The sequence below is a fragment of the Cuculus canorus genome, chromosome 4 (genome assembly GCF_017976375.1).
Source record: "Cuculus canorus isolate bCucCan1 chromosome 4, bCucCan1.pri, whole genome shotgun sequence".
Classification (NCBI taxonomy): domain Eukaryota; kingdom Metazoa; phylum Chordata; class Aves; order Cuculiformes; family Cuculidae; genus Cuculus; species Cuculus canorus.
In genome coordinates this window covers 58,283,969-58,524,446 of record NC_071404.1, presented here as the reverse complement: position 1 = coordinate 58,524,446, position 240,478 = coordinate 58,283,969, and the positions used below count along the sequence as shown (strand labels likewise).

The 240,478-nt window shown below is 41.5% G+C and overlaps 1 protein-coding gene across 11 annotated transcripts; it reads right to left on the bottom strand.

Annotated features, from left to right (window-relative positions):
- Positions 1-6,238: 6,238 nt before the first annotated feature.
- Positions 6,239-200,804, bottom strand: EPHA5 (EPH receptor A5). Of its 11 annotated transcripts, none has more exons than XM_054064901.1 (18): positions 200,559-200,804; positions 185,452-185,516; positions 159,432-160,095; positions 93,414-93,569; positions 87,449-87,784; positions 58,785-58,909; positions 56,083-56,242; positions 51,972-52,077; positions 42,459-42,524; positions 35,510-35,577; positions 33,979-34,104; positions 32,833-33,018; positions 29,052-29,113; positions 28,026-28,235; positions 26,059-26,208; positions 21,432-21,625; positions 18,361-18,516; positions 6,239-10,173 (listed from the first exon to the last, which is right to left on the bottom strand). In XM_054064901.1, the coding sequence occupies exons 1-18, from the start codon at positions 200,695-200,697 to the stop codon at positions 10,068-10,070; spliced, it is 3,075 nt and encodes a 1,024-aa protein (XP_053920876.1). In that variant the 5' UTR covers positions 200,698-200,804; the 3' UTR covers positions 6,239-10,067. The 11 variants fall into 11 exon arrangements, with proteins under 11 accessions (XP_053920876.1, XP_053920877.1, XP_053920887.1 ...); XM_054064902.1 differs by having other exon boundaries at positions 51,972-52,074; XM_054064908.1 differs by lacking the exon at positions 200,559-200,804 and adding an exon at positions 195,392-195,410 and having other exon boundaries at positions 6,240-10,173.
- Between the last annotated feature and the right edge of the window lie 39,674 nt (positions 200,805-240,478).

Here is a 240,478-nt window from a genome sequence, read left to right as displayed (position 1 = left end):
CATGCCATATTGCATGACTGCTCGCTGCAGCACCATGGCTGCAAGGAAGGGTCCACAACCAGGTTTTCCCTTTCCAAAACTCAGCTGTATTCAGGCTTTCTAAATGTACGGGGATAGAAGGATCATTAGGGTGACTAGCTGAGGTTTCTTCAGTCTTATTTTTACACCTAAATGCAATTCAAGCCATCAGGCTGTAGCTCCTTTTTTTCTCCCCTTTTCATTAGTTTGGTGTGTACACATACACAGCCAGCAGCTTGCAAGACCCAGACCTTTAAATCCCCCCATTGCAAACCCCAGTGGCCACATCCACAAAAGCACCCACAATAAGCTGTGTTTTTTAAGGGAAATGTCTAGCTTTAAACAACTAGCATGTGGTACCAAGAGGACTTGCAGCATCCCTGGGTGGTACCCAGGAGTCTCAGCCACTCGTTACAGGGATGTTACCATTGCTGGAGAAGCTGGGCTGCTTATCAGCTGTGGCCATGAGGATAACTGGAGCGTGGGTGATAAACTAGCAGGAGGCAGGGTTCTTTTCTGCCCCCATACTTACCGCAGCTGAAGTTCAGATCTGAACACGCTCTCTTGCCATAATTTTTCTCCATTACGTATCTGACCTGGGCCCTGGCTTTACAGCTATCGCTGTTAGACTTTTGCCCCCCTGATTGTGCCAACAGCAGCACCTGAATGCTAATTGCCTTCCCTAACAAAAAAATAACCTGATTTCAGAGCATTACATAGAGATGGATAGTATATGAGGGCTTTGCCCCCCACTGGAGCCCCCTCCCCACCAGGATGCAAAGCACAGAGGCCAAGGGTTCAGTGTCTCTCCAACCACTGCATAAAATGGGAGGGGAGTACAATGATCCACAGCTCATAGTTAGATCTGGGAGAGGGATGAAGTTAGCACAGGGCTGATTTCAGTACCCTGAGACAACTATTCACATTGATTTGGGGTGCTGCATCCCTGGCACTGCACTCCCAAGAGGCATCCCAATTTTGCCTCTGTCACAGCCTTTCTCCACACAGATTTACAATTACTTTATTTATTTTATTTTATATTGCTTTCTTTTACTGTTTTCTGCTAGAACAGGTGTAGTTGCTGCTATAAAAAAGAACTGTGATTTTGGCTGTTCAGTCCTGTTCTCCAAACTCTGCATTTCAAAGGATGGAAGGCATCATTCACGCTTCCATCTCCCCTTGCTGGGCCAAGGGCAGGACACACTTGGGCATGTTCAGGGACTAAACTCACCCCAAAACGGGTCTTAGCAAATGCTGCTAAGCACTCAGCTGCTCACAAACTCTGGCTGTGAAAGCCCTTTTTTCCACCACAAAACACTCAAAACTCCAAAAAAGGGCCATTGCTTCCAAGCCAAAGAAACATATTCCTTCCTGACTCAGGCACCAGAGATTGACCTTTAGGTGTGTGAGCAACTTTCGTGCCCAAAAGCTGTGGTCAAGCCAGGATGAAAGCTGTGCCCATGGCTCCTCTCCACCTCCTTTCGCCTAATGTCTTGCCAAACACATGTTCCCATACACTTTACGCCCATTCAGTCCCCTCTTCCTCACTTTGGCAGATGGTGGCTATCTGGTGGGATGCATCTTGGTGGGATTTTAGCACTAGTGAAACCACCCATCCCTTCTATGGCTGCCCTAGCATCGCTTCCCTCCCCTCTCTCCTGGTCACCTACCAAAGGTCATTAATTCATCCTGGGCTAGTATCATGAATTTAGGCCAAATCCTTTCCAGAGCCAAACCTTTACAATTCCCATTTATCCTCCCTACCTGTCTCAAAACTGCGGCTTTTCAGCCGGATCCAGTCTCACTCCCAGGCTATTTGCTGCCATTCACCATTTATCAGTTGTGCCCTAATCCTTGTCTTTATTGTGATTATCTCCCCATGCTTCTGCATGTGAGTGGATACATATCCATCCATCCATCCATCCATCCATCCATCCACATTCATCCATCTATATTCATCCATCTACATACGACTCCTTTCCCCTCCTCCTACAACATCTGGGTCCAACCATGGATTTTATCCCTTTTGAAACCTATTAGCATGCGCAACAGCCTTGAGCTTCTACATGTCTCATGGAAAGGGACTGCAGGATTTGACTTCACTTGCATTTTTCCCTATCATCTTTTTTAAATAAGCATACCATTTCCCTATCTTCTTTTTTTTTTTCAAGTGAAATATATTTTACCTTGCATGCCCTTTTGCTCAGCAGCTCCACTCACTGTATTTCCTAAGGAGTAAATGATTAAACTTTGGAGCCTGGAGTTTCGTGTTTAAATGTCAAGCTTGAAACACAGCACCTCAGGAGAGAAATCGATAGGATTTCAATTTTCTTGTAATAAATATGGCCTTTATTGGGAGAAAACCAAGAAAACGGCTGGCAGCCTATCTCACAGTTTTGCTGTTTTTTTTTTTTTTCAGCTTAGGAGATCTTTTCTTTTGGTTTCATAGTTAAAATAATAAGCTTTGAGAGAAATAAGTCATCTTCACAAGTACAAATGCATCCCTTGGCTGCTTATGGGGGAGCTCAAGGAGTTTTGCCATCAAAATATCCCCGTCAGAGCTGCTAAGAGGTTATCAATGCAGCATACCAGTGTAAGAAAGCATCTTCTCTCTTTTATTATACTTCATCTGCTGAATATTACTAATAGCTGGTGCTATGAACAGCTGAGCTGACCTCAGCTGGAGGTGAGGAGATGATGGGGTAAGAAAATCACCTACATGGATACCTTGTTTTGCTCCATGGCTGGCTCAAGTGCGTTTCCATGTGGAAAATAATGAGCCATGCATTAAGAGGTTATCAAAGGTCACTGCAATGCAGGGGATCTGCAGCCACCAAAGTCCATTTGGTCCCTAAGGACTTGCCTCGAACGCTCCAACTGGAAGTCTTGTTGTCTTGTTATAAAGGCAATGGGTATCTTCAGTGAGCATCACCTGCACCCAGTTTCTCCAAGGCTTTTTCCTCAGAGGCCCTACAGCACACAATAACTGCAACCACACTCTGGTTTGATCTTGGGGGTGCAAAATGAGCGAAGCCTTTTGCTGGTTATGCTGATCCAGCTCCCGTTTTCTACCCAATCTTAGCCTGGAATTGCTTCCTCAATACCCACCTTCCTTTAAATGAGGTTTGAGGTCTAGCAGCAGATGCATTATTAAAAATGCACATTTGGAAGCACATATGCAGCTGCTGAGGGGACTGCCACAGGGAATGCCACCCTTGGAGCATTTCCCCCTGCATTGAGTTTTCCAGTGTAGCCCTTCTTTTCCTGTCATACCCCATTTTGAGCTGTTTCTGCAATGCCTCAACGTGAGTTCACTTTCCACACTGACCTGGCTGCCATTGAAATAGTTTGTCCTAGCATCACCCTAAGTCCCACACTACATCTGAGGCATTGCAGATGAGGTTGTCTCCCCCCTCCCACCCATCCATTTTACCAAGCAGGTATGACGTGCCATTCTCCAGTCCCTGGGGATCTTGTGTTGGCAAAGATCATCAGGATTGGGCCATGCTGTTTTGACTGCTTCTTAGTGCACTCAAAGATTACTTTCAACAGGCCCCGTTGATTTGAATAAATCTATCTAATTCTTTAATCTTTCTCTGCTTGCCAGTCCCTTTTTTGTGGAAGTATCCGGTCACAGTTTATGCATTGCATGCTATTTATGCACTTCAGCCCATGAAAAATACATGAAGAGTCCTTTGCTCTTTCTCCCTATGGCTTCATAAATCTTGCATCACGTTCTGCATGGCAGCTCGACTTCACAGGGTGATGAGGAGCAGCCTCCCCGCTGCTCCTGCCCTCAGGCCACAGCATGTTGGTACTACAGGCTCAAACTGTTCCAGGTGGGCTGGGGGAAGTTCAGAGTCCCCTGAGCCTCATTTTAAGATTATTAGATAGGAAAAATAAGAGAAAGGTACAGTTTCACAGCTCTGCAATGTCCCCAGCACTGGACTCATCTTGCTTTGCAGTTTGTTTCTGGTTTACTGAAAACAAGAGTGATGCAGAAAATAGTATTACCCTGTCCATGGTTTGTTAAGCATCCTCAAGAGTTGGCATTCATGACTGGAGATGCAGCTGCACATTTATTGCAGGGGCCGGCCAGAGGGTGTGCAGATAAAACACCCAAAAGATAAGTCAGGCACATGCTTAAGGACCCACTTTGCAGGTAAAGCGCCTTACCTTTCTGAGCAAGTAAATTTATTAGCCAGTGGTCACAAAGTGCAAATGCCTCTTCCCACACTGAGCCCAGTGATGGAAAATTCCCAACAAATCCCAATTCAAGATTTGTCTATGGGCTGGTCCCAAACCAAGGTGGGCAAAAAAGCTCAAGGAAATTGTTTAATTCCTTAGTTCTCACTTAAATGGGAGCATTATGGAAGGAGTTTGCAGCCAGCTCTCATCCACTAGTAGCCCTGAAGAGGACTTGGTGGTGCTGGTGGATGAGAATCTCAGTGTGAGCTGGCAATGTGGACTTACAGCACAGAAAGCCAATCGCATCCTGGGCTGCATCAAAAGATGTGTGACCAGTAGGGCGAGGGAGGATTCTGCCCTCTACTCTATTCCTGTGAGACCTCACTTCATTTCTAGAGTCCTCAGCACAAGAAGGACATGGATCTGTTAGAATGAGTCCAGATGAGGGCCACAAAGATGATCAGAAGGCTGGAGCACCTCCCATACGAGGACAGGCTAAGAGAGTTGGGCTTGTTTAGCCTAGAGCAAAGAAAGCTCCAGGGAGACCTTATAGCAGTCTCCCGGTACTTCAAGGGGCTTACAAGAAAGCTGGGGAGGGGCTCTTTATCAGGGAGTGCAGTTGTAGGATGAGGGGTAAGGGTTTTGAGGAAATAAAGGGTAGATTTAGATTCGATATAAGGAATTTGTTGGTTTTTTTTACTGTGAGGATGGTGAGGCACTGTAACAGGTTGCCCAGGGAAGTTGTGGATGCCCCATCCCTGGTGGTGTTCAGGGCCAGGCTGGATGAGGCTTTGAGCACCCTGATCCAGTGGAAGGTGTCCCTGCCCATGTCAGGGGGACTGGAGCTAGGTGATCTTTAAGGTCCCTTCCAACCCCAACCATTCTATGATTCTTTGATTTTTACTGGTAGCATTAGGAAGTTTTGTCCATTTGCATCCTAATCTCCTTCTCCCTCCCACTCACGTTGGCTGAAGAACAAGGACAGTATTCCCCATTTTCGCAATTTTGCCTTAGTGGGCTCTCTGCCTCCATGAAGCTATAAAGGATGCTGCTTACGTGGGGCAAGGTAATACTGATTTTCCCCCTGTCCTTAGCACCCCTCTGGTCTGTCCCAGTGTCTGTTGCCATTGTGGTTGAGCAGCAGACAACCCTAGGCTGAATAAGAAAACACTGCATGAGCACTGGCACATCAATCCTGAGAGATTTTATCCAAGTTGCTGACAACCTCAGTTTGCTAACTCAATTGACCTTGTGCTCCCTTTAATATATAAACCACCGTTCCTCCACTGACCCAGCCTACCATGGCCAGTGTATGAGTGTACCACGCATCATTTGCTGCGGCTTCTTGTGATGTCGGGAGAACTAGCACCTTCATTCACAGCTCTCCACTTTGTCCTCCAGCAGTGGTCATTTTGCAGAAGCCAGAAGATGCTGTCTGCCCGCCATGCCTTCATTAGACCTTTCCCAGGCTGACCTTTTCCCCTCACCCCTCAGCCTTTCCCACCCATGGCTTTTCTCACCTCCTTTTCTGGAAGCATAAAGGTGCCCCCAAGTCCATGGGGCAGGAGAGGAATGGGACTGGGGATGTGGGGACGGACACTCTTGATGGTCATGGGCCTGCTGGTTTCCCCCCATTAAAAAAAAAAAACAACAACAAAAAACTGAGGAAAAAAAGAATCAGTTCTTGACGAGAGAAAAAAAAAATAATGAAAAATTGTTATTTTTGGCAGATGGGGAATGTCATGGCCAGGGGCTGCTCTGGGACTTGGTCAGTTTGACAGGTGCTTGCGCCACAAACCAGACTGAAAAGCAGATTTTCCCCAAAACAGAAACAGAGGAAAGAGGGAACGGCCTGTAACAAGGTAGGGTCCCTTGTTGTGGGGTCTACACATCTCCCTTGTCCCTTGTACCCTCTCTCCCACAGGGACCACAAGACTAACACCAAACCTGTGTTTAGGAGAGAAAAAATAAAGATAATTTATTTCCTTTCCAAGGGGGAAAATCCTGAATCTTTGTGGAAAGCCGAGGGGGCACGCATGCGTGTGATCCACAACTGGATGTTGCTGTTAGTCAAAGGCTTTTATTTTTATGAAAAAATAGAAAATTTCATATCTTACACTACAAAAAAACCCCATGTACACAAACAAAATGCACAGAGAGCATCCAAAGAGGTGGAGGAGGGGAAGATAAATACAGCAATGCTACAGTCTCCTATGAGTTAAAATGCCGATGCGAGGAGCTGAGACGGATGCTGAAGCTCTGGCAGCGCTGGATGCACCAGCTCCCACTCTACCTGCCCTAAGGAATTACAATAAAGGATTGGAAACTATGTGATATTCTCAAGACTGCTACTGATGCATCTTACATACGCCTGAATGACTAATTTCAAGACCACAGCAGTCCAAGAAGTCACAATTTCTGGACCACTGGGACTTTCTACATTATATTTGACACTGAATAGACAAAAAAAAAAAAACCTTTATTTTTTGTTCCTCTTACCACTAACGTATAGAAGGAATAAATAAAATTTTAAGCGCCTTTTTTTTTTTTTTTTAAAATCAGTCCTCTTTTATGCTCAGGTAATTTTTCAAAATGGTAGCTACACAATAAAAAGGGGTCAGTCTACACAAGCTTGTGGACACTTTCTTCTCCCCAAATGAAAATCTGTATCAGAAAGTGCCTTTTCATCTCCCAGATCCCTTGAAATACCTTCCTTGCAATTAGCAGCAAAATATACTGGAAAAAAAGAAATTGTTGGACCAGTCACAGCAGTAGCAAGCTGGAAAAGCAAAGTGCTCAGACTTACCGTAGGCAGGAAATCCACCTACAGCCCTTACAAAGAGCATAACCAGTAAAATAATATTACTGTCATCTCGCTCTGCTGCACCCCAATATATATGATCTTGCCCAAAATACAGAGTACAGAGTAATTGCAGGTCTTGTCTGGGAACCAAAAACCTCTGTTGTCTCTAGAATTTGCTTGTGGACGCAGAAGCTGTAACTTTCAGACCCTACTTGTTAAAACATTTTATTTTATTCTTAGCTCTGAGATAAAGCCTATTATACAGAGATCTATATCAAGAACAGCTCTTGAAATAAATAGAAAAGGTTATTTATTTATTTATTGGACGAACCGAGAAGAGGTGCCCTATTTACAAATGTAGTCTGGTTTAAGAACAGTTTGTTTTCCACTAGTTCATCATTCTGAACATTACTCCAGCACCTGGTATGCATCCCAGCCATACCGCATACACTTTATAACCCCACAAATGGTGACAAGGGGATTTTGCTGTTTAAAGTGCATAAAAAAACAACAAACGCAACTCCTCCCAGAGAGTCAACAGGTAAGGAATGAGCAGAAAGTTTTACAGGCAGAAAGTGCTGCATATTAGTTAATAGACTCTCTCTCGGTCCCAATGGATGTGGGCAGCAACCAAATGATTCCTCCCAATGAAATGTGTTGTTTCTGTCTTCCTACGGGTTATTTCCCCAAGCACTGTAAGCAGGGAGGCACAAATAATCCCAAGACTCTTCTGCTGATAGCTCTAATAACCTTATTTGTTATATGACAAATCTCTTTTCCGTGCCAAAATTGTAATGTCTTGATACCCCCCTCCTCTTTTGTGGTCCAGTGTCTGTCAAAATGAAACAATAGGATGAGAAATCACTGCACTGAGATTTGAGATTGGTCAGACCTTGCCACGGCTCCTCACCCTCCTGTTTCTCCTAGCTCACCAGGAGCTCAGCAGCAGCTCGCAGAGGAGGAAGAAGCCATTTCAGAACAGGCAAATATTGCCTGAAGAAGCCCTGATGAAAGCAAGTAAAGTCCTGCTGCTAAGAAAAACAACACTCAACCTTCTCCTTCCAGACCTCTTCCCTTTTCTTTAGAAATTGTTCTTCGTATCAAATCTCATCCAGAGGCTTGGGGGAAAAGGAAGAAAAATGTTTGAAACAGCTGTAGGTAGCATTCCCCATCTACTTCTGCAAGACGTGAAGGACACTGGCCTCTTTTCATCACTGGATGAGTTCCTTGAGTTCAGCTCTGCAGTGCTGGGAATTAAGGGAGCTGCTGCAAGTCAACATGTCGATGTTATCACCAAGGAAGAATGCTACAAGATGCTACCCATCCTCTAAGGAAGCATATATCTACACAAACAGCAAGCACTTGCCATCCACTGAGCCATTTTTAAACCCTTATCTCTACCAAAGCCTTCATAAAAAAAAAGACGAACCTATGAATACCAAATGAACTGCATTGATTAATCCTATCTACAAATAAATGGAAGAGGACAGCCTCAAACTGTTTCTTGGTAGGATTCCCAGAGGATTAGATTGCCCTCAGGTCCCTCTGAAAACAGCATCCATAAGCTTTAATGGACACATTGAACCCCCACTACAAACAAGTGCTGACTGGAGCCATGCCAGCCTCACATGAATGGCACATTCACGCCTACAGGATGCAAATGCTGTGACCATGTTGGGCTGCTCTGTTCTTCCCTCTCTCCGTACTCTGCCCTAAAGAGGCCAGTTCCATGCTGAAAATGTCCAGAGAGACAACGGGGGACAGCACAGTTCCCAAAATTATCCCACCACTTTGGACGAAATACTGCAAAATCTCCATGCTGGATGACCATGGGCTTGCCTCCACACTGAACCTCAAGACTTAAACACTGTAGTGAGAAGAGGAACAGGAAAATCTATTCCTTCCAGATAAAAACACCATGGTTTCTCTCCTGGGCTCCAAAAACAGGGGCAACAGCTGCACTGGGTGACAGCCAGTGGAGAGGCAATCTCATGCTATCTTTGGGCAGGAATCATATACACAAAACCCAATGCCGTCGCTGACGGCCACCAAGAACCAAATGTTTTACTTTTCTTCTTCTGGACATCTCCTAGCTCATGGTGGAAAGGAAGAGCGGGTGACATTCTTTTATATAAGTAGATGCCTTCTATCTCATGTATGTAATCAAAACTCCTGAAGGCCTTATATATTGCTCAAACCAAACAGCAAAAATACAAAGCATAGCAGTAACAGAAAAGGGAGACAAATAAAGCAAAAGAGGAACGGGGGGAAGAACAAAGCAAGGAAAGAGCCCCGATCTTGTACCTGATGCATAGCAAACTGTACAGTATATACATCTTCGTCATGTATTATCCTCCCAGAAAAGCAAACAAAAAGAACTTGGTAACACAGAGGGAGGAAAAAAAATACACCCTGTATTGTATTTGCCATGGAGCAAGCAACATGTTTATACACTAGTTTCTATAACTTAATGCTGTGTAACAGCATTTTTTTTTCTTTTCTTTAAATTTACAAAACAAAATATCTATCGAGAAATAATCTAATCATATTGCTCTTCAATACACTTCTGCAGACAAGTAAGACTCGAAGTTAAACTTCAATAAAACGCAGCTTTGGGGAGCCCACAAACAGCTACAAAACTCCTCTGCTCAAGTCAGTCCTTGGAAGTATTACCATCTGCTGCTGCACTTCAGTATATAAAGGTGAGATATATATATATATATATATATCATGTACAGACAACATGTGGTGGAAAGGCTTGTTGTCATCGTCGCTGAAGCTTAAGAGACAGGTTAACCTCACATACAGCAGATTCATTTCCACGTTCCATGCATCTTACGTATACTTCATGAAAATGAGGACACAAACAGGAAGAAAAGGAAAACTTCAGTCAAACACTGCTTCAGAAACGCTGTGGTGTAGGTCAACATCCTTCAGTTATAGAAACCACTGAATTTCCCTTTTTATCTTTTCTTTTTTTTTAATGTCAAAATAAATCTCAGGGCTAGTGTACAAAGTGCAGGACCGACCCACTTGAGGAAGTGACTTTAAAACTGAGTTACAACGGCACCATCCCATTCACCAACTGGACCTTCATCTCTTGAAGGCTGTTCATTATCTTCTTCTGGTGACCAACAAGTGTCACTCCCAGACGCCTCAAATCCCTGTGGGAGAAAGCAGATGTTGGTTCTAGGGACCTCTCAGGCACACACTGCCACACACGCCACATGCTGCACACACCAGTGCTGCTGCCAAGTGCCTACCTCTTACGATTGGCAGTTCCCAAAGTCAAGTTTAGTTGACAAGTTTAATTCCCCCCCCCCTTATTTTTTTCATTTTGTAACAGCTGACAGCTTCTCAGAAAGGTGATGTGATTAGACTGAAATCACCTTGCTGCCCCTGGAGAAAATCCAGACAGCAAAGTGTCAGCATCACCTTTGGCCAAGGAGTCTGCTAGGCTTGAAAAGTCCTATTTTCAAGAGAAAAAATGTGCAAAAAAGTCTGTGTTGCAGTTTCCTCTTCTCCTGTGAAAGGCGGTTATTTTATCTCAGATACAAGCAAGTGAGGAGAAGGGTCAATTCACAATTCCTTCCTATTTAGACAAGGCAAAACCAAAGATACACAAACCACGATCCTAGAGCCAGATGCTACAGTGAGCTGAATGGCAAAACCCTTGAGCATGGCCACCACCTCGATGACACCCTAAAGTGAACAGGAGTTGGAAATGCAGCTTCTCTCTGAGCCTTTGCAAATCTTCCCATAAACCCACATTTGGGTTTTTTTTCAGGGGCATGAATTCTCTTAGCCAAAGGCATTTGTGTTGAATCTGTCTCCTGTGCTGCTACTACAGGAAAGATGTAAAATAAGACAGTTTATGAAATGCAAGATTAGGAGGAAAGATTGCTTTCTCAGAAGCTCAACGACAAATCTAAAGCCAGGTGAGGCCATTGGTTACAGCAGAGTATAATTGGAGGAATTTATTTCTAGTGGAAAAAGTATTAACAGAGAAACTATAGGATTAAAAGTTCAGAGGAAACATCAAGACAGCTGTATTCCTGTTTCCAACCCAAGGCACAGAGACAGAGAAGCAGTTCGACTTAGAGGAGGCACAGTGTTTCGTCTGAAGACTTCCACTAGAGAAATAGCCCCTCACTTTCTACCTCCAGACTGGACTGAATAATGGATTTTTCCAAAATAAGGCTCTATGGTCTTGCTAATAGATGTGTGAATTCCAGAGCTGCTGACACCCTAAGTGCAAATCATTTTGGAGAGAGGTCTCTACCAAAAGCCAGTGGGACATGACCTCTATGAATATGTAGATTCTTTTTGGAAACCGCACTGATCTAGCTTGGTCATGCAAGGGCTGGGGATTGCCAGCAACACCTGGGAGCCCAACCATCACCTGAGACCTATTACAAACTCGGTCTACAGCTCACAGCATGACTACATGCTGGACTGCAGGTGAGCATGTGCGATGACCACCAAAACACTTTCACATAAGGTTGTGTGAGCTACCCAGAGACATGTACCTCTCTCAGCAGCTTCATGTTCTGGACAGAAACTGCTGTGTGAATACAACCAACCATCCATGCCCCAAAATTACACAAATGAACATTGCTTTGAATAAAAAGCAAACCTGAGTGAAGGTTGATATGTCAACATATAATCTAGTTGAAGCCAAAAGCTAGATTTGTTGTTCTCCAAGGATTGTCACGCTTTCAGCCTTTTGATTTGTAAAACACCAGATTTTCTGCTACAGGCTAAATGCTTAATTTCATTATTGTACCATTCTTTGGTGATGCATCTCACTGATGCATAAGGGAAATCACAACAGAAGGGGCATGGAACAAGGGAGGTCAATGAGACACATCAGCAATGCTCCTTACCTGGCAGAGAAAAGGCTGCAGCACCTGCAAAAGGTGTCTGCGTTCTCAGAGGGACATGTTTTCATTTCTGCCTCCACTGAATTGTGAAACTATTTCAGCAAGTCATCTTAATAATGAAAGAAAATGTGGTAATGCTGTTGTGACATGCAATTTATTTTCTGTATACAGCACACTTGGAAGTTCACACCAAAGATCAACACCACCACCCCACCCCCAAAGTCCCCTAGTATAGGACCTGATTTTTAGAAGAGCCAACATCCATCTTGCCCCCTGCTGAGTGCTACTCTGCTGGCACTTTATAAAAATTCATTTTTTTTTTTCAAGGTATCTAAAGTGCAGGCTGAGCTCTTTTGAAAATCCAGCACCATGTATTTCACAGATGTATTGTTTCTTATACTCTTGCATGTTATGCAGAAAAAAAATAGCCTAAAATTATGAGAAAGGCAAGAATGTCTTGGCATTTCACACACAGCTCTATCAGTCTAATAAAAAAACCTTACTACACAGCTTCCCCCCCTGCCCTCTTATAGTATCCCCTTAACTCAATATCCTTGAAGAGCACCTCATTGATTTACATGAGACAAAGAAGAAAAAGGAGTTCTTCTGGTTTCAATCCATTAGCTGCTCACCAGGGAATCCAGTCTATTTTTTTTTTTTTTAAATACCAAATCCTCTTGAATGCAGAGCTCGCAGCCAAAAGCGTGGGGACTCCTCACAGAGGGCAAAAAACCACAATTGTGGGCTCTTTCACCTCTGCAGAAGAGGACTAGGAGGCAACAGTCAGATGCTCACCTAGTATTTAGATGCTCAAAAGCAGCAGCTTTATTCAAAAGCCACCTCGTGTATTGCGAAGCCAGCAACAACACTTTCCAAAAACCACCTAGAGAATGTAAGAGTTTTAATTTCCATTTTTCAAGCATGACTTAACAGCATGTTGCACACTACTATGCATCCAGTGCTGAAGGATTTGAAGTGGTGTCAGGCAGAAGCCAATTTTAAACAAAATCAGAGGCACAAACCAGCTGGTTTGGGGACAAAAAAAAAAAAAAAATCAACTTCTATGCCAAAGGGCTGCAAAACAACTGTTTTCAAGCTCTAGTCCACAGCTGCTTGGCTCACATTATTGCAGCCAACTGGCAAGTTCAGCTGCACGGAGGCGATGTATGTGGGCATCTGCTGGGGCTCTGCAATAGAAACGTGTGATTCCCTGTGAGAAGAGTCACAACTAAGACCCAGAGGCAAATGACACTTGTGATTGGGATCCAGGCTTCATCTTGCTGTGCAAGTGACTAAACTCCCAGTGTTGGGTTTTGTGCGCACCGTTGCAGCAGTAGCATGGGCACTCCTCAAGGCCATTGAGGTATGTGCACCTGTGTGCTATGGGGTCTCCCTGCTTCAAAATACTTGACCCCCGCAACGAGACAATTTTTATTCTTGTTTCAGGGAGAAGTCTCTCCTTTCACTTCTCGTTCAGTCACATAGGGCTGAAAATGGAAATAGGCAAGAACTTGAATCACTTGCCAACACAGCACTAAGAGATCAACCTAAGTTGTCCAAAAAGCCAAGGAAATAAAGGGTAAAATTGGTGTTGGCTCATCCCAAACAACCTGTGTGCATGTTGCTTTCTTATCATGACCTTACACAAAAGCCCAGCTGCAACGTACCAGGGAAAACACAGTACCCCCTCCCCTGAAATATCCTCCATTTGCAAGGGTTTAATTCATGGTCTCCACGTTGTAAGAAATATATTTAAAACATTTTATTTACAAACAGAACTATTTATACACCATGGACCAATTTGTCAAACACAGTGTAGACTATGACTGGAATGCCACATAAAATACAAACCCCTCACCAGTCTGTTAGTCATGCAAGCAAAAGGGCCATGTTCCTGAAAGATCTCCATGGCCAGCAGCTGTCAGCCTACAACAGATATTTTGTATTTCATCTCCCATCCAGGCCAGATTTTATCACTCTTCTTCACGTGGTACAATGGCCCGTGCAGACTAGGACCACTCATGGAGTTAGTTTTACTTAGCTGTCAGTTTGAATGAGGGCAAAGAAGAACCTCAAAGACCTGCAGAAGACGCTAAAGAGAGAGGAATCCACTTGCTAGGGACTTTTGCATGAAATGAGGACTTAAAATTTTTTTGTTAAGAGTTCATCTGCTCTTATTCATTATTCCTTTCCTACTTGATTATGAGAGGAGAATCAATTTCTTCAGAAGCAGATGCAGTATCGCAATCTCAGGACTGAGATTTCAGGTTAAGGATAAGCATCTAGAACAGGTGAACTCTTAAATGCTCTTCATCCAGTATAACTTTTAATAAATAATTTATTTTATTTTAGAAGGAAAAAAAATACAATGCAAAGCAACACAGCACATACTATTACAAATATTCAGAGAACTGCATCTAATAACAAACAACAGAGTGTCCTGAGATTTAGTGCGTACAGATCTTTCAAAAGGTGGAAGTATGTAGTCCACATGGTTAGTAATTTCTCCAGTCAAGGGTCAGACTGAAACTCATGTCATGGATCTATCTATTCTTGAGTAATGTCCTGGTAAAGTTATTCTTGCAGTGGATTGAATGAGCTCCAGACACACTCAAGTCACTAGGTGGTCCTCAAGTTTAAAGAGCAGGTCTGGTCCACTGGAAAGGTTGCCTTCAAGTCTGATATCCAGTTGGAAAGAGGGGGTGGAGGGTGAGGCTCCACTTTTCAGAAGGTGATTCGTCCCTTTGCAAGAATTAGAACTAAATGTAGAAATCACTCTTTGTTTGAACACATAAATTTTCAGGTCTTTGCTTAAGTAAGCAGAGCTCAGGACTTGGGGTGATGTTCACCAGTTTTAGCTTTTTAATCTTTTGCTTTCAGAAACTTGTCATTAATATTACCCTTTTCTGGAATAAATGCATCAAGCCATCTGTTTGAAAGAAGCAGGGTGGTAGTTGGGATTGTGCTTTGCATGTCTGGGGGGGAATGGTTTTATAAGAAATGCTGAACATCTACAATCTTAACCACGTCCTGTATTTACAGGCCACAAGCTGGGTGCTCAGTCACCAGTTCCATCAGCATTACGACCAACCTCTCCTACAGCACTAGTAATTTTTTTTCAGTAGATTTTAGGAATTCTTCACATTAATTTTTTTTTTTTTAAAAAAATCCTTTTCTGACAGTGATTATCCAGTTATTCTTTCTCCATCTGATTTGCACATTTGTCTCTTATGCAGTTTGTATTTGGGGTAGATAATTTTGCATGGTATTTGAAGGCAACCTCTTAAATTGTAAAGAATGTTTTACTAATGTCATTTGGGGAAAGCAAGATACTTTCAGATGTTCAGATCATCTTTTCAACTGATCCCCCCAAGTCCCAGCTCTGGAATACGCTGAACAGTTGCCTCTATTAAAAATGACAAGGAACATTTAACCTGAAATCTTCTTTGCAGAGTACAAAATGTTTTGCTGTTCCACTTTATAAGGAGGAAAAAAAATATTAAAACCTCCAGAAAACCAAACCCCTCAGTATATTAACCTTTAAAGAACTTTGCTTGTTCCAGTGTTTATTTTCTGAAGAACCCATGACAGTCTCAGCTGAGCCTACCCAGGAGCCATTTCTCTCCCTTACTTTGTCAATTTTAAGGGCAATCTGTCAGTTTACATCAACCTGAGCATGTGGCTCAGGTCTCAAACAGGACACACCTCTCCGGTTAAGCCACTATGTTGGTTTCTCCTTTTTAAACATCAGAGAATCTTGTCTTCTGTCTTTTTTTACTATATCTGAGAGGGGCGAGAGAAGTCTTAATTTGGATGTCTGGTTGGCTTTTTAATGAACCTTCCACGGTTTTCCCAAAAATAGACCTGAATGGGGTCGAGCCTTCTTGCTAAACCACCACTGCAAGGCAGAGGTGCACAGGCTGAGCTGTTCAAGAACGAAGCCTGACTCATGCAAGCATCGCTGTCCAAGGCAGCTAAGGGGGTGAATTTATTTGGTTGCATGGATAACTAACTAGTTGGAGTTAGATTCAACCTTTTTTTCAGTTTCAACTGAACTGCAAGATGGATTCAGGAAACATCTCCTTGCAGCTCAAAAAACCCACAAATCCCAGAAGCTCCCTAGGCTACCAGTCATCAGCTCCTCTGCACTGGTCTGAGGCTATAAAAGCCTTAAAGAAAGCTGAAGCTGAGCAGCTCAGACATCTTATCTCCACTGGGACCAGTAAAGGACCAGAACAGAATGATATTTATGGTACAGAGAACACACTGGGACCTGGTTGAGGAGGCCTTAGAGGCAGTTCACAGCTGGTGAGGGTCAGAGGATCTTATTTAAAGACTTTTAGACCAACTTGCCTTTGCAGCTCAAACCACAGAGATGACTGATTTCTTCATTCACTGCCAATCAGAAAAAAAAAATTTGGAAATACTTTCTGGATAGCCTAAAAAGACTTTTGGGGATACTTTTGAAATTTCTGGAATAGCAAAGAGTAAATATAAGGAAGTACTTAAATTTTAAAGTCAGATTAAGGAGTTAATTTCATAGTCTGAAATATTGCACTCAGGAAAATAGGAGGTTAGGAATAGTTTTGTTAGTGGGATACTAAGACTGTATCAGTAGAGGGGAAGTGCAAAGCTACATGAGTAAGAGAACTTCTAATTTACTGTTAAAACGAATTAATAATTTGGGCTCAAATTCAACATTTTCTCTGACCCAAACAAAAGTATTTTGCTTCTAAGCATTTATTTTAGAGCTCTTGAAATTGCATACAATTATAAAGAGAAACAAATGGAAAGCTTTTGTGAAACCTGATTTCCTTTTTTGGTATGATTAAATCATCCGAACAGCAAAAAGTCTGTGATACATTTTAGGTAATTCACATTTTCTGCCGGAACTTGCTCTGGTTATAAGATTGAGGTGGCAGAGTAAAGGGGAATGCTCCAATGTTTTCCTTTTCTCTTAAATCACTGCCTCATCCTATCCCTCCTCTTCTCACTCACCCTCTGCTAGGTCTTTCAACCGTGTGGACCCTGACCACCCTGGGAGTGGATTTCTTCCTGCGTCAGCGTTTGCAGATCACCAGTCTAATGAAAGCCCCAGAGCCTGGTGTTTCTGGGCATTACCATATCAGATGAGTAAGTCAGTCCTCAAAGTCCTCAAAAGCCAAAGAAATGTGGCATTTAATTGCAAGACTAGGCTGGCAAGCCACATGTAAGAGTCTCAGGCATACAAAAAAAAGGAATTACTAAAATCCACTCAACCTGACTATACAGTTACTAGAGAGGATTTATCCCCTGGCTTAGGGTTTTCATGTGAATGCCTGAAGACAGACTGGAAGAGTCCAGTTGTAAGTGACAAATATTGGTGATGTGACTGGAGCAAATAAAATCTGAATCAGGGCAGATACGCTCCTGCACTCCCTCCATTTATGCAACTCAAAGCTGAACTCCACAGAGATGTTACTAACCTGCATCACATGCAAAGGACCTCCTACCCTGTACGGTGAACTCCACAGTAAGTCCTGCAGCAGACAAGAGAAATGCTCTGGTTCTGTGGGGTGTGGGTATTTTTCTTGTTTTATTCCTAATTCAATTCTGTATGTGCACTGGCAAGCTGCATGTGATCAGAGGAGCCACAACCATCTCCAGCAGCATGAAGCATAATCTTTCCTATTCTGCCTTAAAGCCTGTAGTAAACTAAGCTCAAATTAACCCAGCTAGAAAGGCTGGCTTTGGGGCAAGTTTGAATAAGAAGCAGGAGAGAAGTACAGACATAATTATTCAAGCAAGGCAGGCAATTAAAGGTGGAGCATAACAAGTCAGCAGTCCTGAGACATTTACCAAGTCATCTGAGTGCTGTTAACTCAACTGCAATTGAGTTAAAGAAATGTGCAAAGAAAACAAGGGTACATTCAGAAGGAAGAGTCTAGGTCAGGGAGCCTGTTCTCTAGAGCAAGGGGTTTACTGATGCTCTTCAGTTGGCATCAGTTGTATCTATGCTTATTTCTGTCACTGTTGAATACTATTGCCACACCTTTCTTGGCTTGACTGTTCACTTGGTTATGACCAGATCAACTCTGAAAACAGCTAATCCAGTAAAAAGCCAGTATTCCTCAGCAGGGACTCTAGCTCCAACACATTTATTAGGATAGTGGGTTTTTTTTATTTGTCAGCAGATAGTCAACTGCCATTATGCTGAAAGTATGGCCTAATAATAATTCCAAATCAAGCATTTAATTCTGTGAGTAAAGGAGCCAAAGTACCAGTTGCCAACATAATGACCGTAAGTTTTAGTCTTGCCTGCACCTGTTGTCATGAATACAGATGCTAAAAGAACAAACTACTGACTGCAAACAAAAGGTAATGATTTCCCTGTCTGCAGCCTCAGCCCTATATATTTCTGAGTGGTTTGTCTTCCCCCACCTCTGCAAGTCCAACAAATGAGGTGACATTTATCTGTGCACTACTCACTCTAGGGTCACCTGAGCCACAGCATCCATCGAACTGTATCCATTCTCCATGAAGATCTCTGTGTATCGGCCCATTTTGATGGCTTCCAGCCACTCACCCACCGACCTGTAGGCACCACTCCCGACAGGACTGTGCTCTACCAACAGATTTGGTACTCTAAACACAAGCAAAAACAGAGAAGCAAACAGAATCAGTATTGAGCCATACCCAATGCGACTCAGTGGCTCACATTTTTTATATTGTAAAGATGATCCTTTGGTTACATTTTCAGTGATTGATGCAGTCAATCTTCCCAGCAGGCTTGAAATGCAATGTGTCAAACATACCACTTCACCTGTAACGTCACCTATTTTTCAGTTATTTCCTCCATTTCGGGTCTTCACTGCAAGCAGAAAGAGGACTAGCATCCATCCCCACTACCGCTTGCTCACAAGCAGGCTTCTCTTCTACCAGGCTCCCTCAGTCACTCTTACTTCAAAGTCTTTGGTTTCACTCCTCCCACTCTGATTTCCTCCTCCTCCTTTAAAGCTCATTGTTAACTTAAGACAGCCCAGAGCCTGGAATGCAAACCCCAAATTACATTTCCCAGCAGTGGCCATCAGTGGCAGGCTGCTGTTAACACTTCAGCAGCTGCTCCCACAGCGTCGGGTGGGGATTTCAGAAGCGGGCAGCATCCAGCGAGCCCTGCAGAGAGCAGCAATGCTCCAACCATCCTCCAGCCCTGAAATCAGAGAGAGACTCCTGCTCTTGCACCCTTGCTCAAGACCACACCGGCAATTGCTACCTGATTAGAGATGCCACACACGGAAGAAGCAATTCAGAAAAATAATAACCTTTCACCACCGCAGTGACATCGATACGGTACCCAGCATAAGTGACCCACACCAGGTACAGGTCCACCACCCTACTAATGATGTGCAGGGAGCACATGGGGCTTGTCCAAGGTCAGTCAGGAAACAAACTAGATTTGTCTCCTGCTTTGTAAACCAAGACAAACAGCAACATAAAGATTATTACCCACAGGTAAAAAAAAACAACAGTGTTTTCTGGATCAGTCTCTGATGGCAAGAATTACACTTAAAAGACTTTTACCTGGAAGGAAAGCTGGTATATTATATTATAGCACGTCAGGAATCTTCACCTATTTTATGAGTGCATTAGTATTATTTGTTTATTTAATAGCAATGCTGAAGGGTCCAATAAAATGTGAATACTTGCAGTACCAAGAACATAATGGCTTCCCATAACATTTTATACACATGAGGAATTTGAAACTCCTAAGTAATCATAACGAGAAGTGGATTTTCATCACTAATGTCAGGAGGTACCTACTGATATGCACACACTGTAATGTAGAAAGTGACTTCCTCCTTTATTTGCATTAATGAGAATTTCTGTAAAGAATACATTACATACATTAAAAAAATCCTTTACAGCTGCTGTATGTTGAAATTACGATTAATTGGTATTGCTACGGTCTGGGCACAGCAATCTATGATTATAGAAACACAGTCCAAAAGCCTGTTCAGGTGCTCCTTCCACATTGAAAATACCCGCAGCAGCTCTGAAAAGGAGAGGTTTGGAATTGCATGGACCTGTTCATGGAATAAAACATCAGTAAAGTGCTTAGCAGCTCAAATAATTGGTTTGCTGCCTATTTTCCTCTATTCTGGCGTAACAGTTTGGTATAAAAAAGAGTGCATGAACTACCACATATCAGTCTTGGAAAATGACTGTTCTGAACTGAAAATAGAAAAGAAACATCACATATGTTGTGCTATCATAAACCCTTTCCTGCAGGTTTGCCAGGACTGACATTACATCTAATTGCTAATAAGAGTAATTTATTCTTCGGATGGTAAATCATGCATGTAAAATAGCCCAAGGAATCAGATCTACCCTGTATTTAAAATTTAACAGGGTTTTCAGATTTCTTCTCTTCCAGTGCATGAGATCCCATGCACAGAGGCATGGCAGCACAGAGGTGCGACGTCCAGCTGCAAAGGTGAGATGGGCCACATGCAGCTGTGCAAGACTTACTTAAAAGGTGTGGAAACAGATGGGTCTAAGCTCAGAACAGTACATCAGCTTCAGTCCTCACACCAGTCTAACTGATCTGACATCCCTGTCATTCCTGTCCAAGGAAAAGGATGTGTCTTTTTTTCCTCATCTGGGAACAGGTTTTTCTGAAGGGCCTCTTCCAGTGTTAATCAGGGGAACTCCACTGCAATTAGTGACGCAGTGATGATTTATATTCATCACTTCTTCATGACCTTGCAAGGGACTGAGCGATTAGCAACATAGGTGGCTCAGAAGTAATACTCATGTGCTTACAGCAAGAAAAGAATAATCCTCTCCAAGATTCCAGTGCAGTGGACACTCCAATAATAAAACTCACTACAAAATATTACAAGTGTAGTTTTATTTCTTGACTGTACTTACTTTACTTGTAGCTGTGTAGCTATTCAGATTCATATTTAATTGCATACTGGCTGCTCTATTCACTTAATGTGGTTTTAGCAAATGGTTTGTTTACAGCTCTTTGGGAACTAAAGAGATCCTCTCATGATTACCATGACTGTCAGAACTGGCAGTGGCTGCTAGTACTCCTGGGAATAGTTGTGGGAGGACGCACTTGGACATCCGTGAGCTTTGCACATCCTAAGAGTGTTCCCAGGAGATGCTCTTAATTTGTATTACCAAGACAAAGTCAACAGGCAGATAATTTGAACAGCATTTACTATCTACTTCATGCACTCAAGTCCTGCCCTCTATAACCTTGGGGTAGAGCACAAGTAGCTTTATCATAGACCTATAAATACCGCTGAAACTCCTGTTCCTGAAAGACAGACCACAGTAATTTCCTTTGTGGCAGGAGTGTTGCATTTATAGATTAACTGAATTGCTTACCTGCCTGCCAATTTCAACAGAAAAAAGTTGATTTGGGGAAACTCCCTGGACATAATGAAGTTGGAGGAACATCCACCCACAGACATGTGCAGGCTAAATAGTAAATGGTAATTCAAGGAAAGGATCTCACTCTGAGAAATGGCTCTGGCCTGAGTTTGTACCTGCTCGATGCATTAACCAATGTCTTCAAGCTGCTTGGGTTACGAATAAGCTTGTCCAACATGCTGACAATTTCATCAAACTTGGGCCTGCTGTTGCGGTCTTTCTGCCAGCAGTCGAGCATTAGCTGGTAGAGAGCAGCAGGGCAGTCCATGGGACTTGGCAGGCGATAGCCTTCCTCCACGGCTTTAATCACCTATGGGAGACAAAACACGGGGCTGATGACTTGTTCTTTTCCTCTCACCTTTTTCCCAAATTCAAACTGACTTAAACAGAGACCTTTGGGACCAGCAATATGCTCCCATAAAATCCCACCACTAACTCTGCACACAAGTCTTTCATATTTTCTACGGGATGGGTTGAATAACTTAATTTTTGGTGACTACAAGATGAATCTAGAAAGATAAGGCACTTCTGCAGCCAGGGTCCAGGCCATCAGGTTGCACTTGTTCAAAGCTCAGCCGAGTTCTGTAGGTTATATACCAGAAAACTCCCTATCCTAAGTGCACAAAAACAAGCCTATGGGGCTTTCTGGCATCTTGTTGGAGCGCAGCGATTTTGTTTACTCAGATGTTGGCTTCGTTGTAAATGAAAAGGCATGTGCTAGACCACAAATTTCTATTACAGTAATAAAAGTCTGACTGTATTTCAAAAGAGACTTTGGATGCTAATTGATGTATGGATCTAAGGCAGAGGCAGAACAACCATCTCATATACCATTCAGTACTGTCTGGATGTAGTAGTTTCTTAGTGTGGCCACATTTCTCCCAGGAATGTAAAATGTCAACCCAAAAATATGTAAATTAAAACAAGGGAAGGGTTGTTGCACTGATTTCAAATACAAATTATCTATGTTTCTATATCCAAAACAAGTGGTATGGCGCATGCGCTGCCTACCCTCCTGAAAGGCAGACGTGAATAAATGAGGGCAGAATTGAAGAAAGCAACTTGTTTTCCTCATTTTGGGGCAGATTTACAGCAGGGCTCAAAGCCCAGGAGTTCCCATTTTGAAGTACCACAATTTTGAGAAGAATGTAAGCTCATGCTTCAAGTCACAAGGGACTGTAACCAGGCCAAGAGCACCGTGGCAGTCCATCTTTACACTCTCAACTCTCAAGACTCCTTGACAAAAAGGAGCTGAAAGCAGCCATTTGCTGTGTGGAAAACCACAACACTTCACTGTTGGACTCCAAGGACTGCCTCAGATGCCATACATCCTAGGCACTGTCTCAGAATTTGAAAACACACTGTGTTTAAAAAGAAGGCACTGTGGTTAGCATGGAGGTTCTTTTCTTGATCTTTAGTCCCTATACCAGCAGTACAGAAGAGCCACATCAGGCCATCATTGCATTTCAGAAGGCACCAAAATACAGGACCACATGGATTGCTTTCAAATTGTCCTCCACCATGGGACTTGTTGCCAAGTGGAAGAGTCCAAGGAATGAGCTAGGCTGGCTGAGCAGCAATAGCAGGAACCTCAAACTCCCTAAAAGTGTACGTAGTAAAGAAGTTAGGCGAGGCTTCATAATCTTTAGGGGTAGTGACCATGTCTGAATATCTGGCCCACAAAACCTGCAGTCCCTTTGTGCCCATCTAAGATTTCATCTATCGGTGATTTCATCTAGCAGTTGTACCGCTATCCACTCAACCTGGGCTTGCAAAGCAGTCCCCTCTGTGACCCGGCTTTGCTTGCAGCATCAAAAGCCAGCTGCACTACACTATGCAATGTGCACCAAATTTGCAGCTGCCCTATATAAAGTCCTCAGTGTGGCATGGCCATAAGAATGTTATTTGCTGTGTCCGTCTCTGTATTTATAACAATCACAGATCATCCTCCAGCTGTAGCAGAAAGAAAATAATAGAAAGATAGGGAGCAGACCATCTGGCACCAGCTCAGAGTATCTGAACTACATCTGCAATGGGGTTATACATGTTTGATATTCCTGGCAGATTACAATCAATAGTGTTAACTCAATTTACAGGATGTGTTTGTTCTGGTGATACAACATAAATGGTATCAAAATACTGGGAGGAGCTAGGATGATGAAATATACTCTTGCATCTGAAGGTGCCTTGGGGGTCTGGCAATAAGAGGAATAAAAGAATGAAATACAAAGTCTGAGTCACTTGTAGTCACCACAGTAGTCAGAAAATAAGAAAAAGGTACATTCACTTTTTTATTCATCATTCAAAGTGCGTACTGCTTTGTAAGACTTGTAGAGATAAAATTCGCACCTTTTGTCCTTGTTCTTCTGGACAAGCACTATTCACTTACAGATGGGGGTGACTTATCTGGAGGTCTGAGAGCATGTGATTTGGGATAGTCTATTCCAGTAAATGAAAGCGACACTTCTAGCTCTGTTTTCATAAAGTCTTGTAGTCTGAAGACTAAAAAAGCAACCCTGTGATCATTTAGCTTAGCAACCTATGTAATACAGGCCACAAAATACCCCTCAACAATTCCTACATCAAAGCTCATCATCAGTTTTGTTTGCAGTTGATATGCTTTAATTACAAGCTATGCAATAAGAAACTATTGTGCAACAGAATTGGAAATTCATGTGAACAAAGACCCCTGATCCTCCACACAAAAGTCAATGCTGTATTTAACACCACCGATTCTTCTGCCAACACAAGCAATGAAGGAAAGACGAGTAGGCCTTCAGAAGATGGAGGAGGAAGGCATAAATCACACGAGAAACGTGCCACAATACTGAATTACGTTTCCTCGGCTACTACCATCAAGGCACTTGTCACCTGCACACAGGCAGAGAGGTAATCCAAGCAAAGCCAGAGCAGGAACTTATGCTTATAAACATTTTGCCAGTCTTCTGCTTTCTGCTGCTGAAGAAACCAGTCCCCCATCCACTTCTTTTCAGGCAAGCATGAAATTCACCCTGTGCCCGAGAGTGCATGGAGACATTTGGGCTTTTCAGAACAGTTCTGCAAAGTGTGGATGTTTATAGCATTGCAATCGAAACAAGGGATTCTCCTTGCCAAGGAGAATTATTTCACTGGAACCAACTTGTATCTTTGCCTGGCATTTACTGAACAATATCTGCGCTATGCTGGTGCATAAGCATTTAAGATAGTTACAGTGCTCAGTGTGGCTGAGAAAGCTTGGCTCTCAATCGCTGCATTCTCTGCACAGGCTATGGAAGATAGTCTGTATTTGGTTGAGATAAATAACCACGAAGTTACATGCTACTTTACCAAACTCCCTGAAAAAGTGACAGCTTCACCAATGTAAAAGTGGTGGGGCAGTCATGCCAAACAACGCGCTCATCTCCCCGGCAAGAGTCATGACGTGGTTGTCTCAAAGGCACTGCTTGTTTCCGCACCTGGACTCAAAGCGAGATGAGACAGCAGCTGGGCATGACAGGTAGTAACATTCACTGATGGCAAAAGCCCGCAGACAAAGCACAGGAGAAACAGAAAGCTCAGCCAGAGCTTTTGCTGTCAGTGAAACGGCAGAAAGTCACAGGGTCAGGGATGCTGCTCAAAAAAAGAAAAAAAGGATGAAACATCAGGTATTCAGACCAGAGGAAACCCATGGCAGAGCAAGGACCTGCTTGCTTTGCCCAGCTGGTAGCTGTATCTCTGCAGGCAGTGGGACTGCAGTGAGAAGTGGGACAGATCAAGTATGACTCCATTTGCCACATGCAGAGTGGTGCATTTTCCCCCTCATCGCAGAGCTGTTTTAGGGGCCCCACATTATGACCCTGACCTCATGCACTAGCTGGCATCCTCAGAGACATCCACCCATCATCATACTCAGAGATGTAAGGAGGAAGGAAGGGCCTAGAAAATCTGGCAACCCCAGACTTCAATTTTTTAGCCTTAGACAAGGATAGATGTTTATGGTGAGCTCAGGGTAGAAGGCAGCCCTCCAGTAGGATCAAGAGATCCTTATGCAGGCTGGGATCAGAGCTGCAGTCAGGAGGGGAACAGTGTCCCCAGCCATCTCCCTGTTTGGAGATGCTTCAGAGGGTAGTCTTGAGGTCAGAGGCTCAGGACCGCATTGGGGCCCAGAAGCAAGGGGACACAATTCAAAGGGTGCTGCACAAACAAACCATGAGAGCTTGTGTTAATACAGACTTACAAGATGTTCACAACAGGAGCAAAACTATGCTCTTGAGATAAGCAATGCAAAGGCAAATGAGACGCAGCTCTCTGGACTGCTCTCACTAGATCAAATCGCACAGCTTTTCTGCAGGGAATCAAACCCTTACCATGACTCTCTTGAGTTTCTTCTTTACGTGACAGCAGGGGTTTGAACACACAACTGAAATGCTGCCAGCTATCAGCATCTATTCCCTGGCAGACCTTTGTCATTAGGGAGAGGAGGGACAGGCTCCAGCTCTAACAGCATTAGTGAAGCTACCGTGGTCTGCTGGGAGAAGCAGGCTTGGCTCTGTGCAGATACATTTACCTCTGTGCACAGCCTGTTCTGGGCTGCTGCTGCTGCAGAAAAAGAGCATCAAATGGGAGGATCATATCTGTATGTCATGGGGAAGGCAAAGTCATTTTTACAGCAGCTCTTCTCCTCTTGTGCCCATCCTGCCTCTCTGCAGAATCAGTGCCAAGCCTCTAAAGTCCCATCACGTGGCAGCTCTCACACATGCTTACATCTTGGTTTGTCATTTCCCAGTAAGGCCTCTCGCCGTAGGACATCACCTCCCACATCACTATGCCGTAGCTCCAGACGTCGCTTGCTGATGTGAATTTGCGGAAGGCAATTGCTTCAGGTGCTGTCCATCGTATGGGGATCTTCCCTCCCTAGAAGGAAAAGAAAAGGAAAAAAATCCAAAAACTAGATTGCAGAAAAGGGCAAAGAACATGCAAAAAGGGACGAAACAGTACTTCATAGAACACTAAGGGATGTTATTTTCTCTCTGGAAAGAGACATCGAATTTTAAAGTAAATCTGTTTGACAGCGTGGGGCCCCTTTCCACATTATCTCAGCTCATAAGCATTTGTGGGCTGCCTACTAATTGGCTGTCCTGAAGGTTTGTTGTTTGAATGCTGTTTGAATGCTGGGACATGTATAGGATCAACATCTCAATTATGTTGTACTGGTTGGTAAGGGAATACCGTTCCTCAAGTTCTGAGAGAGAGCTGGGGAGGAACAGACAGCTCTGAAGCCGAGGAAGACTTTCATCTAACAAGGGCTTCATGCAAATCACTGCGGAAGTAATGCTGGTTTTTTTCTACCTTTTTTTTTTTTTTCTTTTAATGGTGTCCTGATCCTGTGGAGAGATCTGCATAGTGGGAAATCTCTGCATGCAAAGAACAGCCTGCTTGGCCTCTGCTATGAGACTGAAAATGATACTACAGCTGTCAAATATGCTTTGCTGTTTCCTTTTCCCCTTTCTACCATTTCAGAAATCAAACTTCAGAACAGCTCTGAGAAGGAAGAGGGGAGGGAAAGGGAAGTTTGGATTAAGAAATACTTTTCTCATTGGGTTTATAGAGATGTCTCTCTTGATTTATATCAAAATACATTTTACTGTGAAGTTCCTTCTGCTCAGTGTCGAGCTAAATATTGGAAGGTTTCTCTGAATGCCCCCTAACAGTGTTTGCTATTGGAAAAAGGTAGAATTTGGAACACATTTTAAAAGCAAATTTTTAAGAAGTCCCTTCTTCCAATAATTGTTTATTCACAGGCTTATCAGTGCATGCCTTAAGTGAGGGGCCAGATTCTCAGCAGTGCCAATTAGCACATGGCAGCCTGTTGTAACCGCAGCAGGGCTGGCTGAGAGCCCTCCAATCTGCAGGGAGGCTCTGGTCCAGCCGTGCACTGAGTCCTGTCACAGGGCTGTGACTGCCAAGAGCTGAAAGGCCTTTCCCAGATCTCCACAGGAACTGGGAATGTGACCCAGAGAGCTCCCACCACCCGTAAAACAATACCCTTGGGAAAAAACACACTAACAGGGCATGTCCAGGCATGCCAATCACCGCCATGAATATTGGACGCTTTCTCTAAGCCTGTGCTGCTAAGGATGGGTCCTGTCTACTCCCTCACCACGGTGCTGGATAGGTGGGCTGATACCCTGAATGGATGGATCAAGTATGGAAAGAGGCAGAGCACTGAGGCTGGAGCAGCTCTTTCTCAGCCTAGGCAAAATTGCCCTCAACAGGGCAACATGGACGGCAAAGTGCAACATTTATAATTGACACTACATGCTTACCAATGTTTTAAAAGGGTCAAATTGTCCAGAAGACCACAGCTTACAACTCTGCGTGGGTGCCTAAGCAAAGCATCTGACTTTGCTCTTTCCTCCCTTTGGTATTCACCAAAGAAAACAGAATAGAGTTGACATCCCAGCACCTTTGAAAAGCTTGCTATTTGACTCAGATGCCCAGCATGAACTTAACAGTTAAGTTCTGCCTTATTTGACCATTCCCACTACAAATGTATAGGTATTTGCAAAATTAACCTGATAATGATTACCTGGTAACACCTGGTCAAACCCTCATGCACAGTTTAGAGGATCTAGATTTGCAGAAACCTCTTTGCTAGAGAGCCTGAACCAAAACATGGCAAGGAACACATTTTTCTTGAGCTCAATCAGTTCAGTATCTTCATAACTCACTCTGGTTGTGTAGGCTGCTTCAGGGTCATCTTCTAGGACTCTGGAGAGGCCGAAGTCTGACACCTTGCAGACTAAATTGCTGTTGATTAGGATATTCCTGGCAGCCAGATCTCTGTGTACATAACCCATGTCAGACAGATACTTCATTCCTGATGCGATGCCTCGTAGCATCCCAACCAGCTGAATGACCGTGAACTGCCCATCGTTCTTCTGCAAAAAAGGAGACGTTTGATCAGTTGAGAGTCTCCGCACCCTCAGCATTGCATGTGCATGAATAAAAATGCAAACGCAAGTCTCCAGGGAAGAAAACCAGAAAAATTAATAATTCATTACTCTCATACTCTGACCACAAAGCTTTTAAAAGTTTCACTGTTTGGATTAAGATCTCTAGAGACAAAGCTAAGGAAATGTAGTTCTTTTAACTGGAGATCAAGGAGCGAGCCATTTCCACTGGTGACTGATAAAAAGACTGTGACTGGGAGTGAACACATGTAGTTATGTGTACAAAGGCACCAGAGAGGGCTGCCTCTGAGTCAGCCATATGAATGGCACAAAGTTGCACAGACATCCTACCTGCAGAGGTCCACGTTTGAATATTTGAGGGTAGGGACTGTTCTCCACGCTGCCACACTGCATTTCTAACCACTCTCCCCATTCTTCCTTCCCTACCTTTTACTTCTCATGGAAAAACTCTGACAAGCCTAGATTGCAATGATGTAGTATGGATGTGCTCTTGAAACAAATTGAATTTTGCAGGATAAGTTAATAATTTCCATGCAGCAGACTGCCTTCTAAAATAAACATAACATCCTCCAATTTATTCTTATCTGTTTGTATCCATGCACCAACCAAGCCCTTCATGATGCTGTATAAATATAGATCAAATAGACAACTGAGCTACTGCTGCCTTCAGACACCATTAACCACTGGACCAGCACCGCAGCAAACATTTTCTCTGATATTAACCATCTGCAAAGAACCCAAACTTTAACCAAGGTTCCCCTAGAAAAAGGATCTATGTATTACCTTTAAAAATGTATCCAGAGAACCATTCTCCATATATTCAGTAACTATCATTACTGGTTTGCCTGGAAAACGGAGTGCATGAATTTGTTAGCAATTTACTTTAAAAACATGAACAATAATAATACCTTTTCATAAGGCATCTGAATGTGATTATCCACCCATGCAACAGTAAACCTACACAAAGACATTGCCGTCCCAGCAGTATGACAATAGTTTTTGCCAGAATATATGTAGAAATAGGGGAATCTAGGAGGAGGCGATGAGAAAGTAATCTCATATTATGAACCAAGCCCTCGAGTGTTTAGATGCCATTTAAGGAAGAGGTTGGAAGCTGAACCCAGGAAACCTGTGCACAAACTTTTCCTTATCTCCGTAAACAAGCTGATAGATTGCAGAGGCCAAACCACACATGATGACTTCTGTGGACATTTCCCTATAGCTTCAATACCTTGAAGTAACAACAGGAGCCCAACACAAGCAACAATAATGACCTGAAGAATCTGAGCTTGGTAGTCACCCAAACCATTGGATGGGATTACATCCTTTGTAATTCAGTAATTCATTTAGTCCCATGTTACTACTTTTGTAAACATATCTGGAAGTAAGAAAAGGACTACTTATGCTGCAGAACAAATTTAAGTATGGAATGAGCGTGAGTGGACATAAAAATAGAAGTTTTTAATGAAAGACCTGGTCTTCTGTTGTTGACAGGAAAATGTTTTCCCAAATCCATTTGATTAATCTTCATGCCTGAGTCATTTTAATGGTAATTATACATAGTTTCTCTACAGTTTTTATATCTAATTTCTCACTAGCTTGCCACAATGACATAGCAATAATTAATGTGGTGTGCTCCAGCCCTTGTAAATTCAATGAAATCTTACAAGAACATGTAAATTATTTTTTATTTAAATCAATTTCCATTAGCTAGCATGAAGCACAAACAAAAGAGGAGCTGTCAATTATTTGTAAAGTGCATTATAAATGTCTTTGATAGAAATGATCAACAAGAGCTACCATGTGTCAAAACATGTGTATGGAGGTAAATGCTCCTAAAAATCAGCACATGTTCTACCAGTTAGATGGGTCGTAATCTCCCCATTTCCCCATTACTTTAACTATTTGCCTAATTCACTATTTAATTATCTTCATAATAAAGATAATTGTGAACTTGTCAATCAAAACACTCATTGTTGTGCAGATACTACCTTTACAGCGCGAAGTAAATTAAAAGAAAACATCATCCCTTCTAAAGTGCTGGGTAAATTCTCCGTGTCAGCAGGGTCTCTCCTACTGGCATTACAGGCCCATAAAATGTGTGTAGATGTCATTCATGTCAGTATAGTAATGCAATGTGTACATTGTCAGTGCAACCAAACAGAATGCGAATAAAACCAGGACTTTTGTTACCTTCATAAAGCAGAAATATCTAAGGGCCTCTCTGCCTCGAGACAATGAAAGTGATAAATCCAAATTAACTAAGGTGTGCATTTGAACTAGATTAGTTAAGTGGTATTAAGCCCCTGCGTGGATAATCTCATTCAGAATTAAAAATGCCTTAATTCAATTTAACTTAATTTACTCCCAAAGTAAATCATGATGCAGCAAAGACATTTTACCCTAAAGGTCTGAATCTGCAATAGGCCAGTGACTAAAACACCAAAGAGAAAAAGAAGTTAAACAACACTTTGAGATAACAGCATAGTTTGGGATTCATAAAAGTTGTATCGGTCTATTTAAAAGAAAAATAAAAGGCTGGGAAGATGCTCAGATCCCCAGTGGAAAAGATTTTGAGTGCAGCCAACAAGCATTTACTGAACTAATAAGGAGCTCAGGGTGCACATAGCCCCCTGCATCCAAACTCCAGTTGCTCAAAGTCAAATTTAGAAACAAAGCTCCCAGTATTTCCAAGGTCTTCGGAGTAGACAGCTACTTTATATAAACGGGATCTCACTAGGCAGGCACATCCTCTCTAAAAGTGGGATTTCCACCCATCCCCTGATGCCTTGGCAGCCAAAAAGACTCAAGCCCTTTGTCAGCGGCAGCTTTTATGGATGTGTAATCATCACTCGCTTCCTGCCCAATATCCCACATCCCTGCAGGGCTAGAAATGGGAGCTTTTATGTATTAAGGGCTACACAAGGTGACCCTGAGAGACTTTCATATTTATTTTTTTTTTTTTGAAAAACTTATCTTGGCTATTTGTCTTTTCTTAAAAGTTTTAGTAAATGCAGTTTCAAGGAAAATTCAAGAAAAAGCTGTTGATTGCAAAACAGCACTGATTTTGCATAGGTTATAAGGATATGTACAGGACAAACAGCTAGCATCTCTCTACCTTCTCTATTGCAGCTCTGAAAAAGAACTAATTTTGAACATGCTGCCTCTAATGAATTACAAATGGTACTAACAGCAGCCACATTGCCCCAGACGTTGGCATTTGAATGATAGCAGCTAAGCTCTGACATTATCAATCGTGAAGACAAGAGGGAGACAGTCATTCACACTTGTGAGGCTGCTGCTTCTTCAGGTAGCAAAAACTAACTGCAATACTCAAACTATATCTTAAAATAAAGGTTCTTATTTTCAACAAATAAAAACCCCAAATCCTTGATACAAATAATGCAGATCCTCCAAGGCTTTCAAATGGAAAAGCAATAACATCTCTCCACCCTTCCCGGAGCCTCAGTACAACATCAACAGCCAGAGAGTCTTGGGCTGGGCACATCTGGATGTGCTGTCCCTTCCTCTGCCCTTATCTTTAGTGCATGCAGCATTTTGGAGAAGCACTGGCCTGGGAAAGTTACGGAAGGTTATTTTGCTGACTGAGCAGTCAGACCTCAGTAACTCTCAAGCTAGGACGTTTTACCAGCGATTTCAGCTATTCCCCAAGCCCTCAACCCCTCTTCATAATCTATATGCCAGCACCAGGGTCAAGTATTACCACAGACACCACTAGCAGATCCCAGAGGGAGTTTGCCTTAACCATGGTTTTACACAGTCTTGTCATCTTCAGCTACATTCCCATTCTTCTTCTCTGTTTCTGGAAAGCAAAAATTCAGCTAACTTCTCTCCTTGCTCACATCCTGTGTGAGTAAACACAGGGCTCAGCACTGCCCTCCTGCTTCAGTGGTTTCTCAAAATCTGATTGCTGGAAACCATCAGTGGTTGTGGGGTTTTTCCACCCTGAGGCTCACGTGGTTTCAAAAGTAAACAAAGGCAGGCATAAGAAGCAAGTTTGCTCAAAACCTTAGCGGATGGCTCAGCTTTGCTGTGTCCAAAATGCTCTTGCATTCAGGTGCTGCTGAACTACTTGGAAGGCAGAGGTCAGGCAACACACTCCACCAGCATTCAGACATCCCTGGCACACTGCCGTGTCCATCATCCACTGTGCCTGAAGCTGGCCAGGTGCTTCATCTCTTAATTCTGTCTCATTGAATTTTCGGCCTTTGAAGAGGGATGTTCTCTTAGCCCATGTATATTATGCCTGGGTAAGGCAAGGTTTGCAGAAGGAGTTAACACCTTTTTTCTTTTTTAAATTTAATCTTTAGCCACTATCTATGCATTCTAGCTGGAAGAATGCCTAAATCCTTCAGGCAAAAAATGCATTTCCCCTTTAGGGAACATGTTCCTGGCTAGATCTCCAAAGTGTGCCATTTCACTGTTTTTTTGAGGAATTATGAAAGGCACAGTCAAAACACAATTTACCTAAGTCTTCCTCCCCTAACCAACTCTCCCATCAGCCAGAGTTCAAGGACAGTCGTCCACAACAACTTGTACTTACTTTTTGTGACAACGCCTTCCAAGTGGATGATGTTGGGGTGGTCAAACTGCCCCATGATGCTTGCTTCTCCTAAGAAATCTCGCCTCTGTTTCTCTGTGTAGCCCACCTTCAGAGTTTTGATAGCCACTGGAAACTCACGTTTTCCCTGCAGCTTCAGCCGCCCACTGCAGACCTCCCCAAATTCACCTTCAGAAAAAAATCAGAAAGAATGAAATCACAGCACGTCAAAGGAATGCACAGCACACATCCATCTACAGCATGCAGTCCAGCACCTATAGATAGCTAATGAAAACCACACAGGGCTGTCCCACATTCATGGATGTACAAAGCTGAACATCACAGTGATCACCGTCTAAAATATCCAGTGTACCAAAAGCTAAGTAATTCATCAGCATATGAAAACTGGCAAGAAAAAAGTAATTTTCCTATATTTAAAGAGATATGCTTTATATACCATTGAGGTTTTCCACGTTTCATGTTTTTGTCTACTAGATGAGAGTCCTGTCACATCCTACATCATCTCCCTGTGTAGACAGCTGTAAAACACAAGCCACTTGCTTCTTAACCTTCCCTTGATAAGTTAAAGAGATGGAATACTGTTAGCCTTTCACAGCAACATATATTTTTATAGACCATAAACCTGCCTGATTTTATGACCACCTTTTTTAAAAAGTAACCCAAAGAGATTTATTTTTCTTTTTTTTTCTGGTGAACAGTAAATTACCTCCAAAAACCAACTTCAGAGGATAGAAAATATTCCTAAGGCTGGATGCAAGTCCAAACAAACAGCTTAAGTGGAAAGAAAATGGGAGTTTCTTCTTTTAACCAAGGAAGTTAAAAGCTCTAGAGTTGAAAGCTTATGCTTTTTTTTCTCAGATGACTTCTTAACTTTTGCTTCAAGATTAACCATTATAGGGGAGGAGAAAAAGGTTAAAATGGTGAAAAGAACCTGAAAATTAAGTGACTCAGTCCCTGATTTGAAAACCACAGACAACGACAAGTTTGTCCCACACTTCATCTGGAACACGCTCTCCATCACTTGCAGGGTACCTAACAGCACAAATGTTTCATAGCACTTTCCAGACCTCTTGTGTTAAGAATGCCAACCTTCCACACTGCTAAGGATTAAGAAATGCATTTCCATACCAGCTCCAATAACTCTTTCAATGGTTATGCATGAAGCTTCAATTTCCTTAGCAAACTCATGGACGGCTTGATTAGGGTCCTCATAAGTATGTGGGTCAATGTAGGTCCTTACTCCAGGCAGCTTAACTGCAAAAACAAATTAGAAGTGTTAGGGGCACATGCCATGACAGACGATGGGCGATGCCCGCTCATGTCCCTTGTACTCTGCTTTGCTGGAAAACATTGCAGCAAGGAAACTTACTTATACAGGAAAAATGAATAGCATTCTTGTTAAATGGCATTTAGTTTTATATGTGACTTATGTGCAACTTCATTGTATTTAGAAAAGCATACAATAGTGCTCAGTTGGAACGATGTAAAGCTAAAAATCCCTCTCAGAGCTGCATAACAAGCTGGTCCAGTGTCTAGTGAAAAAAGATCCCTTTCTGGATCTGGAAAGAGTACACACCAGAAGGGAAACCAAATAGGATGGATGGAGTTGATGTAAAGCAGCAATAAATTATACCCTACCAGTCATGTATTAGCTAATCAATTGGCTACATTCCTTCAGAGAGCGCTACTGAGATTTAAATTAACAGAATATTTGCAGTACAAAGCCTGCCAATTGTACCAGTGTAAATAAAATCAATAGAAGGCTTTTTCTCCAGTACTTGAGAGGGGAAAAAATATTTTCATTATCCACATTATAAGTTTGTTTTGACAATCATTAAGGCTACTCACATGAAGAACTGGCTCATCAGTCTAGTAAGACAGCTACGTTACATTGTGGCTCTTAACTGGTTTGCTTCCTGCTGCCTTCATTACATAGCACTAATGGAAATTTGACTTTCATTCAAGATGCGTTTGCCTTTTACAACCGAAAAAAAAATCTTGTTTTTACCTATCCCCAGATCTTGCAGCACTTGATGAAGGAAAGCTTTTCAACTGGCTTTGGATGTATGGAAGGACTGACAGTAACCATAAGATGTAATTTCTAGCATCACTGGAGAGGTTTTTTGTATATAAAAGCTTTAACACAGCATTTCTGAAAGCTTTCTAGAAGGAAGAAGTAGGTGTTAACCCTCATGCCTTTGCAGAGGCATCCAAGGCAAAAAGTAGCTGTGAGATTGGTTCTCACAGTTGGCTTGGGGAGAGCAAGGGTTTCAAACAGATATTCTGGATTGATGTATCCACACTGCAAAAATATAGTTATTATGTACCAGTGAGACAAAATAAATAGCACGTTGGGTCACACAGCAAAGGCAGAGGAACAGAACACAGCAGCTTGCTAGAGAGATCTACTGCAAATGTACAAGTGTGACTAGCTGGGCACATATGAAGACTGTTCAAATGTTTTGTTCTCCATGGGGCTTGCAGCAGGGCAGGGGGGAGTTACCGAGTAACAGAACAAACTGAATTCTTCTGTACATTACGAACAAAACCAGAAACAAAACCAGAATTAATGTTTTTGTTGAAAAAACCCTTCTCACTTGTATTTCTCATTACCATAGAGAGCCAAAACCACGGATATACACGTTTCATCTTTACTCACTGTGGCCGTTATGAAAATGCATCTTTTCTTCTTCTGGATCTTGTTTAGCTTTGCTATAGCCACATCGCCTGAAAAAACAAAGAACCCAAAAAACAGAAGACTGTTATTATCTCTGGTACAGCAGAATCATGCTCCTTACTTCAAATTACAGAAAACACAAAACCCCAGAGCAGCGATGAATCCAACCTTTCTGGCAGCTGTATTGCTGCTGTCCCAGTTTTAGTTCATCAAGCTACTTGCAATTTCCCTAACAGGATTCAAGGCTGAGGGGCCACTGATTTCCAATTGGACTTCTCAGATCCCACAGATGTCCAAATGCCACAGGTATTTCTGAAAAACTCCACTCTACCACACGGGTAACTCAGCTATTATTAAGAAGAAACAAAAACAAACCCCAAGAACAGGAAGGACAATGGTGGGGAAATGGGATGAAACATTAGAATTGCAGAAGCAAGATCTCCTGGACCACAGAACTTTTGCAAGCACCATGTTGTATGTATTGCATGCTCCCCTTCATCCACTGGGCATTTGCACAGAACTTTAAATTTTATAGCTGGAAAACAGCCTTGCATAAACATTAACACCTTAAACTCATGCCAATTAATGGGGTAAAAAACTCTTGCCTCACTGCCTTACAGGTTCTCCTATGTATTCCTGACTCTGTTGAGGTTTCCTGCACATCTCCTGTCTTTACCCAGAGGAGCACTGGACTCATGCAATTCCCACTGCCCAGCAGCAATAAAGATGGAAAAAAAAAAAAGCACATAGTCACTTCGTCCCCCATCTTGCTCCCATGTTAGTACCAGACAGTGCAAGGATGCTGCTAAATTCCACCATGGAGTTGCAAGCCATATGGAAGTCACATTTTCCTCAGGGTATCCTCCTACTACTCTTTGACTGCTCTTCCCTGACCACCCTTGGTGGTTCTTTAGTATTGCAGTAGCACTACTGGCTGCTTCATGGCATTTCTGAGACCAGCTAAGTGGTTGCTTACTTAGACATCCACTTAAGAAGCCACAGGGTAACTAATTGCATAGGCAAGGAGAACTACTATATACACACATATATATAAGTTAAAAAAATAGGATGAGGTATGTATAATGCACATATATTTGCCAGTCTTTGTAAGGACCCGATATGATAACTGGATACAGGAACTGGATCACTGTTAAAGCAAACTGCATGGATGTGAGACAGAGCAACACTGCTTGGTAGAGTGAAAAACCTGCAATGGACAGCTGCAAGCCAGCCAATGTACTGTGGGATCACTAGGTGGCCCACCTCAAAGAAAGCCTCAGGTTACCAAGGAGCCACTTAAAGCTGAGAAACTTGAGTCTTCTCTTCCATTGATGATGATTTTTGAGATATGGAGACGTGAGCACTTCAGCATCACCCGCAGCAAGGAGGAGCACATGATTAGCAGAAACAAAACTGCAATTAGGAGGAGGCAGTAACAGGCATCTGCACAAAACATGCGCTCAGCATGAAGCCCTGTTACACTGTCTGGTTGCAAGAGGCCAAGCAGCCTTTTGGCTATAGGATTTTGGCATCAGATCTGTGAAACGATCCTGATTACAAACAAAAGCCCCAATGTGACAGGACGCACACATCGTCACCAAGCTGGCCCCAGCAGAGCTGGACACTGGAGGGTCGAGGAAGGGAAAAGCAACATAAGCTCCCAAAGGAGAGCAGGCACGCAAGCTTACCTCGGGGGGAGGGGAGACCTGTGCCAAGGGAGAGCAGTTAGTAATAGACTGTAAAGTTGTGCGCGCACAAGCGAATGGATTGAGAAAAGGTGCAGAAGACAGGGGGAGAGGCTGACAGGTGATCCAGGAGTACAGGCAAGGAGATGACACATCAATAAACAGGTCATACTTGATAAACAGCCAGGCTATCCATGCAGGGCATGATTTCAGAAGCAGCAACCAAGGTGAGACCATTACGCTTCAAATGCAAAACCCACAGGAGCAGCAATGAGGTCATCCCAAAGACATGGCTCAGTTATCTACATGTTGGTGCTCATCACCTTGCTCTAGCAGCAGCAGTACCATTTCCCTAGGTTGGGTCCTGCCTAATTAACTCAAAACCCAAACACTATGTGTATGTGGTCATTTTAAAGCACATTTTGCTGTTCACAATCCGTGAGGGAAAATGAATTATCCTCATTCTTCATGATACTGCCTCCCTCTTTAAACATATAAACTAGAGATATGAATATCACTACTATATTTCCCCCTTCTAGTGACCCCAGTTTTTTCTGCTGCAAGTTGCCAAAAGTTACACCAGTTTTCTGCAGAAGTAATTTTCTGGACTGTGGTGTATTATTAATTTTTCCTCTTAAAAACACACAACTGTTTCAATTCATCCTTCTACCAAATGGACATATACAAGATTTCTTCTGTTCACCTATTAGAGCAAATGCCCTTGTCTCTTTTCCTCAGGTCTGGAGTACTATAAATATGCTTTTCCTAACATTACCCTTTTTGCCACCTGCATCTCCTGATTCTTCGACCATAAAGAGGGAGGAGAGGGAAATGGGAAACATGGCATCGCTTGCATCCAGTGATCAAGCACACCATGATGCGCAACAGTCCATGTTTTACTGCCTAGGGACACTCGAAGGCCAATGCAAACCAGTTGGCTCTGGCTCTCCCCCTCTCTCTCATGCTGGGTAACACATACAGCAGCATGTCTCATTAGCATATAAAATCAAGCTCCAGGCCCCTCAAAGCATCATTAAAACAAGTCTCAACAAGACACGCTAAAGTGAAATAGCAGCTAGTGGACTGCGACTCTCAGCAACAGTTGGGTGTCATTAACAAAGCCTGCTGCAAACCTGCCCATTGCAATCATTTGTGCCCTTCACATGCTCTCTCTCTTAAACTGCCCAGAGAAACAAGCCAAGTACACACTGAGGCTAAACCACACTTCTTCCCTTCTTGACCTTCAGATGCTTTAAGTAACATACACAAGTGTTTTTTTCTCCTTTCTTCGCCAGAAAAATCCCATAAAAATCTGCTATTTCAGGTTAACAGTCGTGACTCCCTATGTGAATCTTACCTGCAGATAAAAGTACCTAAATATTGAGGCTTTGCAATATATTTTGGGGGAATAAAAAGCTCTCACCTGTTCGTGAAATAAACCATTTCTGCATGTGCATTTGCTCTTAATATTTATTGGAAAAGCTGTGAGTCAAGAGCCTCCTGATGGAAAACTCATTCTCTAGTTTATCGTTATTATGGTACAAGCTATAGATTTCCAATATCTTATTTATATCAGGTACAGCAAAATGTAAAGATTCTGATGCTCACTTGCATCTCCCACTGAGCTAGAGACATTGAGCCAAAGAGCTAAGATCATTTAGCAGCACATCTGAATCTCTACTCATTTAAACCTGTTGTGTATTTTCCCGGTTTCTGTATCTAGAAAGCAGATGTCTTTCTTGCACTGCTCTGTGTTTTTCAAAAAAAAATATCAGAGGGAAAAAAAGTGAGACTTTAAATATTCTTAAGGCATCATGTCTTATTTAAAAACTACTTGCAGATTGGCAGGCAGCTCATAAAATATTTATGGGACAGATTATAAAAGTGAAGTTGTAAAATGATCCCTATATAGGTTTATAAAATATAGAAGGGACAGGTAGAAAGATGACAAATACAGCTGTGAAACCAATGCCCACTGCCTTGCATGGCAGAAACCAATGGAGAAAAATCCTTCAAGAAATGAGGCAGGAAGATGCTTGCCCTCCCTGGACTGATAGGAGATACTTTGTGTCTAACCTCCTGCCTTGGGGTGTCCTTGCTGGGTGGTATGTGGCCCCTTGGCCACCCAAGGCATCCCACAAAATCACAGAATGCCCAAGGGGAGGAGTTTTAGTTTCCCTAGCTGAGGTCAACACTCTGGCTGCAACCCAGGTAGGACACAGTCGGGAGACTGCGGATCTGGACCTTGGACATCCAAGTAGTGATGTGGGAGAGATTTTATATACTTTTTTTTATAGGCATAGGCCAGAGCGTTACAGCCAAGGCTGTGTGCTGGAAATGCACAGAGGGACGGCATTTAGATATCCCAATGAGGAAAGGGACTTCACCTTGCTAGGTGCAGTCAGTACCATCAAACAGCTTGTGCTCTGAAGCAGGATGCAATCTCCCATCCCAGTCCTGCAAAGATTTATACATGCATTTAATCTCTTAAATATGAGATAAAGTAACTCAGTGCACTTTTCCGAAACAGAGACAAAATGTCACTTGCTTTTCAGGGGCAAGACATTCATTCACAAGCACATTGTTTACAATAAATCAGCTTTGAGTAATGCATCCATCCCATCTTGAGTTGTTTGTTTATAAGAGGTTTGCGAGGACCACAAGGTTTTTGTTGACAAGGAGGTTAGGCCTCATTTCAGACTATTTATTCCAAGACGTTAAAGCAATAAGGCTACATATGTGTTGCAGGGCAGGACTGTGTTTTACCCAGAGGAACAAAAAACTAAACATGGATCTGTCCATGTGGCCAAAAACCTGTAATTTCAGCTCATGTGTGCAGACAATAACTTATTTGGCCATCAGTTTTATCCTGGATAAACAACACAGATACCGCGAGCCGGAGGCAAAAGTTTACCTCTAGCGGTACTGATCCATGCTCAGATTTCACCTTTGCTGCTTTCAATTCCAGAATATATTCAATATCACAAAACCAGAGAATACTCAGGGGACTGGTATAAGCCAAACAGCTTTTTTACTGGAAACTGTCTCCCATTTTTCTGTTCACTTTCTTCCTGCTTTTACGATGTCTAGAATGAGTTACCCAATTGCACTGGACCAAGCTTTCAGCTGGAGTTAGCTTGAAGCAACCCATAAAGGCTGGGAACCTGACTCATTTAACTCCTCCATCTACTCTCAAAGGCCTGTAATTTGGAGAATGGGAACAAAAGAGCAGTAAAAGGTCTTGAGATGACAAGCTAAAACTTTCAGCTCAGTTCAAAGGTACACTAAATGACTGGCCTGAGAGGAACCGCAGCAGGTTCTCTTCCTCAGAGCTGCAGGCTCACTATCTTCTCAGCTGCTTTCCCAGCCCCTGCTCTACCCCTCTACAAGTTGCGACCCTGCCTTTGACCTCTGACCTTGTATGCCTTACAAAGGAAGTTTCACAATTATGCAGTGGTAATTTTAGCTTTCAGTCTTTCCCTGCCTTCGCGCTGAATGACTTCCTGCTTTCCTAAGCCACCACCAAAACAATTGAAAAGAATTTAAACAAGATACCATTTTCCCCTCTTACAGGAAATTCCCTCTGAAGTGATCTCCATAAATCTCTCTAAAGAGTTTGTTGTGCCTTCCGATAGCACAGCCAATAGTATCTGCCTTGAAGTTACTTCTCTGATTTCTCCCTCCCAGCTTGCTGCCACATCAGTCTCTCAGCTTAGAAGGAAAATTGCAGAGGGTATTTTCCAGGTCAGCCAAGTTTTCCCTATGTGTATCTCCTTCACAGCCATCCAATCCCTTCCCTGTCTCCTCTGAGAAGTATTTTCCACTGCTGCCACTCTCTGGCTGGGGGCCTTGCTGAGGACATTTGAAGCATGACTCCCAGTGAGGGACTGCTTGAGTACTGGTGGCACAGATATGACAGAAAATAGAAGTACCAGGAGGTTTTCTTTTAGTGCAGTCATTGCCTAACTAATGGCTCACAGGAACGACCACACATACCAGAAGAATATTTTGCAGCCAAATACTTTGAGCTCAGTAGCCTTCCTGGCTAACTTTGCTCTTAAGCACTCAAAAGTCACAAAAACAAACAAACAAATTAAAACAAAACAAACAAACAAAACCAAAAAAACAAACCCCAAAATTTAAAAATGCTTTAACAGAAAAAAACAAAGGCCTTCTGCTTTAGGATCTTTGGTATTTGCATTTGCAAAACTCTCCCTGGTTCAGGACTCTGTCAGAGCCAAAATACAGAACTAGAGGACCCAAAAATGGTCCACCTTGGTGACTGCTGTGCCCCACAGCCAGGGACTGCACCATGACACAGCTACCACCACACAAAACCTCAATATCCCCCAGAAGAGTTTCACACCTCTTGCCTAGCTATGCTGCAAAATCTTCCCGGTTTTAAAATGTACCTGGGATGTCTCAGAGCTCCTATGGTCTCAAGCAGCTATCTGATGGGGATGGTGATTTCATGAATCTCCTGGGAAGCTTAGGAAGGTCTCTGCCTGCACAGACTACAGCCAATTCAGAGACCTAAAACACATTCCCTTTGAGGAGCAAGTCAACTGACATCCAGTTAAAACAACAAAAACTAAAATCACTCTTCCTTTGATTAGCTAGAATAGAGAAGAATAGTACAAGAGAGCAGAAACCGGTGAGGCAGCCCAAATGGTGGCAGAACGGGGCAGCATGCAGCATGGACACACAGCTCTTGATGCCTGCACAGATATGTCCAATGCTGCTGGAGCATATCATTGGCAAACAGCATCATGCCATTGCTGCGTATGTCATACATTGACTTGTATGTCGATGACATACAGTTTGTTTCAATGACATGCACGTTACATGCCACTAAATACCCTTCCACTCCCACCTGCCTCCCCCGCCTCCTTTCTGCAGGCAGATTACCTCCCCCAGCCCCTTTGGGTGACAAGAAGCAGGATTTGATGGAAGTGTCCAGCATATGTGATGTTTTATTATGACACGTGACATTGCCAGTGCGGTGTCTGGATTGATCACAGTGTAACATATAGGGATTTTTCACCCCTGGGAACCCCTGCTCTTGCTGGAGACACACTGCTTCAGGTCATGCTATTTCCAGTTGTTGAGATACACAAGCTGGGTGCAGAGATCAGATGAGAAAGTGATTTCCAGGCCAATACAAGAAAGGGAGGGAGAGGTAGACTGTGCACAGAAACATGGAGGGAGGACACGAAATAGGAGCCAGCACGGGTGGGAACACTGACCATGTTAGGCTCGGATAGGCAACAGCACGCAGAGAAGAAGCCCACCCACAGCCATGATCGCAGCAACTGAAAAGCAAACAAAAAGGCCCAGGATAAGGAATAATCCCAGTGCCCTGGCAAGGTGCAAATACATTTGCAACATTTTCATATGCACTTCTTCCTTGTTATTGCAATTATTATTTGGATCTTAACGCCCTAGGCTGCAAGAATTCCATGGCACGTGCTACTGTCGGGGAAAAATTTTTTGGGGAGAGCGTATAGATCCTAGTCTTTGCAAAGCAATTAACCATGTGCTTCCCATACTTGAGCACCACTGTTGTGATTAATGGGGCCACCCATGTGCTTAAACTTAAGCACCTGCCTCAGAGCAGGAAAAGTGACTTTTTCCATAGCATGTGTGTGGTACAGTTACAATATCCTTAAAAACAAAAGCATGCCCTGCTTTTGCAGATCCTTATGCGTGTACTAAACTCATGCAGCCCTTTTTGGGTCTCCATTTATCAGTGAAGCTTTGCACACGCATTACATATTGACAGACACAGGACCTTAAGAGTCATGTGAGAGCAATCAGCTTAAATAAACCCAAAATACAATGAGTTGAAAGGCACTGCTTGTGTCCACAGTTTGCCTTTTGAAGGCTTCTTAGCCATTTCTCCAGTATAATCAGAATATGGGTTCACCCGGCACCAGTCCATAACCCAAGGCTGGCTGTACTTCAGTTATTAACCTTTATCCTTGTCAGAGAGTCTGCATAGACAATTTTTTTCTGTTACTAGATCTATTAAGGTAATTTATCCTGAAAAAGAACATCGTGAAGAAGAAACAACAAGAGGAACTTCAATACCATATAGAAGCAGGAGCCCAACAGTGCAGATATACTCCAGTTCAAGTCAGCTGAAAATCTCACTCATCATTTCTCCTCAAGTCATCATAACATGTCATTCTTGAAAAAAAATTGTGCCCATCAGACTTTTATAAAGTGTAACTTTTAATGCCTAGTCACATTAAAATAGACTATTTAGACAAAATTAACATTCTGCAACCACACTGACTCAAATTATGATGTAAAATAACTTCAGGCTCGCAATGTTTTACAGAACTGCATACTGGATTATGTGCTTATTTAAATTAGAACTGGTGAATAATGTCTCTCTAAGCTCTTTTTGCATCAGCAAAACAACTAGCTAGCATTTTCTAAACACTGATGCCAATATTTTTTTTTGACTATAATTGACAATATTTTTTATTTTCATAATACCCCAGCTTCTGCAGTCATACTAATATGGAAGCAGCTCAGGCTTCACTAAACCTCTCCACAGATCAAAGTAAACACCAGAGGTTCAAACCCCCAAAAGCACACAAAGGGAACTTAAGCATTATATATTTGAGTCAATTTTGCCATTTTCTGCCTTTAACCTTGCAGAATTTGCGTGCAGGGAACCAGTACATCTCCAGAAGATCACTGTGGCTGTAATAACTCAGCTTACATTTTAGCTAGGAGGCTCTTTCCAGACCCTTGGATTTTTCTTAAAGCTGCTGCCAATAGACCCTTCCCATGCTGCTCAACATGCAAAGTCAAGCTTTTTGAAACAGCAGTTCAATTTACCTGAAAAGCAACCATTTCCTTAAAATAAAAAGTGTTGCCTGTTTTCTTAAAGAAAACCCTTTGAGCACCTCATCAGCGACTGGGCTACTCTGAGAAAAAATCAGTTCCCTGCACAGAATGCAGAGATGTTCAAACCCACTTACTCTTTTATAGAGAGGAAAAATGTGCTCAATACAGCTATACTCCTGCATGCACATCACATAATGCTGTGCACTTAGGATCAAAATACTCCAAGGTGCAATATTAAGGGAAATCTAAAGCTCTCAGAAACAAACTAAATTGGATCAGCAGACAACAAAATTCACTTGGCAGTCCCAGAAGCACTCGGATAGGTAAGTGAAAGGACTGTTTGGCCTCAACCTTTAGGAAAAAGGGGGATTTATAACTGTTCATATTAAGAGGATAGCAGATAATCTTCAGAATATAAAAATCCTGAGGCAAATAAAACTGAATGTTAAACTCCAGCAACCCCACCATGCACTCAAGGCCGCTGCATTTGGGTGCTGATGGCTTCTAGGACGGGCAGTTTCCCCATCTCCTTGATCCACTCAGGGCTTTCTTGGTCTCGAAACCGAGGAACTGAAAGCAAACACTTTTCAGACGAGATCAAATGCTGTGGCAGAATAAGACGTAACTTCTCAATAAAAATGCCCAGACCTCTCTGGGGTTTTAAGATCTATAGCCAACAAGCTGACCTGTATTGGGGAGCAGTCAAGAGTTGAACTGAGTGCTGTATCTGCAAAGTCTGGTCTAGCTTCACAATCAACCAGCAGACTACAGGAGAGCTTATAGAGGCTGTCTCTGGCTCCAGCAGGTCATCAGGAGGCCCTCCAATCTGCTGCACATTAACAGATGGCATGTCCACATAGCAGTGAAGGTTATTGAGAAAACACCTGCAGCGTTAAATCCCCTTTGCTGGGAGAGAACGAGGCGTTGAGGTGGCAGCATCTCCAAAAGCCAAGCTGGCTTGAAACAAGTTGTGACTTCTGCTTTGAGCCCTGGCTTCAAGGAAAGGGCTGCAGATGGGCAGAGACAACATAGAGGAGCCTGGAGGTACAGTGGCACCTCCTGGACCTCTGTGGCCTGCTGGCACTGCTTGCTTCTTGGCTAGACCTGCTCTACTGCTTTCAGTTATCTCAGACACACAAAGCTGATGCTTCTCTGGTTCTAGCAAAGGTGACCCCCACAATGCCTATGTGGTTTGCAAACTAACTCTTCCAGAGAACAAACTTTAATAAAACTGTGCTATGAGGACTTATCAACACCCTTGGCATCATTTCAAACACTGGGCTACATGCTTTGTTAATGAAATGTATATATACGATGGGCCCCAACAACAGTGCCTGCAATCAATGTAATTAATTTACCACAAATCTGCAGATGACCCAGAGAACATTTGGAATTAAACTACATTTCTAGTGGCTAGATAGATCTTAGAAAGGTTCTGTCATATATAGCTGTGGCTTTTAAGAGTTATAAGTTGAAGACTCAGAGTCATGATAAATGAAAGCCGCGTTTGTTGCTTTTAATACACTGCTATAATGGGATGTTCTTCGGAGGCTTGCAATTAGAGACTGAAATACTTGTGGGTGAAAGATTTTTCTAATTCTTCATATAGCCTTGAGCAATGGCAATGGTTGCTTCCTGCATCTCCAGGTCAGGAGGACAGCACTACACCTAGCAACTTGTGAGTCAACATGCTTGCTTCAAACATCAGAACAGAATTACAAGCTGTGAGCTGCTAGGAACATATTTCTACTTTGCCCAGAACTATTTGAATGTTTAAGGAGTCATCTCCTCTTTCTGCAGAGACATATCTAGTTCACATATTAAAGCATGTCTTTGTGCTCTTCAAGAATAACTGAGAATGCAGAAACCCAAGAGACGATACCTATCCAGTCACTATGGGGAAGGACTGCAGTGCTTACAGGAAAATGAACTGCACTCAGAAAGACCTCTGGCGTTATACTCTGCTATGTCTAAATCATAAGAAAGTATGGATAACCTTTTTTCTAGGTAAGAGGCCAAGTGCTGTAATGTGGCGTGCCTCCAAGAGAGGTCATGCTTCCTATTTCTAGCATGCAAAGCAAGGTGAAACGTCCACATGTTCAGAAGTGCTGAGGGTTGACAACCTGATTTTCTTCAACCTCTACCCACTACACAGCCAAGAGAAGATAGTAAAATCCTACTTTAAAACACTATGCATGCATGACTGCCAGTGCTCAGCAGGAGACTGAAGCTGAAGCTGCAGCCACTTAAGTCAGTCTTCATTTTCAGCCTGAAGGGCAACCCAGTTCCCTTCTCAAAACAGAAATGAGACTTGCACAGTACCATCAAACACATCATCTGAATGAAGGAGAGGAGCCTTCGTCACTGACTGCCACCCTCCCCCACGTTTCCAGACATAGCTTATGCCAGCCGCTTATCCATTCATGACTGCCCTCCTGCCCCATTTCCTTGGTTGCTGCCAGAATAACTCAGAAATGCCACATCCAAGGGCAATGCCTCATGGGCTTGAAGCTTAATTACAGATTTGGTCAACTCTCACCTCCTGTCTGGGCCAAAGTCATCTAAAGGCAGATTAGCCCAGGTTTCTAAGCCTCCTCAAAACTGTAGCAGCTCAGACTGGCTCACAGAGCCTGGTGTGTTTGCACAGAAGTACTAAGCCAAAAGGTGTATAGAATCAAAAGGAAAAAATGCGTTGAGGCAGCCAAATCCGCCAAGCTAATCTAGGCAGGATGCTAGGGATAGGGACTACATGCAGCAGATTTCCACACCAGCCCTGGGAATGCATCACCCTATGCAGAAGGGTACACTGGAGTGCTTTTTTTCTCAGAGAGGGATCCTACATACCAGTGCTAGTCATCTCTGGGAAAACATACCACCAAAAAACCAAGCGACTGTTAACATGATGGAAGTAGTAAAAATATTGACCAAAACAAAAGTAAGACCAGACCCTGCTTGTTCTCAGTGGATGGAAATTTTGACTTGACAGAGCAATACCTTCTCCAACAAAATCCCTCCTCTTGTCAGGTGAATTGCAGGGAATATTTGGCAGTAGGTGGCATCATAAAGTGGCTATAAATCATGGGAGACAATGTCCTGTAGGAAGACGGAAGAATGTAGAGATAAAAGCCCTTTAAAAAGTCACAACTAACAAAAATTGTGACTCATACTGGAAAAATTCTCTCTATGAAAAACGTTATCTGCAAACTGTCTCCCCTTTCCTACGGAAATATCAAAAAAGCAAACTATTTTAAGCCATGACACATCTTGGAAAATAGGATGGGGGGGAGTTCATGGAAAAATTCATCCATTTTGACCTTCCACATCACACAAGGTTGCAAACACAGGCTCAGGACCTAGAATATATACCGCAATCTTTTCATCCTCTCTGCTTCCTGAAAGTCACTTTTTACCAAGATGCACATATTTATGTCCAAAAAGTAGCCCTCTGCCACCACAGGGGTTGATATTTAAAAGTCTAGATCAGCTGAGGTCAAGGATGGATACTCTGGTGTAGAAGCCTCTAATTGCCAGTACCCAGGTGGTAAAATTTGTCTTTGCTTTGTCTTTCAAAGGCTAGTTCCTTGGCAGAAAGATATTTTCTATATCTATATGACAGAGAGTGTGGGGCAATTTTTTGTTGCTTCAAATCTGTTTATTTTCTCAAGTTCTATAAAAAGCTCCCTCCAGTTCTATGGAAGATTACTTGAGATGGAAAGGTCATCCATAATGGGTAGCTGGCTATAAATGCAGATGCATAGTACACTTCTTAGTTATTTTGAGCTGCTTTTGCAAAGATGTGCAGCATTGACCTAATAGCATCCCCATTTTACTCTGTAATAGTCCATGATTTTGTTTAGTGCTAGAAAGCTCAAATGCTTGGGGGATCTGAGGGACCAGCAGTTACTTAACATCCACTCGAAGACCCCATCAGTTTTGCAAACAGGGCTCAGTTTGTAGGACAAAAAAAGGGAACCACTCTGGAGCAATGGGTCTCCTTTCCAGGCTGATGCAAGTCTGGCTTCCTTCCTCAGTTTCTAGAAGAAAGGGGCTGATACCACAACTGTGGCACCTTATTGCTCCTTGAAAGACAGAGCACAAAGATCTTTGTGACTGAGTGCTCAACACTCTGCAAAACAAAAGTCTATAATGATTTTAGATTAATATATACTTCAATTAGGAAGAACAATGAGAAGCAGCATCTAATTCAAGCATTGCTAAGAAAGCAAAATTTATAGTCTTGTTCTGCATATAAAATGCACTGTGCTTTTGAGAAGAACATGTAGACCTAACAAAAAAAGATAACAATATCCACATTCTTTAATTCAATGCTCGTAGCTGGTTTGATAATAGATTTTTAATCCATTTCTATTTTTTTTTTTTTGGCTGAGACGACAATGGTCTGATTTAGTGAATCTCTTTGATTTGTAATCCTGATTGTTATATTATTAATATGCCCTTGATGTAAAGAGTGGGATAAATTTAAAAAATGATCAAATATTTTGCTTGGTGGCATATATGACCTTGCTCAGAGGACGCATTATTTACAGGAAGAGTTTTCCTGAGCATCTGCAAGTAAGTCAGCTCTGAAAGGCGGCTTAATTGTTTAGGGCAAAGTGCATTTAGTTTCAAATTCCCAGGAACCTCTAGCTTCAGACAAAGTGCACTTCCACAGATGGATGCTGGCATGTGGAAATGCCACCATGACTATGCTCAGCCAATCTTTGGTTTAGGGCCAGCTGCCAATGGGAAATGCCATTCTTTCAAAAGAAGTGAGAAAAACTGCAGAGATACTTGAAAGCAAGAGGGGAAGAGGTGTGGAAACATCTGCCTCCAGGGATCTACTGAAAAACAAAAAGCCTGCAGAGCCCATCTAACTTCTGAGTCCTACAGCTGGGAAATTATCTTCTGAGCTGCTGAGAGCAGAAGACATCCCCTTCTCACTGCAGAACTGCTCTCAAGCTCCTGCTCATTTCAGTCCAGCATTTGGGAGGACCAGCACAGATGTGCCATACAGCATTCAAGGGAAAAATATGATAATTCTGAGGTGCCCAGGGCCACCCAGGAAGCCTGGGAGCAGCACAGTGTTATCAAAGAGGAACCCACTTGCAGGAGCTGGTCAGGCTATGCCCTCACTGCTGCAGAGCAAGAGGTTTTTCTCCTTAGCTTTGCTGCTGGGCCATACCGGCTCTCCTACATCAGCAGAAAAGGCAGAGCCTGGACTTTACACAGCTTGCTTGGTATGGAAAGCAGTCATGATTCCAGCTGGAGCAACTCCTGGAGTTCAAAATGTCTGTTTTTCTAAAAGTAAGTAAGGGAAAGAATTCTTCCAGATACAGGTCAACAGCTTCAGAGAGGGATTATCCCATGACCTGGAATGTATTTATTGTCCCCAAAGTGTCACAGCAGGAAAGTCACTCCATGAATTGTCTCAAAGTAATACCCAGGACAAAGCAGCATGACTGACACATTTCAGTGGCATTTTTGCTTCTTCCCAATAGAAGGAACTTTTCTGTTTGGCTTTGTGCAATTTCAAATTGGCTGTCAGCTCTCTGGGGTTCTGGGGATCATTTTTCTGTTCTCACAGGTTATTCAATGCATTAGATAGGCTTTAAAATCCATGGAAACTCAAAGCAGTCAAGAAACTGTAGTTTTGAAGCCAGTTCTCTAAAGATGGACAAAGCCTTGGCACTGGAGGCTTCTCTACTACCTTCAGTTGAGGGATTGTTTCTTCCCACATTAGAGGAAGGGCTGAAAAGATAAAAATGGAGCAAGAGCTCAAGTCCCTGTGCCTGCCCCTTCCTTCTCATACATCCAGCATGGCACCATGGAGAAACTCCTGGGAAACTGAAGCTCTCCTGGGGTCCACAGAGAGATGTATTGACTACACAATAGGATTAAGGGAGTGGCAGAGGTGGTAATAAAAGTCTAACCAAAGGAGACAAGGGCTTTTATAAACATACAAAGAGATAAAGTCCCAAGAGGAAGCACATCCTGGAAAGACCATTAGGGCAAAGGACAGAAAGACATAACTAATGAGAATCACTGACAAATGGGCTTATGCTTTGCAACAGCTTGCTCAGACCATAGAGGGTAGCAGCAAAAAGGAGATCTGCGAAGGCACATCCTCCCCAAAGGGGTCCCGAGTACTTCCCAGCAACTGTGGCAAGAGCAAGAGCTGCTAGTTGCCACACAGTTGACATTCCTTATGGCCATAGAGGGATATACATCCCTCTACCTGTGATCCACCCCCCTAAGACTCCTCATTGCAGAGGTCCCAGGCTACATCTGTATCTTTTCTGTGGCTAATCACGCATTCTCCTGTTTGTGTCGATACAAGCACACAGTCAAGCTGTGGGAGGTCGAGGTCCACAACCTCCCATTCTGTATGACGGGTGTTTTTACTCAAGCCCTGCAGCCTTGAACTCCTGCCTATAGAGATCAGAGCCAAGTCTTTTTGGCTACAGCTTCCTGGTAGTTCCGGGCATGACTGTCCTGTAGCCATTCACCCATACACACACTGCTGCGTGCTGCTCGTGCAAACATGCGCATTTACCTCCCCATTTTTAAGCCCAACAAGTCACTCAAAACAGATGACAGGAGCTCGAACAGCTGAGCTGGAAGAGACTGTCAGTATCTGACCTTGAGCGGAGATGAGTCTGGCAGCACACTTACCTTTTAAGTCAGGAAATTACCGTGTCTTTCCATGGATGCCTTATGCCTGGGGACAGAGCTGCTCAGCCTGGCTGGATTTCACCACATCGTGTTCGCAGACTGATACCCTATCTCCTTTGGGAAACAAGACCCTCAGCCAATATGTTCAGGAACAGTGCAGTTCCTCTGCAAGTGTCTTGTAACTACTCTTAACACTCATAATATCCTGTAATTTGCAGCCATCTTGCTAGACCTGGGCTTAAGACAGATCCATATCATGAAAGCAGCTGTGGGCTGACAGGTACTTCAGCATAGATGATTTACTTTGCACTGAAAATAAATTTAGCCTTATCAATAAATGTGCCTCACATTGCTTTGCATGTAGAATGTTGCATCATTTTATTACTGCCATTAAAAACCTGTAATAATATATGTATTAGTATATGAAAAATACATATACTATATGTACTAGTATATGAAAAAAAAAACCACCTCGTGTCCTGGCTGCTACACAAATCTAGTGCCACAGTACAAACTTATCCTGATATGAGCCAGATTTTTCCCTAGTACCACAATCTCTTGTTCACCAGCAAGTTCCATTAACTTCCATTAGAGTGGTAAAAGGCAGTACAGTCCAGGCTTTCATCACTTGCCTATGTTTAAGCACATGAGAAGTCAATGGGATCATTTGATGGTTTGAAGCCAAGTGACTTCCTCCATGGGGAGAGCTCTCCATATAATTTACTAGCATGTGAGGAGCAAGTAAGCATCCTACAAATGAAAAACAAAGTCTAGACCTAACCAAAAACTGGGGTGTTTGAGCATTTGCTGGGTTTCTTCTTTTTATTTTCAAGTGTTTTTCTGAAGTCAAGTTTTTCTCTGTAAGCAAAGCCCATTGCAAGCTCTGAGTGCAAACATATGGGCTTTGGGATATCTTACTTGTAATAACATGTTCTGCTTATTTTTAAAGGCATGTGAAAGAACTCCTCTGAGAATCAAGTTGAATAATGAGGGCCAGTCTACACAGAGATGAAAATAATTGGGAAATGAACTACATCTGTGAGTGAGCTTTCGCCGTTCCTGCCTGTCCAAACAGATCAATCAGCCCACCCTCGTGCTGTTTTACAGTGCAACCACTCAACAGTTTCATTCACATGCTGCTTTTGCCTAAATCACGCTAATCAGCTGGTCAGATAAAAGTTGTTACAAAAGCTGGAGAAGTATAAATACACAGCTTCTTCTCTTACCTTCCACTGAGAAGGAAACCCATAACAACAGCCAGCAGAATGACTCCCACTGTTACAGACACAACAATTATAGGAATCTGGCTCTGGTCGCTGGATGCAGCTACTGCTGAGATGAGAAACAGAAAATGGAGATTAAGGTTAAAATAATGGTCAGCACTCACAACAGTCTGTCTAGCGAGGCTGCCAGTGAATTTTAAAGTTGTTTTTTTTTCTTTTACAGTTTGTTCCCCCCGCCCTTTGCTGTCTGTTTCTAGTTTGGAAAGGAAATAGGTGGAAAGAAACCAAAACCACATGCAAAACCAAGCTAAAAACCCAACAGAATCTCATCTTATTGCTGAACTCAGAAACCAAAGTGTTGAAGAACACAGCCTTTGAGTTTGCAAGCTCAGGTTTGTCCTCCTGGGTTAGCTGCATTAGAAATCACAGAGATAAAAGATGAAAACCCAAGAGGTTCCCATTTCCAGAGAGAACATTTATGGAATATCGTTGTCTGTGGTAAAGAGCATTACCTGCCCTTTAAGAAGCTACAAACAATCAAAAACTAACTCCTTGTGGAGTTCACATGGTCAGAAGGTGTCCTCTGTTAAACAGGAAGATATATACCATGTTTGGACTTTTTATCAGCTAAGGTAAACAGAACTCTCGTAGCTTATGCCTTGCAAAGTGCTCTCCTGATAAAAGGCAGGAGAGGAGTCCTGTGGTAAAGATGCCAGCAGAAAAGCCAGGCAAGCCGTTCAACAACTGGATTTTGCCACAGATTAAATAAGAGCAGGTCAGTAAGATCCTGCAGCATGTAAAATAGAAGTGCTAACACCACTTGTAACTTGTTTATCTGCTTTGTATTGCAAGGGAAGGAGCATCTTTGTGCAGGGGTTTGCATGTGTGGTTGCTCAAGCAGAAACCAAAGCCTCCTCACCCAGCCCTCTCCACTGCTAGCTTATTTATATGCATGTATTTAACCATCTTGGGGGACAAATCTGGCTTCCTTCCCACAAAACCAGGATCCCGGCCTAGGTTCTGCTGCTGTGTGGGGAAAAAACCCTCATTATAGCTCCTACTCTTGTGCAGCCCTGGATGAAGCTTCATCCACCCAGTGAGCAGCGGGAATCGATTGCAGACTGAAGAAGCCTTTAACTAAATGATTGAAGTAGAAAAGGGTCCTTAGCACAGGATTAACTTTATGAAGCCTATAAAATAACTGAATATAGTCCCATATTAATTGTTAAAAGAAAAGAAAGAAGAAAAGGTATGGCATTAATCATTCATCTGCAATGGGTTTCAAGTAGCTCTTCACATGGGACCTCTCCAGTGCTCAACAGTGAGCGGTGTGGACCTGCTACAGCAATGTAAATGATTTCAGAAGGACTGGCTGAGATACATTAAATATTTAATGTTAACTGCTCCAAAACCTTGCCATCATCCAGAGATTTTATTAGCCTCACAAATTTATGGAAGCTTCTTAAGATGATGTTTTATTGCTTTCTTGACAAAATAATTAAAAAGAAAAACATTTAAAGGAGAACATTAAGCTGTGACTAGTGGGTTTTTTGCACAGCTCGAGGCATGGGGAAATGAGATAAATCCCGCTGTGATCTATGGTGGCTAAAAAGCCTGACTTTATAAGCTGAGCTGGGATATTGCTGCCATTTAAAGCTGGGAAGACCTTAGATTATCCCTCCTTGACTTGATGACATGATCCCACTCCTGCCCGGCTGACCAGCTGGGTTAGCTCACCAATACAGCCATAATCCAGCTTTTGGCAAGGTTAGTTTTAACAAGGCTAGATGAGATCGGTAGCATTTGGAAAGGAGGACAGCGGCAAGTGAACATGCTCAGCAACAGCTTCCACCCAAATAAAGAACTTCTGCTGAAAAATGCGGCCCTGGCTTCATTACGTCACTTTGCAGAATTCCACAAGCAGGCAGGAGTATGTAAAAAACCCTACAAAATTTGGAAGAAAGAGAAAAGCCCAAAACAAATTATGGTTCCTCCCCACTGCATTTCTCAGGCTGCTCACTCATACTTCCTCCAAGTGTATTAAAAAGAACTTTACAGAAACATTGTGAATTGAAAACAAAAACTGTTGCATGGCCCGAACGGTTCTGGAGGCTGCTTTTGATTCTCACAGCAGTCACTGAAAGGTTTTCATTTGTGCTTTAATCAAAATAATCTGCCTTGGCTATAACAAGAGGTTCAGATCTGAACTCCAATGTAGCAGTGAGATTTTGATCTGTGCTTGCTTTCAGATTATCCAGGATATGCATGAAAGCAGTGGGTGTCTGGTAACACTCCTGGCTTTAGTACTGACTTTATACAGAGCCTTCGAAAAAAAAAAAAAACTTTGCTCTTTAGAAGTTTTTAAATGCCAAATGGAGCTGGGTTTTGCAAGATACTGAGGCTCACGTTGCGTTTCAATTCCACTAAGCATTTAAACATCTGGTTACGTCCTGATTCAGCCAGAGCTCAAGACCAACAGGTTCTCAGCTCCCAAACTGGGAGACTATGCAGTAGGTATTCCTCCAACTATCGTGGCGCCTCCTTAGCATCACAGAAGTACTTACTTCTCTGCCTTTAAAATGCTAAAAAGACTGGGGTGCAAGTGTGATTAAATGACTCAAAGGGTTGAAACTGTTTAAGGATATTACCATGTGACATCCCTAAGAAACTGATTAACATAAATACTTAGATGATGGGCTTTATGGAAGTGCCATTATTTTTAGGTACCGAATGGTTCAAATGTGCATATATTTCATGTATTATTTATTAATAATCTGGAACATTATTTCTCAAATGACTCCACACTAGAAACTTTCCAACTGCACAAAAAATTTCCTTAGTATAAATATAGAATAATTTTTGGCATAATATGATTTTGTTGCTACTTATAGGGCACGATTAATGGTTAATATAATAAAAAATATATTAAATAGACCATTCTTATTGCATTAATGTTTGCATCATGATGCAATTTGCACTGTATTAGTTCAATTATTGGCTCCACAGATACATCTGCAAATGTATAATGATTCTTTTAAAATCTATTATGGCTTCAAAGGTGGCATGCATTGAAAAGACGACAAGGCATCTTCTCAAAGATGATTAATTTTAAATGAACTGGAATAACAGTAATCAAATTGATGAATTTAAATTTCCAAGGAAAACATATAAATAAATAAGCTCTTTCCCACAGAAATGAAAACAGTATTTTCACCACAAAATTTCTCTTCCATGCAAACAGTACAAAAAATTAATAAGTGACCGTTGTATAAACTGAAATAGATAGGACATACTTTCTGAGGGAGGAAAATTATATTTTACATTTCTGCAAAAATTTGGCCATTGGGACAAAACAAATTTCTCTACAGTTGTGCCTGAACACAGGGGAAAGCGAAGCTAAGCCTCTGTATGCCTCGGGATTTCACCCTGCCACATAATCTACTCCAGAATCCAGACCTGGACAAAGAGATTAATTAGAATAAATAAATAAATAGTAGTTTCAAACCCCAGAAATTTGTAACAGGCCCAGCAAAAGTCCTGCACCTGCAGTGCACATTTTTCCTATTTCTGAATATAAGTCAAATTCCTTTCACTGAGGCTGTGGCATTGGCAGTCAACAGAAACAATCCTTCAAGTTGACAGGAACTTCCACCAAAAAACGCTAAAGCTGGTTCAAATCTTCCCCTTGCAGAGAGGCACCATTTCAGGGTTTCTCCCTGGATACAGATATTTAAGAGAACTCAGCATCCTCTGCAGATGGCCATTAAGAGGTGCAGAGGAGCGGGTCTCATCCCGTCTTTCCCTCCTGAGGGGAGAACGCTTGTCCCCTCTTTTGTCAGCTCTCATAAATACAGGATTTTTCTAAGCATGAACAACTATGAATTTCTGGAGTCTGAAGACCTCCTGACTTCATCCCCCACCTCACCACTTGAGTCAAGGAAGCAAGGACAGCTGAATTAGCCTGCCTAGTGCACAGTCTTGATGTGCCTGATATTTCCAAAGTCAAGGGATGAGGCCAGAACAAGGAAGAGCTCTCTGCAAAGGTATTGATTCCCTGACTCATTTCTGGTAACTGTTCCAGAGACATTGGCTGACAGTAATTAAAAGGACTTACACACTGGGCTGGTTTCAAACTCAAATCTTCGGCTGAAGCCACCATAGCCGGCAGCTGTCCGGGCTCGGATCTGGAAGACGTACGCTGAGCCTGGTTTCAAGCCATCTGCCATAATCGTCGTCTCTTTGGACTTGATGATGGTGTAACTCGTCTCCTGGTCCTTTTCCCAGCCCCCCACAAAGAACACAAAGGTCAAACACACAGATAGTGGCTCTCAAAGAAGACAGATTCTTAATACCCTCACCCACCCCCAGCAATGTTAACAAAAGGTGACTAAAATAAGCATTTTGAGGATCTGTTCCTAATAAGCCCACCTCCGTTCCCTGCAGGCCCTTTCTGCAGTACAACATATTATATTTGATCTTCTCTTTTATAATCAATGACTTTAGAGATGTGAAATAGGGTGGAGGGACTTCCCAGTCATAAATGACAATATGGGAACCAAACTGGCATCTGCAGTATGAGCGGCTTTCCATTGCTCAGGATGCACATGGCCCAAGGCAACGGAAAGGTTCATCCTACAAAGATGAATCCCAACATACAAGGAAGAGGAAGAAATTCTCAGTGCCCTAGGAAGGGATTTTAATTCATACAAAACTGACTTCCCAGTGAAGCAATTAGGCCTAAGAGAGAATAATATATTATACATGCTATAACTTTATGTTGGCATTTCTAGAACTACGTAGTATACCTTGCAAAGGGAATAATAAACCAAAACTGCAGGAAAATAACTAATTTTGTGTTGTTCTTCTGCAGCAACAAACTTAGAAGATGAAAATTTACCAAAACAAATCATTTACAACAGTTTCGAATGCAAAAAAGTTTTAGTTATTTGATTAAAATTTTGCTCAAATGCTTGGTAATTACTTTTAGAATTATTTATTTTAATACATAATTGAGACAAGAGCTCATAAAGAAAGGTCTAAAAACTTGGAAACCTGTTTTTCATTCATCATACCCTTTCAAATCCAAATTATTATGAAGTAAACAGGTGTTCTTCATAGTTCCCTTCAAAGACTCCTGCATAGCTCTGAGGATCTGAACTGATTTTTCTTTTTTATTTATTGGGCAACTTTCCATAGACAGTAATATGCCTGGATAAGGCCCTGTGAATCTCCAGCTGCAGGATTATAAATTTTCTCAAGCTACACAAGACTGTTTTGGAGAAATATGTGTGTGCATATATATGCACGCATTTTTTTTTTTTCCTTCAGTTGTTAAGGAGCAGTTTCTCTTAAGGAATGTGATCTGACAAAACTAAAGTTTTCCAAAACATTTAATATAGATAATTCTTATACCTCAGAAATCAACACTGCAAATTTACCCTTATAAGGGGCTGAAAACCAAGTGAACATAAACAACAGTAGCAACAAACAAGAACGATTAAGGATGACAGCCAAATCTAGCTCAGTGACTGGTTAAGAAGAAATAAACTAATATTAGTTAGGTTTTTTGTTTGCATGTCAGCCCAGTTAGGTTTTCAACACACTGTTGACTTCTGCAACTATTTAAACACTTGAGCTTTCCTATGGAAAACACCAAGCTTTGCTATCAGCCTGAAAGAAAGAAAGAATGAGCATGAGCTTGGCTGTAGCTACCTCCCTATGAAGGACCTGCACTTGAAGAACTATTTACTGAAGCTATTTGAAAGTAATGCTGAACAACAAATGCAATGTTTTAAGATTTCCCCTCCCCATTAGGTTTTTTTTTTTTTTTGAAAACTAAGTAAAATGAACAAATACACGGATTTTTTCTTTCTCTTTCATTATCTGCTTATTATCAAAGTTTCTAGAAGCTAATCTTCCCAGGCCCCTCCATGGTAAGGATTCAATACACTGCAGCAGTTGTTCAAACAAGTTAGTAAAAAACCAGTAATGGACTGTTTGCAGCAATAGCATACACTAATTCTTGCTTCATGTACATTATTTTTCTCTTGTTTTTATGTAGAAAGCCTGGCTGTTTCAGAAGATAAAAGCACACCCTACAATCCCAGTTAAGGCGAGAAACTGCAATTTGGTCCAGTCTTGCAAACTTGATTTTTGGAAATCTAAGATTTCCAGAGAAATAAGGCTGCATGTGACTCAAAAGATGCTATTTAGATGAAGTGCACTTAATACCATTTTCACTTAAACTGAAATTATTTTGCAGGAAAAGAACAAGTTACCATTTGAAACGAAGACTAGGAGAGGCAAGTTTTGTAGGAAGAGAGAGTATTTTCCATTAGACAGAGAGCAAGAGCTGGAAAACCAAGGCAAGATTGTAAGCTAGGATGCCTTTCTTCACATCAGAGCAGATACAATCTCTCCACAAAACCTTTCTCCTCTCCTTACACCATGGACACAAAATCAAGTGAGAAATTGAAATACCAAAGGCAAGGGATAGCCTGATGTTTCCAGGAGGAGACAGATGCTCAGTCCTCAACCCCTCCTATTTTTAACAAGCGAGCAGGCTCTATCTTAATGTGATAAGGCCAGAGAGGAATCTGACATGCAGATTTAATGTATTTGTTCAAGAGAAGCGGCGCACTAATGGAAAACAACACCCTCATTTCAAGTCTTCCTAATGATGTACTGCAAAATCAATCTGACATTGATTTATGCATAAAATGACTCCATTCCCTTCCATGACTCAAATAATTATAACTAAAAGAAGAGGATAGAAAGAGAAGATACTTGGGATGCTCAGCAATCAGTCCGTCACACCTTTTCAAAATATTTGATTTCATATTCCAGGATGATGCCGTTGGGTCGATCTGGCTCCTGCCAGGAAAGGGAGATGCTATTTTTAGTTATCTTCCCTTTTTTCACACTACTGACTGGAGAAGGTGCTGCAAGACAGGAGAAAAACAGAACAGACAAAACCCATAATTAGTAAGACAGTCTGCCCCTGCCAAAGTCAAACTCGTCAGTGCATCCTCAAATGCAAGGTGATCCTTAGCTACTGCAGCAGGGTGTTTTCACCTTGGTGGTATCTGCCCATTTTTAACAAATGGACTTGCACAGATTTTCAGCAGCTGAGGATCTGACCAGCATCACAACCCAAGCAAAGTAACAACATGAACCTCCCATTAGCAGCTTACACATCAACCTTGTATTTTCAAGCACTTTGCAGACACATCAGCCCCACACTTTGCCTTTTCAAATGTGTCAGGGAGTACATTATCAGAATTATGTATTGCTTACATATTGCTTTCTTTCAGTTGCTTTGAAGGTATGTATTTTTTAGAAGACCTCAGGTTATGTGGGATCCTTAACTATTTATTCTTTGGCTTGTGGATTAGTTAAAGCCTAGGCATCTTTCATTCCCCTTCTTCTAGAAACAAGGAACAAGGCCATTACAACCTTTGCAATTTATCTGCTTTCCATAAATATCACTGGGTGTTACAGCTCATATAGTGATGTTAATTCCTTGCAAATGGCAACTGTAAAAATTTTTAGTGGCAATCACAGTTCAAAGTTCCCAGCATGTTTGAGGAAGCCGCAGCCTGAAAGCAGCTATACCAGCTTTGCTTATATTAAAAAGCAGCCCTAAAAGGTTATCTGCCCTTTGCAGCACACATGTGCACCAGAAACAGGCTTGTTTGTTTTCAGTCCAATACCTGTAAAGACTTTTCAAGTTGTGGTTTTTACCATCCCTGCCAGCTCCCTAAATGAAGTTGCTGTGGGCAATGCAACTTAACACCCCAGGTATTTCATGCCAGAGATTAGGAAACAAGGCAGAGTGAAAATAAAAGGGGACCAGAGAAATTCATAGTCTCTAATTTACAAGGCCAAGAGCAGCTTCTTCAGAGGAAAAATGAGCCCAGGTGTGGCCAAAGGCTTTCAATTCGCCTTCTGGACAGGCTAGCTCTTTGCAGTGATTATAGGGGGCTGAGGAGATGCACAGCAAAGAGCTTTGTGCCTATATGTGGAATTGAGTGCAGAGAGCAGCACCAAATAACCACACCTTCCAAAATGTATTTGGAACTGTGAAAAAAAAAAAGGCTTCTCATATATGCATGGACAGCTAATTATCATAATACTAAAAAAAACCAACCCATTAAGTAAAATAAAGACAAGAAACAAATTAATTTTGTCAGGTCTGATCTTCGGCCAAAAGAGTGAGGAAAGATCTCCAGATAATTATCCCTGAACTGAAGGCTAGCAGCAAGCCTTCTCCTTTAAAGCAGGCTCCTGCATCTCAGTCACTTTTCAGCCCCAGTTTTTCTCACTATTGTTTACTAATCTCTTCCCTACTTAGCTCTCAGAGGATCCTGAAAGGTGTTTGCCATTTCCATATTGTTTTCCGCTGGAGAGTTGGCATCAAGCCGCACAGAAAACGCTTGCTCTTTTTAGCTGTGCATCCACCACCATGCTCACAACTGCTCCATTGAGCAAGTAACAACCACCTTGATTTGAATGATGATCATGTTACTTATGTAGGCACTGCACAGTGATCAGTAACAATTTTTCATCAGCAAAAATCACCTTACCCTTGGCTGATGTTCTCCACAATTTTCTGGGCCATGCAAAGGCAATAACAACCTCAGTTCAAAATGCTAATCTGATATATGATTTTCCATTAATTAATTCAGGTGCCTAAATGTGTTGTGCATGCTTGGGCACAGCAAGTTGGGTTGTGCATATGAGATACATGGTCCATGCACATGTGTATGGTCGGATTTGTCAGAGAAGACATAGTGAGTAGGGAATTCAGTTAAAATAGGATGAACTTCCCTTGCAATACAAAGACAGCCACGTGGTTTTCAGAGGCATTGGAAAACAAGTCTCACTGTAGGGTGGCGGTGATTCTACAGCCCTAGTAAAATAAATGATACTGATCAATTCTTATCACAAACCACTTGGAAGCTATATATAGGGAATGGAGACACTCAGAAAAAGGTACCCATGCTCCCTGGGACTGTTCTCCAATGCCCTCAAATCCCTGCAATGCCTATCCCAGGCTTGCACATCTGGCAGCGTAGGTGTGGCAGTATGGAGAAAGTCAGAGCTGAGTATTACAACTTTTAAAATTCCAATTGGCAAAAGCAAACTTGAGAAATGCAGCAAGGGGAGACCTCAGCCCTCCTCAGCATCAAACACCTCTCAAGAGGGTAAAACCAATGCATTTTTCAGTGTCAAGATGGCCTGACCAAATAATGGACTCTTCATCTGCTTTACTGAGGTTTCCTGAAGTGTTTATAGGACTGAAGCTCACAATTGCTTTAAAAGCAAAAGAATGATGCAAGTGCTCCTAAACTCTACTGCAAAAATCTCTTCTTGGGAAGTTCAGGGCAGTTTAGCTCTCCTTCATGTGGATCAGCATGGTAGAACACAAAATACATCAGCAACCATCCAAAAGTGCCCATTGAACTCCCTACTCCCTTAAAATAGAGCATCCTTTCTAAAAAGCAGTGTGTAAAAACCTTGGCTAGTTAACAGCTACATGGACTTAAAGCTTTCACCATGCAAGTCTCCAACGTGTTCAATTGAGGCTCTGCAAAACGATCTGCTCTACCGGGAAAGGGAGGGAAGATAAGAAAATTAGTAACCCTACTCTCAAAAAGTAAATTAGAAAAGGAGTAACTGTATCCTTTTTGAATCTCCTTCAAAAGAAGCGTTAAAGTGTAACCGTGAGATAAAGGCCAATTAAGTAAATTCAATAAATCCCAGCGGTTCTGTGATGATACTGCAACCACTCTGCATTCTCAATGCACAGAGATTACAATGCTCTGAACTGGAGGAAGGAAGGTATAAGTATTTTAGAGTTTTCTTTGTCAAACAAAATGTAATCCAATCCAGGCAAGCAAACAGACTCTGCAATCATTCCATCTTAAAAGCCTGCAACTGGACACTGTGCAATATGATCTCAGGAAAATAAAAGGATTACTCAAGACTTGCTTTTCAGAGGTCACTGCTTCTGCAAGGGCAGCATCCTCTTAACAGAAAGAAGCCAAGACACAGAGCACTTCCGTTTGGAGTACAACATGTAAAAAAAATAAATTCACGTAAAAGTGTGATGTCCCATATTTCCTATGTAAGTAGGCTGAAGCCTCGTTCAAATCTCTGCCTTGTCACTACAAAGGGAGGACGTACATCATGAATTGTTCACATGTCTTTCCAAGTAATCTACACAGGTGTATTAATTTCTCAGCAAGACACTCAAAATCAAAAGGGAATATTACATCCTTTATGTTTGTTTGCCATTCATGGAAACAGCCATGCGTGTGATGAAAGCAAACAGAAGATGTAACAATGTGTGAAATTGCTAATGTACATTTCTGCTTTCCTGAGATGAAAATTAATCAGAAAGAAAATAAAAGCACAGAAAAACTACTCTACTTTTTCCTGTTCTGTTTCTTAAGAAGAAGAAGGGGACATACAAAATAAATAAATTAAAGTTTCTGCAGAAGATGCATCATTAGTCACATCTGAATAACTATAGGAGATGATTTCATGAGGACTTCTAGGACATTCTTCCTCTGCAATCTTTCATAATGACATTAGCAGTGAATTGGCCATCTAGGCAACAAACCTAGAATTTAGAACATACTCTGCTGTGTCCCACTAATGTTTAACATACAACGATGCTTAGTGGAATAAAATGTCAATTATATTTTAAGAGAAACTAATGTTATCTTGTGAATGACCGCTGCACCAACATAAAACAAATAATCCAGTTTCTACATCTCATGGTCTATCTAATGCTCTCTCCCACTCAATTACTTTTGTCTTGACATTTTTCACTCTGGCAGAAACAATAGCTAATGGCTCCCATCTCAGCCTCACAGCCAGTGAAGTTCTCCAATTGTGATTAAAAAAAAAAAAAATACTAGTTACCATCACCCTTAGTACAAAAACTAAGCCACCAGTGCAGAACCTTCAATGAAGTTCTACGTCTGCCATGGCAGATCCCCACTTAATGCAACCCAGAGTAGCCCAGGAACAGATGCTGATTTACACAGGCAAAGGGGTTGACACTTCTCCTCCTTTTAGCTCTCCAGGTATCTGGGATTCAGATCATTTTCTCAAGATAACTAAAGCATCAAAGAGGAAGACCCTGCTGCTACCATCTCTGTCCTAGAGTAAACATCTATGACACAGATGTTTATAGAAACAGTATCAACTTTTATAGGAATCTATGCTATGGATTTTCATGTGTTTTTCACATTCGCAATTTCCTTTACTGTGAAGAAAATGAAACTTGTACCAGAAGAGTAACAAACCAAGTAATTCTGGTTCCACTTTGAAAGCACTGTATAGCACAATTTTCTACTCAGTTTCTAATTAATGACATTACTGGATTCTTCTTCTCAGGCCTTTGGTGACTTCAGAGACTGGAGGATGATCTGCATCACTAACTGAGTCACACTAAAGGCCTGTGAAATTGCAGGTGGCTTCAAGAAGTAGATTGATTTTTAACAAGATAGATACATTAGTTAAAACAGGAAGATTGTTTTGATGCGGAAAATAAAAAGACTTCACAGTATTACCTCTTTGCATGTCTGTATAAAAAAATATACTTTTCTAAAAGCTCAACACTCAACGGCTCCCCTAAGAGTACTTCTACTGCAGATATACCTGTGCCATAACTTACCGTTTAATTCATAACTTGACTTTTGTGCCGCAGCTATTAAAATCCCAAAGTGTCCCCCAGTTTGTCTGATAAAGAGTTGCAAAGCTCTTTCTCTCTTGAAGACAAGTGGTTGCAAACCACACCTGGCTAGTTAGGCAAAGAGGTCGGACCCCAATTTGCCTGCGCCTTTAAGAAGTTCTGAAAACTGAGTCCAGGGAATAAAAGGTCCTTTCAATTCTACCTCAGATCTTACACGGGTTTTCAGTGGTGCATAGGCCCTAAACAGAGCAAGGGGGTAAATTTCAGCTGCAGGATTAAATCCAAACACCTTAACAAATCCTAAAACATATCATATATGGTTCATATATGGGAATCATCTTTCAAATGATTTTTCAAGGTATCTCTTGAGTGAACACAATCTTCAGATTTCCTTAGTAATGAATATATAGTGTTTCTTCACATCTTCTACCTCCCAAGATGAACATTTCAGGTAAAAGCCAGGTCTTAGACCTATTTACAGTCTCTGTTACCCACCTCCATTTTGAATGCCTTCAAAATCTGAGATATTTTGATGTGTGCCTTGAAATGAAGAGGTCACACAGGAGAGAAGAATCCAATTCAAGCACTCCGTGGCCCTGACAAAAGGCAGGGCCCCATTTTTGTAACATGAGTTCATGGCTAACCCAGGCAACAAGATTTATCTCACATAAAAAGGGCTGATCTTAGGTGGTTCCCACCTTAGTCTCTAAAAGATTAAATGCAGCACCCTGAACTCAACAGCACAAAATGACTTGACATCCAAGCTGGTCAGAGAGACAAGGTGTTCCCAGATCATGCTGCCTCCCAGCTGGACACAGGATTGCATTTGTGCAATGTGAAACTCAAATTGCTGCCTAATTCTCTTGGAAAGCCTGTTCTTTCTTTGATAAAGCTTTCCTCAGAGTTTCTCTCTAGACTTACAATTCTTGGACCTAAGACAGCAGAAAAGTACCTTTGCTAAAGGCAAAGAGAGGAGGAGGGATGCTGTAGGTTTGTGGGCACTATTAACCTGTAGTGCTAACTAACCACTGCTTTTATTATAACTACTAGCAGACCCACTGCAGAGAAGTGCTTATGGTTGGAAGATATAAAACAGAAAAAAAAAATCTGCAATTCATACTCAATTGGAGAGATAACAAAAGTAATATGCATGCAATTTGCTTTAGCACAGAGATAATTAATCTCTTACTTCTGATCTATGCAACTGCTCAGGAGATATAGCTGGGTTGAGAATGGGACTGCAAAGCACCAATGTGGTCTAAGAGTACAAGATTTACTGTGCCCTAACACCCTGTTTTTGCTGTAATTCCACTGCCCTAGCACAGCTTGAGGGAAGGAGGGGGGTGCATGCATGCTAAACCCACCTAATTCAAGGCCATCTTTTCTCTGAGCATCTCCTGGAGGAGGTTCCATGCAGAGAAACAGCAAAGAGAAAAATCAGAGGAAACCAAGCATCTTCTGTTTAACAGTGACTAGCTAACATCAGCTGATCCACCCACAAGGACCGATTGCTTCTTGTTGCAAATCTTTTGATGAACACCCCATGATATTTAGCCATTCCTATAAAATGGTATTCAAAGAACAAATAGCATGAGAGCAGTATTACGGCATGTTCAAAACCGCTGCTCAAATCCTCATTGTATTAACTTGCGCTATAAAAACGTATCTTTAAAATATAATTTTTTTTATTAAAACTGATTACTTATTACTGATGCATAAGTTACAAAAATAATAAATGCATAACTTTAAAGTGTTTCTATGCAGTCTTTTCCTCTTAATCAAAATATGGTGTTAATTGTAAGAAAGTGGGGCTCAACACATACTCCTTGAAGGACAGTAGATGCAGCCAACACAAGCTTTGCCATTCACAAAATATTTTGTCTTAGCAAAATATTGCTAAGGCTCACTGAAGCCTCTACCTTTGAGAAGGCAACCTGGGCAGGTATAGCAACGTCTCACCTCCGGTACACCTTTCTACTTGCCCTCTTGCTGACTGCACAAACGTTTCCATAAATCACTGCTTTCTTCTAAAATAACTAAATAACTTCTAAAAAACTTAGTGTAATGAAACTACACCATAAAATAGCTATTATATGTTGCAATCATGACAGGATTACTAGCAGAGCCTAAAGATATCACAGGATCTGGGCACTAAACTATAGAGCCTTTAGGGCAAGACTACTTTGTCATTCCTCATGTCCACAAACCTCCTGATATATACAACAGTGCCAGAATAAATGGAATTTATCATCTATATCACTGCCATCTTCAAACACTGCATAATGCTGGGCAAGACATTTAAAAGCATATGATTTTAAAAAATAAATTGGATTCTTGCCATTTGCTTTCTATTTACAGATTTACACATACATCCTTTCAGCTCCTGGCTATCATGGAGGCTAGACATGTACTCTTAAACACATAACTTGCAGGCACAGTCCTTTAGGAAAACATGACCAGATATCACAAGAGAAAATTGCAGGTGACAGGAACACACCCCAGCAATCTTAAAAGCTGTAAATAAGGATAATGGCATTAGCAGTAGTTTATCTCGAGGTAGCATGAGCTAACTACCACAGTAACCGTTGGAAACGCCCACTGTTGAGATGTAGAGAAATGAGAAATATCCTAGCACTTCAGTTGATGAGAAATGCTCTTTAGTCTAGTATTTTCAATTCCTTCGTGATTTTCAAGATGGCTTATCACAGACAACTGTAAAATACTGAACACACTCATCTTGAGGAAGGGGAAGTGTTACCTCCAGCTTGTTCACTCAACAAACAGGTTCAGTGCCTTAACAGTAACATCGGTGCATAAGAATTTTAAGGACTGTCTATAACAAAAGCTATTAAGGGCAACATGCTTCCTAACATCAATCAAGGTAATTTTTTGCCCTTGAAACCAGAATGCTTGCAAATACTCACTTGTATCTTGCAGGCACTCCACAGCCATAGTTACGGGCATGATGGTACAAAATTCCCTTCATAAATTTATAAAAATGAAAACTTAAAAAATTGGCCTGGCAAAACAGGCCATGGCTATAATTCAGTTTGGGAAAATCATTTTCAATTGCCAGGGCTAGCGTACATTCATTTGTACTTAACACAGCATTAGCCCCGAATTCTTCACAGGCAGTTCCTGTTGGGCTATAGTTTGTCCTGATCCTGGGAAGGGAGAGTGAGACATTGGGGCACCACAGTTTGCCTGGGCTGAGGGAGAAGGGCTCTCTGCTGTACCTAGGAGGCAGTTGCCCTAGGGCTGAGGTGTACCTGAGGCAAAGGGCTGTCAGATGATGGAAGGGAAGCACAAAGGAACGTTCCTATAGGGCACAGATCCACAGGGCATTGTTAATGCCTGTTTTTGTATTTTCCAGGGCCTCTGGAAATAAAGATACTAAGGCTGGGGAACAGTTTGTGGTTAAAACCAGAGGCAGATTCCTTTACATCTTGGAAACACTGTAATTTCCCTACATTCCATTAGTGGTTTAGTTGTGAAGCCTAAGAATAAATGCTATTGACTCATAAGACTCTTATTATAAATTCACTCCTAGCAAGGTGATAAGGACTCCAGCTCTGATCCATCAAAGTGCTTTGGGAAAATGCTTAACTTTAAGCATGCGAGTACTACCACTGCTGTCAGCACTTTGCTGGATCATAGCCACAGGGCTCAGCATTTTCCAGAAGAATCCTCATTATTGAGTGTATTTATCAGGTTAGCTTCCAGCTACTTAACCAGCACCTCTCCCATCATTAGTAACCTAATATCTTATTTGCATTTAAGCAAAAGCTTCCTTTTAAAATCCACACACCATTAAAAACAAAATCATAGCTACTGCATAAAATGCATAAAATGTGCATGTTCCTGCTCCCTACCGTAACTCACCTAGACTGGCTCCTTTCTTCATACAAGACTTGCTGTATCCTTCTTCCTGCTGCTATCAAACTCTAAACCCGGTAAACTCAGGGACTGTTTTTAAACTGTGTGGGAAATTTCACTCTCTGCCAAAGCTGTCACTCTGTATGATACACCAATCTGTCTTGCTGATGAATTCTAATATTAAAGCCAGATTACTAAAGACTCCAGTGAAATCAGAGGCAGCCAAATGAATTCCTTATGTTTCCACTTGAAGAACAGCTACTGAAGAGCTGCAGCAGGTCAGATAGAAGAATGGACAAAATCCTTAATTTCTGTGGTAGTTAGTTTGGGGTTTCCTATGGTACTTGGTCTTTCCTACTACCCCTGTTCTTCTCTCATGTCTTGTTCAGAATTGGAAGAAAAGCACAAGCCTAGCACCTCTGAAAGGACCGTGAGCTGGCTACAGCTTTGCAGAACCATGCTTCAAGTCTTTTCCATAAGCAAGTTCCCCAGTAAAGACCAGAAGGAATGAAATTTAACACTTCTTTAAAAAAATTAAATCAATCAAACTGGTTATATTAGAACAAAAACCTAGAGTAGGAAAGCCTCAAAGTGACTAGATCTGAAACAGAAATGTTTATGTACTTACATATACTTGTTACATATACTTGTGATCCATACACCTGGATCAGCTTCCCAGGAGGCAGAGTAGTGATAGATCAGGTCCTTAGGGAGAAGAGGAGAGGGCTCATATGAGCTGGTAGCTCTGTACTTTGCTCTATTTCAAATGTTGGGGGGAAAAAACAGTACATTTTGACGGAGTAGGGAATTGGAGAACAAGGAAAAGTTGAGAAAACTAAGAACAAAGACTGAAAGAAGCAAACTGTTCAGTCCCAGGGAAAAAGAGACTGAAAGAGACTGAAAGAGAACTCCAAATAAGTAAAAGACTGCTGCCTCTGGAGCAAGACAAGCACAGAATTAAATTTAAGAACAGCTTTCTAAGGACAAAAATAATGAAGCACTGGGAAAAATCACCCAGTGAACCTGTGGCATCCGTGTCTTTGGAGGTTTTAAAGCAGGTTAGATGAGCACATCCTGAGATCCTTCCAGACACACACTCTACAAAGGCACTTGGGTATCGTAAGGTGAATGATAAAAATAAAAGAGTTCTTGAAAGGCAGAGATCTTGGAGACATACATTTCATGCCATTTACCAGCCTGCACGTTTGTGCCAGGAGACGTTAAAGAAAAATCTAAATTGTAGAAAACAGCTAGTTGCATGAAAGGGTGCCACTGGGATAAAAGCAGCAGACCAGAGGAAATAACACCGTCTCTGCCAGAGACTCATAGCATAACCATGGGCAAGTCACTTCATCTTTCCTTGCTCCTATCTGTGCAATGAAGATAATGATAATTCCTTTATCTATTCTGACTTGAGGGGCAGGAACTAGCTATTCAGATGCTGCCAGCACAATCCTTGCTTTGGCCTGCAGGCACTGCTGTAAGGCAAATAAAGAAAAGAAGGAATACCTGCAAGCATTACTCCTGGCAGCCAGCTTCTTCTATTTAAATCACAAGCAACTTGGCGACACCATGCTGAGCTCAAACATGGAACAAAGACCCTATATGAGTGACAAAACTGAAAATGATGGGCAAATTTGTGGGAAAGGCTTATTTTCATAATTTAATAATTCTCTTCAACTTCTGTTTTCAAGCAAAAGCACTAGTTGTGTACTTAAAGATAAGAACTACATAAAATTGCTTTGCTGAGGTGAAACTGCAGAGATCACAACAGAGAAACACAAAGCCCAGGATGAACATGAACGTTTTGAATAGGATAAATGCAACTGCATATGAAAGCATGGCTCTTGACTCTCCCACCCTGCAGAGGCATTACCTCCCTGCAGTAAGCAAATACAGACACTCTTCTGACGAAAAATATGGCAGGCTTTTCCAGTCCAGTTGGTTTCTGAAGGCATTGAAAAGGATTTAGAGACAAACTCAAGAACACTCCAGAACACTTCTGATAGTAAAAGGCAATTTACAAACTGTACAAGGACTCCAGTCCAATTTTTCCCACTGCTGCTGACAGGGTGTGTTCTAAGCACTTGCCCATGACTGGGTCACCACAGGCTTTGGAGGTCAGGGCAATGCTATGGGAACAGGAAAACAGCCCAAGCATCTGAGGGTGGGATTGCCACCCAGAAGCAAAATGGCCCCAACAGAGATTTTCAGGTGTTTTAAATTGTAGCTGCAACATGTGATGCATAAATGGACGTCTGATGCTTCTCCTCAGCATCAGAACTGCGACCAAACAGGGTTTTGTCTGCAACACACTGCTTAGCATAATCTACACTGGTTGGTGGCTGGTACTCCCGCAATAGCATTTTTTACTGCTTTGTGGGTATGACTCATAAAACAAAAAATCAAGCAAGAGATACACACATAGGATAGTGGAGCAGAAATTTTCTGCATTTTTTGCTTGCATTTCCAATAGTGCTGCTCTCTAAAGCATTAGGGTAAAAAATATGCCACAAATTCACATTTTAGGGCTACCTATCCAGTACAAGTGAGAGTTCATCAAGATTTTCCTTCAGATGATGACTTGAGTCATCCACAGGGCTGTCACTTCAAGATCAGACAAGTACAACATTTTGTCTGCATGGGGCCAGGGCTCAAACTACTTAGACTGAAGTGGCAGAAATTGAATCCTACAGGTTTCTCTACTATCCTATTCTCCAGGACTCTGCCTATCAGGATAACTTTTCTCTCCTTAAATGTGCCCTGCATAACTGTGAGATGATAACAGTAAGTGGCATTAAAAACGTGCATGATAAATGCTATGCATCAGGTAGGATAACTAAATAACTACGCATAGATTCTGGGGTATATTAGCCTTCTGACATCATAACTGATTGTCCCTAATCTACGACAGAAACAAAACAGCGATTACTTCTTCTCAGACAATTCAGCTTCTGTTTGTCTTTGCTTATTCTGCTCACCTTCTATACAAGGGGAAAACCCATTAACTAGCTTTAACCGCTTTTAAATCAGTGGTATTGAAAACAGGATCCTATCAATGCATGTAATTGATCCCATTTTTACAGGATTGCCTTCCAACGAGTAGCAAAGGTGATGCATTCGCGTTACCAAGGTCATTGCAGTGAATGCAAGAACAACAAAGATTTGGGTTCGTATCAGGATTCAGTTACAGTGAAGTATTTAAATGTTGCTAGTCTACCCCACAAAAAAATGAGAAGTTCTCCAAGAGAGCTATGCACAGTTAAGTAGGCTTAACAAAAAGAGCAATATTTAAAACTCTGTACAAATACTCTGGACTCAGTTAGAATGTGTTTTATGCTCATTTAACTTAAATTCATAAGCCTATAGGCAGCCAGTAAACCAAGATGACCAATTTTTATATCAACACCCCTATATTCAGGATAACATGATTTTTAAAGAAGAGATAGTTTAGCCCTCTCACAAAACACCACTGACTTTTTATCTTCCTTTAAGCCTATAATGATCCATCAGATCATTATTGATTACCAAACTTCACTACACAGTGACTTGTACTGAAGACAAAAAGTATACAAAAAAATGCACACTTCTATGAGTCATCCAGGAAAAAAAAAAAACAAACCCCCCAAAATCAAGAAAAGACTTAGGTAAGGTAGGCTTCACGTGTGCTTTTTAAAGCTGAATGTCCCTTGAAGACTGTCAGTGAATTTCCAAGCAATTTGGTAACATCTATCAGTCTATAAAAATTATAAATCCTGATTTTAAAAAGCCTGCACATACTGAACTACCACATCTAATCAGCGTCCACAAGCATTTTTATACTATTTAGCACTCCAGTGTCCAGAATTCAGCTCCGTGGACTACCCTCTCATAGGCCTTTTCCTATCAGTGATGAATGCATCTGAGAAAAGTGGAAATACATTTTTCTCAGTGTTACCATGCATTCAAAGTGTTAGATAGCTAAGGAAAAAGAAAAATCAAAATCCCATCCAGTTGTACAGCTGTCAAGCAACTGCTTGCAGAGACATATATTATGTCATGCAGTACACAAACACTTTATTTATTGTACTCCAACCAAAATCACTCAAGCCACTAATGTCTCTCTAACTTCTTGTGCATTGCTTTTATAAGATACTCATATTACTTCCTTCTTTCTTTTGCTAAATGAAAGACGCTCTGACCGCGTAGGCACATTTTACCTTGTATCTTGAGAAAGATACTGCTATCATATTTGCATGGCTTCCAGTAGCCACTTAGTCTTATAACTGCTGCATAAATATGGACCACAAGTTCCCACTGGCATCACTGGGGTGCTGCTCATTTTAAAGGTGCTGGAGCTAGTTGTGTTCTTTTGTTTATTCTGAGACTATGGCCTTTAAAGTCTGGATGTGACATTTAAAAGGGCCATTAAATGCCATATCCTCTCTCAACCATGAATCTTGTCTAACACAGCAGTATATTATAATCTCAGTGATTTAATTCTTGAGATCATCTCTTCACTGACAAGAACCAGGATGGTCACTATGATAAAGCTCTCGGAACTCAAAAAATATCTCAGTCACTGACCCAATAATAAATCTGATGCTCTCTGCTTCATCTTTTCCTCAGTTAGGCATGTCAAATCACGTATTACAACTATATACTAAACAACCTGGGCAAAGGGATTTTCAGAAAATTGTAGGGGGGGGAAAGTAGTTTTGCAAGACACTGCATTGTTAAAAGAAAGAAAATCAAAATGTATATACTTTCATGCACCAGAGAATATTGCATTCTTAATACCCTGGGGAAAAAATTCTGTTTCAAGCCAGAATTTCTAGAGCCCAAGCAGAAACACAAGCAGCACCTGTGACGATATCTGGAGGGAAAAAGTGGGAAGATCAAATCTACCTGAGATGTCAGGCCATACCTTGCACTTGTCTGCATGAAAGACTATTCACTGACTTTATCAGAAGTAGCTTCCATACAACTAGGACAAATATTTAAGGAAAGGGGAAACATAATGTATCCCTCGAGGTACTGAAATAGCCAAAGCAATGAATGAAACAGAAGACCACTTGGACCTACAGTCAGCAGCAGATTAACACTGGAAAAACTTACTGTTCCATTTTGGAAGAGATCCTATCTATGGTCTTGTACTGTTCAGCAGTCCTCATCAGGAAGGATTCAGATGTATGCTAAGATTCAATGCGTAAACCTGCATTCCTGTGCAGAGCACTAAAAAGTAGTCAAGAAACATGGGGGAGAAGGGGAGGACACAAATAAACTAAGTTAACTTCATGGCTCAACCTTGACTTCAGTGAAGCACAGTGTCACCAGATCCTGGTGACTTTTGATCTCTTCTCAGCCCCACTGCTGAACTCTTGGGTGACCTCAGGAAAGATCACTTCACTCTCCCTTGCAGTCTATAGAACGTGTGGGAGGGATGTTCACATCCTGAGCAAAGCACTGCGAGTTTCACAGTTAACATCTTCTGCTGAAGCAAGTACATCATCCTTGGCCGTAGATTTAGGCCTGCAGCTGAAACAACCTTTCCCTACAGATTCTCCTTGTCCATACCTTCCCAAACACATTTAATTAAAAAGCCCTGAGTGCTGAGCTACTAATGATGATCTTTTACTGAAAATCCTCTTCCTCCGTCTAGTCGTTCCTGTCTTATTCCTAGCCACCACTTCTAGTCCCACTTATTTCTGCAATAAGCTACTTCTGCCTATACTTTCTTCAATGGGCTGACAAGAGAACAAGTTTAATCCCCAACACGAATTTTTTTTCATTTAAGGCTGCAGAACCCTGAGCCTGTGACACGTGGCTGAGGTTATTTCATAGACAAACCTCTTCCCAGCAGCTCACGGGACTCCAGGTTTCTCTTCTCCAATGCTGGCACACAGAAATACCCTGTGCAACAGAGCTCAAATGGAGATGAACACTACTCTCTCTTGGCCAATTTTTTTCTCTTTTATGTGCGTACATAAAACAGGCAGTGGTGAATAATGCAGCCAGCAACAGGGAAACCTCTGGAAACGTAAGAATATCAGGGATCCACAACATTATTGTAGCAGGACTATGGGAAACATCTGGTTCCTTTCCAAGCGCCCTCCTACCACTTGACAGTACAACCAGGTTGGATGATGGGAATGTCTATCTGATGGGCTCTTAAGTCTCCTAAATTAGATTGATCTATGCGCAGCACACAGCAGAGCTGCAGATACTTCCTAATGGTATGAAGTGACAGCTCTCATGATAAATATACACATCCTACGTACAATTATGACTGTTTCTTAATAGCATTAAGATGGCTGCAAGATACTAATTACCCAATAAGAATTTTGCAATTATACCCCATCATACTTTACTCCTAACATAGCTACGTTTAAATAAACAAGGATTTTGCTTTCAACATCACCAAAGAAAAAGTTTTCTCCTTTGATCCATTTTGACTTTCTAAATGTGATCATGGAATTACAGAAGAGCAAAATATCCCATTTGCTGATGAACTGCCAGGGCTTCACTGCAGTCATTTTACCACTATTGAGAAATGTTGTTATCCCTTTTATTAATCAGTAGGAGTAATGATGTTATCTGAAATGAAAGTAATCTCACTAGCTAATTCCTGTTATTCTCTAGTCAGAATTTCAATGTTTGCCATGAACTGTTTGCAGACTTACCTTTACTTTAATTAACAATACCGCAAGATCCAAGGTATTCCCTGTGCCTAATGCCGATGTCATTAGAAAAAACACATATCTTACCTGCATCACCTGCACAGACACTGGCAAGCAGCTTACACTACAAGTAAAGAGTACAGAAAAGCTTCTTTCTTAGGCACATGGAAGGGATGTTATGACAGTTGTGCCAAAGGCACACAGATATGGAAGTATTGTTCCTACAGTGAAGTAAATGGCAAAATCCCTGGTTCACTACATTGCGAAGAAAATTAAACTAGTGCAGAGCAATTTATTTATCTTTCTGTGTGCTACCTCTTGATATTAAAACAAATAGACATCATGGTCATCTGGGTAAGAAACTGGTTAGGTGAGGTTCTAAGAAGCATAATGAGAACTCAAGCTAAACCATTCTATGACTCTGAGTGTGGGAACCTGCAGAACTAAACACAATGTGAAAGGATGCAGTAATGCTAGCATATTTTTCCCTGTTCATGTGAGCACATAAACAAAAGTTGCAATCTGTCTGTCTGCCTTTTCAGGAGTGCTGTTTTATGACACAGTTAATGATTTGGCACAAAAAATTAAAGCCTTGTACAGCAGCAATTGCAAATGATCTTTGCCTTCCATCTTGGAAGATGAGTAATGTAGGTCTGTGTTTGACCTCTTTATGAGCATTTTGCTTGTGATGGGAGGAGAGGGAAGTTGAAATAAACACCTAAAAATAGAAGTGTGCAAATGATGCCATGATGTACAGCCATCTTGTTTACCATTATCCTTAGCCATAGATTTATTACAATGCTCTTAACATCTTTCCTTCCCCCCCTTCCTTTGTAATTGGAACTCCGTCTGTGAAATGTAATTAAAGCTCTCATAAATACTGCCAGCAGCCGAGCCTTTTTTCTTCGAAGTAACTAGTAACATCTTCAACCTCCGATACAAATAGACTAATGTATCTTCTCACACACCCCACTCAGGATGGGGAAGTCAATCTTCCCACCTTCTAGATAATTAAAGTCACCCACATTATGTGCTTTTCCTTTGCCACTCCCTCACCTTGTCCAACACATGTATCACCCTGTCATCAGCTCCCTTCCTTTTATCTGATTTATTCTGTTTCTAATCACTGAACAAAATCTAGCGCTTTCGAGAAGAGCTGGAGGAGTCCTAGGCACAGCTCTGCAGGCTTCCTTTTTCTTGCCTCCTCCCATTTTATACTAAAAGACAGCCCTTTTAACTCTTTTTTTAAGAGGGATTATTTCCTGCAACCTAGAGAGTTTATTCATGTCTTCAAGAGGAAAAAAAAAAAAAGGTTACCCTCTTTTACCTTCTTCCATTCAGGGTAAATGACTGAGACATTAACAGTGAAATTCAATGGTAGTTCAAAGACTCCTTTGGGCCCTAAAGGTTGTATATGGCTGCTGGGTACCAGACGAAGCCCAGTTAACCAACAGGTGGCTTCATTTAGTCTGTGAAAAATAGCTGCCGCTTCTCTTGGAGAGGAAAACACTCCTGGATTCAGCTAAACAGCAGCTATAAAAGCGTTTGACTCAAGGCATCTCTGAAGTATTTAACCACCCACCTGGCAAAGGGAGAAGGTGGCTGCTCCATGCGTTGGAGCACTGCTCCGGTTGTGGCACCAAATCTCTCCTGCTATGGAAAAGGGTGTAGACCTTCCAGGGTCCAATGGTTTAGGAAACACGTGTCCCATCCCCAGAAGTACATCAGTACTTCTACGAAGTGGAGTAGCTGGAGCAGGAGACGCAGAGGCATGACACCCGACAGCCTCATACTTCAGATATTTGTATAATCTCTCATCAAACCACTGCTGCAGCCCCTCGGGCACCTGCCTGGGGTTCAGCCATGGGGACCAGAGGGTGATGTGACCCCAGATCACAGTATCTCAGGGGAGGACAATGTGATGCAACTGATACCTCTGGCTGAGAGGCAGCTCCCTCACTAGCCCCTGGGCAAATGCTCTCTTACCATATAGGTTCAAAAGTTAAGAGGTAGACAAACCACTGAAAACTTTGTTAAGCTCTCAAGATGATAAACAAAGTGTCAGTGCCTTTAGTACTTCATTACTGCTATTTTAAGTGACATTTTGGTCCCTTATCAATAGGGACAAATTAATAGTTGCCAAGCCACTCTAAACACTATTATGGCCAAAAGACAAATACAACTCATCTGAAGAGGTAGCAATTGCTCTCCTGATCTACACAAGTAAAAACAATCAGGATTTTAGTTACATTGAATTGCCCAGACTTCCGAATTTGCAACCCATTGGAAGGGACACGTCATATTATTAATGGTTCCAGTTTTAGCATACAAAGCACAGCTTACCAGCCATAGGTATTGCAGGCAATGCCTTGCACTCATCTGGACTTGCAAAGATTGTCCTGACAGACAGTGTAGAAGAGGGAAGGAAACTGTCACCACTGCAATTAATATTTGTTAGCAGACACCATACCACACTTTTCCACAAGCTATTCAGCATATTTGAGTTCACTAAATGCTTTGGATAAATATACTATTGATTCTCATATTTATTTTTCATTCTGCAGTGAAATTAAAACCACAGTAATACTAAAACCAATTCAGAAAAAAAAAAACAAAACCCAAAACACAAGCCCCAAACCCAGCAACCCACCCATGAGCCCATCTCCAGTGGACTCTGACCAGCCTCTCTTATCTGCTCTCAGTCAGTATGGTAAATAGGTTAGGAAACATCTCCAACACAGCATAGGATTCCAGCCCCAAAGGAAAGGCTCAGCAGGGGCAGAGGAGCAGCAAGAAGAGTCTCAGCCCTCGTGTGCATGCTCTAGCTGGTCACACCGTACGTCCATGCCTCAATTTCCTCACCAACGAACCAGTTGCCAACAAAACCTCCACAGCGCATAAGTTGTAGGCAATGAAATAGCAGCTTACTAACATTAGGCACACCTTACAATGATGTCGTATCCATCAAATCTGGATACAAGAAAGCTAAGGGAACTTGCATTTATTTACTGCATTCATATGCATAATGACCACTTATTTCCTTTTCATATTTTGTCCTACATGAAGAACTAGACACAGTAGAAGCTGAATTAAAATAGCAGTCATCATTCATTGACTAATATCAGAAGATACAAGAACAGTGTGAGGCCGTGACAGATGCACAATTGTTATTTGAGCGCAAGCAATACTTATCAACTCCCTGACCACTTTAAGGTGATTTGTTTGTTTTGTATAGATGTTCTGCAGGGGCTGCAAATAGCACTCAAAACCTTGCAAGGCTATCTGACTCTGGTCTCAGACAACAGGTAGCAGAGAGTTTAGTGCATTATTTCTGTGGAAAGCACAGGCGTTTTGTCCTTCAAGCACATCCATCTTTGCTAGTTGCTGTCTGCAGTTCTTGAAATGGTGGAGATGGGTCTGTGCCTTCATGTGCATCCTTGCGCAGTCACCCTCCAGCTCCTTTCCACCACCTTTCAGGGACTGAGTCACACCTGGTATGCAGAGTTGTACAATAAATTAAATAATCTGGTCATTTCTGCAGCAATAGTCTTTCAGTTTACTGAACTGGTTGAGAGCATGTCTCTGTGGAAACTGTTCTTGCAAGGCCAGGCATTTAGGGGCTCATACCATAAGTCTCCAGCAAGGTCAGTGAGTGATTTTGTGCCCTTGGTGCCACCCTTCAGGAGTATAAGGCAGAACCACCCTCAGGAGAACAAGGCAGAACCACAGAGCTCTGTGGTTACATGATCCAAGGCAGTAACGCATTACTGGGAAGGGAGAGCCCTGGAGATAACTGAATAACAATGCAGTGCAGGTCAGTCCCCTGTAATATGCCACACTAATGCTGAACTGTGTGAAAGACAACTCAGGAGGACAGTGCAATTAATAATCTACTTGGCTGAGCACAACTTTCCCTCTTTAGATCGAGGCAGACTGAAGAAAGCTGGGAAGAAGCTATGAAAGAATTACACGCAGGGTCCTTGTAAACAAAAGGAGAGCGAGCAAGCCCAGGTTTCTGCTTCTACCCGATTAAACGATGCTTTCTTTCATCTCATTTAGAGGCCCAGTGCAAAGATGCACAAGTTTTGCACAGCAGGATGCAGAAGCACCAAAGGCAATTTTGATGTGTATTCAAGGGAAGGCTGTAAGCAGGTGCTGGTGCCCTCCACTGGCATTTTCCACCTAATTCTGCAAATATGCTCTTAAGGCATTTTCATCTTTCCCTGCCAAAGGCCATGCAGAGCTAAGGAGTTGGGAGTAAAGGCCCCTTCTACTGCTTGACTTGCCCACAACCCCTGGCCAAAACCCACAGAGTGGATTTTGCCAAATGCTTAACAGAGTTTGCAATTTTTTCCATTGATTCCCACATAACAGTGTTTTCTCCAAGGCTCACCCAAGCCGAAGAGCCTGCAGGATGAGGCCAGTGCACTTGCGGCCTCTGAGCAAAGAGCAATGCATTGCCCCAACTTGCTGCATTGCAGCAAAAAAACCCTTTGCCTAGTGCCGCCATAACCAGTGGGTGTCCTGCATTGATTCGTGCAGGGCCTTTTGATCAGACCCCGTCTTCTTAAAAATTATCAAGCCTGAAGAAACAGGAAAATAAATAAATAATGACATTTTCCTTCTGGTGATTTATATTGTACTGATCTAGCCGGAAATCCCATTAGTTACCCGCTTTGATCAAGACTGTTCCTCCAGGACTGGGAGATGCAGAAAGCACTCCACCACATCGGCAAACGAGCACATCTGAAGTGTGTTTTAATTAAAGCCTTCCAACTCCTGAGCTTTTTGTAATACTTGCATGTAGCTGAACTTTGACCCAGCTGCTGTGGAAGAAATACAGTTTATTGCTGGGCTGTCCATCACCTCTCAACTAGTACCAAGGCACTCCAGGTAGAGTTCTCCAACCTCCCATCCCGGCAAGGAGAGGAAAGGCTGTAAACTGGGGTAAATTACTAGCCAGGTCTATTACTGCTATTACTTTAACCATTCACAAGAAAATAAAAGTGCCAGAAGTAGCATTTCAGATATCTTTCAAGGAAAGAGCAAGGGGTTTCCTGTTGAAGTACACTGTAGTAGCAACCACAGTAGAACACGTGAAAAAACCTTCCAAGTTTTGCTGAAACACACATCTCCAATAACAAGAGATCCAGAGGAAAAAAGCATTTCAGCCTGATACTGTAAAATTCTAATTGGGAACCTGGAATTTATGCACATTGCAAGCTGGAGCTCAGTTTGGATACGGATACAGCAAAGTCTTTCCTGAGATGCAGAAGTCAGGCTATTCCGTGTGTACAGACAGCAGGTGAATCAGCAACCAAGTGGAAATAATCTGGCCAAATGAACAAATAAATAAAGAAATTACAAACTACATACTAAGGAGAGGTCAGGCTCACGGCAAAAGAAAGAAAGCAGAAGGAAAATAGGGACAGAAAACTGCCACTCTCTTTGAATGCAGACTTGGCAAGCATGCAATTTGGTACAAGGGTAGCAAAAGCAAAAGCCATCTGAACCATGGGAGCTTGACAAAGCTGTCACAAATATCCACATCAAACAAAGGCAGGTCATCTTTGTCTTCTGCCTGATATGTGGCCTGCATGTCTGTATATACATACAAATGCATAAACACTGCCGTGTGTGTGCTTACATCTTCATGCTCGTTCAAATTCATACTATCAGCACAACAATTGCATAGGAAAGGAGAAACGCTCTGTGAAGTTGCTATACCCTGAGCAGTGTTTTCATACTACAGTTCACTCAACGCACAATTACTGAAACACAAATGTTTCAAACTATTCTGGCTTCTTAACATTTGAGGGAGATTACTATAAAGAGCTTACATGGTACAGCAAAAAAGCCACAGCCAGAGAGCAAGCGGGACGTTTATGAAATGCCTATGACTCCCCTGCTATTTCCCTAACAGCATCGGAAGTATTTTTCATTCTTCTTTTGGCTATTTTTGAGTCCCGGCGTCTTAAGACGACTTTAAGAAGTATCACCTATGCATAGTGTTAAAAATGTAAAATTACTTTTAATGCTAAAATCCAAGAAATAAGATATCAGACAAAGGAATTATCGGCTTGCAGCCCAAACCTGTAGAGCCGAATAGGATTTTATTAGCAGTAAAATTCAGAAGCTGCGTTAATGGAAAAAAATAATCTATACATTGATGTCATCTGGGCAGTGAAACCATTTTAGATGCTTTACTTTTGCTGTCTGCCAAGTACTGTGCTCAGCACAATACGAAGAGAACTTCTTGGCCCTGAAGACTGTGTTTCAAGGTGATTAGAATTAGATTAATATGAGATTACTTGGCAATCCTTTAAAAATATGCCAGCAAAATGGGAAATAAAATTTTAAACCAGCACTATCACTCTTGCAATATAACATCAGTGGTGCTCTGTGAAAGCACAAGCCTCTTACAGCTCTGACCTTGTGAAGATCTTACCATATCTGATCACAGTATATCCTGCTCTATGCCTTTTTGGAAAATCTCAATATTTGTGCCTTATATACCTCTCAAAACCCAGATTTGGTTGCCCAATCTTTGTTATCTACCCCAAAACTGAGGCTACATTGCTGGTGATGATACCAGCAGCTCCAGGACATTACAGAATTGGAGTCAGTCCTGCTGGCTGCAGCACCTCAAATATGGTATTTTGGGCACATCTTGCTCCCTCATACTCAGCTGCATGGCACCATCTGGGTGCAGTACATGGATAAATTTTCCTCAGGTGTAACTGGGTTTTTGCTTTTCACAGCTTATGCAACTGCCTCACAAGCAGCATGCCTTGAAGGAGACTAAATGCTTTACTGTAAAGATATTTGTCTTGCTGCCCCTGGGAGATGGTAAAACCTGCACCCTACTGCACAACGCATATTAGATGTCATTTGTTGAATCTCATCACAAGAACTTCAGTGCATTTCTCCTTCATTTTTTTAGGAGGAGGTAGATGGGCACGACAATTTCTTAATATTTTTATTTTCATCAATAAATAAGATATTTTAATTTCATCTCAAAATTGAAAGGTCTGTCTGTAAACTGCAGGAAAATGCTTTTTATTTCATCTCTTAATGTCCTCATATATCAACAATGGGGTTCTCTCACATACTTCAATAAAAATGATCTCTAACTAAAAGCCATATCGTAAGTTTGGGGATTTTTTTTTTCATATTGTAAAGAATACTTTCAATTTTCAATCATGTATTTCTAACACTCCAACTGTAACAAAAAGACTTATAACAAACTATGAAAATGTAGCAACTACAGACTGGGTACTTATAAATAAAACTGCAAAATATTGAGCTGATCCATAAATTATTTGGTAGCAGACACCAAGCCATCTGGGCCAGGGTAAAGTCATGATTCTTGAATAGGATGCTGGATGAAGATATTACATAAGTGTGGCCATCACAAAAAAATTCAAACAAACCTCTTGTGCAACACTGCTTTTCAGGTTTTACTGACAGCATGTTTCGCTTTTAACTATCTATGATTGCATTCTCTGATTACATGTGACCATGCTACAAAAATAAAGCAAATACTTCTTGAAGCTGATTACCAGCATATGTATGGGACTTCACAAATGAAATTAACCTCTCTTCCTGCCTGAACCCTCACTGGCAGCTTAAAACACATTTTCGCATCTCCAGGACATCCACACCTGGCAGAAGTATGATGCCACAAGGTGAAACTGTGCTGCCACATGCTATGGTGTAGGGTGCACCCAGGTTTAGATGGAGATTATGGTTTTCAAGGCAGTACTAGTACCTCTAGTTATTGAAATAACCCTGTATTGGCCCATCCTGGCATGGAAGATTACACTTTGCTTTTAAGAGTACATTGTTCTAGGCTAAATGCTGCAATACTGGTGTTAATGCACTAGAAGCTAGTGCAGGATCTCTAAATGACAGTGCTTTCCAATAGACTGTAAGCCTTAAACCCTCTACTTATGCCACTAATGGCCCTGCTCTGGTGAACGTGAATCTAAAGCACAGCTTAAACTATCAGACATACCAAATTCACACAGGATTGCCTACAGTTGCTAAATTTCTCTTGGAGTTTATAAAACGATTAGACAAATTCATAGAAGAAAAATCCATTATGGGCTATAAAGCACAAAGAGGTTGTCCCCAGAGGTTGGGAGGAAGCATCAGTACGTGTCTGTCTCGTGCTTATACCCTTTTTATGGCATCCACTACTGGGAAGATGATGCAGCTCTGTCAGTCAAGTACCATTACTATGAATGCTTACAGGCAAGCCCTGCTCACTACCCTGGCTGTGGAAAGGGGGTTTTCCAAAATCAAGAATCTACTTCAGGTTTTGTAAAACCCAATTCAGCAGTTCTTGTTGAAAAGTAGAGGTGTAAAACGATTTTTGCTTCTCATGCGAGATGCATGCAACACGCTACATTTACTGGAGCATCCTCTCAGAAAATTTTGTTATTGTTAAAGAAAATAAGAAAGCTGTCCCCATTCCCAGTCCCAATCAAACAAGCTAGTGGGACTTGAAAGATGTAAGACTCTGACCATCCTACAGGACTTGAACCAGTCCATTCCCAACGGCAATTTCTAAAAACACGCTTTCCAGCACAGCCACCTTCTTGTCTCATATTCTGACGTTTTCTTACCAGACTGTGCAGAGCTGTAGTCTATCAATTTTAAAAGCATGCAACTGTTGACATAACAGTGCAACAAGATGTACATTGCAGGTTTCCTTTGACTGCTTTTCAAAGACTGGTACAACCTGAGTGCTAAGAAAAATCCTTTCTCCCTTGCTCCTCACCACTGCAGCATCCCAGCTTGTACAGAATGAGAATCATGGCTCTCAGCATACCTCCCTACTCCAAGAGCTTTCCAGCTGCTCCAAGCACCTAGTGTTTTCTTTCATGAAGCGAAAACTTAGCCATGCTTCCCAGGCAGCATCACAGGTTGCCAAGGTCCTGTCCTCCAACACCTTTGTTCAAATAGCACTGCTGCACCACAGGAGGCAACTTGTTTCTCTGGGTTGGCCTCAGGCATGCAGGCTCCTTGAGGCATTAGACACATTAACTCCTCCTCTGTTAGCAAGTACATTTGGATCTATCTTTCTCTTCTATCCCAAAAGGCTAGAAAATATCATACAGGTCACAGAAGGTGGCTGAACGCTGGCTTTTGACTTTTCAAACAGAAACAGGCATGGGGCTTCTCTGAAAACACACACAGAGAAGGTATTTAAGTGTAAAGGAGTCCATGGCATTTGGGACGCCAGCAGGAGAACTACCCACTCTTACACCCCCCACCTCCAGGTCACCTCTGTGCCTGAAGCCATGCCCAGCATGGGAGACGCTGGAAACAAAAAGCAAAAAGAAAAAAAAAATGCTTGGCTGTTTAGGATGGCTTAAAGCGAATACTCTCGGTAGTTTTTAAGCCTAGAAAGGTTTTAAACGTTGTGTCTTCCCAGTATGCTCTTACAATGATACAGTGGGCATGCAGGCAACCATGAATCACAACTGCTTGCTCCCTACGGACCCATTACAAGACACACATCTCTGACCACAAGATGTCATGGTGGATGCTTTCCGTATACAGGGCAGATAAGATGAAGGACCTCAAGGGAGATGCACATCTCTGTCTAGAGTGACAGCGTTACTTAATCATCCAGCTTGGTGAGATTGCTGAGAAAAGAAGTCACATGGTCGTCACTTGGAAAACAAACTTCAATATTAGCAGCACACACAGATCGCTCTCTAGAAGCTGTCTAAAAAGGGGCGTTAGGTGGCAGTTTCAAAAATATGAAAACTTGAGCAAAACCATGAGGAAGAAAAGGATGGCTAACTCAATCTGGTCATTGCCACTTATGAATTATGCACTGGGCTTCAGCCCATGTGCATGAGGCATGTTTTCTAATGTGTTATGAGGGTGCATTACAGATGGCTCCCTGCCATCCGTGCTGGGAAGTCCCTTGGGCACATATTTTGCAGCAATCCCATAGGGGAGGATGATGCTTTGTCCAACTCATGTGCCTACAAAGGGAATAAGGTCCTCTGTTGGCCTGCAGCAGCTCTAGGGAAGTCACAGTGGAGGCTTGCACATTTTCCACCTCCTCTGGCATGTAGCATTGCTCACCCTTCCTAGAGACATCCTTTCTAGCAGAAAATATCTGCAAAATCCCACAGAAAAAGCAGAGGTTTGGGGATTGCAAGACTGTGACAGGGGAGCTGGTCGTGTATCTGGAGCCAAAGTCCACTGCATCCCATGGGGGCCAATCCCATCCCAAGTACCATTAGGTCCCCAGAGACTGGGGGAACAGAAGCATGCTGGGGTCACCAGCTGAGATTAGCTGATCTGCCTCCTCTTGTGCATGAAAACATTACAGTATTTCCAAATCTGATTTCAGAAGTTCAGAGGAAAATTACATCAGTCTGAAAATGTCAGATTGATTGCCAGTGCCGATTCTTTTTCTCATTATTTTAAATTGGAGAGAGAGGAAGTGGAACAAATTATTTTGGAGAAAACCACATTTTTTTCAGGAGGCAATCACTCAATTCCTTTGAGAGCCCAAATCAGAGGTAGTTTCTGCTGCCAAAAGCTCCCATGCACAAAAGACTTGTGCAGCCAGCACCCTGCTGCCTGTGCATTCTCTGCAGTCCTGAAATTAGCATGGTCTTTTTGAGATGGACAAAAGTCAAACCAACAAAACAGACCCTGGCATCTCTCTGAGTGCTGGATTACTGAATACCTGCCAGCAAGACTCCAGCAGCCAGAGCTATGTCACAGCATGTAATTTTTTCGTTTTCTGCAGCCAGCAATTCTTATAGCAGAATTTCTCTTACTGATGCAGTCGGCCTTGCGCCGCTACCTTCAGTGACTCAACTTCATTACACAAGCCTTCATGAAAATATAATCACACTATCTGAAAACCTGTGCAAGGGAAAGGATGAGGCTCAGAAGATGAATCTCTTGGTGGTAATTTCAGGGGGAAGATGAGTGGGCTGAGATTCCCTTGAGCTCCATGTGCCCCGCCTGCTCTTATTTGAGAGAGGATAGCTGAAGGTGAGGCTTTTTCAGAGATATCTAGCATCTTTGGGTATGGCCAGGCACAAGACACCTCTACCTGCACACCTCCATTACTTGCCTCAAAGGACATTTTTTTGGAGGCACCTTAAAAAAAACAGATATCCACTTTTTCATGCTTGGCAGCTAGTCTGATTTGCAAAGTTCTTCTCTACAGCTGCTCTAACTCTGGAATGGGCAAACTGATGATGGCCCCTGGGAAACCTAAAAGAGCCTGTTTGATGCTACAGCTCCAGCAGACAGAACTGGTTCTCCTGCTGGACAAGCAGTGGGACCACCCAGAGAGGCAACAAAATACAGTCACCACTCCTTGCTTTGGAGAGCAGTTTAACTCAACCTCCTCAACACTAGAGCATGTCAGCAAAATTTCAACACTGCAAGGTGAGCTAAACACTCATGGCTTGATCCATTTGTAACTCCCTTGATTGTGGCTCCACGAGGGTAAACAGTGAGAGGGAACCAGAAGCTACACTGTAGCATGAGCCACATTCATCACAGGTCTACCATTTCCTACAATGGCCAATATAAGGCTGGAGGTGATAACTGTGCCATGAGTTTACTCTTGGCCTGACGCACAGGAAGGCAGCTACGTGGATAAATCCTGCAGCAGCTATGGAGAGTTTAAGACATAACTCACAAACCAGTGCCATTTGCTCACAGTCTGTACTGATCAACAATGTATCATTTCCTCTTGTGCAGCTACATTTACTGAATTTTAGGTAGATTTAGCTCCACAGGTCAGGAGAAATCCAATGCCAGCAATGAAACAGTAATGCAAACCCATTAATAGGAAAACACACTTTTTCTAACAAGAGTGTCACTGGCAGCAGCCTTCACAAGTGCAAACACCCACTGGTCTGTATAAACAGGTACCTTCAACAGGTGTCATATTGTCATCCACTGATGTTCCTCCAGATTTCCTCCCACATCCATCAGTAGCAAACCTAGCATGCCGTTATTTCCGTTTCTTGAGACATATCTGAACAATTTGTCCAATACTTCAATGATCCAGTGTAATTACCAGGATGGGTGAATGATGAAGTGTGATGTAATTGTACTCTCTTGCTCTTGGCTGCCAAGCCTGTGCATGTACACCTGGGTAACAGGAATGAAAGACAGCCCTGCTCCAGCTAGTGTTTTGCCGCTCCAGAGTGAGGATCTACCAATCTCCACCCAGCTCTTACGCTGCATACCCCATCGAGTTTCCTGACCAAGCTTCATCTGTAAGGAGGAGGCAAGGAGTGGCTCCGGTGATCTGACAGAACATACTCATGGCTCCAAATGCCACTGCTCCACATTGCTGGAAGGTCTCCACAGGGGACAAGCGCCACTGGGATGCACTGAATTAAACGCTAGCAAGAAAGTTATCTAGGCAAAGCGAGAGACCCTAAAATACAGAGCATGAGGAAAGAGAGAAGAAGGACAGAAAGGTCTCCAGGGCTAACAGAAGCCATTGGATGTACCTGCTGTGTTGATATGCGTGGAGGGAGTTGTAATCATGTTTTGCCTCCCTTCCCACCTCCAAATGACAGGAGACAACAGCAACTCCCTGCCTTCGTCCAATGTGACAACTCTTTTCAACTGCTAGACAAAGGAACAGATCAGTCACTATGATCTCTGTCTGTACAGTGCAAAACCAGGGACACAGTATGGAATGACATCTCAGCCCTACCTTGTTGGAGAAGCAGTAACAGTATCTTACACCAGCGTGAGTTCAGTCACATTAGCATCACATTGCAAAAGAGGGATTAAATTTCCTAAGTCATTAAAACAATTTTCTTAGGTTAACTCTTTGCAAATTAAGGATGTTTTAACCCTTGGCATTTAGAATCAAAATGAACTCCTAGGAATTTCCCTTTCACAACAGGAAAGGCAAACGTTTTCTTTCTGGTTTAGTGGGTGGATACACCAAAATGTAAAGAAGTGGAGAGATCTCCAAGTAGGTTAGTGTGAAAGGTAAAAGCCTCAAACCCTAGAATTGTGTCCTGCTAGAAGTAAACATGCTGAAGACTGCAGTAATTATAACCTATGAGAGACAACCACCTCAACACAGGTATTTGAAGAAGCCACAGTCCAGCCCTCCATCCTAGGAACTTCCACCCATTTCAAAGGGAGGTCTGCACTGGGTCTGACTGGCTTGGGCTCCCACCCCAGAGATTTCCCCAGGTTGAAGATCCACTTACCTGCCTGGTTTGTGGTTACATTTACAGACACAAATTGTCGGGCTCCGGGGCTCTGGTCGGACACTCCATTCACTGCCTCAATTTCAAAGGTATAGTTTGTATGAGCAAGCAGATCCACCATCATGACAGAGGTGTTTTTCAGGCCGGTTTGCTGGGGGAGGTACCTGACATGACTGCCACACGCCTCACACAGACCTGAGTGTGAGTTGCACTTCTTGCATGCAATATAATAAGACACATCTTTCCTTCCACCAGTATCAGCAGGGGGAATCCATTCCAGAAAGACACTAGTCTCGTTAACATTTGAGATGGCACTCCGAGGAGCAGAGGGGGGTCCTGGTTTGTAAAGTGAGAAAAACACATAGTAAAAACAGCATTATCGATCATCCTGCTCTCTACTACTCTCAAAGCTGAAAGAGATGCCTTGTTGCTCATATGTCAAAAAAGTACACAAGGGCCATTTACAGCAGCACCCGAAGAACTGGGAAAATGGGGATTTGTTTTGAGCACTCCCACCTCACCTCAAGGAGTCCATGTTGGGGTGCAGCTACCTGCACAAGATGACAATACACAGAATTGGCTCAAACCAAATAGAAGGGAGCACCGCATCCTGGGTCATTGCCTCTGGTGCTCTCCTTGCTCTTCCTGCAAAGGGATCTGCAAATCTTTGTTCTGTCCAAGTCAGCTTCACTAAGGGCAAGATTCCTCCTCCTCACCCCATTGTCCTTATATTAGTAGCCCTTAGTCCTAAAAAAGACATGGCCTGGAGTATTCTCGTTACTTAGGTATTCAGCTCAGATGCCAAATCTTTCCTCTGCATGCACTCACCTCTCCCCATCAGCTATTTGGCAAGAGCGAAATCTAAGCTTCGTCTTCCAAGTCATATCTAAGTGAGGTGCTCGATGTAGCCCAAAGCAGATAGTGATCCACATGGGCCACTGGAAATATGGCTGTATCCAGCTACTCCACGGCAGCCTTCTTGGTCCCTGTCAAGCTCTACCATGGTTGTTTAGCCACACTGTGCTTGTTTATCCAGCCAAGCCTCCCCACTCAGGATGTCAGCATGGCACTGGCAAGAATGTACAAGGAGGAACAACTGCTGCAGATGTACCACCAGGGCTCCTGCAATGGCAAGTCATTTTACTTTGTTCTCCTGGGAAAGGGCATGGCTGGGCAAAAAAGCCCACCCAGAGACACCTTCAAGACTGCTGACCTGCACAAGGCGCTGCAATTTTTCTGATTTTAGCAGGCTTGTGTTGGAGATGAAGGGCAAGCTACAGACACACCTTGATGACAACATGAAAGGACAAGCAGGGATCTCATGCGAGAGAATGAAGAATGCTAATGAATGAGGAAGAAAGGGGGAATTTATCAAAGCAAGCCAGCATGGATTTTAGTTACGGCACCACCAGAAGCTATAGCAAAGACTGGGATTTTCCAAAGGAGACAAAGAAAGGATGGCCACACAGTCCCCTTCAGTTTGAATGAAGCTGTCAAAATCCACGAGCAGCTCCTTGAAAAGAGCCTAACAAGCAGCTTCACCAACTAGAAAGCCATAGAATTTAACAGCCTGTCTTAGGCTGTCACTTCTTGTTTTGTTGAGATAATTAAACTCAATTCGTTATTTAAAAGAGGTAGTGTTGCAAAAATGAAATTACCTGACAAAGCAGAAGCATTTTCCTCTATTTTCCTTTCCTATTCCCCTTTTTAAGCCCATACAATTGCTAACACTGACAAAACACTGTAATGATTTCGACTCGGGTTGTTCGATTCAATGAGAAACTTCCTGCTACTCATAACCTGCACCGTGGAGACCAAGCATTATTTAGCTAATAACACCAAGATACAGCCCAAGCTAGAACTATTTTCTGCACTGTCATACTCATACTGGAAACTACAAAATTCATCTCTAGAGCTGTGTGGAATTATATATATTGCACTCAGATGTTTTGTATATCATTTTACCAGTTAAATGGCCATATTTTTATTTCCACTGGATGAATGCCCTTCAACTGCTACCAGTACTCTAGGAAAAAATAAAGAACTCTGGTATAAGAAACTTATTGGACAATGTGTCTTTAACAGGGAATGAATTATTACTTTTATAAAGTCATCAGAGGTTTTTACTTGCTTTGTACAGAATAGTCAGCTGCTCTTCTTGAAGGCTTAAAAACATCAACTTCAGTGGAAGTGCTTTGAAGCTAGTGGGACTTCATAACCTATAAAATTAGCATTCTCACAGAGGCTCAGAGAAAGGCCTTTATTAATCTACAGATATCTAACAAGAACTACTTGAAGAATCCTGAAACCACGCTTGCGTAAAACATTGATAAATCACAGCTGGGAGAACAAAATGTTGTTTTACCTTCAGAAGGTCTGTTTTAATTTCCAACCTCCTTTTGTCAAGGACAAAGGCATTAGTTTACTGATTTTTTAATATACATATTATATTTTCTTCTTTTAAATTTGCTACTTTATAACCTAAGCAGGTGAGATTCACCCCTTCTGAACTACAATTTAATGACCACAGGCAAACAATTTCTAAATTAAAGACAAAGATATTGGTATTTTTCTTGATGGACAGCAAACCTATTGTTTGCTGACACACACATTTTAAAAATATAACCGGAGAAAGAATTACTCTAGAGATACAAATATGTCTGATCTAGCGGGAGGTGCCCCTGCCCATGGCAGGGGGGTTGGAACTAGATGGTCTTTAAGGTCTTTTCCAACCGAAACATTGTATGATTCTATTATTCTGTGAAAATAAAGTTAACTGTAAGCTTTTTGCAAGTAGAATATTACACTAAATACTATAAAATCTTCAGATTGTCCCATGTGTCATACTGTTAAAAATATTTCCCCAAGAGGCTCTGAACAGCAACAGGGTTCCTTGTGAGAGTTGGGAGGGGAAAACAAAGGGTATAACTTTATGTTTTTATTTTAAAGAGATGCTGTACAAGGACTGAAGCTAGGATTGCTTAGCTAAGAAGACATAAAGCACAATGACCTCTTGGAAGATACATAATAATATTAAGAGATTTCTAAAATGCCCATCAGGATCAAACTTTTTTTTTTTTTTATTAGGACAATAGTTATTTGCGACTGCATTGCAGCACTAGTAATTTCAAAATTACCAATCATTACTTAAAAAACACACCTAAGGAATTAGAAAAAAATTAAATATGTATTGTTTTTTCCTCCCACGGTATTTATTTGAGCATTTGACAGTTGCATAGCAGTTAGTTTTCGTTAGTGATACTGGTGCAGCTTGCCACTGAAAATCCTATGCTTTAAATTGCGAAAATGTGATTTTATTGCTATATCAGCTATCAAGGGGACTTTGCAGGTGTAGAGCTGAAAAAGGACATTGATGTATTCTATAAAATTAACTAGATTTCAAATGGAAGGAATCCTATGAATATTATTAAATTCTGCAGTAATAAACAACAAAAACATACAAAACCTTGACGTATTTTTCTACCAGCCGTGACTCAAGTCGGTCTCACTTGTGTTTCAGTTCATAATGAGATGTGCCCTTCCAGGTCTAATTGGACTGGTTTAAAACATTACTATCGCTATGTACACTTTATTATCCCTGCCAAAATTTACTACACCTACAGCTGAGCTAGGGTAGCACATGGGCCCACCTCATCACCTTCAGCACAAATATAGAACAAAATCACAAGAAAGGATCACTGAACAAGGGTCACTGAAGCTCATGGAGATGGCTCGGCAGATCCGCTTTGCTTTTGATGTAGTAATCATGAATGCCATCAGAGATGCTGAAACATTCTCAATTGCTGCACCAGGGTCTGCAGTGCGTGACAGAAGCTGAGCAGTGCCTCAATCAGCATTAAACCTCTCATCTGCCCCAGAAGCACTAGGTACCCTGCCAAGCCATATCCTAATACAGCTTCAGGTACTATGAACCTGCACTTTAAACTTTCAGAACCTCCAAACAAACTTTAATATATATATTTAAAAAGCAAATAAGCATAAAACCCCTAAACAAACATAAAAAGAAAATTCAATGGTATTTGCAGAATCAGAAATTGCAGCATTTATGTACAGGATTCAAACTGCACCAGAAACCTGGGGGAACAAGCACTCAAATCTAATTTCTTTTTAACATGAGCTGGTCATCAAGCTTGCTAGTGTCTTCCTAAAAATTCTGTGCTATGCTCAGGTCATAGGCATACATAAACCTTGGGGTTGGCACCTCTGCCTTGGGGATGGCAGCTCTTTCCCTGCACTAATTCACCACCAGCACAGAATAAACGTTTACCCCTCTGTTCTCAGAAGGGACAGAGAGCAACACCACCAACGGTAGGCAGGAGGCACTGTGGACACCAACAGTCTGGCATAACTCTATATCAGCCCCTGGCTTTAGCTACGCCTGCACAGAAAAGCCAATTTTATGTGCATTTCCAGAGCTCAGAGTAGTCCTCTCCCTTCCCACTTCCCAATATCATGCTGGACCTCATCATCTCTCATTTACTCATTTTTAACGTGAGACCAAGGGGTAAAATTGACATCAAGGAGCCCTGGTATTGAAGTTTTTCATGCTGTAACACACTCTAGATACCACTCCAAAAGGCACATACATATCTAATTAACTGAGAAGTGCTTGCATGACTCACCCCCACAGATCACTTTTATCCTACAGCACAGCTACTGCCACACTGCCTAAGGCTGTCTTCTTCCCTGAAGCACACCTTCCAACAGCCATATGCTTCATGTTCCTTCTGCTGGTGAAAAGTACACAGAGAGTTCAAGGGCCCCAGTTCTGCTCCAAGTGTCTTCTGCAGGCAAGGAGAGACCCGCTGAGGGCAATTTCCTTTGCAAGAGCACCTCTCCAACAGGTACAGAATTTTTCTCTCTTTTTGAAGTGCAAACTTGGCAAGCTAGGAAGGACATCTGTGCCTGGGATAAGCGCACAAAAAGCCACTACCATGTTCAGAAGATGCAAGACAACAATATGGAAGTCACTTCTGTACCACTGCCCAGTGGCTCTGTGTTTTCATAGATTCATAAATCTACTTTTTCCTCTGTTGCTTATGTTTACTGGAAGCTCTACCCACTTCTGCTACAGTAGTTTGGCTCGTCTTCAGTCCTTTTTAACCACTTTTGCAACACAAAAATCAGATTCAGAGTATGACAGACCCAGCTCAGCAAAGACCTGTGGGCTGTGCACTGCTTGGCAGGGCTGGCTGGGGGCTTGCAAATTGTGGTCCTCAGTATCTGCAACACAAACTGAACAAAAACTTTCAAGGTACGACTGCCAAGATAGCTCAAAGATGGCAGGAAAAGGGCAAAAAATAATGATTCTGATTTCACAGACTCCACCTCCGACTCCCAGTACCGCAGTTTGCTTGTTATGCTCCCCCTCCCTTCCCCACCCCTGCTACACTAAGGGGATAAGCTCTACATTTTTGCTGCAAGCTTGGAGAAGTAGTTTCCATTGCAGATTTTTGAGGCTACCCAGAAGAATGACCATCTCCAGATAGCACAGAAAGGTAGGGCTCTCTCCCTGTCTATGTATCAAAAATAAGGTAAGAGATAATACTAACCAGGACCATGTAGATTCTACCCATGTCTACCACTGACAAGCACTACTCGTTTCATCTTCATGTGTGCCCCATGTATACACCAATGTGGATGTCTGAACACAACGCTGCTGGTTGAGTCCACTCATGACTGGACAGTGAGAGATGAAGCACATGTTTGTTACAAAACCTCTTCCTGGGTTTAATGCCAGCTTTTGAAGCAAAAGGCTTTGAAAAGTCTGTTCTTGTGTAACTGCAGTATGGTGGACAAAGTCATTGACTTTACAATTGTGTCAGGATTAGTTCAGACTCCAGCCCAGAGCCTATAAAAGCACATCAATTAGGATCATAAAGTCTAGTCACAGTAAAGGAACAGCTTGAAAGGATTAAAAACAACCCTACAAGCATATGCTTACTTGTACAAGCCATTGTAGGTGGGTCTGATTCCTTCCTAAAATAGTGCTCTTCACACAGGCAAGATGTGGATGCTTCATCAAGCGTGTAGCTGTGAGGGGGACATTTGCTGCAGGATGGACTGTGGGGTGAAGCTTTGAAGAACCCAGGTCTGCATACTGTGAAAAGAAGAACCACAGGCTAAGCTCTCCCATCATAAAAGTAGCCTCTTCACATGTCCTTTTTTAAAAAAAAACCAACAAAACCAAACATCTTCAACTAGAAAACAGACAAGCAATCATGAGCTATTTGGTTTGCATATTTTAAAGCAGTCTATGCCACTAACAGACAGTGCATACTTAAATATCTGCATGAAAAGAGAATGAGAAGGATGTGGATATTTTTCCCAACCTAGCATCTGACTTCACTGGGCAATTATTTTCCTTGTTGAATACAATAAAGGTAACATCTTTTGGGCTCTGCTTTAGAAAGCATTGCTGTGTTTGGGGTCTTTTTTTCATCCCATCTTAAAAAAAACGGTAAAATGCATCTCAAGGATTTCAGTTAAGATGTTCTATACCCAGAAATCGGTGTCTCAGCAAACAAATAGCAACATGGTGGTGGAGAGGATCTCAAGATTGGCAGCTTTAAGACACTGTGATAAGGCTATTTCCCTAGGGTCCTTTTCCTTGCAAGCCTGAGATGAATTTTAAAGTGCTTCATATAAGACAGACTGTTGTGGGTATAGCATGCTTGCCATACAAAATATTCCTTCCACCTCCAATGTATGTGCATGATGAGGCACCAAGACTTGATACAAGAGCTATTTTTGTTCTCATGAATATAATATAGCTAAATATGGCTAAAAGTAACTTAAGATTATTTTTTTCTTTTGTTTTTAAAATAATTTGACGTGACTACAGTAATATCTTGTTTCCAGTCTCCTGACACAAGAGCTCTTTCACCTAAACAAAGCACTCAGCACTTCACTTCCATGCACACAACTCAGCGAGAAGCAGTGACAGGCACAGGTTTGCATGTATCCACCACAGCTTTAGGTAAAAAACAGATGACCCTGTAATCTTACTGTTCTATGTAGAATTACAAGCCCACTGTTAGCAAAAGGAGGAAAACTTGATTTTTTGTTTGTCTCAAAAAGCAGAGATGCAGAAACATGTTAAAGCAGCTCCAAAGTGCTCCTACTTCTTTCCTTCAGAGATGCTCTGAAATAATTCTGCCCAGTATGATATCAATGATGCACAGGTCTGCTGTCAGACTTACAGAAATTATCTAGAAATCACAGAGGCTTTCCACCTGCATTTAAACTTCCCCAGTTGCAATTAGCTTGCAAAGAAAATAAGCTCACAGGAAAAGTATTAATATTATCCCACCAGCAATGTTCTAGACAATCACAGTATGAAGGTCACGTGCTTAAATTCAGCAATGACAGACTTCATCTTCACCATAGGTAAAGTATGGGTTAGGTTTTTACTAGTGATTCCTTTTCCTCTGATGGACCAACCACATCTAAAGTTGGCTTTAGTAGTAGAGAAACTGTCTCAACATCTTCCCTTTTACATCACTAGCTTCTTCTCCAAAGGTGTGACACTGGCACATCAACTCCTAACTCCTAGAACCAATCAGTAAATCTTTGCTGATGAAGATCACTCGTGTAACAAAAAAGGGTATGATCCAAAAGCATTGAAATAAACCTCCCCTGGCCCCACCTGTAGCCCTGCCTGGACCATGAAGCTCTCACAGCAAGTGACATGCAACCCTGAAGAAGTTCCCAAGCCAACCACAAGCTGCCAGGTCTCCATCATGCATCTGCAGCCTCTCCAGCCTACTCTAGGTAATGCTCATCCCAAACATCCCTCCTGACCTTCTCAAACTGGGCACTCTCCCACATCTTCCCCCCACCTCCCTTTCTTTCCACAAGACAGATAGAAAACAGCTAGTAGGACTGGAGGGATTTAGAGGTTTAAAAACCTTATTTCCAAAAATCGCTCATCATCCAACTAGTGTTCCATTTCTAGGCTGTGACCTCTGCAGACCACAGTTCAACTGCTTTGTATTAATACACCAGGACTGGTGAACAGAATTAGGGCTGAATTTATTCTTGATGGCTGTTAGCAGACTCACTGTGAATCACCCTCATGCTTTACGGAACACTCAGTTTCTAGCAAAGAGTTAAGTTATTTTATTTACTTCATAGCCACCTCCAAATGCTGCCCTACCTACAGCAAAGACTTGTTACACTATCTCTAGAGAATCTTGTGGGAGAGGAGACCACAAACTGGCTCCTCTCTAGCCTACAATTTCTATTTCAAAGTTATATCAAACTTACTTGTACACACAGACAATAGAGATGGGGAAATGAAAGCACAAAAAAAATGAGCAACCTGTAATGAGGGCAGCCCACGCCTACTATGCATTATATGTAATTAGCCTTCAAAAAAGTACTTGATTTTATCTCATTATGTCCCATCAAGACAGACAGAAAATAAATTATGGCACAAGAGTTTATTGTGCCTCTATTTTGTGCAAAGCAGCAAATGCAAAATAAGTCAGTTTTCCTTGACAGATTTTCAACAAGGTGCAGCTTGTTAATGATGATATGATACGTAGCTCAGCTCAAAAGGCATGTTTGGTTTTCATGAATAAGTACAGACCCAACAGATGTACAACACCAATAACCCATGTTTTAATGAGGGATGTGAAATAAAACTGAACTCGACCAACTTTCGTACAATCTGCAGGCTCTAATAAGTCAGGCAAGTTATTTCTCTATTCAAAAGGTATAAGGAGGAACAATCAAGAGGACTAAATTATAATGAAGATTTCAAGATAAGTCCTCATAACAAACAGTCAGCAGAGCAATGTGCCACTGTACATAAGGGAAATACTCATGTGTCTGTTAGAAAGTAAGAATTCACAGACAGGATATGCAAAAAGAGAGGACAAAGTCCATGGCATGCCAAGTCCACACTTCTGTAGCAGATGCTTTGGGGAGGATAGAAGGGGATTTGCAGGGTTCCCCCAGCACAGCCTTCCAGCCTCTTGTGACCAGTGGCTTGGGGACCACTGCTGATGGAAACCACACTTACACTATCACACTCAGAAGCAGCAGCAGTTGCAGCTGCATCGGTGTTTCCGATATAACTAGCATCTATTATAATTCTTTTCCCTATACTCTTTCCTACGTTTGGTTTGTATATGACAAAAAGGAGAGGAAGGCCGCAGAAGTGATACATGCAGCAATCCTCTAATTAGCAGGGATGCTGTGATGAAATGGATGCTGTTAGATGGAAACTGACCCAATAACATCTTATGCCTCCACACTGTATCACTGCAGCTGGACAAGCAACTCTTGGCTGAGCTCAACAGCCAAAAATTGGGGCTGGTACCATGTTACTTTTCTGCTGCTGGTGGAAATATCTCAAGACATTTTGGAAACTGTATTCAGAGCAGAACAGGGCCACAAAAAAAAGCCTACTTTGCATGTCCCATTGGGTTTTGGTCTTTATCTTACCACTCCTTTTCTGACAGTCAACCTTACACTCTCTTCATGAAGTATACATGACTTTATTTAAAATTAAATGTGTGTCTGGGGGTTAATTTCCAATTAAATCTTATTTTAGTCTTCTTATATTTTTATCTCAATATTTCTAATTCAACAGCTCTTGAAAGGATACACAGAATTAACACAATACAGTTACACACATAATGATACTATCTCTTTTCAACAAGGTGGGGAAAAGAGGAGAAACAAGATCAGCCATAGACTCCCCATAATCTGCTGCAATCCAGCTGAAAAGAAATAAAATTTTAAGCTGTTGATGAGATCTGCTTCTTTTCTTCCTAATACTAAAACTGATAACTCCTCAACTGATTAGCAGCCACAGATGTGTAAAAATAGTCTTCAAATTAAATTGGTTGCTTAAAAAAAAAAAAAGGCAGTATTTTTAGATACAGCAGATATGCCATAAACAACCTAATGGTGTTAGGTGTAAGTGGGATATGTTTCTGTTAGTAACACAGCCATTATTAGCAAATTAATATCACTCTATTTTTAGTAGTAACTACAAAATGTTGTAGGCATGAAGCACTAATGTCTGCAGCCTCTTGCTTGCACACTTCAGGGCGGGCCAGAGAGAGATGGCTGCAATGAAAAGATGGCAGCAAGAGCCTCTTGGGACAGCAATAGTGTGAGCTGATCCCTTAAACCAGCAGCGACTGGATTAGAAACTAACTTTGTACCTTGCAGGCAGAAGCCCGTAAGAGCCATGATGACAGAAACTGGCTTTTCAAATGTCGGTGGATGGAGGAGAAATCACTGGTCCTCTTACAATGAAAAATTTGAATGCTGTGCTGGACTTCATGTGCCTTTATCAGTACTAGAGACAGGGAGTATAGGGTGGGGGGGCATGCAACAGGAAAAGGCAGCAGAATAAGCTACTAACATCAAACAGCTGGGGCTACTTGACAGATTATTTTCTTCAAGCCTTAACATCAAAGGTATCGCAGCTGCATCCCTGTAACCATTCCTGAACTTCAAACAAAGGCTGCATCCAGCAGGCAGGGCTCCTCTCCTCTTTGGCTGGCCCACACCTTTGATGCACACCAATCCCAAGCAACAAGTGCTATAAGCAAGGATCACAGCCGAGGCTCTCATTATCCACAGGCACAAATGTTACCGTGTTGGTAAAAACACCCAATTAATATTATTTAATTCCAGCTGACAACAAAGAACCACATGGTCACATGCTCACTCCTCCACAACTTCTCTTCCAGCTTCCTGTCCTCCAGGTGGGATGGAAAGGAGAATCAGAAACAAAGAAGGTTAAACTCATGGGTTGGGATAAAAAGAAGTTTAACAGTAGAGCACAAGAGCGGAAAAAAACAAACAATAAAACAATATACAAAGCTAATGATACGCGGTGCAAAGTGCTCACTGCCCAGAAAGTGATGGTGCCAACCCTACTTCCCTGGACAATTACCACCCTTAAGTACTGAGCACGACATCACGGTACTGAATATCCCTTTGGCCACTTTGGGTCAGCTGCCCCAGCTGTGTCCCCTCCCAGCTTCTTGTGAAAATTAACTCTATCCCAGACAAACCCAGGACATCCCTGGGGAGAGATAAGTTAGGAACCAACTCTATAAGCCTTGAGACCCCATGAGGTATGAAAAAGGTCCAACCTATTACTCCCTTCACACTCTTATGATGCTAGGAGGATAAGCTCACAGTACTTAAGTGCTTAGGATCACCAAAGCAACCTTTCATGTACCACAGAAAATAAAGCTCAAACAGGAATTATACTGTCTGCCTTACAGAGCACAAAATTAGTCTCCACAGTAATCAGAGACCACAAGTATAACCCATAAGGCAGTGCCACTAATCCATAAATAAAGCTAACGGACAAAATATATCAAAAATTAATGAGGATAAGGATGCCTAGTCTAGACAGAACACAGGCTGAAACAGAAGTTTCCTCCCCAAACTGCAAACTTCCTTTGCTTCTCCTACCCATCCTTTAGTTTTATTTGCCTTGTCAGACTGCAAATTTCTTTGGGGAGGGACACACAACTCAACTTACAACAGCTTTTAGAAGCAACCAGTGTAAAACTCTGCCTTGTGGACAGACCTATAATCCACACCAAGGCAGCTCTCAGCTCAAACACAAGCAGGACATGGTGTGTGTTTGTGTTCAGCAGACAGGAGAGCAGCTCTGCCTTCATTATCATATCACTCCAGCATAGGAAACATGCCTTGAGAATTGAAAGATTTGAGCAAAAACAAGATACAAACCAACCAACTCTCATTCTAGTCTCCAGAGCTGCCCATGCCTCAAAGCATTTGCACCAAGAAGAGGGAGATGCCTTTTAAATGCATCCAAAACCTAAAGAAGGGTTTAGCGAGACGCAGACTTTACGACGTGGAATCAATTAAATCTCCTGAGTGGCTCCAAGCCTCAGCTTGTGCTCCTGATGTGCACGTCTACTTATAAGAAAAAAACAAAACAAAACAAAACGAAAGACACAGCAGACTGTCTTCATGTACCCCAACCAATATAAACAGATAATCCCCATGCTTTTCCAGAAAGTGTTTCAAGAACTACAGCAACCTACCACCAGGCATCCTCGTGTAGAATTTACAAGAAGGCTCCCAAAGGTAATCCTGCCCTCCCTTAACAGCTCTCCTTGAACTGCAGGCCATCACCAAAATTGCTGCCAAAGCTATAAAGCTATAGAAAAATGTGTAAAATGCCCTGATTATATCTCCTTTAGGGTTGGTCCCTCTATCTGCAACAGTGCTATGTTGCTTCCTGCAGCACGCCTTGGGGATTTGAAGGGAATTAAATAAAACCCCACTAATAAAACACTGTAATTCAAAGCTGCTGGTTTGCTTGAATCCAGTGGATGTACTAGCATCCTTTGGCAACTCCAGCATCTAATGCTGCAGCCCAAAACCTGCTAAAGATCATTTTAAACGGGTTTCCAGAGCTCTCTAGATAAGTAGGGTATCTAAGGCCTTTACACCTCAAAAGACTCTGCCCATACCTTGTATATAAGCTTATTCAGCCATCTCAAGTGGGAAATACTCTTTTAAGCTTTTTTATTGTTGTTGTTCTAAGAAAACATTGTGTCTTTTGATGCTGTTTTGTCCAATCCCACACCAACACAGGCTGAATTACCTCTGCTCTGCATTGAAGTCAGCTCTAACGCTGAATACCAAGACGACCTTGAAAACTAGAATATAAATAAATTAGTACTTTCAGTTCCTCCTGCTGAAATATCACTTTTTCTGCCACGTGACTCACTAAATTGTCACATCACAATTTATGACATGGCTGTAGTTGCTGGAAAACTAGGAATTAACTGCCACTAATGACATTAATGTGTTTCTTCTAAACAGTATAAAACTTCATCAGATGGCATCACTCTGAAAAATTCATCAAATTCAAGTCAGCCACATTTGCAAGCCATAAAATACACTGAACACAATGCATTTGAAATGTTCATCATTACATTAAGATCTTTAAGAGCTATATTTCTGCATATCCCAACTTTTCTCTAAAGAAGATTTTGAAGCAATCAATGAGGCAAAACCTGAGCCAAGCCAAAACTCTCAGCACCGTGATAGAGGATCAAGAAAGCAGATTTATCCTGGCATATAGGCAAAGCCATACTATCATTTGGGTTTGATTTCGCAGAAGGAAAGCAACTATGGAAAACAAACGTTCTTAGTCAATACAGATTTTTCAAAAGAACTCACCACAGTGTAAGCATGCTCCCACCAGCTGAGTTGACAGCAGGGCTAGCAGTGCATGCTTTCATGTGGTGGGTTTTTTTTTCCAAACTTACCTGGCCAAAAAAACCCAAAAACCTGGGAGAGAAACTGGTACACTTCTAGAGAAAGCACTGCTTGAGATGAAGTGTCATTTCCTAGCAAAGTCAGAATGGCTGTGACCAGTTGCTGCATGTTCTTACAAGCGTGTACAAGGGCTCCTTCAGCTTTCACCCAAGGTGGCACCTGTGGTCCTCCCCACTCTGCGGTTACAAGGGACAGATCGAAGTTGGTCTCCCCAAGTTCCCACTACCTGGTTTGCAATAAAAAAAAAGCAGACCACATCTTGCTTGTACAGCCTCTGCCTACCATAGCTATAAAATACCTATCCGTATATCTCCGTCTATGAAAATCTGTATGTTTTTTCTTTGCTCTCTGAAGTGTGGGACCTAAAAGCGCCTAAATTATGCTTAAATTACTTTCTTTTTTTTTTTTTTTAATGAAGAAAAACTCCCTTAAACAGAGGAAGCAATGATTTACAATGCAGCACCTAAGGGAAAAATACTATTTAAGATACAGAAGGCAGCAGAGAGACATTTGTTTCTGCATGCTCATAAACATAACCTCAGGTGCCTAGCTCAGCACGCAATCCAAGAGACAAAAGAGTCTGTTTGGGGGGGTTCTGTGCACAAAGACACACACATCAGGTTACCCTTTGTTACACGAACTGTAACTTAAACATTCAAGCTGCATTGCATGCTAAGCGAGGGAAGGATTGATGGATAAGCTGCAGAACTCCCTTGAGCTCACTAGTGGCATTGGCTGAATAGCAATAACAAGCATTATCCCTAATGGCAACAGGGGGACAGGATCAAACTTGAAAATGATGCAGCCGCCCCTCACGTCCATCTGTGTACACATATTACAGATGGTAATGCAAAGTCTGGTAGGTAAAATATCCTGGAAAACAGAGTTCTTCAAAGCCACGTGTTAGCTGGCACGAGACTACAATAAAAGGGTTTTAGTCTTCTGGTTCAGTCTACCATAGGGATCTGGAGCCCAGCCAGCAGACAAAGAAAGATTCTCTAATTATGCTGTGGTTTGGACAATTGCAATCCATTGTGGTTAAGAAATATGACGTTTGGGAGGCTTTATTTTGATTATTTATGTCATGTGTGTTTACTCTACCAACATTTCAAGGTTTTAGCCTGTACTAATAGACTGCAAATACACAGACAGTAAAGAGATGTGAAAGTGCTTAAAATACTTCCTTCTGGTTGGCTCTACCTCACGCAACTTCATTTGCATGGACAGGATTTCTAGGTGGTAAAATAACCAGTCTTTCCTTTGTTGACTATTTTGGTCCAAAAGGACCCTTTCAAACCCTGCCTCAAACGTTTAAGGGCTTGTTTGCTTCTAGCTTTATGATCATCTGTCTCAGGAGGTGAAATTGGTAGGACTGGCTGCAGACAATTTATTTTAAAATTGTTCCTCTGTAATTTATGGCTGAACATATGTCACTCCAGACACATCTATTCAAATTCCATCAGAGGGTGACAGAGATGGATCTTTTACAGTCCTTCTGACCAATAAAAGACAGGAAGGATTTATCCAGACTTGCCCAGACTAAGCGTGTTAAATGCATTTATGCACATAGAAGTGTCTCTAGGGAAGTGGTTTTTTTGGTAGTTTTTTTTGCAAATTTAAGATACAGATGAAGCTAGCCAATTCTGCAGCAGACAGGTGGGTTAGAGGTGCACAGAAAGAAAGGTGGATGTATCTCTTGGGGGACCATCTCCCTTTAGTCAAGCCTTCTCCTGCAGAAGCTTGTGGGGTTTTGCATTGGAGCACTCTGGTTGGAGTTAGAGGTACAGGTCTCACTAAACTAAATTCTGCCCTAATATGCATAGCGTGAGATGCTTTGGCTTTGGTCAGAGGCAACATGCAAGGATGACATGGCAAGTATTAACACCCTGAGAAATTTAACAAGGAAAGCTGAGCAAGCTTCACACACAAATTGAAGAAACATCGAGCAGCTATCCTGTCACATGCAGGTACAAAGCTTCATGAATTCAGTTTAATTATCCAGACATAAAAATATTGATGTTATTTGTTAAATTGACTAAACTATTCCTTTGGGTCAGGTGAACACTGCAACGCTTCACAGTTCACCTGCCCTTCCAAGTAACTCCAGCAAACAGCTTCTCCTTAGGAACTAGCTCAAGAAAGAGAAACTTGAGGCATTGCTGGCTCTTCCCATGTTGGCCTGATTATACTGGGAGCTTTCTTTGAGCTCCAAACCTGCAGCCCTGCAATAACAAGAGGATTTATTTCAGTATCTCTCTCTTTTTTGGAGGAAAAACTAGTTGCATATGAATGAACATGCTCAAACTGAAGATAAATCAACACAATCTGACATTTTAAACCTCCTGATTTTGGAGCCAAATCTCAATATTATTTAGGTGGGTGGCCCCACAGCTTTTGATGCCGGAGTTGGACTGTCATTGCCCTTAACTAGCTAGAACTGCTGTGACTCGCAGACTAGACAGAATCCAGAGGAAAAAAAAATTACATTCCAGGAAGACACTTTTCTTGTCAAGACTATAAACAATATTCTTCTGAGACAAAAGCATCCTACTCTTGGGTAGATGTCCTGCTAGCATCCCTGTCCGCTGCCTCTTCTCATAGACTTTATTCTTATCAAAAACAGCTGTTTGACCTACGCAACTGCTCTAGAAACTCAGTTGTGAAGCAAAAAGCAAAGTAAGCAAACATTGTCTTCCCTTTTGCCACACAAAGCCTCACCACAACCTCTTTCCCACTAAATCTATTTCCCCATGTCATGAAGCAGTAGCCTGAAGCACACTTTGCAGCAGCGATGCTGTTCATTCACATAGGCTTTTTGTTTAAGGTTTTAAGCTGCCAAAGCTTGATTTATGGAGATTTAATTCTGAAATTATTATAAGGGGACACTGTTGCTCATGTCTGGCTTAGCCGGCTCTCCAGCTACATTGAAAGAAATAAGCATTGCCTACATGACCCAATCTGCCCCAGAAACCCAGCACTATCTTTACTTGTAATTTCTGCTGAATCTCTCCACCCTTGCATCACATCAACTTGAGCAGTCTTTCTCAGGTAGTTTGCAAAAAAAAGACCAACAATTCTGCTTTACAGAAACCATTCATGGTTGATTTGTTCAAGGGAAGACCAGAAGACAACAAGAGGGGAGACAGGGGAACAGCTGGGTTTAGTGTACCTACACCATGCAAGAGAAGACCACAACCTGCTCATCTTATGCCTCATCCACAAACCCCCCCACCAACAGTTGCTGTTCCACAGCTCCTCTTCCACACCTTATTTTCAAAGACTTATTAAGCATTGTGACATTTGTCCTCTGACACCAAGCAGATGAGGGTGGCATGGGAGGATACTGCTTGTCCTCTCAGCAGTCTTGGAATGTAGAGACTGCAGGAGAATTGGAGGAACCAGTCTTGGTGCCAAAAAAAAAAAAAAAAGACAGAGAAATGGTAAATGGAAAAAGCCCAGTATTCTTTTATTTGAAATGGTATGCTTTGCACTGAAAGATCAAACCGGAGTTTCCTGACTCTTCCTGACTCAAGGAGGGACTGGTAATATTTTCCTCTCATCTCTTGGCCTCCCTAATATCCAGCATCTATTCCGTATGGATGCACTTCTGAATGTAGGTTTCTTTTCAGATGCAATAGAGAGTAGCAAGGAACTTCTGAGGCTCTGGCACTTAGCCCAAATACCATTGACATTTTATTTTTTAAAAAAGTTTTGCAAGTGGTAAAACCACAAGGTTCATTATTCCACACAGAAATTCTCTCGTCATCCAGCCAAATTTAAAAATAAATAGTTGCAATTAAATGTGTTACTACATTATTTATGTAGATGTATTCAAGTTGCAGAAAGCTGCTATAAAATATTCCCCTTCAATACAAGGGAAATTTATTGCACTTTTATGCATACTTTCTTCTCCCTGCTCAAATGTATATTGCTCCCTGCCCATTTTTTTTCCCCTCGTGTTACATAAACATCATTTTCCAGCCACTCTTTCTGCTACTTCCGTCTTAAAAGAATGAGTGATGTAATCCAAACCCAAATGTTTCTTGATTATTTGTGAACAAGACTGCTGAATGATTACTAGACAGATAATTCCAGTATTTCCCTTGCAGTTGAGGACCTCTCCTCATCTCTGCATTTTGCTCTTTCAGCTGCTGTGTAAATGATATGCACTGAGGCTGCCCAAGGCTTCAGAGTGCATATTAATTCTGCCAGGAACTCCAGACACTCTGAAGAATTGCTAATTTAACACCAGACTGTGAAATTATTTTTTCTTTCTTTATTAATTGCTGTGCTGTTTGAAAGCGACTTCACTGCCCTAACTGTCTTTCGGCATGAAAAACAGGGGGCATTTCATCCTGTCAGGGAATAATTGAAAGGTTTCTCCCCAGCAGTCCCTCTATTCATAACCAAATATAAATATGTGAAACAATTGCTAGTAAAAATAGGTTAACTTGCTGCAGGTGTTCCTCTGTCAATTTATCCAGGTCATACTAGCAAAATCTGACAAGGAAGCACAGTAATATATTTCACTTCTGGCTTGACATTTTGATTCTGTTTGTTAGGGTGTATGTGCATGGATCTGGCTTTTTCTCCAGGACTTCTATAGCTGTCAGTCTGTGCAAACAGGATTTGACAAGATGTCCATTTTGCAGGATGGGAGGGCAAAAGCAAAAAGGATCTGGAGAGACCAGGTATCTTGGCAAAGCTGCAATGCAGCACAAAAATGGATGCTCTTCACATATGGAGCAACTTGGAAAAAAAGAGCAGCTTGATATGCAGGATCCGAGGCAGTTTGCATCCTTTAATCAACAGCTCCTTCAAGAAAGGTGACCAGGAAGGATATAAATAGACGGCAGAGGAGAAAGAAGACAGGAAGCCAGCATTGGAGAAGGCATCAGTATCATCGTACATTCATCCACAGGAAGATTTTTGACTGGCCTGATTTCTCCTTTAAAAAGGAGAGAGGGAAAAAAGAAAACTCTCCTTTGCTCCCGAGAAATCTTAGGAAGAAATCTAAATAGGAAGTTCTGCTTTTCAAGGCTGTCCTTTTCCAGCCTAAGGAAAGAAGCAGAAGGTGAGGGAGCTGTGTCTTTCAGTAACAATGTAGCAACATTCTCTGCTCATGGAGCCCCGAAATTAGAAGCCTTCAGCTTCTCTCTCCCTGCAAAGAGCTTTGGACCAGAAGCAAGTGGATGGGTTGCAGTAAAAGTTAGCTATAAAGATGAAACAACAGAAAATGAATATAGCATTTAAACAAGACAGTATTCAGAATTTATGGTAACTGGTTGCTGAACGAAGGTAACAAAGGGATTCTGATCGTCCAGGTGATTCTTACAGCTCTGCAAGACTGTCTTGGAAGGGGATTTAAAAGCAAAGTAACTGTATAACTAAAGTTAAAATCCGGAACAAAGGTGTTAAGTAGTAGCGTTTAAACTAGATCTTCCTTTCCAAAGTCACTACAGGGCTTACAGGCATCATCAGCCGTGCCAATGCTGCCTACAGGCAGCAGAACCAAGCAAGGGCTTGCCTTTCCCATTGGTATGCACAACACCTGCTCACGCTAGATTTACAACAGGCTGCAGAGAGGCATCTTCTTCCTGCCCTCTTTTTTCAAAGGCCATGCAGCCCAACACACAGTTTTCATGGTTCAAAACACATGAGAGATCACAACCCTCATCCTTCACCCAACTATCCCCTAGCTCACATAGGACCACACAGGTGCTGCTCAAATGCATCTATGGACAAGACAGACAGCCATTCCACAACTATAGGAGAATATGTCCCACCATATGTAGACCAAGGAATCTACATCTCAGTCTGGGAGTGCAACCAAATTACAAGTCTGCAATCCGGACCAGATGTTGCTGAGGCCACCAAAGCCAGTCCTAGCCACCAGGTAGGTCTGCAAATGCTCTGCCATCTGAAAAGGAGGAAGACTGGGAAAAGTCTGTGTCAAAACCCATCCAAGACAGATATCCCCAATCCGTTGTCCACCTTCACAAGGCATTCCTGAACATAACCTCTGTCATAAAGCAATGAAAGGAGACCTCTGCCAAGCAAAGCCACTCATGCCCTCCTTCCTTTGCTGCTCCAACGAGGTAGAAAATAAGCATTACTGAGTCTGTAAAGCGCTTACAATTGTGCTCCCAAATCCAGTAATCTTCACTGATGTAGGTAAATTGCCGACTCCTCTATCACTGTTATTCATGATGCAAAAAGAACTTGAGTTTTCACTGTAGCTTAATAAAACCTGTGGGGAATTGGTGCAAGGCTTTCATTCCTTATAGCTAGCCTTTAATGTTGAAATCTGGATTTCCTGGAGGGGAACTGAATAGTTTAAAATAATTAGTGATTTACATATAGAGTTGTCAACAAAGATACGTGATATTTAGCTACCAAGATGAAGGGTTCCACCTTCTCAGTTGCTACTTTCGATTTTATTTTGTTTCATTTAAAAATTCTGTATTTTAATTCTGATCACATTGTGCTATCGCTAGTAAAGTGGCCTGAAGCGGACAGCAAGAAGAGAGCACTAAATCGAAGGCTTAAATCACTTCTTCCTCAGTTCTCTGGCAGATTTAAAGAGCAACCTGGCACTAACACTTTCGAATAATATACTGTTGGACCTGACACAGCAGAGAAACTCTGCTTCAAATCACACAATAGTCCAGGTGACTGCACAATTACAATTAACCTCCTGCCCGCTGTGCCTAATGACAAATGATCACGCAAATGACAGGCTCAGCAAAAAAAAAAAAAAAAAAAAAAAAAAAAAGAGGAAAAATAGAAAACCCCCAAATCTGATTCTTACATATTCAAGAAGCCATTTTCAGTCAGGAAAAAAACCCAAGGCACGCTAATTTTAGTTTTGCATTCAAAAGATATTAATAACCATTGCTAACACACATGCAGGCATAAACAAACACTGTCAGCCTTCAAGCAGCAAGTGGGATGCATGAAAGTGCCCTACCACCATAGCGCTGAAAAGTACTAATATCCTGCACTGCTATAAATCTCATCCCAGACCAGAAAACATGAATTTTGTCCATGCTAGACAACAGAAGGTAATATAACCTAAAAACAGCACACAGTATTTTTTTGCACGCTTATTGGGCCCATGGGGTTCCCTTTACAAGGCTGTTAACTGGACTGGTAATCTGCGTTGTCCCATCAAGTTTTCTGCTTTTTCTGCTTTATGTCCCTCATGTCCTACTTGCCTTGTGAGTTCCCTTTACCAGGTAGCATCCTCTGCTCTCTGTTCGCACAGCATCTTCAGCAGTAAGCAAAACTTTACCTCTGCAGAACAGGGAAACCCAAAGATTGTCCCACCCCGGGAAGAGTGAAGGGCACTTACTTCCTTTCCTCTACCCAGTTGTAGTGGTGGGAGAGTATATTGGCCCTAAACACTCTCCAAGTCAGAAGTTACTGCCGCACCAGATCTGGTGGCAGAGCAGTTGGAGTGATCTCACCCTCACCTGCTTTGGTGAAGCAAGCTTATTAGTTTAAATAATCTATTTCAATTTTTGCTAATTCACTTACTCTAATTAGTGTCCAGAACTGCAGAGGTAGAAACTTCCAGCTGAGAAGCAGCAGGGCACATGTATATGTGTGTATATGTATTTTTAGATTTATACTTATAGCACATGCTCAGGCAAATTCTATCCCTCACTCTTCCTAAATCTGGCATTTTCTAGCACAGATACATCTCCCAAGAAAAGCAAAAGCAATATGGATACGTCCACTCAAATGGCACCATTTGCACATGGAAGCAGCAAATTATTTGCAGACACTTGCCAAGATCTCTTTTAAAGCAAAGCAAACCTTTACCTCCTACTTGCTCCAGAGCGAAAGGACACAGCACCACCAGACACACGTGAGCCATATCCCCAGCAAGGTAAATGGGCAGAGAGCAGCAGGGCAATTTGGCAAGTCCCTCCTGCAGAGCATGTTATGGCAATTATTTACCAAGTTGCATGCTGAGCTATTTTATAGCAGCTAATCACAGAACACTATTACGAGATAAGCCTTATAAAGCAGAACATTATATATAAGGGTTTCTACATATATTTATAACACCTGTTTCAGCATGCCTTTACACAGAGTCTTTTCATATGAAAAATAAATACAAATATACTGTATTCTGGCAATTTATTCTGATGGCTGATTAAGGAAACATCACTTCATGAATTCTAAGCCATGACATTTTCACTAATCTTCCTATTTCAACAGGAGGGAAAGGAATGGCTTTCGTATCTCTGTGCTTATCATTTTCAAGCTGAGTATGTTATCTGCTAGTCCCTGGATTTACCCAATAGCTCTTAAAAAACCAAAATATACTGCCATGGTCTACGAAACTTATATGTGGCTTACTTGGAATGTTGTATGTCATTCTGTAGATGAATAAATGTAGAAACTAGTTCTCATCTTTTTTAAAGTCTGTCAAATAAATAAACAACCAGATTGCTACCTGTTATATCCGTTCAATGAGATTGCTGCTTAAAAGGTTATAAATGATGACGTTTTTGCTTTTGCAGAAGGCAATGCATTAAACTTCTCTGATCCATGCAAGGTGATATGACACAACCTACTGCCTGTTTGTTGGTGGATTTGTTAAACCTGCTCTTCTGCAAAGACTCCCAATGTAATAGCTACCACCTTCCTACATGTCAGTTTACCCTAAGAGACCTTACCTCACAACCCTTCCAGAACCTTGCCTTCTAATGCCCAACCCCATTGATATTTTAACACCTAAAATGAATAGTCATCAGCTCTTCAGCTGCAGTTTCTAAGTTACTGATTTAATTTTTGTGTTAACTTTGGGTTTCTCATGGCTCAGTTCCCTAACCAATTGTTGTATGTGAAGATATCTTGTCACCTACTGTCTTACCTGGGGCTGCTTTCCAGCCACTGAGGATCTCATGCAAATGCTTGCATGCTGCAAGGACACAATCTCTTGACATCTTATAGGGGGGTGCAAAGCACCTTGCTATAATGCTGGTTATGAACCAAAATCCTAGTTGTTGTCACAAAAAAAACGTCAGACCACACGCTTTCTTCCACATAATAAATTTACATAAATTCTATAAAATAATTTATCTTCTACATATTGAGTCATTAGGATACCTAATGTCATGATGTCACAGAAGGGACAGTAAAGGTCTCCTAAACCCTAAACCCTCCTTAGATGACAGAAAAATATTTTGTGCTGCTTACATTGCTTCTTTTTGTAGCACTCATATTTTTATTTGCTAAAGTTCTCTCCTTTGGGCAGACCTCTTGGTTAGCTGAAATGTACATTTACAAGAGGATCTTCAACACAGTCTTGTAACAGTCCTGTGTATTTCATAAAAGCGCAGCGAAGCTGCATGGTTTGATGGAGGAAAGACAACCTTGTTTACATGTACAAGGTCAGCAAAGCTACTGACCATACCATGTTTTGGTGCCAAAATGGACAGTTGCTTAAGAGAGGCAAGCACGAACAAAGTAAATGCTGCAAAATACAATGCAAATGGTTCAGAAGTGTATTTCTGAAGTGAACCTCTCAATTTTGCCAACTTTCCATCCCTCAGCACACAATACCAACCCAGCAAAATGGATTTGCTGGGGGGATGGAACTGAACCTGAAGATGTACCCTGGGAGTGCACTTATCACATTCAATGGTTTTCCAAGGGATCAAGCCATGGCCAGCACAAAGCAGGCACCTTGAAGATACACAGCATGCTGCTTCACCTTATGAATCCATCCCCAATGCATCATCCCACCTACTAACACAGATAGAGCCTCTGCTATCGCTAACCAAAACAATCCTGCGTTTTGTTCTGCCATAATACACACAGCAGCTTTTATGTTTTAACATATTCAGATTCAACCTGTCTCTGGAATTTGCTTTTCCAATAGCTGTCATGCTCCAACATTTGTCAGTTGTTTCAGATAACCAAATAATACTCTGATGTTCACAGCATAACCTAGAAATTCCCTACACAAACTACAGGGAATTCTGCCAATTCTGAGCTAAATTAACTGCTTATCAAAGGCAAAATTGACAAAGGTTGTTGGGTTATTTTAGCATGAATCCATGGTTTATTGCTTCCCAGTCCTGTAACACTACTTAGCATTTTCATGATCCATGCATGAAGATCTTTAGATATATCGTTTCAGCTTGATAATAACACAATTACAACCACTTAATGCATTTAAGGGAACAGTCCCAGCTTAATATCCAGTAGAAGCAAGGAGTAGTTGCATGCTCTCTGAGCAATCCATGAACCATCAGCATGCACTCAAACCCTCTGCTTGCTTAGCCAGAAACTTCCTTGTCCACTAGCACAAGAAGGACACCTTAGTCTCCAATCAGTTAGTTGGTGTGAAGTCCACATGGCTCCTTTCAGAGTCTGACTGTGGCTATTCCCATTCCTGCACCTGAATCAATATCACTGCAGCTCATTTGCTTGAGTTTAAACTAAGCTCTGGCAGTACAAGCTTCTGTTTCTTCATGAAAACAGCCAGAAGGGTCACGTTTCGGAGGTTGTTTTCTAAAAACCCTCAAATCAGGCCTGGCAGCTATCTGGAGAGTCCCAGCCCACAGAGTTTACTTAGTACTTGAACACCAAAGCTCTTTAGCTTCTCCATGTTCCTGGAAGAGCAACTCATTCCACAGACCTCACGGAAACAAGGCTGCTGAGTCCTCTTACCTGAAGAATACGAGAAGGCTACCAGAAGGTTACCAAAGTCAGCCCTACACCTAAGGCAGCCTTGCTCTCAGCAGCCTGTCTACAGAGAAGCTGGTACCCTACCAGTAAATAACACATTCCACTCAGCCGTACATGATCCATTATTCTTCCAGCAAATTTCCTAACACATCTTCCAAAGAAATAACAAAAAAAAAAAAAAGAAAAAAAGAAAAAACCCAACAGTATAATGCCTTCCAACACAGAATAAAAGCAATGATGTGCTGCCCACACAACATAGGGTTTGGCAATAATGTATTTATAGAAGTACATTAAGACCAATTTAGAAAAGGTTGATTAGATAAAGTAATGCTCATTCAGGCAAGCCTAAACAATTTTCTTATTTCATTGAATCAGCAATAACGTACTCCTACAAATGCCATAAATATATATCCAATCACCTCCTCCTTCAGTTACTTCTTCCCTTGCTCCTATAAGTTGGCAGCATTTGTTCTGGGTTGTTTTCAGAAAGGAAAGAAAAAAAACAAAACCAAAAAAAAACCAAAAAGAAAAAAAACTCACAAAAAAACCCAAACAGTAACTCATTCATAAAATGTTCTTTTCCTGGTAATTTTATTTTATCTCCATAGCATAAGGCAATCTAACAAAAGCAAACATTGCTTACTTGTTAATACCAAGCCAGAACTCTTAGAGAGAGTCGATGAGCCCACAAAGGAAAACTATTGCCTTCTTTGTTATTCTGCTAGGAGAACTGCGGTAATATGTCAGATATCGGTAGACCCTATTGGGGAAAATACAAATAGTTCTCTCTTTTCATCTATATGCATGGGAAATCATGCTGCTCTACACGCACTGGAAGATTTCATACTGTCGCTCCAGCTAGCTCTTCTCACACAGCAACAACACCTGCTCTAAAACAAATTTCACTGTGATTTGTAATTCAGGAATCAACGTACTTTAAAAATCTTTACTATTTGATTGTATTGCTATATCAATGGATTATTCGGAAGGTGACTCTCAAGGGACATGTAGCACTAACCGGAGAAAAGGCTTCTGTGCCTGCATTCCTCAGCAATGCCAGAGTCCCTGTACCCCATGGCCCCTACAGGAACCTCAAAAGCAGGACCTGGCCTGCTGGCACTCAGATTACCTGAGAAAATGAGGGCTGCAGGCAAGTGAGGGTCCTAGAAAGGTATATGCGTACAAAATCATTTTGGTTTTGTTCTGCAGTGACAACATTTTTTATCAGGACAGCGCGTTTACCTAAGGGTTTTATGGCAGTGTGATTACTTTGGATCTCAGAGCTCCTTCAACTCAACCCCACCCTCCACAGATATTTGGATCACAGGCTCCCTCCTGGCCTCCCTTTCCCCCTTCACACTCCCTATTATTTACTTCTAGCTTTACAAGCAATTAATATTTCTTAAGAGTAACCAGGGTGAGGGGCAATTGTATTTGGCATCTTCTTTCTATGCAAGCATTAGCTGCTGAGATACAAAGGCAGGTAAATGCTGCTGAAATGATTTCATGAAAAAGACATACATGAGGAAATTTCTGCTGGACAGAAATTTCACAGCTGCAATCCATGCCCAAGCTAAATTCCCAAGCCTATGCTCTGTATAAAGCCTCCATCAGCCAACATCACAGAGAATTGATTCATAACGTATACCCTTTATGAAAAGAGACATTTTTAGTTCTATGCTACAAATTCAAATTTAGTAAATGCCTACTTAAAGGTATCATTTCTTTTTTCTCCATAACCAAGTCCAGTATGTGGATTGCATTCTGCATTCAGGAAGGGGATGGTTCTGAGCTGCTACCAGAGCTCACTCCCTCCTAGAGGGGAAAAAGGCAGCATTTGGCCTCTAAGAACAAAAAGGCACTAACTTGACAAATACTTAGCATGCTCCCCAGACATTCATTTATTCTAACAGCAAGATGCGAGATGAACACTTTCTAAGCCAGAACTGGGTTTTCAGAAATCCTGCATGCCCACTCATGAAACACCTAAATACATTTAAAAACCCAAGTCCAAATCACTCCCAATGACTGCTTTGAAAAGTCCAACACTTAAGTAAGAACTGAGTGTGGTTTGTGATGTAAGGGTCCAGCCTCTCCTAGGGACTTATGTCCTCCTAGAAAATCCAGAGTGACCAAAGCCTCACTAGTAGCTTCAATAGGATAGTGGTTTTATTCCACACCTTTCACTTACGTAGAATCATAGAATAGTTAGGGTTGGAAGACACCTTAAGGATCATCTAGTTCCAACCCCCCTGCCATGGGCCGGAACATCCCACTAGATCAGGCTGCCCAAGGCCCCATCCAACCTGGCCTTGAACTCCTCCAGGGATGGGGCAGTCACAGCTTCCCGGGGCAACCTGTTCCGGTGCCTCACCACTCTCACAGTGAGGAAATTCTTCCTAATGTCCAGTCTAAATCTGCCCCTCTCCAGTTTACACCCATTCCCCCTGGTCCTATCTCCATAAGCCTTTATGAATATCCCCTCTCCAGCTTTTCTGTAGGCTCTACAGCTTTCCTGCAGGCAAAGAGGCTTGCCTGCATAGAGGTTTAGAAACATAACTTCAGTTTGCTTTTCTTGGAAATCTCACTCTAAACATTCTAAACAGCCAACAAGGATTTAGTTAGGAAACCAAAACAGCCAGACTCGTGTAGTTGCACAGCACTGCATACAGCTGAGTGGCTATTTCTAAGGGGTCAGCATGAAAGCCTGGAAGAAGATTTGGTGGTTTAGGACTCACACTATAATTTTGTTTGACCTAGGTTTAACTCTGCTCAAAACTGAGTGTTTACATTCTTTGCATCACAGACACCACCCAAAGCAAGAAGCCCAGCTCACCTTGAGTGTGGTATGGATGCAGCTCAAAGGCCCCACTTGCCACATCTCAGCAACTGAGGACCTGGGGAAACATCTGCTCTTGGCCTTGTCCAGCCATGAAAGCAATGAAGCAAACAAAATCCTACCAATAGGAGAGATGCAGTCAGGAAAAGCTTAGCTGACCCTCTGACTCCAGCTCCAAGAACCCTTTAGAAAATTTTGGATGCATTTCCTTTACACACCTGCATCATTTTTCTGGACTAGTGAGCTTTGCTCCACTATATTCACTTTACAATCTTAGAGGTATACTCTTTCCTATATGTTTTCCCCAGTATCACCTAATCCTGAGCAACACTGCCCAGCATCCCCTCCCTTGACGTTAACAGAGCAAAAGTCAGCTTTGGTGCTGTCTCACAGGCAAGGAGCAACTGCTGGTGCTAGTTAACACAGCCGTGCTGCTATCCGGAGCTGTATTGCACTGCCAGAGAAATTAACATATTTCTGCCTGCTACCTTTTTTTTTTTTAAGGATTTTATGACAATAATAACTCCACAATACCTTGCAGCACTATGCATACACAGATTAAGTCTAATGTAACGCCCTCAATGAGGGAAGGCACCAGTGGATCTGCTCCACATCACTTCAGGCAGACAATTGCCCTGTTCTAACCCCTCTGCAGCCAACATGGCAAGCAATTTATCACCTTCATCTAACTTCATTCATTTATTTTGCTGAGTGACAGCTATCACAAGTCTCATTATTGGTGTGTTCCTAGGTGGCAAGGTAATCACATCACCTAACAAGGTCTTAAAGAGGAGAGAAACTTCCTAAACCCCATTACCTGGAGGCTCTCCCTCCCCAGAGATGAAGATTTATGTGTGTTTGTGCCACAGATGTCAAAGAATTTCTGACTTTTTAGTAACTTTCAACCTTGTTTTTAGGTGAATGAAGCAGGAGAGTCCTCCTATAGATGCATAGATTTGCTTTGTGGAATTTAAGACCACCAGCAGTTGAATTCACTGGATGTTTTCAAGGCAAATCCACCTACCTAGTAGATAAGCCTTCCAGGCAGGGGCAACACATACAGTGATTTATTCCTGGTGACTCTGGCACACTGCTAGGACTATATTTCTCTACAACCCAGGAAAGCTGCTTTCACATTTTACTACATCCAAGTGTTGCACTGGAAGCAAAGGGGAGTGAAATAGAAAGAAGCAGTAGTGGGAATGGAAATCACAAAATCTGAAAGAAGATTAATAATGACAGTTGTGGCAATAAACGCTGTCGTGGCAGTCAGCAGTCCCAAACTCAGTGGCTCACAATGTCTGGAGATGCTACCAAGTCTGCCAAGGCAGCAGCTCCTGCCAATGACAGCTCAGCACAAGCCATTTTGGATTCATTGCATGGTTTTGCTGAAAACAATAATGCCAGATTCAAAACACCATGTACAGATTCCTTTTGATTTCTCTGTGACAGGACCTGGAAGGGCTACACTTATCAACTGCTGTACATCGGGGGAGATCAGAGTAGAGGCGACAAAACAGAGACAATAACAACTCAAGACCTCCATTTTTGGCTAGCTCTAGTGACAGAAATGCAGTGGGAAGAGCTAGTTTAATTCCCTGAGCCTCTGTAGTTTAGCTCCCAGTCTGAATGCCTATATACAGGCCATCTCAGTATCACATATGTGGTGAAGAGAGTCCTACTGAATAGGTCAGATCTCCTGGCCACTAGCGTACACTGCTCCAGAAGACAGCTCTGTCTTTGAGATAACACATTTACCATTCAAGAGCAAGCAAACATGCCTGGACCTCAAGGCAAGCTGGAGCTAGCATGTATCCTGCACATATCCAAGCCTGACTACCTGGATATTCCACTTACCATCATAACCTGGAGGCTCTTTCAGTGCTTTTTGTATCTGGGAAGACGCTACTTACTGTCCCCAAGAACATAAAGGCAGCAATCACTCTCTGCTGTGGTCTGGAAAAAATACTTATTTGTCATACCAGAAATGTGCCCTGTATCTTTAGGATCTATAGGAGAGCTGCTGAAGCATTTTCATGCAGACACTATTAGGTGTTTTTTTAATTACTGTTTTATCTCTGATTTTTTTTTTCTTTGAGTTTCGGAATACAGGAATTGGGTGTCAGTTGAAGTTTCAGTTACCACAGTATACACTATGGTGACTCCACAAAGCAAAGCATCACTATCACACTTCATAACACTGATTTATATTAACTAAGACAGACTCTGATAGTCCCATGACAGAAAAAATACCCCAAATCAGTTCTATTTTTCTCCAGTGTTCATTTCACCTTCAGGATTCCTCCCTTTAACAATCAGAATACCTACGCAAACACGCAAGTGTACATATAGGTATACATCCACGTGTTAAACTACATGTATGCACGTTAAACTATATGTAACAGATATCATGCCTTTCCAACCTAGGTGTTAGTTACAGTTTTCTGTAACTGGTTGTGCTAGAAGAGGAGAAGGTTTTATGTCCTAATTTTTGTTCCTGGCTTTGGTATAACAAGAAACTCAGACTTCTTTTCATGAAGAAACACATGGAAAAAAGGACATGCTTAACACTGACGGGCTCTCCATGTGGGGCAAAGGCACATATAAAAATTGTTCTCCAAAGCACATGTAAAATTACTAAACTTTTATTAAGAATTTGCTAGAACCTGTGCATTTATTTTGCCAAGAAGATAAATGGGTGCTGGGGGAATTCAGACACACTCCAGTTACTCATCATTTGGATTCCTTTACAGCAAAGTACCGAGATGCACTTATAATCATAGTTGCTCAAAGCTTTTCATTGGAAACTATTTTTTCTAAATCATCTTTCTGCTAAGAATTGTTGTATAATTAAAACATTTAAATAATTTCTACTGGTTGCCCAAAACCCAGATACTTTCACTCTGCAAAAGGTTATCTTAGTCATTACTTGAAGAATATTAGAAGTTTTTCATTTCATTCAGATACATGGATGGAAAACACTTGATAGCCACTCTAATAACAACTACCCCAGCAGTGAGCTTTGCTGATGATGCACATACTTTATACACCCCCAAAACATTTAGTTGCATTCTCCCCATACAGCACAGCACCATGGCTTAATTTCTAGGTTAATTTATAGCAGCATCTGGGGCTTCTGGTCAAAATTGCCCTAGGGAACAGACCAGAAGCGAGAGCAGTGACTGAAACAAAGCCAAACCATAAGAATAGCTTACATTGCATAAATTAACCTTTTTCATCACAAACAACACATCATCCTCCAATCGACTCCACTACAACTGGACATCAAACTGCAGCAACGACACCAAGGTAAATTAATGATTCATTATTAGCAAACCAGCTAATGTCTACCAACGAAATTCAGTTCCTCCGCTAGCAAAGACAATCTAAATTGAGATGAGTGGATTTTATTTTCTTAGTCCAGGGCATTTTTCTGCTAGCTGGGCTTGCAGCCATGGCCAAGAGAACATAACATACCCCAGTATGAGAATCCACTAGATCTTGACCTTGGGTCTGAAATCAGTGCCTCCTGCATCTGCAGTACTAAATCCACACTACCGCTGCAGAGCACCGCTGCACAATACATGCTTATCAACCAAGTACCCATATTTAGATCTTCATCTCCTCACATAGTTACAAAATGTTATTCAAATGTCATCTGTTAAATGTTTATCAGAGAGCTTCATACATATATATACACACATATACCTAAGCATGCATTCCCAACTGTTGGGGTCTTCCAGGGGTTTTTTTTTGTAAGCTGTTCTGGTGTTTTAAAAAACGTTCCTTAGCCTGGTCACTCCATTCATTGGAGTAATTTAGATGAAAAGAGAAGGCAGTGCTCTTGATGTGGTTAGAGGATGCTCCCCAGATAAATCCTCAGGAAGGAATAGTATTTGGGTACCGGATCTTGAGCTAAAAGGCAGTGATGCACAAATAAAAGAAAAAATCAAACCATTTGTCTAGAAACAGATTACAATATGACCCTTAAAAATATCCTTGTTTTTTAGAATATTCATAGTTCAGCTTTTTTCTAGCTACATCTTTTTCTTTTCTTCCTTCTTTTCTGTTTTTAAAATCAAATTTTATTTCAAGCACAGATCGTTTCTACAGAGCAGTCAGTTCTTATTATCAGTGGACTTCTTAATTAATGTTCACCCTGTCTTTTTCTGCTGCTATATTGAATTTGAGTGCATATGGCTTAATAGACACACCAGATGCTGGTTCCCTACATGGTTTAAGAACTAATGCTTCATCATTGAAGGTTATTTAAAAAAAAAAAAAAAAAAAAAAGGCTTATTATTTAGTGGATTAGGCACCTGTTCAGAAAGGGAGACAGCCTGGAGGAACTAACTTACCTGGCCATAAACCGAAGTCCAGAGACTTAGAAAGGGGCTGTGCTGCTTTTCATTGTAGTAGAAAGCAGGCAGCCTGGCCTACTTCTTTTTTTCAAAGGCCCTATTAGAAAACCAACAGTAAAATGATGTCTTGCAGAAATAGCATCATTTCTCCCCACCCTTCTTCATCCCAGACAAGGACTGAACTGAACGCACTCCAACTTCTTCCAAAGCTGCCCCACGAGCCTCTTCCTGCTTCAGTCATTCACTCCCCTTTTCATCTTCCACTTTGTGTTTGGAAGGTGGATAGAGATATAAAAACACAAGTTAACACACGTTAGCCCTTAGCAGCTGCCTCTGCCACCCGCAGAGATGCCAGCAGTCAACCAGCAGTGACATTTAGGACTCAGGCATGAAACAGATTGAATCACTGAGTATGTGAATCACTGAGTGTAGTGATACCCATTCCCAAGTCACCTCCTTCCCCAATCCAAAAAGGTTAGTTAGCAAAGTAAGCAAATCTTGCTCTCTATTACTGATAATCCTAGAAATGTCTCCCATGTGACACTTTAAATGTATGAGATCACATCTGCTCATTTAAGAGGCAGTCAGGCAGGAGTCCCAATATCTTTGGCTGCAAGAGAAACAGTTGATGCAATAAAACATGTGAATGAGGGGTTAAAGTTCACAAAATGTGTTGTAAAATGAAGTTATACAGGTAAACATATTATGTATTCTGGGCATCAGGAAAAAAAACTTACAGCACATACCAATGGATGTGGTTTAAAGTACTCATACAGATAACATTCCTAAAGCCAACCCCATTGAAACAACAACACCCTTTCTAATACCTCTAGGCTGAGCTAGGTCTAAGCAATTTTTTTGTTTAAGATGATAAATATGTAGGATCTTGCAATTGCCATAGATTACATCTACAGTGAAGCCTGATTATAAATATACCCATTTCCCCTGTAGTGCAAAACAAACAAACCCCAAAACAACCCCAGAAAGTCCAGCCAGGGCCTAATGCCTTGCCACATCATGGTTGGCGGCAGAAGGATGCTGCTATGCCCAGTGTCAGAAGATGCTCAGGCTGATCCCAAAGGGAAATAGCTTTTCTCAGTTTCTCCCAGCCTTCCCAAAGCATCAACATGCCCAGAGGAGCTGGCAGGGATGGGCTCCAAAAACATGCTGTGGGGCTGCTTATTTTCCTCATTTCAAGCAGGTAGGACTCTGCCCTCAGGAGCCATGCATATACACAATTTCTCCATAAAAGTCTTCTCCTTTTGGCATGCTTGTAGGGGCAACACACAGTTCAAAATTCTTTCAAAATGGAGAGGTTGGTGGTACAGGGATCTACAGAAAGAACTGAATCAGCATTTCCCTTGGGTTTCTTTCATTTCACTAGGACTCCTGTATGCGGAAGAAATCTACAGCTGGTCTTTTTCCTTCCAAGTGAGGTTAAAAACAGACCTCTGGCTATTTGGAACAGATGGTATAGTAAAGATGTTAAAATAAGTTAACAGGTACAATTATATGACTTAGTGCTTATAGTAGACAAGGAGTAACATGAAAACAGTGGACGTCCTCTCGGCTCTTCAGTCTTCAGTGCTCTGATGCTTTCTAAGCTTTTTTCCTAACACCAAAAGAGGAATACTAACTTGATCTTTAGGCCAAGTCAGGCAGCTCTGACTGCTTGCTGCCAGCCTGAGCAGCCACTGCAAAAGCCTGTGCTAGAGCATCTGTTCACTCCCACCCACTGATCAAGGGTTTCACCTGCCCAAATGCTTGTCACCTGTATCAGCAGCCCATGGCACAATGTGGTCCAGGGCATGGGCTCCTAAGACTTCTTCTTGGGTTGTCCTTGAAAGACAAGAGCTTGCTACTCTGCATGAGCATGCCAGTCTCCAGTCTCTCTGAGAGAGTGTTAAATATAAGTTGCTTTAGACTTATGATTCTGGAAACCCCACATGCTGACATCAACATGAGGCGAGAGAAGATATTTGTGTAGAAATAGCTTATTACAGCCCAGCCAACCGCCAACATATTTTGCCTTTCTAGTGCTATCACACAGGAATCTTCACTTTTAAAAGGCAAGAGTTCAAACCAGCCCGGAAAGAGAGACACAGAAGATATGTCAGGCTTGCAGTGGTAGGAATACAGGGTGGAAAATAAAAAAAAAAACAAACCCACAATGACAAAGTCTTCTCAGAAATTACACTGGCCCTGAAATGCTCCCTAGCTGTGCTTCACACAGGTTGGGATAAACTCTTTTCAACAGCAGGTTATAAATATGCTGTCAAATACATAAGCCTTAAAATTCTCATCCCTAACCCAAAAGGAACAGGGGTAATTTCCCAAGCCTTGCTAATTCCAGATCATCAAGAGCCACAACTGTAACCAAGACCTAAAGCTTGGTAAAGCTTGATATCTGCAGCCTCATTTAGGCACTGAAACAACCTTATCTGCAAAGATGCTGATACTAGATCAGCCACGAGAAAGCATCATCTCAGATGTCTCCCATGTTCACAGAAAAGATTATCGTAAATATCACTTCTGGACACCTAACTAACATGAATTGCAATTTCTCACCCAGTGCCTTGTAGAAACAGCCCATCAATCTGTAGTACTGCTGCAGCCTGGCCCAAAGTGCCAAACTTCCTCCCAGTGGTGTTTCCTGAAGGGCCAACAGGAGCTGTGCAAAGTTCCTCCAGTCACAGCAAAGCCTCCTCCAGATGCAGGACCTTGGCTGCCCAGACATCTCTGGCGCGGTGCGTCAGCCACCACACAAGTGCCCGGGACAGTCCTTGTGCATTTGCTGCACGAGGTGGCAAGTGCCAACTCTGCTGCCAAGATGGATCAGAGGAGAGAGTCTGGCCACACAGTTTTAGATGGGGGAGTGGAGCCCTCACAACATCCAGCTCATCATAGCATGAGCACTAAACCTTGCTGAGATAGGAAGACAGAAGACTGGCTGATAATTTGTAGATGTTTAGTGGCATTTGGCACATTTAATATCTGGTAGCCACTCCTTTGAAGTACAAACTCATTCAACAGATTATTCTTTCCAGGCACCTACTACCTCTATAACGAATCAGCCTAAAGATAAGTTCAGAAATGTGACATATGCTTGTTTTCAATCTGTTCCTTCAACACCTTCCTGACGCACATCACCTTGCAGTACCCATCCCAGCTACACGCATGCATCATGCCTAATGTATTGCATCAGGGAGGTATTTTCAGTGATAAAGCTTTGCACAGGCATAACTCAAGGGAAGGGTGCATGCATACCAGCACGTGCATAAGAAGTATGCAGGTCTGAGAAGCAAAAGCAGAATGGCACTTAAAACAACTAAAAATGCATTATCTTTTAGGTACAGATACCTAATCCTTTTTCATTTAGGTCTGTACAGCACAAGATCACGTTGACAATACTATCCTATCAAGCCACCAACTCCCTTCTATGCAATGTTGGGTTTTTCCCAATTCTCCAAGGGGAAAAAAAAAAAAAAAAAAGGAAAAAAAGGGCTCTTTAATGAAGCTGTTCAGCCTTATGTTTGAAAGCAAAAGCAGGAGTCGACCTCATTGGTGTTCAAGAGCTACAGGGGCTGAGAGTGTTTTCTCACTGAGCATCAATTCCAGCTCTTTGAACCAATTGCCACATATTCCAGGAGCTTCCCCACACTACAGTTTTCACACTTAGCAACTGTAAAATTGTTAAAGTGATATCTTTCCACACAGTTGCTCTGTTATTAGTGCTTAGTTTGGCATGCCACCTTAGTTACGGGCTTTAAATGCCACTTTCAGCACTTCCCAGAGTAACCTTGGCCATGAAATCAGAAAATCAGATCATTTTCTAGTCTGTTTTCTTCTTTTTCTCTGAATGAGATTAGATTTTGCCACGCTTGACTGACAAACCTCATTTGGGATTCCAGAGGAGGCCAAAGCCCTGACCTCCTTAAGAAGTGGGAGGCAAAGATGTCTGAAGCTATGATGAGGAAGACAGAGATAATTTCAACATATCACATAACCAGCAATTAGTAATTAATTTGAACTAAGACATAAACACATTTGCAAAATATGTTTAGAGCATGCCTCCCTGTCAAGCCAGGGTGCTTAGTTTTATTTCTCTAAAATGATGCTAAAACATAAGAGGTTTTCTTCTTCCTCTATGTTATGTTTCTGTTATATTTATCTTAGGAAAAAAAGAACCATGAGAGTTGGGTGGTTTCTTTAAGCATTTTAACTAAATCCAGTGAAGAAGCAGCCTAACAATGTTTTCAAGAATTTTTAAGCATGTTTAACTGATTATTTGACCTTTCCATTGCTATCATCTTTCAACAGCTCATTACGTTCCACGCGTGTTATCAGTGCTGGATGCAGTATTACTTAAAAGGGATGCCAAACTGTATATCAACCATGATGAACAACAGAAAGATGTCAAAAAATTTAATTTCTTTTATTAGTCATGCCCCCGTTGAAAGTTAAAATAACATTAATATTATAGAATATCATTCAAATTAATAGGGCAAAGCCTCAGCTGCTCCATCAAGTAATAAACATTAAATATAATAAGACATCAAGGATTGCTCCACAGATTTGTATTAACTGATGATACGGAGGACCATCCAGCGACACCGTGACACTTACTGGCGATTAACCAGGAATAAAAATAAATAAAATAAAAACAAAGCAGCAGAGATACCCAGCACCAAGGTTCTAATTTTGATAATTAATCTTAACATCACCAAAATTAAAAAAAGGAAAAAAAAAAAACAATTAACATGCAGAGTCTGAAAATAATATAGATTAGGAGAGCTAAAATATAAGGCACCCTACATAGTTTAAAGTCTTGGCCTGCAGTTATTCCTAAAGACACATCTCTGACTAGAAAGGATGTAGTACAATTGATATACATCCAACTCTCCAGTGTTTCCCAAGAAGCACGCGCTTGCCAGGTTTATCTCCCCTCAGGAAAACCTTACGTATTGGATCTTCGTGGGACCCCATCAAAGTTTCAACACAAGTGCAAGCTGAAGAACCAAGTTCAAAATTTATTCACGTGCACTTATTTCAGAGCTACAAGCCTAAATAAGGGTTGGGTTTTTTTGTCCTGAGCAGCTCTTTGAACTGACTTTCATAGAAAGCTGTTTACAGTCAGGCTTGCAGGGCTAGGAAAAAGGTCTGCCCAAGAGAGCAATTGAGAAAAAGGAGTTTTTAGTAAGAATGAGTTTACAATGGGCACCACCCCTCCAAACCCAGTTTCAAAACTCCTACTAGGCTGACATATCACTGTCATGATAAGTGACCTTGTTTTGTGCCTTTGCAACCCTGCTGACAGTTAGAGGTTGCTAACTTTTCCACTGTTGCCAATTATCCCCAGGCATTTGAGGCAGGGTAAATGAGGTACACTGACAAGTGACAGTAATTGATTTCTCAGCATGCATTTTTTGTATTTAGACAGGGAGTGCCAAGCTAATGAAATGTACTTCTAAAGTACAAAAGTGGATTACAGCATGTCAAATAGTCTGTGAAAGGCACCCATCTCAATGTCCTTCAGTCTTCCACTGCCACCGTGCTTTGTGCCTACCACTCCACTTTAATTTCAATGGCCTTAGCCAAGAAGGCACACAGGGGCAAAAGCTTGTTCAAACCAAGTCAATCAGGACAGGACCACGCACTGCCAATAAGATGACCAGAAGGAACCCTACAGAGCTGGGAGCATTAGTTCCGAAGAGTCCCTGATGAAGCAAAACTCTACAGACACTTTACACCCAGCCAGACAACAGGAAAAGAATTCCTCAGCCATGACCTGGCCAATAAGAAATGCCAGGAACTAAAACAGATACCAGTTACTACCTCTAACATCTTGAGCAATAGCTCCAAATCAAACCAATAAGATAATCCTACTTTTGAAAGCAGAAATCCCTTACTTTTAATGGTCACTGCTGGGGTTACTAACCCAATGTAGACTTGGGGATTAAGGATTACAGGCCTCCTGTCAAAACACTCTGCAATTGTCAATAGATATACAGATGTGGGAGTAATAAAATATTCCAGTCTTTCCTGCTGCTACTAGACCTCCATGAAGTTTGTACTCAAGGATCATATTGCAAGTCCAAGAGAAGCAGGAATTTGGAGATCATCTCTCTTGTTATTTCACATCATCACTGTCCAACTTGCCAATAACCATATGTTGCAAAAATCTAAATATTTTACTTTCTCATCAGGCATTCACAGCTTTCCCTCAAACAAAAAGTAGCCAGGCCCTGCTTCAAGCCTATCACAATGTTGATGTTCAAGCTGGGATACAGATTGGCTTCCCCACATTCAGCTGCATCACAGATTGGCACCTGTTTCATCCAAGTGTGAGCTTACAGTTTTATATACATGCCCCATGCAGAGCATATCCCATCTGGAATATTATTTATAGGTGAAGAATGATACAAAGCAGTTTGTTCAGCAATAATCCCACTCCCCTAAATCTGTAGCAGGACAGGAGGCCAAGAGGCTTAATTCTTCAAGCATTTGCTTCTTAAAAAGCAGAAGGTTTATTCATTTGTTATCCTAGTTAAGAAACAGGATAAAGTGCTTCCATAGTGAAGATAAATGCCCACTCCCCCCAAACAACTCACCCTACTTGTTTCCAGTGCGATTGAATATTAATAGCATGAAATTTCCTATTTCATGTTACAAAGTTTTTTATCTGTTGCAGTCTTGTATTTGATCATCATCTTTTCTGCTCATTCTATGTTTTTGTTATGAATAAAATAAAAAGAGTATGGTAATAAAATAAAATTAGATCATGTAATGAATATCTTGGGCATTACAGATAGAAGGAAATTAGAAAAATATCTATAGAGCTGCATTTTTATTCAACAGGATATTAAAACACATGTCTTCATGACAAATCTGAGCATTTTTTTATCACTTGCAATGACACAGGGAACTGGCAGGAGAAAGAAGATGTGGACTGTCTTGTAAATAAACTGCTCAGATCCTCCAGCAACAGAGTTCATAAACAGGTGACTAATACATACCAATTTGATCATGCTAAAGTTTCTGCCTGTTGTTCTTAGATGTCCCTATCAGATATGGAAATCAAAAAATTCACTCTGGTATGATGTGATGTCCATTCCTTTTGCAATGCTGCAAGATGCTTTGGGGGCAGCCCTTACTGCATGGAAAAATGCAGTGATTTCATACCACACGGTTTGCCTTTAGTCTGATTTCTCCTAAAAAACATGATTCTGCCTGGCCAGTTTTGGACAGTGCCCATGTCTTCTGTTCCCAGGTTGCTTGGTTCAAGGAGGAGAGGTTTGATTCTCTCACCATCTGCATTTTCACTTTTCTCCCTCAGTTTGGTCAAGGTGCGTGTCTCAAGATAGTCTCCACTTGCAGCACAGCTCTCACATCTATTCCTATCATGGGGAAGATGAATTGCAAAGGAGACACTCACAGAAAGCACTGGTACGTACAAAATGAATTGGTTCGAGCTCATCTTTCCCCATTAGTCCCAGAAAACACTCCAATTGAAAGGAAAATTGATTTCAACTTGAGTTGACTCCTCTCTGCACATAGCTCAACACTACTTTGGACAGCACAGACACAAAGACGACCTTGTCCCTCAGGTCCTCCTCTACAACACAGCCACTCTTCCTCCTGGGATCTGTTATGTCCTTTTGCTCATTTCTGGCATCTGAAGCGATTCGTCACAAGTAAAGCTGCACTACCTCTTCTTTGCTTTACTTTACGTTCTTTTTCCTACAGAAATATTCCAGATCTTTTTCTTCAACTTTCCCTGCTTCTGTGAGAAATTCCACAGCTGAGGCTTGCATCTATGCTTTCAAAAGCAACCTCCACAGTTATTACTCTTGCAGCGAAGAGGGGAACTAGCATTATTAGTGATATTGCCTTCCCCCAGAGATGTAAAGGAATCCAATAGATAATAAAGGCTATTTTCTTACATTAAAGGTAAGAACTTTGTAGATATTTTGGAATCTATAAGGCTCGGGAAGGTCTAAATTGTTGCAATTCATCACCCCTGCAGCTTAGGGGGAAAGAGGTGATCCTCCTCTCAGTTGCAACTTACTAAGAAGTTCAAGTTTTGGAAAATAACAGCAAAAACTATTCACTATTGACACATCTTTATTTTCAAAGAGACTCTCTGAAAGATGAACAAAGTAACTTAGACTTAACCTTTTTATCTATTGAACATTTTATTTTTAACACTAATAAAAACTGTGCTGCCTGTAGTACAGCACTGTATTTTCTTAGAAAAATAAACACTCTATTTTACAATCTACATAATTCATGTATGTGGCAAACCCAGCAGAGAAAACTTACCATGATTAATTAGTTTAACATTTTTACTTAGGTCACGTAGTCATTTTCTAAAGACATCAATAAAATTTTTTAGAGTTAAATAACACTGCCAAGATAAATCACTGTAATGGGCAACTATTTTCCAATTACACTTCATTTTTGCAGAAGTCAGTTTAGGGAAACAGCATTAATTGCCATTTGGAGTTGATAGGGCAATGTCACCAAGCAGGGAGGGAGACATCTTGGTTCAGAACCATAAATGTCCTGTGTGATGCCAGCATGATACTTAAGTCGAAAATAAATCATAAGCAACATGAAGACAGCAGGGATAATAGTTCCCTCCTCCTCATAACAGATAACCTAAAAAAATGAGAAAGAGTTCTGTAAAAAAAAAAAACAAAACAACAAAGTAAGCCCTTTTTTCATTCAACAGCTCACCTACAGACTTTCTACAGCACTCACCAGCTCCGAACACTTGAAGGTATTGGTTACCTGCAATATGCTTTTACCAATACACTCTTTTTTCCAAGGACAGGCAAAAATGAATGAAATGGGCCCAATGCCTCCTGCGTAGTTACAAGATGGCTAGAAAAATCTTTTACGTCAAAATAACCAAAAGAGGAAAAAGTCAGGATTGGCATAGCAAATCTGCTTTAAAAGATATTACAACAACGTGCAGTTCTAGCAATTCCCAGAGTCCTACAACTGGGAGTGACTTGCTATTTAATCTAGCGTGCAATGATAGTACAGGAGAGGGAGCTATGTAGGGAACAAACCTAACGCAACCAGTCAAGTTAAAAGAGAAATCCAAAAATACTAAGGAGAGAAATAAAATTAGAGAATCCAAATTGCTTGTACATGCAAAGCTGCACCTATATGTCTGTCAAGGGCCCCAACCACTCGCTCTTCCTGGTCTGTTGGCCTGTAGCAGATCCCACTATAATGTCACCTGACACTGCTCTCCCTTTAATCCTAATTCATAAACTCTTGGTCAGCTCCTCAGCCGTCTCCATGTAGAGCTCCCATGCACTCCAGCTGGTCACTGCAATGGAGGGCAACACTCCCTTTTCATCCTTCCTAAAAAGCCCATATCCCTCCATCCTAACACTCCAATCATAGGATCTACCCCACCATGTCTCCATGATGCCAATGAGATCATAGCCCTGCGGGCTTCTGCATGTCTAACTCCTCTTGTTTATTCCCCATGCTACGTGCATGCATATAGGCACTTAAATTGGGCCTTGATGAAGCTGGAAATCCTTTGCGTCACTCTTCAAATGCTCTTCTGCTGACCTGCATTCGTTTTCCAGACTCTGGGCATCCATTGCTGGCACTGCCATCAAACTAGTAGGAGTAGATGGAATTTACCCCATCTGCCAACAGACTCCAGAATACGCCTACACCACAGGCAATGTGGCCATAGATGAGGTCAGCATGCCTACCTGCATCATCACCAGATTCTGGGCTTGGATATATTCACCTGGAGCTTGGATATATTCACCTGGAAAACAATACACTGCGTCTCAGCAGCCAGCCTGCAGATAGTCTGGTGACATGTCGGAGTCTTTCAAGATCTGCTGCTAACCTGTTTGCTTTGCCTCTTAAGGCAGCTAAATGGCTGGACTTAAAAACTCTCAAACTTCAATATCTCATGAGGATAACTATCTGTATTAGGAAAAACAAAAGTGTCTGACTCACGAATCAACTCAGGCTTTCTTATGGAGTTATAAAATGCCCAGTTGCAATGTATTGCCTTTGTGTCTGTGTACACCTTTTTAAATTATTTAATCAGGGCAAATTTCTGGACTATACTAGAATGTGAAAAGGTTTAAATCCTTCCTTATGTCTCCTCTATTTCTAATCTATAAATATTGTAAAATTCAGGACTAAGGCCAGACAATCAGCGAATAAATGCACAGAAATGTGGCATTCTGTAATGCAATAAACAGTACTATCAACTTACCAATTCAGCATTGTTGGGCAGCATTTGAAAGTCTGATTGTAAAAACTCCAAGAGAAGCACTTAACTTGTCAACCCCATCCTGCTACAACAGAAGCAGCCAGCACAGTGGATTTTCCTGTCTGGGTAGTGCTGAGGGCACACTTCTCTAATGAGCCAGGCTGCTCTTTCACAGCAAATCATTCATTTCCAAAGGAGCATCTGTAATGTCTCAGCCCAACAGCTGCCCCTGGGTCTGTCCGCAGTCTTTCCACAATGCAGTGTTTTCACAGCAATTTCACAGGCTGTTCATTTTCAACAAATATTAGCCACCCAGGCTGCCCAAGCTGCACCCGATGTTTATCTGCTTCTGCATGAGGAACGCATGCATGACAGCAAGTCTGACCGTCCATCTCCCAGGAGCTTCAACAAATTCCAGGCTCATCTACTACTAACTGCAAACCTTGTTTTCAAGCTGCTCATCCCCCTTCACTTCTTTGTCATCATCCCTGGAGGCATTTAAAAGACAGATAGATGAAGTGCTTGGGAGTATGATTTAGTAGTGGACAGGTACAGCTGGTCTCTTTTGACCTAGTGATTCTATGACTCTTATAATTAGCACTTTAATGGATACAAATGTCCAGGATAAGGCAAGAATGCTCTTGGACTCTCAGCTGATAGCTAGCATTAGTAAGGGTAAACAGACAGGTATACAAAAATCAAGTGCCAAGCATACCATTACATGTATTATAGCAGTACCAATATACTCCATATAAGGTTAGGAAATCTCCATTATATTCAGTATACTTTGCCCCAAAACGTAGTAAAAAAACAGGCTGAACTAACAAAAAGGTGGGAAACAGGCAGAAAAAGGAGACTTGCTCAAGGTCAGAAGCACTGCTTTAAAACATCCCAGCCTCTACTCTTTGCTTAGATGGATATGTTCACAGCACACTGCAATGCCTTCCCCAGACTTACATCTATCCCCTGCACTTCCTATTTAGTCTTCAGAAATCAGGCTGTGCATCTTCCTAAAAATGCACTTTCAACAATACATTCTAACCATAAGTCTCCAGAGTAAGACAATTTTCAGAGGGAGATACAATCTTGCCCCTAATGATGGCTTTTGCAAGGCTCACTTGAAATTAGTCTTCTCAGTGCTAGTTTGGGCACCTACACAAATCACCCAAGTAAAAAAAGCCCTTGTGCTCTAGCAACATCTACTTACTTCAGTACTATCTGACCATATTGGCAACTGTACAGGAGTTGAAACATGGATGTAGGTCACTTGGGAACTGTGGTTTAATATTTTGTTCTGAAAATGCATCAATATTTCCTCTGAATACTTCAGCTACTTCTCCAGTTGCTTGTGACCATAGTGAGAAAAAAAACAAATATTTTTTTTCCAAACTAGCCTGCTTAATTTTTCTTTGAATCACAGCTGCATTTCTGCGTTTGGAAACACTGCGCAAGTAGCCACAGAAATAGATGATTTTCCTTTCTTCTCTCCCCTTATTCACCTTGCACAGCATCTGAGTACAGTGAGAGGACTTAAGTATTAAGCACTTAATACCGACAATAGAAACCTCTGGCCAAGTATTCCAAAAGCTCCCTGCAACACAGTGCAGTTACAGTTGATCTTCAAGGGCCTAATGCACATCCTGAAATAAGATCTCCATCCCTATGAGCGTTACAAGATATTGAGAAGTTTCTAAAACTTGGCCTCTCATTTGGAAGCCTCCTCCCACTCTGATTCTTTTGGACACAAAGAGAAGAAAGAACATTTTCTGTCCCTCAATCCTGCATCAGTATTTTTCAGCAAGAAGAAAATGTAGGAAAAACCATTGAGGTTTTATGGGCAGACCTGGAAGCGAGTCAAGATTTGCAAAAGCTGATAACTCTGTCTTTCAGAAGCCTACATAAGGACCTGAAAACAGTTCCATTTTTCTTAGACTGGGGATTCACCTTTCATTAGAAGATCAGTCACACGGAAGAACCCTCCAGCTTGGATTCCAAAAGTTTGGGTCAACTGTGACTTCCCTCAGAACACAGTGCATGAAGTTCAAATATAGGAACAGATACAAGGTTCCAATTCCTTCTCAAAACACTACGAACAACTGCACTACTCTTTCAGAACAAAGAAACAGGATTATTAATACCCAAGAGCAAAAAACCCACATCCACCCAGAAAGAAATTAATTACAATATGAAAAATAACATAATATCCTAGCACACTTCAAGCATTGCAATAGAAAATAAGCACACAGGGAGCAGAAGAATATAGCGATATCTCCGATTGCTCCTTTAGACTTATACGTAGTCTCCCTAAAACAGGGGTTTGGAGAAGAAGTGTTAACAGAGCACGCTAAACATGCCAAAGGTGTAAAACTAAGGATATTGCAAGGTCAGGTTTCCTGAACAGAATTTATAGTTTTATTGCTAGCACGGAAGTAAACAGTTTCTACACTAACCAAGAACATGCACATTTTTTACATATGATGAAAACGCTGTTTTCATTACTGTCAGAGATATTGCAAGAAAGTAGGTGTCCTACCTAAATTGGAGGACAGTTGTAATATTCCTATAATACTGTACTCATATATGCTTAAAACACTACCGTAGTGAACTAAATTCATCCATGGGTAATCAAAATAAATTGTTCTAACAGTAAAACAGTATTATTGCTTTACTCTTATTCTTATTTATAGCGACCTTCCACTACGTCAAGGGGGCCTACAGGAAAGCTGGAAAGGGGCTATTCGTGAAGGTTTGTGGGGATAGGACCAGGGGGAATGGGTACAAACTGGAGAGTGGCAGATTTAGACTAGACCTAAGGAGGAAATTCTTCACCGAGACAGTGGTGAGACACTGGCACAGGTTGCCCAGGGACGTTGTGAATGCCTCATCCCTGGAGGTGTTCAAGGCTAGGTTGGATGGGTTCTTGGGCAGCCTGATTTAGTGAGATGTCCCTGCGCATCGCAGGGGGGTTGGAACTACATGATCTTTAAGGTCTCTTCCAACCCAAACTATTCTAAGAGTCTATGATAGGTAGTGAGTTTCATTTCTTTTATAAAAGGTCCTTTATAAAAGGTCCTTTATAAAACCTTCTTAGTTCCCACCACACCAGCCACTATTTCTCAATCTTGTGTTTTCTCCCTACAGTCCTTAAATTGCAACCAAAAATACACAACAGAATCAAAAAGGTAGATTTCCACCCGTTTCTAAATGAGCCACTTTATACCATCCCACCTCTCATTCTATAAATTCCTCCACAAAATGGCTTGCAACCATTGTTCAGATCCTATACATTCCCTTATTTTTTTGCCCTTTCTTCTGCATAGAAATACTCAAAAAACCCCAAAGAGAGAAAAAGCATGTTGCTGGAATTAAACTAACAGTGGTTTAGAAGAGTGACTCAATTAGCTAAAACAAGGAAGACTCAATAGATCAGCTTTTGCACTCACGCATAATAAATTCAGTGCAGCTGGATGAGGTGACCACTGATAGCCAGCAACACAACAACCATTCACTTAACACACCAACTCCCTATTACTTTCACTATAAAAACATCAAGTATTTATTTGAAGCAAGAGGCTGGGGAGCGTCTCAGATGGCCCTTCCATTCCAAGTAAGATCTCTGCCCTGCAGCTCCAAAGCACATGAACTGCTTGGGGAAGCTTCATCACCCAAAACAAGGGCCTGACCAGGGACAGAATAGCCAACAACAGAGCCATCAAGAAAAGCCTCCAACAGCATCAAGGAGTGTACAAAATTGATAAATCCTTAATTCACACACAAACTGAAGTATCTTGGGTAACAGCTCTCCAGGGCTTCAAGAAGTTCTCCAGAAATACAGGCCCAGGGACTGTGAAGGCTGGAAGAGGGGAAAAGAGCGACCATCATTACCTACTGTTTGTAGGATCAATTTAACACAATTATCAGTTCCTTTTTTGAGCAAAATCATGACAGACAGCACAGCATGGCTCTAAATTAATTTGCAGCAATAGGGGAGCAGCTAGAGAAATCTCTGGCACAGAAAAGGCCAGAAGCATCTGCTGGTTAGTCATGCACGCTCCTGCGACCACCATGGTACACTGCCCATGCCACCAGCATGGTTCCTCATCACCTCATAGTCCTTCTGCACACTAGTGAGCACTGCATGCTTCTTGTTCTCCTTCATCCCAGCAGGATGCTTCAGAAAAACCTGCTGGGTTCCTCTTAGAAGGATAATCTACTGTAGGAGAGCTCTATAGGTCATATTACAACAAGTCTCAAAATAGTCTAAGACCAATTTGGGTAGCCTCCAAGTCTACTGGGGCATGAAACAGCCTTTGCAGTGAAAGACTCAAAGAATTTTGGCATTTGAAACACTCTACACAGTAAACTGAGTCTAGAGATGAAGGTCATCAAAATAAAAAAAAAATGTTTTCAACTTGTATTCTTGCTTTAATCAACAAAAGTGTTTCTTTGTCATGAGAAATTCCCTTTTTAAAGCACTTTTTACCCAGATATTTTTTGTCATACTCTGCTGCTGAGCAATTTTCACTACCTAAAAGGCTGTTGGACACATACAAACACCAGTGCCAAAAACATTGCTTCACAGTTATCACATGCTTTCACCTTTGGTAGTTCAGTACTGGATCCAGTCTGTATCTGCCTCTTCAGGATTTCAAGTAGGTTGAAAGCCTATTTAAACTTAAGACCATTGTCTTCAAAATATCCAGTGGGTACAATCAATTGAAAACTTGTGTTCAGGAAAATACGAAAGGCAAAAACTACACTGGGTAAAATTTTGAGAAAACTTGACAAACATCTCTCAAAGGAAAGACTGTGATGAGGGAGAGGATTTCAAACCGATAAGGTGCCTGCAGAGCTCCCCATCCACTGCAGTGCACCATCATGCAGTAAGAGACTATGTTGCAGACATCTTGAACAGTTTACATCTCCAGTGTTTGCCACAAGTGAGCTTTGAGAAGGGAGACCACCTCCAGCCAGTGTGAAGTCTTGAAGCTGAAGTTTTCAAGAATGGAGGAAAGAAAGCATTCAAACATATAGCAGAGCTCAAGGTGGAGCTACAGCTACAAAAGAAAACTACTGGTTATGTTGAGTTTTATAAATACTGCAAAGAAAGGCCATGCAAGATTGTTATAACTCACATGTGCTCTTCACTTCCCAAAATAACGAAATGTTCAGTACTATGTTTCATAGGAAACAGAAAACCACTTCTAAATCAAGGCTAAATCAGTTAAGGCATATACAATATAAGCCACGTACGATACAAATAGATACACTGACTCCTTCCAGACAAACACCAACAATGAAATATATGAAGTGTAACTCAACGTGTAAATACTAATAGTACTACAACTAGGATGCAGTTTTCAACTTTTCATTAGCAGCTTCTAACCTGGATTGAGTTTTGAGTCTCATGTATGCAAAATTAGTGACTGGGCAGCTAATAAATATAAACAAAAAAAAGCTAGGCATATCATTACACAAGCATTAAGACTATGATCAAGCTGGAGGAGCACACCATTTAGAAAGTTTCCGTTGCTCCCCATTGTTTTTAAAGCTAAACCTTTGCTTCTGTTCTTTGGCCATTTGATACTGTCAGTAAGCTGAAGAGAAAAAAGCATAAGCCTTAAGGTTCTCTACAACTTCTAAGTATTCACATTGCCTACACCTGCCTTGCAATGCCACAATTTCCACTAACAGATCTGCTTTTATTTCTCCTTCATGGGTAGCTGCCTAGCCCTGGTAAAAAAAAATCTGCTATTTTCACAAGGCAACGCTAGCTCACAAAATAATTGACTCCTGGGAGCTGCATACATATAAACACTCCTAATATATTACTAGGTATGATGTCATCTGTGAGGCACAATTTAATGACTATTTATCATGCATGCAAGACTTCATTTAGAAACGTGATATAATTTTTCATCTTCAGTCAATAGGACAAGATAAGAACTTGCCAAGCATATTGATCTTTAACTTGCTACATCATGGATAATATCTTAATTTGCTGGGAAATAAGAGTGACATAATGGTGGCTCTGGGGATTAACATTTGTTTTTCTCCAATGGAAAATTCACATAGCCTAGGTAAAACCAGTACATATTCCCAAAACTCACCTCTATTACTTCAAGTCCTCTTGGAGACTTATTACTGATGCAGACAGTGAGGCTGATCTTCAGATGGGTACAGTTGTTCACCCCTCTGATGAAAAAGACATTAGATGCAAGGCACTGAAATGTTAAAGCCAAATGGGTTTTATTATACTAATTTTGTCTCACCTAGTGGTGAATTCAAGCCAGAAAAACCTAACACAATTATTCCTGGAGCAAGGCCCTCAGTTGGAGCATTGAGCAATCTGTATCAGCTGCAAAAGGTTTGTTTATGTTTTCCTGCCACTCTTACCAGGTCTCTCATTTTCATCATATTTGGCATTTTAAATGAAATGACCCATTAGAATCACAACCTCCACCCTTCTTTTTCTAATTAGAATTATAGGCTTCACATTTGCAAGCAAACCTTGAAAATGAAAACTAAAAGCTCAAAATCTGCGAGGCAAATCAAAGAATTCAACTAAGTAGGATTTAAAATTCACTATTTTCAAGCAAACTGCACAACTTCTGCGTGCTCGCACACATTTGCAATACTGTGATACTGACAACTGTAAGAAGCAACAACACACAGGGAGTACTCAAGACATTGAGGTGCTGGAATGTGTGTCCAAAGAAGGACAATGAAGCTGGTGGAGAGCCTGGAGCACAAATTTTACAGGGAGCAGTTGAGGGGACTGGGGCTGTTTAGTCTGGAGAAAAGGAGGCTGAGGGGAGACTTAATCCCTCTCTACAGCTACCTGAAAAGAAGTTTTCTTCTCCCAAGTAACAAGTGATAGAATGAGAGGAAATGGCCTCAAGTTGCACCAGGGAGGGGGGGGGGCTAGATTAGAAATCAGGAAAAATTACTTGCTTCACTGTCAATCACTGGAACGAGTTGTGGAAGTGGTTGAGTCACAATTCCTGGAGGTATTTAAAAGATGTGCGGATGTGGCGCTTAGGGACATGGTTTAGTGGTGGACTTGGCAGTGTTCGGTTTATGGTTGGACTTGATCTTAAAGGTCTTTTCCAACCTAAACAATTCTGTGATTCTGTATACCTATTTCCTCACCTCTCCCTCTTTTCTCACACTCCTATAACTATCTAGTTATTGTAATCACATATGGTCAGTCTTGGCTTGAGACAAACTGGGACCTATCAAATGGAAACAAATATGAATCCACTAAAACCATCCCATTTCACGGGGTGGATCCTGTGAACCAACCAACAATAAAAGATTAGTTGAGAGAAACCCCCACAGGTTGCTAAATCCCAAGGCTTTCCCATATTTTTCTGAAAAAACAGAGAAACATATACGGTCTCAACCTTATTCTCTTCCAAGATGTGTTTACTGACCACTTTTCACAAATACTGTTTTCTTGTAATTCATTGGGTTTGTTCTATTTAGCACTATACCTATTTTTAAAAAAGCAAATATCTTCCCCTACCACCAACATCCCTTCCACCAGAAAAAACAAAGTGAAAGCATGGATTAACATGAAAAATGCAACCTATACACAACTCGCGCTTACAACATTTTCAGCATGAATTCTTTATATCCCTAGTTAACAGGGCAGAAGTTTTCTTGAAACAAATCAGCTTGTGTTCAGTTCATTACTTTCCACAGGAAAAAAAAAAGGAGGGGAAGGAAGTTACTGCTTTTAGAAAAAGACCAGAAAATCATGGTCCATTGAAGCCTGCAGAAGAGATAAACTAAAAGATACTTTTAAGTAATTACACATTACAACTAGCTACCTCCCCATTTTCAACACTCATACATCACTCTTGATTCTCCCATGTTACATCTTATTTCACCTCCAGCAAGATCCTTCAAACAGTGTATTACTCAAAGCAGTATCACGACAGTTGTTTTCAAAGTGCTAGGTGTATCTTGTTATTTTTGCAGACTTATTTCTGTACAGACATACAGCCACAACAGATAGTACTATTTCCCAAGGGAGCTTTCCAAGTCCTATTAACAATTCAGATAACCTCCCCTTCACTTTCCACAAACTTATCAAAAAATGAAGAAAGTGGTTTCTACTTCAAGGCTCTTTTACCAATTTTATTATTGGAATGAGTGAAAAGAAGGTTTGCATATTTCTTTGATGGTCAACATCTCTTGCCAATGATGTGAAAGAATTGATTAAAAAAGAAACTAATGCACTGCATGATCCATTTCTTCTAAAAGGGCCTCAGAGATTGACCAGTTATCAATGGTTGGAAAACACCCAGGAGGAAAAAAAGTTTCTTCGCATCTCATAAGAACATGGTAATATTTCCTGAAGCTAAGGCACCAACAAAATAATAGCCTTCTCCAAAATTACACTCACTTTTCCAAATGTAAAAATGGATATTTCTCAACTCCAGATAAGAATGACAAACCTCCATGGAAAAAGGTTTATCAACTCTTCAACAGTCCTAAAATATAAATAAGAGGCTAGAAGCAAGCCATCAACCAGGAAAAATTGCAAGTGCCATCATCCTGCAAAAAGCAGAGGAAAGGGCATCTCCAAAGGCCCAGACCATATCCGCATTTCTTACTCTCACGTACACCTATGAGAAAGCTCTGGAAAAGCAATCTCTCATCCATTATAACAGAAAGCCACTCTTTGCCCGACTCGAGCTGTCCCTTCCCTCCATCACCCCTTGACTCTCATCTGGCAATGCATCCTTCCCAGCAGCGGGGAGGCTGGGGTTTTCTCCATCTGGTAACAGAAGCACAAATACCAGCTCCTGCTGCTCTACCTCCCTGAGCTGCAAGGGACACTGCCAGGGGCAGGAAGGGTGTTACATCTCTTCCTGCACACACTGCTACGTCAGAGCAAACCTGCCCATGCCAAAAAAAAGAAAAAAAGCAACCCAAAAAAACCCCCAAAAAAGTGATGATTGCACTTGCAAGGGACCTCAATGACACTGCAAACCTGCATCCCAGCACAGAAGGCAACCAACATCCAAGCACATTGCCCCTTCCTGGCATGGATACTAAAGAAATGCTTCCCCATTCGTAGGCTTGGAAGACTGTGGGAAAGCCTGTGGGGTGCAGGAGTGGCCTTCTCCTACACCAAGAAGCATCAGGGAGAAAGGAGAGCAAAAGTGGAAACACTAGGAACAAGCAAGGGCGGTTGCAGGGAAAAGCAGGATTCAGCACAAGGTACCAGAGGGTGAGTGGGAGGGAATGAGAGCAGATATGTACTCGCTAATTATAGCTGCATTTCAAGCAGCTCCAGCAAAATGCTGTGATGTATGCAACAGCAGAGAGACAAGCCAGACGTGCCAAGGAAGCCAGGTTCCGCTCTACCTCAGATCACATGGGGGACAGGAGCAGGAGGCAGACACAGGAAACCAAGGGAGGTGATGAAAACAAGGAATCCTATTTTTATACCTCATGAGCAGCTCTGGACCTCAACATGCACTCAGCACTGAGCTCTTCATCCAGCGACTGGGGAAGGAGCTCCATGGTCTCCACTCCCCTACCACCACCCAGTAGCAAAATCCCTCTCTCTGCAGCAGCACGCACCTCTCTGCCTTAGCATCCTCCTGCTTCAGCAGCACTACAGCATTCAGTAGCTGCTCACCCCTCCGCTTTTTCCTTCCCAGACCAGCTTTCACACTGCGGGCCACCAGATGCAGAAGAAAACATGCCAGTTGATAGAGGCCAAGTGTCACAAGGCAAGAGAACATTTGCCACAGATAATTTATTATAGCCACACAATGGCACTGCTGGGAGAACGCACACCCTGACTTTTGTAGTCTCTACCTTTTGATTATTAAACGGGCCAACTAGCAGATAAATTGAGATGTGAATACTGAAAGGGATTTGAAAACAGTAATAACTAAAGAGCAGGACAGTGACTGGGCTCATGAACTGCCCCTTGTCTTCCTTGGCCTGCTTGCCAAGCTGCTCACATAGTGATGGAAAAAAGGCAGTAGTGCTCGTTAACTGTACTGCAGGACCCAGGAGTATCCGTGTTCCCCCAGCCTGTGCTTGCAAATACACAGGCTCCTTGACCCATTCTGAGACACACAGTATTTATTTGGACATCTCTAGATTCACACAGCTTTGATTCCCTCAGAAACTTTCTCCCCTCCACTCTCCAAATGCCTGGGGACACTGATCCACAGATATTGCTTCATTCCAGCTAGACAGTGGGACACTAAGCCCCAAAAAGGGAAGGGGTGACTCAGCCAGGGACAGGAAAAGTGCCAAAGCTCAGCATTCTACCTACTTCCCCTGTCAGCCACTGCCTAATGAGGAGTACCTGATAGCAATCAACATTCTCAGACCTTAAGCTGCTCTCTAAGGAAGCAGTCAGCATCTTTTACTTATGGACTGACAGAAATCATGACTCAGCTCCCCTGTGAATACCACTGCCTTGCAACCACAATACTTACTATTAGGATGGTTACATACACTTACTGACATGGAGGCAGTTTGATCCTGACCTCCAGGGCAAGGTCTTCTCGGTTCTCAGCTACAAGGAAACTAAGCATTTAAGGGAGTTAATCTGGACTCATATTGCACCAGCAAAACTGACAACACATCCACAGATGCTATGAACACAAGCTTAATGAAGAAGCCACCAAAGTTTCTGTAAGAAGGAATACCAATCCACCATGTTTCACATATATAAATTAGAACCCAACTCAAGTAATGTCCTCCTTTCCTCCTCTGAAATACACTAGTTTGATAATTATTTACAAGAAGTATGTCTTGCTAAAAAAACCAAAACCAACCAAAACTAAAAGCCACAGGAAAAAAAAAAAACCCAAATCTGGAGCTTATTTAGGAAAAAACAAATGTAATAATGAAAACAATGCCACATTTCTACTCCATTTAGCACTGTGTGAAACCTCAGTGTGCCAGGCTGATGCAGCTACAAAGCTCCATCTCCCAATGCCTTGCCACCAATTAAGATCGAGTAGAGGCACCAGTATTGTTACCTCTGTTTACAAAACCAGAAAGCAAGTCACAGACTGTTACACAGACAAGGCCCCTAAAATGTGGGCCAAAAACCCACCTGTAAGGCTCAAAAGAAAGACTCAAACTTGCAAACTCTTTCAGACAAGCTCTAGGCATAGAGAGGCTATCAGAAAGACTGGAGCTTCTCTCTAGTACTCTACAAAATATATAGGACAATTAATACTGTATATGGACTCTGCCACTTCAGTTTCCTGGTCACTTCCAATGTTAACAACTTTTAACAATAAAAGTGAGCCTATCAAATTCATGTAGGCAGTAAACAGCTTCGAAATTAGAGTGAGCCAAGTTCCCCTGAAGAGAGGTACATGCTTGAGAGAGACAATTACAGAGGAGCCGAGTAGATTTATATCAGCTGGTTTAGCATTAAATCTCTTCAGAGCATTTAGAAACATTAAATTGAGACCTTATTAAAAAACTCGGCATTTTTATTTCACTAGATTAATGATACTTGCATCACTAAATTCAGTCTGTAGTTTCAAACACCACCACCAACACAGCTCTAAGTGTAATTAAAGAACTAGTCATCATTTTAGGGAAAATTTCTGGAGGCACACCAGCAAGCCTGATAAATTCAAGGAACTCACCCAAACATGGAAATTCCAGTGCACATATTTTATTATTCTCCTGCCTTTCTGTGTACAAGGAAATATCCTGATAGCATTATGTTCAACTGAAGAGACTGAAAGCTCACAGCAGGCTTCACTTCGACACACTAGTTAATCATTGTTTATTGGAAACTTTGCACTTGTACATTTCAGCTTGCTAATCTTTTGAACGCAGAAGCTGCAAGTCTGAAGGGGTTTTGTCTAAACAGTAGATTGCCAGTTTTAAATGAAGACATTAAGGGTTTTTGTTTTCATTTTCACTTGAGAGGAAGAGATCTAGTCCTATTGCCACAGGATGTAAAACAAAGGCATATTGCTTTGTAAGGCACTAATCCGCTTTCCCTCTCTTTACAAGACATAATTAAATATGTGGAAACACCATCCACAGTGGCATACTATTTTAAAGCAGATGTTGGAACATGTATTTAGAATCTGGTGCTTCAGCAAAAGAGAAGAGACTGCAAATCACCCTTTTTAGTGAGTCAGCGCAGAGCAAAATATTTGCTCTTTCCTAGAAAGGAAGATAACTTAGAATACCATGTATTTTGTAGCGGAATTTCTATAACATGTTAAATATCCCCTATTTCCCCAACAGTATAAAACATTAGAAATTAAATATCTGTATATCCATTATGTTCTCCTGTCTTTAGATTTCCTACCCTAGTTAAGAGTATCCTGCAGACTGTGAGAACATGCAATACTAAATGTAATAAAATGTTTGACTGAGCTAGAGTTGAAATCCTGGCCTAGGTATATGGGGGGGAAAAAAACCTCAACCGTAAATTACAAAATACATCACTAACTATTACCTGGACAGCAAGTCACTTAGGACCAGCTAAAATATAGTAGATATATGTCTATACTTAATGTCGAGAAGAAATAACTGTCCTCAATACGCACGGACATGTGATTCAGCAAGCAGAGTACAAGCTTGGAAAGCCCAATTTCGGCAACTTCTTTCAATACTTTGCTTCCTCATCACAAAAATAAGAATAAATTCATCAATGACGTACAACAGATATTTGATCCGGTGACAGAAGCCCTGGAAATCCCAGCCCAAAGAGGCATGCACACAAGAAATATAACTGAGACTGACTGCTCAGCACTTTTTCTTCATCAATTGCCAAACCCTGCTGGCTTTGGAAAGGCTTTGTTAGCCCTGTGTTTGTGTCACTAGTATTACATTGTTGCCATTTTAAAGCCCAAGAAATCATACATTTCTTTATTGTCTTTTACAAAACATAAACTAGCTATTTGAAGTAGGACCTGATTCTTTTTCTCTAAGAAATGAATATTCAAAACATTTTTAAACACGGTTATTTTCAAAGCATGTAGTAGACTTCAATCTCCTGCTGCCACAGAAAGGGAAAAAAAAAAAAAGCCCCAAAGCGATGACTAGCACAAAAAAAAAGGATAAACCTGAGTTGTGGGGTGTTTTTCAGGAAATCACACATCAGTCCCATCTGGCACCGGCAACACATCCTTCTTTATTAAGTAGATGTAAAACATTTATGGGATAAAAGTACCAGGAAAAGACACTAAAGAGTCCCCACGATGCCCGCCAAATGTAACGTCAGTAGCTTGCCTGGTGTGCTGTGCCTCAACCCTAGCTCTCTTTTGAGCAACTGCTCAGTGAGACAGACTTCCCCCTTCTGCAGGCAGGGCCATCAGCTATAGGTGCCCTTTGTATTTGTAAGCGCATCTGAAGCAGAAACAATTTATCAAGTTGCTGTTTATATTATATCTATGCAGCCAAAGCAAAAATGTTGGGCTTTTTCCCCTGCTACGTGTACCCTCTGGTTTCATGGCTCTTTATCCACTCATAATGCCAGCCAATCATAGCAATAAGTAGTTTTTCCTTCCCTTCAGATTGAACAGAATTTTAGACTAACTAATTCAAAAATCAAAATATAATGGAAATATAACTTTCCGCTGGAACAACAGTGGCTTTTGTAATATTCCGGTACAGATCGAACACTACACTAGTTTTTAGAGTACTGCTTCATGTCATGTAAACCTAAGCAAAGGGAAGGGAGGAGAGGGAACAAAGCTCTTCTATTATTTATCAGTCACACTCTCTAGTCTTTGCCCCCATAAGCTATTTCAGAGATTATGGACACAGTATCCGCGAAAGATTTTCCCTCATTAATACTTCCAACCATGTTGATCCACAACACAATACTAAATTTACGTAACACTGATAGCTATGATTTTTTTGTCCCCAAGAATGATTAAAAAAATTAAATTCCTTTGCCTTTATGTCATAACATCATGCAACAAAGTAGCATATGAGCACTGTGCACTTACTGAAGCTCATAAGTTATTGATGAGAATTAAAAACTAAGCTGACAAACACATTCCACTTTTAGTGATTTACATAATTATATTTTCGGTACAATTTACTTATTATTCTGCTGCCTATTATCAACCTTTAAGCAAACATTTTGTGTGTATGCTTCTGTTTTAACCTGAAGCAATACAAATTACTCTACAAATGCAGTTTCATACAAGAGCAGAAGTCTCCTGAAATGCATCTCAGATACTTGTTTTAAAGCAGTAGGTAATAAACAGGAGAAAAGAATCACAGAATCACAGAATCACAAGGTTGGAAAGGACCCATTGGATCATCGAGTCCAACCATTCCTAACACTCCCTAAACCATGTCCCTAAGCACTTCATCCACCCGTTCCTTAAACACCTCCAGGGAAGGCGACTCGACCACCTCCCTGGGCAGCCTGTTCCAGTACCCAATGACTCTTACTGTGAAGAATTTTTTTCTGATATCCAACCTGAACCTCCCCTGACGGAGCTTCAGGCCATTCCCTCTAGTCCTGTCCCCTGTCACTTGGGAGAAGAGGCCAGCTCCCTCCTCTCCACAACCTCCTTTCAGGTAGTTGTAGAGAGTAATAAGGTCTCCCCTCAGCCTCCTCTTCTCCAGGCTAAACAACCCCAGCTCTCTCAGCCGCTCCTCATAAGACTTGTTCTCCAGCCCCCTCACCAGCTTTGTTGCTCTTCTCTGGACACGCTCCAGAGCCTCAACATCCTTCTTGTGGTGAGGGGCCCAGAACTGAGAGATGCGGTCTCACCAGTGCTCATAATACTCATCACCTCTTTACACTGCTGTGAGTGCTCATTTGTTTATATCACAACAGGACTTAAAATCAAGGACCAGAAACATTTGCTAGTTGTTTTGGTAATTTGGGCTTTTATCTATTCTCCTGTTCCTGCATAAAAGCTGTTTCCGAACTGCCCCAGAAAGCCCTGGACAAACCAGGGTACTCACTTTCAAAGCATACCTTCATTTTCTATTATCTTACACAAAACCAACATTGTGTTCCGCATTAAACTGCAAAAAAATGTGCCCTTGAAATTACTCTCTGTCCTAGCCAGGAGCAGTCAAGCTAAGCAGAGTGCTCTGTTCCTTCTAAAAGGAAACTCAGGAGGGGAAAACAATGCACACACGAAACATGACAGGCATAAGGGAAGTGAGTCAGGGTTGCCGTAAAATATTCCCTTTGTGTTCAAATTGGCAAGTAATCTCAAGCAACCCTTGCCATCACTTCAGTTAGGCTAGCATAGCACAGTGGATTTGTTGATGCAGGCTAGTTAAGGTAAAACCCTGCCGTATTTATCCTCCAGCCACGTCAATGCAAGTTATTCCCCCAGGCCGCGGCACAGCATCACTTTGCAAGGCACACCCAGCTGTGCAAGGAGGCTACACTACCTTATGTTAGGAAGCAAGTGCATGCCTAAATCCTTTTCAGGAGAGCAAGAGCAGTAAGAGGAATTGCTAATAATCTTGAAGCAAGGATGGCAGAAGCAGGAAGCACAAGACTCCCAACTCTGTCAAAATTGGTTCATGAGATCTTCAGCAAGTCCCTTAGCCACTGTGTGTCAGTTTTCCCTCCTAATACCTATCTAAGCACTCAATACAAGTATACACAGCTGACAGAAGTCTGGAAAACTCCAGAAGGTATCCAGGGCAAAATGTCAGAGCTAGAAAGCAGCAGTGAAATACTTCACAAAGATCTTTCACATTAATATTATTCTTTAAATAGGCACTGTGGCAGAGAGGGATCACTGCAGCTCACCGTGTTTTCAAAGCACGGATCTAGAAGCTATAGGCACCTGCAGCACCATAATCTCAGGATAAGGGAGTGACTCAGACTCCTGAATGCTGGACAAGGAAAGCATTAGGATCTCAGGGGTGAAAGTGCCCTGCCTTAGGGAAAGGAAGGATCAGATGAATCACAGCACTGTGTAATTCCTCCTCCTACATAACTCTTCTCTAGTGGACTCAGTACCAGCTGAAGAAAACATAGTGCTAGCTTCTTGAATCAACAAAGGCAGGCCAAACTCTCCGCACCAAAAACACACTTTACAAGTGAAAACCACTACTTGCTAGACTTTGTGCAAATCAGCCAGACAGCATCTTCCCTGCTCACAGCTGTAGCCCACAGACTTTGGCACTCAGAAGTAGCCAAAGGCACCTCGTATTTAGCCCTTGCTAGAAAGAGACTTCAGTAGCCACAACACTCGGGGTGGAAATGGAGATGTTCAAGATCTGTACTGGGATATTGCAAGTAGCCACAGTGACAGTGATTAGCAGCAACAGACTTCAGCACTTCACACCTGCAATGAAATACTACTGATAATTAGCACAGAAAATGCTACTGATGTAAAACAGGACTACTAACATCACTAGTGCTATCCCCAGTTTGAGTCAGACTGATGATGGGCTTTAATGAAATCATCTTGTATCTCCCACAGTCCTGTCTATGCTCAAGCCAGTGTTTAAATATTAAAATCATAGTACTTTTGACACCTGAAATGTTTTCCAGAGTGCCCACAATTTATATATCACAAATTTGATTTGGCAGGATTAAATATGAAAATAATATACCAAGGATTTGTTATTGGAAGGGAAACCATTTGCAGCATACAACAGCCCAATGGAAGAAAAGCCTGATTGCTGTAATGAATAATGCATATTGCCTATGGTACTAATTAACCTTGTACTCCAGTAAGATATTACAGAACAATAAGGCTAATTCGAATGTGGCCCGCCAATTTTCCCAATGGCACCTGGAAATCAGTCTTTGGAAGAAGTAAAATTTGAATTTGTTAAACCAGAAGCCTTTGCTCAATAAACTTTCAGAAAGAAAATTTTTGTTTCTCTGTATTCACAGCCGATATTGTTTACATGCATGTAAACAGTGCAAAACACAGAAGGGGACACCACAACCAGAAGTGGTCTAGCTTGGCTTTTCATGGGTTCTCACCCATCAGACAGCAGCATGTAGGTCATGACAACACACCTCCAACTAAATCACACAGTGTGTCTGCAGACTCAGATGTCGTACAGATGTAACTGCAGCACAACTGTTAAACAGACTCAGTTTCTTCTCCCCAGTCAGAAGGGTAAAACACAACAAGCTCACTGAAAATGAACACTGGAACTTTAAGCTAATGCTTTTATACCTCCAACCTAAAAGCAAATGCCTCTATACCTGAAAACACTAGCTCTAGTTTGGTCTTGCTCTTTGCGTAAAATACTCATTTTCCTGTCAGCCAGAAGCTACACATTGTATTAGAGCAAGCACACACACTACAGTAGAAGCACTGTGTTCTGAGTCACGTGCACAGCAAGTGCAAAGTGTGGCAACCTACTTGCACACATAGGCATGACCAAAGGCACAGAATGGCACCATACGTAAGCACCTTGATAAACACCTTTAGTAAGAACATACATTCAGCTGTAAATTTACACAATCATAGGATCAAGTTTTCAGATAAGACTGGCTAACTAGTTTATATACCAAGGTCTGACCTAGCACAGTACTATCTTTGGGAGGAAAAAACCAAAAACACATAAAACTGGGGGAAAAAAATAGGTTGTTTGGGGTTTTTTTGCTCTCTCCAATCATCCTTCTGCCATGAGAATTACTCGCAGGCCAGATTGAACAGTGCTCTACAATGTTTTGGAAGGCTAGGGTCTGGCAGGGGGCAATGCTCCCTCCCATCTACCACTGCATTTAACACACTACGTTTCAGAGCCAGTGCGTGACTTGCTGCCTTCAACCGTCAGGACAACACAGCTCCTGTCAATGCCATTAGCCACGCTTAGAGCTCAGTCAATAACAGACCCATACAATCATTTCACTTTTCCCCAAGCACCAGATTTCTAGCTGGCAGCCATTCCACACACCCGAGTGAAACACCACATAGCACACCAGCAAAAAAGCACTGGGAAATGTCTGACTTGCCTGCCGAGTATTGCACTACAGATGCATCCAGGAGATGAGAGCCCAAAGACAACGATGAGGATTGCCAAGTGCAAAGCAAACGAGCACACAGCACTGCAGAAGTAGCTTAGGGAGAGCTTTCTATGATACATCAAGCCCTGCAAGCAAGCTCAGAGAGCTGACATGCCATTTTAAACCATAACGAGAATGAAAAGAGACTCAAAACTTCTTCCCTACTCCTCTTCAACGGAGCACGGTGCATAAACAAATGCATGAACTTTAAGCCTGTGTCCCCCTGCATGAAATAAGAAAAAGACAACCACAAAGGCTGACTGGGGAAGTTCCACTAGACTGGAGGCTGGCTGATGTTGTGCCCATATACAAGAAGGGCTGCAGAGAGGATCCGGGGAACTACAGGCCTGTCAGTCTGACCTCAGTGCCAGGGAAAGTCATGGAACAGGTAATCTTGAGTGCTATCATGAAGCACATGCAAGAGAACCGGGTGATCAGGCCCAGTCAACATGGGTTTACAAAAGGCAGATCTTGCCAAACTAACCTGATCGCCTTCTATGACAAAATCACTCGACTGCTGGATGGGGGAAAGGCTGTGGATGTAGTCTTCTTGGACTTCAGTAAAGCCTTTGACACAGTTTCTCGCAGCATTCTGCTGCAGAAACTGTCAGCCTCTGGCCTGGACAGGCGCACACTCTCCTGGGTTGAAAACTGGTTGGATGGCCGGGCCCAGAGAGTGGTGGTCAATGGAGTTAACTCCAGCTGGAGGCCAGTTACAAGTGGAGTTCCTCAGGGCTCAGTACTGGGTCCAGCTCTGTTCAATGTCTTTATCAATGACCTGGATGAAGGCATCGAGTGCACCCTTAGCAAGTTTGCAGATGACACTAAGCTGGGTGGAAGTGTGGATCTGCTGGAGGGTAGGGAGGCTCTGCAAAGGGATCTGAACAGGCTGGACTGCTGGGCCGAGACCAATGGCATGAGGTTTAACAATGCCAAATGCCGGGTCCTGCACTTGGGGCACAACAACCCTATGCAGCGCTACAGACTGGGGGAAGAATGGCTGGAGAGCTGCACGGAAGAGAAGGACCTGGGGGTGCTGGTTGACAGCCGACTGAATATGAGCCAGCAGTGTGCCCAGGTGGCCAAGAAGGCCAATGGCATCTTGGCTTGTATCAGAAATGGGGTCACCAGCAGGTCCAGGGAGGTGATTCTCCCTCTGTACTCAGCACTGGTGAGACCGCACCTTGAATACTGTGTTCAGTTCTGGACCCCTCACCACAAGAAGGATGTTGAGGCTCTGGAGCGTGTCCAGAGAAGAGCAACAAAGCTGGTGAGGGGGCTGGAGGACAAGTCTTACGAGGAGCGGCTGAGAGAGCTGGGGTTGTTTAGCCTGGAGAAGAGGAGGCTGAGGGGAGACCTTATTACTCTCTACAACTACCTGAAAGGAGGTTGTGGAGAGGAGGGAGCTGGCCTCTTTTCCCAAGTGACAGGGGACAGGACTAGAGGGAATGGCCTGAAGCTCCGTCAGGGGAGGTTCAGGTTGGATATCAGAAAAAAATTCTTCACAGTAAGAGTCATTGGGCACTGGAACAGGCTGCCCAGGGAGGTGGTCGAGTCGCCTTCCCTGGAGGTGTTTAAGGAACGGGTGGATGAAGTGCTTAGGGACATGGTTTAGGGAGTGTTAGGAATGGTTGGACTCGATGATCCAATGGGTCCTTTCCAACCTTGTGATTCTGTGTGATTCTGTGAAAGAGCCAGAAACTATCTGGTATTGGGGAGTTTTGGAGATCAGGATCAGATCACTTGCTGAGAAATAGGTCTGACCCAAGTTACATCAAATATGAAAGTAATTTCTATCCTAAAGGCTGCGCTCTGCTCATAGTCAGTGCAACAGTTTAGTAAAAATCTAGGCGAGGATACCATTTAGTTGTTAAGAATATGTTATAAAACATCATCACCTCCCTCCCATCAGAAGGAATGATAAAATCCCCACCAACTACAGAAAGCACAAAATCACACTACAGCTCACTTCTGCCAGGACACCTGCCCCCAGATGTATTAGTCTGGCAGCACTACCCTACAGGAAGGGCTCCAAGTGTTATTTCTGCCAGGTTTACCAGTTTAGGCACTAACAAGACTGGTTATTTTTCCTCCATCTCTCTGGTACTAGCTTGACTCTCAATCTGGACCAAAATGTCTTTGCACATGAATGATCAATTAAGTCTCACAAGCATAAGCTTATCTCTGCATCTGCCTGTGTGGGCCTGCACTGCTCTGACCCAAGTGTCTGTAGGCATTACTCCCATCTAAATTCCCCGCTGCCAGCGTTGTTGGAGGATGCTACTGCTGTCACAACAGGAGAGCAGGTCCTAGCTGCCGTGACACTTCATTTGTCTGGCAGCATCATGCCTGGAAGGATGACTGCCCTGATATAGTGGAAGTATGCAAGACAATCAAGGCCAGCTAAGCAAACTGGTTTTGACATATTAAATCATGCTTGAACTGTGAGAGTAAAGAAAAATAATGTAAAAGCGCTTCTAAAAAAAGGCTTTACAAATAAATAAATAACACAGGACAGCTTTGTGCATGGGTAGGGGAGAAAAGCTTTTATCTGAGCCTGACTGAGGACTTTGGATAGGAAAAGAGAGAAAGACTATTTTGCAAGACAGGCACCTGGCAAAAAGCAGCCCCCAAACCAGGTAGGACAGGAAGAATGAAATCCCATCATCAGTACAGTTACTCCTTATCAGCACACTCATATGCATGCAAAAGCCCTGAGCAACATCCAACTTGGTACCAGAGGAGCCCAAGACTACTTTTGCCACTGTACTCTGTGAGCTTTTCATCATTTTTACCTCAAACTCCCCCTGCAGACCCTTTAACTTTAGAGGTTTCTTTCTGGAGACATAACACTCAGTCTGCAAGCCAATCACTGAGTGCAGGAAATCCCACTGACACAGGGTCATAGGTCATCCATGGACTTTAGCTGTTAACTATGGCACCTGCTAGTCATCCTGAAACCTTTCCTCCCTACTGTGGATGTCTTCCAGTAATTAACATGTCTAAATGCCTTGGATTTATACTAATAAAACACTGGCTCCCAAGATCCCACCATCACTGGTGTTTCTTGAACCAGCACAGAACCCCAGCAGTAATGATGTCCATGAAGCTCTGTCATTGCCTGGGTTGCAGGCTATCTACAAAGTGGCTCAGAGCTGGGAAACCGCAACCCACAGGCTGTTTCCGCTGAATACTAAATTAGCACACTCCCCACGCTTGTAGGGAGCAACTTTTCCTTTGGCTCTGCAGTAATTAAAAAGCCTCTTTTCGAGACAGCTGTCGAAGGCAACACTGTGACCTCTGTCACAGTTGCAATGATGACAGACTTTTCAACTCTGTGTAGGACCTCTGATGCATTATTTGGGGAATTAGTACTGTAATAGAGCAACTCTTATGACCACATAGGAACCAGCCATGCCTATGGAGTTCCCTAGGCAGGCTCACTTATCTCAAGTAATACTAGTTACACACGTACACAGAGGAACTGGAGAGTCTCCTGGGCAGAGGATGCTTTTTTATCTATACACAGAGGGTCTGGTACTGAATAACTTTCACTTTGGCAGTGAAATAGACCTTCAGGCAGAGATGTGCTCCTCAGCACAGCTTCCACACTAGGCAGAGACTCTGGTTGACAAGAAAGTCCTGCTCAGAAAATGCACCTCCAGGCCAAACATTCTGAAGGAAAGCAAGCATCTAATTGAGGTACAACAGCTAGCCTTTTGCAAAGACAACTTCCATTCAAATTCCAGCTCTAGAGGAATGGTAGGTTTGTTATTACTTCCTAATGAATTCACCTGGAGATGTATGATCTTACAAGGGTTTTAGGTTGGTCTAAGACCATAAAAAAAGTGCATGGGATTAAGTACAGCACTGGCATCCAGAGCCCTGGCTCAGGTTCTAGCTGAACAACTCTCGCCCAAGGCTGTCATATATTAATTGCAAACAGTGATTTTTGACCTCTGTCATAAAGTTGATCCTTCAAAATCCAACAGAGAAAAGCCCTTTGTATAACCTGGAAATGTTTTTAATACCCTGTGTTAACCATTTCTTTACTCACACTGAACAGTTATACCTGGAGTGCCAGTAAAACTACTCACCAACCACTCAAAGTCTACTGTGAGGATCTAAGATACACCACCAAGTCTCACCACAAGAATGTGTCATGTCCCAATTTGGCACTGCCTCCTGTGTCACATTGGCCAAGCAAACTTGCCATGGGAGCAGAGCCCACCTCCACAATGGGCTGTGCACAGTTGCCAGGGTGATGATATACATGAAGATGCTCTACTGATAAACATCCTCTCCCACCCACTCTGCTTCCAGGAACATCACCTCAGGCAGTATTGGAGGATGTGCTCTTTACAAAGGCTTATAGTGATAGAACTAGGCACAATGGGTATAAATGGGAGAGGGGCAGATTTAGACTAGGCATAAGGAAGAATTTCTTCACTGTGAGAGCAGTGAGGCACTGGCCCAGGTTGCCCAGGGAAGCTGTGGATGCCCCACCCCTGGAGGTGCTCAAGGCCAGGCTGGATGGGGCCTTGGGCAGCCTGATCTAGTGGGAGGTGTCCCTGCCCATGGCAGGGATGTTGGAACTGGATGAGCTTTAAGGTCCCTTCCAACCCAAACTATTCTACGATTCTATGTAGGCAGGGACAGTGTTGTTTTACTCCTCAGCCAGTGAATTTGTCCTGGTAATGCCATGGAGCTGCAGGTCTTAGATCTTGGATTTTCAGGGGTGGGAAGGAAATGTCTGTGGTCTTGACTGACAGTCATTTACAAAGACAAGAAAGTTGTCACCTTAAATCTCAATTCTTAAAATTTCAGGTGTTTCTTTAAGGACATATATTTGTAAAGACAGGCATATGAAAGCAATAAGGGGTATCAACAAGCCTAACATTGCCTCTTTTGTCTTTCCTTTAATATGTTTTTGGTATACAGTTTGGAGTTTATATAACACCTAGCCTCACTCTTTGAGTCCATTCCAGTATTAACAACCTCATAGTCATCCTGAGCGAAATAAAGATTGGAAGCACATCAGTACTATGCTAGACAACCATAATCATGTGTTGTTCATGAATACCATGGCCTCTATACTAGATTAATTTCCTTCTTCAGTGACAGAAAATAAGCAAACTTACAGTAAAATAAACAGGCATCTCTATTTACATGAGGAGCAGATTCATCTCTTTCTGCAGAGATCTGTGTTGCAGTCTCTTTGCTCTTACTGCAGTCTATTGAATACTCACCTTATAGGAGATACAAGTTTATCCAGCTAAAGAAATGTAATAAAAAGCAAGCTACAACTCTGCTCATATAAGGCACAATTGTAGCCTCATTCTGTGGAGCCTGGATTCCAGCCTCAATGTTAATCCAAAGCAAGTTACAATGGTCAAGGTTTAAAGCATGCAGAGAGAAAAGCTTATTGAAATGTAAACACATCATTAACTACTGCTTAGTGTTTCTAAATGAGAAACATAAAACTGAAAACCTGAATTATAAACAAAACAGTAAAATTTCATTTTAATACCCCATATAAATTAGGGGGGGGTGAGGGTTCTGGCAAACAAGCTCTGGCAGACCTTTGGCGCTTCAAGAGGTTGCAGCCACTCTTGTGCTAAAGATCACCAGCCAGGGATGGTACGGACCTCTTATCTGCCTCCAGGCTGGGGCATCAAGGCAAGCTCTTCATTGGTCACATCAGCTCACGGGCAGACTATTCAGTTCTGCAGAGCCAGCAGCTGCTTCCAGCAATGGGACAGACTGAGTAGCTGGGGACCACCGTATCTTACTTCATGGCAATTAAATTCACTGCATTGCCAACCAGCATTCATATACTTTATCCTCAGTATTTCTCCAGAGTCCTTAATTGTTTCTAAAACCCACAATTACTAAGCTAGTTGTTTCAAGCAAGTCAAAGGTGGCCACTAAAGGGTCCTAATGGCACCATGGCTAACACCCTTTCTCCTGCAACACCTCTACCATCCCATAATTTAAGAAATTCTGTAAGCTCTCAGTGGATACCCTATACTCAAGAATGCTAAAACCAAAGTCAGTATTGAAGGAAATATCAGTTAGTTATCTAGGACTGGACTAAAAAATACACCCTACAATCTGCCTCAAAATATCTTATAGCTAAGAAGTAACCATGACCCTCACAATTCACACTTCCAAAGATATTTCCTAGCTCATTTTATTTGCACTTCTCAATCTATACTTTAGAGGGGATAAAGTAGTCCTTAACTGTCCTTCTGGAATATGACTGCACAGCAGCCACACTGCAAAGAACAGTAGGGTTAAGTTGGTCAAAGTAATGGCCGAAAAGCACCACTGCAGAAAGAGGAAAGAGCTCCAGTGTCACTGGTGTTCTGAGCACACAAATTAGCGCAGAAGGTTATAACTCATTAGCAAAGCAGTATATATTGCATATACAATGCAGGTAAATAAGCATGCAAAATAAAACAAATATTATAGTAATTTGAGTGATCCTGTTGCGATACTTTTGATCTGTGGAAAGCGTTCCCCTACTCTTACTAATCATTTCAGCTGCAGAACAAAACACCTAAATATACACATACACACACTTCTCTGCAGAATAAAACCCATTCCCCCTCCAGTGACAACTGCCTTTTGCTGAAATGTAGCATTTGAGTGATCTTCTTTACATTTGAAAGAAAAGATAATACACAGTGGGCAAAAAAAAAAATGAAAAAAAAAAATCAGCTACTCTGACACTAGTTGGGGGTTTGTGCCTAATTAAAATTAACTAGGCACTTCAGCTCATAATTATATAAACACCTACCATGCCATACTCCCCGCCAATTTGGTTTTAATCAGAAAAATGCAGGAGAAGTATGAATGATGGGCAAAGAACTCCCTGGAGGGGCAACTGTATTTCCAGATTCAGTATACTCCATATACTGAATATTTCCATCAATGTTTTTCTTGCCACGTAATCACTTCCCAGTAGAAGAATTAAAAAGAGATTTTCTTTATCCCTGGACTTTGCTTACTTTCCACTCCACCACAAGTATAAAAGCATACTTGTCTTATTTACCCAAGTCCCAGCTGGGAAGTTACCCACAAGACTGGCAGGATTTAGCAGTACACTGTCCTTTTAGCACACATAACAAGGAGTTACACTGAGAATTCAATAGACAGGCTGAGAGGCACACAAGTTGTGGAGTGGGTTGAATAAAACCGTCCTGCACCTACATCAGATACAAAACCAGAAGCGATTGCTGCTTTGGAGCAAAAGCCCAAGCTCTAAAATAAGGTTGCCCGTGCAGCAGCCCATTTCCATTTCCTAGAAATAAGGGGACAGGGAACGCAATAGCTAAGCAGCAGGACTGCGTTACCCCAGGAAACCACACACAGTGAATTTGTTAAAAATACAGGGCTTATTTTTATATAAATTGTGATATCAGCTATATGTTTCATTCACAAGCCTGGCCTCTGGGATAGCTGCTGTGCAGGCACAGAAACATGATAGCCCTCTGCCATCACTGCTTTTCAACTCCTCAGTTGCCTCAGTCCCTCCCAACCCTTCACAGACAGTGCTTTCTGCTACCCACCAACGGAGGGTCACTACCTCTGCCTGCCTGCTCCTGCACAGCAGCAAAAAAAGCAGTTGCCTCCAAATTTCTTTCCGGTAGCTGATCAACGGGGAGGCAATCACTACTCTGGTAAAGTGCCTTCAAACATCTTCACTGATTGCACTGCTCTCAGAGGAAAATGAGCAGCTCTGCTTTGCCCCCAATCAGCTAGGAACAAAATCACCTGAGAACTGATTTGGCAGGTAAATTTCTGATCTATGTAAGCTAGCTACCTATGTCGATTATTTTTAATTACATCTAGAATGACAGATCTGTGCATGTAAGTTTTTTCTGCAGCTTTTGTTTTCTGTAAGTAAATCTCATTTCTCTTGGCAAGAGCTCAGCTGAATCACAACACAAGTAATGAACAATCAGCAAAAATAAATATTGTTTTGTAAATGCATTGAGGTATGTTCAGCAAAGTTGATTAAGGGAAGAATAATCAAACAAACATCAATATTTAAGACAGCAGAAGGGCTTAAACATTCTAGAGTTGTTTTACAAAACAAAAATCCAAGTATTTCCTCTGGCAGCAATTCCTTTCCAAATCCAGTAAACCATGCCCCAATCCACCTGCTCTCAGTTTCAAAGTTCCTCCTCAGAAGAAGGCAAGGCTGAGGAAAGATTTTGCTGACTTTCCTCCATTATTTTGTCCACCTCCAACATCAGTTATCTCATGCATACCTTATAGCTGGCTAAAACCAGCTGTACTCCTTTTGATGTCTCTTCAAGTTGCAGCATATACCAGTTCTTTGAAAGGAGAGCCTCATAGCCTCCTGACCTGATTATTCACCTTTTTGGTTTGTCTCTCATTCAGCGTAGGTTTTCTTGGGTTTCTCTGGGTTTTAGTTTTTATCTGTTTGCTTGCTTGTTTGTTTAAGCTGAAGTAATTCATTAATTAATTCATGATTCAGCTCTAAAATTAGGCAGCTGAAAAAATATCAAGCTCTGCAAATCTATTACAACGACAGTTACCATTCTGCAGCTCCCCAGTCACCCACAGGGCCTTTCCAATGCAAGAGTATTTGGGTCTCCTAATATGTCATGGTCCCCTCTCTTCTAGCAGCATGGGCTCCAGAACCTTTAAATGCATAAAAATAAGCACTTCTTGCTTCTCACTGAGGACATATTGGGCTGAAGTTGAGGATGAATACAAAGAGAAGTGACAGAAGGTGTCCTTTTCACAATGACTTATTAATTTCCTATACAAACTCCTATGGTATATACAGTATAGCCCTGCTGTATACAGTAAGCAACGAAAATTGAGCTTGCAATAAAATTCACCTACGCCAGTACAGGAAGAAGGAAAGCATAAACTGGAGCAGTTAAACTGTTTGACCAAGCCCCTGCATGGCTAAAGACAGAGACTTCAGTGGCACTACATTAAGTTTTACAGCATTTTAGGATCAGGCCCTCAAGGTTAGTGGAGTACTGCCTTCTAAGGAGATGATCACCATTAGGAGACTTGAAATTGGCCAAACGGACTTGAAACTGGGCATTTTCCAGCTAGTGAAAACGCTCAAGAGTAACCCCTCTAGGACCCATTCAGACAGAGCTGGCTGAACCAAGGCAGGCCAATAACTATTGTTCCTTTAGCGACACCAAATCATCGTTCTGAAAAGCAGCATAGAGAGTCACAGAGTAACTGCTTTCTTTTCTCTTATTAACTAGTACAGCAATTTATTCTTGTGAATAAGGAATCTTAACATTGGTCTGTTATAAACAGGTCCCAAACCAGTTACAATTTATCTCTAGCTGTCCCATAGCAGTTGCTGATAAAAAGGCCATGTTGCCAAAGAAGTTGTAAGAATCCAAGTAGTTTGGGTTCTTTACAGTAACCATTACCTAGCTGCCTATATCGATTGAGAGAGAGCACATGTTACATAAGGAGATTAGTCCATGTCATATTTACACCACCAATGTCCCCAGCCAGAGAAGTCACTCAGCTGTTACTGTCAGTGCCTTCTTCAAACAGGAACCCTGCTGACAAAGATGTGAATCCAGAACATTGTTGCCAATTCATGATCCCTAAGCAGAAGGGACTTCAATAGTTCCCATATGTTTGTGAGGGCGACTGGGATTTATATCAACTCTAATAAGAGAGTGTACTCTGCTCCGTCCAGACAAGACACTAGAGCTTGGAAAATGTCATCTTTGCAGGAGAAATTTTAATAAACAAAGCCAGGCTTTTATAGGTTGAAAAAGTTTCACAAAGTCTAGTCACTAATAACCTGCTTATGCCCAAGAGAAAGCAAGTAGGGAAATTACTTGCAAGATGCACCTAAATGATTTACAAACCAAAGGTCAGAAGTTATTTAGGTGTTTGTAAAAGCTACACCGCAGAGTGCCAAGACTGTCATTATGTCAGCGAGAAGCATGGAGTGCATTTCCTAAACACTAGCCAGGCTAGACAGGGGTTGGGAAGAAAGCATCTACAAGCACATATGACCTGTCTTGATGTTACTTATTCTGCTTACGAGCTGCAGATTTTAACATCCTTGTCCTAGGGAAAAAAATAAAATCTCATCTTTGTGAATATAACAATATCCAAACCAGAAAGGATTTTACTCACAATGAACTACACACACACTGAACGCAGACGTCCTGAACAGCCTAAGGCTGCATGTCTCCTATTGACTCAACATCTCTCAGCCAACCAGCAGGAAATGCTTGGAATTATGACCTAGGTTAAACACAGGACATCCAAGTGGGGCCATCAAATTGAACTTGCCGTGGGCACTCAGATCCCAATGTCCCATTGACTTTGTGAGGGAATTTAAGGCTTTCCTAAAAAGAAGAATTATGGGCTTTTACAGGTCTACAGAAATAAAAGTGATGAATTCCTGCTAAGGGCGCAGGCTGTAGGTGAAGTATAAGAGTAATTTACGTGGGCACGCCTCATGACAGAACAGCAAGGGTACATCACCACAAAGCATCTTTACACTTCCAAACTATGATCACAGTCCTACCCAACGCGGTCACAAATTGCAGGGCCAGATGCTATTTGGGATGACCCACATCCCAAAATGGAAAGCAGAACCTCAAATCACTAAGGTCTTCCAAATGCACACACCAGATTGCTATTTCAGCACTACCAGAAATCCAATCACTCTACAGGGCACAGTAGGCTTGTCAAAGACACTCTCAGTTTTCTAGTTTAAACTAGTTCAGTATTTTTATTAGGGGATATTTTTGTGGGTTTTTTGTTTGTTTTGTTTTCTTGTTTTTGAGATCTTTAAGTGTGCTTTGAGATATTCCGTGCTGTTCATGCTGTGGGAGGGAATGCTTTCAAAGATGACTAATGGATGTATCCTTTTCCTCCAAAAATTCTTGCAGGTGACTGAAGTCAGTATGTAGACATTGTACCCAACCAGCGTATGCTGTTTTGGGACACTATTTTTAGCCACAATGAAGCAGATCCTTGCTGATACATCTGACCCACATCCCTCATCTGTGACAGTCTAGATTTCCTCAGCTTGGGCTAATGTTGATTTTAGCTCCCTTTGTGCAGTACCAAACCAAGTCTCATTTTTCTTCCCCCCTAAATGGGAGAAGTATATTTGTGGGTTCAGGAAAAGTAAAACTAAGGCAGATTTTTTTTTTGTATTGACTGTATCTGAAAAAAAAAAAAAAAAAAAAAAAAAAAAAAAAAAAAAAAGGAGAATAGCCTGGTCAAAAAGCCCATGTTGTTTACTAGAGGTTTCTCCAAACCCCAAAATATCTGTGTTTTCTCTCCAAGTTAACTCTTGAGGAGATTTGAGCTATGTAATCTGGGCACAGCGTGTGACCAAGGACTAAAGGATCAAGGCTATAGTTTACTTTGGATATGCACTGATCCATCCTTTCCACCAACACCACAAATGCTAATAATGAGTGTCTGAAGCAAGGTAAAGAGAAAATGCACCACTTTTTTTGGTGCAGAATCCCTCAGCTTTCCCCACAGCTTGTGTATCACTAAATAGCGGCAAGTACCAGGCAATTAGGATGGGTCTGATGACCAACAATTTTGTAAAAAGTAATCCACATTGAAATCTTTTTCCTTTCCCCTTCTCTTTTATGTCCAAATAGGTTTTAAGCTACCTGTTACAAATTTACAACAGAAGGACAGTTTTATAAACAAGCATTTGATACAGCAAACCATAAAATGAGATTATACGCTCTTAGAGCATATTGTATTTCTTTAAAAGTATTAGGTTTTAGGTCTTGAGCTTCAGTTACCCTAGACCTCTTACACAAGACCCCTGATGATTCAGCTAGCTACTTGCATGAAAACTTCAGCACATAGGGAAGCATTTTTATCACTCAAGTTATAGGTTTAACTCTGAACAGCTGAGCAGCTTTGTATTAAACTATTTACGAGAGAGGAATATCAACTAACTCACACCACAAATACACACACACAACCACCCCCTCCCCCCTATGTAGCAATAAAGAGAGAAAAAGCATACTTCTTTAAACATAAAATCAAAACATAGGGAGATTAACTTCAAACATTCCCTGGTGCAATCCAGGTAAGAGAAATCAAGCTTCTAACGTTCATACAGAAATTCCGATACTAAGAAAAAAATAATGTAAAGCCTTAAATTATTTAACATAAATAATAATTTAGATATCAGATAAGATTGCAACCACCTCATGGACCCAACATTACCGTGCTCCAAAGGTAACAGTGGCATGCCAGATTCTCTTTGTCCACAGCCCTGTAAGTACCAGAGGACCCATACACCCATAAGCCCCTCTACATCCAACCTCTCTCTTCATCCTGTCACGGCCAAAGGATGTCAGTGGAAGCGAGAACTCGACTTACCACTGTCAACTCAACTGAGCATGAAGGACAACGGAAGAGAAGAACACCAAGACTTCACATCACCTTAGCAGCCTCAGCACATCACCCTCCTCGCAGACTCTTACCTTGGCAAGTGTTGTTCTTCTCCTCGTACCCTGCCTTGCACAAGCACTTCCCGATGGGCACCAGCCATTCCCCCTCAGCACTGCAGTGCATCTTCGGTGCCTCGTCAGTCACTGAGTGGTTGACACAGATGCCTGATACCTCTAGCAACTGTGAGGAATCTGCTCCTGTGATGGTGTCAGGAAAGCGGGCCAGGTTGCGGATCACCGATGGACATTTCTTGTAGTAAACACGCACGGAGACCAGGGCGATGCACGCACCCACATCCTGGAAAGCGAGATAAAATCCCTTTTTTGTTAGGGGCCCAACATCTCTCACTTCTGTGTTTAGTTTCATAACTCTGTCGCCAAGGTCTAACTCTGTGAAGCTCTCATCAGCAGCAATGGTATCAATCTTGATGTACTGATTTTCTTTGATGTTTCTCCCATCTTCATCATCTGATTCAAAGTAATACATGTTAAAAGTCTCTTTGCAAGTCCCAAGTCCTCCTGGAAGGCTGTTACAGTCCCTCAGGGTGAACTTGAGCTCAATGAAGATGCGTGACGCGCCTTCATTAGAGATCCAGCTGGTTAGAAGCCAGTTGTTCTGGTTCTGTTCCATTACCTTGCATACTTGGTATGTGTGTATTGGAGCGTAGTTTTCATCCACCTCACCAATTTCTTCCCACTGTATAAAAAGGAAAATTATTAATTTTTTTAAAAAAGTTACAGCTCCCACAAATACTTAGCCTGCCCATCTAAGAGCACCTTAGGCTTCAGAGGTTCAGGAGGACTCTTAGTTGGAAAGTGTTTTAAATGGCAAAGTTTTCATACTGAAGGCTAGATACATTCCTTTTAAAGTCAGATAAAATACTCTTTAGAAATACTAAAGGATGCTAGTTTAGACCTCCTGTTTCAGACATTTCAGAAGTGGGAAAACATAAGGCTGTGTTCGTCCACAAGCATGTTGTGAGGGAACAACACAAGAGCAGATGGGGCCATGAGTTGGCCTTTTCCAATGCATCCACACAGCAGAAAAAAAAAAAAAGCAGCTATTTACAGTCAGTTTGTCCCCACTCCCCAATGCTCTTTTTTACCACATCTTCCAATCACTGCCTAAGGAGGACAATCACATTTCTCCAACCTATTCTTCCCCACCAAATAGCCTGCCAGAAAATCAGCAGTGATATATGAAATAAACAGGCCTTTGCAATCCTCAAGCGTGCTAGTCAGAGGAGTACCTGCTCATGCAAAGAGAAGAGTACTTCCAAGAAAGCTTACAGGGATCTATAAATTTTCATCTGTTTGTACACTACACAGGTTTTTAAGCAGAGCTCCAGACAACTTCTCACAGTTCTTTTGGGGAACTGTAGCACCTGTTTTTTTCATTTTATTTTGGCCACACTCTGAAGCGCATCACTTGGAAGAAATGCTTTTTCCTGACCCTGCACATTAGTTAGTAGCACAGCAACAGTGCCTACAATGGAAACACAGCTCTAATGTTTTCTCTCTGCTTTTAACAGCTGTGGTGTCACATTTAGAGATTAGATTAACCCATGTAAGTGCTGCAAAGAAGTCAGGAGAACCAGTGATGGTTCCAGCTTTGTTCCCTGCTACTTTTGACCTGCTCATCTGCAAGGGCTTAATTCCTAAATTCCTTAATTCCTCCATCCTCTGCTCAGCACTGCTGCTTACATCTATTCACAGCTGTGGACACAGCATCTAGTAAATGCAGAGAGCATAATTTAAAGGTGCTCCAGTACAAGATAACAGAAGATATGCAGTTTGGAACATAATCAAGGCCAAAGGGCGATCACTAGAAATACAGTTCAGTCTTCTCAACCCAGATGCCATTACTACAGAGTCAACATAATAAAGTATTTTCAAGGGAAATGCTGTTCTTAAAATTTAATATATATTTAATATAAATGGCAGCAACAAGTGGCATGAAAACAACCCGCTGCTACAGTCCAAAATGAGTTAAATTTACAACCAGCAGAAACCATTTCCTCTCCTACCTGACCCAGGATGTGAAAGTAGAGACTTTCACAATTTCAGCAAGATATGTCTACTACTACATGTAAAGTTTGCATGTATTGCAGTCTTGAGTGAGGAACCTAACCTGAGGACATTTTTGTCATGCTAAGCAGTATTTTTATTTTGAAACCCTTTTTATGTCCCTGGGCTCAAGTAGGCCATGACCCTACTGTGATTAACCTGTACTTGATGCTTCAGGGTAGCACCACAGAGTTAGCTGGACACACACCTGCAGTGAAAGCTGGGCAGATCTAGGCAAGATTCATGCCTAACTTTGAGGAGAGACAATTAACAATTACGAAGTTTAGAACAATTGAGAAGACACACATGAGAAGCATGTAAGGTAACAAATCTGCAGCTAGCTTCAATATGTTCTGGTAAATACAGTGGATTTGGGCATACGAAATTAAAAAGCAAAAAAAGCACTATTCCACAACTACTGTGGTTGATTTCTCCACTCCTTCCCAATCCAGGCAGAGGTCCCTGCTAAATCAGCCCAGAGGACAGGTGAGAACATATAGACCTTGATGACTTTAAACCTTTGATTTTTCTGGCTGAAGGTCAGAGGATCACATGAACAATCACATATTAACCAGATGACATGGAGAAGTGTTAAGCTCCAGCAAGAGGTGGTGAAAAGCATTTAAGGGCTGGAAATTGCTCAGACTGCTTATAATGTGGATGTGTATAGATGGCCAAAAGGCACACAGGGTAGCACCATACAACATTTAGGGAGCATCTAATGTGTATTTCTCTCAGAGAACTAACACTTGCAGTGACTGTAACGACAGCAATATCATTAGTGACCTAACTGGAAGGCATATCTAAAAACATCACTTCTCTTTTTTCAATAACTGCCAGATCAGTTTTCAAAGACGCAACCATCACACTCTCGAGTCACAAAATTAATCTCATTTTCATCACTTCTCCAGGAGTGTTAATGGGAGTGAGTATAAGAGCTCATTTGTTCACAAACTAAATCTAGTGATTCTAATGGTTGCTTTCACACATGGAAAGCACTAAACTCCATCAGAAGGTCCAAGCGTAAATACATCAACTGAGCTAGAGCCTAATCTCAGCTGCAAGAGATGGCACATGACCTGAGATCTCAGGCTTCAGGATGTGTTGCATTTTCAGCACCAAATCCCAGATCAGAGCAAGTCCTGTCACCACCACCTGCCATCAAACTTAAAGTAATCATCAGCAAACAAAAAGAAAGGAAGGTGGTAATGAGCTAAGGCTGCTTATCTCTGTATAATCCTCCAGAGAAAGCCAAGCTGGTTTTATCAGAGCCGCCACCATTGTGCAAAACCTCTGCTCTGTCACTTATACCCATCTTCACTCCTATCTGCATGTAGGAGTGCACCATTCTCTCTCTTCAGCCAGGCATGCCTCTCCCCTAGAGGCTGCAAGCAGCTTCCTGCTTTTACATCCATCCACAAGAGTAAGAGCCCCTGCACCTTCTGCCTAGTTTCAGCTTCCTAATAACTATAGACCTCAGACAAGTATTACAACCGACAAAGGAATACAAACTAGAATCGTTAATGAAAACTCACAGCATTAAAGAGACGACATCTAGCTGAAAATACTAGCAAAAAAAAAATTAAGTACAGCTGAAAAATTGTGTAATATTATAATTCCTCTCAGCAGCACATATTTCTGAGATATAAATCTACCCCTTAAGGATTAAAACACAAATGCAACCATTAATTTGGTGCTAAATGTTTTCTCTACATCTTTAATAGCCCTAAGAAGGAAAACACAAATGCATTTCAATGGCCTGATGTTAAATCATTTATAGAAGACCTATTTCCGAATCTGAAATTTCCAGTACAGTACTGCTGACGAGTTAACAGAAGTTCAAGGTGGCACTCAGTTCTATCAATAGGAAGCATGCAATTGATACAGGCTGTCTGACTATGGAAAGGCCAAAGATATAGCACATCTAACTGAAAATATAAGAGCTAAAAAAGCATTCAGTGAGCGGCCTTGGGTTAAATGGACAGTTTTAAAACACATTCACCAGCTGTCCACTACTCAGGTTTGTTTCTAATCTCCAGGATTCCATGACTGCAATTTGCTACTGCAGCACAGCACAAGCATGCTGCCCCAAAACCAAACACTGACAAGGATGAATATTTCAGAGCTTATGTTTATTTGGTTGGTTTTCTGGAGCCGGGAGGGTGATTGTAAGGAGAGGTTTTTTTACTGGTCTTCAGTAACTCAATCAGTCTCATTAGCAGCCACTAAAGGTGGTCGGGAAATTCTATCTTTCATAATTCTACACTTAATAACCCGGCTGAAAGAAATTAGGCATTTAGCAAAATCCTAAGAGTCTTAAGAGGGAACAGGAGCTTAAGCACTGTAAGCAAATGGGTTCCTAAGACTTACCTGGAATCTTCCCAGCAGGACTCTCTCCCTCCAAGGACTGTGAACCCTGCCTCTGTCCCACTACCTGTTTGCCAGGCTCTCATCCTCTCCCATTTCATTTTCCACCTCCCTATTAGGATCTCTGCAACACATGTTGTGTGCAATACATGTTAATTCAAGTATCTGCTGGCACAAAGATGTAAAATTGGAAAAGGATTTATGTATTTTCACATTTTTTTCTTTTGGAGAAAGGCAAGCCTGGCACAGATCTCAAATCTCAGGCTTTGAATGTGTGGAAGCATCTGAGATACTCCACATGCTTTGCCCATGGTCAGAGGAGCATAATTTTACACCAAAAATCCAGCTGTCAAACCCAGCAAGAGCACACAGTGGTGCAGAGTGGTCTGGGGCTATGCAATTCCCATGGCAAGTTAAAAAGGGAGATCTGCTGCCCTTCCAAGAGGGGCAGACCAGAGCAGCACTCAGCTCTGTACTATTCCTCCTGCCTTTCATCTCAGTAATATTTGGGCAGTCTTTTTAATTTCCTTTTATGCAGATGATGTAAAGACCTGACTGCCAATCAACACCCTTCAGATCAGCTCCCACACACGTTCCCTCCCATTACCCAACTATCTCACAACCTGATCCATCCCTCCTATCACAAAACCAAAAAAACCTAGGATTTGGGTTTTTTTCTTGGCTGCCTACTGGCCTTTACACCAGCTATCATATTACGAAGTTAAAGCAAATAATAAGCAGACTCTCTGTGCAGATTCTGTGGCTTCAGTGAGGTCACTTAAGGCTAAATCTTTAGTGAAAAACAGACAGAGCACTACACATCTTTTCTGCAGAAGATTTTGCAGGGCTGTGCTAGCTGTTAAAATAAGTCTGACTGTTTGCCTGTTGCAAAATATTACTTGCACACAAACACACAGGTCCCAAAATTCAGCTACTTCAAAGCCAATAATGCCAGTTTCACCAACACATCCTGTGTCACACAGCATTGCTCAGATTTTCAGCTCTGGAACTGTATGATTAAAGGAGAGTCTTTGTTTTTGCTGAGGAGGTGGTTGAGTCACCTTCCCTGGAGGTGTTTAAGGGATGGGTGGACGAGGTGCTGAGGGGTATGGTTTAGGGAGTGTTAGGAATGGTTGGACTCGATGATCCAGTGGGTCCCTTCCAGCCTAGTCATTCTATGATTCAATAAAAGAAAAAGGGGGTTGCTTGCTCAAAGGACAAGAACACAAAATAGAAAGTACCCAAAAGTCACCTTATTTGAAGCCCCCTCAAAAGTGATGACCACCTCAGGATTGGCAGAAGCATGACAGTTGTGTTTATCAACTACTAATTGTGGCAGAGTCCATCAGCATCTGATGGAGCGCTTGGGAAGTCTGGTTCCCTCTCACAGTGAGAAACAATGGTCCAAACCACTCTCAAGCAAAATTAAAATGCAGTAATCTGACAATGCTGCAAGTTTGCAAGTCTGCTCTTCCCAATGGAGCAGCAATGCCAGGAGTAGAGCAGAGACATGACAAGCAGCTCAAGATTTACAGGAGAAACCATGCCCATTACATGCTACCTCCAAACAGATTAGAAGGCAAAACAGCTCTACCCAGCTCTCTTTCACACTGCCAGTGCCTCTTGAGCAACAAGCATTTGTGCCAGGCTTAAAATTTAAAGTCTGCTTCAGTGCAGGGTGCTTTCTCACTGTGACAGCCCCATGGCATCCTCCCTCCTGCCCTGCACCAACCAGACAGTGGAATGACACCAGCCACAGCCGCAAGACTTTTTCCAGCAAATCACAAATTTGAAATAATCAGAAAACCAAAGCAATTCATGTACTTGGATCTTTAGCAATGGAGGGGAGTGGACAAAAAAAAAATTCAGTAAAGGGGAAACAGTGATTTTGATAGCCTCCCAAACCATGTGTTTACCATCTTCTTTTCCTGATATTAAAAACAGAGCAGGAAAAAAAGAAATCAATATGAAAACTATTCTAGATTAACCCAAACTATTTCTCTCAACCTCAAACATCTTATAGAGACAAACTTTTCTTTTTCATTACCAACATCCACTTTGTAATGTGATAGGCAAAGAGATTCCTTCACAGCCTCAGCCTGGTTTGGGGTGAATTGGAGCTCATTTTAAGGCCAAAAGCCATTGTCAAAATGAAACAGCAGCGAGTTCAATACAAACAATATTCAGCCCAGTGTTTACAAAAACCTTTAAATACCAGAAGTAGTTGTAACCACCCAGTATCTTACCATTTCCATACATTTGACACTCACTCCACCCAAGGCTCAAGTCTCATTTGGATGGCAATTTTACAACTGAGACATTTATACAGATATGTGTATACCTACTGACAACAGTTACCAGTCAAGCAAAAAACATAATGGATAACAGACACAGAGGATAGGGAATATCTGATTAATCTCTCTACTCAGGCAGAAATCTGGTCTAATGAAATTAATTTTAAAAGCTAAGTTTCCAAAGAAAGAACTTTTCATTTTCTGGTGGTTTGGCACATTCCCCTCAATATGACCAACTACAAAATCAAAAAAACCCTAAACAAATAAGAATACCACAACTTTTGGGCAACGCTTCTCATTTTACAGCAGTGTTCTAGTGTTTCTTATAATGCCACTCTACTTTGGCCACTAAACTGCACAGTCTGGTTAATGCACAGCCTCAGAATATCCTGAAGTTAATTACCTGAAGTAAAAATAAATTTCCTCACTCATTACAGTACATTTCCCAGCCAGAAGCTAAGGATCAGCTTTCATAAACTAAAACATAAATGTGGGAAGTATATCGCAAAGTGGTACGAACAGTAAGTTTAAAGCATCTTTCAGACATGCCACATCTGACCAGTGAACTTTTTTCTCCACCTCTCTATTAACAAAACACTCACATATTCCCTGCTATCTCCCATGTTATACTTGTCTAGCAGAAAGCAGACTTAAAAAGTCACTTCCATTACTGCCTCCCCCTCAAAAACCACACTCATAAAGAGCAAATTCTCACTGCAGCAATACTAAAGGAATAGGCAGACATGTGCTTCTGAACAACCTCTTCCAATACGTTGGCAGCAAAGGCACTAAGAGAAGAAAAAGGGCCATGTTAGAGGCTACTCACTACTGCATCAAGGTTTAACAAAGCTCAGTTTCTCCAAGTGCCAAGGTTTTATATACTGCTTTGCATTGTGACTGAGGGCAGAAGAGGGATTAGCAAAGATGAGGGAAAGATTACTACTTTATCACCACTATAAAAAACAACACTGGAAAGGAGTCAGGTGAACATTCAGAGCATTATCATGCTCTATCTCAACTCCATTGCAGCCAGCTGCACACATCAACACATGGAGCAACTTATCAGCATAAATTAGCTTTAAAAAAAAGAAAAAAAAAAGAGGAGTTTTTAAAAGAGAACTGAAGCATCTGGGTGGATACTTCTGTATCTTGCAGTGTTTGGGATCTTTTTAATTCCACCCAGGTCAAGCTTTCAAAGCCCTGTACATAATCAGGACTGCTAGAAATCCTCCATTAAGAAATGCCAAATAAGCTTCTCACAGTCACACTCCCCAAAGCTGAAGGAAAACACCAAATAGGGAAGACCCACACTGAAAACGTGAGACTACGCATGACTGCTCCTCTCAACACATGCTAGGTATCATTACACATCAGAAGTCACCTAAATTTACAGAGAGAACTTCACAGTCATCAGCTGATTGTTTAAATATTCGAATTTGCTCCTTTAACAATTCTTCAATGTTCTTTTATATTTGTAACATGCATGTAAAGTTTGCATGGCAGCCTTCTGTTTCTGCAGCATGCTGTGCAGGAGACATCTCATAAAACTCCCTTGGTGTAATACAACGGAAAAGTTCTGACAATTCCCATATTGTTCTGCACTACTGACAAGATGAGAAACAATGCATATTTCTGCAAAGCTGAGATACCATCTCAAGACACAAGCAGTAATTTGATAAACCAAGTCTCAGTCAAGCAAACCTGTAAGAAAGAACAGCAATTAAAACCTTAAAAAAACATTTGCAGTACATTCTTATGATTAAATGTATTATCTGTTCAGAGATCTGCACAGCTCAAACTGTTGAAAAATGAAACATCAGGACAAAGTCACCTGGACTTCTAGTGTTGCACACCAAGATGCAAATGAAAAAAAATGAAAATGGGACAGAAGTTTTGCTCAGACTTTGATAATTTGCATGATCGATGAAAGATGTCAGGACCAGAACACAAATGGAAGGAGAACCCAGCTGGAGGTTAGCACAACTGAAATGAAAAAAAAAGGCATCAGCCCCTCTCCAGCATGCCTAATCAGAGACTGCTCTGACCCTTTCCTAGAGCAAAGCAATGCATTATTTGCAAACTCCACCTCCCTACCCCACATTATTTTATTTTTTTTTTCTTTAGAGGTTTGAAATTCTCTGTATATCTGCATTAAAACATCCATTTCAAACTGCAGTGCAACAATTGAGGGTAAGACAACGGAGATGAGCATGAAAGAAGCAATGAAGAAACACGGCACCATTAAATTATTTTTCACTGCCTAATGTAACACTCATTGCAGAACAATTTAACAAATGCCATGACAAATGGTGTTGACACCACACGGTTTAACACTGGAAGACTGACAGAGCCATATTTTCAGAAGGACTCACAGTATAACATACATTAAGTTTGTAACCAAATGCTTAGATTTTTCAAAGCTTTTGGGATACTGTTCACGTAACTAATTGTCTTATGCTACCAAGAGGTTCACGGAACAATTTTCAGAAGCAGCAAGAAAGGAAGTTTTCCTTGTAACTTTAATGTTACACTTAATGTCAACAATAATGTACTTAATGTCAATAAATCAAAATTTATTTGGGGCTTCTGTATGTTTACTACAACTGGAATAACATAAAGCATTTGGCTTATTTTTAATGCCCGCAACAGTGAAAACTTGCAAAAAACTACCCTAAACCCTTAATCTTTACCACTGTCATTGACTACAGTTTTCTGAAAGCAAGGAAACATTTTTTAAGTCCTTCCAGTAAAAGAGAAAAAAAAGCTTGATCAAAAAGTGCATTTAAAGAAAATAAAAGATTAAACTTCTCTGTTTTCTAGTGTTTCAGGCAAAGTGAAGCAATTATCCATGTGCTGTGCTGGCAAAGCCTAACCTCTCATGCATATACTAAATTGTACTAGATTATAGACAGCCCCATACCATATTAGACCCTTCAGCAAATGCATTATTTTTCCTCTGCTCCCTGGTCTCTAATCTACCCGAAGCTTTTCATAGAGATAATATCACATTCATGGCTTAGGCCTTGACAACTGCACCCATAAATCAATTTTAAATCTTGCATTAATCATCTTTCTGTAATCAGTGGCTATTCAGCACAAATTTACATCTCATTTCTGTTGGCCAAACAGCCACATTAGAGCTTTGAAGCTTATTCAGGCTTAAATGATTATATTCCCCTAATAAACACTGAAGTCCTCTCAGTCCAGCTGCTGTGAGCTGCATTAATGACGTGCCATGGCAGCAGGAGCCATCCCAAGTCAGCCTCGTGCAGCAGCAGCCCCCACACCAAACAGTTTTTTTTCAAAATTTCCAATACACTCAGACAGAAGAAATGAGAAGGCTGTGCAGACCCTCTTATGGGAACTGGTGTGCACAGCAGGCACATACAGCATGCAATTTATCGCACCTCCTCCTAACAACTCCATTTGCCACCTCTTGAATACATGAGGTTACCAGTTAGAAAATCGAAACCCAGATTTTCTGATTCCCTACATGCTGAGCACCTTTCAACTGTCACCAAAACCAAAGCAAGCTGTTGAAGCTGAACCCTGTAGACAGACGCCTTTTCCCATTTGTCATGACAGCTGTAACTTTGTTTTACAGCATCACCACGCTGGGTCTTAGCACCCTTTTGTTGGCTCATCTCAGAATTAGACACTGCATTTTTAATATCTGACTACAATATATTCCTATTTTTTGCATTGTTCTCACTGGATTGTTTGACAAAGGCTATCACTTACGCAGAATTACAGTAAGCAGCTAAAATGTGATCAGTTCGGTGCGGAATTTGCATGTTCTTGCCTGCAATCCCTATACCAAAGCAATCTATCCCAATTGAACAAAGAATAATTATTTAATTAAAGGTTCTCGGCAGGCCTACATTATTAAACCAGCATAAAAAGCCTCACATTGATTGTATATTCACTTTCATTTAAGGTCTGAATCAGTATGCCAAGATCTAAAAATGAATGAACAGAAAGAGTTTATTATGACTGTTGTTAAGTACTTACACATGATAGGTAATAAATTATACATGTGGATGCTTGTTATGCTTATTCCACAACATAATGCAACTTTTAGTTACTTTTTATTCTATGGGATTTAATTCCCACTGTGTCAGGCTTATGTTACTATTTAAATATGGCACCAGAACTACAAGGATGTAAATCCATCTGACAGAGATGCCACCTGGACCACCTTCTTTCTTTAACTCTGTAATTGAAGAAACATGATTGTGTTCATGTGTTTACAATGGATGCCCTATATCCTAACTATCTCAGAAATGACACATTTCTAGAGAGGTTCCATACTTCATAGGCTATTTTTCCTGCAATCTCCCCCTACTCCACACTCTCTTCTAGTACCTGACAACCACTAAAGCACCAACAGAACATCAATATGACACTGGTAGGAAGGAAAGCAGCCCTGGGCCAGTCAGAAAACCACAAGGCAAGGAGCTTCCTTGGGCTTGCCCACGGAAGAGACTTTCACAGCAGGCCCATCACCAAGTGCAAGCTTTTCTCAATTTTGTGCAGCCAGTTGACATAACAGTCAAAACACAGCAACAGCATTCTACTGCTAGACAGGATAAGCCCATCTGTGGGCTGAATTTCTGCTAAAACCAGTTTTAAACAATAACCAGGAGTCGAAGGAGGAAAGGCACTACTCAAAGAAACTACAAAAGGTTATTTATCCATCCCTTTTATGCCTCATACTCCCTCTACATAAGGGCCTGATTGACCACTTCACACAAACATTAAATTACAAACTCCGCTTCATCATTATTTAGCAGTTAAACCATTAAATCAATCCCCTTTCGTTTTTCGTCTCTTCAGCTTGACTCTTTCTTGGAAACTGGATGCATGCTTCATGAAGTGCTGAAGTTTGAAAGAAAAAGAACGAATAAATGCACTTTAAAAAATAAATTAGAAGTACAATTCTCAGAGGAAGAACAAATTAGCATAAGAAACAGCACTTCTACAGGTTATGTGGTAATGGACAGCATTCTTCTTACCAAAACATATAGATAGTTGAAGAAACAGCGCACTGATGTTGAAAAGTTGCCCCTATAGTGTATAATACAGAAAGCAAAAGCTTTCTAATAAGGTGTGCTCTCATTCACAAAGCATCATGCACAAGAAACTTAAAACAGTACTCAGTGAAAGAAACTTCATACTAAGTAAAGGAATTTAGGGGAAGGACACAAAAACCTTTTGTTTCGTCTCCACAGCTTCCCCTAGACTTGGGAGCGAGTCACATAGGATCAGACCTAAAGAACTCTACCACTCATACACACAAAATGGGAATTTTCACATTTGTGTGGACTGAAGCAGAGAGAGGCCATCAGAGAGGAGCACATAGGTGTTTTCAGTGCAGTTTCCTCCGCACAGGGATGCGGAGTCCGAGTTGCTGCAAGGTATTTGGCTTTGCAGGCACGAAGCCTCTACCTGCACTAAAGCTGATGCTGAGCCAGGACTAAATCCTATGTTTCCTAGAGCTTTAGGAGGCTGCAGAATTGTATTTTCCCTTGTAACAGGAACACATCTTCTCAAAAGAAATGATGTATGTGATGCAGTAGCGTGTCCATCTCCCATGGACTCCCTTTATCAAATAACCTAGCATCCAGGTCAACTTATGGCAGAGGCTTCACCACAGCTCTAGCACACAATTCCAGGTCATGGATACATCTGACACTGTACCCCAGCTCCTCCCTGCCACAGCATCTTGCTGAGCGGCCAAGACTCCCCTTTCACTTCTACCTGGCTTCCATCGCAAGGATGATTTACTTCTCCTCATGATCCATTTGCCTCATAGAAAAAACAAATAGATAACGCAACACTTTACTAAGACCATTTCCAGAAAGCCACTTCTTTTTCAAATGGTAATACTTTAGCTAGGACAAATTGTAAAGATCCCAGAAAAAAAGAGTCTATAGCTACTCGAGAGATGAAAAACCTACTTTACAGCACAAAACTCTGTAAAAAAAATTGAAGAGAAGGCTGGGATGTGGCTAACTTGTTTGTGGCCTCTATTTGCTGAAATGGAGTTTTGGGAGCAGAGACTACTAGTACACACCTGTAATGTTAGCAAGAAGAGGCACTGTAAGATCCATTGACTGAGAACTGAAGATTGACCAATTCAGGCTAGAAACATGAGTTCTACAACAGGGGCAGCTTGATGTTGGCACAAGCTACAAAGGTATATGGTAGACTCATGAGAACAGGAAGACTAAAAGGAAAAAAATCCCTCTTCATAAGGTGCATTGTAGGTCAAATCAATGTTACAGACCACCTGCAAGGACCCCTGAACAAGTTTCTATAACGTACGTATCACAGGAGATTCAACTACATAACTTTAACACCCTCACTGGACTTAAATCCTATTGAGCTACACCACCATTACCTTCAGCTTACACATTCACAAATGTGCTTTTATTTTTTAAATGTAGACTATCAAACACAACAATATTGTGCTTTTTCTTTTTCCAATTGATTGTTTTGCTCCACCAGCAAGGAATCTAACTCTGTGAGAAACAGCATGCCTAGGATATCAATGATTTGCAATTAACATATTTGAACAGCAGGGAGTTGCCCAACTTTCTTAATATATTTTGATTACTTACGTATTTATTGTAATATAGGAGAACACTAGTTCAGTAGTTAGATTTAAAACTCTGCAGAGCAGTGACAAGGAAATTTGCCAAGTAATAGCTCTGGTCACAGCACTGTATGTGAAAAAAAATGTTTTCACTCTATTTTCTCTCTCTCACCCGCTTTATTTTTGAACAGACAAAATAAAGGTTAGAAAATAAGGATGTGGACATTCTGGGTTTTTTTAAGGCAACAATGTTAAGTTAGGTCTATCCTCAGTTCAAGGAAACACAGGACACATATGGCAGTAGCACCCATTTTGGGTCTCAGTTGCACTTTTTATCTTTGATCAACAGGGACACTATGGGGTCTTCCAGCTGGAAGAGATGCACCAGGGAATTCATGTGAGAAAAGCCCCTCTCATAGAAAAAAAAAAAATCTCACCACAGATTCTGGTTTCTGCCACAGATCCTCTGCCACCCATGAAAAGACGCACAGGGACAGCTGCACATCCATCTTTCGCAAGGTCAGACTCTGCAAACAGCAGCACTGGGGGAAAACGCCCCAGGTTAGCACTGAAGCAGCTAACCCTGCAGAAAACCTCAAGAGTAGTGGGAGGGAAGAAAGGAGTCCAAAAGGTTGACCTGAGCTAGTAGTATCAAACCAAACAGCTTTGCAAAGACCAAGCAAGGTTGGAGAGAAAGCTTAAGATTCCCTGCTTTCTCTCAGACACCTTCACAGCGAAAGCCTTTTACAAATATACAGGCAGCATCACAACCAAATCCCCTGGGGGCTAAAGACATTTGCCAGTTCAATACACTTATAGAGGTCTAAGAAACAGGCTCTGCCAGACTTAGTTACTGTGACTCCAAAGGACACAGTAGCTCCTACCTATCTGTACAGCCTACCCTCGTTGAGACCACCCCTCTCAGCTAAATATACCAAACTGAATAAGCAGCATTTAGAACTGAATATACAGGGCTTGGAAAGCTGACTTTACAGTCTGCGTAATCGACACAGACATTCAATTATCATTAAAATTAATAAGTAGGACAACAATGAAATCCCCTGACTAGTTTTGATTACCTCAGTCTGGGTATTTACCAGAATTACTCTGACACTGAATCATTGGGCTCTGGCCAATGGGCATAAGTTGATCCTTAACTCATTGCAACTTCCTTTGCACTGGAACCATCATATCATCCAACATCAGAAAACACAACGAGGACCACACAAGAAAGGAAATAGATATCCGAAACTGTGCAAAAAGCTTTGATTTGGTCTGAAATCCATTTCCAAGTCAACTATTCATTTTGTTCAGCAGCCTCACTGTAATTCTGTAGCAGATTGATTGCAGTCACTGCTTTTGCAGGGAGGCACCAACCTGCTCGCAGTCACTTACCCCCATCAACTAACACCACGTATCAATGATCACAACTCATTCATTTTCTGATCTCATGAAAAAACACCTATCATTATTGACACAAATAGCAATTCTTTCTTGAAATTTCATTTTTAGGTTGATTTTCCCAGCACTAGAAAGGAATTCATCAGGGCTCTGACCAACCATTGTGATAATCAATATCCATATTTTTAAGAATGTAAAATAAACTCCAGAAATAGCAGCAACCCAGAACACTCATGCTGCCATTGAAGTTAACTACACAGGAACATTCAATCCGGCATCAAAATAAAGCAGACAGTAAACCAGAGGGAGACTGTGCAATGAAGTGACTTTATCACACAGGATTAAACCTGTGGTTAGGGCTTTAATGGTGTAGTCTAGAACAATTTGCAACAAACTGAATAATCTCATATTATTCTAATGCTGTGCAATCAGAATACTGGCTACAATTTATAGTCTTACTATATATTTGCACTGCAATCAACTAAAACAGTCAGTGCATGGCCTACAATTTGTAACTGCTTAAAATGATGTCTTGCAAGGAGCTACAACAGCTGCCCTGTCAAACAGTTTGGAGGTTTGAAGCCAAGGCAAAGCTCCCAAGTGTGAATTTCACCAATTTTGGAAGAAGTTAAACATAAAAAAAACACCCCGAGCACTCCAAAGTTTCTCAGAAGAAGACCAAAGACCACGTTTTTGCTCTTCTCTACTGTTGACTGAAGCAGGAGCAAGCAATGCTCAGCAGAAGTAATACAGAGCAGAAGTTACCTTGATGGCCCTCAACTTCAAGTGACAAACATCAGGAGTGGCTCAGGGGCTCCCAACAGGAAAGTGGGAGAATCAAAACATCAGTGCCATAACTGGAATTTTCAGGCTAAATATGCAAAGGCAATCCCTCCTGCGGAAAAAAAAAAAAAGCAACCCTGAGGGCCCAATGAAAAAGGCTGCCAGCACAGGCAGAAGATGCTAGTTTTTCTAAACATTTGTTAAAAACAGCAAGTTTTAACAACAGTTAAAAACAGCAAGTCTAAGTCCTCCTTTTCAGAAACAGACAATATTGCCACCCCACTTGTTGTCTGCTGGGTACAACTGGGCCTCAGGGATGTCACCCCAGTGGAACTACTCCCTACTAACAGTACATCTCCCTGAGAAATAAAATCAAAACACCTAAAAAGTCAATTAATTCTGAAAGATCACTTTCAATAAGTAGATATTTAAATTACAAAGCCATGTCATTACCTCCTCTCCCAGCCGGCCCTCACTCATCAGTTTTTAGTCTAGCTCACAGCCAAAGGCAAGGCAGAAGAGGGGCTGACTTGAGCAAAATAACACCAAGCCTGCAGCTCTTCCTCACAACCACAACAGAACTGCAAATGGATTAACGGTGTACACTAACATCTCAAATCACATTAAGAAATAATCTGCAGTATCTTTTCCTGTCAGCTGCATCTTCTGCACAGCATTATGGGCTGTCAATATTACGGGAAGAGTCACTGCTGTTATAGGAAGATCTTTGAAGAGGAGGGCCAGTTCACTTGCTCCAAAATATTTTTGCCAAAGTCAAATGAGAATATTGCAGCATAAATAAAGGTTCAGTCATTCCCCACCCCTGGCCCCTTTCAGAATCAGAAGTTCTCAACTTTCATATGTCAAGAAAGCATTCCACAGAAAGCACAAATCTTTACAAGCTTCAGGTTTATCCTATTTCAGCACAGGAAACAGATTTACAGAACACGCTTTTTTGTATTTCAGTATATAGGTAGTCCATATATACTGAAATCAATAAGATGCACACAGTCTTAAAGTGCTATGAGGCTTTAGGAATGGATAACATTTCCAACAATTTAAACACATCTGCTTAAAAGAGAATAATTTGATTTTTTTTTTCTTACTGTTCACTTTGTTAAATCAAGATTTTAATATAATGCCAGTGGTCTGACACTTGCTGGAGTAATGAACACAGTAGACAAATAAGCAAGACTACAAACTCATTGGAGCATTTTGGCATGAATAAGATATCTAATAATACTTTTCTTCTTGGAAAGCAACAAAAGGATGCAAATCAAGGGTTGTGCTGGGGGTGTTTCAGCCCAGCAGTTTCAGAAAGCCATCAGCAATCTCTGCTCCTTACCATCACCCCCCTCCTCTCCCGGGAGCTGCCCCAGAGGCATCCAGCTCAGCAGGCAATTCCTTGTCCTTTGTCAACACTCTGATGTACAGCCCGCACTCCTCTGGGGGGATTTGCTTCCCATCAACCCCCAGCGCCTGATCCTGCCCCCCTGCAACTATCTACCAACTTGTCCATAGGTTATTCCTTACTAAGATCACCAAGATCATACAGGGGTAGACAAGTATGAAAATAACATGTGTCATTCACTCCTAACTCTAGACCACTACTACTAAATCACTGATGTGCATTCAATAGATCATCTTCAGGCAGAAACAAGAAACAGTAATTTCCCATTACATATGGAAAAAATAATTGTTCTCTCCCCTAAATGCTCATGGCTCCCCAAAGGATGGCTGACACTATTTTTTTTGAGGGGTTTGGAGTGTTTTTCTTCACCCTCCCACCCAAACGCTCTAATCAGGCAGGGGAAGCAGCAGCCAGTGTTGAGCCCATGGGGTACAGACAATCGATCACAGGGCTTGGCAGCATACAATGTCACAGTGGTAAGACAGCGATGACTGATAGCTACATGTCACCCACATTCCCTTCAACAGCACTTCATCATTCATGTCGGGAAGAGCTTAAAAGCTAGCAAGAGGAGCTACCACTCTTCATTGGAGAAGAGTTAGCACACAATCCACAAAAGGATATATTTGCATACACAAGTACTCCTTGTACTTAATCTCCAATCTGTTTTTCAGTATTTTTCAGTATTTTCAATATTAAAACTGACAGGCCTCATGATTACTGCCTGCTTTAGTCAAACACACTAAATTATAAAGTTCAGCATGCTTTTTTCCCAAAAAAATGAAGCCATCATAAGATAAATTAACCAAAATACTGTGAGGCAAAAAGAGCTTCCAGCTATAATACTGGCGTTTTCTTTTGCCAGCCAGAACTCCAGTCCCACTTTTCATATCTGTGCATACCCACCAGCAACTGAAAAACACCCTGGTTTTATGACTGGGACAAACACAGAACATGATGCTGCAATTTTCAGTCTCTGAAAATCCTGAATCATTCTCATTTTTAATTTGAAAAATGAAAGAAAGTCTTCTCTAACAGTCCTGGATGTTCAGCTGCTGAACCATTTCTTTAACAGCCACATATCAGAACTTCACAGTAAAACATAAGTCGATCAAAAAGGTCTCTTCACTGTTCTTAATCTGAGTGATAGGTCTTCAAAAAAGCCCTCTAATTTTTATTGTCTTCATTCACTGTGCAATACATAAAACAACCACTGGTCATGAAGACAAAACAGCAGGTTCCATTTTAACACTATTTTGAGAAAATTTGTATTTAAATTTTCCTCTTTATAGACAAACCCACCATGTGTTTCCCTTTCTAAAATTAGCATTCATTTTATTTCATGTTTTTTTGACCAGAATGAGTAACATGCAAAGAAAATCAACTTTCCTCAATTACAGGAACACTAAAATAGTCAAACAGGACTGCAGCCTTGAATTTAGTTATCCAGATAAGCCACAAACCTGAATAAAAATATGTGCCGCCAAAGAGAGCAAAAGCAAGGCCAGTGCTTTTTAAATCTTATAAAAGGATTATGCAATTAAGTGATAAGTAATCCACTGATATATATATTTAGAATATAAAGTAGTCAGTAACGTACTACACAAAATTGTCAACTTAAGCTATAAAATCCTCATGCATGTTTTATAAACCCTGGGCTGTTGCATATGTATCCTGTAATGGTAATACTTCATTCTGCAGCGTTTCAGATTCTCCATCACAGCACTATATTTATACATCTTAATTGTGCAGTTGTTAACTGTTAGATACCAGTATTTCTGAAATTGGCACAAAAGTAGCAGAGAAAACAATGGTTTTGGAAGATAAAGCTCTTCAAAGCTCTTTTATCCCCAAACATAATTCACAGACACTAGAGAAAAAGACTTTTTAAGCACGAAAGGAGATTATTGCTTGCCCAGTGAGCCTGTGGAGGAACTTAACACTGACAACCGTATTTACAAAACAATATATTGAAGGATAAGGCTTCATGTCTTCTATCGTAGGTTTTTGAGACCAGGATAGTAATATATTATTCCAGTAATACAGTTCTAGCTGAGATCAAGATTTGCTTTATTCTTAATCTTCCTAGCATTAATTTATTTTACAGTACTTTAGAGTACTCTAGGCATTTTAAATCTCCTTTAACAAGAACTACGCCTCACCAGATGCTGCTCCCAATAAAGGCTTGATTCATGTCAACAGCGTACAACCTAAAGAGCAGCTAGCTGACAGTCCAGGACATCAAGTTTAAGAGCATTTTCAGATCAAGTGTGAAGATTTAACTTCAGATGGTAAAGAAGATATGAGAAAGGACATGAATAAAATGGTGAGGCTATTCAGTGAGAACTATCATCTAGCATGAGGTGCTCTGGTTTAAAAGCAGCTACATACCATAGCTAATCTGTTGCAGGCATCAGAGGATAAATACAGGGTGCTGAATGAGTAACGGTAATGTAGTTTTTAAGCAGAGCAAGATTTTCAAAAAGAGAGCTCAGACAAACAAGAACTGAGCTCACCTCAGTCAGAGTCAGGACAAGCTTTCAGAGAGTAGGGCTTTAGATATAGGGCTGGAAAAGACCAAAACAGATCACCTGGCTTGTTCCCTCAGAAGAGATGAGCTCCGCCTGTCCAGAGATAACAGTTTGACCTGCTGTTAGATACCTCCTGTGAAAGAAACACTACATCTGCCCCAAGGATGCACCAGTAGAAAGTACCTTCCATCAAATTTAGCCTGAATCAGCTCACCTGAAACAAATCTTGTTTTTCTTGTCCTAGCCATTGCCAACCTTGGCAAGAGGTTATTAATTTTTTCTCTCTGCATCACTGAAGGCAGTTGTGGGCCAGTTCAATATTCCAGGCTATATGAAACTTCATCAGCCTTTCCACACAAGGCTCATCTCTCCATCGTGTAACTTATTTTCATTGATATATTCAAGCTCTGTGAATCAAAGGCAGCTCAACAAGCACTGGCAAGACCACCAACTCACCAGGAAAAGCCACCAATTTGAATAGTAGTCAGCTGGCCAAATTCTGCTCCCATTAACTCCAGCATCTTCAGTCTTAATCTGCAGCTTTCAGAGTTTGAAACATGAATGTAGCACTGTTTTAAAACACAGTTAGTTCAGTTATCACAAGGGTCCTGCATAAGTGCATTATTAACTTCTGATGTCTTTTCAGACCCAAAGCTCCACCTCCTTTGTTGTAACTACATTATACAATAGCTAGAAGATAGAAGTTTGCATACATACAGATACTGCCTCTTACCTTATAGAATCCTAGTGGAGGACAAACCCCTAATATTTTTCAATGCTACTGAATTCAACATCATCCCATAAATTATTCATGTAAAATTCCTTTATTCTATATATAACAGAAAATTTTATGTGTTGCTTTGGTACAGGTTACTTAGTTTACTTGAAATACTTAGATGTGCAGTATGTTTCTTACTAACCTGCACACACACAGAAGTATGTACATACAAATAAAACAACCAAATTGCAGGTTTTAAAGGTGTCATTAATGTATTTTTTCACCTACTCAGGTATTACTTATGTCCATCACGCTCCCTGCTGCAGTATGAATTGCATTCTTGCCATGTTAGCGTATTTCCCTGATTCCTCTGCTACACTGGTCACAGCCGAGCAGCAGCATTTGCAGGAATGAAAAAAAAAAAAAAACTGAACTCACAGGCTGCCAAAAGTACTGCCCTGAAAATGCCAATTATAATCATAGCTACATGACACAGCTCAATGGTGCCAAGAACCCTCCTTCTCCTTTCACTATCCCCATTCCCTCCTTCTTTATTTCTATCCCTGAAGGCAAACACTGCCTCCAATCCAGGATTTCTGTATAAAATCTCTATCTGAAGTAAGATAGACAGAGAGCAAATGAATCTATTCACAAACCATGCTGAGTAATCTAAATCACCATTATTTTTAACTTCAAAGCAGCACCCCAGCATACCTGCCCTCTAAAGAATAAGCCAAAATTGCTGCTCACAAATAAAAATAAGAACCCACCAATGTCCTTCATAAATGAGAAGCATTTACAGAGTCAGTCTGGCTGAATTTACCCCCCAACTTTTGGTACTTGGTCTTATTAGCCACCAAATGCAGGGGCAATTGGCTTCCCTCTTGCCATTCATGTGCAATAAGACATGTAGCTCTCAAATTCTACAATTAATAAAGAATTGAGAACATCTCCACATAACCAGGTTCCTTAGTAAATGTTTGTTTTCCTGTCTAAGCTGAAAAAAAAAATATATATATCTTAGCACATGGAGGTATGGAGTGAGTCACAGCACTGCCAGTACCCCAAGGACCACAGAGGCTTTCCTGTTCTGTGCTACAGGAAAGTCAGGGAAATCAGTGGGAGGTGGAGGAGACAGGAGAGGACCTATTACACAAAAGCAAAGCAGGTGTGCAGTGTTCCACTTTGGATAGAAAAGGAGTAAAGAAATAAGTTTTAAAATAAACCCTGAAAGCAGAGAGGGTGTGAAACAAACAAATCAGAGCTATTAGAGCCACTAAAACAAAAATGAGTCATAATCACTGACTAAACGAAGACAACTAAAAGAAGAAAGCATGTATTTTAATCATCAACATTTGCAATTATCTGGATATTTTTAAAAGTGGCTGTGTTTCCACTTGGACAGACCAAATAAGACTGAATAGCACAGGTTTACAGGGGGCTCTCCGTAGTTCTCCCCCTGCTATGGCTTTGCAGGGTGTCAAAATGCATCACACAGGGCCTCCTGCCAAATGAGGAGAGGAGAGAGGGCAATACAGCCTAGAAACACTGCCTGGCTGAGACATTTCTCTCTCAGCACTTACCGTTGTTCCTACTTCTCTGAGCTTCCATATGATAAAAATGTATGTTTAGCACAGGCAAGTGCCGGCCGTTTCTGTAGGTCAGAGCCAGTCAGTGGCACAGCCATCACAGCCATGTATTATGCACGTCATGTACTATGTCACGTCTGATGTGCCTAGTTTGGGTAATCCCAAGCAGCACCCCAGGAAGAAATCCAGAGGTAAGAGACTCACAGGCCTTGCAGACCTGCTGTATAAAGCATAGGTTTTAGTAAAACAAAACTGACTGGTTTTGTTGATGTGCTTGAAGGTCTTCCTACTACACAACAGGGACTAGACTTTTCTGATATAGCCTGCGGTAATTCCACTAACTTCCTTCAGGTTAAAGTAAATTTATATGAGCTGCAAAGCAAAGTCCAAATTGTCCCTTTGGCATTTAATAACAGGATCAATTCTCAATTTGATCTGCAGAACAGGCAGCATTTCCATGCTGACCGCGCTGCACTGGCAGGGAGGGTCCTATTTCCGGGCAAGGACTTCGCTCATGCTCTAACAGATAACTGCAGGTTTAAAGAGCCAACTGCACAACTGCTGCAAGCTACACAGCCAGGGAAGGCCTCCTGGGACAGCCAGGAAGCCACCCTACCAGGATTCATTAAACCTTCAGAGCAAAGCATCAGAAAGAAGAATGAACCTTCTCCTGTGTAACAGCCTGTTCTTCCTACCAGCAGACATTGTTTCAACACTTGTTTGGCCACAGCACCTTTCAGTTACGTTATTTCATTACCACTGGCCCTTCAACACTCCATATGATGAAAAAGAGGGATTTTTCTTACCTTCTATGTGCATGGGGGAAAATGAGGGCCAGCCAGACTGCAAAGACACCAAGCACTACCCAAAACCGTACCAAATAAGAACCTAGTTAGACAAAGCTCAGTAGATGCAATCCTTGGCTAAAGCGTTCCTCTCCCTTCCCCCTAAAGCCCATTTCTCAATAGATGGGCTGGTGCACGCTGTTTAGCAGTGGACTAAGGTCTGATCTCGTGGGGATTAAAGCAGCAGCAGTGCTTTATTTAGAATTACAGCCATGAAACAGGTCTATCTCTAAGCCTAATCTGCCTACAGACAGGAGGGTCAAACTCCATACCATACACCATTGCTTTCATTTGCCAAGTTAGATCACATTTTCCCATTGTGTTCAGCAAAAATGAGGTGAGCAACAGGCTAAAAAGGGCAGCTGGACCTCTCTGGACCTTGGAATGTCTTAAAGCATTAATACACAAAAATTACCACGGCATGCAACTATAATAAAAATTTTGAAAACGACATCTACAAATGATCTGCCAAAAACAAGCTCGTTTGGCTTGACTGGACCTCTTAGAATCATAGAATCACCAGGTTGGAAAGGACCCACTGGATCATCGAGTCCAACCATTCCTAACACTCCCTTAAACCATGTCCCTAAGCACTTCATCAACCCGTTCCTTAAACACCTCCAGGGAAGGTGACTCCCCTGGTGGAGCTTCAGGCCATTCCCCCTTGACCTGTCCTCTGTCACTTGGGAGAAGAGGCCAGCTCCCTCCTCTCCACAACCTCCTTTCAGGTAGTTGTAGAGTGTAATAAGGTCAACCCTCAGACTCCTCTTCTCCAGGCTAAACAACCCTAGCTCTCTCAGCCGCTCCTCATAAGACTTGTTCTCCAAAGAACTTGTTCTCTTACTCCCATTGTGGGGGTGGGGCAGGTGGATTCATTTGATTTTTTGTTTGGGTTTGTTGGGTTTTTTTTTTTAATAAATGTGGAAATCTGTTTTCAAAACCTACCAGCTTAAACCTTTGTGATACACAGGTAACTTCTCCCAGGCAGTACCATACAAGTACAAAGACTAATCGCTTGGTTTCTTTAACAGCAGCTGTGCTCCTGGTGCAATCTCCTACTTCTGGCAGGTGTGGTTCTAGGAAAAATAATAAGTTTCCACAAGGTTCATGATGAAAATCAAGCAGAGAATCAGCAAGGCCAGAAGAGCTGAAGGCTGCTTCAAAAGCTAATGTGTCTTCACGTTGGAACTATACCACCATTGTAACTGCTACCAAGTACTTGAAAAGTGACTAGACTCTACACGATACTGTTAATAACAATAATAAAATACCATGCATCAAAAGGCTTACTTCATCACACGGTCTGTATCTACACACTGTAGTGTTGCAAAGTGTCACATATAACATTTTGGCTCCTTTCCTTGATGGGAGACTGTGCAGATGGACACATGGACCTTCCAGAATTTTCCCCAAGGGGACACCCTCAGATAATAAATATCTACGAGATACTTGAAAAAGAACAGCTTGCATAACTCTGATCTCACTTAAAGCTCCCTCCTTTCCCAAATTAAAATCTTGAAGTGAGAGCTACTTAAAATATTTATACAAATATTTATACAAGTTTATTTTATAAACTTTCAAAAAAATTAGGAGTGTGAATGCAGCAGAGTTGGTAGGGGGCTAGAAAAATAAGACCGGAAAGAATTTTTTCAGTATTTGTAAAATTCTTGGCCTAATATATTTGCTGTAAGAGACAGTTGGGCTAACCTCATGAATTTCTATGATGTCCCATGAAAACAAAGAAGATTAAGAGGAGATTTCTGGAAATTCAAAAATCATCTGCCTGATTTGCTTTTTATTTGTGGAAGGTAATTTAAGGAAAAAATCCTCCTTTTGGGTCAGTAACCAATAATTTGGCATTCATGAGTGCTCTTCCAGGTGCCATTTGGAAACTGAGGTTGTAAACACAGAAAAGTTTCTCTAAGTCATGAAAAAAAACACAACAGAGGCTTATGCAAAAGATATTTAGCTTCTCATTTACTCTTCTACACATATAGACTCAGGAATCTTCTTGATTCTTTAGGCCTAGTTGTTTCTCTACTGATATTCCTGTAAGGACATTGCTATATAGATCAAACTTGCTTTAAACCATAGGAAAAATACCTAGAGATATTCAAAAGGAAAAGTCTTCCATTAAGCAGTAGACACTGGGATCGTTACAGTGGGCTACGGCATCAAGACACTGGTCTGCTAGCACATCTGGCACCGACTATTCTGATGGCCACACACACAAGGGTAGCAAGTTTAGCTGTTGACTTTAAATCGATAGAGAAAAAAATATTGTTATAGATGCTGACCACAACAGGATTAGATCTTGAGCAGAGGATAAACACAGCTCCTCGTGTGGCTTTTACATCCCTGCCACAACCCACGCCTGCAAGCATGCAGCTCGTCTGAGCGAGACTGCCATTTCTACAGTCTTTCATCTACAGAACACAGGGAAAGTCCGATTTTTAATTCGCTGCGTAACACATATGTATGTGTATAAAGAAGCAGCATTGGCTGCATTCTATATAAACATTGCCACTGTTTTTATGACAAACAAACTGGAGCCCAAGATAATTCTACCTATTTAAGCTGGTGACTAAAACTCTGGAATAGCACATTCCTGAGAGATGCTCCGTTACAGGGCTCAGTCATGCAGCATTTCTGTCTTGGAATACTTTCTTTGCTCACACAGTACTCGTGGCTCCCAGGAACTGATAGGACTGCTCAGCGCTGTGCAGAAGTCAGCTTTTCAAGATGGTACCAAAGTTGTGTTGCAGTACAGCACTAAGGATGCCTCAGCCAAACCAAAGACCAAGAGTCACACAAATGACTGCTCACGCTATGCAGTCAGGCCAAACACACACACTGGAGGGTATTAATGCATCTAAACTCCCACACTTATTTCATGTTTCAAATTAGCAGGCCAGATTCTTTCAATTCCCAGTATAGTTAATGATAAGGGACAGAGGCTCTCCAAGATTCTTAAAACTCAGCTCCAGAGTTATCAGCTCCCAGAATTTTACTGTGAGCCTGAAAAGTATTTCTGCAGTTCATTTAATGCTAACAGTAATGTACTACACCCAGTGTTTCATGCAAAAAACTTCCAGAATATTGTGCTGTACATTTACCTCAAAAGCTCAAAGAACAGGAATTTATAATTTAAAAATAATTTAATAAAGCTCGTGGATTTTTTTTGGTGAGGGAAGGAATGAGAGGGACAACTCATGATTTTTTTTTTTTTTTTTTTTTTTAATACTTGCAGCTGGCTCTACAGCATAAATAAATCAATCCCCTAGCCACACAGCTCCGTTCTTCCAGTCACAGCTTGTTGTTTTATTTATTTTTTCCCTCCATTGCCGACAAACCACTCCAGGGAGTTTTTAAACCCAGTAGTTTACTTTCCGAATGGAAACAGTTAGTAAAATTTGTAAGAGAGAAAGCAAACAACAACAGAGACTTACTCCATTTTTTGGGTAGGCTATCCATCCTAGATCCCCCATTACCGTGCGTGAGTCCAGTAAATTCACTGAAAACAAGAGGAAAAACAATATTAGGAAAGATGGATGGATTACAAACTTCAAATATTTCAATGTTTGGGTAGCTAGAGTAAACACACTGATTATAATTAACAAGAGAAGTCAGGGTTTTGTAAAGCAGAATAAGAGTGCAACAACACTTCTAATGAGGTCAACAGTGAGGTCATACACTGAAAACTATTCTATATATGCATGGCTTTGTTCCTTTGAGATCTGCCACTGAAACAAGTTGCAAATGCACCAAAATACTGCAAGATCCAGGTCCCTCATGCTCTTAGGATCTGGTCTTTCACAGGGAATAAACAGATAACACACAGTGTTTGTGCATCTGCTTATATGCCACCATAGAAGAAATGTGTATTTTTTTTTTTCAGGCATTTAAGATAAAAATGAAAAAAGAAAGAACATGCAAAATTTCCTGATTATCATTAATTCAATTTTTAAATTATGTTATGCGCAAGTACTACACTATTACTGTTAACAGGAACCTATTCTTTTCTCCCTATCCCATATTTTTCCCCAAGTTCTTGACAACTTATTTGTAAGATAGCCAATGGATTTTTTTTTCCCCACAGAAAAATTCAGAGTAACTTCAATTCACATATGCAATCAACAATTTAGATTAGACAGCAAAAAACTATTCCCAAAACTAAAACATTTTTTTCCTCTTATAGTGCCTGAAATACTGAGTGAAAAGTGTTAAGTAATCAAATATGCATACAGGTAATTCAGCTATAGAAAACTATAGCATCTTTCGATGCCAAACTTTAATCTCCTGTACCCAAGGCTTTAAATCTCCAAGTTAAAATCTTGTCTCTGAATCAGCAACTGTCATACAAAAATCTCAACCTAGGAGGAACTTTCTTCTACTTTAAAAGCACACAATTTCCTTCTTTTTGGATTACAACACTCACTTTGCAGTATATTGGCTGATTAATACCTCACATTTTGTACTCATGACCCTCCTGAAAAGGAGTCAATTTCCCTGGGTCTTCAATTCCTGATCTCCATGTTATGAACTCTAAAATTCCCACTGGAAGTTTTCACAATTGGACTTTCAAGACTTTCCAGCCCCCGATGATCTAGCCCAAGAATAAGCTTGAAACAGCTGGAGGCAGCTTTGCGCTCACTCCTTCAATACCAACCAAAAAGACTTCTAGCAAAGGCAAACAAACAGGTTACATGCACAAGTATAAAGGCTGCAAGTATCATAACCCTCACCCCTAGTACTTGTATCAGGCTGATTTACTGTCTTTGCTCAGGCAAATATTCCAGGGCAAACAACCTACGAGGCATACAGACCCCTCCTTACACCAGGCCCATGTCATTCCACTGCAGGGCACCATGGACAATATTAAAAATACTGCCGACTGACTATCTTGGATATGAAGATTATATTGTTTACAAAGGCATAGTAAGAAAAAACAGAAGTACGCGATACTAAAAGGCATGCTCCTTTAAAAACTTAAAGGAATATTTTAAAAACAAATAAAGATTAAACAACAGATTTAGTTTGATAAAAAACTAAGTGCCCTGATTCAGTTTGGTCTTAATGATTATATTGTACTGAAGGTTGACAACTGTAGTCCCTTGCACACAAAAAGGGCCCAAAACACAATGCTGAAGCAAGGAGTATAAAAAAAAAAAATCAGCTCTGGATCAAACACTTATCTTAAAAAAAATATCCAGATATTTTCACAATATATGCCAGTATTAATGTAGCACACTATCATAAGGCATGCAGATGTTCTGCCTAGTCAAGTATAATTTTGTGATGTTGAGCAAAAACATCGGTAGCTCAGGGGTTTTATGCCCAGATTGCTTTCTCCTGCCAAAACAGAGAACAGCTGGGAGCTGGCAAATGCTACTGAACTACAGGACATTTGGTGGAAGCAATACTCAGACTACACTGAACTACATCCACAGTAAGTAAACATAAAATTAGGTGGCTTTCCACCCCATAGCTTAAGCAAAATAAAAGTACTGCTATCATTTACCATTAGATATGTCACCAAGTGATGGCCATCTTTTCCCATCCTGAGCTCTGCTCATTAAGGTCTCTCACTCCAGCTGAAGTCAAGCGTCAAGCACCGGTACCCAAGTGCTCTGGAACCATGCTGCATTTTCTTTTTAATGGCATAAAAAGGATGATCTTAAAATAGTCTTCAAAATAGGACACATATAAACTGTGCCATATTGTAACTGTATACTATTTAAAAAAAAAAAAATAAGAGAAGGGAATGCAGTAGCCAAAATGGCAGGTTTACTCAAATTCCTTCCATTATAATCACTGTAATTAAACTGTGCAGACAGTATATTCCTCTCTAAAGTTGCAATGGAAGTAAAAGTATTGATCTATATTGTACAACTTCATTAAAGCTTATCCTGGAGATGCTACTAATGAATGCAATCACATAGTGCGTTTGATGCCACAAACTTCTTCATGACATGCTAATTAAGGGAAAAAAGCAGGAAAGAAGAGCTTTTATTCAAATATCAGATCACAGAAAGAACATGATACAACAAAATATTGTATTATCTTTCTATCAATTACAATTTTTAAATTACTGTTATTAACTTCAATTTCAAAATAATTTTCTGCATATGAAAAGATAATACAACCCATTCAATTCTAATTCAAGCCAGTGGGAATCTTCCTACCAGCAAGTCAGCCAGCAGAGCTGAATACTAAATCTCCAGTTAGAAAAGACTCAATTTCACCCTTATTTTAGTAGAATTCTGCATAGAGCAAAATAAATAGGAAAGGACAGGATACACCTTTTGGCAGCTGCCACAGTAACAAAACATTCACGTTCCACTAAGACAAAAGCCTCCACTGACTTTAAGCTCTCCCTGTGCCTGGGCTGCTCTGGAGACCAGAGAAGCTCCTGGCACAGCTTAGGCAGCTCAAGGGGCTGCAAAGGCATAGTAGACTGACAGTCCTGTGGACTTTTTGCTTTGAGAATCCCCAAAACTCTCATATAAACACAAATCGCCACTGCACCATCTAGATACAAGGTATCCGCATTTTCCCCCATCACCACCCTACCCAGTCATTTCCAGGATATCTGTCCTTCATTTGGAGCATTGCTAGGTCCCAACCCCAACCTGATTCAGCCTCAAACCAGGCCAGAGCCCCAGCATCTCCCCTTCAACGGCCCATCTGCAGGAGCTCCCCACATGGGGGACAGTGCTACCAACAATTTTGGGGTGCTCTCTCAGACAGTCTTCCCATCCTGCACTGCTGGAGCGGCCACCAGCGCATGTTCGCACAACCCAAGTCCATATGTGTTTCAGTGCCACCTCTCTTGTCACCACCTTCCAGCCTGGCAGGAACATGATTTTTGTTGAAATGGCTTTCATCAAAAACCTGCAGATGGGCCAGGCTGAGGAAGAAACAGTGGACAAACAACAGCGCAAGTATGTGCCTGCAACATGGAAGAAACTATTTTAGCAGAGACTTTACAGAAGGAGTGTCACCATCCCAAACAGATGCTTCCATATCTCACCATGTGGCAACTTGGGAAGAGATGAAGCTTTTTTTTGCATGTGAATAAAAAACCCTGAAATTCTCTCTGGTTTGACCCACAGCAAGACAGAGAAAGAGACCAGAGGCCTTCTTCAATGATGCAGAACTAGTTCCTCCCCATCCAAACCATGATGACCATCAGCATGTATTTGGCCATGGCTGTCTAACAGCCAACTAACCCAAACACTCAGGTCACCGAAAGATGCAATTCAGGAAAACCTCCAACTATTAACCTTAAGGCTTCCATGCTTCAGGAGGTCTAATGCCAGCTCCTGTACAGCTTGGGACTCCTGAACCAGCCCCAGTGCCTCCAGAAGCATAATCCAGAGCTGTCCTCAGCAGCAGTTGTAGGAGAGCTTAACCCACTGAATTAATCTCTCCAGGAATCATCATCAACTCTATTTGGCCCATAACCTTAAAATGCTCCAAAGTAACAGCAGAACTCATGTATTCCCACTTCCTTTCTCCTCAGCACCAGCTAGCTATGTCTCAATGAGCAAGGAAGAAACCTCAGAGCCCATAAGCACACTCTTAGTACCTGTATCTTTGCCAGCAAGCTTGGAAGAGGTGCATGCACACATTCGAAAACGTTTTCTGCTCGTCTCCACCATGAGTGCATCCATCCCACAAGCCCTAATTATTTCTAATGCTCAGTCAAGGGGAACACAAAACCGCACAGATCTATATCATCATTAACTTCCATGCCTTCAGGGTAGGATAAATGATGATTAAGTCTAAAGTCATACCACAGCCATTTTTTTTTCCTTTTTTTAGTACAGAATAATAGTCTGGGGAATTTGCATACACTCTTGTTCTCAGACAGGCTAGTTACTACTGGTGAGCAATCAAGTTAGAATAAAAACAGAAGTGATCTAAAACCTTTGCCTTAAACTCTAGCTACTGAATTAATAGTGTTTTGTCACTCAGAAATCTGTTAGGGAGACTAGACATGGTTTTTTGCTCAAATGTCCCCATCACGTTCATATAGACATCATTTAGTACCTTCACTATGGCTACACAGGGATTGTGGCTGGAAGGAAGCACAATAAATGCCAGGGCTGACAGCAGTCAACATTGACCTAACCCAACATTGCTACCTACACTGCAGAGCACCCCATTTGATAGACACCTAAAACAGTGCCATGTGGCAGCATTAGCTTACCCAGATGGAAACAGGACAAGTCTGTCATGATGGCACAGTGCTTGAAATAGAAACCACTGATCCATGGATCAGTGAAACAAGAAACAAGATGGCTCCTCTGGATCTGGTCAAGAGCAGGATCAGCTGGAGCAGCTTCATTTTCTTCACTGGAATTTCAAATAGGAAAAAAGCTAGCAAAAAAAAAAAATCCTCCACCAACAGGCTAAGACTCGGAGTATTTCATATCCTACAAGCCACATAGTCCTCCTGCCATTTGAACATCTAAGGATCTTTCAGAAAAGCCTTCATTGCACACAATGGAGCAAAGTCTCTGCAGACATAAGAAAGACTGAACTCTTCTGGGTCCTGCTCTGGTCTTTGAGCAGATTTCCAATAAAACCTTATACACTGGCATAGTTCTGCTCTTCAGCAATTTCATTTGCAAGCTAAGACTTACCACAGGGTATGCTCTACCAAAGCTTATCCTGATAAATAGCTCTAGAACACGCAAAATTGTCAAGATAGCAGAAGCTAATGGAGTGAATGCCATGAAGCTGTCAAGCCATTTTTTTTTATTTTTTTACTTCACTGAAATACACCCAAAGCAGGAAAAAAAGAACATCATCTTTAACCAAATCAATACCCTATAACTACAGTTTCCATGAAAAAAAAAAGGACTAAAGAAACCTTCCTTAAAGCCTGCATAAATATTTCAAAACACCACATGGTTTCTAAACTGGCACATTTTTAAACAATAACGTATGAATAAAAATATTTTGTTTTAAACAACTGAACCAAAACCCTGCTTTAAGACATTTGTTATAAATTGAACAGGAATCTAAACGTTGTTTTGGGTAACCTGAACCTGAACTCCTATATGAAAAAAAACGTGTGAAACAGGTGTTCTTACATCCTCCTGCAGCTCCTAGTCTGCTTTGCACAGCACTCCACAGGACGCAGCCACCTATGGAAAGGTCAGAGCTACATCAAGGTAGCCCAGCTCTGACCCAACATTCATAGCTTGTGGGAGCAACTACATTTAAAACACTTGTGAGAAACCTGTCCTGGGAATACTCCCATACTTCCAATTAAGCATGAGGTGAAATGCTCCACTGGATGGGGGTCAAGGTGCATGAAAAGATGCAACAGCAGTGTTCTGCACCAAACCCTCATCAGGAAGTCTCTTGAATAGCATCACAGGCTTTCTACCAAGCTTCACACCTCTGTCCGCCTCCTCCTTCCCAGGGCACATAGCTGCCAATGGCATCATCATTAATACAGCTGGTTTCTCCTTAAACTGCAAACCTCCCCATCCTTCGTCCTGCACTCCTGGAGTTTGCAGCACTACCAAGACACACTGACTGCAGAGGACTCTTCATCATCACGAGTCAAGGTTTTCCTGCTTCATAAATCTTCCCTGGCATTATTGCAGTATTGTTGCCATTCATTTTCCAACTGTTTTCCCTGGTGAGCCAAGTATTTCTTCAAAAAGTATAAATCTAAGGCACTCCAACAAGTGACAATCAAAAATAACCTAAGAAAGCAAAAACAAATGAAAAAATAAACTCTCGAAAGAAATCAAAGTCATCAGGGAACAGATGTTTTGTATTAATTAGCTACATTGAGTTGGGACAGAAAAACCACACAGGCAAGAATCTCGGAAACATTTCCAACAGTGGAAACCAGCTACAGCACAGTGCAAGCCATAGCAGTACCTATTATTTATAGCCCACTGGAGGAAGAAAATATACACTACTTAATGAACTTGCAAAATAATATTAACTGCAGATTTTTATTTTATTACGTTGGCTTCGTTCTGCTTTTAGTTTCCTCATGATTCCCTTTTATAGCAAGAGCCAAAACGTCACAATCTGCACCACAGATTCATAGGTTTTTAAGGCCAGATGGACACTGCAGTCATAACATGAGCCAGAGAATTTTATCCAGTAATTTCTGCATTATGTCTGTAATTTGTTTGAATACACTGTTTACGAGGGGTGTGATATTGCCTTTTGACCAAGTTCTTTGGGTTGGCTGCATTTTTCACCCAGCAGGCACAGCACTGGTTGTAGCTCCAGGGAGTGGGATCAAAAGCTTACTTCAATAACCAGACCCTCTAAACCAAATAGGAAACTGCAATTTTTTTCCTTAAAAGGACTTGCATTTAAGGCAAGAAGCAGTCATTTGTTCTTCCCACACTCGATAACTTAAAAGCAGAAGTGGTCAGTAGACTATTGGCTTGACACTGAAGTGCCTGGAAACTTAATTTCTCCCGTATGATTTGCTATTTTAATGGTAAACACTGTCATCCCCACCAAAATCACTGTTTAATTGAAAAGGAATTCTTCACTGTGAAGAAAGTCAGTAAAATGCTTTGAACCATTCAGAAGATGCACTGGAAAGAATGCTGTACCAACACAATGGCAGACCTTCAAGCTGGCTGCAGCACGTATCTTTTGGGGAAACCACCTGGGCAAGTATCACTTTGCCATTAAGAATGAAAAAGATTCCACTGAAGGCAAGATATAACCAGTATCTGCAAACAGCAACCCAACAACCAGCCTGCACGATGAAACAAAATGCCAGTGCTGCCTGCCTATCCAGAATACCTACAAATGGTTGAAGGAGGTAACCAGTCATCTTGCTTTAAGACCCTACTTAAAGCAAGCCCCTTATTTATTAAGCACTCACATAGAGTCAAGCTCAAAAATCTTAAGAGCTTCCCAGTGCAATCTGGCAGTCTCAAGATGAAATCCCACCAAAATTCCCTAAATCAGAGCATTACCAACTAAAAGCAATGTGGTCACTGTTCCTAAAAGGCATCATGAAAGATATACGCCTAACAGAGTTTGTCTATAACTAAACTTAACAAAAGGAAAGAAACTTGGCACAGACGCATACGGGGCCGTCAAGGCTGTCAGCTTTCGCTACCAGTGGACTCACAAGACCTCACTGTCCAGTGCCAATAAAGCCTTCCTGTTGACAATAATGACTTCTGTGCTGCCACTGAGTTCACTCAAGTAGAAAAAAAAATGGAACTGACATAACACTCAGATAGCATTGAGGAGCAAACAAAAAAAAAAAAGAAATGCTTAAGATCATCTCCTGGCTTTTCAGGAGGGTTGACAGATTATCTTTTCTATTTCTGTTCAGGCAAGAGGGTGGAGGTTGCTAGTGGGAACAACGCATTGCTAACATATTTTAGGAAGAAACTGCATGTGAATATTAGTAAAGCAAAGATGAATAAACCAAAATGTCAGAATTTTTTTAACTAACAAAGGCAAGCATGCAGATAATTTCCCCAAGTAACATGATTTAGGATATGCAATATAGTTAAAAAAATTAGAAAAATCTAGCCAGAGACATTATGAAATACACATTACTGATGCTGAATTAATTTCCTCTCAGGTGTTTCTCTAGCCTCTCAGAGAAGTAAAACATTCAAACAGCATGTTCTGACCTCTTTCTAACATTAAGTGATCCAAGTTAGAGAATCCAAGACTTAATACTTTCACAAGACACTTCAGGACTTCTACTTGCACCAAAATTAAGCTGCTGGCATGGAAGTTTGCAAGCCCAGTCCTACCCTTTCTCTTACAGGCTCAATACCTGCTAACATCTAAACCTAGAAGCTCCCAACTTCTGTCAGGAACTGCTTCATCTCTATGCAAACCCCACACACACACCTCGCCAGGGCACATTCTACTCAGGAGCACACCAGCTGACCCCTGCTGATGTTCAGGAGCTTGTCAGTGGGAAGACAACAGGCAGGAATGACCTTCTCCCTCAGGGCTGCCAGACTAGCTCACGTAGGTATGTCTTGATCTGCTGTGACAGTACATGCCATATCACTGTTTCCAAGAGGCATCTCTCATCCTTCCAGCCAGTGGTCACCTACCTGGTCAATGTCCTCTTAAGACACCTCTTTTACAACTCAAATACCATGGAAGAGGGAGAGAAAAGGAGTGTGCTTCCCTGCGTTGACACCTCCGGGGCACAGTCCAGGGCAACCTGCAGGTACCAGCACCGTTGTCCACAGCAGGCAACACGTCACTGGACCTCTGCAAACAGCCACCCATCACCTCCCACCTTCCAAACTCAGTAGTCAAGTGCTGTGAATTACAGTGCTTACGTTTCCTCCTGACTGTCCCCTCTTGACTAGCTTCCTTGCAGAAGAAAGGGATAATTGCTTTCTACCTCCAAGAAGATAAGCACATTAAACCTTTGGAAAGGCTCAGATAGTGCATTGACCAAAAACATAGCAAATACCAAAACTGAGACTGTAAGAGATATAATAGGTCAGAGAGATAACTAAAAGGGCAACAAATTCTAGAGAGACCTAAGCTGCTGAAGGCCAGTGCTCAAGTTTGCCAATATAGCTGGCTGTGAGAGCAACGGGGGCAGCAAACACTTTCACCTCAGCTAAACCTGTCACCTCAATGTCCAGCCAATCACAGAGCACAGTGAGGAACAGACACGATGTGAACATAAGAGAATCTCCCAATTCTGCCTGAGCCAAGAAACAAGGACACCTTAAGAAAAAAAAAATATTTTCAAAGGCAAAAAAAAAAAAAACGGATTCTCTACTAGCTTTTAAAATTCGTAGTAATTTTACAGCAGAGATCAAAGAAAATGAGTTTAATAAAGAGTAAGTTATAAAAAAAAGTGTTCATTCCAATGCAATCATTAGCACAGTATTTCTGAAACGTTCTCCAAGAAAAGAAAAATACCTATCTTAAGTCCATCCAGGTTGAAATGAGGCCCTATCTCTCATCTGCACTTATGGTCAGTGAAAAAGGGGCACTTATGATAGATATTTCAATCCTGTGTTTAGATGTTTTACTGTAAGCACACGATTTTCTTTTTAAAGAAACACAACCTTTTTAATGGATGGCAGGCTCAGTATCTGCTGAAGAGCTGCACTGAATACTCTTCCCTTCATAGAAGTGAGCACTTAATAACTACGAAATTCAGTGCTTCAAAGAAGTGACCAGCCTTTGTGCGTTTGGTTTTTAACATCTCATTTAGCCCTTGAGCCACATAGGGATTGAGATTTATTTCCTAAAGAGGAAGTGAGAATATTTTAAAAAAAAATGCCAAAAGGTGTGTTTTCTTTTCATTTGGGGGCAGGGTCTCACTTCCCTGACATCCCTAAGCAATGTTTAAAGCTTGTGTCTATTCAAGAATATACATACGTGCGCACTTCCAGGAAGACACCGCTAAAAGCGTAGCTCCAAGACAGAGACGAAGGGGATCCAACAGCCACCATTCACTGCTAGCCAATAGGGTCCAAACACCATGGCTCAGCTGAGCAATCTCAGCTGGACTTTTCCTGGGTCAAGGGCTCTGCACTCACTCAGTGTGTGCTGGAAACAAAGATTCCTGCAGAAGCAGCACAGAAATCCTCAGAACAATAAGGCGTAAAACTGGTGAGATCAGAGAGCAAGACACCACATAATAAAGTGTCCTGGCTTTGCAATTTCTGCCAGATTTTAAGAAATCCCACTCCCAGTGAGCCTGCTGCAGAACCCTTTGTATTTTAGTGTAGAGAATAAACAGTTCTTCACAGCTGAGATTTTGTTTCTTATTTAACAGAAAGAGAACAGCAGATACAGAGATGGACTGTATACCAGAGCTAAGAAGTTTGGTAATGATGGGAGAGTTAACACTGGAGGGGGAAGGAGCTGTCAGACAAGCCAAATAACCCTTCCCTTTCTCCCATGGTAGCTGCCAGTTTATCCATCTGTAAATTGATGTGCAAATAGGAGCTTTATACATCAAAATATGCTGTCAACATTTACAGTATTACAAACAAGCAGTCTGTCAGTGGTTCCAGCGGTTCCCTTTAAGACAGTTTGCCCATTTTCCAGTATTTATTGCAATTTTTGAGATAAGCATCAAAAGGAAACAGGTAATATCTTGGAGTCAATCTTTGCTATTGTTTATTGCCCTTTTTTTAAAAAAAAAAAAAATTGTCATTAGGAAGCAATGCTTTTAGTCATACACTTAAAAGCGCTGCATTTCAAATGTTGTTTTACTGTCAAAAGGATAGTCGTTTCCATTCTAGAACCATGATTGAGTCATTCTAAACCTCTTGAAAAGCTATACATCACACATCAGACTGATCCCAAAAAGACCATTAGACATGAGCTGTCCTTCCTCATACCAGTAATTCCACTGCAGTAAATTTAAAAGTTAATGGGATTACTCCTGTGAGTAAAATAAACACTCGGCACTGAGGCTAGCTCTGCTGTCATGAAGAGCACACAGGGAACCATTCCAATATGCAAAATTAAGGACAGATACCTCCTCAAAGCCTCCTTACTGTGAGCAGACTGAAATGTGTCCAAACATACCCGTTCTGCAAACACCAGGTACATGCTTGCTAGCAGTACTTAATACAGACAGAATTACACAAAATGCAATAGCTGTGTGAACGCATGACATACAAAGCCAAGCTACTAAAAGCAATCTAATAAGCAAAATGTTCTGATTGTGTATTTTTACCCAAAGCATTAGACTAACTGGAATACACTGATAGGAAAATTAAGACTATTTTCACACCTGCTTCTACTAAATACGGAAAACACCCTTGAAAAAGACTTCATTCACTGATTAAAAATAATTATTGTGATGTTATACATAAATAGTCATTTATCCAGTGCACCATGACACAGAAATTATATGTCAGTATGAAACAACACACACACAATTCAACACATGAAGAAGAGGTAGGCTCATTCCAGGCTCTGGTATGAATAACCTGCAAATTACAGCCTTCCTTTATTTTCGCCTCCATCAGATCCACCCTTGCAATTGTATACATTCATTCATTCAAATTAAAAATGATACAGTAAGATAAAGTGAGCCTCAAAAAACCCTAGAAGAATTAGGGGAAAGAGGACCAAACACAGGAGCCCATAACTAAAGACTACCCTTATTGTCTTAGAACAAATACAACGCATTAGAAAGTCAGATTCTCTTTGCGTCTCACCTCTGTCTATTTAAGTCAATGTTATTATTTCAGACTGTATTTAACAATATCCTTTGTTACAGTTACAGCACGGCCACTTCAGCAATTCTGCGGAGAAGCCCTAAAATGAGATATACTTTGTATTTAATGACAATTATGGCAAGTAAGGAGTTACTTTGTTACAAGCCATCAGTTGCGATGTACTCCATTCTTTTCATTTGCTCACATGACACTTTTTAAGGTCATCTGGGTGAAGTTCAAACGAGATCTGCACACCAATCCAAACCCACAGGCGATGCGTAACAAATCACAACTTTACAGTGGAGGGGAGGTCTTTAAACAATTCCTTCATTCATTCTATTCTGTGTTTTACATAAATTATTTATATAAGCCACTTCCCAAACCCTAGTACTTACAACAGAAAGATTTAAAACACATGCATTTTTAAACTAAAGGAGGTGCAGGAAACCCACTCACACACTGCAGGACTGCCTCTCACACCCTGTTATCACAGGGAATGCATTTTAAAGTAATGATGTTCTTCTGAAGTATCAGCACTTCAAAACTGTGTAATACTTTTGGTATACTCTTCGGAATGTTCCCTTTGTAACTACATTTCTCAATTTGTAAAAGCAGTCAAAGAAAAGAAAGAAATCTCTGGTTCTAATAAACAAACTCTACTAAAGAGTTAAAAATAATGGCCAAACAATACTTGAAAATGCATGAAATAGCTTTAAGCCTTCCTCCTTCCCTACATGTTTTGCTTTTAGTATGTAAACTGAGAAAAGCTGATTGAAATAAAAATCTGTTTTATTTTCCTGTTATAGGAAAGTCTCGGGAGGGGGGAATAATTCAATTTTTCCAATGTATATCCTTCAATCGATAACTGGAGACACCTGTGAAGATGACCACAGGTTTATGATTCAGGCTGGGCACTTGATACTTCCCCATAGTAATGGCAGGAGCTTCTGAAACTTGGCTTCCCTTGCAAAAAGCTAAGGAACCCAAATACTGAATTTACTTTTTTTCCTCCAAATCTTAACCTAGCTTTTCAAAGCATTTTCCCCTAAGCACCCCTCCAGCAGAGGGTAAAACAGAAAATCATACACTATGAATTGTTAATTGCATATATCTTATCCTACGAAGTCACTGTCTGTTACAGTAAGATTTTGAAAACCAAAAATATATGATGCAAGATTAAAGAAAAAAAATTATGAGACTTCATCATCCTCTATGCAACTACGTATATATTACATACCTACAAGGAACGGAATATCAGCTAGTTATATACCCATGGTGTGTAAAGGATAATAAAATTAAAACCCAGAAGAACGAATACCATCAACTTTAAGAAATATTCACGGGTCTAAAATGGCTACCTTCATCTGATCAAAAGTAAAGTTCCCAATCAGCTGAATATGACAACTAACCCCACAGGTGGATGTCTCTCGTCAGAGCCCAGAAGCAGCCAAACTGAACTTTTCAAAGCCGAAGGGGTGACAAGTGTCAGCCGCGCAGGGCTAGGCAGGCGCGCTGCGGCCGCTCAGGTTTCTCATGCATTAGGGCTTCACGTACTGCAGGGTGAGCTATTCCCAGAAGCGGAGCTGTTCAGTAGTAATTGGCAAAGGAGACATGCTGTGAGAAGCACTTGTCAAATAATGCTTGTTTACAAATAAATCTCCTAGCAGCAAAAGATAGCAGTTATTGAATAAGTTCGGGTCCGCAGTCAGACTCCTCCTACGAGCAGTCTTTTAGCTTTGCGTTTACTGAAGAGACAAAGAACTCGACAGCAGAAGTCAGAAAAGTAGGGGGAGACCACGAAGCGAGCGCTCATGCTGCTGATCATTACCGTAATATTCCTCTGCAATCTCCCTGTGAAGATTACTAGACAGCTTCATTAACCCTTTCCAGTACCGCTCCCTATCGTGTAAAAGTCCTATTCTGCAGCTGCCTGTTCGTAACTGAGACACCCCTACACGCCGTGCCCGGTCCCATTGACTCCAGAAGCACTATCCAGATTGTCTAAGAACTGGCAATGACGACCAAGACAAGGCTGAGAGCACCTGCTGGTCTCCCACCAAAGCATCTGGGCAGAGCAACAGCGTGCCTCCCAAGGAGCGGCTGAGGAACAGGGAGAGCCCTTTGAAAAGCCCTTTTCCCAGTGCTGTGGAACTCCCAGCACTGTTCCCACAGGTGAAGTCATTCGAACCGGTGAGGGCAGAAGGATTGGGTCCGACGTTATCTTAACAAGGCAAAGCAAAAGCCATTTCCACCGTCTCCCCTAACCAATGCACTTCCTGAACATTTGATGTCTCTGCACACAGAGGATCAGCATTTCCCCCTTCCTCTGCACTTTTTTTTTTTTTAATATTTATTTTAAGAAAACTGCAGCTCACATTATTCCGCTCTCCAAAAGAAATTACAGCTAGCTGGTTACCTCAGGCCACATCTTTGAAATTCTGGTACGGTTTTCCTTCACTGGTCCCTGCATTCATTCTCCCTCTAAGGGAGTTTCACAAATAATTACAGTGCACCACGAAAACCAGCCTGCTACGAGCAGCCGGCATCTCCTTCAGGTGCTGAACTTCTCTACCCATTGCTTTCACATCACAGCCTGCCCGCGGATCCAAAACTAATAATCAAAAGCCCCAAGGAGTGCCCACACCGCGTATAGAGGAAAAAAAACCCAAATCAATTGGGTTTGAAAGACTGGAAGGACCTTGCCAGAGAAGGTGGCTGGACGCGTGTTTTTGGCTATTGGCCTCACAGAGATTAAACGTGTATATACGTAATTAAAAGAAAAAAAAAAAAAAGAAAAAAAGAAAAAGAAAGAAAGAGCAGTCCCGAGCGGCCGCGCTCCGCAGCGTTGCCGGTGAAGTAGCGGCACGTCTGCGGCTTCCCCTCCTTTTTACAGCTGCGTTTTAAGGCACGAACTAAGCGCACTGCGGCCAGTGCTCCTCACCGGGAGCCGGCCCGGCCCGGCACCCCCGCTCTCGCTCCCCCTGCACGTACTCCCTCCCCCCGCATCTTTGCCCCGCGTATCCTTGCAAAGCCCCGCGCTCCCAGAGCCCCGCATCCTTGCCCCGCGCATCCCTACGACCCGGCCAGCCAGGATGCTCCCGCGCAACTCCCCCGGTGCAGCCCGCTAGGAAACACAGCCGCGCGAACGCCCCAGCGCTAAGACACCTATGCAACACTACCTCCCACCCCAAAACCCACCGCAAAACGCAACCAGGTGCCAAAGCACCTGTGCGAACCCGCCCGTGCCAGCCCGCCCGCTCCCTCCGCTCGCAGCCCCAACGACCCCCACCCGCTGCAGCTGAGCCCGCAGCAGCTCCCCGGCGCCCAGTCCCGCTCCCGGGCGGTCGCTGCGCCCGGTCCCCGCTCACCCTCGCTGCCGGGGCTGGCCAGCAGGCTCCGGAGCGCGGCGCACAGCAGCAGCAGCAGCAGCAGCAGCGGGCAGGTCCAGCCGGGAGCAGCGGGCGGCCCGGCACGGCGAGCACAGCTGCCACCGCCCCGCGGCCCCATCCCGCTCAGCGCATGGGGCGGCCGCTCCCCCCACGCTCGGCTCGGGACGGGGCTGGCAGCGCCGCTCCGCTCCCGTCCAGCCGCCGGCGCGACTGGGGAGCCGGGGGCGGGGATGGGGGAGGTGGCCCCGCGCCGCCGCGGAGACGCCCCCGACGGGGCGGACCTGCCGCCGCAGCCACCCGGGGGCTGCCGCCCTGGAACCCCCCGGGAACGACCCCCGGCAGCCTGCTGGGGGCGGGATGGTAGGGAAAGTGGGTACTATTACAAGACGTGGAATATCTTTGATTTAAGCTAAAGCAGAGTGAAGTTTCATCCAAGTAATTCCATTTTTTAAAAGTCAAACAGAATGTCCCTCTGACAACGTGTTTTCTCCAGACGCTGTTCATTCTTTGTAGGTGATAACGTCCTGTGTTCAGTCTGATCTGTGCTGAACTGATGTCGCTTCCCCTGCAATCCCCTGTTTGCAGCCTTTCCCCATCCCCAAGGCACGGTCAGGCAGAGCTGCAGCCAGCTCCGAATTAGCAACAGTTTTGACCGTCGTGAAGTTTCATAAGATTAAAATTAGCCCTTGGAAAGTAATAGAATATGCATAAGATTTTTGGGAAATTTTATCTATGTGCTTGTAAGTTGGAAGTATGTTCTGTAACCAGCTTTTGTCTTCTTATACAATTGATGGAGATCACTCCCTCGAGTTACCCAGGCCTGACAAAGGACGCTTGCTTTCTACAACTCCAAAATGAGTCTTAGAGAGTTGATTTTCAGGCTTTTTTTGGTATCAGAATGGGGAGCTCCAGTGCTCCCTGAAGACTGTTGCTGGTCACGGTCCCAAAATCTTCCCCTCCCCTCAACCCACAGAGCCAGGGAAGCCGCAATTTCACAACCAAGTGGAAGGGTCATCCCCTTCCAGGAGAACAAAAATGCCAGAAACTCCTTAATGGAGCCAACAGAAAGATAATTTTTCAGGTGTGTTTTACGTCAGATCACCACCAGAGCATAGCTTTGAATCCAGCGCTGACAACTAGTTTCACAGAAGTTTTCACTGAGGTCTTTTAATCCTCAGAGCCCTACTTGTCACCCGCTTCATCTTCCAAAAAAATAAAATAAATAAATCCCCAAAGTATAAGAAGTCAATTCCGAGAGGTTTATTCATCTGCATCAGTTCCTCCCCTGGAAAGACTACCTCCAGATAAAGACAAACCCCAGCCTTGCAGGTGCACCAGCAGCAAGTCAAAGTGGACCGAAACCCTTCTCACCTGGTGCTGACTCTTCCATTTCACTCCGCTGACAAGATAAAAGCAATAACTGAAGGCTGAGCACCTGCAAAAGGCTCTTTCTCCAGGGGGCAAGGCTCAACACCAGGACTCCAAACAAGTTGCAATTGAAATTACGAAATACCCAAAGCTGGTTTTGTAGTGGGGAACTGCCAGCAGAGTATCTCTTGACACTGCCATTGCTCATTTTTTCATTCATAAGTAGTCAGACAATATCTTTCTCTGCACCCTTGGTAGCATATACAAACCTCAGCTACTGCCAAAATATAAACATGGTCTTGAACTATTGCATATTATTTTCAAAAGTCTTTGCCCCTTTTTCAAGAGGTTTTTCTGCCTCAAGCTATCCAACATTTTTACTGCCACCAGGAGGACGAGGAAGGGGCTTTGCTTTTACAACATGAGGTATATCATTAAAGATGGTAAGTGAAAAGCATATCATGCGTCTGCTTACAGATATTCATTATTCAGATATCCTACTAGTCTGTTGATTGCTATCAAACTACCCCTGCATACAGCCGCATGGTCAGATCCTCAGCTGGGATAAACAACAGCAGAGAATATCTATCTGATCCCAGGCCAGCATCGGATTTAGGATAGGAGTAGCACCGTGAGGTATACTCATTTCTAGGGTTTTGCCATCTGTAGGAGGAATGATGAGTTTTGCCACCCAGAAATCAGACCAATGCAGGGAAATGTCATTAGAAACGGCACCTTACTAGCGTAATAAAAGGGATCAGATGGCAAAGAACAAGTAAAATGCCAAGCTAGATGGGGGCCTCCGCTGCCCAAGGGGCAAGACTGCTGTAGCTAGGCAAGTCTCTTATCACAATCTCATGTCAAACTGTTGTTTGCTCTTGATTTTCAGCTGCTATTTGACAGTCATTAACTGCTGTTTGGACTGCCAGACTTATAATTTAGAGGCATTTCAGATGATATGTTAGTGACATCTTAATTTTCTAGGAAACATTGAGATGAGCTTCATGTGATTCATAAGAACATTTAAGAATAGCCACCATGCTCTAGCTTTCATCCTAGTTGCCCTTTTTTCCTGTGGGAAACCAGCTTTTGTTACAAGACCTTTGGCTTCTTCTCCACCTTGGCTGTTGCACAGGAAGATTGTCCCAACCTCATCACCCAGGGCATCACTGAGTACTGATAAAAAACTAAATTCAGCCTTATATAAAGGTTATTGCCTTATCCCCAGATAGAGGGTATTGCAACTTTATGCAGCCTAATGAATCCTATTTGGTGGGGGTTCAGTCTTCTACAACTCTCCTCCTAGTTTTGCCACCACTCTTACTAGTAGTCTCCAGCAGGGAGTTCTTTCCTGTCTTTTGCCTCATCAATGCACCATGTAGGTTCTTAAAGAGAGGGCAGAAATTTTAGCCAAATGCTCCAGCATTCCTTGACGGGTAATCAGAAAGGAACTGGACAATCTGATTTGATCCCCTCCTATCTCCCACTAAAGATTGTATCTTTTATCGCTTTGAGTAAATTCACTGTAAAAATCACAAGGTGTTGGTTGCAAAATATTCAGGAACATAAACCTTCTCAGGCTCTTTATGTTCTCCCTGTATCCAGCTGGTATTTTGTGTTACTTTCAAATTTTTCTTCCTTCATCTCATTAATTATTTTCTGCCCCTTACATTTATGCCTTTTCATTTATGCAAACATCGCTCAGTTAAGGTCTCTTTTCATCCTTTGTATCTATTTCTCATGAATCATCCCTATAGAGTGTTTGTAATATTGTTATACTCCAGACTCCCTCTAGTTTTCCCAACATCTCCCTCTAACAGTTTGCCCAGAAGTGTAATAATAATAATGCCATAACAAACAACTATCTCTAAAATGCATTTGCATATAGCATTTGAAGCAGAAATGACAGCTTTGCCCCATGTAACTTGCCATTTCATATCTAATTTGCTGCCAGCTATTGCACATATTTTAAACTATTTATTAAACCAGACATCTTTTGAGTTAGTGCATTTCAGATTATTTCACTTAAATATGCAAAAGCTCATTCTTCCAAGTTTAATTTCCCTCCTATGTATGTAACTTCCTTTGTTTAATTTCTAATTTTGCATTGCCAATTCATTTCATTAGCACACTGTTTATCCTGTCATCAACAGGATACACTTGAACAATAAATGAGTCCATCTTTCAGATTATTTCAGGAACCAAAACCTGCCAACTAAATCCATTCCCTGTGTCATTATCCTTTACTGAAGTGTAAGGGCATAATACTTATTGCATCTCCATATTCAATAGGGCCACTGTCTGAGAGAAGATTCAATTTCATATTTTAAATTTAAGTGTAAACAGTCCTACTAAAGCCACGTCTTCATTTCATTAATGGAATAGAGGTCCCACTGTAATCCAACAAAGTGTTTAATTAGTTAGGCATCTAAGCATTTCCATTTTCCTGTGAAAAGTTATTTTCTTTCAAAAGATCTGGAGAAGATGACAACTTTAAGGAATACTCTTATGAAATTTAGCAATTAGATTTTGTTTTTTCCCCACAAGCCCTTTGAAACAGAAAAATTACCTTTTATTCATGTAAATTCATTATTTTAGTAAATGCATACTAAAAGCAAAAGCAACCTGGAAGCAGCTAAGCAGCCTTGCATAATACATATATTTGGATTTGCACCATGAATGCGACTACAAGTTTGATGCAGAATGGCTGTGTTCAATAAACACCACAGCATCCTCTGTAGGACTGCAGACATCAATAGTCGGAGCCACAGCAGGCAACAGTCAAACCTCTGCCAAGAGGCAGTGGGGACAGGGAAGTTAAACATCAAGTGCAGGTGGGCCAACCCTTGGACAGATGAGGTCTATCAGTGATTGTGCCCCTTGGTCACTGCTCAAATGTTTGTACTTCAGGGTGGAGAAAGATGTTAACCAACAAACTGGTATTTGCATGAAGAAAAAAGAGCAAGTGGTAAATAAAGCATGACCTGTGCAAGTTTGCAACCCAGCCACTTGTATGGTCCTGGCACTGATCTGTGTTTTGCCACTCCCACAAAACACAGCAGCTACTGGCAACTGTGAATTTAGGAAAATCTGGTCACTCCATTTAGAGCCTGAAATTAGATACAAATCCATGAATATCTATGGGAAAAAGTGTGAGTATTTGTTTCGGCCAGAAAAGGCTTAGAGAAAGCTTGACATTTCAGCTTGGCATTTTATTTTAGAGTGCTTCATCACCAGCCCTTGGTCCTGATAACTGTTCTTCCAAAGGCCCCTGACCTGGCAGCACACTCTCTCATTTGCAAATGCTATGTCACTACTCCCCTCTCTTACTGACCTGTAGTGACCTCATGGAGCCAGATCCCAGATATTAAAAACCCACTGTTCATCTGCAACCAAAGGAATGGTCCCTGGCCTGGAGGGTTCAGTGTATAACACTTCACGTGACAATATGAATGAGGCGGAGCAGCAAACTAATCCAGGTCAGATATGGAAGTACATGCTGTGAGCACCAAGAGCAGCAGCTGATACAACTGGCAGTACTTGCAGCCCATCCACTACTGAACACGTATTGAGGTGGGTTTTTTGCATCACACCAGAAAACAGCATTCAAGGGAACAAATGAAATGGGTCTGTAGAGATTTATGGAGATTTTCTAATGCAGAAAATGGAGCACAGGAGAGAGTGCAAAGGCTAATTTGATTATATTGTTAGCCCTGTATAAGCTTAATAATGGACTCACTTCTACATTTCTCATCATAAGCTATTTACATGCATCCACTAACTGCAATAGCTCAGCACCTCGCACTCTTCAATCAGTCTTCCCAACACACTCTTTTGCAGCAGAGGAACATTTCTGGTCTTGCACAGATGGGCAGAAGCAAAGGACATGTTAAATATCCAGATAAAAAAATACTGAATTGCTTATGGCTCCTCTAGATCAGGGACAATATTCTCAAAATAGTAATAAAGTTATCTTATACTTGCATCTGAATAAGAATCAGACGATATTAAGGCAAACTGTCTTATCTCCTCAAGACACTCAGGCAAGTGACTTGGATACATTTGCTAGTACCAGAGCTTTGTGAAAAGTAACTTGCTCAAGGTCACACAGAAGGTGTGTGGCAGATCTGAATCAAGCTCAAAAGCTGTTAGGGCATCCATTTGCTTTTCATTCTCACTTTTCATTTTCTAGCATGTCATTTTGGATCAGGATCTATGCTAGCAAATGTGGACATTACTGTAGTTCAAGGGTTCACTTTCAGCACTTCACTCATCAAATGCACATTCTTTGAAGGTACAAACACAATAATGGATATAATGATGAAAATAACTATATTAATGTATCATTTAATAGTAAAGTACATTAATCTCTTGCATACAGTACTGCCCAGAACTCAGTTCCTTTCTGAATTATGTTTCATAAGGTCAATATTGCCTTTTATTAATTTCTAAGGGCAGTCTGGATGGTTACTCTGAATTTCTTTGATTATAGGCAGACTAATTTCTTTAACTCAACCTACTGCACTGTATTCTACATCGAGGCCAGTTCCTCTTGTTTGAGGAAAGTAAACTCATTTAATCTCATCTTGCCTCACTCCTTCAAATAGAACTGTTTGATACTGACTTCTCTATTTCAACATACCCTTAATGATTTCCTAAATAAATCACATCATTGTCTGTCACTCCATATCTCAAATACTTGCAAATGCTTAGCAATTTCAGCTGCCAACACATTCATTTATGTTCTTGTGAGATGGCATCTGGATCACAGCTATAGTCTTTGAGTCCTTTCCATCAGCTAATTGCAACTGTTTTTGAAATGCAGGAGCATATTTCTCTCCTCCCTTTGCAGTGTTCAAGTTGTGCCTTTAGGTAGGACACATATTACGTTCACAAAACTCCAGTGTCTCCTCACAGAAGTGCTTCAGCAAGTGTAAATATTTCTTTTGTATGTGCTTTGTTGAATAATTTTTAAACAACAGACTGACAAGGTAGGATCAGGGCCAGCTTTCTGGGACAGATTGCCTCATATGATGAATTCTGACACAAATATTGCCCAGCGATGTATAACCCATGTTTCCCACTGTCACTGAGCCTTCAATGGTTCTTCCCCTATCCCATCCAAGAGTTACCAAAAAAAGAAATATGCTGCTTACCTGTGCTAGATTTCAAAAAATTGAAAGAGAATGCAAAAAATCCAGCAGCCACCTTTTATAAACAAACGTCCCAAACTGAGGGTCTAGTTACCATAAAGAGGCAAGCCTTTCAGACAAACTTCTGCTCATTACTAGGAAAATCTGTTCCTCCATATCAGAAGAGCTGGAGCAATTTGGTGGTATTGTAATCAAACTACAAGGCTCAGATGCATTGATATGAGTTTTGCTTTCGACACAGACACTCTAAATGATTCAGAGGAAGCTATTTCTTAGCTGAGAATAATCCTTTACACAGTGTTCAATGACAAGGTCCCAAATGAAGTGCAAGTAAGGCCCTGTCAACAAAGATAGGTGCTTTGAAGGGTCAGCATTACACGTGTGGTGAGGTTGAAAGGGATTACCATCCAGCCTGGCTCTTGCACCATGACTGTCAAAATTGCGTTTTTGGTTACTGTTCATTGGCAGTGTGCTTTAACAACCCAAGCAGTATCCTGGGAATCAGACAAGCCAGATCCAATGCTTGCAACCACTAGTGTGCCTTACTTCACATCCATATTCTTGTGAGTCTGCTTCTTCCCTTGCCAAACACCCTTTGCCTTCTCTCTCAAGCAAGACTGCCTAACTGTTGGCTGTGCCAGCTTGTCACCCATTTCCTTATAGAAACCCTTCATGTTATCTTTGACATACCTTGCCAGATCTAATTTCAGCTGGACATTGCCTTTTCTAACCTCACCTCTGCATGCTTGGGCAGTATGTTTCTATTGCTCCCAGATTTCATTCAAGTATTACCAGCATACTGGACAGTACTGGGGTGTAAACACACCATCTGCATCATGGCATGGCCATAAATGAGAACTGTCAGCTCATTGCCAGTAATTTCTCCTTTAACACCTTCTCTTCCTTGCTCTGTAGTCTTCATCCTCCTTTCTGTTTCTCGTAAGATCTTCTGGACTGGAACACTTTTGCTTAACCTCCACTCAATTCATCCTTTGGTACGTTCTGCCCTCCCACATGTGCACTCACAGGCACTTCTGTCTGCCTGTGTTTTCTGCCTTTATTCTGGCCCCAGCTAACCAGAAAAGTAGGCGATTACAGTTTCATTCAATCAGGAGGTGAAGGAGATGGGGGTGCATGCACAGCAAGTCAAGAAAGGAGTGGCAATCAGGTTACAGCTATAGCCTAGGGCAGAATACTTTGTAATGTGAATTTATAATGGGTCTCTGGTCTAGGGCACATAATACACATTTTACCCAGAGTGCAATAGTAACCCAAAGACATTTAGTTCAGGAAATACTGAGCCTGGTATAAACATTTAAACTTTAATAAAACCATTACAGATGCACTGACTGCACAGGGCTGGAGCACCTCTGCTATGAGGACAGGCTGAGAGAGTTGGACTTGTTCAGCCTGGAGAAGAGAAGACTCTGGGGAGACCTTACAGATGCCGTCGAGTACCTGAAGAGAGCCTACAGGAAAGGTGGAGAGGGACTTTTTACCAGGGTGTGTAGTGACAGGACAAGGGGGAATGGCTTTAAATTGGAAGGGGGAAGGTTTAGATTAAACATCAGGAAGAAATTCCTCATGATGAAGGTAGTGAGGCACTGGAACAGTTTGCCCAGGGTAGTTGTAGATGCCCCACGCCTGGAGGTGTTCAAGGCCAGGTTGGATGGGGCCTTGGGCAGCCTGATCTAGTGGGAGGTGTCCCTGCCCATGACAGGGGAGTTGCAACTAGATGATCTTTAAGATCCCTTCCAACCCAAGCCATTCTATGATTTGTAGCTTCTTTAGACAATGCAGCTACATAGGGAAATGAATAATAAAATACGTAAGGTGAACAAAAGTCGTCATCAGGTCATTTACATAAATGTTTAGTGAAAACTCACCCTTTGGTCAATGCATTACCTATATCCAAGAACTAGTCATTGAACAATAACCATCTCAAAACAGGTCCCATGTGAGACACATGGTGTCCTCTGCAGATCAGTGTGTATAAAGAAGTTAAATCAAGAATCAGTATTCATTCCCATTTCATATTCACAGTATCCACACCCCTTACACATCTCAATGTAACATTAAATTAGAACATAATGTCATATATTCGTGGTGCTACACATCATTTCTACACATGCTCAAACCCACTTTCACACTAACAAGCAAGCTGTGTTTAAACATGACAAGTTAGCTTGTCATATTTCAAGTGACAAACATGAATGCCCACAGAATAAAAAAAAAAATAGGAGGGGAAAGTTCAATGAGAAGGAAGTGCAAATCTGTCTGTCTTGCTAACCTAACCACTCGGCCAAGCATTTACAGTTTTCATCTTTCTGGATCAATTCAGATAGAATTATTCCATGCCAAACAAACATTTCAACACTAAATAAGCTTCCTCTGTGTTTTGAGGGAAGCATCAAATCCACAATCTCATCTTTCTGGAAGTGTATCCTAACCAAAAGGCAATTATATAGAAAATACGAGCACTTCAGAGAGAAAATACGAGCATCCAGGAGAGAGACAGACATTTGCACCAAGTGTTATCCACTGGCCAGTACAAACATCTGCACAAAGGATATTTACTAATACTGTGTTGGTCAGTGACTGACACCTCTGTTTTCTGCTGCCTTGTTGGTGGTGGGTGTTGTGCATTCATTTCCTCCATACAAAGCTCTCCTCAATTTGTTTACAGCAAACTCAGTCCCATTAACTGTCTCCACAACCACCACCCCAGGAACTGAGCACCTGTTCTGGGTCTGAGTTAGCCCCTAATCTGAAAGGTGGGTCCATATTCATATCATGTCAGTGTCCATGGAGAAGAAGCAGTTGCAGGTATGCCCACACCTCCAGGAAAACTGAGCAGGCTTAGTTTATTTTTATATCAGTATCTACTTTCTCAGTATTTAGGTGTCACCCCCCTACAAACACTGAAGGTGAAAAAACATTGAATGGAAAAAAATGGCAGGAGAGCTACATCAGTCATAAGATCTCACTTGGACACTATTCAGCATGGGAGAAAAGACTCCTAATTCCTAGGCCTTGTTTATAAAGCTATACAGCTCTCTCCATTCTACAACTGACTTTTTTTAGAACTGATCCAAGACCTTACATGAACTTCTAAAATCAAAACACCTCAACACATCCTAATAAAAATACCAGACTAACTTCTGTAATTTCTTTCTCTACTATCTCTGTCTGAATTAGCCTTCAGTGTTCTGCTTGGTGACAAACACAGGAAAAATCCTAGACACTCAAACAAATCAACTATGTTTACGCTAGAAGCAGTAGGAGATGCATGAGGTCATTTAAACATGGTGATACCTCATAACATACTACATGAATGCAATTGTTCAGTTTTTACCTAGGTGTATTCTTTCTTTGCCCTCATGCCAAAGCCACACAGACTTTCTGCGGCACTGCCACTGATGTGCTCTGATTTTAACATATATGTAGCTATACGCAAATAGCTTGGTAACCCATTGGCAAACTGCGGGTCACGGTTACCTTTTATTTTCTCCATTAAGACCAAAGGTTTGTCTCCATGTACATACCTAGCTCCTTGCACAATGGTCCTTGCTTTGACTGGGATCTGTTCTCTCTTGATACTCATACCCATCTAGGTTATATCTAGTTCCCTAAGATCAATCTTAACTTAATTGCATTTGGCTAGGGATTTAGCCATGTCATCTCAGTCAAGTTTTATTCACCAAAATATTCGTCTTCTATTCTGTGCTGAAGAGTACTGTTCCAATCACTGTCACAATTCTTGACTTCACGTTAAGAAAGCATGTGCTTGCACACACACCAAGCAGGGTTGGACTCTTAAGTGGAGGCTTCAAAGCCATTTAGAAAATGGTGTCTTTGAATTTACTCAAGCAGTGTATTTCAGAAATTCCGTCCCAGGAGAGCTCCTGAGCCCCTTGTTCAGCTCCTGTTTGGTTTTTTTTTAACACATACCTGCTTTCAGAGAAGAGCTTTATCACTGCCTCCCCAGCTCCATGTGAGCATTAGAGTAGGGGCAATATACAGCAGAACAGATGCAGTGGCAGGAGTGTGTTTACATGAAGCTGCTGACAGCAGATGCCAGCTTGTAAAATTAGCCAATAAAAATACCAGAATCACTGTTTACAACTACTCTGAGCAAGACAGGCTGCCAGCAAACTGGAAATAACATTGCACTGACACGCCAGGTTAGAGATAGAGCATTTGGCAAGGCATCATCATTTTCAGGTTACCAGAAGAGGGATTCTCATTCAAGTAGAAGGGAGTCAACCAAGAGCAGTGCAACAGCCTCAGTCCTTCTCACTTTCGTGTTCCAAAAGAATCCCACTTAATGTTAAAACACAAAAGAACTAGAAATACTGTAACTAAGAAACCACCTGTGTCACTAGCTACTGAAAACTTTTTTATCCTACTACTCTGGTTAAACCAGAAACTGAGCAACTTGTATACAGCAAATATGTTACAGAGCAGGAAGCTGTTAAGTGAACTTAAAACCCTTCAGGTACTTTTTGTAACCACAAATATAATAAAGAAATCCTGATTTTGTACTACATTGTTGCCTAAAGCTCGCCTATGTGGATCTGGAGATGCTTGGACTGATCATTTCAGAAGGTTAGATAATACTAAAATTTCTCTGGTTAATTATCATTAATCCTTCTGAGCCAGTTAAAAGACCATAAGACCAGTATCTAGGCTACAGAAATTTAAAACCTTCATGAAAATGACCAGAGTTATGTTTTAAAACATAACACATAAACAGTAAGAACAATCTCCTTCCATATTGCTAGATAAAGCCATGTTTTAGATTTTTTTTTTCCTGTCCACTAATTTCCTTGTATTGGAAAATACCAACCTTCATTAAAATCTTAATGAATATCTTCTATAATATTCTGATCTAGGAAACCAGAATTATAAAGAGAAATATTAAGCAAACTGAGATATTTCAAAGACTAAGTTTGAGAACAAATTTAATCAGTTATTACTTTTATTTCAAGCAAACACATAAATATAGTCCTCTGAAAAAAACCAAACATTCACTTTATCAATGGTTAAAAGCTATCAATAGCTTTTGTAATCTTCTTGCAGGCATGAGCAAGAAGTTAAAAAAAAGAACAGATAGAAGTATTAGTAATATTATAAGCCATGATTAAAAGTAGCCTCTGTTCCTCTATAATCAAAGACTGACATCGGTTAATAATGTAAGCTGCCTATGGAATGTACCCATTAAACCACAACACTAGAGGAACCATATGACTATAATGCTGTTTCCAAAAGAAATACTGAACAACTTCAGTCTTGTCTATTATCAACTAACACAAAACAAACAAAACAAATAGAATGAAATCAAAGTGCTGAAATCCTGCTATTAGTGTACTAAATAAGAATTTGAAGACTTCAAATTAAACGAGCACTTTCTTCAATATATTGAAAAAGCTAATAAGCATGGCCTACCCCAACATTTAATAAAAAAATAGCAATAAATTACCTTCTACTCTAAAACTCTTACAAAGAATGGACAAACGCCTCCATTACGCACCCAAGCAATAAATATCGTCTGAGATCTTTCCCCAGTCATAACCAAGCAGCAACTAGGCACAATTGTGAGTGTGGAGGGGTTTTTGCCCATGAGAGAGAGTTGAACTGTGTGGTAAGGGAGTTGGGAAAGGCAGGCTGTAGTTTATTCCGCGAAAGTGAAGTGTTTTCTCTAGCTCAAAATTTGTGGTAAGAAAGATTTGTTTATTTTATTAAAAACAAAGGGTTAGGAAGCAGCGAGCTAGGGGTCTGAAAGCCTACAGAGATGCTTGTGAGCTGTGAAGGGTAGCTTCTTGTTGGTTTTAGGCATCATAGAGACCACATAGGTCTCTGGTTAGTGACTGTCATGTTGCTAAGTGCTTTGGTTTATTTTCCTGTCAACTAAATAATTCCACCTTTTCCATAAGCAGCTGTTGTTCATGAGTAGCTTGGGGCTTCACAGCTGTGTGGGTGAGCTCTGTTCCTCTGTTACTAAAGTATGTTTGAAACATCATGTGGAGAATATGGATTCTTAGTCTTGGGAGCTGAAGAAAACTTTTTTCTTATTGTAGTAAGAAGAAGAGTTTTCTCTTCCTGAGGCAGTCCAAAACCTGATTGTCTCAGCTGAGTTAATTAAGCTTAACCTGCTAGGTACAGGTGAAAGCTATACACCTATTCAGTGCAGACTGCTTCTAATGTACAGCTGCTAATACATTGATCAAGTTTTGTTTCTCTGCTCAAACACATGCTGAATTTCATATTATGAGTAACTTTCTAATGTGTTTGATGCTGCTTCAGGTGCTTAAAACTAACCGTATGCAATAAACTGCATAAAATAGTCTTGGTTCTACAGTGAGTGCAGAAGATATGTGGTCTGTCAGTAACACTTGATGTGATTAATTTGCATGATGTATATTTTTGCTCCACTAAACTTGCAGAGCAATGATTCAGTCTGTTCATCACATTGTGATATGACCTAGAGATTTCAGTCATGCTCTGCTTGTGTGCTGGTGTTTGAGTGCAGAACCAAAGAGTCTTAAAGTGCATGTGGTCATTCTTATGAGCCTGTTTAAATCCTTAGTGGCCTATATACTGATTTTCAATTTCCTGGTTTTTATTATGTGTAAAACAGGGGCTGCCACTCATACTTCATATATAGTCTTTCCTAAACAAAATAGTGCAAATAAATTTCTCACAGGTACTGTTGCACAGAACTGAAGAGATTTCCTTTTGTGATTAGTGTGCATTTTTAAGTCTGTTCAATAATGCTTAACCCTTTCACTTAATTTTATTCTGTTTTTAATCTGTATATGTTAAGTTCTCCATCTAGATGTATATAGAAGCATTTGGCTTCTGAAGTCTGTAGAGACTGATTCGTTGTTTTTTTTTATGCAGTGTGTATGATAGGCTATTTCCTTTCTAGGCTCCTGAAGGACTTGTGCCATACTAACGATGATTAGTAAGTGCTTTAAAATGCTTCATGAGTTATACACACTTGGGTGGGGAGAGTGAGGAGTGTGTACATGGGAAGAATGGGGCCCATAAGATGTGAGAAAGGAATATGATTTCCATCTCAGATGTCCCAGTAGTAAAATAATTCATCAAGTGATACGTGTCGAGCAAACTTGACACATCCCCTTGGCATATTTGGATAGGGAATAATGTCGGCTTAAGTCCTGTTTTTTAGTTTCGTATAACTGTTTGGCTCTACTTTATCTGCTTATATTACATTTAGCTGTCCATCAAGGGACCAAAGTCACATGGGGGCAACTTATGAGAGAGCAGGTACTTAAGCAGTAGTATGATTGAAGTTGAAGTATATGTACGACAGGTGTTTTCAGTGCTTTCTGGAGCTGGGATGAGTATTTGGGTGGTACTGAGTACCTTGCTTTGTGGCCAAGAAAAACAGAGGTTGATATCATGGTATCTGCAATGTACAGCATTCTTTAGAAAAGAACTAGTTGCAAGAATTCCTCCTGTCAAGCTTCTAATTTTCTTTTGCTTCTATGGCCCTTTACAGTCTGGCTTCAGGGCAAAATATTCAGTAACTTTCATCTCAGATGGTGAGAATGCTTATGGGTTTTACCCGAACTATATACTCCAACTTGAGGGAAATCACAGAGCTAGTAGTAACTGTACAATACGAAGTGAGAAGAGGTTGGCTTTGGCTTAGGAAGTTTGCCTGAGGTAAGTGTTGGTCTGGCAATTTGTTGGACTGACACTCTTACTCTGACTCTCCAATAGTTGACCTGAGCATCCGTGTAGTTTTCCAAAATGGAGGCTGACTGAAACTGTTTGCAGTGAAATATGTGACTTACACAGAATTCAGGATGTCTTCCTCCTGATAGAATTAAATGTACTCATGTTTTTGGAAGGAATAAGAAAGTCTAAGTATGGTGAATTAAACAACATTTTGAGCCTCACTCGCAACAGCAAGCCCAGACCATATATGTTCCATGGTTAGCAGTTCAGGGGTGTCCAGGGTGGGCAGGAACTGGGCTCAAAATTAGAGCTAGCAACTGGCCAACAGGCTGTTTCAGAGATAGGAGGCTTCCAGTCCTACCAGTTGAAATTTCTTGCATTTATAATCTCTTGCAGAGGAAGAGACTGAAAGTTGAATATTTTATCTTAGTTCCTCTGTGCTATTTGTTCAAGAAGCAATTTTTGATCAATGATTATTGCTTAAATAGGGTAGATTTGGCACCCTAAAAGCAACACTTGCTTAAATGCTCACTGCAAAGCTGACAGCTTTTCTGGGTGAAGTACCATGATACAATTCAAGAGTGACTGGCTTCCCATGATTTAAAGAAAAATCTGCTGCAGCTCAGATTTGGAGTATAGTTAGATGCTGTCATCATACTGGACTGTGCTACAAATTAATATGGCAAATGTGACAAAATAAGGCAATTATTGAAGGAACATTGACATGACCCTGGGTTCAGGACCTCAAGAAGTAGATGCTGAATGAAGGCTGGTGTAGATGTTATATGAGGCCATTTGATTGATTCTAGGTGAGGCAAGGAATCGTGTTAGCAGAATGGCCACATTAAACTTCCAGAGGGCAGACTTTGGACTGTTTAGAAGGCTAGTCAGTAAAGTCCATGGAAGACATTCCTTAAGGGCAAGGGAGCCCAAGAGGGCTGGGTACTCCTCAAGAAGGAAATCCTGGCAGCACAGGAGCAAGCTGTCCCCATGTGCCAGAAAATGAGCCGGTGGGGAAAAAAACCCAGCCTGATTGAGCTGGGAGATATGGGTGGACATCAAAAAGAAGAGGAATGTCTATGAACTTTGGAAGAAGGGACAGGCATCTTGGGTGGACTACAGGGAGGAAGTGAGATCATGCAGAGGAAATATCAGGAGGGCTAAGGCCCAACAAGGGCTCAGATTGGCCAAGTCAGTGAAAGATAATGAAAAATCTTTCTATAAATATACTAATAGTAAAAGGAGAACTAGGAAGAATATTCAGTCCTTATTGGACGCAAAGGGAACAACTTTAACGAAGGATGAGGACAAGGCTGAGATACTAAACGCCTTCTTTGCCTCAGTCTTTAACAGTAAGGAAAGTTATTCCCTGTGTGTACAACCCCAGGAGCTAGAGGAGCAGAACAAAACCCCCATGATCCAAGAGGAAGTGGTTAGAGACTTGCTTGGCCAACTAGACACTCACAAGGCTATGGGGCCAGATGGAATCCACCCAAGAGTATTGAGGGAGCTGGCAGATGTGCTTGCCAAACCCCTTTCCATCATCTTCCTGCAGTCTGGCTGACTGGGGAAGTTTCACTGGACTGGAGACTGGCTGATGTTATACCCATCCACAAGAAGGGTCAGAGGGAGGATCAAGGAAACAACAGGCCTGTGAGTCTGACCTCAGGGCCAGGAAAAGTCATGGAACAGGTGATCTCGAGTTCTATCAGAAAGCACATGCAAGAGAATCAGGTGATCAGGCCCAGTCAACATGGGTTCATGAAAGGCAGATCTTGCCAAACTAACCTGATCACCTACTATGACAAAGTGACCCGCTTACCGGACGAAATTTTCCTAAATTTTTGCTGCATATAATTAAGGCTGAACAAGGAGTCAAATGCAGCACCTACCTGAGTTTCAGCTTCTCTTCTGTGATCTTCAAAGAGAAGCTGAACAACTCAACTGTAACTGAGTGTCTTTTCTGACCTATCTTGTTTGCTGTGTCTGAAGCAATGAAGGACTTGCCCTCTCTTTCAATGTGGTCAATGCTAACAAGAGTAAAGTTATAATAACACTTGTTTCCTCACTATTCTGAAGTACTAAAATATCTTTAAAATATGCAGCAACCTAATATCTGCCCATTATTACAGTAAAAAGTTTTAACAGTTGCCTCAAACTGTCATATAAGCACTTGCATCAGGAACTTGAAATTTATTTTGTGAGTTAGTAACATGATGGGAAATAAATGGTAGTACATGCTGAGCTGATCTTTTGGGCAGAGGGCAGACTGATGGTGCTGCTTATTGGAGATGATGAGCTCCTTGGTCCTATTGTAAGAGTACAACAGCACTTGTTCTACTTTGTTCTGTGGTGCCAGTATATTTATGAATTTGGTGTCTATGCTGTGAATTTTTCAGGATATTTTTAACAATATCCCTCTCAAAATTTGTTGTATAAATGAGGTGCTAGAGATGGAGTGCTCTAATACTCAATCTTGCTTCTCCCTTCTGCAAAGCAGCAGTGGCTTCCTTTGTAGTCTGCAAGCATATATTGCATGAAATGAGGAATAGCCAGAAACTTCAAAATAAAACTACTTAAACTGAATTCTGGCTTGCTGTGCAGTTCATGCAGACCTTGATCATAGAAGGTGAGTTAAGCAGCAGGGGTCTAGCTCTTAGTTGGGAACTGTAGAAGGCATTTAAACCTTATATACCAAAAACTTACTTTGCAGGAGGACAAGATAAATGGCGGTTAGAGTGCAGGCAAGCTGCCAGCAGCCTCTGGGCTGCCACAGATTGGTGTATAAGTGTAACTGCAGGACACGTTTGTTCTTAATAAAATAAAATCCTTCTTGTTATTTTTCATTCAAATAGATGCTAATCCCTTAAAATCTTCAGGCAAAGACTGATCAGGTGTTAGGTGCTGTACATGGCTTCGTAAGGAGGATTTTAAGCAACTTTGTTGTTAACTATGCTCACAGAAACCAGCAGTGTTTCTAGACTTTGATTTTACTCCAAGATTTCCGGTTTCTGAAGCCTACGAGAAAGCTTATGTTATATTAGTAGCAATCCTGTTCCTCATCTTAAACATATTGGAAACATCTACAACATATGATATAATAAGAACAGATTGTGACCCTCCTACCCCCTGATTTTAATGAGATTCTTGCAAAGTTATGTTCTAGCCAGGGGCTTATAATTGTGTTCTTAACAATCATATATGTTAATTATCTATGATCATGCTGTGTAGAAGAAAATTGTGTCCAATATGTAAATTCCCTTAAATGTATGGCTATCACAGTCAGTTGGTGACATTTCTTTTTGATGGTACACAGAGAGAAATCTTGCCCACTTTTCCCCCTGCTAGGTTTCTTTGTCTTCTGAAAATGAATTGTAAGATATCTGTGTTTCATTGGAAAACTACAGAACTGACAGCTGAAGAAATACAGGTAGATAATGAGAAAGTTATATGCCTTGGACGTATGATAGCTTAATCTGTTCTTCCATGAGTGAATAGGTCTGTCTTGCAGGAATTTATCTATGGAGGCCTGTGTCTTTGGTAGTAGATGGAGGCAAGATAGTTCATCTTGATTCATTAAATCAATGTGAGAATGTATTCAGAATAGGCTGGTATATCATCTGCTGTAATCTGGGTGGTTTGACTCAGGAGGGGAATAAAGCAGATCACAGGCTAGCCAGGTTCTGATGCATGTTAATGCACTGAACTTATCTGAGGGAATTTGGCAATCTGTCACATGACTGGCAAAATAGTGACTCATGTCAAAGGCACACCTTGGAAGCCTTTGGTTTTGTATTCCTCTGAAGCTTATCCTTGTTTCCACCTCACATGTGGAGGCTTAAATTTTAACTACTGTGAGCAAGATGGTCCGTGTCCCAGCACCTGAGGCTGAAGTGCGACTTTCAAAAGCTTTCACCTATAAAGCAGGTATATGAAAGCCAACAGGTTGAGCACAAGAATGTTCTGCCTCCTTCAGAAGTATTTTAGAGAAGTTTGCACATTTGGACCCAATTGCACTGGTCCTAAGGCAGGGAAATAATTCTTTAAGTGCTTAAATCTGGTTTTGTGTGATAAGCTGTGGTTCAAGGACTGCTTAAGGTCAGAGCGACAAGGTGATGCCTTGAGATGATGATGTCCTTTGCAGGAGAGTGACGTGGGGTTTTTTTCTTAGGTCAGTGCCTTGAGAGAAAATTCTGCATCTACAAGCTTAAGAGGGCCTATTCAGGGACTAGGGACATGAAAAAGGCATCTTTTGATAGGGAAAGATGCCTGTTCTAAATGACACAACAATGTTGAAACTGCCTCCAACTGCAGAACCAAACTCAAATGTTGTATCTGGTCTTCTGCATCCTATGTTGCTATGAATACTAGGTTACCTTATTGGGGTAAGAAATTACGTGGAAGTCATTGTGGCACAGTTAGAGGCAGATCACAACTTGATGGTTTTTTCTGTTGAATGGTTGAAGACTATGATAATTCCTTCTCTGACAATATAACTTTAATTTTATTTACCTTGTTCCCCATGAATAAATATATTATAATTTATCAGTCCCTCATATTTCATCTGGTTAGCAATATTAAGCTGAAATTACACTGGCTAAATTTTCTTGCTCATTCTTTTCTGCTGGTTAAGAAAACCTAAACAGATCAACAAAGCTCTGAAAAAAAATAATTAAAAATTTGAAAAAAGGCAGTCTGACTTGAGGAAAGAAACAAGCCAAACAACAGGGGAAGAGAGCTCTGCTCCTCCAACATGGGAGTAGTTAAGGTTCCCAGCAACTTTAATTTGGCCACTTTTTGCATGTGAAGTTTGATCAATTTTCTAAATACTGACTGGCTTTTGCCATGGGCCTTTACTTGTGTTAGGATACAGAATAGTGCTCAGTCAAGGGAAGACATCTGGGAGGACCTTTTCTTCACTGGCCTGAATACATATTCCTCATTTTCTGTATGCCTACTGGACACCAGGGGTTCTGAGTCTCAGAAGTGCTGAGGTTGAAGTCAATGGCAGCTCTCTTAATTAGACTGTATCATAACATGCATGCAGAGTGTTCACCTTTGTGGCTTTATGCCTCCGTTTCTAGTCTTTTGAAAACAAACCAGACTGAGTCAATGGTATTTTGGTGTGCTGCTTTTGGTCAGGCTGGAATGATTGCACCAATTGGTCATCCATCTTGCGGTGGTATTGTGTTGTTGCATATCTGATGCATGGCTTCGCCCTGAAGAGAGAAGGGGCATTGGCTTGGCTGAAGGGTTTTACAGGAACTTACTGACCAACAGGGAAGAGTGACCTGGTCTCTTAATTCCACCTCAGGCCCTGAAAGGAGATGTTCTTTCCATGGCCAGCTGTTTGACTCCAGACTTGGCCACACTGATTTTCATGGTCACGCTCTGTTATGTCCTGGGCAGTCTCTTTGCAGTATGATCAGTCCTGTTCTTGCTGGCAGGCATATATTCTAACATCACTTGCTCCTGCAGAGAGGCAACTTATGTCAGGTCCAGCCTATTTGCCAATTTTGAACTAATGTCTGATTTAAAACTATTTTCAGCCTGTAATTACTACAATGAAAATACCAAAGAAATTGATTTCTTATATTCCTCACATTATATTACTCTGGATTCCTGTCTAAGTGCCAAGGGGTTAAATATGATTAATGTAATCTACTTTCCCACTAATCATTTATTCAATTACCTATTAGAACTCAGGCAAGAAAGACCGAAAAAGGAAAGGAGAGAGACAGAACCGGAGTATATATTCAATAAAATGCTACAAACAACAACCAATCATTAATTATCTAATCAACATTCTGTGAGTCTTTTAGCCATAATCTCATTACTATAATTAATTGCAAAAATCATTTTGTAAACAGAGCACAATAAAAGTATATGCAATATAACAGCACTGAAATTAAATCTAAATCACAGAATGAATAACAGAGAAAGCTAGAAAATATTACTAAGAGAGGGTGTCATTAAAGGAGATCATATTTCAGTGCCAAAATCTGGTGGGCTACTTGTGCTGCAGGAGTAAATCAATAGTGTTGCATTGAAAGGACTGGGCCAGATCCACTTTGGTGCAATTAATCACAAATCCATTAAAGCCTGGAGAAGTGGAGGTGGCTTCTTAGCTAATAAAAATGAATCTATTTTGTAGTTAGTGGGCTGGTACATGCTGGCAAAGCCATTGCACTCTGCTGGGTTTTTTTTGCACCTAATAGTTAAAATTGTCCAAGTGCTTAAAAGATGTAAGAGAGCTAGTCCCTTCCCTTTAAGTGATAAAGGTGTGCTTGAAGGCTTTCACATCCTGTTGAACATCCTCCCTTTGGCTGGGATTTTGTAGCCAAAAGTTGTAGCCCTACTCTGCTTTTTCTGGCTGCTTCTACAATAAATAATCAAATGATAACAGAGCCCACAAACACCTACCAAGCTCAGAGTGAAGTAATTTTATGGCATTATCAAGATTCTACATCTAATATTCTAGCAGCACAATATGTCTGTCTTTGCCCTTAACAGCCTTTTGACTGTGGCAAGTATTTTGCCATATTTTTCTGCTTTTCATTTAATTTTTTATTAATTTTTCTAAAGACCAATGTCAGATTCATTTAAAAGCTATAGCACAATATATAAAACAAAGTCCCAACAAGCATAGGCTTGGTTGTACCATTGATTTTTTTTTTCTGAGCAGAATTCCCTGCTGACTACAGTGGGGAGTTTCTGAACGGTATTGATAGTGTGCGGAGAATTCTAAATTCTACGGAGAATTTAGATTAAAACCACAACACATTCTAGTCAAAAAGGTCTGTGTGGAGTGCATTAACTTTGGGAAAAAGCTGGATCATACAAAGAATTCACAAGAAAAGGTGGCAGACTCTAAATTAATCTTGATAGTGGAAATGAATGTTAATCTGAATGCTACAATGTAAGGATAAAACCCACATTAACGTTGTCACTTCTCCCTGCTGATTGCTGACAAAGTACTGGCCTTTTGTCCAAACTGATCTCCTTGGCACAGAGTAGGAGGCAAGTATGCCTGATGGTGGCTTATATGGAGGATGTCCCTGGCCTGCTGCTCAAAGCAGTATTTGGTTTACCTGGACATGTTTCTAAGGCCCAGATTTTAAGGAAGACTTCAAAGCCTTGTCCTGCATTGTACTGTTCATTCCTGGCAAGTGCTACATGCCTGCCTTGGTGTGGTACTATGCCAATGTGTGATTCTGGATGTTCTTTAGAAGGTTTGCCATGACACATCAATGTATTGAGCTCCTAAATCCAGAGCATCCCTTCAATCTTCCCTCAAAGAAAATTCTACAGAGGAAACGTTGAATGCCTTCAGTTTTTAATGATGAATGCCCTGTGGCTTTCCCTTTGATAATCATAGTTTTCTTCCATGAGCAAACTCTTTTAGCTCATGATTCCCCTTCTTAAGACTGCAAATGCCTCCAGGTAAAACCAAGTGTTAGCCAGCTCCAGCTCTGTAGATGAGGGGAATACCAAAAGGAGGGACTTCGGCCTGTGCCTCTTTTGCGGGTATATAAACCTGCAGCTGAGCCAGAGAAGTGCATTTTATTCTGACCAAAGAAGATGTTTTGTCACTGACTAATTTTGTTTTTGAAGACCTAAATGTCCTTAAAGTATTTTGCTGTGGAAGGGTGATTGTGATGTTTTATAGAGTGAGCCTCATGTTTAAATTCATTTGTCTTCAGCAATGCACTACTGCTACATTTAGCAAGTATATTTTAATGCTAGGGTTAAATTAAATGCCTTTTCTTCCCAGTTAAAATAAAGTGCACCAGCTGTATGAATTAATAATTTCCAAAGTAATAAATATTATGAACTTATTCTAAGACACACTGGGATAATATTTTTCTGGTTTTAGACCATTATCCAATTTTTACATATGCTCTGTTTGGCATGCTGTAGAGATGCTATAAAGGTGCCTGCATTTTTTTTTCTAGTGCAGCTGTTAAATCAGTGGCATTGCTTGATTTATACCCCACATCAACACAACTTGTGGAATATGTCCACTTCTCTGGCTGTCGTAAGGATGCCAGGACCTTACACAGGATGTAGGCATCACCCCACCTTTGCAGAGTCCTGTGAAGGCTGAGTGGGGAAGGTCTTTGCTTTCTTGTACTGAGGAAGGTTTGACATGTGCAGAAGTTCTTCATTCACTTTTGGGTTTTGGCAGACGGGGTGCTTTAGTCCGGTTTTGGGTACTGGGGCCCTTAAGATTCAAAGGAGAAAGAATGCTCTTCATGTGCATCTACTTGTTTGGATTATGTACACTGGAAAGCATTTGTGGTTATGTTGAACTCTACTTGTTTGCTTTTTCTGTGCAGTGTCTGAAATAAGATTATTTTTAAACTTTAGAAGCTTCGGAAGGTTTTGGAAAATGTTAGCTGTCATAAAATATAGGGTGCTTTGTATTGGAAATAGATATTATTCCAGTTAGCAGTAATAGCTGTTTTGCCTCAACGAATTACATGGTACTTCCGATTGGCTTTAATCCTGACACTCAAAGAATAGATTTTATGACCTACATGATAACTGAGTTTGGGAAATAAGCTTCTGAAGGACTAGTAGATGCATCAACTGTCCACGTGGGATTATTAAACTGAAACAGCTACATGTTGTTTTGTCACTTGGCTCCCATCTTCGATTTGAAGCCTGGACAGCTCAGTTTCTCCATTTACAGCTTTGAATATACTCAGGGAACTAATAAACTGAAATGACAGATGCAGAGGGATTACAGGATATCAAGCAGTATTTTCCAAATGGGGTAACAACTGCTATGAAAAAGCGTTCTGTTCTAATAATGAAAGTTATCTTTTTACATCTTCTGCTTGCTGGTCTGGAATTACCAAAGAGAAGAGAATTTCTCCTGCAGCTATAACACTCAGTAAACCTGCTGTGGGATGTTTGCCAGTGGTTTGCACTCTGAATAACTAATGTAAATAAGCCCTTCACTACTACACAGGGAAATACTGATGCAATCCACCTCGCTTCTTAGGCTGACTTGAAACTTTCACCTCTCTGAAACCTCACCCTTTTGCTACATCTGTGTGAAACTAGCAAGATTTTGGTGAGTCTTGAGACACATGACCTGTCTCTGAGGCAGTGATGAAGCCATTGGGTTCATTGTCTGTGTTCCTCCAAGATATGGGTCCCTCTGAGATGTGTGCTGAAACTAGTGGACAGAATTGGTGGCTGTGCAGAACAGTGCCTTCAGAAGCCCCCATGGGATCTGGAGATGCTGGCTCACTGACTCATGAACCCTTGCAGAAAACAAGTGAAGGTTGAGGCCAGAGCCACCTGAGCTGAGTTGCTATGAGTCAGGGGATCTCAGTGCAAAAGATGTTAGCAATAGCCCTGTGGCAAGTGTGTTAAAGAGGAGAGCCTTTTAGCACTGAATTATTTTTGGAGAAAATACTCTAAATTTACACTAGAAAGTTTTCCTTTGCTGTTTTTTTTTCCTGTTTGATTTCATTTCAGTCTAGAAAAACATCATTTGAAAGGAAACTTCAAGCATAATTGTAAGTACTTGCTGAACAACCTTGTATTAATGGCTTTTCTGAACAAAGATGGCCCTGAGTATATATGTATTCTTCTTTCTTTATTGTTTCTGGTTCTATTACTCAACTAGGAATGAAGCTTAACACAGTTTGCATAAAACTGTGGAATAGGATTACAGACACACTCCACAATATGTAAAAAAGTGTAAATGGTTATGTTATAAAGCACAAAATTCTCAAGCCTCAAAAATGCTCCAGCTCCTTATTTCAGGATTATTTCTCTGTGGCAATTTTGAAGATGCGTATTTGTCTCTGTGACATGGCTACAGAGGTCTTTCCACTGAAGAGGAAGAATAGGCTTGGAGATCCTCTTGGACAACTTTTATGGCTTTGCCAGGTTGTCTTCTCCTTAGATTTTCAGGGCAGTCATGCCCCTTTACATCTCTCCAGAGAAGTCACCCATCTTTTGGCTGGAAAGAAACCCAGCATCCATGCAGCCTGCTGTGTAGCTTCCCTTATTCTTGATGAAGCAGAAGTAAGTAAGGAGGCAAAGTTGAAACTTGATAAATGGGTTTTGCGATTTACTAGACTACTAAATATTTGGTAGTTATTGAGTAATTGGGAGTGGAGATGTGTGTACTCATTTTTAATCCAGACCATATTACCTTCTATAAGTAATTCTCCTGCTTATGCATCTAACATGGAAAGGTGCTGTGATGTTCTTCAGAATAAGTGTTTCAGCTGCTGCAATGACGTGTGAATAATCTTACCCATAAGTGAACTGAACAAGTTGAGTATCAGAGGCACCTGTCAGTCTGACCTCAGTGTCAGGGAAAGTCATGGAACAGGTGACCTTGACTTCTATCATAAAGCACGTGCAAGAGAATCAGGTGATCAGGCCCAGTCAACATGGGTTCAAGAAAGGCAGGTCTTGCCAAACTAACCTGATCACCTTCTATGACAAAGTGACCCACCCACTGGATGAGGGAAAGGCTGTGGATGTAGTCTTCTTGGACTTCAGTAAAGCTTTTGACACAGTTTCTCACAGCATTCTGCTTCAGAAACTGTCAGCCTCTGGCCTGGACAGGCGCACACTCTCCTGGGTTGAAAACTGGTTGGATGGCCGGGCCCAGAGAGTGGTGGTCAATGGAGTTAACTCCAGCTGGAGGCCAGTTACAAGTGGGGTTCCCCAGGGATTAGTACTGGCTCCAGCTCTGTTCAATGTCTTTATCAATGACCTGGATGAGGGGATCAAATGCACCCTAAGTAAGTTTGCAAATGACATTAAACTGTGTGGAAGTGTTGATCTGCTGGAGGGTATGAAGGCTGTCCAAAGGGATCTGAACAGGCTGGACCACTGGGCTGACACCAATGGCATGAGGTTTAACAATGCCAAATGCCGGGTCCTGCACTTGGAGCACAACAACTCTGTGCAGTGCTACAGACTAGGAGAAGTCTGGCTAGAAAGCTGCCTGGAGGAGAAGGACCTGGGGGTGTTGGTTGACAGCTGACTGAACATGAGCCAGCAATGTACCCAGGTGGCCAAGAAGGCCAATGGCATCTTGGCTTGTATCAGAAATGGTGTGACCAGCAGGTCCAGGGAGGTTATTCTGCCCCTGTACTCAGCAGTGTTGAGACTGCACCTTGAGTGCTGTGTCCAGTTCTGGGCCCCTCACTACAAGAAGGATGTTGAGGCTCTGGAGCGTGTCCAGAGAAGAGCAACGAAGCTGGTGAAAAGGCTGGAGAACAAGGTTTATGAGGAGTGGCTGTGAGAGCTGGGGTTGTTTAGCCTTAAGAAGAGGAGGCTGAGGGGAGACCTTATTACTGTCTACAGCTACCTGAAAAGAGGTTGTGGAGAGGAGGGAGCTGGCCTCTCCTCCCAAGTGACAGGTGATAGGACAAGGGAGAATGGCCTCAAGCTGCACCAGGGGAGGTTCAGGCTGGACATGAGAAAAGATTTTCACAGAAAAGGTCATCGGACACTGGAACAGGCTGCCCAGGGAGGTGGTTGAATCACCTTTCCTGGAGGTAAAAATGGGTAGATGAGATGCTCAGGGACATGGTTTAGTGGTTAATAGGAATGGTTGGAGTCGATGATCCAGGAGGTTGTTTCCAACCTAGTGATTCTATGATTCTATGAATCTCTGACATGCTGTTCAGTTAGTACACGGTGTGTGCTTGAACTGCCCTTTAGTATGGGGTAGTCAGATGACATGCAAATATCCTGTTGTCCTAGCCTTATCACCTATAAGTGAAAAAAATGCATTCTTGCTCTTCTGCCTCATCTCTATCATGCACTATTTAAAGGGTCAGATCTTAACCTTAAAGGCTTTTTTAGCTCTCAGAGCCTGTAGAATAATGAAATAGTTTGTCCTGAAACAGTGGACGTGTTGTACTCGTCAACCTTCCTCTATTATTGTTCTCTTCATAAGGATGTTTCTACACATATAGCTACTTAGTAATGGTGTTAGTAAGATCACCAAAAAGATTTTTACTGAGCTTTGGCTCCATCGGTGAAGGCGTAGCAGCACTTTACTCCTGTGATTAGTAAGAGAGTTCTTAGCAGCACTGGAACATCTTCATTATCTCATTTGTCAAAAGGTGCAAAAGAAGTGATGCTTTCCTTAGTTTCCAAATGGTTTGTCTACCAGACACTTGAAGGCTATTGTTGTCCTTCCAACATTGCTTTCAGACTTTAAAATCTGAGATGGATTGTGATGCATGCCTTTCAATCTACCTGGAGGATGGTGACAAGTGGTCTGTACAGGGATATGTGCTGCTGATCTCTGTCCATCTCCTGGAAGAGGGGATTGAGCACAGTGGCATCAAGTTTGCAGATAGTTTCTAATTGAAGGGCAGGGCTGCCATGCAGAGGGATCGAGGCAAGGGGGCTGCCAAGGACCTTGGGTAATTCAAAAAGGATAAATGGCAAACCTCTACCAGTGATACGGAATGTATCAGACCACCCAGTGAGCAACTCTGCCAGAAAGACTTCAGTATCCCCAGCTTTGGGCAGCTAAGCATGAGCTGATGCTCTGCCCTGGCATTGGAAGAGGACCCTGGCATCTAGAGCAGTCTAAGAACAGGTGGAGGAAGGTGATATACCTCTCTCCTCCCTGCTTAATGTGACATGGGACCTCTATTAAGGTTATCTGAAACTTCCCTGTTTAGCTAAAACTTCATATCTTCTGTGGTAAGTATGTCTTCAGAAGCTGTCATCCTGGCAGAAATAATTCACTCCCAGGTCAATTCACTGTGACTTGTTTCTGTTGCTGCCCTTAAATTAATCTTTTCAGGGGTACATGTAACAAATTGGAGAATTGCTTTTATTGTAGAATTTTAATTTCCATCTTCTGACTTCAGTATCTCTTCCTCCTGAAACAATGTCAATGTAAGGTTGAAGCTGTCTCTACCATTCAACTTTGTTTAATGCATTCCTGCAATAAAGCTTATAAGAGCACAGTATCAGTGTATGGTGGCCATACAAACTCCTCAGTTTTCTTTTGCAGTACGGTACAGAATCTGTATTATAAGGCACATGTCACAAATACAGGTAAATTCCAGCTTTTCTACAGCAATATTTTTTTTTTAATAAGATAAGATGCATAGGTTGTTAATGTGTTACAGACCTAAGAGCGTTAAATGCACATATAAAGAAGGGACCTGGTTTCTGGTTTTTTTTTTTTTTGAGGGAAGATTATTCATTTCTTGGCTCTGAATATCAGATAAGACTAGTTTCTGACACGTTATTTTTTGAAGGTTTTGTATTGCAGGAAAGCTTGCAATTCTCAATACCCCCTCCATTCCCTGCAAACATTTAGAACAGCTATTTTCTCCTTCAGATGACAATTTTCATTTCAAGCAGGCTACGAGAGGTCATTTAGCTAATTTATGTGGAGATGAGGGAGAGTTGGTGGCACAGGCTTGAGAAATCAGGGAGGTATGTAGCAAATAAGGCTGCAAAAATAGTTGATGAAGTGCCATTGCTGTCAGCATTTGCAACTGTAGATTAAGGTGTTCACATCCTAATTTAGCCTTGTGCTTGAGGCACACCATTAACCTCCTGACAGCTAGCAAAGTGCATGCACTGTGGATCATCTGATCATTTTTCCCCCAAATGTTGACTGTTTAAGTGCTGTAGAAGAGTTAAAACTCTCTGGCCAAAGGCTCCTGTTCTAATTTTAAACTAGGGTGATTACATGGAGATACGGAGCTGATGCTTTGAAAGGGGCAGCATGTTGTCTCTGAAATGCAGACAACATTCCCAACTATTGTCACACACATCAACAGCCTGGCTTCTCCTCTCCAAGCTGTGCATTTCAGCAAATTCCAGAATAATAAAAATTCTATGAGTAATTCTCCTGCTTATGCAATGTTATTCCAGGAACTGTACTCTGCCAATGCCAACGCTTGGCATAGATTTTTGCTCCAACTCTTGCCCTGCTTTTAAGCAGATTTAACTGTCACACATGGGGGGTGGATTATGGTGTGTGGGATATTTGTTTTACAGTGACAGTTTTGTGCTGAATTTGATATTTGAAGGCTAGGTGTTGATATAAGCCTTACTTGCATTCATCTTGATATAGAGTGAATAATAATAGTATCATTTTCTCAAGCTGTGCATCAGTATGGTTTACACAGATTCTCTGAAATGTTTTGTTTAAGTATGTTCAAATCCAGCCAAAAAAATGCTTTCATAAAAGTTAAACTAAATCCTGAGGTTTGATGGACAGTCAAATGTGAGATCCCATATGTGGTACAGTGAGGCATACTGGAGAAACAGCAGGTGTGCGCTGTTCCATACACAGGCAACTATGGCAGCACATTTCCTCCTCTTCAGCTTGTTGCAAATTAATTGCAGAGCAGGATTTTGTTTACAATGGTCAGAAAAGTTTTTCCAGTGGGATTTGCTATGTAAACTGGTTAGATTCAACTATTTCTGAGACACAAGGTTTTGCAGAAGACTTTGATCTAGTCAGTATTTCTCTGGATTGGAAGAAAATATCACTTTGTTCTCATTTCTCTGTCTTGAACTTGCTGCCAGCACCCTCTTGCTGTGGAAGAAGATTTTGCCAAGGTGCAAGACAGAACAGATCTGTGAAGTGTAACGTTGCTTCCTGCTCCTCTGCCACACTTCTTCCTGTGCTGAGGCATGATAAATGTTAGCAAGTGTATAAAAGTTTTCACCTCCATGAGGTTTCTGGGTTTCATTTGGGAACTTGCTTTATAAGAAAAGATTAAGCTAACTGCTGTATGTCTTGGATTGCTTGGCCATTGGTGTTTGAGCAGTGACTAGTGAGCTCCAGGAGGGTGAATGAAAATTAAAGTATCCATGCTGGTGACCTTCTGCTTTTAGCTTATGAGCTGTATTCAGGCTGGACAAAGCTGCTAAAGGCTTGCTTAGGATTTTGAGGTCCATAAGGGACTCATAAGTTACATCACTCTGCTCACTTGGGAGCAATCAGCTTGTCACTGGGTGAGTCATCCCCAAAGCAGTGACTGCTTGAGTCTTTCTTCAGTTGGATACTGGCAATTTTACCATGAGGAGATGATCCTTGCCCAGAGTACCAGTGTCATAATTCACAGGCTGAACTTAGGTATTTTTTGTGACAGACACTGGAAGCCTCGATATTTCTCCACATGAAAGTAGTTTTATGATCACATGACAGTTCTTGGGAGTATATTAAATGTCTGATATGTATAAAGACAAAAGCCTTCTGCAGGAGAAACCACAGAAGCCTCTAGTATAATGAAATTACTCTTCCATGACTGGGAAATGTGGGAGATGGTATTTTCCCTATATTCTCTTTACCACGATCTTCTCCTTCAGACATGTGTCCTGTTCAGGATATTTAAGAAAAGGCTGGCAAGCTCTGAGTCTGCTTTGGTTTCCTTTCAAACTCTACTATTCACAGTGCCATTATCCTGAGCTGTCCTACTTGTTTTTCAGTAAAAGTGACATTTCTGGTGATCTCTGCACAGAGAGGGTGGCAAGGCAAGAGGGCTCAGACATAGACATTTTTTCTAGTCCTTTACAAGACTACAGCAGCCTGATGGAGGACAAAGTCAGTATTCCAGTATCATAGGTTGGTGTTCCTACCTTCTGCAGTGGAAGCTTTTTGTGCTTTTAGAAAGATGGAGGGGGGGAAATACATGTATTTGAGGGTTACTCGATAATGAAGCATCATTGAATCATGCTGTAACAATGCCATTTAATGTCATGGTTATTCAAAGGGATTTTCGAAGTCTGAAAGAATGATGGTCTTTTACTATTGAAGTAATTCTTAATGACTTTTGGTTTGGGATGGAGACCAGAAAGCTCCAAATTTCTGTAATAATTTTCCAGATTGCAACAAACGGCCTCTACTTGCTTACATTTAGATTGTTTCTAAATGAAATGCAGCACATAATAAAATTTATTATCTAAGCAACTCCATGCATAGACAACTCAATATGGCCAGACAACTACTTATGGCCAGTGTTTCTTCATGCACAGTGATTTTCAGGATGTCAGAATCTGCTTATGGTTTAGTTTGAGCTAAAGCAGAATCAGTTTTCTAACTGTTCAGCTAAGCCTCATCTAAGTAAATTCATTTTCTGAAAGTTAACTGCATGTTTTTCAGACAGTGTTTCTGTCTAGAGTTGACGACTTGTGCACTGGCATGCAGAAAGGCCATCTATACTTATTCCTATAGAAACCAAGGCCACTCTCAAGCTAGTGGAATGCTGTAAGTGAAAGGGGTGAACAAGGATCACACCTGCAGGGAGGAGTAAACAAGACAGGTGATCCAAAACTGACCAACAGAGCAAACCATTCCATGTATGTCATACCCAGTATAAAACTGAGGGATCACGGGATCACGAGGGTCAAGGTCTCTTGTTTGATGGCCAATGTCCAGTGAGGACACTGTCTTTTTGCCCCTGATCCCAAATCCATGCATTATTGAATCCACTTCCTGAGACCAGCTCCCACCAGCTGCTGAGTCCAACCTCTTCCCCATACCTGCTCTGCAGCACCTGTGGTGGTGTAATCATCAAGGGGTGGGGGCAATTTCATATATTTGTACATACTTTATTATTTTCTTATCAATAGTATTTTCTTTATTATTCTTATTATTATTAGTTTAATTGTTAAAGCCGTTTTAGTTTCCAACTTGCAAGTGTCTTTCACTTCCCTTTCCCCTTTCTGGGAGAGCAGACTGGGATCATAACTGCTCATTTTTGGCTGCCAGTCAGACCAGGCTGGGGATAAACAGTGACAACTTAGAAGCAGCAGACATTACTGTGAGCTTCTGCAAACAATTGTTCAGGAGAGTTCCAGCCTGCAGGTGCTGCATGTTCTCACTCTGATTTTAGTTAAGCATGTGAGTTATACATAACCATAAAAAGTCTAGGGATTGCACCAGTGATTTTAAATGCAAAATGTGAATATTTGTATGTTCAACAACTGGAAATGCTCTCAAGACGTATTGTACAAGTTAAAGTAGTGAAGAAATACTCTCATAAATAACTATTTATGTTATTTGTGTCCACCTAGGATATTCTTATTATACCCCTTGAAATACTACTGCAGATGAAGCCTCAGATATGCCTGCTATATGCAAATCCTGCAAAAGCTCAAGAGAAAATATCCCTGTATTAACTGCTAGTTGGTGTAGCTGTACATAAGACCCAGGTGACTACAGAGGGGTTTAGACTAGTTTACAGAGGGGCTTAGACTAGTTTATAGGTAGGCCTGTACAAAACCGACGCCAGGACACTGTTTTTCTATTCTAGATAAAGGTAAAGTATACTATTAAATAACAATTCATTGAAAAGGATATTTCATAAGGCATTTGTAGGGTGGCAGGCGTCAATGCTGCTAATTGCCCACTACAATGTACTATTTGTTTCTTTTAATAAATTTCAGTAATTCCCTGGTATGAAATAGTATGGGCATGCACAGATAACAGTATTTCATCTCTAGTGGCCAAACATAGCAATTCTCCTTCTACCCCATGCTGGGAAGATAATTTCCAATATATTCTCCAGCATTTTGTCTTGGGATATGTGTAGTGGTTTGCTTTGTAGTCATTTGTATGGTTACTTTAATTCAAGTGGTCTCTGTGCAAGTCTAAACCTGATTTTCACTGCCCCCATCAGGCACTTTTCTGGCTAAATTACACTAGCATAGCATTAGAGGAGATTTGTCCCCATGCTTAGAGGGCGGTGCTTCCAGTTCTCCAAGGTGAAGTATTTTGCAGCTGCTGCTGGTGGTGGTGGTGGAAATTGAAACTCTGAAGGCAGAAAGCCAAGCAGAAACTTGTGGGGTCACAATAAGAAGTTTTTACAATTCTCTGAACATTAAAGGATTGTGCAGTGCATCATGAATCAAGCCTTGGTTTTCATTCCTACAGTCTCCAGGGCTGAACTTCAGTCTGTAATTCTTTTTCTTTCCTCTGAAGAGGCAGAGGATTGCTCACTGCTTGCTTAACCAGCCCTGCATGTTTCCAAATAGCCAGTAGCTCCTTAAGTAAGAGAGATGAAACTCTCTCTGCAGCCCAGTTGAGGAATGACAATCAGTTAATAGGAGCAAAATAAAGTTGGGGGTAGACTTGTGGGAATAACCCTAGGTGAATGACAACTAGCAGGGAAGCTTATATTTTTCATGTTGATGTAATAAGGACTCAAAAAAAATCATGTTTTCATTAAAAGACATGAGTGTGTTTGAAAACACAAGCTTGACTTCCCATGTGATAGTGAATCACTCCTGGATTTTCTGATGGGGAAAGCAGTTAGCTTATACTTCAACAGTGCTAAGTGACAGTCTTGGTGTAAATGAGAATTAGGTGTAAAGAATTCTAGTATGTGGAACTTTGATTCCTTAGGCTTGTTTCAGATTATTGCAAAAAATATGCCCTATCCTGTAGACCTAGAGTTCAAAGGCTCATTTGCTAAAGAATGTAATGTTAATAAAAAATAGAATGGAAGTTTTCCCAGGAGTTCAATATGGAATAAATGTTTTTCTCCTCTTCCTGGTATTCTTGGGCTTTCTGGCTGGGTAGCTGAAAGCGAGATCTTCTGAATAACATCATAAGATGCTGACAGCTGTGCTTAAACCTCCAGCCAGTTAATATTGTTAGGTAATACTCACTCTAGAGACTACTCACTGACCTGTTCCTTTGAGGTATTTTAGCTTGGCTTGTATTGTGATTGTGAGGATCTGCTTTCCACTAAAGACTGATTGTCTTTTGTTAATTAATTAATTTTTTTTCTACTGTCATTGCCTTTATAGAATTATTCATAAAATGTATTTCTGCTCAGAAAACTAGGCTGTAGAGTCCATTACACCTTCCTGGGGAGATGGAGAACTTCCTTGTCCAGTGATGTGGGATACTCTGTGTAAAACATAACATTACATGTGGAAACTGCTCCATCTGCATTAAAAGTAACAAAGCACATAAAGCATGTAGCAGCAAATTTTATGGGAGAGATGTCTGGCAAGGACATAAGATGGGGAAGGGATAACTTAAAAAAAACAAACAACAACCTCCACAATAACAGCTCCTGTGAAGCATGGCCATGGCTTAGACTGTAGCCCAGATGGGAAGATTTCCATCAATATTCTCCAATGGACAAATCAATGTTTTCTGAGAAAAGAAATCACAATTACTCTAATGTGCTATGTTTCTTTTCTATTTTTTTTTCATTTTCAATGATATTATTATGTTTCTCATTGCTCTGTTACATGGATTTCAGTCTGCTTTTGTGAAATACCATTAGAGAAGTTTACCAAGGATGTGGTGTTAGGAATTCTTCAGGCAGCAGTGTGTCAAGTAACAGTTTCTATAGTGATTTTGAACCACAGTCCAGAATGCTACTTCTGATCACATAGGCAAACAGAAGCTTAAATAACAAAGAATTCAGTATAAAGTTAATATTGCTAGGCTTTTGTACAGCAAGGTTTGTTAGTTTTCACTTTAGGGATCCTCTCATAAATCTGTAGGGCTAATGGGGCAGTTGTTGGTCCCCATTAACTTGTCAGTGCTTCAGTGTCTACCCAAAATAAGCCTCTCCAGCCTGCTTCTGACACTGCTGTATAGCACTGCCTGCCTCAGGCCTTCATGGTCTTGCATTAAGAGGCAATGCAGAAAGATTGTTCTTTTTTATAACATTTTTCTTCAGCCTACATGGTACAAATTACTACCATCTTCATATGCTGCTATGTGCTCTTATACATGTATGCTACTATGTGCTTATGTGTATTTACATGAAGGTACTATTCTGATTTGCTGACATGAAACTTCTTTCAATGCCAAAACCCATTTCCATATCACTTTACAAAATGTGTTTGTTTCCTTTCCTGATCACCATCTTAATGCTTGTTTCGGCATACTTGAAAGCCTGCAACTACAAGTGTTTATTCTCCTTAAAAGCCTGTCTAGCACTGTTTTACCTATTTGAACTATTTGTTAATTATTTGTCTGAAAAACACCCATGAGTCCTAGATAAGGCAAGGCCTCATTGAGGCAAATACTGTGTAAAAATCCCTGCTTTAAAGGGTTTAAATATAAATTGTATTCCTTTGATCAACTATACAAAATAGACTGCTGTGCCAATCTTGGTCCCCTCAGAAGCTGTCAGGCTTCTAATTTAGCCTCTATTTGATCCTGTAAATTGCAGAACGGAGGCCTAGATCGACAAGATGACTGAAGTGGGATGAAGGAGAAAAGTACAGTGGAAATAAGAGCAACAAAAAGATGGAGTATTTTCTATAGCTGAACAAGACTAAATAACGATAGAAAAATGAATGGAGATATGACAGATCCATAGTCATGAATGATCTGGTGAATGGCAATAGAGGTAGTACGTTACCTCTTCAGCACAAGAGCTACAAGGCATCATGGTATCCTGGGAGGTGGCTAGTAGGTGTGCAGAATCAGTTACATATGCTGGTCTTTATTACCCTTTCCCCAACACCACCGTTGTTTTCTTTCTGTAAACAAGTCATTGCCCTTCCTTGGGTAGCTTGTGATGGCCAAACTCTTGAACAGCAAACAGCATGTACCTACTGTGTCAACCAGTTGAATCTGTTCCCTCAGCTATCACTAAACACTATTCCCTACTGCTCTTCCCAATGTTTGCTTGCCCTGGAAGCTGCTGTTTCTCTTACACTGAAACCAAAATAACTAATTCAAAGGTCTAGGAAGCCATACAACAAGGCTGGAATAAAATAAATGAAGCTAAGAAAAGGCCAAAATCAGATGTAGAAATAAATTCCAGTTGTGCACAAATGTGCAGATAACTCTGGCAATGGATTATTTTATAGTGGTAGATGCATTAAGGGCATGGGAGGCCAGAATAAAGGAAGCTTTCATGGATGTAACGCTGATTGACAGCTTGTCTCCTTTGGACCCACTGAGATAAAATAAGGGAGTGCAAGCAGATTTAACTCCCAGGCCAACAAGACAGCCCCTACAGAACCTATGGAAATCTCTTTTTTCTGGAGGAACATTGGCAGACTGAAGCACAGGAAGATATAGCAAGTGTTCTAAAGTGGTGAGAACTAAACTCTGGTTTTGTCGTGGTTAGTTATTGAAAGGATCCAGGCACCAGCCTTTGTCATGGAGGTCAACAGATACTTGAAAAGCCTTGAAAATCAAGGCATGATTGCCTACTCATGGGATTTGGATACAAGTGTTTATTTCTGAAACTCTCTGCCTATGATATTTAGGCTCTAGTCACAGGGAGTCATCTCTGCACAATGTACTCCGTAGGTTCAAAGTGCTTGGTCCAATCTTTCTGCTTCAAATGCCTGTAGGTTTCCCCTAGTTATGTGGGAGATTGTAGAATATCCCCTGTAGAGCCAAATTTTAATACAAGGACCTGCCATGCTTGCAGTTTGTTTCTGAATCCATGTGTTTTTGACAAGTTATCACTATCTTTGCACAAAGCACAGATTTGGAAAGTTACATAGAAATCAAATAACCTAGAGAAAGCTGCAGAAATATAAGTAATACAAACACTTTTCATAATAGAAATATCTGTACAGTGCACATAAGTATATTCTGCATACTGAATAAGTTTTCTTCTTCGAGAATATGGATATGGATAACTTTGAGCAACAGTACCTGCCAAGACAGTATAATCATCACAGCTGTCACTAAAGTCTACATTAATGTGTCTTGAAAGAGTGATTAATGGGTTTTGACAATATCATTGCATTTCATATTTAATCAGATTATGCATACGTTAGGAACGGTGCACTTCTAACATCTGCAGTCAGAGCCCATGATCTGCATCCAGATCATCAGTTTGGCAGGAGTGTGTGGCATGGTGTATGGAGGCTTTTGTTAAGTTAAAGAAATGTGCTATCTGTTGTGTTTTAAAATCAGGTGTGCTCACCTATGTGCCTCGTGTATGTGTATACTCATAGTCTCCTTTCCTGATGAAAATCCCACTATGACAAAGCATACAGCCTGAAGACAAACTAAACTGAGTATTTTACTAAAGGGTAAACCTGGTGTAATCAAGTGTTAGAACATATACTTCAGTATATGTGTGCCTAATGCCTTATTACGAGCTCAGCTAGGCACTCCTCTCGTGACTTCTGTCAGGCTGATTGCAGCCTAATCTTAAGGGCTTGCCTTATTTTTTTAGACCTTACATACAGTGAGGTTGGTAGTTTGGTTGGTAGTGCTTTCCTTTGTTGTGGGCTGTGGGAAGATGGAGGCAACATCAAGTGCTACTGTGGAGGAGGTTTATGCGTAAAATAGATATACAGAGGCTTATGATTTGAAGCTGATAATATACATAAATGGGCATAAAATACATGGGAGTCTCCTCCTGGAAATACAAGGAAGAAAGCTGATGTACTTCAGCTAAAGGCTGTCCCAACACATCTTTTATAATAATTCTGCTTTGACTTACTTCTGAAACAAAACAAACTGTATAAGTAATATCTACGTTACTGTTTTAATCTGTTTCTCCTTCAGCTGTCAAAACACTCCTCAATGAGAGAGCCTGAGAGTGGTATCAGAAATACACATGGGCCAATAAATAAAATAATTCCATTTAGACTATTTTTTATTTTTTAGTACACAACATGAAGAACCTCCTCAAATGCCACTAGGGATTTATTCCTGGGTACTCCTGCTACACTGTACAGTGGCTGTGTATGAGGTAGTCCTTGATGGGCAGGAGCAGGCAGAGAAAGGCAGTGGAGCTGAACATGAGATGTACAGCACAGTGCCCACAATAGTTTTGGTTTTCCTAGGCACCTAACAGGGAGGTACTCAGTGAGTTGCCCTCCTGGTAGCAGGTCGGGGGATGTAGCAGAGGATAAGCTGTGGTCTGGAGTGAAGTAAGCTACTGGTGGCATCACACAGTGAGAAAAAATCGTGTTTCTGAACAGTCGCATTCTCTCATCTTTGCAGATATGTCTCAAGGCTTAAAAGCAGACTATGAAATTACACCCCAGGGTGAGTGTGAGCAGGAACTAAGTGTGAGCCTTTGTTATACAGCTGGACACAGTCTCCCTAGGATTTGTTGGACCGTCACTGTTGTTACATGAGTGTTACTCCTCTGTTACCCCACAGAGCTCTCCCTGGGGCATATGGGAAAAGGGCTTGCAAGCAAGCTGCAGATTTCATGGGGAAAGATGATTTCTAGTTTTCCCTCACTCATTTCTTCTTCCTGTCAGTAACTTCATGATATGCAGGGTCTTAAGCAATCTCATACTTCCTTTGGAAGATGAGATCCCTGCTTTGACAGACTGAGAAGAATTAATTTTCCATTTAAATACCAGCTGACACCCCAGACTGGTTGCATGACCAGCAGGGTGATTTTCTTTTCAGAAAAACTAGTCATATTATTTGCTGTATGAATCTTTAAAATGGAGGATTATTGTTTTTTTTAAAATAAAGAAGTAGTTAAAAAAAATTGCAGCCAACAAAAACAGAATAACAGCCTATAATTCCCTTGTCATGACTATTGTGAAAAGTAGTATGTTATTGGACAGGCTTATGCCATCTCTTGGTGTCTATTTACCTTCAGATGTGTCAAAATGTGTCCATGAACAATGCAGGGAGCTGCTTTGACTGAGGAATAATTGCACACTGGTAACAACAAAACAGATATTGGTGTCATGGAACAAAACCACTGACTCTCAGAGATGGAACCAGAACTAGCAGCAATTGGTTTTGAGAAACAGGTGTCTGTAAAGTTTGTCGGTTTGGATGTCAGAGGAGTTGGCCCACACTTAGTTACAGAATAGTGAAAACCACTAAGTGGTGATAATACTACTGCAAGAGTTATCTAAAAGCTTTCAGGGTTTCAGAGGAGGGAGAGGGGGAGGATCCTCGAGCATGTGTCCACTCACACATTGAAGTGAGGGCACTCATCTTCGAGGAGCTGTTGGTGACAGGCATCTCTGCGACAGGGAGGACTTTGTGTTGCAGGTCTGCTTCTCCAAGGATGACTCAAAATAGCCTCTGGGAGGTGTCCCAGTTGGATTGGGTCTCTTGGTCATATAAGGTCATGATGACAGTTCTTTGTTGGAGTGATGTCTGAGGCAGCATCAGGGTAGTTGTTTAAGTCATATGTCACCTACACTATGCCTCAGACCAACTCCCTCTCAGGGGCAGGTGCACCTGCCACAATCAGTGGTGAATAATTTGGTTAGATAAATTGTCAATCTCAATATCAGAAGGGGGGAAGGAGAATCTCTTACTGAAAAAAATGTTATCTTCAAAATGGTCTTAAGGATTCATTCCACATTTTTGTCATTTCTGTTGTATACCTTTTTTTTGCAGTAAGGCTGAAGCCCTGTTGTGGGAGATCTTGTTTTCACCCAATGGGGTAAAGCTGCCTGTTCAGGTGATTTATTAGTCAAAGCTAGGGAAAGACAAAAAACAAAGGCACAGCTGAACGAAGAAGCAGGATGATACACCGGGTTGAGAGAAACCATCTTTGTTGAGGAAGGCATGTGAATACCCATGTACATTCTCTCCTGGGCAAGGAGCAATGTAAGCACTAACAGAAATGGTTTCCTAACTCAAGACTTCTCTGGCAATTTCTCTTGGGGTGGTGGTGTGTGTAGGTTTCGGGGAGGCTGGACTGTTTCCATCTTGCAAGAGTGTGTTGCCTTTGGTATAATGAATAAGCTGTAGAAAATCTTGGAGAATAGAGCTTGACTGTGTTTGGATCTGAGTATGGCACTGTTCTAAATAGTCACAAGAGACTCCAGGTAAACACTGGCTTAGTGAACATTGTTGGCTAGGAAACCATTCCCCTTTCCTTGGCATTTTGTTTGCCAACAGGGAAACCTGTCTATGTGAGTTAGCCCTCATTTTGACAGTTGAGTTCTGGGACTGAGTGTGGGTACCGTGCCTGGAAGGCTTTCAATATGTCGCTTACATGCTGTTAGAGTGAGAGTTGCAGCAGTATTTCTTTTTCTTGAACACCATGTTTCACTGCTGAAGAATTTTGAAGTGCTCTCAACTTTTAAAAAAGGTGGCAAAAAGCATAACCACAAAGGCTTACTGAATTTAAAAGCCTGAGAGCTAGTATAAAACCTGATGCAGGGCTTCATTACTTGTGCTTCATCCATTAGTCTCTGGACTGAGTTCGTCATGGGTCATGACCGAAAGCAAAAGTCTTGTGCCTTAAAAACAAAGACTTTCTGCCTGCCCTGTAGTCACCCAGCACATCAGAGAATAAATCAGGTCCATTTTTTCCAAAGTCCCTAGGAGTGGAAGTTTCAAAATCAGTAGTTAGACCATCAAAATGGGAGCTGGTGGTCAGGTATTTGACTAAAATTCAATGTGTAGATGTGTGAATATATACATACTGGAGCTAGACGATCATACGCTATTTCTTTAGCTGGTGCCAAAGAACATACCTATGAATGCATGTTTACGCCTATTCTGAAATGAGCATTTGTCAGGCATGCATCTCTGGCAGTTCTGATGCTACATTGAATACAGCTGAGGCTAATTTTAGGCTTTGAGCTGCATTGGTGTGCAGTGAGTTTAAAAACATAAAACACCTCGTCTGTGTTTTTCCTGCTAGCCTGCCTCCCTCAGGATTCAGTCTAACAGTGCAAACTGCTTTAAAGATTCCAAGATAAAAGTTATTTGAAGAGTAACACCTTGCCTGGCAACAAAACGGCTTGCTG

What these genes read in the sequence shown, in the direction of transcription:
- EPHA5 (XM_054064901.1), bottom strand. Translation starts at nt 200,697, where the DNA reads ATGGGGCCGCGGGGCGGTGGCAGCTGTGCTCGCCGTGCCGGGCCGCCC. An exon ending in GGTTTCCTTCTCAGTGGAAG is followed by an intron (nt 42,525 to 51,971) that starts GTAAGAGAAGAA and finishes TTTGCTTTTCAG; the next exon opens with TTGCTGCGATCATGGCTGTG. An exon ending in GGGAAATGACAAACCAAGAT is followed by an intron (nt 21,626 to 26,058) that starts GTAAGCATGTGT and finishes TGTCTCCCATAG; the next exon opens with GTGATTAAAGCCGTGGAGGA.